Genomic DNA, 258,332 nt, shown 5'->3' on the forward strand with positions numbered 1-258,332 from the left:
TTATGTTTCAGAAAGAAAATAAATAAAACAGATGGAAGCAGGCATCAGAAATGAAGAGAGCAGCTAGAGATAGGGCTTGTGCTAGCGCCCAGGGACCCAGCCAGGACATGGGTGAGGATGGTGGAGGAGGGGGGCCCTCTGTGACAGGAAACTTAGAAATAGGAGCTGGCAAAGACTGGAAAGATCCTGCCAATCCTGAAACAGAACCGCAAAAACTGACAGGAGTGCCAGCAACAAGCAAAAACAGACAGCTCAGGGTGAGCGCCATGGCGAGACCCTGTGTGGGAAGCAGGTGAGGATCCTGAGTATTTGTGGAAGACCAGGACAGTCAGGCCTGAGCGTGCGCAGCCACCTAACCAAGTTCAAGAGCTTCTCGGTTTGGAGTTGATTATTGGGGAGAGAGAAAGATGCTGAATGTAGCATAGAAGCCTTTTTTTGTTTTTCCTCAGCATTAGGTAGATACAAAGGATCTGTGAAAAAGTTAGTGAAAATGACCATTGAAATATCTATGCAGGAACTTTAATTTTTTGCATCAAAACAAGTGTAGCTTTTAATCTCATTCTTTTTTTGAAATGTTTTCATTGTTTTTATTTTTTTCAACAAGGTATTTATCTGAAAAACAGAGCGATAAGGATAGAAAGAAACATTTTCCATCCATGTGTTCATTCCCCAAAAATGATTGCAATAGCAGGGGTTGGGTCAGGTTAAAGCCAGGAGACTAGAACTCCATCTGGATCTCCCACTTGGATAGCAGGGGTCCAAGTCCTTGGGTCACTTTCCACTGCTTGACCGCAGGCGCATGAACAAGGAACTCAACAGAACAGTCAGGATTGGAGCTGATGCTCCAAGATGGGATGCCACTATCACAGGTGGCAGCCCAACCTGCTGTGCTGCAACAATGCCCTGCCCTATGTTATTTTCACAAGTGTCTGCTGCGACTGTTCCAATGGCTTTGATCATGTTTCTGTCATATTTTTAAGATGGAAATTTGTGTCAAGATTGAACCGTGCATGGGGGGGGGTCTTGGATCTTTAAGAGTTGCATTTGTTTTTAATCAAAACAAAAATGAAAAAGTAAGAAAAGGACGCCATACTGGGCTACCTATGCAATGTGGTTGGAGTTGGTCTCCCTGTGCACATAATAGCAATTCCAAACTCACAGGTTCAAGTGTTGGTGAGTAGGGGTACCCACTGGGTGGCTGCCTGTTCCAGCGGGAGTACAGTCACCTCTGGTAGTGAGGAGGCTACCGAGTGCACTGGGAGGGTTTTCTGCTCTGCCTCACAGAAATGAACAGGCCTGGAAGGGGACGTTCTACAGCAGGTCGGCAAAGACGTTACAGTTATTCAGGGTGCATTCTCAAGTCTTCGCTTATTCTGTCTGTTCCTAATCATAGCAGTCGTTTCGTCGCTGGGTTTTAGACTTGGCCACTCAGAGTTAATGTGGCTGTGGGGGCAAAAGTGGGCAGGGAGGGGGGACATCCAGAGGAGGGGGGAGCAGTTTCTACAAACCCAGTGTCTCTGCACCCAGACCCTGGCAAGGGGCAGTGGTCAGAGAGAAACAGAGGGAGAGAGAGATATCAAGTGTAGTAATCACAATGAAAAATGGAACTGCGGTTACTTCAAACAAGAGCTAATTCATCACCAGAACGAGTGGATAAGTAGCTGAGTTTCAGGCGTTCAGTAAGTTCCCCGTTCTGCTCCAAAAATTATTCCACCCCTGTCTGCATGCTTCCATAAATCATCCCTTCTTCACATCAGCTCCGATTACCAATTACTCCTGCCTGTAACACGCTTTCCCTGCGCAACGCCATCTGAAGGGGCCCTGCCTTTTAATTTTGCAAATGCTTTTTCTCCTCCACTTTTCTTCTTTCTCCTCCAGCCTCTCCCTTCCCCCAGCCCTCTATTCTCTCATTCCTTCTCCCTTTCTCAGTCTCTGTCATCTCTTGCTTGCAACATTGTGCCAGTCAATTTCGCCTGACCCTGACCAGATGCCAGAGGTTGGGTAACTCTTTTGAGAAGAGGCTTATTTTGGCTCCTGGTGCTGGCAGAGTTCAAGGCTGAGGGATTGCTTTGGGTGATGGCCCGGAACTGGCAGACTCCTGCTGTGGTGCTGGGGCCTGAATAAGTTGTGCATGGATGTGTGTCTTCAGTTCCCTCCCAGGGCCCCACCTCTTAATGCCACACCATGGGGAGTAGATTCCAACACAGGAGCTCTTGGGGGGATGCTCAAACCACACCCAAACCACAGCAACAGTGCAGCCTCCAGCCCAGCCCTCGGCCAACCTGGCCATGGGCAGTAGTTCTTTGAGAAGGGAAGAGAGGAGCCACCTTGATCAGAAGTGGTACTAGGAATATCTGGAGAAGATATTAGAAAGGGGCCCAGTTCTATTCCCCTTGAAGTTGTTCCAACAACCATCCACCTCCAGTCTGCTCCTTGGTCCTCAGACCTGGGCTGCGTTTGAGTGTGAGGCATCCCAAAACTACTGGAAGAGGCAACCCACTCTCTTCAAGAAGGAAGGTATACTCTCCCGTGACTCCCAGCATGGCAATGGCCACTATTCTTACACCGTGCTATGTGCTGGCTGCTGGCAGGGAGAAGCAAGATGGTGAGCCCACGCAAGGCTCTGAAAACCCCATGATGAGAAGAAGCCAAGCCTTCCAGCCTAACTTCTGGCCCCGGCTCCAAAGTCAGTCAACCTGCAGCACCTGTTGTATCACTCATGCAACCGATCGTGCACATACCCCATACTGTCCTAAAATCAACATGAACTCGGTTCATTTCTCCATACCTTCGTTTAGTCCTAAGCAAAAACTCATCTACTCATGGGTTTGTCATAGTAACTCTGCTTTTCCCAATCCTTATGGACAACCCGCCTAGCAATCCAGACCGATGAATGGCTCTGGATCGCAGATGAGATTATTCTGAGCAGCCAGCATCTCCCATACCCCTTCCTCCTGCATACTCAGAAAAGCAGTGTGATGGCAGAGACAGGACCTGGACCCAGAACATCAGAGCCACTTGGATCTCTGTCAACCTCCCTGTGCCCTGGAAGAGTCTGGAGGTACCCAGGAATCCCGTTCCGGCCCCACTTCCCCGGATTCAGGACAAGTACTCCGGGCTGTCTCTGTCCACACTGCCAGTGCATCCTGAGCGTTCATTTACCTGTTGGTCTTAGGAAAAGCATCTCTTCCTCCATTTCCTAGTTGTTTATATTGGGACAACCCTGTCTGTTCTTCCACTTCATGGAGGTCAGAGAAGATTAGAACTACCACACGAAGTAGGGGATGGGCTTTGAAAGCTGTCTGGTGGGCCCGGCGCAATAGCCTAAAATGGCTAAATCCTCACCTTGCATGCAGCTGGAGTCCATATGGGCACTTGCTTAAGTCCTGACTGCTCCACTTCCCTTCCAGCTCCCTGCTTGTGGCCTGAGAAAGCAGTCAAGGACGGCCCAAATCCTTGACCAGGAAGAAACTACTGGCTCCTGGCTTCAGGTTGGCTCAGCTCCAGCAGTTATGGCCACTTGAGGAGTGAATAGCAGCTGGAAGATCTTTATCTTTCCTGCTCTCTGTAAATCTTTCCAATAAAAATAAATAAATAAATCTTAAAAAGAAACCTGCCGGGCTCTGTAGAGTTCAAGAGGGAAGTACGACCTGCTTCCTGTGGCACTCACCCAGGGACCGGGACCAGCCTCACGGCAGGCTTTTGAGTGCTGCTCTAGCAGCCCAACTCATCGTTTTGATGATTTGAAAAGTATAGATTCATATAGATCTGCAAATCTCAAAAGCATATTGCAAGCCACTTTCCTGGTGGCCATGGGCTGGCCCTTGGAATGAGATGGGTGAACTTCTGCCTTCTATCACGTGGGGACTGCACATTGCAGAGGCAGCTGCCATCAGTACACCAGCTTGGACTCCGACGGTGGACCCTCACCAGACAACACACTCCCCGATGCCGTGATCTCTGCAGCGCATTCTCCAGAAGTGAGAAGCAGGATTTCTACTTGCAAGTGACTCAGTCTCAGGTATTTTGTTTGTTTTGTTTTATTTCACAGCAGCACAAACTAAGATATCATCAAAATAAAATTGTGTGTTTGGGGGAGGGGAGTATGGATGTATAAAAAGTCACCCAGGGGCCCGGCGGCATGGCCTAGCGGCTAAAGTCCTCGCCTTGAACGCCCCGGGATCCCATATGGGCGCCAGTTCTAATCCCGGAAGCTCCACTTCCCATCCAGCTCCCTGCTTGTGGCCTGGGAAAGCAGTTGAGGACGGCCCAAAGCCTTGGGACCCTGCACCCGCGTGGGATACCCGGAGGAGGTTCCTGGTTCCCAGCTTCGGATCGGCAAGTACCGGCCCATTGCGGCTCACTTGGGGAGTGAATCATCGGACAGAGGATCTTCCTCTCTGTCTCTCCTCCTCTCTGTATATCTGACTTTGTAATCAAATAAATACATCTTTAAAAAAAAAAAGTCACCCAGAAAGCCAGGGTGGGGCTGGGGTAGTGCAAGCAAAATATATAGGGTGCAACATTGGAGGAAACACTTACTCCTTGGGGCTGACCCTGCCCTTGCCCAATCCTGGGTGGAAGTATTTCCTTAAAGGGAACACCCTGGTGTCTGGTTGGCCTCCTCTGAGTCCTAGCTCTGCAGAAGCCATAGAGTTTCTGGGTTAAGTCTTTAAAAGGCAAGGGGAACTCAAGATAAAATACCCAGAAAGTCTCCTCCACTCAGGCAGCCCCTGGGGGAGTTATTCGTGTCCTTTCAGAGCCTAAGACCTCGAGGCTTAGAGATGTTAAGGGACCTGCACAGTACAATGAAAGAAAGGAAAGAAGGAGAGTTTTTTTGTTTTGTTTTTGTTTTGTTTTTGCTAGTCTACCAAGTGTCATTTAAACTAGAATTGACTGCCCTCCACTGATGAGGCCGTGGTACCGAGAATCCCGTTATGTCTTCTGTGTACTTAATAATTTATCATCTTTAAATCACTCATTGCCAAAAAGGATTTCAGATCACCAGTATTCATTCAGATCTCTGCTTCCATCCATCAAACATGACCGAGTAGGTATCCAGTCGGGCAGAGCGAAGAAGCACAGATCTGGGATCTTGGAAGAGAACGAGGGAGAAGGAATTCATGAGTGGGATGAGTGAGTTGGAGGAAGCAAAGCCAGGGGTGTTTCCTGCACAACCGAGAGGAGTGAGACTCATGAATAAAACAGGTTGAGGCTGAGCAGCAGAACTGCAGAGAACACAGGCCTGGGCTTCCCGGGGAGAGCAGCTGGGCTCATCCAGGAGCGCATCCTTGTTGTCCAGCAACCAGCCCCAAGCATACAACACACCACTGTGATTCAAGAGGCACTGAGAGTCACAGACGCTTAGGCGATGACGGGGTGATAATGGCAGCAAACGTGTGTTAGGTACACACTCACCAATGTTAACCTAACTCACACAACTCTCCCCTTAAGACAGCCTACTTCCTAAGAGTAGGAACCTGTAACTCTGAGATGGCAAGCAACTTGGCCGCAATCCCAATCGTTACACAGGTTTTTCTGAAGTGACCTGTAATCCACCAGCTGCACCTGCTACTGAAGGGAAGTATTAAATAAGTGACACGAACATTCACGTTAATGGACTGCTTTGCCCCCATCCTTTCATTTCATAATAATCCATTTATCTGGGGCTGAATTTCTTAATGTCTCCTATTTTATCAAAGCCATCTCTTCAGATATGAGGTGAATTCCAAAGTGGATAAAAAAATGAAATTGAAAGCTAAGTTTATTTTGCTCCCAAAATTTATTTTAGATCTAAGCATAGTTTTTCATCATACATATTTTTCATGAGGTTTTTGAAGACTCCTCCACACATGGATCCCAACTTTGTTGTCTAACTCTAATAATTAATTTAGCTTTTAGTTCCCTTCTCCATGGACACTTTGGAGCATGCTTGCATGCATGGGGACACTCCACAAATCTCTAAGAGCCTCCAGTGAGGGAGGGCTGGTATAGCAAGGATGGATACATCACATCTGGTGCAAGGAACATTCTTCACAGTGAGTAAGACTAGGATGAAATTGATCCTCACAAGTGTGGTCTGGGATTCAGTGTTGAGGGGTTGTGAGTTAAACTGCCACTTAGGACACTCACATTCCGTATTGGGATACATGTTCCCAGGTCAGGAAATTAGAATGCTGATGTATGTGAGTAGGAAAGAGGTGATTGGAAAGGAAGCCAGAAAGGCAAAGAGACTTTAGTTGGGAGAGGGAAGCCAGACTTGGAAACCAGACTCATTCATTGGCATGGTCAAGTTCTGGGACTGGACCAAAAAAGCAGAGAGCTGAAAACACACAATAGGGCAGGGAAAAGGGCTGTTGGAGGCTCTCAGTGAGGATGGTTCTCTTGGGAGGCAAGCTGGGGTCCTCCTTCCTTGGACTGCATGCTCATGACCACAGCCAGAACCCAGAGCCACCTAACAGGATTGTAAATGACACTCCAGTCTGGTGGGAAGAAAGTGGCAGACACTGATCCAATGGACTTGGGAATCTAGACAAGGATGCATGCCCTTGCCAGCCTTCACAGGCATGCAGGTGCAATGCCGTCTCCTTGTTCAGTCAGTTTTAGGGTGAAGGCTTACCTTGGGCCTGGCTCATCCCTTCCCTCGCCACCTTCTTTCTCCTCTCCCAAAAAACTCAGGGTTTGGTTTCTAAAGCAATATAAGACCAAGGGTCGGGCCTCCTCTTCTTTGACACAACTGTTGTTTTTGTAGGGGGATTGACTCTTCTGGGCCCAAAGCTCTCCAAATGCCATCACACCCTGTCAACCCCACCATGACTGGAGTCAGCCAATGGCACCATGGAATTCTGGTTGAAAATGTCCCTGGACAGGGTCAATGTCAGAAGCTCTGATGTTCACTGGTTGCTCAACAGCGGGTCTTGCTCCTTGTCTAACTCCACCTTGTGCTATAGTTTCTGGTGTTACCTCCTCCACCAAAATCCCCCGCATCATTCAGCACTCTTTCCATGCTGTATGACAACCTGGCTAATCCATTAAAAACAGTCGGTAATGGTGTGAGCTCAGCCACTCCTCAAGTCCCAAAAGGCCCACCCCTCCAGTCCATCTCTGCCTTAGCTGAAGCATTCTAGGTCTCTAACTCCTTGAGGTTTTCATCTCATCCCTCTGGCCTTCCTTCAGGATGTCTCATCCACCTGATGGCCTCCTTCCTTGCCTTTCTTTCAATCCGCTCCTGCATGCTTACATCCTCTGCTCAAAGCTTACTCATCCTAGGCAGTTTCCCTGACTTATCCATGTCTTGTGGTTTCCCTCACGACCCTGGCCTAACTGGGTAATTGTAAGTGGATGCCAACTGCTGTGTGGGTCATCAGAATTTACTGGAGTTTCAGCAGATCATCTTGCAAGTGGCAGGTGTCAATCATGGCCTGGAGAGGATGGCAGTTCTGAGTCTCACGTGACTTTGGGGAATTGCTCTTCCCTAGAGGTGGGAGGTGGGGTGAAACAGGTGGGAAATCCTTGGGGAAGCACTTCAGAGCTAGGGTGCTCAGAAGGCTGAGCCCTTCCATAGGGGCTCCTTGGGCTCACGGCAGCAAAGCTGGGCAAAGAGTTAGAGTAGAGATGTTTTCTAAGTGCTTGGAGGTGGCAGGGAAGGACTGGGCATCCCTGACCCATAAAAGCTGTCACCTCCTTCTTTCCATTCCCATCCTTGATTTTGCACGTTCAGCCCCTCAGCATCTCCTGGATGATTTGTTCAGCAGCCTCAATGATACCACTTGCCTGCTAATATTATGAACGATGTGTGATATGAACAAAAACTGTGCACAGATGTCAAAGAAATATTTGCAGTAAACTTAATTCCACATTTCTAGAAACTTTTGAAGGGTCTTCATATTTCTTGAATGTTTTCCACCAGTCTGTCTCTATTCTGTTGGCTTCCTATGTATATACTGATTGATTGACTCCTTATGAAGTCCTTAAGGAGTATTTGCATTTTACTGGTGAGGAAACTGGGGCCTGGTGAGGTTAAATCATTTGTTCAGGATTTTATAGCTGAGGGGAGCAGAGATTCAAAATCAAGCTGTCTGCTTGTAGGACTTAGGCTTTTTCAAAATTTATTTATTTGAGAGACAGAGAAAGAGAGCAAAAAAAGAGAGCGCTCTCATCTACCAGTTCATTTCCTAAATATCAGAGGCTGAGTCAGGTCAAAGCTTAGAGCTAGGAACTCCATGCGAGTCTCCCAGCGACCTGACCCATCCATTACCTGCAGCCTCCCAGGGTCTGCATTAGCAGGAAGCTGTGAGTTAGGAGCTGGATCCGGGCAGTGGATGTAAGAAATGAGGCATTCTGACTTGGGGCTTGGGTGCTAGGCCAAGTGCCTGCCATAAAAGCATTGTTCTTAGCCACTTTGGTAAAGCTCCTCCCTCCAGCTTGCACATCCACCAGAGGCACCTTCCTGCAGCACATCCCTTGGAATGGGGAGCCACATGCACTGTGATACTCCTAGTGTCGATTCTCTATTTATTCCGAGCTAACAGAGACCTGTAGGGCGACAATGAAACCCCATGATAAACACCTTCCCAGGATCCTCTCTGGCTACAGTGACCATGTGATCCACTTCCAAGTAATGAGCTGCTGGGAAGACAGCTTCTGTCCAGGCAGACTCCCAGAGGCACTAAAAAATCAGTGGGCACAAGCCTTTCTCTCTTTACTCTTCCCTCATTCATTCTTCCCAGAATATTGTTGAGAAGTCTAGGGATGCAGCCACTTTACCATGATAGTCACATGCTAAGGCGCATAGAGCATGGATTTTGATGACTTCTTTGAGTAGTAGCACTAGGTCTGAACTACACTCCCTGGACTCTTCTTACAAGAGGAAATTAACTCTAATTTATTAAGCAACCGCATGTGGGTTTCTGTTACCTTCAGCCAAATGTCATCGCAAAAACAGGGATCGTGCATTCTCGATGCTTCGCCTTACTGGCCAGCCCTAACAGCTCGCCATTAGCGACCAGGGCGTCTTCAAACTTAGATGTGCATCAGACCTCCCCAGAGAGATGCCTCGAAGCACACCTGCTGGACTCCAGCTTAGGAGGATGGAGGTGAGCCTGGGGTGTAGGAGTCCTGCCTGAGCAACACTTTGCACTGCATGGTGAGGCACAGCTGCAACTTAGTGTTCCTCAACAATCCAACCCAAACTGTTCTCCCAGCCCTGTTTCCAGCCCTCCCAAGCACTCTGCTTCAGCCACAGCAGACTGGATTGATAAGGTCCCCCAACGCCCCACACACTGATGCCTCCACGCTTGTGCTCAGGCCAGCCCCTCACCTTGCAGTGGCCCTGGTTCCTGCTCGCCTACGACTAGGCCCTGCTCACTTGCAGCACGGCCTGTGATTCTTTGTCCAGCCCCTCCCAAGACCCAGTTGTCCTTTCTACAATGACTCTTTGCCCTTCGCCCTACTCCAGCCCAGCATGGCTCCCACACAGAGTATGGACTCGTAAGCAGCTCTATCCATAACCCAGCTGTCTCTCACCAGGATGGACGTGCTGTAGGGTGTGGCTGGGAAACGGCATCCAGGTCCACCAGCATCCTCTCTTCCACCTGACTCAACTCCATCAATAATCAGATTGCTCCAAAATTAGTGACCTCTAGGTTGATCAACAGGTTAAGCCACTGTCAGCAGTGCTGGATCCCATATGGGTTCTGGTTCAAGTCCCAGCTATCACTTTCTTTTCTTTCTAAGATATATATATATATATATATATATATATATATATATATATATATATATTTTTTTTTTTTTTTTTTTTTTTGGAAAAGCAGATTTACAGAGAGAAAGATCTTGTGCCCACTGGTTCACTCCCCAAATGGTCACAACAGTCAGAGCTGAGCCAATCTGAAGCCAGAATCCAGGAGTTCCTCCTGGATTTCCCACATGGGTGCAAGGTCCCAAGGTTTTGGGCCGTGCTCCACTGCTTTCCCAGACCTGAAGCAGGGAGCTAGATGGGAAATGGAGCAGCCAGGACTCGAACCAGCACTACCCACTTTCAGTCCAGCTTCCTGCTAATGTGACCGGGAGAACTGCAGAAGATGACTTAAATGACACACATGTGGAAGACCCAGTTGGAGTTCCGGGCTCCCAGCTTTGACCTGGCCCAGTCCTAGATGTTGTAGCTATTTGGTGAGTGAGGTAGTTGATAGGAGGTCTCTCTCTCTCTCCCTCTACTTCTCCTTCTCCCTTTGTAATGCTGCCTTTCAAATGAATAAAGTGATGAAAAGAATCAAAGAAATTATTGAATGACATGGGACAATTTCTCCAGAGCAAGCACACTCAACCTCTCCCAAGCTCTCCCTGAGTGCCAGGTCCTCGTCTCTGATATGCCACCATGGAGTCCACCACACGAGGTATCACAGCACGTCCCATTATCCTCCAACTGTAAATGAGGAAGCCGGCACACCGTTTGAATGACATCACGCAAGTAGGACGTGGTGGCAGCAGGGTTCGCCTGGGAATGCAGGGGGTTCACCGGCCGCCGGCCCAGCCTCCCAGGATCCAGGCTGCTCAGGTCAGGGACAAAGAAGTATTAGCGAGAAAGGCGCTTCATTGCTGAGTGGCCAGGAGCCTGGCAAAATTAATCAAGGGCCTTAAGTGGCTGAGAAATGAATTACCTATTAAAACCTGTCTTTAATAAGAAAAATAAAGTTAGGAAATGGGTGCAATTAGTAAGTCATAATAAAAAAACAGGTAAAGGGTCACTTAGAAAAATTAAATGCTGGAGAGATGCATAAATCAAGTGGTCTGGTGGCTGCAAACAGAAAGGTCTGGGCAGAATTAGCTAATGAACTTAAAGAACTCCCGACATCTGCTTGCAGAAACCAAGGGTGAATAGAGGTGGGAAAACAGGGAGAAAGCCGATTCTAGCCACTTCCCCCCGGGGAAACCCCAAAGCCAGTTTCTAGACAGGCCATAGAACGAATTTTATGATGAAAAGTTTACGATAAATTTTACGAGCAGGAAATCCAGTAAGCAGCTGGGGGGCAGCAGAGAACGGAGCCATAAACTCCCCTGGCAGGTTGACGCAGACGTCATGTCATGCCGGGAAACCGGAAAGCTTTCTTCTTCTGACTCATTTGTAATGTTAGTACAAAGGGGATACACTACAGATTTAGTGCTTTCTGACTTCAGAAAAGCCCTTGATTCAGTGTCTCTGGCAAAATGAATGGGGAAATGGCATGGCCAGGGACAGGGTCTCCACTGAAGGCCCGCGAAGGCAGGTGTGATGAACGGCAGCCAACTGGAAAGGCAGGGGCTGGCAGAGGTGGGCTCCCCAGGCGCTGATGGTGCTGACGAGCTCTGTGAAGCTGAGTTTCAAGGCTGGCCACTAAAGCTGCAGGGCTTATTTAACTAGGGAGGCTGGGAAACACAGATAGGCAAAGGACAAAATGTTTAAGACAGATTAGCATGTGCCACACAAGAGACTGTTGGGGAGCTTGCACAACCGAAATCTGAATTCAGGTAAGGGTCCAGCAAACTCCCCAGGAATCGGTCAGGTGGTCCAGCCTGGAAGGGTGTGCAAAACGCACCTGTTTGAACAACAAATGTCCATGAAGGAATTAGCACCAAGGGATCAAGGCCCCTGGCTGCATCAGTTCTTCATCTGTTTTGCGGGAGGGGGCTTTGTCCTCCCATATGGTAGTGCTGTGCTGGGCCTGGGCCTTTCTCCTTATTGCAAAATGCCTGTAGAAAACTAAATAATGACCCTGTGTAGGAGAGGCCTATACCCTGGCACCTGGAGATAGAATCCCATTTGAGGAAATGGCATTTTCAGTGCCATTAAGGATGAGCTCACCCTGGATTGCCGGGATGGGTCCTGAATCCAGGGACCAGTGTCCTAACAGAAAGGAGAGAAGACATTGGCACAGCAGAGAGGGCCGTGTGGAGACAAAGCAGAGATCAGAGCAGTGGGCCCTCAGAGAATGACCTGGGGCCACCAGAGCCACCAGGGCTGGAGGGAAAAAGAAGAAACCTCCTCTGGGTCCTCCCAAAGGCAAGTGGCCCGCTCACACCTGATATCACACATCTGATCCTCAGAAAGGGTCAGCGCATACATTCCTATGTGTTCATTTTATTTGAAAGCGAGGGAGAGAAAGCCAGAAGGAGGGCTCTCTCATTGGCTAGTTCGTTCCCCAAATGCCTGCAATTAACAGGACTGGGCCAGGTTGAAGCCAGGAGCCTTGAACTTCATTCTGGTCTCCCATGCACATGGAAAGGGCCCAAGGACTTGAATCAACACCTGCTGCCTCCCCAAGGTGTGTCTTAGCAGGAAGCTGGGTTGGAAATGGAGCCAGGACTCAAACTCAGCGAACTTGGAGATGGGATGTTGATGTCCAAAGTGACCATTGAACTGCTATGTCAAATGCCAACTTCTGGGGGAAAACTCTCAACGTTTCTCTTCTGCCTTTGTTTTCTCATCTGGGAAAAGGAGCTAATGTACCTACTTGGTGGATTATCTTATATCAATGAATACACATAAATACTTAGACCAGGGCCAGCAAACTGTATATTGGATCATCCATTGGACAAATAAGAAGTGAGTAGGTAGCCTTGTGCAGTAGCCTAGTGGCTAAAGTCTTTGCCTTGCATGCACCAGGATCCCATATGGGTGCCGGTTCTAACCCCGGCAGCCCTGCTTCCCATCCAGCTCCCTGCTTGTGGCCTGGGAAAGCAGTCAAGGACGGCCCAAAGCCTTGGGACCCTGCACTTGCGTGGAAGACCCAGAAGAAACTCCTGGGTTCGGATCGGCGCAGCTCTGGCTGTTGCGCTCACTTGGGGAGTGAATCATTGGACAGAAGATCTTCCTCTGTCTCTCCTCCTCTCTATATATCTGACTTTGCAATGAAAATAAAATAAATCTTTAAAAAAAAGAAAGAAAAAAAAAAGGACCAGAGGGCTTAACCAATTTACCTGAGGACACACATCTTTAAGGGAACATCAAAAAGTTCATCAAAAAATGAAATTAAAAGCTAAAGTTTATTTTCGTATATAAAAAAGTTTTTTTTGAAAGCCAGGCATCTGAGGAGGTCATGAAAAATGTATACTCTGAGAAAACTACATATGGATTTCACTTTTGAGGAGCATTAAAAGACACTTAGCTTCTAATTTCCCTTTCCCATGGACTTTTTAAGATACCTTCAAATTAGGTAGGAAAGTCAGATTTCAAACCCAAGGCAGTGCATCTGGTTCCAAAACACCTGCTCAGAGTTACTTTTTATCAGTAGCCCGGAAACACACAAACAGCTGGAACTCCAGGCCGGCCTTCCCCACTTCCCCAGTGCTGTGTTCCCAGGCCCGCGGGAAAGAGGAAGGCACAGGCATGGTGTCCCTGAGTCTTACTGATGGGAGATCCAAGTTTTTGCAAAGAAAGTTCCCAAGGACCGGCATTGGGTCTATGGGTGGGGGTAGGGGGTTGAGATGCTAGTTAGAAGCCCACCTCCCAGGCCCGGCACAATAGCCTAGTGGCTAACATCCTTGCATTGCATGCACTGGGATCCCATATCGGCACCAATTCTAATCCTGGCGGCCCCGCTTCCCATCCAGCTCCCTGCTTGTGGCCTAGCAAAGCAGTCGAGGATGACCCAAAGCCTTCAGACCCTGCACCTGTGTGGGAGACCTGGAAGAGGCTCTTGGCTTCTGGCTTCAGATTGGCACAGCTAAGGCCACTTGTGCATAACTGACTTTCCAATAAAAACAAATAAATCTTAAAAAGAAGAAGAAGCCTGCCTTCCACATTAGGGTACCTGGGTTCTATCCCTTGCTGCTGGCCCAGACTCCAGCTTCCTGCTAATGTCTGGGGTGCCCCAGAGATGGTGGGGATACTGTGTGAAGGGGAGAAGCAAGCACAGGAAGGCCAGTTCTCAGTTGGTGAAGGATTAGCTCTGCCTGACACCCACCTTCTCAGCAGCTAAGCCCCAGCCTTGCTGTGCTTCAGGGAGGACACTGCCATGGCCAGTTGGGGCTGGTCTCTTTCCCCAACATAACGCAGGGGCTCCTCCCTGGCCACCCCACCCCCAGCCCCCTGATCCGGATGCAGCATCACAATAGGCTGTTTTTAATCCCTGCTGGATTTCTTTTTTTTTTTTTTTTATCCCCCTTTGCTGGGCTTCCTGGGTTGTAATTTTTTCTCCCTGAGTCATCCATCACAGACACCACGTCGCTTGTGCAAATTAAAATGCACCTCAGAATAATAAAAAAAAGGGGGGGCTTTCTCCTGCCCCTCCACCCCTTGCCTTCCCAGCAGTGGCAACTCCACAACACAAAACATTTGTCTCTGGACCAAAGCAGGAGCTTTAACCCTGTGTGTGCCATGGCCAGGCCCAAGAGGTTGCTGCAGCAGTGCACAGCCAGTCAGCAGGGGATCGGAACCAAGTGTGGCCAGAGAACAGCAGGGAGATGCACCTGATTCTCTAGAGCCTGAGGGTGCTCCAGGTGTGGTGGGAGTGCCACCTGTCTTCATTTGAAAAAGCAGAGACTCCAGGCTGGTGCAATGACTCAACTGGCTAGTCTTCCACCTGAAAATGCCAGCATCCCATATGGGAACTCCACTGTCTTTTTTTTTTTTTTTTTTTAAGATTTATTTATTTTTATTGAAAGGCGGATACACGGAGAGGAGGAGAGACAGAGAGGAAAGATCTTCCGTCCGATGGTTCACTCCCCAAGTGATCGCAACGGCTGGAGCTGAGCCAATCCAAAGCCAGGAGCCAGGAGCTCTTGCGGGTTTCCCACGCAGGTGCAGGGTCCCAAGGCTTTGGGCTGTCCTCGACTGCTTTCCCAGACCACAAACAGGGACCTGGATGGGAAGCAGAGCTGCCAGGATTAGAACTGGCAACCATATGGGATCCCGGGTGTGCAAGGCGAGGCGAGGACTTTAACCACTGCGCTATTGTGCTGGGCCCGGGAACTCCACTTTCTATCCAGTTTCCTGCTTAAGGCCTGAGGAAGCAGGAGAGGTTGGCCCAAGGCCATGACACCCTGTACCCACATGGGAGAACCAGAGGAGGCCTGAGAGGCCAAGAGGAAGCTCCTGGCTCCTAGCTTCAGATTGGCTCAACTCCGGCCATTGCAGCTCTTAAGGGACGGAACCAGAGGACGGAAGATTTCTCTCTAAGCATCCCTTCCAGGAAGTCTGCCCAAGGCACCTGCCCAGGCCTTGGCACCTGTGTCTATCACAGTCAGAGTTAACCAGTATTCCCCTCAGTTTCCTGTGGTCCCTGCTTCCACTCCATGATGAACGCTCGGAGGCTAGAGTGGACCCATGATTTGTGCTGTGTTTGCAGTATCAGTATAGGGCCTGGCACTAACACAGAGGCTGGCAGTGAGCCTTGGTGTGATTGCTTCTTCGGAATTTTGGTCCCACACATTCACACACAAATGCAACCACACACAAGCCTATTGCTTTCTAATGATGAAAGGCATACAGTACAACTTCTGCTTTGGGGACAATAGAAAAAAACATCTTTTCTACTTCTTCCTTGGAGTGTAATTAGAAACTGGGCATTCATAGAATTCCCTCATAAAAGGCCCAATGCAATGGCTCAACTGGCTAATCTTCCCCTTGCAAGCACCGGGATCCCATATGAGCACCGGTTCAAGTTCCAGCTACTCCACTTCCATTCAGCTCCCTGCTTACTACCTGGGAAAGCAGTAGAGGATGGCTCAAAGATTTTGGACCCTGCACCCACATGGGAGATCTGGAAGAAGCTCCTGGCTCCTGGCTACTGGCTCTGGATCAGCTCTACTTCACTTGTTGCCTCCATTTGCAGATTGAACCAACACATGAAACATCTTTGTCTCTCCTTCTCTCTGTAAATCTGTCTTACCAATAACAAATACAGAAATTTTATTTGAATTACACCAGTAACTCAAATAAACACCAATTCAAGTTCTGGCTGCTCCCTTTCTAATCCAGCTCCCTCATAACGCATCGAGGAAAGCGGGGGTGGATGGCCTGAGCGCTTGGGCCCCCAACACCCATTTGGGAGACTGGGATGAAGTTGTAGGCTCATGGCTTTGGCCTGACCTGGCCACGGCCATTGTGGCCATTTAAACAGCAGATCAGTGGTTGCAGGATCTTTATCTGTCCTTCTCTCTGTAACTTTGTCCTTTATACAAATAAATAACTTTTTCATAAGTGTAATCCCAGAAAAATAAGGTAAAAATTAAACCCCGGGAAAATGGAGAAAAGAAACTAAAGAAGCAAAATTACACTAAGTGAAAACAGAAAAAAATTAAATCGACCAAAAACAAGTGGATTTTTCTGGAAGTGTCAATAGAACTGATAAACCTCTAGCAAAGCAGAGAAAGAAAATATGAGAGAAAATGAATTTCCAACCTGAGGAGTGACGTAGAAGGTACTCTTCAGATGGTGCTGCCTTTAACTGGGCAAAGGAATACTATGAACAATGTGCATTCATCAGTTTTGACAATTTGCATGAAATGAGTGTGTGTCACAATAAGCTACCACAACTCACCCAATATGAAAAGTTGAATAGCCCTGTAACTTTTTGTTAAAACAAGATTTATTTATTTAAAGGCAAAGTTATAGAGATAGACATATCATCCCTCTGTTGATGCACTCCCCTAAAAAAAGGCAGCAACAGCCTTTGCAGTGGCCTGCCCAGTGCCAGCGGAAGGGGCAAGTCAAGCAAAATGAAACAGCTTCCAGGAGCAAACACGTTGTTTTTCGGTGGGAGGAGAAAGAGAAAAAGAGTAGTGGAAGTCATCATTATTCTTAATCATTACATGGTGCATTAGAATAATATGATTATTCATTGGCATTCTAATTAGGCTTAATGAAGAGTAATAGTGAGAGGGAAGCCCTGGAATGTGCAGTTGTATGTAATCTGTGTACCCCGATCGCAGGCATCCCCCACTTCAGGAACCCAGGACTCAGAGGCCGGAATGAGATGCAGGCTGGGCCAGCTGGTGTCCCACCTTACCTCGTCACCTATGTATTTGCCAGGATGGGTTGTCCGGAGAACAGTTCACATGACCATTGGCAAGTGAGGGGCAGGGACCAGCACAGGGTGTATTGTGTGAACTCTGAACAAGTGGATGGACCCTTGCCACGGGCAGCACAGGTGTGGCAGTGTATGAGAGGCAACCCCTGCCCACGAGAGGTATATAGCTAGCTGTGCAGGGCTTCTCAGGATTCACAGGAGCTAGAATGCAGAAAGGTGCAAGAGGGGACAGATGTACCACATATCTGTGAAGCCCTGTGAAGTTTTAGGAGGTCCCAAATAACTGGTTGTATAGAAGGTACATGAGGAAACAGCCTTGATGGTGTAACCCTAGCATGGACGCCTATGTTCTTGAGGTCCATCTGCTTAGCAGCTATTGAATTAAACTCTCATGATGGCTTTCCTAGTTCCTCCCTTCCTGCCTGCCTTTTTTCTAGGTGAGAGGAGAGATTTCAGCAAGGGGTCAACTCGAGCAACGAGTAGAGTGAAGGAAGACCTGAGATTTGGCCCTTGGAGCCCTTAGGGGCTAGATGGGTGTATTGATTAGGACAATTCGTATTAGATCATTATTTTTTTAAGGGGGCTGCTGTAAAGAAGGCCTATCTCTTATGTATCCTACACATAGTGTGTTTCACTTGCTTATTCTTAAAGCAACTTTGTTTTTTTATATTTCCAATTCCCATGAACGAGAGCAAGATGAAACTTCCTCCGTGCAAATGGAAGCTGAACCCATCCAGCTGAGCAGGATCAAGGGAGGGACCAGTGGAGTCACAGAATTCATTGTTGCCCCAGGCAGGGGGATGCAAGAACAGCTGGCCCATATAGACTTCCTCTCCCAGGCTTGGGGTCCCAGCTCCTCTACCCCAGGCTGTTTCAGAAGGTGCCCCAAGCAAGATGAATTGTGCTGTTGATTCAGAGCCGAAGGGGGCTGTGCACCTGCACCTCTTCCCAGAGCTTGGCCTTGCCTGGTGCCCATGCATGGCAAGGCACTGGTTTCATTGCTCTGACAGCATGAGAGATGCTTGGTTTTGTTCCCAGCACTGTTATCATTTATCATTCTCTTGTGAGAGCTGGCACTTCGTTCCCTGTCTTCCTCGCTCTCACTTCCCCCACCCCTACCTTCCATCCAACCTTTCTCTTCTGCCTGGTTCCCTGATGCTGAGGGGAGCCCTCTCCTACTGACTCCAGAGCATACTGCCCCATCAACATCCAGAAACCCAAGGGACAGCCAATGGGATTCAACTTGGAATTGTCTACTGGGCAATTCCTCTGGGCAAACGGCTGTGCTGCAGGAGGCTCTGGCCTGTGAGGACCCACATTCCAGCAAGAAATGAGAAAGGCAGGTGGCATAATAGACACAGGCATGCCCAGAAGGGTAAGTGTACATGTCTGCAAACGCTGGGAAAGGCAGTGCACAGCCAGTGCTGTATGAAAGATGGAGGGAGACTGAAGGCAGGGACCCGAGTCACTGGGGAGCAGGACAATGGCTGAGAACAGAAAGGAGAAGACGTGGTCACAGCTGGAGGAGCAGCTGGAGTCAGTCTAAGGGAAAAAGAGGGGCTAATGTGATGGGGGGAGAGACAGAGAGAGGCAGGGGAGGGAGAGAGAGAGAGAAAAGAAGAGAGAGAAGAGAAGAGAAGAGAAGAGAAGAGAAGAGAAGAGAAGAGAAGAGAAGAGAAGAGAAGAGAAGAGAAGAGAAGAGACGAGACGAGACTGGTGAGGCAGGGCAGGACAAGAACCCAGCTGATCATTAACGGGAGTCAGCACTCATTCTATTTTAAGAGTAAAAGCGGCCTAGCGTGGTAGCCTAGTGGCTAAAATCCTTGCCTTGCATGTGCCAGGATCCCATATAGGTGCCAGTTCATATCCCTGCTGCTCCAATTCCCTTCCAGCTCCCTGCTTGTGGCCTGGGAAAGCAATAGAGGATGGCCCAAAGCCTTGGGATCCTATACCCGTGTAGGAGAACCCCTAAAGAGGCTCCTGGCTCGGCTCTGGTTGTTATGGCCACTTCAGGAGTGAACCAGCAGAAGGAAAAGCTTTCTTTTTGTTTTTCCTTTTCTCTGTATATCTGGCTTTCCAAGCAAAAATATTTTTTTAAAAGAAGAGAGAAAGTCAAAAATTAATGTGTGACCTTAGAGAAACATTTTGTGATAAAAAGAGGCAAAGCTGCTTCCATCTTTCGGGACTTGGTGGTGAAAGGGAGGCTAGGATGGGTCTGGGACTTTAAGGTCCCTGGAAGGTAGACTAACCACTGAATAAATACTGAGAATTCACTGGCTGTCTGGCATTGAGGTCCCTGTTGAGTTTCATCCCACTCCATGGTCTTTGCACATTCTGTCTCCTCTAGCTACTATATGTTGTCTCCATTTCTTGGTATGGTTGGGTAGCGGGCTGTAAGAGGACCTACCAGAATGTTCGGTGATGGGAAAGCTAGTGGACAGCAGATCCTGTCGCGTGGACTCTGGCTGGGCCAGGCCTGAAAGCACATGCCTCTGAGCTGATCTCCCTTCCTTTGGGCACAACCCATGGCTGCAAGAGGTGGTCAGGGCACAGCCTCCAGCCCATGCACTTTGGAGCATCACCACTGAATTCATTCAGTGATGGAGCAGCAACCTCCACCTCCCCCAGCGTGAGGCTCCCCCAGCAGGCAGTGATTGGTCCAGGGTGCCCCTTGGGGCTGGCTCCAGTTGACATGGTCCCATAGGCAAACGCTGAGTATGCATAGGAAGGGGGCTGCAGGGAAATGCTGTGAAGGAGAGAGGGGATTGGGTGCATAGAGTTGACCCAGGAGGGACTGAGGCACGACCCGAGGTTGTCTGCTGGATTTGGCCTTCTCCCCTTCACTGGTCATGGAAGCTGCCTTCCGAGTTGGTGTCCCATGGCTGCCCATGGTGTGGTGTCTGCAATCCTGGAACACAGCTCTGCAGCTGCTCCCTGCCAGCTCGGAGGCCAGCAGTGGGGGACCAGGGCTCTGCAAGTTCTTGTGGTGGGCAGGGGGGAGGAATCTGTTCCACGCCTCTCTCCCAGCCAGGGGGTGGGCAGCAGGTGCACCTTGGGTCTCTGCCCCCACTTACACGCCCTTCTCTGAGTCTCCTCTTCTTACCAGGCTGTCGGTCCAGGAGGAGTTCATCCTGATATACTCTGCTGGTCATCTTTTCAAAGGTCCTGCTTCCAAATCACATCACATTCTGAGGTTCTGGGTGAACGTGAACTTAGGAAGACATGCTTCTGCTCACTGTACCCCGCCCCTTGTGAAACTCATGCTGCCTTTTGTGCTTATTTTTATTTATTTATTTGAAAGGCATTTATTTATTTGAAAGAATTACAATGAAGAGGAGAGAAAGGGACAGAGTTGAGTAGACGTGGGCAGAGAAAACAGTATGGATTATCCAAGGAATAGCACTGTTAGATTTAGCAAATTAAAGTACAGGACACCCAGTTACACAGGAATCTCAAAAAAAAAAAAAAAAAAAAAAAAAAAAGACAATTTCAGACCATATTAGGACATACTGATACTAGACCATCATTATTCTTTGACAAAGTTCAACTTTAATCAGGTGTCCTGTATTTTATCCAAGCACCTCCCCCACCCCCAGATATGACTGGGTTATTTCAAAGCACCTTTGGGTGCTAGCAGCCTGCCCCTCCTCCTGCCAGCAGTTAAGTTCACCGTTTCCCATCATTGCAGGGGCCACCCTCTGGGGTGTCCCTGAGCACAGCAGTGATTTGAACAGAGTCTGCCCCATCCATCACCTACAGTGCCCGTCAACATCATCTTGCATCCAAGAGTTGCTAGCCTGGGGGGTAGGGTGGAGGTGTATGGGGTAACGTGTGCAGGTAGCTCAGCTCTCCCTGCTGCTGGACACAGGGGTAGATCTGCCCACCCATGCCCAGGCTGCCTCCCACACTGCCCCAGTGGATGGCAAGCTGTCATCCAGCCCTGTGCTGTTCCCTTGGCCTGCCATCACCTCCACACACGCCCGACTAGGGGACTGAGTGACTTACAGGGGCGCCTCTTCCCCAGGGTCTGCATTTGCATAGGGTGATGGATGCGGAGATGTCATCTAAACACATCCGCACTTTGCATTTTAAACAAAGCAATTTCCAAAGGCCTCCAAAGGAGCTTTGTCTCTTTCCAGGAACATTTTCTCTGGGTCATGTCTTCACTTAGCTTCTGCTGCAGCGGGTGCCTCTCCCCTGCCGGTCTCCCGTTCCCACTCCCCACAGGGGGTGGTTCAGGGAACACAAAGCGCAGAGGACAAAGACAGGGTGCAGGTCCCCGGCTAGGGCCAGGTGAGGATCTCCCCATGTCCTCTCTGTCCCTGACACCGGTGTTCCCTCCCCTGCCCTATCCTGCAGCAGACTGTGAGCAGAGTAGGAGGGTGACCTTATGAGGGACCAGACACCCAGGAGACCTCATCAGAGGACACAAAATACATGCTCCACACCCACTCTTGTCTCCACTTCTTTAGGCAAGCCAAGGCGTGTCTGCTAAGAGCCTTCGGCATTTTGTCTGGAAACCTCCCGTTTCTGAGATCATGTAGTCAAGATGTTTTCTCTTCATGAGTTTGAATCTCCCCAGGGATCTTTAGGAAATGTCACCATAATACTACAAGTTGTCCAAAAGTTCATGGAATTGACTGGCATGGCAGTGCACGGGGTTAAGTTGCTGTTTGCGACAGGGACATCTCGCATAGGAGTGTTTGTTCCACTCCAGGGTTCTGTTCCAGCTTCCTGCTAAAGTGACTGGAAAGGCAGCGGAAGGTGGCCCAACTGCCTGAGTTCCAGCCACCCACATGAGATACCCAGATGGAGTTTCTGGCTCCTGGCTCTGGTCTGCTGTGCACATGGGGAGGAAAGTGTCTGGAAGAACAGTGACTGCTGAAGCTAAGCCAGTAGGATACAAAGCTTGGGTTCTACCCCAGTGGCTGGTCCATGCATGATGGAAAGCTGGACCTGGCGCATCCAGGTGGGTCAGACAGGCCTGGCCCCGCCCACTTACAGCTCGGCAGGATTCCAGTTTCTCTACCCCGCAGCTGCAGTCTCAGTGGATCTGGCCTCTCTCACTTGCAGTTTCCTCCGCTCTCACTCCAGTCGATCCAATAATCTCCTCCATGTTTCTGAGCAAGCCTGGAGCTCATCAGCCACCCCTTCCCCTTTCTGCATCCCTCCCCACTCTTTCCTCTTCCACAGCCTTTCAAGTCTACCTCGCCTGGTTACAGCTGCCCCAGGAATAACGTTCTTGGTCATTTACCCCACCACCGCCACCATCATCACCACCGAAGGCCAGATTGGATCCCCTGCCACAGGCCCCAGTAAATTGGTGAAAACCTCCCACAGAAAAGACACTCATAACCACCAGGTTTATGCCTGTGCTCTCTGCTCAATGCTGAGCTGCCGTCACAGCCCAAATCCAGCCCCACACCAGGGGACAAAGACAATGGGTAACCAGGTAAAATCAGGACCCACCAACAGGGTGTGGGTGCCCTTGGCTTGGGAAGGATCTGCCTGTCTGGGTTAAGACTTGGGGCTCCTGAGCCTACAGGTGAGCTCCCCAGGGTCACAGCAAAATCTTGCAGCAGGTCAAAGGCGGCTCTCTCGGATTCTGAGCATTTTCTGCTCTCTGGGAAAGTAAGATCAATTTGCAACTGAGGCCAAAAAAGAAAAAAAAAATCTATAGGCTGGGTGTCAGGGTCGGGATGTGCTTGTCAGCCTAACTGGGAGCTGACAGCTGCTCTGCTCAGGAGGAGTTTGCTGCTGGATCCCAGGAACACCTGCTGGCCCCTTAAGTGATGCAGGGTAATGGGAAGAAGCAAGAGGCTTTGCTGATGCAGAAGGCTGGAGCCCGGAGAGGGAGGGGAGCGAGTAGAGGGGGCTGGGTCAGGGTGAGCACAAGCAGCCTGTAGGGCGATGTATGGGCAGGGTTATCAGGAGCAGATCCTGTGCGAGTAGGAGAGGTGGAGACACAGGGTCTGGTCAGGGTTTCACTGGGCATTGATAATTGAGCATCCCTTGGATGGGACTGACAGCACCAAGGTAGGACGTGAGTCTCTCTTGGCTGGTTTGCACTTTGCTGGGATGTTGCTTCTCTGAATGACCCTGTGAGACTCGCATGTGGCATGGGGCTGTTTCTGGGGGCATGTACGCACTGAGGGTCTTGCTGAGGAAGTCCCACCCACACACTGTACATCACTCTCAAGTCTCGCTGGGCTGGCCTCTGAGCCTCCCTCCAAGCCTGTCCCATTTGCCTGTGGGGTGAGGGGCAAGGGAGCTTCTGTTTGTCCTTCTTCTCCACGGAGCAAGTGGCAGAGACCCCTGTGAGGGCTGCCCAAGTGGTCTGGGTATTGGGACTGGCCCCCGAGTATCTGCAGCCGGGAGCCAAGTTCCTGGGAAAGGTAAGTGTGCAAAGATGGATTGAGACTCCTAGCCTTGCACCCAGCTAAGATGCAGGACTTCACTTCTACTGCAAAATTGTTCGAATGGGAGAGAGATCCACACCAACCATCTATCCACTGGTTCATTCCCCAAATGCCAACATGGCCGGAGCTGAGTCTGATTCAACCCAGCAGCCAGGTCACCCCACATGGATGAAAAGTACCCACCCACTTGAGCCCCAATCTCCTGCTTCCCAGGCTGTGTAGTTACTTAAGAAGCTGGAACTGAAGGGAAGCTAGGATTTGAACCCAGGTCCTCTGTATGGGATGTGGGTGTCCCAAACAGCATCCTAACTGCTGAGCCACTGCACTTTGGGTAGCTACCCGGTTGTTCCGCCTATCCTGGGCCAGGGAAAGGAGTGATAAAGGGAACCCACGGACAGAATAGGAAGGCAGGGATAACTCAGCATCTAGTAAGACTCCCGAGGGAAGGGAAGCACCTGTTCCTGGGAGGCACTTACATCTACCCAGGTGGATCCTACATCTTTAACCCTAGAGCTACAAGGTGCCATCTTGCTTCCTCCAAACCAAAACTCCCATCGCAAAGGAGCCACGGCCAGGCCACCGCCAGACTGGCACCAAGCAGTCTCTTCCGGGATTTCGTAGCCAACAAAGCATAAGGGTCCCTTCACTCTGTCCCATCTGAATAGATGGTAACTGTGCTGCCAGATGCTGAGAGCAAAAACGTGGGACTCCCTTGTGGTTCTTCTCTCTTCCATATCACCCAACCTACCAGCAAACCCTGGTGTCTTTGAAACAGATCCTGTGTAGGACAACTTCTTAACACCTGGCTCGCCATGATCCAGGTCTAAGCTACCATGACTTTTCCCTTGGCTTGTGTTCCTGCACCTGCCCTTGTCCCCCTTACAGCCACAAGTTCCTGCTGAGATATGTGGTCAAGTCACTCTTACAGTCAAAACCTGCCACTGGTCTCTTATCAATCCTCAGAGTGAAAGCCTTGTGGGCACTGATTCTCCTGCATCATTCTGCTTCAGTCACACTCCTTTCTCTGATGTGAACACACCAAGCAGATACCTACTTTTGGGCCTTTGCATTGACTGCTCTGCTTGAAGATTGGTTCCTCCAGATATCCACACTACCCCAAAGTTACTATTCAATAATAAGCCTCATTCTCATTGAGACGGCCCGGGCCACTCCTTTTAAAACTGTATCTATTCACAGGACTAGCTTTGTGGCATAGTGGCTGAAGTCACCACTGCGACACCAGCATCGTGTATGGGTGCTGCTTTTGAGTTCTGGCTGCTCCACTTCTGGTCCAACTCCCTGCTAATGCACAGTGGAGGATGGCTTGCATGTTTGAGTTTCTGCACCCACACAGGAGTCACAGAAGAAGCTCTTGACTTTTGTCTGATCCCACACTGACTACTGCAAACATTTGGGGAGTAAACCAGTAGATGGAAGAGCTCTCATCCCTCGATCTCTCCTTCTGTAACTCTACTTTTCAAATCTTTTATAAATCTTTACAATAATAATAAAACTGTATCAATTCCCCACCCCCATGTCTGATGTTCTATATCTTGGGGTCATTGGATGTCTCTTCCTCCCACCGGACTGCATGCTCCATGAGGATAGACTGTGAGTACCTCTCTTACTGCCACAGTCCCCAGGCCAAGAACAGGAGCTGCAATGGGCTACATCCTTGGCATATGCCTGTTGAATAAATGAATTCCCATTGGATCTTCCCCCTCTTGTTAAACCTTCACTATTTTGCCAACAAAAGAATGTGTGGCGAGATGAGTGGAGAAAGAGGCATGGGTAAAGGCTGTCTTGCAAAAGCATCCACAGGGTCCAGCATGGTAAATTAGTGGCTGAAGTCCTCACCCTGCACACGCTGGGATCCCATATGGGTGCTGGTTCTAATCCTAGCTGCTATACTTCCCTTCCAGCTCCTTGCATGTAAACTGGGAAAGCAGTCAAGGATGGCCCAAAGCCTTGGACCCCTGCACCCGTGTGGAAAACCCGGAAGAAGCTCCTGGCTTCTGGTCTCTGATTGGCTCAGCTCTGGCCATTGCAGTCACTTGGGGAGTAAACCAGCAGATGGAAGATGTTTCTCTCTGTCTCACCTTCTCTTCATAAATCTGACTTTCCAATTAAAAAAAAAAACTTAAAAAAAAAGCATCCACAAATCTCATCACAATTATATGGACATGTGGAACAGGTAGTTTAAAAAAACCCCTACCATACTGGCAGTCCAGCATCTCTAGGCTGACTGAATTATAATCATGTATGCCTGAGTCAGCTTCCTACTTTTTCCTAAGGTAGTAGCATACACACCAGCTCCTTGTGTGTCTGTGTGCGCACATGTGGGCACACACAAGTATTCATGCATCAGATGCAATGAAGGTGTATTACTTAAGAAGCATAATCTACAAAACAGAACTTTCCTTACCATAAATACTTTGTAAGGTTCATGCGTGGACTGTGCTAGGTGTTGGGCATAGAGTGCCACTGAGTCTTTTCCTTCCAGAGCTTAAGAAAACATTCCAACACTGAGCATGGGCCAGCCCTGAGCTGTCTACTCGTGTGGGTCCTAAGGACTCATCTCCTGGACATGCAACCCATCTCTTTCCTGCTGTGTAGCAGGTGGACTATTGAGTGGGAATGGGTCCACCCCAAGCTACCCAGTAAGAACAGGTGCAAAAGACACTGGGATTCAGAACAAAGGTCCAACATTTCCCTTAGTTGCCACTGGAAGAGGCCAGCTTGAGGCTGAAACCAACAGTCAGAAGAAGGCAGAACTGACTGAGAGGATCAGAAAAGTTGTACCATGAGCTTACCAACTTTGTGGGTCTCTCATCAAACCCTGCCTGATGTCTGTCCCACTTCTGAGCTTCATACACATCTGAGGTAATAACTTCTATATGCTGATGTAAGATATTGAAACAAAAGACCTTCCCTTCTGCTTATCGCTGGTCCTGAACACAGTTGGGCTGAACTGTCACTGTTCTGGGATGTGTCCCTGGATTCTTTAAACTCCCACAGCAGTGAGCTGTTCTTGGTTCATGCATCTCCACTCTCCCATCTCTCTGGCATTAACGATAATGACTCATAAGCAGTGGTGGGTCTCTTCAGACCCGCACTGTGCTTCTCAAATTACATTCCTGAGTTTGGCTGTTAAACATACTGTTTTGAAGTCTTACATTTTATTTACTCATTTCCCCAATACTGACAACCGCTGGGGTTGGGCCAGGCTGAAGCCAGGAGCCAGGCACTCCACTGGAGTGGCAGGGACCCACATACTGGAGCCATCACCTGCTGCCTCCCAGAGTGCACATCAGCAGGAAGCTGGATGGAAAGTGGATTGGCTGGGACTCGCACCAAGCACTCCAACATACGACACTTGTAACAAGTGTCCCAGGCAGAGGCTTAGCCTGATATGCCACAAAACCTACCCCTGCCCATGTTTATTAAATGCCTATGTGCAGGGCTGACATGCAGTATAGCAAGCAAAAGCTGCCACCAGCGATAGTGACATCCCCTGTGGGCATTGATTTGTTTCCTGGCTGCTCCACTTACAATCTAACATCCTGCTAATGGCCTGGGAACAGCAGATGATGGTCCAACTGGTATGGGCCCCTGCCACCTGTGCGAGAGACCCTGATGAAGCTGCCTGTTCCTGGCATTGGATTGCTCCAGCCCTGATCACTGTGGCCATCCTGAGGAGTGAGCCAGAGTATGGAAGGTCTTTTGTCCTTCTCTCAAATAAATATTTGAAATAAAATATAAAATAAAATGCCTCGGAGACTCCAAGCAAATCCCACATAAGGACAGCTCCCTAGTGGCCTCGTGGCCTCGTGCTGGTCAGCCTGAGGACTAGGGGTGGTGCTCACTGGGGAGCAGGGAGCCGGGGCAAATGCATGTGAAGAGATGTTCCAACAGGATTCCAGATACAAGGGACCACAGTGGAAGACTCCTAGGGCATGTGGTTGACACAGGATGGTTGAGGGAATATATGCAGAGATCTGTACAGGTTGGGGGAGGGTCTACAGTGAGGGATGGCTACTTTAAAAAAGATAAACATCTGAAGATGCCATTCCAACCACATCATCACTATTAGAAAATAAGTGTCTTTCCACATAGTGCTTTTCTTTGGTGCTGTTCCATGGGTGTGGGCTTGGGACCTTCTGTTCTCCTGTCATCCCCTCTGCCACATCTCATATCTGCACAGGCGGAAGGGGATCTTACGGGACAGGAGGGGGTCCCCACCTCAGAGTGGGTGCAGGCTCTGGTTGTGAGAGGCCCTCCCTTGTTTGTTAAACAGTGGCCTGGAAAGAAGTAGTTCTCCTGGATGCAAAAACTGGGAGATGCGAGCAAGCTGACACATTGACAACACCAGGCTGGGCCGCTAAGAAAGGACAGGGACCAAATAAAACCCAGCCAGGACCACCTGCGTCACAGTTGGATTTCATGTTTTATTTCTCGGCTTGAGTCCAGTGACCTGTATCATGAGAGTACAACAGAGAAGGGCTGCTTCCTCTTTGCAGACTTTCCATGAGAGGCAGAATCAGGGTATGAACTTGGGTTCCACTGTTGGCAGGAAGAAAGGTGCAGGTGCTCTTAACTTCTCCCTTCCCCGTCTCACAGTCTGTCCCCTCTCCTCCTGACAAAGGCCCACATCGGGCTTAGCCTCCAGCTGGCCACTGAGCCTCTCTTCTGAATGGCCAATGGGCCCAGCAGGTGCACGCCAGGGGCGTTCCCATTGCATGTCATTTCCCTTACAACGGACACATTGTTGCAATTCCTGCTGCCTCCTAGAAGGGGCTGTAAACTGGTGCACTTAACCACCAGAAGGGACGTGCAATGCTCTCCACATGCACATCACACACCCACACCGAACCCAGTGGTGCACTGTGACCCCTGGAGACGGCATGCAGTGACAGTATAGAGAACAGAGGTGCCTCTCTCTGCCCCAATCCCTTCAGCATGTAGCACAGCACCTACCCACCGTGCCATGCCCCTGTCCACCTGCAGGGTTCTCTCCCCAGGAGGTCAGCTTCCTAAAGATCACTCCAGACTTGGTGGTTAGCCTGCACTCCTTGGTGCTCAGTGGTCCAGCTCAGGAGCAGGAGACTGAATGGAGACCCTGGATGGGAACGGTGAACTCTAATGTCCCCGCAAGGAGAAGGCAGACAGAAGGCATGTGGCACTGCCCTGAAGAGCTCACAGAATCCTTGATATTTTCTATCTAGGGATCATATCAGAGAATGGCTTTGATCCCCACCCCACCCCCCCGGGCTTTGGCCTGTCTTCCCTCCAGCCCAGAACCTTGGCTAACTCGCCTCACCTGGGGAAGAGAGTCTAGCTTAGAAAGGCATGGGCTGGCTTGCCTCCTGGGTCAGATGGAGTTTGAGGTGGAGGTGCACTGATGGAAAAGAGGTATTTCTCCTTTGCAGCTAATGCCCCTCCTCCCTAAGACCCCTCCCACAGTGTTCGACCAACCAAGGACAGAGCCAGGTGTGCCAGACTGTGTATATTTCCCAGGAACTCTCAGTGTTGGAATGGGACAGTCCTGGCTGGGCGAGCCAGGAGGATGGGGGATCCTTCTATAGCCGCCAGGAGGACCATGCCAGGGAGCTGAGTCTGCACAGTGAGAAATACCCATCTCCTTGGTCCGCAGCTGGCAGGAGGCAAGCCCCCCAGTGGCATAGGTGCATCAGCCTTTTGGGGGGCAAGGAGGGTCACACCCCTGGAATCCAGGAAGGATAAGCGGGACTCCCACTGAGTTTCCTGTCTGCCAGGGCTACCTGCTGCTTGTCTCGACCACTAGGGCCTTCCTCTGCTTGTCCTGGCTATGTTCAGGTTTCAGAGCGTCCCACAGCCCCCCTGGCCTAGACCTGGCGGGGAAGAAAGAAGCAGAGAAAGATTGCAAGAGGAGGGCAGAAGGAAAAGGGAGAGATGCTGCTCTTCTCTAAGCCAGCCTGTTCCTGCAGGTGCAGGGTCAACTGCAGTCATCTGCAGTCATGGTCTGAATGAGTCCTGACATAGCTCAGGGAAGGGCAGGGGAGGTGCACTGGTGCAGAGGTGACAGGTGGCGGTGCACATGGAACAGGTGCCTAGAAAACACAGGCATTCCAGCTACTATTTTCCCACTGGATGCACGCAGGCTGAGGGCTGAGTGTGGGCAGGGGACAGACAGAAGGAACCATTCACAGCATGGCAGGTGTAGACCACCAACAGGCAGAGCCTCTGGGAGGTGATGCTGTCTCCTGGCAACCCCCCTTTGCCAAACCAAGGTCTCCAGGGGGCCTGCCCAGGTGCAGGAAGGGAGGAAACCCTCAGACTGTCTCCTGGGGGCTGGCAGTTAGGAGATGAAGCAATGCCTCCGGAAGTCTGCCAAGGGAGGCAGCCCTGCTCCAGGCCACAGTGTTGCCCATGGAGAAAGAAAACCGTACCCAGAAAAAGCCTGTGAGAGGTCAGCCCCGCGCCCCTGCCCTCCCCTTCTCATCCCCCACCCCCCTGTACCCGACCCCAGTCCTGGAGTCTGTGCACACAGCTGGGAGGTGGGAGGGGGGACCGTCTCCTCTGAGAACAGTTCAGAGATGTGTGACAGGGCCGAGGGTGGAGACTGGCGGCTGTGGCAGTCTCCGCGCTGGTGCGTTCATGGGGCTGGCGGAGGGCGGGCGTAGGTCCGTGAGCCAGGCCCTCAGATCTTGGCCTCCAGCATCTCCAGGAAGAGTTTGTGCATGGGCACCTTGCCCTGCATCTTGATGCTGTAGAAGTACTGCACGGCCTTGGTGGCTGTCTGCCGCAGCAGGGGCAGGGTCAGCAGCAGCTTGCCCGTCCTCCGCGGCTCCTCATGGCGGTGGCTCAGCTCGTAGTCCTGCAGTGCCTCATGCAGCAGGTCCTGCAGCTTCTGCACGGCCTCCAGGTCCTCAATGTACATGGAATCTGTGGGCACAGGGGTGGGCATCAGCGGCCTGGCTGGGGAGCATGTCCCCCCCCGGGGGGGAGAGGAGGGACCATTCTGAGATCTGGGAAGCTCAGAGACGTTAAGCTGCTGGGCTGAGGTCACGGAGGCTGGTGGCAAAGCCAGGAAGAGACACTCTCGTTTCGTGAGATATCACCAAGAGGTAGTAGTGGGGACCAGGTGAATAGAGCCTATGTAGGTCTGTGGAGGGGGAGGTCCCAGAGGTGTTCGGTGGACCTTGGAGCTGGACTGGCATCACCATCACCTTCATCACTGTTAGCAAGTCTACACTTCCGTTGGTGCCATGAGGCACCAGCTCCTGCAGTCTGCCATAACCACCGACCCAATAACAATCTGGCTGCAGAATACAGAACAGTCATGGACAAAGGGGACTGAGCTGTGTGAGGTGCCTTGTAGTGGGGCAAGAGGCATAGGGCCCAGTAAAGGAGCAAGTGGCTGGGAGTTTTCTAAAGCCTTAAGATGGTTTTGACCTTAAGCCAGGGGATGAGGGTTCAAAGGGAATCTACATACAACTCTCCCCACAACCCTCAGGGGCCACAACACTGAAGCGGAGAACCCTACGCTCACCAAAAAAGTGGGGATGGATGGACTGCAAGCTTGGGGCAGGGTGACCAGGAAGCACACACCAGGGTCCTGAATTCCTCAGAGGAGTGGGGCCATTCCTTGGCATGCTGGGTTGATTAGAAACCACACTGCACAAACTGGCCATCCCCGGGGGGCAAGGGAAGCCGGTGTCTTCCAGATCCTATCTCTCTCTTTTGGATAGGAAACAGTAGAATGAAGTAGGAGAAAATGTTAGAGCCTTAAATGCTGTGTAACTTGGGCCAAGTTTCTCAGCCTCTCTGAGTTTATTTCCTCACCTGTAAAACGAAGCAAACACTGAAAATACACCCTTCTAGGCCCTTGGTAAGCACCTAACATAGACTAGTGCTATTGGCACTGCTGTGGTGACTTATCAGTGTGGAGGCAAACCTGAATCCTCTCCTTGGTTTTCTGTGACCAGAACGAGGAGGTCTCCCGCTTTACCAGCTGGGAGATGATGCACTCTCAGCCACTAATGGAGCGCCCTCCCAAAATGCAGCTGGTCCCAAGACAACGAGACTCATGGCTCCTCCTTCCTGTCCCTCATTCTACCTTCCCCCTGGGAGGCCAAATTGGCAGCTGCCTTCGACCAAAAATGAAATAAAATAACATTGCAAGATTAATTTCTTTGCAATCCATCAGCAAGTCTGTATCGATGGCATTGATAAACTGTTAATTACAAAATCAATGGCTATGAATTCTTTGTGCTGTCAGGGAGCCTTGGAGATGGCTGGGACATGGGGTGACCGATGGACAGCAGGCTCCCAAGGGCCCAGGGGCGCAGGGGTGGGGATCAGCATTCTTCTGGCAATGCTACCCCACTCTTGCCTGGTGCTGCCCCCCTCCTCCCAGGCTCTAAGCTGATCCACCCTCTCCATGCAACCACAGCAGAAGCCTCCAGAACCACCTCAATGGTGTCCTGCCTTGACCCTGCTCCAGCCAATACCCCCTCACTCCCACTGCCTGGTCACTCTCCTATCCCATGCCTGGGGACAGGTCACTCCTCCTGCATCCTTTTTGACCCCAATACCACCCAATTCCTTTACAACCCCAGAGCTTCTGGTCTGACCCCAAACAGGCTTAATACTTCCCCCTCTCATTTCTGTGTGTTTCCCCTGACTTTAAAAGCCAGCTTCGACTCTACCTCCCCAGATGAAAATAACTGGCTTTTCCTAGGGCTGCTGTTGTGGTACATAGAGTTAAGCTGCTGCCTCAATGCCAGTATCCCATATTGGAGTGCCAGTTCTAGTCCCAGCTGTACTACCTCCAATCCCCCTGCTAATACTCCTGGGAAAACAGCAGGAACTGATCCAAGTCCTTGGGGCCCTGCACCCATGTAGAAGATCTGAAAGAAGCTCCTAGCTGTATATCTGAATTTCCAGTGAAAAGAAAAGAATTGTCAGGCAGAGAGACACAAAGAGAGACACAAAGAGACGGGGGGCTCTCCTATCCAGTTGTTCATTTCCCAGTGCCCATAAAAGCCAGGACTGAGCCAGCTCAAAGTCAGCAGCCAGGGATTCAATCCAAATCTCCCATGTGGGTGGCAGGAGCCCAGGTACTTCAGTCATCACCTGCTGCCTCCCAGGGTGGGCATTACAGGAATGCTGAACTCGGCTGCAGGATTCCGACGTGGTATGTGGGCATCCCAAGGTGCCTCGGCTGCTAAGCCAACACCTGCCTTCACAATGGCCTTCCACATGACACTGGGGAAGAAATCCGGGTTCCTGGAACCTAGGCCCACGTGACAAAGTATGTACTTGGGTGAAGCTTGATGTCAGCACAAGACCCTGGTGGGTTCATGTCACGAGACACTGTGGGTCTTCAGGCAGAGTACATATGAGGATACTTCAGGAAGCTCATGGAAAAGTGGAATACAGGGGCTGGAGCCACAGCATAGAAGGCTAAGCCTACGCCTGCAGCACAGGCATCCCATAAAGGTGCCAGTTTGAGTCCTTGCTGCTCCACCTTTGATCCAGCTCCCTGCTAATATGCCTAGGAAAGCATTAGAGGCTGGCCCAAATGCAGGATGGCTCCCTGCACCTGCATGGGAGACCTGGAAGAATTTCCTGGCTCCAGGCTTCAGATCAGCTCATCTCTGGTTGTTGTCTGGTTGTAGTCATTCCCAGCAGCTCCACTTCCCATCCAGCTCACTGCTTGTGGCCTGGGAAAGCAGTCGAGGACGGCCCAAAGTCTTGGGACCCTGCACCCACGTGGGAGACCTGGAAGAGCTCCTGGCTTCTGATCGGCACAGCTCCGGCCATTGAAGTCATTTGGGAAGTGAATCATCAGACAGAAGATCTTCCTCTCTGTTCCTCCTCTCTCTCACTCTCTCTCTCTCTCTCTCTCTCTCTCTCTCTCTATATATATATATATATATATATATATATGTATGTATGTATATCTGACTTTGCAATAAAAATAAATAATTCTTTAAGAAATATGACTATCAAAATTTTTTAAATGGGCTTATGGTGTGAATGTGTATGTACTGCTAATTATTTTGCATTCATCTGTCATTCACAGAAAGAATTTGTATTAAAAAATAAAAAAATAAACAAATTAAAAAATATTTTTAAACTTCCCTCTGTATTAGGACGGGTTCTGTAGAAACAGAGTCTGAGATGGGTCTGTATTCAGAAACCCGCACAGGCTTTGTGCTCTCAAGAAAGGAAGTAGGCAGGCAGACACATGGGCAGAGCAAGCAAGGCAGGGACAGGGACCCTCCAGGTCACTGTGACCCTGTGCAAGTCCATCGTTGGCTGCAGGTGCTGAGCACAAGAAGCAAGGCTTCTGCAGGGGGCAGCCATGAGCTGACCAGAACACTTATCACATGCCAGCATAATATAATATCTACAAAGAAATCCTTTTAGTAGTTTTGGAGAGGAGGGGTTGTTTACTGTCCTGACTTTGAAGAGTGGGATGGGAGGAGAGAGTTTCCATTCACTAATTCACTCTCTAACTGCTTATGACAGCTACAGTTGGGCCAGGCCAAATGTAGGAGTCAGGGTTTCCATCCTGGTCTCCAACGTGCATGGCAGGGGCCCAAGCACTTGGGGCCATCATCTGCTGCCTTCACAGACACATGAGCAGGTAGCTGCATGGGAAGCAGAGCAGCCAGGACTCAATCCCAGGTCCCAAGAGGTGACTTAGCCCACTGTGCCACAAGGCTCACCCCTCATGTCTCCATTTTACTGATAGGGCATGGAGTGAAGCAGCTTTCCCTAAACTTGACCTTTAACTGACCCCAGCCTTTTGTCCTTCAACCCACCAGTGTGTCAATTCCAAGGTCAAAGGCTTGGGGAACATTCAGTCTCTGCCAGTCTTCACCACCAATCCCCTTCCAAGGCCAGCTTACTCCCTGTTACAATCTTAGGGTAAACAAAAAGCTTCATGCTTTCATGTCATTCCTGCTTGCTGCAGCTGGCCCTGCTCACAGAGACCTGGAGATGCCCCAAACTGCCCCCATGCAGGCATACACCTGCCTCTCCCTACCTGAGTTGGCGAGGGCCAGGGCCTTGAGTGTCACAAACTCCTCCTTTACCACCTTGAGCTTCTTGTACCTGCGCACCAGCTGCAGGATGGCCTGGTAGAGCTCTATCAGCCCTGTCAGGCGAGAGTGCTCCTCATCCATGATGTAGTCCTCCGCGTACACCAGCTTGTCGTCATAGGGCAGAGAGCGGTACACAACGCCCAGGATAAGGATCTCCATCCAGGCACTCTGCAGCAGGCTCATCTGGTCCCCCAGCGAGAGCTCTGAGAAACCTGCAGACAAGGTGCAATGAGGATGGGGGAAGGAAGCGCCTGGTCAGAAGGCTGAACCAGGGGCTCCTGGAGGGGTGTGGCTGGGAGTGGCCATGCCCCTGGCATCTCTGGATCCTGCTGTGGCTGGGGTGGGCCTGTTGTCCACTGCCAGACCCCTGGTGCATTGAGTCAGACTTGCAATTTGTGAAGAAGGCTTAATAACAAGAGCTCAGTCGATATGGGCAGTTATTACTGATCCTGCTAGCCTATATTGCAAAAGGCTGGGGAGACTTCCTAATGAATGAAATGCACTTGTAATTGAAGAAGTTACTGGGTTCCTAACTGGATCAGGAGGTGACAAGAGAGGGGTACTTCTACTCTGGGTCCCTCTCTCTGTACCAGGGGAACCCCACCAGGAAAGGGGGTAGAAGGTCCCTGTGGTCACAGCCTGAGTGCTGAGAAGTCGAGGGTCTCAAGTCAGGGGACAATGTTCTCATAGGGCAGGAGTCAGGGCCCCTCTGCCCAGGCCACCAGGCTACAGTCACAATGATCCAGCAGGCCTGAGAACGGGAGTCTGGGACCATGGAGCTCCCCAAGCTTCACTTGGCCCACAGTGAAGCCCACTTCTGCCTGGTGCAGTGTGCTCAAAAGAGTGCCTGGGCTGGGCCACATGCAAGCCATGCCTTCACTCCAGACCTCGGCTTCCTCCTCTGGGCAGTGAGGCGAGGTCTAAATGAGACAATAAGTTGTTCTCAACAAGCAAGAGGGGAAAGTCTTCCCTCTGTGAACTGCGAGTAATCAAATGCAACTGCACTATGCGTGCGTTTAGCATCTTGAATCACCAGAGGAAATAAAACAGTTTGCTGATTTTCCAACACAACAGCCACCCAAGGCACTAACATCCCTAGGGTCCACCCAGCACCTCAATGGCCACAGATGCCAGGAATGGCCACCAGAAAGACACTGACTGGCACCACACACCATGAGCAGCTGGCCAGAAGGGGGTTTACTTCCTTTGCTGTCTTAGCACCACCCACCTGGGTTGAGCTTTTTGATATGATGTGCAATGAGGATGTAAGGGATGCACAGATATACATGAGGCTGAGGGCCCTGCTCCCAGCACATGGAGGGGCTCCCTGGCGGCGGTGGCTTTTACCATTGTTGGTGTCTCTACTGGCACATGATGGGCAGTACCCCTTCTCTTTGGACTTGCCCCGGGACCTTGGCTAGTCTTGGCATTGGGCTCCTGTGGATGGCACTCTCATCTGCCATCCTCAATCCCACCCCTAGTCCAATCAGCACAGGTGTATTCTTGACCCTGAAGACCCTGCCCATCATTGGGTAGGAGGACCTAACCCCATGCCCTTTCTGCAAATTTGGCCATCACAGTGCCAGGCAGGCCCTGACCTGTACACTGGGCCGTGGATCAGCCCGACTGCTGGAATCGGCAGGTGATCACCAACAGAGCAGGAACAATTATCCTGCCCTGCCCCAGGGTGAACTTTGATGGATGCGCCTTCTCAAGGGAGAGGCTGGGATGCAGAGAGGTTAGCTGTGTGTCTACTGTGGTCTATATACCAGGCCTGGGAGAGGGTATGTGGGGTCAGGAGAGTTAGGCAGTCATAAAAGACAGATAGAAGTGGACAGCCAATTTCCTTTATCAGGACTTGGTGTGGGAGAGAGGCCTTGGGCGACATTAATTAACAGATACCAATCAGCCAGCACAGGAGGGCATTGCGTGTGCGCACGTGTATGTGTCTACTGTATTGGACTGCTGAAAGCAGACAGTCTGGGAGGGCAGCTGGAGGAAGAGGGTAGGGGCAAAATTAATAGACTCCTAGATTGGAAGGCAGCAGAAAGGGGGGTAGGTAGTGGTACACTGCTGAAATGCTGGAGAAAGGACCCCGTGAGGGTAATTGCATTGGCAGGATCCTTGGAAAAATGTTACTAGCATGCACCTGCCCATAGTCATTCAGCATTTATTCATGTATTTATTTAGTTATTGTATTCTCAAGGTAGAGACAGAGATAGGCAGACACAGGTGTGCATGCGTACACACACACACACACACACACACAGAATTTTCAATCCAGGACTGGTTCACTCCAGGGCTGGAGAAGGCAGAAGCCAAAAGCCTAGAACTCTAGTGTTTGAGCGATTACCCTCTCTCTGTTCCCAGACTGCACGTTAGTAGGAAATTGGAATCAGAAGCAGAGCTAGGACTTGAACCAGGCACTCTGACATGCTACAGGGGCATCCCAAGTGACACTTTAACTGCTGTGCCAAATGCCTGCCCCTTCTGAGCATCCACTAAGTGCCAGGCCCATGCTAGACATTGGAGACAGAACGGTGCACTTAAATCAGACCAGTTTCCTGACTTCAGCAGCTTACAGTGAGGAGGCAAAGACACACCTAGGGTCGCTGGTCAGCACAAAGTTAGGGCTATAGCAAGTGCATACAACTCCGACAACAGTCCAGGGACGCTTTGTCCCAGGGTGCCACTGCCTATGGTGTGACAGTAGGGAAAGGTTTGCCCTTTGGTGGTGGCCAAAAGGGGCATGGTAGCTTGCTCCATCAGAGCCTGTTCCTGGATACCTATTCCCACACCTCTCTTCCAGGCTGGCTTGAATGTATGCTCAGCTCCTCAATTCTGTCCTCTTCTTTGAGTACCTTCATAAAGTCATGCACACAGCTTTCAAAATCCAAGTGTAAGGCTGGCATAATGGCAAAGTAGGTTAAGCCACAGTCTGCAAAGCCAGCATTCCGTACTGAATCATGGGTTTAAGTCCCAGCTGTGCCACTTAACATCTAGCTCCCTGCTAAAGGTGCCAGGGAAAGAAGTGGGAGATGGCCGTAGTGCTTAGAGCCCTGCCACCTATGTGGAAGACCTAGATGAAGTTCCAGGTGCCTGGATTTTGCCTGACCCGCCAGACCCAGCCCTAGTTCCAGTCACTGTGGCCCTTTGGGGAGTGAACCAGTAGATGGAGCACCTCTCTCTCTCTCTCTCTCTCTCTCTCTCTCTCTCTCTCTCTCGTGTGTGTGTGTGTGTGTGTGTGTGTGTGTGTGTGTGTGTCTACCTTTTAAATAAAATAAAATCTTTTTAAAAATTCAAAATGAATACTCCAAAGCATGGAGTTGTATATAGGAAGGTAGTTCAAAAAGTTTGTGGAAACAATTATGCATGGGTTCAAATTGTTTTGCCTGCAAAACAAACACACCCTTTCATTCTATATTTCTATGAATTTGTTGAAATGCTTCTGTGGAGACTACCGTCTTTACTAGATGGTCCTGGGGGGAGTGTAGGGCTGCCCTGTGACTGGCTGCCCCCAATTGGCTGGCCCCCTGACTGACTATGCTGACCCCCAGGCCTACCCTAAACTCTACTGCTCCAGGCAAATGGCTTTATCTGCACCTGCTGGTCTAATCATAGGCAGGCTCTTCCCAGAGTTCCCAACCCCCAGCAGTCTGGCACCACAAACTGCTGGAATTTTAAAGAGAGAGAGGGAGAGGAAACATAATTTGTGGCAAGTAGAGTTCATAATCTGTTAATTTATGATTGTTTCTGTCGACCTGGAAGGCCATTAGCACAAGTAATAAAGGGAGTTGTAATTATAGGATCTAGGGCCACTTCACACACAGCTGCTATCACTCGGCAGCTCATATTTCATCCAGCCAGCCACTGGATACCTGGAAGTAAGACCACCAAGGGATCCCTAAAGAGGAGACACCTTGGGGATACCAGGACATGCCAGCCTGGGCTGAGCAACGGTAGTAGTGATGCCCCCATGAAAGCCCTCCTGGGCAGGGGTGGACTCTGGCTGCCTGGGAAGGATGGGGAAGGGGCTAATGACCAGCAGAGATCACTGTCCATCAGGTGCTGCCCACCACTCCATACAGCCTTGAGAAGGAATCACATGCTAAAGGCCAGCCCTTGCCCTCTGGCCAACATAACACCCAGGAAATTCCACTGGAAATCAACCCTTCATCTGGCAAGCCCAGGCTGCAAGCAAAGACCAAAAGCCCCAAACTTTCCCCATAAAACTTGCTCTTTTTTTCCAAATGGGATCCTGGAGTAGGGGTGTGGGGAGGAATTCAGGCTGGGATAGCCTCTCTTTATCTGTGGCTTTGCTTTCCATTTTGCCTGTGGTCAAACTTCAGAAACATTAAGTTGAAAGTCCAGAAGTGAACCACTGATATGTTTTCCATCACTCGTCATTCACTCACTCCATCACTGTTCCCTCTTGGTGTTAGACCTTGTCTAGCCTATCCACACTGTCTGTGCTGGTTTCCAAGATCAGACCATGGTACCACAGAGTTTGTGTTCAAGTAGCCCTACTTCAACTTTATAATGACCTCAAAGTAGAAAAGCAGTGACACAAAGGGTGACCTAAGGCCACAACACATAGAAGGACAGATGGACTCCGCTGCCGTGTGTGGTGGTAGCACTGCACACCACGCAGAAAAAAAGACATAGAGATTCCATACTACTCCTGATTTCAAGTATCTTCTGGGTGTCTTAGACAAAGGGCATGGAAAAAGGTGACGCGAATTCTCTCTCAATCACATCTCCTAGCAGTAGGCCTTAAACAGTCAGTACTCACTGTGTGCTTGCAAAGGCAAGTATGACGTACTCTTGTGTACTCGACTGGAAGACACTGAGGCACGAGCCATGATCCCTTGAGTCTGATAACAGCCCAGGCTGCTCCTTGCAGCACTCCTCCTGGGGGCGATCCAAAACAGCCAGCCTCCTCTCCTCTCCTTCTGTCTGCCTTAGAATCAGGATGGATGAGGCCAACACAGGGGGCTTGGTGGCTCCAGTCTGCATTCTCCCTGTTCAATCCCTGCTTACTCTCCCTCTCTCTTGGCTGGTGCACAGGCCCACTTAACTTGAGATGGGATAAGGCTCATTCACTGATAAATATCAGGCTCTTGATGTGTCACTGCCCTTTAGATGCAGTTTGGGGCTGGTGTTTAGCCTGGTGGTCAAGGTGGTCAACATACTGGTTAAGACAGCCACGGCCCATCTGGGAGTCCCTGGGTTCTGCCTCCTGATTCTAGCTTCCTGCTAACGCACACCTTAGGAGGTACCAGTGATGGTTCAGTAACTGGGTCCTTGCCACACACATGTGAGACCCGGGGTGAGTTCCCAGTTATTGGCTTCAGTATGGCTCAGCCCTATCCATTGTGGGTATCTGGGGAATAAACCAGCAGATGCGAGTGCTGTCTTTAGTTCTCAGATGACTTTATATATTATATATGTGTGTGTGCATGTATACGGATAAATGTATTCATATATAATTATGTGTGTCTGTGCATATGCATGTGCATGTACATCTGTATATATAAAGGAGTGTGTGTGTGTAAGGCTCACATGCAGTGACAAGAGACATCACTAATTAGCTCCTACCTTACCCACTAGAAGCCCAGGCCCAAATAACTCAGCATGGAGACTTCCACAAAATAGGCAAATGGCATTTGAGACAGTCAAATGAGTCCCTACATTAACCTTATGTTTTTCATCCAAAGGACTTCTGTTTTGGATGAGGAGACATGACAGAGGCTTTCATACTGCGAGTGATGATGACAATCACAACCAAAGTTCTGCCACTCCTCAAGAGCCCACTGAGTGTGTGGCAATGCCAAGGGGTGGGGGTGGGGGGCCTTGTGATGATTCCCACTGCGTGGAGGCGGAAAATGAAGAGCAGGAAGTGAAGCAGTTGGCACGAGGCAGAAAGGAGAGAGCAGAGCTGGGACTGGAGACTAGGTTGTCCCTTAGAGAAACTCTGCCCCATCCTGCCCTCTTGGCTGGGCACAGATAGAAGAACTGGCAGGTTGGAAGGTACAGGGGAGATAGGGCTCCTATTCCATGGAGGTGTTTCCCAAGGTGCGCTGGTACAAGGAGGAAGCAGTGACCCTGGGGGAACACCAGGTGACTCTCCTGTCCTGTCACTGGGCAGCAGTACCTGCTCATTCTGGGCCAGGAGGGTAGGGTGGGGCAGAGGGGGCACAGGGGCCGCTGTCCCAAATTTGACCCTGGGTTAGTAGAGCAATCCAGGCTGAGGTGTAATAAGCAGGGGCTTGACCCCACCTGTGTGCTGAACCAGCACTGGGCAGATTGAAAAACTCCTGAGTGAGTAATCCCTGCGGCACTGAGCTCCTTATAGCCAGGATGTGCCAGCCCACCCCAAATTAGAACCCCCAGGAACCCCCATGCTTCATGCCAGCAAGGGGGCAGCCAGCAGCACATCTGCTGGCTCCCGGGCCCTGGCGGGCTCCCTGCACCTAAGAGCTCACACACTGGATTTTTGAGTTCATTTCCATCACCCATGGATCCACGCATCTGAAGGTCCAGGGTTCTTTTGCCATGTTAGTAGGCTCTTATGCTCATCTCTCCAGACTGAGACAAGACAGGATGCAGAGACAAGAAGTTATAAACTGTTTAATGTCACAGAGCTACATATGCAGTCCCTGGTGGGTCACTGCCAGGGGGTCATGGGGCAGCAACGAAAGGAAAGGCAGGCAAGCTCCTGGGCCACACCAGCACAAGAACAACTCCAGAAGGAAGATGCCTCATCCTCCTCACCTTGTGCACCAGCTTTTTAAGAACGTATGCCCCATTCCAGAGGACCCTCACAACATGCAGAGTGTCTACATCTCGGTCTCTGCCTTCTAGTTGCCTATCAAAGTTTTACAGAGCAGAAGCAGTGTGAAGATACACTTTTCTGTTTTTTTCTTCAAATTTTCATATTCTAATTTCGTGTGTGTCTGGTAATTGCCATTTTACTTGTAGCACTGTATCCACATGTATTTATTTGTAACATCATGTCTATTGGTAGTAATGGTGTACCTATTGATTATAGCACCGTATCTCTATTAACTGTAGCACTATCTACTAATTGCAATGCCGCATCTACTCATATCTATTCACCATAATGCTGTGTCTATTAATTACAGCACTGTTTCTGTGATGTCTCTATTAATTGTAACAGTATTAATTGGAACGCAGTATCTACATCTATTAATTGTAATGCTGTGTCTATTGGTTGCAATGCTGCGTCTATTAATTACAGCACAGTATCTTTTATGTCTCTATTAATTGTTAATACTGCATCTATTCATTGTAATGTCATATCTATTTGTATCTGTTAAGTGTTACATTAGGTGTGATGTTACACCTATTCATTATAGTGCTGTATCTTTTAGGTATCTTGTCATTGCAGCACTGCATTTATCCTTATGCAGGTAAATTGCAACTTGTTTTTCAATTGGCTTTAGGTTTAATATTTGCATTATTTCTAAACGATTTTAAAGATGAGGAAGGAGAACGGGATTTTTTCCCATGATGAGAGTGGAGTTGTGGATACATTAACAGAGTTGAGCAGAAGCTGCATGGAGAATAGTCTACAATGTACACATGATGGAAGAGATAAGTTTCACAGCTACGAACAGCAACAGCCAAAATTAGCTCCAACCATTTCTCGCCATCAGCCCAAGTGATGCTAAAAGTGGGGTTGGGGTCCATATGCAGTGAAGTCCACATGGCCTGAGACAGGTGGTTCAGACTTCCAGTCCAGAAATGCCCTTCAAGATCCTAGAATCCAGTGGGACAGACAGACCTCCCTTGGAGATCAAGCAGGAGATAACAGCGAGCCCACAATTCATGTTAGGACATCAGACTCCATACCGAAGGTTTGTTGCAAAGGGTCTAGTTTATCCTCACAGCACTAGCTCAGAGCTCCACTTCTACTCCCATTTCAGAGTGGTCAGCAGATAACCTGCCCAGACTAGCACCTGCAGATCAAGAATGTCACTGCTCCTTTCCCAGAAGAATTCCAATAACATCTACAAAAGCACTCCATTCTTTGTCCTTTAAGGGTTCAAGAAACTTATGCTTTGAGTAGTACGAACTGTAGTCTAGACATAGCCTCTTCCAGAATACAGGTTCTGAAGAGCCCCAGAAGTTCATTAACACACCTGCATCTTCTCAATAGCCACTCCCTTCCAATCCCTCAAGCGGAGGAAGATGGGCTGAAGGAAAACAAGCCCACCAAGATTTCCTGGCCCCTAGGGGCCAGTTCCACGCACCATGAGAACCACAGCATGGGGTGCAGGAATGTGGAGTCTGGCTGAGAAATGCTGGGTCCCCACAACCCCATCTCACAAGACTTACCTGGGATGTTCTTGGCCCAGCCAATGATGACCACAAGCTCCCGGTCAGCCAAGTCACAGAGCGTGGCCAGTGCCTTGATGTCCGCCTCAGGTATGCCAGCAGGAGGCATGGCCTGCAGGTTGTTCGGCTCAGCCACCATGAGGCACGAGACAATCTTGGTCGCTGCAAGAATCAAAGAGAGAAGTGTCAATGCCTGGGGAGAGAGGACAAGAGCCAGGATGGGGGCTAGGATGGGGCAGGTCCAATGTAGCTGCCATCCCCTGCCCACTCTTCCTTGACCACTCTGGCTACAATGGGTTGGACTGTAGAGAAACAAACTTTCCTCTCCCTCAAGGAAGTTGCCTCATGTATTCTACTGAGAGGAACCTGGCTGCTATGTGCCAAGAGGGCGCTGCTGGAGCCTGGGGCCTGTGGTTTCCTAAGACCTGGCACGGAACTGCATCTTGTGTTACTCTATATGGAATTCAGGTTTTCTGCATGAAGCCCAAAGGACCCAACAGCAGCGCCACACAGCTGTTGGGTGGGAAGGTGGCCATTTCCTCCAGGGAGGCCAGAGCAGCAGGGACTGCTGAGACTCACATGGCTTTTTAGCAGGTGGGGAGATCTGTAAGCTCAGGTACGGGCTGTTCTCAGAGTCCGACCGTCGTTTGTACTTCTGGCGGCCTCCACGAACCCGGTCCAGGCGCACACCTGTTGGGGAGCAATGAGAAGTCTCAGGAGTTGTTCAACACCATGGGGGGTTGGGAGGGTAGGAGCAGGAGGGTACTGGCTAAGGCCTTCTGGGCCATGGCCAAATGACCTTCCACAGCTACCTAATTGAACAGGTACCAGGACAATTCATCCTAAAAGACTCTGCTGATGCTCCCAGCCTGTGTCACCTGCCCCAGGTTTGATACTGCCACTCTGGATTTAGTATTCTCTTGAAACCTATCATCAGCACCCTTTAGCCCTTGAAAGGAAAACACAAAAATCCTCTGCCAAGCGCTGGGGAGAAGTCATCATTTAGGTTACGTATGCTCTGAGTCTAGCAAGGGTCGAGTAAGGTTGCCAAGGGAAGGGAAAAGGGTCCCTGCCATCAACAGGCCCATGTATCTCGTGGATGCTCATTACCAATGTCAATTTCTGGGGGCCTGGTGCTGTGATATAAAACAGCAAGCTACTGCCTGTAACATTGATAAAAAATACTGGTTCAAGTCCTGGCTGCTCCACTTCCAATTCAGCACCTGGAAAAGCAGTAGAAATTGATCCAAGTGCTTGGGCTGCTGCACCAATATGGGAAATCCAGAACTGGCTCCTAGTCTGAGTCTGGTCCAGTCCTGGCTATTGCAGTTATTTGGGAAGTGAAGCAATGGATGAAAGATCTCTCTCCATCTCTCCCTTTTTCTCTGTAATGCTACTTTTAAATTAAAAAAAAAAAAATCTTTAAAAAAACAACCAGTTTCTGGATCCCTCACTGAGATTCCAGGACAGTCTGCTCTTTTCCCAGGAAGTGCCCATGAGACGGGTATATAAGCAGCCCCAGTCACCCTGGGAAACCCAGTGCTGGGAGGAATCTTGGTAGCAACAGCTGTGACCACCCCCACACTCACCTTCATCTCCAGGAGTGACCGCTTCCTCAAAAGACCCCTACGGTCACTGCGTCCACACAGCCTTTTGGCGGTCTGCCCCACCCACTCCTGCCTTAAAGACAGCTCCCTACCACCATCTTCAGGTCCACAGTAGGAACCTTGGTGGGTTCCTCGCTCTGAGGCCCACACGCTCAGATTGGCCACCTGGCAACAGGGCACCCACAAGACCAGCTAGCCAGTGTAAACTAAGGTGGAACGCAGTATAGATGGGCCAGAGATGCAGGGAGGGGTGCTCCTAGGTGCAGGCAGACAAAATGTGCCAGGATCCCTGGACCTGCCTGGAAGCCTCTTCCACCCTCTCTCCAAGGCCAGCCCGGCCCTCCCTGGAATTCCCTCACCCGTGCTCACTCAAACAGTTCTCTTTTCCCAATCAGCTAATGGGCACTGAGCAAAGCATATCAGACCCCAAGCCCGGCATTCTCAGAAAGCAAGCTTGGCTGCCACCTTAGCCTCTGGGGTGACAGGCCAAGTTCAACCTCTGTTCTTCTCCCACAAGGTCAATAGCATCACCCAAGCAACAAACTTCAACAAACCCTGGCACTTCCAAGGTCCTGGGGAAGCAACGGGACCTGGAATCCCAGCCAGTCCAGGCCTTTCTCCAAATGGGGCAGGAGGCAGCCAGAGTCACTGTGACTTTAGGAAACAAGATTTAGGTCTTCTGCAGGCCAGTGGTGATTTCTTGGCTGTTTCCTTTTTGTTTATTTATTGTTTCAATTGTAAGTGTATTTAAAAGGTGAGGTGGTCACACACACACACACACACATAGGGCATGTTTGGGGTAGAGTGGGTTAAGAGGGCAAAGACGAGCCCTGTGCTTGCTAGAGCATACAAGAAACTAGTCTGGGAATACCTCAAAGTTTCTTTGGAGATCTCCCCAATCGAACTGCTGGACTCAGAACTCTAATCAAGAAAAGACAGAAGACAGAGCAGATCAATCATTCATCTCAGCTATATGTTGGCAGCGATATATGGGGCAAACGGAGACTTTATGATGGACCATATCAATCAGTGGACGACCTCATCGAGCGAAACTGGCAGCGATTCATAACTGGAGAACTATTAACACCACTCGAGCACATATCTCAGAGCATGCCCCACATCCGGGACTCGGGGTGGGCGGGAAACCGGGTGGGGCTTCCCCCTCAATATCCCCCTTTACCTCAGATACAAGATGGAAACAATGTGGACATAATAGTATTACCCACTTCCCTATCCCCCTGAACCTTTTTTTTTTCTTTTCTTTTTCTTTCTTTAACTGTAATTAACTATGTAAAGATTGTCAACAACACAATAAAATAGATTATAAAAAAAAAAAAGAGGGCAAAGACGAGAGCAAGGAAAATGTTTCCACCTCCTATTCTGTGTCCATGGGAAGAGAGAGACAGGACCCCTCCAGGCTGCCAGTCTTTTTTTTTCTTTTTTCTTTTTTTAATAATGATTTATTTATTTTTATTGCAAAGTCAGATATACAGAGAGGAGCAGAGACAGAGAGGAAGATCTCCCCAAGTGACCGCAACAGCCGGAGCTGAGCCAATCTGAATCCAAGAGCCAGGAGCTTCTTCCAGGTCTCCCACACACGTTCAGGGTCCCAAGGCTTTGGGCTGTCCTCAACTGCCTTCCCAGGCCACAAGCAGGGATGGGAAGTGGAGCTGCTGGGATTAGAACCAACACCCATATGAACTCTTGGCATATTCAAGGCGAGGACTTTAGCCACTAGGCCACCGCACCAGGTCCAGGTTGCCAGTCTTGACATGATCTTGATAGAGTTTTTATACCATTCCATGTTCCAGTGAGGGAAGGCATGTCGTGGGGGTCATTTGATTGATAGGTGGATTTACAAAGAGCAGCGGAATGTGGGCTCCAGCCTGCAACTCAAAGCTAACTACTTATGCTAACTACCTGTCTGTCCCATCATTTCACCTCCCCCATTTGAGATTTCTGACTCTTTATCTAGGGTTGCTTAAAAGGTACAGTTTGAACACATCTTCTGCCATTACTTCCTGCTGATTAGGGGTTTAGGGCTTGTCTATCCTGGGTTCTGAATTCTGCATCTTACCTAAATGATCCCTCTCACAAGCCAGAGAACTTTCATTTAGTGCCAATGGCTGAGTTCTCCTGCATCTTCATCTTAACTCTGAGACATCGTTGTCATCTCTGCACAGGAGTCAGCAACATGGGTGGTCTAATCATGTATCCATCCTGTGAGCTTAGGCCAGAACACACACACCCATGGGTTCTGGTGCCTGAGGCAGGAGATCCTAATGTGTCTCAGGCCAAAGTGAAATGAAAAGATGGGCTGCTGGATGACACCAAAAGCCAATGGTGGGCTTTCCCCACTACCATCCCAGAGCAAGTGCAATAGTCTGGTCCAGGGATGCCTGTGGCTGCACCTCTGCCCACATCAAAAACCCTCAGCAGTCCCCACCCCAGTCCAAGCACCCTGGCAAACAGTGGCAGTGGTCAGCTCATCCCACCCACTGGCAGATTTAACAGTAAAGAATAGGAAGCCATGCTGGCATGCTGATATAGTTATCAAAGAGTTGGTTTGAGCCAGATCCAGAGTGCCAACCAGAAAATTGGCTATTTTCTCCCAGCAGTGTAACAGTTGCTTAGGTACAAAGCAACTTAGGCACTGTTTCTTTGTCAGGATGCACAGTTACTTCCTTCAAGTCCCTGGGACAAGATAGGAGGTTTGTTAGAGCAAGCAGAGCAAGTGAAAGTAAAATGCTTTGTTTACTGGATGGGGAGGGACAGTTCCTTCAAATGCTCAATGCCATGGAGGAACTATGAGATGAGTGAGGAGTTGTTTCTTAAACAATAGGTACAACCACTATTGACATTGTATTAAGTGTAATGAGTAAGAGGCAATGATATATTTGAGAGGATCTGTGGGTTTTATGTATACACTGTGCTGGTTTATAGAAGTGACTAGAGCCACTATAGATTTTGCTAGCTGTGGCAATCTGCCTTTAACACCAAGATGGAATATCATTCCCCACTCAGAGATGAGCCCCTTCCCCATATGGGTGACCTTCCCTCTCAGACCCTGGTCAAACCAGCCCTCCTCTCTCTCTCTACCCAGGCAGCCACATCCAAGGCAGCTGTCACTCAGAGCAAGAAATGTTGAACAAGAAAAGGAAAAGCACAGGTCAGTAAGTTAATGCTCCACTTGCAATACCAGCATCCTGTATCAGAGCATAGGTTCAAGTGCTAACTGTTTCAGTTCCAAATCAGCATTCCTAATAATATGCCCAGAAAAGCAACAGATGATGGACCAAGTAGCTAAGCCTCTGCCATGCATCTGGGAATTCAGATGGAGTTTTAGGCTTCTGGGGTTAGCCTTGCCCAGCCCTAGCTGTTGTAGCCATTTGGGGAATGAAATCGGCAGATAGAAGGCCTCTCTACCTTCTCTTTCCATTTTGCCTATCTTTGTCACTCTTTATATCATTTGCTTTTCAAAAATACTTTTTAAAAAATCCTCTTTAAAAATAAAAGTGGGCTTCCCATCTGTATTACCTTCTCCAACTCCCAAAACATAAAACAGGTGCCTGGATTCCCATTGTACAAATTAAAAAAAACAGACTCTCACTCAGCAATTTGTCCCCTCCAACAGCCAGTGTGCAGGCAAGCTCTGAGCCATTCCAAGATGTGACCTCCAGGGCACAGCAAGTACAAGCTCTCCTCTGAACTGTCTCCTCCAGATCTTTATAGCCTACCAGTCAATGGCTCCAATCAATAAGTATATCAATTATCAGGGTTGATTTTTTTAAAAGTGGTCTATTGGGCTTAATTATGCACAAACAGATCCCTGGTGGGAAATGTGTGTACTCTCCTTGCTTCCTAAGTGCTCGTCTGAGTCCTCCCCTGTGCACAAGCCCTACAGCTGCCCCAGCTGATGGATTCCAATGATCAAGTCCCAGACGAGCTACAACCCTCACCGGTTAGGCAGCCTCCTACAGGTTGGCTCTCATGGCCTCCGTTTCAACACCAGTTACAGGAGAGACGGAAGAGGGGACATAAACTGCCCACCACATCTGGCTTGTGTAACACTGGAACGACATTCTGGTGGGGACAGCTGGGTGCATCAGGAAAGGTTTGGTAGGCCAGGTGAGCCCATCTCTCCTACCGCTGCTTTAGCACTCTCCCCACCCCCCAGTACTTCCCACATCACCTCCTGTGTATTTATCTTTATACCCAGCAGCTCCTCAAGACAGTGGGTTCTCACAGGGAAGAGCCCAGGTGTGTCCTCCTGGTCCCCCATCAGACACAGGCAGAATTTGCAGATGATCCTCCAGGGTGAGGGATCCCATGGTATGGATCTGTACTTCATACCCCAAGTCTGGGGTAGTGGATGGTAGGCCTCAACCCTTTCATCCACATTATTCCACAGGGTCACCCTTGAAGGTCTGGTTCAAATACTATCTCTCCTGTGGACCCTCTTGGCAGAATGTGTCCTCTGTGGGGTCTCTGTTGCTATAACAATTGCAATACAAACACACCTACCCCCACTGGTAGGGAAGGACTCCCTGGGAAGGACTCTACTTATGGTTCAATCCAGAGCCCAGCACCCAGCCTGTGACAGGTGTGATGTGCCAGCCACCACAGAGATCTTCACCTTTAGCACAGGCTCACAGCATTTGTTCCTTGCCATAGCTTCCTTTGTTCCTGCCAGTACCCAGAAATTCTCTCAAGGATGCCCACTGCCCAGGGAAATTCTCCTTGGGCTGAGCTAAAGTCTGTCTCCTGATCCCTCCACTCTATCCCAAGCAATGAGGCAAGCCAGTCCTTTCTGGACCTAAGTGCTCTTGGACACCTTCCTTCCATGGCTAAAGACGTTTTCACTATAAGCTGTGTGCTACCTTCCGGCCACTCCCCTCCCTGCCTCCTACCCATCTGTCCTCACTGAGATGGGTACAGTTAGGGCCCACACATCAGGGACAGTGGACAGAGCTTGAAACTCCCATGTTCTACCTAAAAAGGATGCCTTTTTCTTGCCCGAATATGGAAGGTAAAGTTTGGAGCGCAGCAATCACTTTGTAACCATGAGGCAGCTTTCTCAGTTCATCGAAGAACAGTAAGTTTGACTCTATGACTGAGAAGCCTCAGCAATCAATACCAGTAACTGCCTGTCTCTGGACTTCCTGTTAGATACAGAAATGCACTTCTATTGATGCTTAAGGCACTAGCCATAGGCTTCTCCAAAACTTGTAGCAGAAAGCAATCAGTACTGACTAATACAGCAGGCAATTATCTTTTAAATTAGGGAAATTGTCTTTAAAACCCCATTTGGGGAGGGAAGGAGGGGGACTTGAACTTGAGATGAGAATTACTTCATTGCTTGTGCTCTTATATTAGCAAACTATCTTAAAAGCAGACTGCTGGAAGCACACTAAGCATACTAACTACCTTGCAATTATTGTCTGGGATTGTGAGACTGCATTATTCTATTGATATTTCCTGAATGCAAAGAGGCTTTCATAATGCTCCTATGCGTATGCTCCTATGGAAATCTCCAAGCATTGGACTAAATGCGTATCCTTTGTTTTACCACAGCAGTCAACTGATGTTCAACACACTTTAAATCCCTTAACAGGTGCAAGTCAAAACTGTAGCACTTCCAAGTGTTTCCTGAATATAAGAGAGATTTGCCATCCCCGGAATATACGGCCCTGAGTAGATGAAGTCCCCAGGCTGAGCTCAAGATCTGTTAAAGAAGAGTCCTCCTGTTCTACCCTATTATATTGGAGAGACGAAAGCATGAGCAGAAAGAGGAAGTGCCAGGTTCATGATCAGATCTGGATGGAATCCCCGACTTGACTCTGCCACCTGAGTGGTCCTGAACAAGTGCCTTGTCTCTGTGTCTCAGTTCTCCTGTATCAAATGGAAATGATTACAGTGCCCAGGTCACAGTGGATACAGTAACTCATTCTCAGTGAGTTAACACAAGTGAGCATGTACTGTGGATAGCATACAGCAAGGGCTCAATACGTGTTAACTAACATGAAGGCAAGTTGCATTCCCTTCTCTGAAATATTTGAGATCAGATGTGCTCTGCCCCCCCATTTTTCCCAATTTCAGAGTATCTACACATAGATTATGTGATATTTTAGGACAGGACCCAAGTATACACACAAAGATCATCTGTTCTCGATACATCTTACACACAGCCTGAGGGCCGCTGTATATAGGAGTCCTGGTGTGTGTGCAGTGTCACCTGAAACCAGGGTCAGGTGTTCAGTTCCCACTGGTAGCATCCTATCAGCACCCACAAAGCTCCAGATTTTGAGGATTTTGGATTTATAGCCTGTTTGTATTAGAAACACTTATTCAGTGAAGAGGTTCCATATCCTGAGTGCCACAATGTCAACTAACTGCATGGATGGCAACATCTGGGCAGAGGTAGCAGAGTTTGGCAAAAGGTTACACGGGGAAATGGGTGGAATGCATCTAGGATCTCCCTGTTTTTTTGTTTGCTTGTTTTTAAAAGATCTATTTATTTTTATTGGAAAGGTGGATTTACAGAGAGAAGGAAAGACAGAAAGATTTTCCACTCACTGGTTCACTCCACAAATGGCTGCAATAGCCGGAGCTAAGCCGATCTGAAGCCAGGGGAGCTTCTTCCAGGTCTCCCACATGGGTACAGGGTCCCAGGTCCTTGGACCACCCTGTGCTGCTTAGCCAGGCCATTAGCAAGGAGCTGAATGGGAAGTGGAGCAGCTGGGATGTGAACTGACACCAATATGGGATGCCAGTGCTTGGAAGTAGATGATTAGCCAGTTGAGCCAACATGCCCAGTCCCAATCCTGTGTTATTTTTTACAACTGCATGTAACTATAATAACCTCAAATATAAAGTTTAATATAATTTTTTAAATTAAACTTTCTTTTAAATGTAAGTGGAAAAAGCAAAATACTGCAGCAGTGGAAAACAGTTTGGTAGTTCCTCAGAAAGCTACATAGAGTGTTCGGTGCACAGTGGGTACTTGGTAGTAACTGCTTGCCTCACATCTGCCCACTGAAGGTGGCTTGGGTGACTTCTGATGGCAGGAGACACACTTCTCTGCTGTTGTAACTACCAGGGGTTGCACGCATTCAACAAAATTCCTCCAGGGGACTGGAGCAACGGCCTAGCAGCTAAAGTCCTCGTCTTCAATGTGCCAGGATCCCATATGGATGCTGGTTCTAATCCCGGCAGCTCCACTTCCCATCCAGCTCCCTGCTTGTGGCCTGGGACTGCAGTCAAGGACAGCCCAAAGCCTTGGGACTCTGCACCTGTGTGGGAGACCTGGAGGAAGTTCCTGGCTCCTGGCTTCAGATTGGCACAGCACCAGCCGTTGTGGTCACTTGGGGAGTGAATCATCGGACGGAAGATCTTCCTCTCTGTCTCTCCTCCTCTCTGTATATCTGACTTTGCAATAAAAATAAATATATCGGGCCCGGCGGCGTGGCCTAGTGGCTAAGGTCCTCGCCTTGAACGCCCCGGGATCCCATATGGGCGCCGGTTCTAATCCCCGCAGCTCCACTTCCCATCCAGCTCCCTGCTTGTGGCCTGGGAAAGCAGTTGAGGATGGCCCAAGGCTTTGGAACCCTGCACCCGTGTGGGAGACCTGGAGGAGGTTCCTGGCTTCCCGGCATCGGATTGGCACAGCGCCGCCGTTGCAGCTCACTTGGGGAGTGAAGCATCAGATGGAGGATCTTCCTCTCTGTCTCTCCTCTCTGTATATCCGGCTTTCCAATAATAATAAAATCTTTAAAATAAATAAATAAATAAATAAATAAATCTTAAAAAAAAAGTCCTCCAGAAAGGTAAGGATGCAGAGAGGTAAGGATTGCACCCACGTGCCTATAGCACCTGAATAAACCAATAGGGCTGAGTGCCCACAACCAATCAGGCCAATGACACAGGCTCTGCCCTTGGCTGCCGCGGTACTTGTTTCCATCCCTGCACACAGCCCGCTTTCTGGGCATCCCCTAGGCACCAGGAGTCAAACCTTGCTTCTCAACTTGGGATATCAAACGAGCCTAAGGCCACCCTGTGACAAAGACTCCTGGGGAGCTGAGGAGTCCCCAGGCCTCTCAAGCCCAGGCCCCATCTGCTGGCCTCTCCCACGCACAGCTCCCACGTCCCAGATCAGCTGCCCACTTGCTGACTTGCTAAGGTCAGGCTTCTGACTTTTTCTTAATGGAAGTAAAATAATTCCTGCTCCCCCCTCTCCACCCTTCCTTCTCATTGTCCCTCCCTTGGCTGGATGCCTTCCCAGTCTTCTGGAAGTAAAAATAGCACTGTGTGCAAGGGCCGCAGCGGCTGGGGTCTAGTTTCAGCTTCTTTCTTTTATAACTCAAGCACTAAAATTAGTCAAACGAGGCCCTGAAGCACAAGGCCCTCCACCTGCCCCTGACCCTGTCCCACGTTACACCTGGCATGCTTCTCTCCCCACAGGGCACGAGGGTATAAGATCTCTGATCCAGCAACCTTCCTCCCTGAGCTATTGTTCAGGTACAAGGATCCCTGCTGACCTTGCCAGGTATCCATGGTCAAGACCTTTCTCCTCCCCTCCCATTCAGCACCCCACTGCCACCCAATGGAGCACCATGACTAACACAGCAGGTCCAACAACTTGCTCATAGTCACACAGCTAGGGCATGTCAGAAAGCAGGTGGTGAGGCCACATTGTGGTACAGTGTGTTAAGCCACTAGCATCCCACAAGAGAACATGTTCAAGTCCTGGCTGTTCTGCTTCTGATCCAGCTCCCTGCTAATGAGCTGGGAAAGCTTTGGAAGATGAACTGAGTGCTTGGGCCTCTGCCACCCACATGGACCCAGAGTTCCAGGGTGCTGGCTTTAGCCTGACCCAGCCCTGGCTATTGTAGCCACCTGTGGAGTAAACTAGCACATGGAAGAGTCTCTCCCTGTTTCGTCCTCTCTCTGTATAACTCTGCTTTTCAAATAAATCATTAAATCTATTTTTTTTAAAGGCATATCTTTGCCTTGATGTATAGAACTCCAATCTTGTCTCCCTGGTCCTAAAGTTGCAAATCTTAGTCCTGTCTGTATCAGAACGCCTTGCAGGGCCTTGATGCTGAGAACTCACTGCCTTGAGGTTTGGGGTCAGTACACCTGGGGGAAATGTCCAGCAACAGACATTCTTCAAAGTTTCCCAAGTAGTTCTGCTGCTGCTGTGCCAGGCCTGGGGACCTCAGCACTGAGCTGTCATGGCCACACTGCCCTTTCAATGTCTAGTGTTCTTCCCAGGGGACATGGAGATCGACTCTATCCAGCAAGTTCTAACAAACTATGGCTAACTCATCTCCAGATGTTGATGGCCCGCACTCCTAAGTTCCCAGAAGCTATAGATTGTGTAGTTTTACCAATGGGTTTGCCAGCTCCATCCACTTTCATTCCCATGTGGAATGGGCTTCCTCCAGTCCACCTGTTCTGGGTGAGAGGTGAGCTCACCTTGCTGCCTCAGACACAACAGCCAGTCGGGCTGCCTCCTACTTTGGTGACACACCTTACATCAGAATCCCCAAGAGCCAAGAGAGTCTCCTGGGTAAATGCATGCATCCAACCCCTAAGGTTCTGGGATCTTGCCAATTGCTCTGCAGGCCCTGAGTCCCCAAGACTCTATAAAACCACCCGCTCTCATGCTGCTATGTCCTTGGAACCTTCTTACCCAGGCACCATGTTCCCAAAGATATTCCACAAATCTGTGCTATCCCTGCATTCCCAACTGGCAGAAATGTCTAAACCATTTGTTTGCAGGAAGAGGCACTTCAACCCATCTGTCTTCTCTTGGCATGGGCTTTGTTATTGCCCAGTTTCCACGTTGGGGCTGGAACACGCTACTGAGAAGGAATTCCTGCATTACCAAAGAGATAAGATTCCATCCAGCTCTGTCACTCACTAGCTGTGTGGTTCAGGAAAAATTATTTAAGCTCAGTTGGACCACAGCAGACATGGCAGATACCTGACACCTATGATGGTCTTCTCTTTCCAAGTCTGTAGCAGACATTATGAATCAATCACAGCACTACTGTCTGCTGATTTCAAGCACTGCTTTGGCAGCCTTTCAATCGTGTGCTTCAGTCACAACCTGCCCCAGAACCGACAGTTCTAACTAAAGGCAGTCTGCCAGGCTGGCAATTTGCCAGAGGAAATACAGATGCAGACAAATAAAGAAGATGATTCTAGACTGGAAGATGTTCAACAAAGAAGCAAACCAGGGGCAGGGAAACAAGAGTGAGAAAGGAGTCCCTGTTGAGAAGGCTGACATGGAAGTCAAGGTTAGAAGATAAGGAGCCAGTCCTCAAGAGGTTCAGAGGAAATGGCCTGAATGTGCTAAGGTAGGAAAGTGCTTGTCACATGTACAGATCAAAAGCAAGCCACTGGGGCTGGAGCAGAGAAGTGGGGGCAGGGGCAGCATTGGAGAAGGGCCTCACTGAGGAGATAGGAAAGAGGGGAGACCATACAGGGTCTTGAGCACCCAAGGGGAAACTCCTGGCTCCTAGCTTCAGATTGATTCACATCTGGCCACTGTAGTCATTTGGGGACTGAACCAGTAGATGGGAGATCTCTCTCTGTGTCTCTTATCTGTAACTTTCAAATGAAAATAAATTAAATCTTAAAAAAATAAAGAGCAGCTTAGCCTTATTCTACCTAATATAATATACAGTATGTTTACTTTTTTTTAAAGGTTCATTTTTAATTTTTTTTTTGGAAAGTCAGATATACAGAGAGGAGGAGAGACAGAGAGGAAGATGCTTCACCTGTTGATTCACTCCCCAAGCAGCTGCAATGGCTGGAGTTGAGCCAATCCAAAACCAGAAGCCAGGAGCTTCTTCTGGGTCTCCCACGCAGGTGCAGGGTCCCAAGGCTTTGGACCGTCCTCAACTGCCCTCCCAGGCCACAAGCAGGGAGCTGGGTGGGAAGCAGGGCTGCCGGGATCAGAACGAGCACCCACCAGGGATTCCAGCTCATGCGAGGCGAGGACTTTTAGCCACTAGGCTACTGTGCTGGGCTCCGATGTTTACTTTTTAAAGGAGATTCTTGAAACCAGCACTGTGGTATGGCAAGCTAAGCTGCCACCTGCAACACCAGCATCCCATCAGAATCTCTTGTTCAAGTACTGGCTGTTCTACTTCCAATTCAGTTCTTTTCTAATGTGCCTGGGAAAGCTGCCGAGAATGACCCAAGTGCGTGGGCCATTGCACCCATGTGAAAGACCCAAATGAAGCTCCTGGCTTTGGGCCACGCCAGCTCCAGCCATTGCTACACTTGATTGTTCCTATCTTGTTGAGAAAATGTGAAGCCATCATCAGCTAGGGAATGCAGAAAGAGGCTATAGGATGCTCAAAACTGCCTTTGGATGGGCGAAGAAAATCAAGTGCAGGGAGAGATGGAGAAAGGGAAGAGGTTGACCAGCTGATACAGAGCTCAAGACTGAAGTATGTTTTCATTAGCTGCATATGGCATGGTGGCCACAGTTAACAGTAATCACCATGTATCTCAAAGTAACGAAAATAGGGTTTTCGTGTCCTCACTACCAAAATATGAAGCATTAACAAAGTGATGGATACACTAATCAGCTTGAATGGATTTTTCTACGATATATGCATAGATCAAAACATCACATCCTATATCATAAATATATACAATTATTACTTGCCATTTAAAAGAAAAATTTAAAAAGAAAATTGGTTGTATAACACTATGAAGGATTCTATCTCAAATCAACATTGAACATCAGCTTTGTGGCACAACGCTATGAACTTCCCCTGAACGCTGGGAGCAAGATGGAAACAACCACTTGTTATGATTCCCATTTGACAGAGGAGGGGAGAGATGTTAATGACACCCAGGGAGCCATAGGGACCAGATCTGTAGGAACACTGTCATCCAATGCTTGGAAACACTCAACAGCCATAAGGAGTCAATGTGGACAAGACCATCTCCCCACATCTTCATCCAATCAACACAACCCGAACCAGTGGTCCTTGTGCCCAGACTTCCAGGGCACATAGGGAAATCCCAGGAGCTGACAGATAAGAACACAGGCGCACACCTGCATGTGTGTAAAGACATATGGTACCTGGTACAGGGAGTGGACCTGGGGGATACAAACAGCCATTTGAGTTCTCAGTCTCTAATTCAACACTCTCCATTGCAGTGCTGTGGAGTCGGTTTGATTCAAAATACTCAATGCATCTTGGAAAAAGAAAAAGGGTTTTTAAAGACGAGTCATCTCTCATTCTCTTTCTTCATTCATGGGGCCAGAAAAGTGGGATTTCTGGCTTAGTCTGGAGGCGGAACACTATAAATACCCAGCCATTAAATCCCATGCAGTGGGAACCTGATCAGGATCTCGTTTTAATTTCCTGACATGAGCTGGCCACTAACCCAATTATCCGGAATCCCCAGGGGAGCCCTGCACCTCCCCAACAAGCAGAAAGAGACGGCAAGAGCACAGTGCACGGACATCGGCCCAGCTTTTACTGAAATCAAATCTCTTTCAGAAAACACTTGGGGAAAGGCGGGCTGGAGCTGAGCTGGGGGAGGAAACAGAGCAGCCGGGAGGTGAAGCCAGGTGAGGAGAAGGTGAAGTTTGCAGGGAGTGAGCTGTGTACAACAAGCAGCCGAAGCAGCACTGCACAGAGCCTAGGGGAAGGCAGTAGTGGGCTACCCAGGGCGTGCCTGGATCAGAGGCTAAGTCCGTCCACGCCCTCGCTGGGCTATACACCCCCTCTGCCACAGGAACCCCTTATCTGTGTTCTAGAACCCAGAGAAAGGACTGGCCCACGACAGTGCCATCCTCCCAGATTCCTCGGTTCCATCTTCACCCCTGGCCCTGGACCCCAGCTTCCTTCTTCCTGCTCATGCAGGCCCTGTGGCCCATGAGAGACTGAGTTCCCAGCTCCTGGCTTAGGCCTCAGTCCTGGCCATGTAGGAAGTGAACAAGCAGATGGACGTTCATTCCATCTGTCTCTCCCACTCTGCCTTTAGAATGAATTGCTTTTAGCAGGCAAGACAAGTCTGTGGACAGCAGCTTCATTAAACAGCTGGCTCTGGGCACTCCAGGGCTGTACAGGGGGAAGATACAGGGACGCAAACCAGGACTGGTCCCCAACCAGTTGACAACATATGAGCTTAGGCCCCTGAGGGGCAGCAGTCTTCGGGAACAGTGAGCCAGAGAAACCCACACGCCTGGCCTTCTTTGCACCAAAGCAAGAACTGAACAGATGAGGGAAACAAGACAGAGAGCGAGAGAGAGAGATGGAGGGAAAGGAGAAGAGAGCATTCATCATTCTCTCTCCTTCCCTGAATCTGGCTTCAGCCCTGGCCTATTGCCCAAGTCTTGGGGGGTTAGGTACCAAGAGAAGAGGAGCAGCTTGAGAGGATGGTGATGTTTGCTTTTTTTTTTCTTAACTTATTTATTTTTATTGCAAAGTCAGATATATTTAGAGATAGGAGGAAAGACAGAGAGGAAGATCTTCCATCCATTAATCCACTCCCCAAGCAGTCTGCAATGGCCGGAGCTCAGCTGATCCAAAGCCAGGAGCCAAGAGCTTCTTCTGGATTTCCCACACAGGTGCAGGGTCCCAAGGCTTTGGGCCATCCTTGACTGCTTTCCCAGGCTACAAGCAGAGAGCTGGATGGGAAGTGGGGCTGTCAGGATTAGAACCAGTACCCATATGGAATCCTGGCACATTCAAGGTGAGGACGTTAGCTGCTACACTATCACATCGGGCCCTGATGTTTGCCTTTCAAAGTCAAGTTGGAGTCAGTAAGAAGGAACACCCAAACAAAAGTAGGGGTCACCACAGCTGCTAGAGCCTCTGCCTGGCAGGCACCCAGGCTCCTGGCTAGGCATCTCTCCCTCTGCAGGAGGCTAGTCCCCGCGGAGCCACAGACCCCAGGAAGTGGCCAAGGCCCTGCTGGGAACAGACACTAAGGGGAAGCACTCGGTTTTGTGTGGTCTCTCCCCAGACTTGGGCTTAAGAGATGCCAGACAGGGGGTGGCAGGTGCGTTTTGGTGACTGCAGGCTCCTCTTCCTCCCTCAGGAGCAGGTCTGCTGGGAGAAGCAGGGGACATGAGCTGTCACTGTGGGTAGGGGTCATCAACAATAGGGCTGTTCATAGAGGCACTGATTGGCAAGGGGCTCACCTATACTTCCTTCCCACCAGGTCCCATGCCCATGTTTCCACCTCCCCCCACCCCCCAAAACACCACCACCCGGGGGACACACAGCACCTGGCTCACTTCTGACAGGTGCCCATCACTTGTGCACTTCGCCATGTCCATCCCTGTTGTTCCTCACTTCCTAAGGTGGTCCCCAGAAAGCACCTCTTCTCTCTCCCCAACACTGGCTGGCCCCTTGATGGCCTGTTCAGCACTGCAACATGCTCCAAGGATGGAGTGGTGGTGGCCTCTAGCCTCCCCATTCTGACAAGAACCAGTGCTACCTAAGGCTTGCTTTCAGGGGCCTTGCAGCCCCATTGCCTCCCCTGGGAACAGCATGATGCTCTGGTGAAGCACAAAAAGCCGGGTGTGGGAGTCAGGGACCTGCTTCAGCCTGCATCAGGCATGAGGTCCAACTGGACCAACATTTGCTCTTTCTGCAAGCCCAGTCAGCCCACTTTTCATTCTTACAGATGACCTGTTCAAACCCCCACACTGCATTCCCTGCTTCCTCCCTCCCACTTTTGGAGGGCTCCCCAAGCCTAGCAGCATAAAATTCTTGGTCTGTTAGACTTTTCTCGGGCTCCCTCTCATAACCAAACACACACAAGCAGAGACACAATGAAACACTTATACATGTGCACATAAACACACACATACATACTTGCACTTGCATGCACAGTGGCACGCACACACATACATATGTAACTACAGTCACACACATACACATATGTCTACCAATGCACAGGCACACAAAGATATACACCGCCTTCTCCAATGGCACTGAATAAGATTCATTCAGCCAAGAAGATCCACGGGTTAACAGGGAAGAGTCCCTACAGCAGCAGCAACGGTCGCCCTGTCACAGGACCGAGAGCTGTGCTGATGAAGAGAAAGGTGTAACCTGGGGCGCCTAGCCATGTCCCCACTTTCATGTGTAATCCATCCTTAAAAATGGTCACTGCCACACTGACACTGCTCCTTATCCTTGAGACCTTGTGTCTACACCTGGGACACACTTCAGAGAGGAGTGGGAGCCCGCAGGGAGGAGAAAGGCGAGCAGCCCTCTTGGGGCAAGAGGGCCATGTCTTGCACACCTACTGGCAAGCAGAGGATCAGTTTGCTTGTGAGGAGGGCACTGTTAACCCACTGTGGTCTTCTCTGCCACTTTCACCCCCAAGCCTCTGAGGGCACCCTGGAGGGCATGGGGGACAGTAAAACAACCTCTCAAACCTACTCCTTCCTGGGCGGAAGAGGTTGGCTCCAAAGAGGGTCTTTCCCCAGAGCACCAAGCAAAGGATCCAGAGCCCAGGGGAGTCAGGAGTCCACCCGGGACCTTTAACAGAGGTCACCTGCTCACCCTCCCATCTTGCCTGGAAGAGGGCAGCCATGCACGCTCTGCGGTGTGTCTTAGCAAAGAAACAGAACAGACATACAGGAAGTAGATGTACTGCCCTAGGAGGAGGGGCCAGTTTGTTTCCTAGGGGCCTGAAACTCCCCTAGGGAACAGAGTGGCACCAGGATCCTGGCCTTAGTGGGGCCCACAGGCCTCTCACCTTCCTTCAGCATGCCCACTTTGAGGCATTTCATGAAGCGACAGGCCTGGCAGGACTTGCGCCTCCGTTTCGTGATCTCACACTCGTTGGTGGCCGGGCAGCTGTACTCGATGTTTCCTGCAAACAGACACAAGACAGGGGGTTGGCAGGTGCAAGCCATCCAGGGCCCTGACACAGACAGGGACTCACTAGCTGGGCCCACAAATGACTCCCACCCCTACCGGCACCACCAGGCAGCGCTCTTCAAAGCAGGGGCTCTTACGTGTTTCAGAGTCTCCTGGATAGTTGTTCAAGTGCATAAGACTAGTGGGCGAGGGGGCAGGTAACTCCCTGGAAAGAATCTTCAAATGTCTTCCAGAGCTGGGCCACTGGCTCACCAAGCTGGCATCTGAGCCCTGTGCCGACCAAAATGTCCATGCAGATGACCTCTACCACCCAGCCTCCAGCCTTGGGGCATAGCCCAGGCTCAAGGAAACTCTGAGACCACAGGTGCCTGGGCCTGGATTATGACATCAGACACCCCTCAGCCCCCTGACCAGACCACCAATCAAGATTTGCCGATCTCCAGTTTTTTTTTTTTCCAGTAAGTCACAATTTCTCTATCAACCCAGCAGTGAAACACTTACCAAGCTAAGGTTAACAGGCAAGACCATGTATGCAAAGTGAATTTGAAGATATAAAGCCATTATATTGATTTTAAAAAATTAGGGGCCAGCACTAATTGGCTCAATTGGCTAATCTTCCCCCTGCAAGTACCAGCATTCCATATGGGCGCTGGTTTGTGTCCCGGCAGCTCCACTTCCCAGCCAGCTCCTGGCTTGTGGCCTAGGAAAGCAAAAGAAGATGGCCCGAAGTCTTGGGCCCCTGCACTCACCTGGTAGAAGCTCCTGGCTCTGGATCAGCTCAGCTCTGACCATTGCAGTGGTCTGGGGGTGAGCCAACAAATGGAAGATCTTTTTTTTTTTTTTAATTTTTAATTAAAAAAAAAAAAATTGCTACACATGTGAGAGACCAAGATGGAGTTTCTAGTTTCTGGCTTCAGCCTGCCTCAGCCCCAGAGGTTGCAACCATTTGAGAGTAAACCAATGGATAGATGGTCACTCCTCAATCTCTCTCTCCTTCCCTCCCTCTCTATGCATTTCAAATACAGAAATAAAATACTTAAAAGTGAGAGAGAGCTGTGCTGCTCACCCGTCTCCAGCAACAGTGAGAGGAGCTTCATCTCACAGACAGGAAAGTGTTGGGCCGGCTTGATGACTCAGTGGCTAAATCCTCGCCTTGCATGTGCCAGGATCCCATGTGGGTACCAGTTCATGTCCCAGCTGCTCCGCTTCCCATCCAGCTCCCTGCTTATGGCCTGGGAAAGCAGCAGAGGATGCCCAAAGCCTTGGGACCCTGCACCCACATGGGAGACGTGGAAGAAGCTGGCTATGGATCAGCTCAGCTCTGGCCACAGCAGCCACTTGGGAGTGAACCAGTGGATGGAAGCTCTTTCTGTCTCTCCTTCTCTCCATAAATCTGATCTGCCTTTCCAATAAAAATTAATTCTAAAAAAAAGAGAAAGAAAAAGGAAAAATGGCGTTGAATGAATAATCAACTGAATCCTTCCTCACACCAATTCCATAATATTTGGACCAACATGATTCCTATTTACTGATAAGAAAACTTTTTTCTTTTCTAAATTTTATTTTTGATGATGTTCACATATTTGATTAGGGTGGGAAGAGTCGAAGGTTAGGGGAAAGTGGGTGAGACCTTGGTTTCCATATTTTCTTTTTTTTTAAGATTTATTTTATTTTCATTGGAAAGTCAAATATACAGAGAGGAGAAGAGACAGAGAGGAAGATCTTCCATCCAATGGTTCCCCAAGTGGCTGCTAGGACTAGAGCTGAGCCAATCCAAAGCCAGGAGCCAGGAATTTCTTCTGGGTCTCCGACGCAGGTGCAGGGTCCCAAGGCTTTGGGCTGTCCTCAACTGCTTTCCCAGGCCACAAGCAGGGAGCTGAATGGGAAGTGGGGCTGCCAAGATTAGAACCAGCATCCATATGGGATCCTGGCGCGTGCAAAGCAAAACTTTAGCTGGTACACTACTGTGCTGGGCCCTCCATATATACATATTTTTTTTTCTTTTTCCTGTATCTGGGGGAAGAGGAAGATAAGGGGAGAGATTCACCCAGCCTCTCAACCACCTCAGAGAAGACTAATTTTAAGATTTAGTCATTTTTATTTGAAAGGAAGAGTTACAGAAAGAAGGACAGATAGAAAGGTCTCCCATCTACTGATTTCATTTCCCAAATGGCTACAACACCAGCAGCCCAGCTGATCCGAAGCCAGGAGTCGGGAGCCTCTTCTGGGTCTTCCATGTGTAGGTGCAGGGACCCAAAGGCATGAGCATCCTCCACTGCTTTCCCAGGTCATGAGCAGGAAGTTGGACTGAACATGGAGCAGTTGGCACAGGTGGCAGACTGAACTTCAGCCTACATTGCCTGGTATATACAAGAATCAAATGTGAGATCATCTAGGTGAGATTTATGGGGGGAATCCCCAACAAGACCCCTTGGACTGAGATCTCAGCCAACATGGAAAAATCATAGGATGTGTGTTTCAACATTGGAGTGCATATATCAGGACTAGGTCTCCTCAGTTGCTGATGCCTGTGCAGTGGACAGGACATCCAGAATCAAACAGAAGACATGATGACCAGATCCTCTAGGCCAGCAGGGGATATTGATGTCTTGTCAGAGTGTGGAAAGCAGACAGGTTGAACAATTTTCCTGGCCAAGGCAGGAGCATGTTCCCAAGTCTATGGATGCACTAAGGTGGACTCAGTCAACCAAAGGACCTTGGAAATATTTTTTCAACCCTGTAGCAATACAAGCAATAACTTCTCAGGACTGACGAAACCATTCCAGGAACAGTCTCAGAACACTCTTTCCGACATTGGGGTCTGTAAGGCATCAAAGGACCATCCCTCATCCCCGGGAGCTGATGTGGTTTGACAGTAAGAAGAGGCTTCCTCTTATTCCTCCCTGTGGACACAGGAGGGGAAAAAAATTTCTCCCATCCACTTTCTTCCATGTCTGATCCTCCCTACCTTAATCAGAGGCCAACATAGGTGTGCCATTACACTCAATTGTGTAAACAACATTAAAAATAAAATTAAGGGGGCCCGGCGGCGTGGCCTAGCGGCTAAAGTCCTCGCCTTGAAAGCCCCGGGATCCCATATGGGCGCCGGTTCTAATCCCAGAAGCTCCACTTCCCATCCAGCTCCCTGCTTGTGGCATGGGAAAGCAGTCGAGGACGGCCCAATGCATTGGGACACTGCACCCGCGTGGGAGACCCGGAAGAGGTTCCTGGTTCCCGGCTTCGGATCGGTGCGCACCGGCCGTTGCGGTTCGCTTGGGGAGTGAATCATCGGACAGAAGATCTTCCTCTCTGTCTCTCCTCTCTGTATATCTGACATTGTAATAAAATAAATAAATCTAAAAAAAATAATAAAATAAAATAAAAAATAAAATCAAGGGTCCGGCATGGTAAACGTACAGCTAAAATTCTCGCCTTGCATGCACCAGGATCCCATATGGATGCTGGTTCTAATTTCGCCAGCCCCGTTTCCCATCCAGCTCCCTGCTTGTGGCCTGGGAAAGCAGCCAAGGATGGCCCAAAGCCTTGGGACCCTGCACCCATGTGGGAGACCTGGAAGAAGTTCCTAGATCCTGGCTTCAGATTGGTGTAACACTGACCGTTGCAGTCACTTGGGGAGTGAATCATCAGACAGAAGATCTTCCTCTATATCTCTCCTCCTCTCTGTATATCTGACTTTGCGATTAAAAAAAAAGCATCTTTAAAAAGAATCCTTAAGATAAAGAATTCTAAATCTTTTTTAAAAATATCTATTTTATTTATTCGAAAGTCAAATGACACATCAGCACCACATCACAGACGCACAGAGAGGGACAGACAGAAATCTTCCAACTTCCAGTTAATGTCCCACAAGGTTGTAACTGTCAGAGATGGCCCAAGATGAAGCGAAGAGCCAGGCAGCTTCATCTGGGTTTCCCACGTGGGTGGCCCAAGCACTTGAGCCATGTTCTGCTGTTCTCCTAGGTGCATTTAACAAGGAGCTGGGTCAAACAGTAGAGCAGTGGGAACTCAAACCAACACCCACACAGCAGAGGCTTAATCAGCTACATACACAAAGAAGAAGGTGAGATTTTCCATCTGCTGGTTCACTCCCAAAATGGTCCCAATGGCTAGAACTGGGCCACGTTGAAGCCAGGAGGTGCCAGGAGCTTCATCCAGGTCTCCCACTTGGGTGCAGAGGCCCATGCACTTGAGCCATCTTCCACTGCTCTCCCAGGTGCATTAGCACACAGTTGGATGAGCAGCGCAGTAACTAGAACTCAAATGAGGTACAGGGGTCACAAGCAGCAGCTTAACCCACTGTACCCCAAGGCTGATCCCACCTCCTTCTCTTTTCTCTAACTCCAGTTAATTCTTTTTTTTTTTAAATGGATTTTTCTTTTTCTTTTTAAGATTTATTTATTTTTATTGGAAAGTCAGATATACAGAGAGGAGGAGAGACAGAGGAAGATCTTCTGCCTGATGATTCACTCCCCAAGTGACCACAATGGCTGGAGCTGAGCCAATTCAAAGCCAAGAGCCTCTTCCAGATCTCCCATGCGGGTGCAAGGTTCCCAAGGCTTTGGGCCATCCTTGGCTGCTTTCCCAAGACACAAGCTGGAAGGGAAGCAGGGCTGATGGGATTAGAGCCTGCATCTATATGAGATCCTGGCGCGTGCAAGGCGAGGACTTTAGCTGCTAGGCCACCACACCAGGCCCACTCCAGAGATTTCTTAGAGCACTTTCTCATGTGGTTTCTTGGGAAGTTAATTCCCATTATTCACATAAGCGAGCTTAAATTTAAAAGAGAAACAGAAAGAAGGCTGGCACACTGCAAACAACTCCTTCTCCTGGTCTAGAAGGCACTGTGGAAACTGGTCCCCACCTCAGCCCATCCTGTGCTGCCTGGGGAGGCCACTGTTGTATGCTGCCAACTTCCCCGCACCTGGTCAGAACTGGAGGTCAAGGGTGCAGGTGGATCTGGCGCTGGTCTCCTACCTCATGTGAGTGTGTTCTCTCCTCACCCAACCATGACCAGCACAAGAGTGCTAACAGCAAATTGTAAACAATGCTCTTGCCTGAGGACCTGAGAGTGTGTGTGTGTGTGTGTGTGTGTGTGTGTGTGTGAGAGAGAGAGAGAGAAAGAGAGAGGAGAGAGTATGTGAGAATTCTAATTTTATTTATTTATTTTTGGTCCTTCCAATTTGTATTATGGCTCCAGAGGCTGCCTGCCAGCAAAACCAGGCTGGCGGCATGGCCTTGTAATTTCTGTAAGTGCCTCCTTGATAAAGTGATGAGATTAATCCCTGAATTCCTGCGGTCTCTAGGGGAGTGTAGGAGGGCTCGGAAACAGTGCAGGGATCTGGGTAGCACATATGCGAATGCACACACATGCACACACACACACCCCCAGCTGGGCACAGCAGGTTTGAAGCTGGGCTCCTAAAAGACAGGGACACAGCCAACCGTTAGCACAAATCCAGGTTTCTAACCTAACCTGGGAGTGTGTCCAGTGTAGACCCTATGCAGACTCCACTTCAGGCAAGTTGCTTCATGTGCTTGAACCTTGGCAGGCTCATCTAGGTCATGAGCACAGTGCATATTTCTCATGAACAGTTTCCATTTGTATGGATTTGGTGACAGCATATAAAGGTTGGCGGGGAGGGGTGCTTTGGGACATCTGCATCCCATATCAGAGTTCCTGGATGGAAATCCCAACTCTGCTTCTGATCCCAGCTGCCTGCTAATGCACATCTTGAGAGGCAGCAAGTGATGCCTCAAGTACCTGGGACCCTGACACTCCCACGGGAGATTGCTCCTAGGCTCCTAGCTTCAGCCTGGCCCAGCCCCAGCTGCAGCAGGCCCTTGGAAAGTAAAGCAGAGAGGATCTCATCTTCCTGTGTGTGTCTCATTCTGCCTTTCAAATAAATGAAACACATTTCTTACCAAAAAAAACAAGATGCATGGACTAGTATAACAGGTGCAGGCTGGGCAAGGAGGTGTTCTACTTGAGAAAGTGTGGGACCCTCCAGGTGGAATGTCCTGCAGGTGGGCGGATACAAGGATATATATATATATTTATTTTTGTAATTATATATATAATTTATGTATATATATTATATATGCATATATATGTACACATATATGTGTATATATATTATATATACATATATATGTATATATGTATTTATATATATATAAACACACATATAAAAGTATCTGTAAAAGGTTTTAGTGAAGAACACGCTCCAGCAAGCAGCCAAGGTTGCCATGCCTGTTTTTACCTGCAGGCAGATTTGTCAGGGTGGATGCAACCACAAGGATAAGATCTTCCTGGGTGTCTGATGCAAACCCAGCCACGGGGGGAAATTCGAGGTTCGACCTTGGGCAGGCAGGCCTGGAGCTGAAGCTGACGTTGCAGTGTCTCCTGCTAGCATACAGGAGAAGGGTGGCACCCCACAGCCTCCTGTGTGGCCTCCAGGCAGAAGGTTAACCATCTCCCCCAGCTCTCTCTGACCCTGGACTGTCCTGAGCATAGGAAACCCTTGTGGCATACCCACCAGCTGTGTCTGAGCAGCTGCTGTACATCCAGTAGCCCCTCCTCGAGCCAGTGATGAAGGACTAGCTGGCTCACTGGACCTGCTGAGTCAGGACAGCCACAGTTCTAAGCGGCTGCTGTGGAAAGGCTAAGGCTGGCTGGCCCTAGGTTCCACTCCCAGAAGGCAGACACTGTCCCTTTAGTCTCTGGGTGGTCTGCTGACCTCCACACTCTGTCCTCCTCTCTTCCTCACCCACCAGCAATGATCTCATTCCTGTCTCAGGCTCTTGCTGTCGTACTCTTGGCAACGACCTGCAAAGCTGCCCAGCCTGTGCCTCCCGCCCTTGTATGCATATGCCTGTGGGATGTTCCTGACCACCTGCAGGATGTCCTTCATGCTTCCTCAGACAGAACCTACCCTCACCCAGGCCTGCATTTCTTGTTCTGTTTCCTGTGAGAGTGGCAGGTGGCCAGAAACGAAGGTGGCATCTTGGAGTCCCGCATTCTGAAAGACTCCATCCTGTATCCTTCATCCTACTTCCTTGCTATCCCCTCACTCCCTCCACCATTGCCCATCCCCTGGGATGCACAGCCTCCCAGGTCTGCGTGCCCCTTTCTGGTCCACCTGTACACTGCCTGGAGGGATGCCAAGGAGCTTCCAGTGCTGAGTCCCTGTCTGGACCTCTGGCTCATCATGCACACCGAGCACGCATGTCTGCATGGCTTCACAAAAGCCTGCTGAAGGACATGCAGGAGTGAGCTGTGCTCAGAAGATCGGGGAGTGCAGAAACCTTACAGCCAGACAGGGATATGGACAAGAAGGAAGCCGTTCATACTGTAGCTCCCCAGAAGCCTCAGGCATGGAAGATGACAGCAAAAAGCACTGAACAAAGGCAGCAGGGGCGAGAAGTGTGTGTGTGCAGGCGGCACTCGTGTCCTCACTATCAGTCCAAGTGGCCGCCAAGAATCCCTCCACACCTTGTACCAGGGGACACTGGCTGAATGTCTGCAGATCAGGAGCAAATGGTGTCCCAGACTCCAGGAGCCCAGCCCCAACTAAGCACAAGGGAAGCTGAGGGCCAGAAACAAGGGTCGGTGGATGTCGCAAATCAAGTCATGAGTCCTGCCCATCTCAAAGCCCAATCCCTGAATTCTGGCAAACACCTTACACCCTTATGACTACACCTTGGAATCTACAGGACTCTCAAGAGGGGGTGTAGCATCAGCGCAAAGAGTAGCCAGAGAAGTCTTGGGACAACCTTTCCACACCTGTCTGAGCTCCTGAAATCCCCCTCCACCCTCCCAGCCTCCTCTCTCACTCATACGCACATCCCCTTCCAAAAAGCTATTCATCCCTGTTTGCAAAAAAAGCCTACCTGACTAATACATTTCTGGAAAGACTAACCAAAACACATAGTAAGAAGAAAGTACAAGGGCAGAAGCCAGAAGCAAATCTCAAAAAGCAACACTATCCTATCATCGATTGTACTGAGGAGGAAGTAGTTCCCATTCATGAAACAAGAATAGCATGCCACCAAAAGTCACAAAGCAGAGCCTGGACAAGGCAGATGTTCGGCACAAGTGGTTAAGTCTCCAACTGGGACTTCCACATTCCATACTGGAGTGTCTGCTTCATGCTCCAACTACTCAGCTCAGATCCAGCTTCCTGTTAATCGTAAAGCCTGGGAGACAATGGTGATGGCTCAAATACTTGGGTCCCTGCCCCTCACATGAGCTCCTGGCTTGTAGCTGGCTCAGCCTCAGCTGTTGCAGATATTTGGTGAGTGAACAAGTAGATGCAAGGTCTGTGTCTTTCTGTCTCTGTATGTTTATCTGTCTTTCAAACAAACTGCAAGCACATAAATTTAAAATTTAAAAAAGATGAAAATGGAGATTATGACAATTAGGAATATGAAAACCATCAGAAAATTCTAAAGGAGAGCTAAAGGAGCCAGTGTTTTGTGGGCTGAAACAAAAATCAAGCAAGAGGCTGGCATTGTGGCAGAGTAGGTTAAGCCCCTACTTGTGAGACTGCCATCATCTACTGGAGTGATGGTTCAAGTCCCAGCTGCTCTATTTCCCATCCAGCACTCTGCTAATGCACTTGGGAAAGCAGTGAAGGATGGCCACATTACCATTACCCATGTAAGAGACCCAGATGGAGTCCCTGGCTGCTGGCGCCAACTTAGTCCAGCTCTAGCTGTTACAACTATTTAGGGAATGAACCAATGAATCAACCAATCAATCTCTCTCTCTCTCTCTCATCACTCAGCCTTTCAAATAGATAAACATTAAAAAAAAATCAGACAATAAACTAGAATAAGAATTAAAGTCCTGGAGACCTGGTGCAATGACTCATTGCCTAAATCCTTGCCTTGCATGTGCCAGGATCCCATATGGATGCTGGTTCATGTCCTGACTGCTCCAGTTCCCATCTAGCTTCCTGCTTGTGGCCTGGGAAAGCAGAGGAGGACAGCCCAAAGCCTTTGGACCCTCACCCACAAGGGAGACCCGGAAGAGGCTCATGGCTTCTAGCTTCGGAGTGGCTCAGCTATAGCTGTTGAGGCCACCTGGGGAGTGAATCCGCAGATAGAAGATCTTTCTTTCTGTCTTTCCTTCTCTCTGGAAATCTGCCTTTCCAATAAAAATCAATCCTTAAAAAAAATGTTTTGAGGCCTGGCTCTAGAAGTCCAATACCCAACCCTGAGGGGTTTTTGAAAGAAAAAGCTGTGGAGAAATATGTGCTAACTTCAGTTATTTCCAAGGGAAGAAGAAAAGGACAGTGGAGGGAAGATAGGAACCAGGTGAAAATTTCTAGGGTCTGAAGACCAAGAGTTACCAGAGCTAAGAGGCCTGCAGAGGGCCCAGAAGAATTGGTGGAGAAAGCTCTGGGCAACAGTACGGAGGATGTGGGGCAGTAGCTGCCAGGGGTAAGGAAAAAAGGAGACAGGGAGGCTCTGTGGTTGTGAGCAAAAGGGCAGCACCAGGAATCCTGCATGGTAGAACTGTTTTCTCTTGACCACGGCAGTCAAGGACAGCACAAAGCCTTGGGACCCCGCACCCTCATGGGGAACCTAGAGGGGACTCCTGGTTCCTGGCTTCGGATTGGCTCAGCTCTGGCCATTGTGACCATTTGGGAGTGAATCAGTGGATGGAAGATCTTTCTGTGTAAATCTGAGTTTCCAATAAAAATAAATGTATTTTTTTTTTAAATTTTAATCACAGGAGATAAGGGAAAAGATCAATAAAACTTCCAAGATAAAGACCAAGGCAAACACAGAAGATCAAGAGTAAGACTGGTGGGGAAAGTGAAATCGTATCCTATGGACACACACCACACCCTGTCCATGTGCCTGTGGCTCATTCGTCTAGTGAACCTGGATCACCTGACTTCCCTTATGTCTTCTGCTTATTGTCTGGGTTACTCACTGCAGTTTCCTTAGCACCTAGAACTCTGTTCAAAGGATGAGACCTCAATATGTATTTTTCACATGAATGAATTAAGATGCTTGTCAGCAGCACCAGGGCCCAAATGGCAAAAACACAGCCATGGTGCCCCAATTCTGGAGGGAAGAAATTTTCAACCAGAATTCTGCATGCAACTAGGAGATGAACCCAGTGTGAGGGCTGAAGGCTGGAATGAAGACTTACACACACCAGCTCTCCACAGTTCCCCTCCTGTGGCCTTGTGGCAGTCCCACGGGGCATGCGCTCTACACAAAATGGAAGTGAACCAAAAGACAGGGTAGATCCAGAAGTGAACCCAGGGAGAAGCGAACAGCACATCAAGAAGAAATTGGCTATGAACCAAAAATTGTGAGTTAACCACACTGAGCAATGGAAAGACTGGAAGAGTGTATGTGTGTGTATGTGCGCACACATGTGCATGCACACGTGTGTTGGCATGAGTTGTACAATTAGCATTAACTCCTCATGTTCTGGATCAGGAAGTGTAATCAAAATTGCTAAGTCGGTAAATATAACATCACAATATTAGTAACTGAGAAGTTCACTCCTAGACAGAGATGTTCTGAAGTGGTACACCAACTGTTTTTTTTTAAAGATTTATTTTTATTGGAAAGGCAAATATACAGAGAGGAGGAGAAACAGAGGAAGATCTTCCATCCGATGATTCACTCCCCAAGTGACCGCAATGGCCGGTGCTGAGCCAATCTGAAGCCAGCAGCCAGGAGCTCTTCCAGGTCTCCCATGTGGGTGCAGGGTCCCAAGGCTTTGGGCCATCCTTGACTGCTTTCCCAGGTCACAGGCAGGAAGCTGGATGCAAAGTGGAGCTGCCAGGATTAGAACCGGTGCCCTTACGGGATCCCAGTGCATTCAAGGCGAGGATTTTAACCACTGCGCTATCATGCTGGGCCCAGTAAACCAACTTGATTGGGATGGGGAGAGGTCAGGTAAGGCTAGAGGCAATTCTCTTCCATCCTAAAATTTCCATTTCTGTTATGCTCTTTAAATGATGGGTACACATGATTTGAGTAAGAGTTAAGCATTCAGATTGAACAAACTCTCCAGCTGTTCCCCCACTGGGCTGGAGAATGAAATCTAAGCTCTGAGGTCAGGCCTAGCACCCTTTTTGTTCTGCCTACCTGTGACAGATGCCTTGTCTTCTCAGGAAACCTGAACCATCTTTCAGTTGGGCTTGGATCTCCTGGGGTCCCCAGGCCCTCTCACACTCCCTCTACCTGAAACCCCCTTCTTGTGATCCTGTTGGCTTAGAGCATCCATTCTCAAGTGACCTTCTGGGTCCCAGGTAGGCTTCTGGCTCCATTCCTACAGTTACCAGCTTAGAGCCTCCTAATCAGGATTACTTGTATTGCTGTTCCTTCTGAGCTGGATGCTTAATTGAGGACAGAGATTACTACATCTTTCATCTTGGTTATGTAAGTACAGTTCCCAGTGCCCGATTAGTATCTGCTGAGTGCAACATTAAGGCAAGTGAGTTCAAAACCAGACTCCGATTCAGAGAATCGGGGAATTCGCCAACAGTGACTTCCCAATTGCTGAATGCAACTATCTTCTCCCAGTCCTTCTCTTCTGGGTCCCCAGCTAAAGCAGCACACATCTAGCACTACCTCCTTAAAAGAGACTAATCAGAGGGTCAGTACAGGTGGCATATATTCTGCCTGTAGTTCTGACATCCTATTTGGGCATCAGTTTAAGTCCCAGCTGCTCCACTTCTGATTCAGCTCCCTGCTAATGTACCTGCAAAAGCAGCAGAGCAGGGCTCAAGTCCTCGTGCTCCTGCACCCACATGGGAGACCCAGAAGCTCCTGGCTCCTGGCTTCAGATCAGCCCAACTCTAGCCGTTGCAGTCATTTAGTGAGTGAACCAGCAGATGGAAGCTCTTTCTTTCTCTGTAAATCTGCCTTTCAAATAAAAATGAATACATCTTAAGAGAGAAATCAGCAGATTTTATCTCCTTTCTCCCTGCAGACTCTTGTCACATCAGATGATCTCTAAGATGCTTGCAAAGGGAAGACACACCACCCAGAAAGACAGGAATAAGACACCTGTCCATAAAGCCAGGACTGCCAGCATTTTCATTTTTATTTTTATGACAACAACTCTTTGAACTTCAATTTGAAGGATTTGAACCCATTGCATCCTTATGCATACAGGAAGGAGAAAAGAGAAACAAATCAGTTGAGGTGATGGTAAAACTCAATTAGAGCCTCACTCTTGTGATCATTTTTTATTTGAGTCACCGTTTTCATGTTTAACCACAGAATCTGCCTGCCTGCCAGGAGGGGAGCCGGCAATGCCCTCAGAGTTTGGCTTCCAGGCCACTGGCGCCAATTGTGCAAGTTTTGATGTGTACTTGAGGGCAGTGACAATCCCAGAACAGCCACCACCTGGCCAACCACAACTGTGACAGAGTCCAACTTAGACATACCAGTGTGGTAAAGGGGGGAGGGGAGGGGACACAGCTTAGAACAGAAGAAATGTGGTCCTTCTCAGGGGAGTCTCCTTCCAGCTCCTTCTCCTCCCACAACCCTCTCTGCTCTCAGCTCTTCTCACACTAAAGCTGGTTTCACCATCACCCCAAGGGCAAGGCATGTTAAATCAGATTGTTGGATTCCAGAGGTCTGGTCCAAAATTTGCACTTTAATCAACTCTTTGTGTTAAGATCTCTGCCACTGGCCAAGAGGGGCATACTTGGAAAAGCAGGGCCTGAAGATTGCATTGAATTCCTTTCCCAATATCCCAGAGTCTGCAAGTCAGCATGTCCCAAAGTGTGTCCTATATCAGACTTCTCTCCCTACCCCTAACCCCCCACTCGCAAATTCTTCCTCCTGGATTACTTTTCCCCTACTGGCTTTACCACCTCCCTGTTAGCAGTCTAAGACCTTTTGACTCTCATTCATCACAATCATGACAGAATCCTCCACCCTAATCTCTCCTTTGGACCTGTCTGCCACTGAGTAGGTTGGACATTCCTCACCAGGGCCCTAACCAGGGCTCTCAAAGCAGGACTGTTGGATTCACCTCCTAACTGTTCTTTCAATCCCCATCTCTCTTGTTTCCAGCCATGGTTCCTATCATTGCCAGAATCATCTTGATCATATGGGAGAGTCTATTAATGTCCTACTGGGAAACCTTTAAGGGATTCCAATGGCCAGTTATAGGTCACACAACCATCACTGCTCATTCTGTGGTTACTGTCTGGCAGGCAGGAAGCAACACATGTTGCATGTATATCCTCCTGAGTTTTGGCATTCATACTCAGGGGACTCACTGATAGATCAGCCCCATTGTACGGACAAGTCATTCACCTAACAAGGACACAGTTCAAAAGCTGTGACTGCTGGGAACCTAAGGTCCCACAGCCTTCCTCTGGACTCTGTGTATGGCCAGAACCACAGACCCAACACATTGTCACTGGCATCCTGGCTCTGTCTCCAGAAACAGCAACTGGGATTTGTTCCTCCTGCAGGACCCCCATTAGCCTGCAAATAGCTAATCTGTTTGTTGGTTCGGCACATTCTTCCTATACAGATGATGGAAACTGAGGCCAGAGGACGGAGGTCCTTGTCCAAGGTCAGCCAGTTGGCTAGAGTCTCCAGGCTGGTACTAGTCCCTGGCTCCCAACTCTTCCCTCCTGGAGGTGGGGGGGGGGGGGATGGGGTGGTGGGGAGGAGCTTTATCTCCTCTGCCACTGTCTTTTGTCCCTGGGGATCACTCAGCCAGCCCCATTCTCTAGGATAAAAGACCTGGAGGTGGTCCAAGGCAGAATGACCCATCAATCTTTCCCTCCTGGGGGAGTTTCCTTACAAACCTGTGTCTGGGCCCCAGGTGAACAGAGGAAGAACTGTGCCAGGCCTGCCTCTCCTGCACTCACTCTTCTTTCTTCTCTTTCTCTCTTTCTTTCTTTCTCTCTTTCTCTCTCTCTCTCTCTCTCTCTCTCTCTCTCTCTCTCTCTCTCTCTCTCTCTCTCTATTTGTCTGAAGTCACAGAGTTGGGGGCTAAGAGAAGTGCATAGCCCTCAGGACCCCAAGGCCAGTGTCATTGAATCCCAGTAGCCTCCCTTGTGATGTCTGGTCTTAGACTTTATCCCCACTTCTCCCACATCATTGCCTTCCACTCTGCTTTCACATACTCATGCCGGCCCCACCGGTCTTCCTTCTGGTCCTGAAACAGGGTTGGTGATTCTTTGGATGGGGGACTCAGGAATTCATCTGTGGCCTCAGTTGACCTTGAAAGGGTCCTTGTCCTGTGCCCTTTCTTCATCCTCCTTGCTCCTAGTTGGAATCAGGCCCAACCCCTGTTCACTGCCTCTCTGGATTCCTAACTGTTTCTTGCTTCTTGCTGGCACCTGCCTCTCTTCCCAGTGCTACTTTCTGGATCATGTGTATTGTGTGCTTTCTCCCCAGCGAGTCAGCCGCTAGGGTAGGGCCAAGGCTACAGACTCAGCTCCCAGCACAATGGCTGTCACTCAGTAAATACTCACTGAAGAGCCCAACAACTATGCCAGGAGCTCCAAACCAAGGTGGGACTCCTGCCCAGCACGGTCCTTCAGTAAAGAGGAAATTACCCAGTAGTTTTGGTCTTTATAACGTCTTATATCAAAGGCACAATCTTGACCATTTCTTTAGATTGAAGAATAAACTGACATTTGAGGAGATACTTGGCCCTAAAAAGACCTCAATCAATGCCTGTCACTCATGTAAATTAATAACAGAGTAAAAATAAAAAATCAACATAAATGTTATTATTCCTGGGGTATTTAATTTTACAATTATAAATATCAGGTGTCAAAGGCAATATGGTACCTAACTGATCCATTGCAGATAGCATGGTTATAAACCAACACCAATATCAAGTATTGTCTGAATAGCCTAGAGCGTGTACTTGTGTCTTAGAAACACTGTTAGAAGCAACAACACATACTCACAAGAGCTCAAGAAACGGCAATGAAGATAGGAGGCTCTGGGATCCTGTGTTCTGGGACTCAAAAAGAGAAAGGGCTCCAGAGTCAGGGTTAAACCATGCCAGCCTTGTGGCACCACAGGTGAAGTTCCCCTTATCCACCAGCGAAGCCGGCATCCCCATCACAGTGTCCATGCCCAGACTGTTCTACTTCCCACTCAACTCCCTGCTGACACAGCTATGAGAGTACCCGAGTGAGTGGGTCCTTGCCGTCATGAGGGTGACCCAGATGGAGTTCCAAGCTCCTGGTTTCAGCCTGGCCAGGCTATTGTGGCTATTTCATAAGTAAACTCCCTTTTCACTCTGCCTTTCAAATAATTTTTTTAATCTAACAAGAAAATTCATATAAAAAATTTGATAAGCCTTAATGAATAAAATGTGAACAGAAAAAGGATTTAACACAATCTGATTTTAAATATGCAAAAGTAACTAAAATTAATAATTATACTAGTCTGCATGTGTTGTATATTTGTGTACTGTATATCATACAATATAGTTATAGCTATAGTCAATCATATAATAGATTGCTATAGCCATATGATAACTGCATCTAATTCCCTAAACTTCATGTTCATATTTTTTTGGTGTGTCCTCATGGGGAAAACAGGGGGGCTCACTTTACTGAGGGATCCCCTTGTATTCTGACCCATTGAAAGGCTCCTACTTGCCTTGAGCTGTAAAAGCAGGTGCAACTGGTACAAATCATGACCGCAGCGACCATGTCCTCAAGGAGCCGCCCCTGTGCTCAGGAAACCAGACAAGCAACTGCACAGTCCAACAGCCCCATCAGGGTTGGTGAGTTGGCAGGAGATCTAGAGGTGCCCCCAGGTGGGGAGCTACTGATGGCAAAGGAGGAAGGAGGTGCAGAGAAGGCTTGCTGGACAAAACCTAGCTACCTGGAGACCTCAGCCACCAACGTAGGGGCTTAGGTTAGAAGGGGGAGCTTGGAGCAGGGGGTACATGCCCTGGGTCATGTGGATATTTCTAACATCATTCACAGGCTGTACAAAATCACCAACACAAACATGAGCCAGCTAAACAGATACTGAATTTTTTTAGAGTCCCAACCGTGGCTGCCTTGGCAGGGCCAGACCACGTGGTCTAGAAAGTGAGAGTATGAGAACTGGGAGCCAGAGTGGTCAGGCTGACCTAGAGCAGGCCCAGGAAGCCGAGCATGTTGTGGAGCTTCCTTGTCACTCACAAGCCAGGGAGAGGAGGCACCAGGTCCAGTGTGTGTTCACAGCTAGCTCCCTGCAGTCTTCGCAAGGCAAACAAGCTAGCAGGAGAGCTGTTCAGTGGGGATGAGAAGGCTGTGTCTGAGGTGGGGAAGGACGCCAAGGGAGGACAAGGAGTTACAGGATAAGACCCAGGTATCTAGTGAATCGGAAACCCGAAGAGAGACGTCTGATGGGAGAGAATTTCAGCTGGGCATTGATGCATCTTGGGGCACACTCCGAAATGCTCAGCAGGTGTTCTGGGACAGGCTGAAGGTGAGAGCTATGGAATTAGAATAAGAGGTAAATGAAGCCAGGGGCTCAGGAAGGAAGACAATGGCCCACTGGTGGTTAAGAGTTGAGAGGGGGAAGAGAAGGGATGGTAGAAGCTGCTGCAAGGGGAGGGATTGTCTTTGGAGACCAACCTAGCAGAGGTATTGAAATGCTGATGAAGGAAGGGAAGAGAGAGTAGAAAGTGAAAAGATGCAGACAATAGAGGGGGTGGGGATAATTGGTGGGGAGGTCTTCGGGAAGGGTTAAATCAGGATTTACTGGGACAAGCTGGGGTCAGGTTCCCCTTTAGTGTGAGATCGGAAAGCTCCCCTTCACAGCTGCTCCAACCAAGGGGGGGGGGGGGGGCAAAGCTGAAGGAATGCCCACCTGCAGTGCAAAGGGACATAGCATCACCACTGAGAGTGACAGGGTGACAAGCTAAGGCTCAGCTTGGGAAAAGGTCCCAGGAGTGTGCAAAAGGCCACCTCCAGGGTTTTCCTTCCTGTGGGTCAGTAGAACAACCCAGATCTGGCCTGACTCTGCCAACTACAGACAGGCATGTCTGTCCGCTAGAGCCTTAGGGATAAGGGATGCCAGTGCCCAACACAGAGCCCAAAAAGGAGTGGGTCTGGGTGCCTAACCACCAAGCTCACTCCACCCACCAACCCACCACCATCATTGAAAACCTACAAAGGACACAGAAAAGAATCAAAGAGCAACCAGATAAACAGACCGTTCAGTTTCAACACTGTCCTAGGCTATGCCTTGCTTTCCCTGGGACCTGTGACTTGGTCAAGCCTTGTCTACCTCCAGGGCTGGCCAGTCCTCACCAGTAGGTGCTTGGCTTTCTTTAAATAAGTTCCGTCATGCTGAGACCTCAGCTCTATCTCACACTGTTGTGTGTGTGTATGTGTGTCCGCCTGTCTGTCTCTGCTTTGCCTGGAGCCTGTGGGAAGAGTCCCTTGTCTATGAGCTCATCGATGCATCGGGGAGTTGCACTGCAGCCCCCAGGACAAACAAGCTCCCATTCCTAGCTTAGACTGAGAATGAATACTCAGCATGCACTAACAGGGGTTGACCAGAAGTCTAGAGAGTGCAGGGCGGGCTGATTGCTTTGTTCAATATGGTTGTTTATGGAGAAGCAAATTTTGAGTCTTCCTCTGCAAAGATCCAGATAGTAAATGTTTTAGGTCAGGCCTTTGTTGCAAAAACTTAAACTTCTACATACGTAAATGAACAGGTTTGGAGGGGGCTATGGTTTATCCAATCACTCCCATTCCCCTACCCAGTCCCTCTGCAGCCCACCATTTGCCCTGCGCTAGCACCTAGCCCAGCCAGCCAAATAAAGGCTCAATAAACATTTGTTAGAATTGACTGGCCAAGAAAGCTTTTCTAAGTCAATTGTGACATCCTTGTTACTACAAATATTTTCCCCATGGCATTGAGGAAGTGATGGAAAGGGCAGGTAGGGTATGAGCCAGTGGATTTTTCAGAGCTTTCCGGGGGGCTTGCCATTTGGGGAGCAAGACATTCCATCCAAGTTACTGCACTAGTACATGTGGCCTGAACATTCTCTTAGCTTTGGTAGGTGCCTGTGAGACTGTGCCCTGTTCAGGAGCCTCCAGCTAACTGCGTGCAGAACCATGGGCACTCAGCCTCAGGTCCTAGCCCCTTGGGGCGCCTTCTCTCCTGCTGTGTTTCTGTCCTTTCTTCAAAGCAGTGGCACAGTAACTGCTCACTTGGTTCTTGGTTCCTCTCAGGCTGTCCAATGACAGGTAGTGGTCTGCTCTTTAGATTTGTCCTAATTTCTCCCAAGTGTCATCCATTTGTGCATTTAGGACTAACAATCAATAAAGCTAGAGTGCATGAAAGAACCAGAACAATCCTGTCGGTTCCTGTTTTGGATTTGAAGCTCTTTCTGGCTGTCAGCAGGAAACTCTTCTTGTGGAAAGGGTAAGAGGCCACAGCAGTTCCATTCTGATTGCCCGGATGCTGTTGTTTGTCTTTACGAAGAGATCAGGATTCTATTAGTGGTAGCAAACAATTAAGACTGCTTACTGATCTTTCATAGGACTCCTGGCAAGCTGAGAATGCTCTCAGGTACAGACACAGCATCCATATACAGTAGGATCCAATTTCCAGATACTTCAACCAGAACTCAAGAAAAGTGTGGGGCCCAGCACAACAGCGCAGTGGTTAAAGTCCTCTCCTTACATGCGCCGAGAACCCATATGGGTGCCAGTTCTAACCCTGGCAGCTCCACTTCCCATCCAGCTTCCTGCTTGTGGCCTGGGAAAGCAGTCGAGGATGACCCAAAGCTTTGGGACCCTGCACCTGTGTGTGGGAGACCCAGAAGAGCTCCTGGCTCCTGGCTTGGATTGGCTCAGCTCCAGCCATTGTGGTCACTTGGGGAGTAAATCATCAGACAGAAGATCTTCCTCTCTGTCTCTCCTCTCTGTATATCTGCCTTTCCAAGAACAACAACCAAAAAAAAAAAAAAAAAAAAAAAAAAAGAAAGAAAGAAAGAAAGAAAAGTGTGACTGTCTGCTACAAAAGCAATTGTGGATCTCAAAGATCAAAAGTCATGGCATGCTCACCAGAACTACCTCTCTGTTTGGGGAAAAAAAAAAGTGTCTATTTCAGAAATGTAGATTGTTTTAGACAGTATGTTTGTGAAACATCCAGCCATTCATGTAAAAACTGTCAGAATGAGGTCCCCAAACCTGAGATGACAGCACCCCTAATGCATTTCAACAAGAGGTGTAGGGCTCTCCTCCTTAGACATAGGCGAAATTCAGGAAGCATTCGTGGTCCCGCACAGGAGGCTAGCTAGCACAGACCCTGAGAGAGAAGCTGCTTAGCACACATTGGCTGAATACAGGTGGTAACAAGGCTCCTTCAGGGATAAACAAAGCAAGGGAGATATGGGGTTTTAGGGTCTACCCTTGCACTGCTTCAGGGTCCATCAGTTTTTAAGAGTTCATTTCAAATATTCTGTATAAACTAAAGTCTTGCAAATGTTGCCAGATCAAAACAGCAACTCAATAGTTTACATGTCTGCAGACTACACAAGCTTGTCCTGAAAGACAAAGCAAACCAGGCACCTGCTACTAAATAATGCCTTAAGAGCTATTGATAAAGGAAAAATCATCATTGTAAGCATCCATGAGGCACTTACCAGGTGCCAAGCTACAGCCCATCTTCTTTACACTGGCTCACTTAGCTGTCTTCACAGCTCTGTGGCAGGTAGGGGTGAGAGCTCAACCTCACAAGAAATGGAAGCCCAGGGCCAGGAGGCGTAGCCTAGCAGCTAAAAGTCCTCGCCTTGAATACGCCGGGGTCCCATATGGGTGCCGGTTCTAATCCCAGAAGCTCCACTTCCCATCCAGCTCCCTGCTTGTGGCCTGGGAAAGCAGTCGAGGACGGCCCAAAGTTTTGGGACCCTGCACCCGTGTGGGAGACCTGGAGGAGGTTCCTGGTTCCCAGCTTCGGATCGGCGCAGCACCGGCCGTTGCAGTCACTTGGGGAGTGAATCATCGAACGGAAGATCTTCCTCTCTGTCTCTCCTCTCTGTATATCTGACTGTAATAAACTAAATAAACCTTTAAAAAAAAAATACTATACTTGTCTTATTAAAAAAAAGAAAGAAAGAAATGGAAGCCCAGAAAGAAATAGAGCAGCATGCCCACGGTTCCGCTAGAACACAGTGTCAGGAGCTGACTAGTTCGGAGAAGCACCTCATTCTATCAGAGCACTTGTAGCTAGCAGCCTGCTCAGTCTTAATGCCCTCAATTGGCTTAATCAACAGATCACTATCTGAAGCCACTTAAATAAATATCTTTTCAATGAATAAACAGGGAAGCTCAGCCTGGCCTCCTGCAGAGGGAAGTGGGGGAGGGGGAGGGAAGAAGAAAAACCTGATGTGGGGCCTGACAGGTGTCCCTGGTTTTCTGGATCCGGCTGGTCTTCACCTGTCTGAACAAGGAGTTTTGTTCAACTGATCCTGGAGTCTAGAACCATGCCTGGTGCCTAAGGATGCTCACCAGACACTTGACCTACTAAATGAAACAAGGGCTCGGCCCACGGCCCACAGCAGTTACAGTCAATGTTGTCATGCGAGGAGCAGTTGGTCCAGGGTATGAACTTGGCCACCAGCCCTAAGAGGGGCACAGCAATCATGGCACCCCAATAATGCTGCAGGTGACTTCACAGTAGAACCCTCCCTTCCCTGGCAGTTCCTGCACACCTTTCTTAACACCCATAGGGGAGAGGCTGCTGCTCAGCCAAAGAAAAACCTGATTTAGCTGATATGCAAATATACTGACAAGGGGAGAGAGAGAGAGAGAGAGAGAAAGAGAGAGAGAGAGAGAAACCAACCCCGGGAGGATCCGAGCAGCGTGGCTTTCCATGGAGATGTGGACAGGCCCAGGTGTTTGGCATGGAAATATCAATCACATCTTATGGGTGCAACTGAGAAAGATCAAAAACAGAGTCCTGTCTGGAATCACAGAGCAAACAACATCACTGGTTGTTTTTGTTTTTGTTTTCCTCTCTGCAAAAACCTATATATCTTTTCAGGGGTCCAGGTTTGCAAGGAGCCCCATGCATTGTGTGGCTTCTCTTTAGGCTTGCAGGGTATGTGCCATTCCAATCAGCCCGGACCGCTCAGCATGAGTTCCTGTCTCCACCATCAAACATACACAGAGCTCTCCCAAGCCTGACTCTAAGGGCCACAGGACCTGGCCACTCACTGACCCCAGGAGGTCTCCTGAGGGACCCATACTCTGCGCCCCAGGGCCCCACCCTGCTCACCACGCACCTTGGATGGTCCTTTTAAAGAAGGCCTTGCAAGCCTCGCAGGAGGCCACACCATAGTGGAAGCCAGAGGCAATGTCCCCGCACACAAGGCACATGCGCTTGGGGATCGTGTTGAGCATGTATTCACACTTGATGGCCGAGTCCTCCATGATCCCAGGGGCGCCTGCGAACATGGATGGCGAGTCCAGACCGTTGGCGTGGGCACCCAGGGCCAAGCCAAAGCTACCGCTGGCGTCGGAAGAGCCGCTGGGGCTGTGGTGGCTGAGGGCATCCATGCCCGAGGAGGGGCTCGAAGGTTCTGTCTTGATGAAAGAACCGCAGCTGGAGCCCAGGTGCCGGTCCTCTGCGGACATTCTGTTCAGCAGCCTGCAGACATAGAGCGTGGGAAGTCAGCTGGGGGAGTGGCTTCCGGCAGGGAGGGGGCAGGGCGGGCCGCTGGGAGAGGTCTTGGGCTAAGGCCTTGGGAGATAGCTAGGTGGCCCAGGGTAGGGTAAGGGGGAGGGGATTGATCTCTAGAACCTTCTGGACTTTCCAAAAAACTGGATCACTAAGTTTCAGAAGGCTGATGCTGTGCTAGTTGCTGACTTGAGTGTGACACATGATGGTAACCATTCACCCAAAGGAGCTGGCCAAGTCACACACGAGGTGGGGGAGGGGTTACAATGGAACAGGGCCACACCCTGCCTCAGGCACTCTGCCCGATAACTCGTTACACATCACCTTCCATCCAGGATCCTGGACCTCTCCAAGCATGAAGTAACCCCAGGAGTGGGGCTCCCCTGTACCACTCACCCAACTGTAACACACAGGCACCAAATCACCTGGCCATGGCGAGAGCAGTGGCAAGGCTGCAGGGTTTTTGCCTTCTGGTGATAAAAGAGAACACACCCGCCCAGTCTCTCTTTCAGCCTAGGCCCTAAAGCAGACCAGCTCCACCCTTCCCTCTGCCCCTCCCGGCCCCTCCAAGAAGCTGGTCTGCATCAGAAAGCACAGGGTCGGCCCACCCTGTGCCCGCTCCTCAGTGCTTCCTGGCCTCAACAAGTATCTGGAACAGAGCACCATCTTGATTTTAGCCACCTTTCTCATAATTTAAAGTCTCTCCTCCTATGGGAATAAGTCAGTCAAGGTGTGACCCTTCCCTATCCCAGCTCCCCTGATGAAGGGAGGAGACTGCCCCTCCCCAGGTGTGGGTCAGGAAAGTGGCTGAGCTCTCTCTGAAGGCAGGTGTTATGGGAACCCAGCCCACCCATCAGCCAAGGATGGGATATGAGACAGGGAGCCTGGGTTGGGTTCCATCTGACCCCATCCTAGCCATGTGGTCTCCCTGTCAACGGCCACAGAGAGGGGCCAGTGCTTGTGTGGCAGGAAAGCAGGGAGGATCTTAGAGAAGGGCCAAGGGCAGCCAGGTCCCAAGTTATTAACAGGAAGATGTCTTGGGGGCCAAAGGGAGGGCTTCACCATTAGAGATAGCCCCCTCCTCTTTTCTGGGCAGCCCCTGCAGGAAAGGACTGGGAAGGGGAGTTACCTTATTGCACCCACAGAGCTCACCCCATATCAGATTCCTTAGCCACACACCCATGTTGTGGGAGGGGTTCTGCTGCTCCTGGTCCCACTATGATTCTCTCAGTGCACTTCCAGAAGGGCTCCCTTCTATTGACACTTGAACATGCATGGAAACAGGGAGTTCCCACCCAACAGATGCTTCCCATTGAAGGCTGGATGCTGCAGGCACAGATACAAAACCCATCCGAGGCTCCCGCATTTAGCAGGTTTAAAAACTTCTAGAATGGTAGGGATGGAGGCTCCTGGTTTCTTCTGCTGCCAACACAGCATTCTTGAACCTCTGAGTCACCTGATTGGGCAGCCCCAAATCCCCCTTGCACCTGCCGATGTTGAGGGTCTGGTTAGGGCTTTGCATCTCTGGCCAGTGCCTGCCATCTCCTTAGGCACTGACACTAGCCTCAACCTCCAGACACCACTGCTGTGTCTCCAGGAAATACCCTCAGCCTAACAAGACATGATCCAGGACAGAACGGGAATGAGGAGGCAGGTGCACTTTTGGGTTGCACAGTCACCCTTCAACAGTAGGCAGAGGAGAGCAGGGCACCTGTTCCTGGACTTTTCATCCTCTCCTTTCCTAATGGTTGCTCTAAGCTCTGTTCTTCACAGGAACACCCCAGGTCCACTGCAGAAAACCCTGCTAGGCAAGACATCTTCCAGATCCTAACGCTAACCCATGGCCTTCCCCAGGCTTCTTAGATTTTCAGAGATGTCAGCAGATACATCTAACATAAACAGTCATTAGCACAACCACTATTTAGCCAGCACCTGCTCCGTGCCACCTGCTACAGATCTTTCGGTGAAGGTACAAGAAGCATTTGCCTAGAGGGCTGCAGGTGGGCCACTCCAGCCTCCGGCCACTCCCAGGAGAGGAAAGGTCAGAGTTTGCCCAGTTTGAAGGACACCCAGTCTAGGAGAGCCCATGAAGAGGTCCCCAAGCCTTGCTTCTCCCTCCTATTCTGCTCCTTCTTCTGTTATTTTTTAAAGATACATTATTTTTTTATTAGAAAATCAAATCAAATTTACAGACAGGAGAGACAAAGATCCTCATCCACTGGTTCACTCCCCAAGTGGCCACAATGGCCGAAGCTGAGTCGATCTGAAGCCAAGAGCCTGGAGCTTCTTCCAGGTCTCTCAAGCAGATGCAGGGTCCCAAGACTTCAGGCCAACCTCTACTACTTTCCCAGACCACAGGCAGGGAGCTGGATAGGAAGTGGAGCAGCTGGGACACAAACTGATGTCCATATGAGATTCCAGCAGCTTTAAAACAAAGACTTGGCCACTGAGCCATTTTGTCGGGCCCGATTCACTCCTTCTTGATACAGAGCTGCTATGGTGCCTGGATCCTACCCACAGGCTGAGGATGAAACACACTTGATCCTGACCTCAGACAGGAACTGGCCACAGAGTGTCTGAGTCCCAACAGAGGGGCCTGCTGATGTCTGTGTTCTAGCTTCTCTATTTCCCTGGGATCTCCCCAGGATGCCTTTGGCAAGGATAAAGTTGACAGACATTTGGGGCACTTACTAAATGCCAAGTGATGGCCAGAGGATGCAGACATGACACAGTCCAGAAACTCAAAATCTTATAGAAATGACAGAAGAAATGCAGGTGCAGAGTGCTCTTAAGGCTATGAGAGCACCAAGCTGACACCCCTGTCATGTCCTCCTGCTTTTTTTTCACCCACTCATTCATTCACCTTTAGAAGGCCACAGCTTCTTTTCTATACACAAAGTTCCTTCCAGAATCTTCTGCTTGCTGTTTTCATTCTCGAGAGCCAGCTGGGTGCCCCTTGGTCCCAGTGACCACTCATTTAGTCCCAACTATGTGGCCAGATGTCTTCTTCTGTACCATCTTACTTTAGCCCCACAGTCTAAGCACAGGACACCATGATTCCCAAGTAACAGCAAAGGCAGGAACTGAGTGATAGGAGAAGGTGGGATCCAAACCAGCCAACATCTGTCTGCACACCCCAGTTCCCTGCTTAGCAACACCCTGTTCCCCAACACCATCAGACAAAGATGTTAAAATGCCCTGACAGCCTGCAAAGCAAGCAGACTGAACCTCCAAAGCCCTGGTGTTTCTTGACCCATGATGCATCAGAACAGAGAGGGGTAGGGGGAGCATCAGAGTCCTTCCAGGCCAGCTGATTCTGGATGCAGCAGGTACAGGAAAGAAAGTTGCTCCAGAGGCCAGGTCCCCTGGGAAGTCTGCCTACTTCCTCCACCTGCCCTTGCCCCATAGGACATGGCTCATTCATTCATTCAAACAAAAACATCAAGGAAGGCCAGAGGGAAGCCAGTCCAAGGAGAAGATGTAGCTGGAAGAGTTGGAGGAGAACAAAAAGAGAAGTGTCCTGAGCAGAACCAGCCAGCAGAGGGGCAGGCAGAGGATCAAAGGCAGGCTGCAAGCTCATGTGCACCAAGGAAAAGGGTCGTGTGCACTGCATTTATTGGCTGGACACCTTCGTCAGATGGCATGGTGGGGGTGGAAGCCACATTGCCATGGCCAGTGGAAGCAGCGAAGGCAGACAGTTCCTTCAGAGTTTAGCCGTGAAGGGTGCAGGAGCGGATAGGTGGGTAGGTGAGGGTGTATACTTGGTACACTGACTGAGGGCAGTGGGCGTGGACCAGGAATGTCTTTGTTGCTGTAGTCAATAAGCCTGGGTGCCTTTGATGAGGCGGGTGGGGTGTTGCTGATACAGGGAATTCAAGGTATTTAAGGATTCCAGTGTCCACTCTTGCTAACTGGAGGATCCTGCTCCCACCTACTAATTGATATCATCACCCCTCACTCCTCCTCTCTCTCTGCAAAGTAGATAATGATGGAGTGCAGGTTGAATATCCCTTATCTGAGATGGTTGGGACCAGAAGCATTTAGGGTTTTGTTTTGTTGGGTTTTTTTAGGGGATTTTTGGCGTATCTATATTTACATAATGCAGATCTGTAGGATAGGAGCCAGGTGTAAACATAAAGTCAATTTATTTCATACACATTCAATTTAGGATCATTGCACTTTGCGATCCTATTGGAGAGGGGAGGATTCAAACTTGATTCGCTTCAAAATGTCTGTAAGATAGGGATGCAGCTTAGGTCTAGGGTTAGGGTAGCCTTGGCCTCCAGGCTGCGGAGGGAGTCTCAGCACTCCCGGCTAACAGAAGAAACTGGGCCCCTCCAAAGGTGACTTTACACATTTACGTTTAAAATGATGGAGTTCATGAAACAAAATTTCAAGGTGTGGAATTTTCCACTCCTGGTGGCTCGATCTGGAGGCTTCCAGGTTACGGATGCTCAGGCTGTGTGTGATCTGCACTCAGGACAAAGAGCAGATCTAGATGGAGATGCTGAAAGCACAACAGATGCAGTCAGTTCTTCTCAGACCGCCTAACAGTCGGCAGATGGGCCTGAGGATCCAGCAGCTTCCAGGACCTGAATCTATCACCCTCCACTCACCATGGGGGCCCAGCTCTAATTCTCATGGGCATCAAGCTTGGGTATCTTCTGGGCTAAGTGATACCTTGAGAGGATCTGGTGGGAATCAGAAAGGGCACCTGCCTGATAGGAGGAGAAGTTAGCTTAGGCAGTAGGAGGGTTGGTAGAAAATTTGTGGTAGAGGGTGGGAGGAACAATGAATGAGACCTCCGTGGTCCTTCCCCACTCAGGCTCTCTGGGGATTTCAGAAGCTGGAAGCAAAGGCTAAGGATCAGGGAGCAGGAGGATGACCATGGTGCTTGCAGTGGCTGCTGTGGGAGGCAGACAGAGCAGAAATCAAGGGCACCAGGGATTTCCTAGCCCTCGAACCCACTGTGCAGGAACAACAATGCCAGGGAAGCCAATGTGGGCAGGGCAGGTCCTAGATTTTGTTTTGCCCTCTGGCTCTGGATTGTTCTCTACCCATTCCTCCATGCTTCCCTTGAGAGTGTCCCCCACTTGAGAACTGGATGTGTGAGGCAGAAAGTAGACAAGGAGTCTAGGAGCCATCAGTCACGAGGTAGAAGGTGGTGACGTCAGAGCGGCACTGGGAGAAAGCAGGGGCGAGTGTGGAGGTTGAGGCATGGTGGGAGGAAGAAGCAAGAAAGCAGCAAGGATGAAAGAAAGGTCAGGGCATATAAATCTGGCAGGTAGGGTTCCACGGGTGGCCATGGGGTAGACAGCCTTGTGATGGAGGTGGGCGTGGCTGATACCCCTGCCAGGGAGGATGGAGTCAGGGCAAGTCTGCCAGCTGCAGCATGCTGGGACTCAGTTCCCAAGCAGACCAATGACTATTGACACTGTTAGGAGGTGGGATGGAGGAACAGCAGTCATGGTGGAGGTCCCCAGGGCAGTCTTTCCCTCGTGATGCTTCCCGCACCAAGCTTGGCGAGTGCTGCCCTCAGTTTCACCTCTGTTCATCCAATCACACACAGCCTCCCTCTTGGCCTGCCTAGCTCTGGCCCTCTTGCGCTGCCCAGCTCTGGTCTTTTCAGCACGTGGTGTGGGGGCCCTGGGCTCCTGAGCATCCTGGCCCAGGAGGCTCTCCCTGCCTCAACTGAACAAGGAAGTGGGTTGAAGATCCCCTTAACATGGAGACCAGTGAACTCAAGAATGTTCTGAATGAAACCCTTAGTGGTGAATTATTCTACCTCGAACTGCTAGGGGAAGAGAAATCATTTTTTTTCCTGCCAGAATCCCAGGATCTATGGCTCTCAGAGTGCCCTGCTGGTGATCAGGCAGTAGAAAAGAACCTTCTGGAAGGACAGAGGAATGAACTAGACTGACCATGTCCCTGGACAGGGTAGCATGGACCTACCACACTTGAGACACAGCCTATAGCTGCTGCAGTTCCCCACTCTGAAGAACCCCATGTGCATGCAGGAAGCCTGCCAGTGGGCAGGCCTGCAGGTAAACCCAGCAAGCCCATACCCCAACCAAGTCCCCATGTCAAAGACTGGGGAGAACTCTGCAAAGAACTTGCCTTGTGCCATGGGGGAATAGGGTTAATTGTAAATCTACTGTATAGGAGAAAAATGGCTTCTGAGCACCTGAAAGTCTTGAAACTATGTCAGCTGCGAGTTTGCTAAGCGGGGGCCACAGGAACAGTAGTGAAAGCAGACCTTGAAGCCTCCTTACCCCAATCGGCTATGCTTCAGCCCCTCAGGCACCTGGAAGGAAGGCAGCAAAAGGGGCTGTACCAAAGCGGTTGGCATTGTGGTACACAAACTTAAGCCACTGGCATTCCATATCACAACCCCAATTTGAGTCTTGGCTGCTCTACTTCCCATCCAGCTCCCAGATAATGTGCCTGGGAAAGCAGCAGAAGGTGGCCCAGTCCTTGAGCTCCTGCATCCATGTGGCAGACCCAGTTGGAGCGCTTAGTCTTAGCCTGGCGCAGCTATGGCTGTTGCAGACATTTGGAGAATGAGCCAGGGAATAGAATATCAAGTCTTTCTCTGTCTCTCTGTCACACTCCCTTTCAAATTGACAAAAACAAATCTCTCTTAAAAACAGTATTAAAGAGGTCTGGCACAATGTCTCAGGCACTAAATTCTTGCCTTGCAAACACCAGCATCCCATATGGGCACCAGTTTGTGTCCCGACTGCTCTACTTCCCATCAACTTCCTGCTTGTGACCTGGGAAAGCAGCAGAAGATGGCCCAAGACCTTGGGACCCTGTACCTGCATGGGAGATCCAGAAGAAGCTCCTGGTTCCTGGCTTTGGATCGGCTCAGCTCTGGCCATTAGAGACATTTGGGGAGTGAACCAGTAGATGGAAGATCTTTCTCCTCTCTGTAAATTTGCCTTTCCAATAAAAAGAAATAAACCTTAAAAAAAAATAGTATTAAAGAATGCAAAATGTTTTTAACCTGAAGGGAGAATGGGACAACCACAAGATGTGACTTGTTGTTGAGGTCCCTGCTTTCCTGTTGGGAACCTCAGTACTTGGGAGGGAGAGAGGCAGAAGCAGGCAGATGAGAAGCCAAGTTGTGAACTGAGGCTTCCCATGAATCCATTCATTATCTACATTTACATACTTCTTTTTGCTTAAAACCAGCTAACTCATTAATTGAAATCTACCCCCCAGTCCCAAGTATTCTGAACTGTTGATGCATTCTTAAACACTGATTGATTTATTTGACATGAAGGGATAGACAGAGCAACCCCATCCAAACTGCCAAATGGCTGCAACAGTAGGGGCTGGGCTGGATCAGGTCAGGCCAAAGCCAGAACCCAGAAACTCAGTCTGGGTCTCTCACATAGGAGATAGTGACCCTGCTTCCCAGGGTACACATTAGCAAGAAGCTGGGATCAGGAGAGGAGCCAGGACCAGAAGCCAGATACTTGAACATGGAACCCCAGGTCAGATACCCAGCCTGCCTATTTCAATGGACAACATTTTGATCATTCTTGTGTGATTCCAATCTTGTATCTACCTATCTTTCAACACAAGAGAATGTTTTTCTGAACACACACTGGCAATAACTGAACTCACTGAATCATAAATTCCCAGAGATTTCTTTTCCTTCCTTGGTGACTTTCAGCATGAAGTAACCAAAGCCATGAGAAATCAGGGACTTACTTGAAGTACTAACTAAAGAGCAGATCTGGCGGTGGAGGAAGGGTTGGGGAGAGCTGTTTGGGGTTGGTGAGAGACACGAGGAGTTGGGGGCCCATCCAGCAGTTGAGCTGATGTGGAAAGTATGCATTTGCCATTTTGCCATCTTCCATGGACACGGTCCTGCTATGGCGCCGGTATGTGCCTGTTTGATTTTATCTGCCTCACCCCCACCTCATGCCATGGAAATACTTCCCCAGTACTCCCTTTCTCTTTCTGCCCTTGGGGGCAAGCTCTTGGGCACTCAGGACCTCAAAGCGACCTGACAGCAGAGTGGCCTCAGTGAGGGCCCACCTCCCTCCGCCTGTGCTGCAGCTCAGGCGAGAATCTGTAATTAAACATCTTGTCGTCGGGAAGATTAGTCAAAACCAGGCTGATTCCAGACAACTGATGGAAATCTCGTTCCACACAAATTAAGGCATGGAAAATAATGATGGGTAATTAGTGCCTTTCATTCAGGCCTTTTTATCCATGATTTTCCAGGCCGCATCCATCACCATGAGAAGAGATAGGCTCTGTCACATTAGGAGAGGCAAATGCAGGTAGAATGCTTGCACCCCTGCTTCTGTGACAGCAGGTGGAGGGGCTTCCCCTGGCCACCACTCTGGGGATAGCCTGCAGGTCTCAGCACAGTGGCCAAGGTCAGTGCTCCGGGCCACTGTGGATGGACTCAGCTGACTCTTTGAACCTCAGCCTTCACCTGTATCCTCTCTATCAGGTGGCCCCATGCAGGGCCCACAGGTACTTAGTGGTTCTTACTTTAGCCACTGGCCCAGCTCAGGGCTCTGGTTACCACACACGGGTCTGCTTAGGGGAGGGACAGCAAGATATTTAGAATATGCTCCAGACACTTCCCTGTGTTTATGCTTTCAGTAACTCCCGGAGCCCTGTCTTCATCCTTCTTGAACCTGTTTTTATTTTCACCTGTCTCAAGCTGTGAGACGATCTCCACATCCCACCTTTGTCCCTGGACAAGACTCAGCAGTTTGCTGCTGGCACTATCAGGGTATTGAAGCTGCTGGGTAGGCTGTAGGTCCCAGTGGCTAGAGCTACATGGCCTGGGTTCCAATTCTAGTTCTGCCCCTTATGAATTAGGTTATTTCAGCTGTAGGCAACTCACTTTCCTCATCTCCAAAGAGGAAGCAATGGGGTCCCTCATTTCCCAGGGTGGTCCTGTGAGTGAGCCCAGAAAACATTCCAGTTCAGTACCAGGCTTTCAGAAGCACTCAGCAATGGCTCACAGGTGTTTTGAGCATTTTTGTTTGGTAATGAGGAGATGGCTTCAATTTCTACTCTCTCAAATGGGCAGTCCAGGAACCAGTAAAGCTGTCTTCCTCCTCTTTCCTCCCATCATGCATGCATCCATGCATCTACCTGCCCATCGTCTCAGTCACGTACTTGCACACCTGCAGTGTCCACTGATGATGCCCCCTTTCCAGCAAATTGGCCTCTTCCTTCTTCAGGCTCCACTAGATCTGACTGCTCTCCAACCCCAATGTCCTCTCCTCTTCCTTCAGGCCTCTGCCCCCAGCCGCCCTCACGCACCCCATCCCAAACACACACACAGGGCTCCCGTGGGAATTGCCACTTTCTTGCACACATCCATCTTCCTGGCCCCCTGATAGACCTAGAGGTGGATACTTGACCCACAGGAGGCCAAGGTGTCACTCCCATGAGAAGCTTGGCGCTGAGGGCTCCCTCTCCAGGGACAGGAGCGGCAAGATGGAGAGTCTGAGAACACAGCAAGGTCACACTTCCCACCAGTGTGCAGTGAGAGGGAAGATTGGAGTTGGCAGCAGAGGAGAGCAGGGTCAGAGGCAGAGTCCGTGGAGCCTCCATTACAGTTGGCACTTGCTCCCAGCCCCAGCAGCAACCTCTTTGAGGAAGCGAGTGTGGCCCAATTCCCTCATCCTAAGGCTCACACCAAGCAGCTTCTGATGCTTCTCCCTCACATGCATTCACTCACTTGCTCAGCTGCTCTCCGGGTATCTACTGAACGCTGGACGCTATCCTAGCTCTGGCTGTACACTGGGGCCACGAAGCTGCACCATGTTGTCACACTGTGTCATCTGTGGTAATGACAGTGCATATGACATCGATGGCATGTTGGAGCTGGATTTAATTAGTAGTTACAAAAATAATAAAATGTGTCTTACTGTTGTGAAACAGTCATCAGAACATGATAAGTAAGTGGAGCTGAGACTGCTCTGAATTCACCAAAAGCCATTTGGTTTTCTTGCCAGAAAGACCACATTTTCCAGTCACCTTTGCCATTGGCTGTGGCCATGTAACTGAGTCATGGCCAATGGAATGTGGACAGAATATAAGACCCCTATATACCCTTTCTTTCTCTCTCTCTCTCTCTTTCCCCCCTCTGCCTCACCTGCCCACCTTACAAGAAAGAGCACTGGAGGATCAAACAAGCTGGAGGGGTGCTTCACGGAGGAGGTGGCACTGAAGCCCAGGGAGGGGGCAGAGTGGGCAAAGCTCTGTGCAGGGTGGATGCAGGGAGAGGGAGAAGAAGGCAGAGAGGGAACAGTGTAAAACCTCATGAGGTACCCAGATCAGCCAGGACCCCCCACGCCTGTCCCAGCCCAGTGGCTGTTATGTGAAGACCCTAGTGAAAAGGAGGTCACCAGCTCAGGAGGCAGCACCTATAGTCATCTTTAGGTCACTCAGCTTGCTTTGGGAAAAAATAGTGACCTTTGCACTGGTATGGTGGTACAGTGTGTTAAGTTGCTGCTTGTGATGTCAGCATCCCAGAGGAATGCTGGTTTGAGCCCTTACTGTTTTGTTTCTGATCCCACTATTGCATCTGGGAAAGCAAGAAAGGAAGGCCCACGTACTTGGGTCCCCGCATCCATGTGGGAAACCTAGCTAGATTTCTAGGTTCCTGGCTTTGGCCTGGTTTATGCCTAGATAGTGCGACTATTCAGAGAATGAACCAGCAGAAGATTCTGGCTTGCTCTCTCTGCCCATTCTCCCTACGGCCGCCATATCCAGCCAAACCTGTTTCCTGGCTGATGTTGGTTTTGTCTGTTTATTTGTTTTGTTTTGTTTTGAACTAATCTGAAAGAGAGACATAAAACACACACACACACACACACACACACACTTGTTCATTTCCCAAATGTCCACAATAGCCAAGAGCCAAGAATTCCATGCATGTCTCTTACATGGGTGGTAGGGACCCAAGACGTTGAGCTATCACCTGCTGCCTCCTAGCGTGTGCACAAGCAGGCAGCTGAATGGGCAGACAGGCAGCACATGAACCTGAGTCTGTAACAGGTGAGTGCCTGTCCTCCTGGACCATTTCCTTTCTTCCTGTTTTTAAATATGTTTTTTATTTGAAAGGCATATTTTACAGAGAAAAGGACAGAAAGATCTTCCATCTACTGGTTCACTCCCCAAATGGTTACCACAAGGGCCAGAACTGAGTTGATCCAAAGCTGGGAATCAGGAGCTTCTTCCAGGATTCTCACATAGATGCAGCGTCCCAAGGATTTGAGCCATCCTCCATTGCTTTCTCAGGCATATTAGCAGGGAGCTTAATTATAAATGGAGCAGCTGGGTCATAAACCAGTGCCTATATGGGATTCTGGTGCCACAGGGCAGACGATTAGCCTACTGTGTTTTGGTGCTGGCTCTTGTCCTTGACTACACAATCATGCCCAACTTTAGGGTCCTAGCTCTGCATCAGGACGGTGGGGCCCCTAGTGCCAAGCACACAGTTGGTGCTCAATTAACATGTGTTAAATAAACAAATGAATAGGGAGAAATGAGGATTGGGTGGGACAGGAGGATCCCTCTGGCCAACCCAGTATCACACAATACTCATGCCTACACTGCTTTAGGACATAACAGTCCAGGACTCAGTCACAGGACAGGAATGGGAGGCCAGGAAAGGAGACAGCTAACACCCTGTTGCAGAACCTCAGAGACCCAAGACCAATGGTCCCCGTGAAAGTAACTCTGGGATCCACCTAGCAATTAATTCTGACAGAATTCTGGGCCCGGCACAGTAGCATAGCGGTTAAAGTCCTCACCTTGAATGCACCAGCATCCCATATGGGCGCCGGTTCTAATCCCAGCAACTCCACTTCCCATCCAGCTCCCTGCTTGTGGCCTGGGAAAGCAGTCGAGGATGGCCCAAAGCTTTAGGACCCTGTACCTGTGTGGGAGATGCAGAAGAGGCTCTGGGCTTCTGGCTTCAGATTGGCGCAGCTCCAGCCATTGCAGCCACTTGGGGAGTGAACCATTGAATGGAAGATCTTCCTCTCTGTCTCTCCTCCTCTCTGTATATATCCGCCTTTCCAATTAAAAAAAAAAATTCTGACAGAATTCCAATAATGTTGCCCTAAAGACTTGATGAAGAATGTATGGATTTCTCCTACTTACAACAAACAAACAAAAGTACTAGTATGTTTGACAACAAACTCAGGTTAGAGTCGAATGCTGAGAGCCACTCAAAAAACTCAGAGAAAATGGAAGCAGAAGATACCTGCTGGGGAGCAGAGGGGGCGGGTGATTGGAGGAAAGAGTCTGGGGCAGCTTTCAGAAGAGGAATGGGAGTCCCCAGGGTTAAGGGCAAGGTAGGCACAGGCTCCAAAGGCCCCTTTTAGAAAGGACCTTCACATTTCCAACTTCCAGGTGCCTTGGCTAAATTCCACACAGATTGTGGCTATGTAACTAAGTGCACCCCTTGTTGGGTCTTTCGCCCACATAGTACACTTACCTGACATGTACATATGTGCAAAGTGTATATCTCTGTCACACACACTCACACACACACCTTCCCTCTAGCTTAAGACCTGTCAGCTCATGCACCTAAAACCATGGACTTTCAGTGCCCCCAAGGGGGGTAGAATTGCAATCTGGTAGTTTACATTTCATGTAGGAAAATGTAAGAAACCTGAGGATGCAGGGTGTTATGGCATAGCTGGTAAAGCCGCTGTCTGTGGTGTCAGCATCCCATACAGACACCACTTCATCTCTTGGCTGCTCCACTTTCGATCCAGCACCTTGGGGAAAGCAGTAGAAGATGGCCCGAATGAACCAGTGATTAGAAGGCCTCTCTCTTTCTCTCTCTGACTTTTAATAAACAAATCCTTTAAAAATACATAATAAACTGAAGCCCAGTGGTATTCTAGTGGCTAAACTCCTTACCCTGCATGTGCCAGGATCCCATATGGGCACCAGTTTGCATCCTGGCTGCTCCACTTCCATTCCAGCTCCCTGTTTGTGGCCTGGGAAAAACAGGAGAGAATGGTCCAAAGCCTTGGGGTCCCACACCTGTTTGAGAGATCTGAAAGAAGCTGGCTCCTGGCTCCTGGCTTCAGATTGGCTCAGTTCTGGCCATTGTGGCCACTTGGGGAGTGAACCAGAGGATGGAAGATCTCTTTCTGTCTCTCCTTCTCTCTGCAAATCTGACTTTCCAATAAAAATAAATAATAAATCTTTTAAAAAATATATAATAAATATAATGTGTCTTCCATGTTCTTATGATGCCTGCTAGAAAGAGCTGGCCGCTGACACAGCTCCAGCCCAGTATTGAAGCCGTGTGTCCCTGAGAAAGTCACACGCTCTGTCTGGTTTCCATCACACCACACACTTCCTTTACTTTTTTTTTTTTTAGATAGATTTATTTATTAGAAAGGCAGAGTTACAGAGAGAAGGAGAGAAAGAGAGATCTTCCATCTACTGGTTCATTCCCCAGATGGCCACATGGCCAGGGTTCCAGCGCTCATACGGGATACTACTGCCCACACAAACTTCCTTTCCTAGGAGACAGGGGCATCCCTAGCCACCTGCTAGAGGGGTGTGAAGATGTACAGAGCAGAAGGTAAGCAGGCTGGCAGTCACGCAGGAAGCAAGATGGCTGAGCCTGAGACCACATGGCAACAGGGCACCAGTCTCCAGCTGTCGGCTCGCTCGCTAGTTTCACAGGTAACTCCAGGGTTAAATATGAAATCACATGTGGCAAAAACATCCACCGGACAGGCTGCAACCCTGGCTGTGCCCCAGACCTGAAAGCAACAGAACATACGCAGGCTAAGAATCCAACCCTCTCAATGCAGGTTGCCTGCTGACCCACGTGTCCACCACACCAAACTCCAGTCCTCATGCCCAGCCAAATCACCCTGTTCACGCTAGCACCAGAGACAGTGACTCCCTGCCTGCATCCACCCCAGTCTCCTCCTGTTCCCCGGCTCAGGCCAGCCTAGACCCACAAGAGCACCAGCCCTCGGCCTCCTGGTTCTGCCAAGGTCTGTCCTCCACGGCCTTCTGCAGGTTCTTGAGTTTCTCTGAGCACTGTCATCTCTGAGACAGGGCTCACCCTGGGACAGCAGCTTCAGTACTTCCCAGAGTCAGCTTCATGCATCTTTGTAACGCCCTCTCTGCCGTCCCCTCTCTATCATTTCACAGACCTGGCTCCTGGGAGAGGAAACCCATATCTTCTGGGTAATGAGTCCCAGCAGGCACCAAGCCACAAACAGAACAGAAAAGGAACACTTTCACAGGATCTCAACATCATGATCCCAAATGAAGTAAGGAAGCTGAAAATCACAACAGCATGATACCTGACCAGCACTCTCCAAGCTGCCAAGGGCACAGACACGAAACAAAGCCTGAGAGTTGTTGCAAACTGTAGCAAACTAAAGGGACAACTAAATGCAACATGGAACCCTGGAATGGATCCCAGAAGAAAAACAAAAAGCAGCAGCAGGTGATCCATCAAAACCCAAATGCAGAAGGCATCTGGGTCATAGGCAGGTACCTGAGGGCAGTTCCTAAATTAGGAAGATCTACAAAAAGCAAGTGGAAGAGAGGTGACAGGTGCACAGGGATGTCACACTTTGTCCTAGGAAGCCAAAAACGCCCCAACAAAAAGTGAAAAAAAAAAAAACTGGGAAAATGCAGGCAGATGTTTGGTACAGTGATTAAGAGCCGGCTTGAGACACAGGCATCCCACATGAGAGTGCCTGGATTCCAGTTCCAGTTCCTGCTCCACTTCCTGCTGATGCACGCCCTGGGAGGCAGCAGCTGATGACTCCGATACTTGGGTCCCTGCCACCTATGTGCAAGACCCAGATGGGAGTCCCAGGTTCCTGGCTTTGAGCAAGGCCTAGCCATGCCTTCCGGGCACTTGGCAAATGTACCAGTAGATAAAATATCTCTGGCTGTCTCTTGCCTCTGGGTATCTCTTTGTCTCTCTACCTTTTAAATAAATAAAACATAAATTAATGTTAACGAATGATTTGCCAATAGGGCCACCGCTTGGCTGTAGCAAGTTAAGCTGCCACTTGCGACTCTGTCATCCCCTATCAGAGCGCTAGTTCTGAGTCCCGGCTGCTCCACTTCTAACCCAGCTCCCTGTTAATACACCTGAAAGGGCAGCAGAAGATGGGGCTAGTACTTGGACCCCTGAAGCCCACAGGGGAGACCTGAATGGAGTTCCTGGCTCCTGACTTCAGCCTACCCCAGCCCTAGCTGTTGTGATCACTTTGCAGAGTGAACCAGATCTCTCTTTCTGTCCCTCCCTCTCTGTTACTCTTCCTCTCAAGTAAATAAAGCTCTTAAGAAAATGATTTGCTGAATTGAGCACTTTAGCAATTGGAAATTATGTAAAAGGCCCACCCAACTCTACTCCTGGCAGGGGCAGCCAGAAGCCCCTTTGTGGCTTGGAGCTGATCTGCCTTTGAGGTATCTAGCTCCTCCCTCCAAAACTAGAGCTGGAGTTCCAGCAGCACCTTCTGCCTTGGCTCCATGGGTCACATCACACCCCTGCTGTTCTAGAGCCCAGCTTGCTGTCACACTGCACCACACCGCACTTCCCTAAGCACTGATCAGAAGTGACTCTCCCGGCACTTTTGCTTTCAAATATGCCTGGGCATGCACACTCAGGCACAACCTCAGGGTGTTGGTAAACAGTGCAGTATCTGCAGGGTTGAACTGCAGTGTTGAATGAGAAGTACAAGACAATGGAGGCAAAACAAAAACAACCAACCAGAGCCACTGAGGACCTTGTCACCCTTCCAACTTTACTTCCACCTCCTCCTCATGTTCCAGCCACACTGGCCTCCCAGGCTCTTCCCCACATCCACCAATGGCATTACAGGGGGGACAGGCCCCAGTCGTCCAGATACCGATACAACTCACTCCCCCACTTCAGTCTGTCTCTACACCAGATGTCACCCCCTCACCCTGATGCCCTGACCATTCTTTCCACGTTACAGACTACTCTTCCTGGCTCCCTGCTTTATCTTCCTCAACCATTGTTGACCTGTGTGCTATCTGCCCACTCAGAGCAAGGCGGAGACTTGGGTTTACTGTTTTATCTTTGCCAAGACCCAGTAGGGGCACTCAATCAGTGCATGAGTCATTGAATGCAAGGCAGAGGAAAGAATGCTCTAAGTGAATGCAGAAACCAGCCCTCACCCTAAGGACGGAATGCCAAGCGAGTATGCAGAGATCATGCGCCAGAATAGAAATGGAAGCAACACTTGAGCTCATGATATTCAGCCTCTCTCAAATTGATCCGTACTGTAAGATGTGTGAATCTACACAAAGAGGAAAACCTCTGATATCCTTTGATATCAGACTTGCTTCAAAATCATTCTCCTGGAGCTGGCATTGTGATGTGGCAGGTTAATTTGCCACCTGTAATGTCAACATCTTTCGTGGGTACTGGTTGTGTCCTAGCTGCTCCTTTTTCTTTTGAAGATTTATTTATTTTTATTGCAAAATCAGATCTACAAAGAGGAAGAGAGACAGAGAAGATCTTCTGCCCATTGATTCACTCCCCAAGTGACCACAATGGCTGGAGCTGAGCCAATCTGAATCCAGGAGCCAGGAGCTTTTTCTGGGTCTCTCATGTGGGTGCAGGGTCCCAAGGCTTTGGGCTGTCTTTGACTGCTTTCCTAGGCCACAAGCAGGGATATGGATGGGAAGTGGGGCCACTGGGATTAGAACCGATGCCCATATAAGATCCTGGGGCATGCAAGGACTTTGGCTGCTAGGCTACTGCACTAGGCCCTGCTCCATTTTTGATTCAGCTCCCTGCTAATGTACCTGGGGAAGGCAGCGGAAGATGACCCAAGTGTTTGGACCCCTGCCACCCCCACAGAAGACCTAGAAGAAGCTCCTAGCTTCTGGTTTTGATCTGGCCCAGCTCTGGCTACTGTGGACAGGGAGTGATGAAAGAGCCCTCCTTCTCCCTCTGGAATTTTGACTTCTAACCAAATAAATACATCTTAAAAGACAAAAAAGGGCCCAGCCGCAGTAGCCTAGTGGCTAAAGTCCTCACCTTGCATGCGCTGGGATCCCATATGGACGCCGGTTCTAATCCTGGTGGCTCTGCTTCCCATTTAGCTCCCTGCCTGTGGCCTGGGAAAGTAGTCGAGGATGGTCCAAAGCCTTGAGACCCTGAACCCACATGGGAGACCCAGAAGAGGCTCCTGGCTTCGGAATGGGGCAGCTCTGGTTGTTGTGGCCACCTGGGGAGTGAATCAATGGCCGGAAAACCTTCCTCTCTTCTTTCTTCCTCTCTGTATATTTGACTTTCCAACAACAACAACAGCAACAAAATCTTAAAAAATAAATAAATAAAATATTTGTTTAAAGTCTGCCTCCATCACTCACAGGCTGTGTGACTATGTGTAACTTATTTATCTTCTGCGCTTCAGTTGTTCATCTATAAACTTGACAGTGACTTCCCTTACTCAGAGAGTTGCTATGAATGAAAGATACATGTTGATGGCCCCCACTTAACCCCCCCCCCCAGTGTTCTATTCAGGGTTTTGAGGCTTAGGAGGGGTTTCTTGGGAGAACACTCAAATGTCACCCCCTCTACAAGTTTCCAGAATTAAGGGCTCTGCTCTGAGACCCTGCTGAGTTAAAAAAAAAACCAAAGCACAGTGACTTACACATGCCAGCCTTTGCAAACTGCTTGGTTCCTAGAGGGGAGGCATCCTGCCTGGTGCACCCCAGAGGTGCCCAGGGGCTGTGATACGGAATGGATGACTAAGTCATACACCAAGGTGGGCACTTAGGATTCTCAGAGATTTTGAGGACAGAAAGGGGTCAGAACCTCATGTAACTCAACTCCCTTTTATAGATGAGGGTCTGGATGAGCTGAGCAGCTGGCTGCTTCATGTTACCAGGCCACTGAAGGTCAGGCACTTGGCTCCCAACCCATCAAGTTGCAGCACTGCAGCCTGGGGGTCCTGGCCAGAGCTGAGGTCTGTGCCCTGACGTCCAGCCCCAGGTCCTGCGGGGCTGGAGGTCCAGGCTGGGAGAGGAGAGGGTTACAGGGTCCTTGCTCCCAATCAGTGGTCGTGATGATCGATCGACTCAGTTAAATCTAGAACGCTTCCAAACAGGAATACACAAAACAACAGCAGAAGGTAATGACTAATAATCAAGGAAAATTGGATTATTTCTCTGCTGACAGGGTGGGCTGGCTGGGGCAGTGAGAAAGTTCACTGAAGCACGTGAGAGACGAGAGCTCAGCAAGTGCGAGAGCTGGGGGGAAGGGGAGCTAGGCAGGTCTCCGTAGGGGCAGGGTTGGGCTTCAGTGTCATGCTGCAGGACTCACTCCTGGCAGGCACTGCTCTAAGCTGGATACACACATTGGTGCTAAGATGCTTCTTTGCAGATGGGGAACCTCAGGGGCTCGCGTTTGATTAAGGACCACATGGCTAGTAAAGGCAGGACCAATACACAGCAGGGGTGTGACATCAGGGCAGGTGGTCTGCCTCATGCCTGGAGCTGGAAGGTGCTAACCTCACAGAATAAGTGGTTACTATTTGCTTAGCAATTTTAACTTCATTTGCCACACTGGCTTGTCTATTTAACCTCATTTGCCTCATTTGTTTACTAAGACAAATCCAGCAAGAATTGTGCCTCTAAGCACAGCGGCTCTCCGTAACATATTAATTAAGTGACCTATGGCAATAAGATCATTGTCAGAAATGCCAGGATAGGCTCCCAGGTGCAGACACATTCCTGGGCCCTAGGACTCAGAGCAGGAGCTGTCCAGCCTCTTCGGGCAAGGGGGCAAGTCAGGCAAGGCCTCCTGGAGGAGAAGTCTGGGGATGTCTCAAGGCCGAGGGGACTGGGTAGGGATGGCACCTAGGCAGCAGGACCAGCATGTGCAAACCACAGAGGTCAGAAGCAGCGGTATGCATCCAGCTGCATAAGTCTGAGACAGAAGTGTGTGGTAGGAGGCAAGTCCTAGAGGGAGGCAGGTGGAGGCCTGGCAAGAGACTGGGATGGAGAGGTGACGGGTCTGCAGGATGAGGGGCCTACATGTGGGATGTTCAGCTGCGACCCACACCACTGCCGAACAGCAGGTGGGGTTACCACTTACTACCCTCCACAAAGAAACCCAGCTGGGATCATGGAACTCAGTCCTCTGCCTCACCCCTTCCTCCCCTCCCACACACTCTCTCCTCTCAATGCAAATGCGTGAGCAAAGCTGGCTATTTAAAGGCCCTGCTGCTAATCCTCCCGTAAACGGAAAATCTTTAAGCAAAGCTAATAATCAGTTCCATAATCCAACTGCTGTGTAATTCCGGATTTTACTGTTACTGCATGGACACTGCTGGATTCTACAAAACTGTGTGTGTGTGTGTTTGTGTGTGTGTGTGTGTGTGTTGGGGGAGGGGAGAGGTGGGGCTTCCTAGGGGCAGGCTGTGGGCCCTACGGCAGGTGGAAGGCCCTGGAAGGAGAAAGGTGAAGGAGGTACCTAGGCCCACAGCCCGGCCAAGGAGCCAGAGCTGCGAGGTTTCCAGGGGAAGAGGGACAGGGTAAGAAACAGCGAAGGATGTGGGGTACCTGGTGGCCGAAAGAGGTCCACAGCCCTTGTGGACCCCCACAGGACTGAAACCACATCAGCCAGCCCACAGGACTGAAACCACATCAGCCAGGCTTTTCCCAGAACTACAAATAGAAGGAGTAAGACTGAGGGCCCGGCACAGTGGCCTAGTGGCTAAAGTCCTCACTTTGAATGTGCCAGGATCCCATATGGGCACTGGTTCTAATCCCAGCGGCCCCACTTCCCATCCAGCTCCCTGCTTGTGGCCTGGGAAAGCAGTTGAGGACAGCCCAAAGCCCTGGGACTCTGCACCTGCGTGGGAGACCTGCAGGAAGCTCCTGGCTTCGGACTGGGACAGCTCTGGTTGTAGTGGCCACCTGGGGAGTGAGTCAACGGACGGAAGATCTTCCTCTCTGTCTCTCTTCCTCTCTGTATATCTGACTTTGCAATAAAAATAAAGTAAATGATTAAAAAAAAAAGTAAGACTGGGAGGCAGTTTCACTCCCTCGTATGGAAACCAGAGGACAGAGACCTGGAAACCAGTGCCACTGTTCCCCCATCCAGCTCCCCTCCCCCACCCCTGTAAAACCAGTGCCACTGTTCCCCCATCCAGCTCCCCTCCCCCACCCCTGTAAAACCTGTTTCCCCATCCAGCTCCCTTCCCCCACCCTGCAAAGTCTGCGTGTCCCTGAGCCCTGGGCTCAGTCTCTCCTTTCAGGGTGGGGCCCAAGGCCTATTTATCTCAGTCCCACTGGCACCTGACACAGTGCCAAGTAAACAGTACATACTCAATAAATGTGCTAAATAGGAATTCAAATTGGCTCACTTTCGGGCAGCCTTGGGGCATGGCAGTTAGACACCACTTGGGTTGCCTGCAGCCCAAGTTGGAGTATCTGGGTTTCAGTCTCAGCTTCTTGCTAATAAGCACCCCAGGAGGCAGCAGATGCTGGCTCCAGTACTTGAGTCCAGCAGAGCAAACCAGCAGAGGCAAGTTCTTTCCTGCAACAGCCAGAGGAGGGACAGTCTGAAGCTGGGAGCCAGGAGCTTCTTCTGGGTGGGAGTTTCCATGTGGGTGAAGGGTCCTAAGGATCTGGGCTATTGTCCACTGCCCTCTCAGGCCATAAACAGGGAACTGGATCAGGAAACAGAGCAGCCAGGACATGAATCAGCACCCATTTGGGATCCAGCGCCAGCAGGTGGAGGATTAACATACTATGCTACCACACCAACACCATAGCCACATATTTTTAATGACTGGCTCACTTTACAGAGCCAGTTATTAGATTCACAGTGGGGATAAAGTAAAACCCAAGATCTTGATTGACAGTTGGTGAAGGGAGGAGAATGAAAATGAGAAATCACTTTTATTTTATTTTTTTAATTAAATTTATTCATTAATTACATTGTGTTGTGAGAAATCACTTTTATTGACCAACTTTGTACACCCAATGTGACGCTACTTCTATTTAAAACAACACTGCTTTATTATGCAAACCAAACCTGTTTAAAAAGTCATTAGGTATTTAACAGTAGCATAACAACAGAAGAACACATCTACCCTTATCTGCTTGTCTAGGAACAGAGTGGATGAACCAAGGAGTCAAGATTAGTGGGGAAAGTAGTGAGGGCCCATGCTGTCCCAAGGTTCCTCCGCCATTCTCTGCCACCTGTCTACCACACACACCTGCCTCCTTAGGGTGGTGGGCAGAAGCAGGCGAGGACTCGACTCATTCACGCTCACTCTGACCAAGCAGGTAGCCAGGGAAGGAGGTGAGAACAAAGATGTTTCCATCCCATTCACAGGATGCTTGGGTGTGACTGGGCTACATGGTAGCACGCGGACAGGCTGCTGGAGAAGTGAGAACCTGGGGCAGCTCCTCTCTTCCAAGGCAGGGCACACAGAGGGCCCACAACTTTGCTTCTTAATCAACTATGTAAAATCATCAAAAACACAAATAATGAATAATTTTTAAAAAGACTCGTTGCTTTCGAAAGGCAGGGAGATAGAAGAGAGACAACAAGAATTTCAATCTGCTGCTTTACTCCCCCAAATGCTCACAAAAGCCAAGCTGGCTGAGGCCACAGCCAGGAGCCAGGAATTCCATCTAACTCTCCCATGTGGGTGGCAAGGACCTAACTGCTGGACCCATCACCTGCTGCCTTCCAGGGTATGCTTGAGCAGGAACCCAGCAGGGAAAGAACAGCTGGGAGTCAAACCTGGGCTCCAATAAGGGATGCAATGGCCCAACTTCAGCACCAAATGCCCCCAATTCCCACCAACCCCAGGCCCCCAAACTAGACCACCCCCAATTTGTATCCCGGTCCTGACACCAACTCTCCATCTCTAACGTGGGGACCCGCCACCTAGCTTCCCCTGAGCAATCTTTGGATGGATTAAACAAGTTGTGCAGGAAGGCACGTGAAGATCTGATAAGTCACAGATAGCTCAGGGAGAGAGGTACCCCCAGGGAGCCTGTCCAGGGCACCAACAACCAGAGAATGAGTAAAAAAGCAGTCATTTCCCACACTCCCCACGTGACTTTCGCAAACGATTATATATGTGAACACAGTACTCTGAAAATAGGTAAAAAAAATGAAAAAAAAAAAAAGCAGATGCCCCAGGGCTCAACAAACACCAAATTGCCTTAGGAGGAGGTTTCATTCATTCCTCTGGATGGGACACAGCCACCAGCAAGGCACATCCAGGCTCCTCCTACTCGCAGTTTACACCCAGGACCAGGCCAGAAGCTCCTGCTTCTTCAGTTGCTCAGCCTTCCCCATTCCCCAAACCAGCCCCTCAGCTTGTTGGGCTAATGTATTCGCAAACCAAATTAGGGGGCTCCCCCCAGCTCCTGGGGAGGCCCCCCGCCCAGTTGCAGGATGCAGCGAATTAGACACCATCTCAGGCTGAAATCGGATTAAGCATCCTGCCCCGCCCGCACACAGAAGCCCACTCTCGAATCAATTTCACAAAGGGCCCTCTGCGGATACACGCTAATGGTATTGAGCCGAGATCTTTAAACGGAGCAGCCTGCGGAGATAAAGCGCACATGCTGCAGGAAGGAGGAAGCCTGTCACCTGGGTGTCCTTTCCCTCTAAGAGGGGTGACACACAGTGACACAGATGTCATCCCAACTGCAGGGACCCATAACCACTCCCCACTGGAGGCCCAGGAGGCCATCCGGTTACTGGCATGTTTTCTCCTTGAATCCTTAGGGCCCTGGACTTAACCTGTGGAGGAAGCTGGGAGGAAGCAGTGGCAGGTGGGGGTGGGGGTGGGGTGGAGAGCATCACCATATTACAGAAATGGAGGCTCAGACTGGTCAGGTGCCAAGCTCTAAGTGGGTTTATGCCTGCTGCATAGCCTTGGCCTTGACTGAACTTCCTCGGACCTGAGTCTACACAGCTGTACCTTGGAGCCAGGCAACAGGACTCTTCTCAAAGGAGACAGAGATGAACTACAAGGCTAATGGGAACTAGGTACCCAGTAGAGGTTATCTCTAACTTCTCTATACAGCCACTTTCACCAAACTGCTTCTCACTGCCCACAAATGTCCACACGCATTCCTCTTTGCCACAATACCTTTTTCCCTTCTTTTCCCTGGGGAGTTTCTTTTTCTCTCTCTCCTCTCAATTCCTCCAGTACCTGGCTCATTCAGGGGTTCACCAAGGTCCCACACGTGCTAGCTCTGTACACCTGGGGTCACACTGCTCTACATAGCATCTGTGCTGTGGAGCACTGTTTATCAGTTACATTCAGTTTAAATCAGTTAAATTGATGTTTGTGTCTGCTATAGAGGATGATCTGTACATTTTGGGAGAATGTACCTAAGAATAAATCACTGGGTGAGGACAGATGGCTGGAGGTGATCTCAAACTCAGCTATGTGCATCTGGGACACCTAGGGGCAGTGCGAAGGCCTTAGGGGTGCCTGAGTCCTCCTCACTAGCTGGCCAGGTTGTTATGGACCCGACTCCTCTCCATTCAAGGGCTGGGCTGCCAGGACCCTGCAGTCCAAAGTCAACAGCTGTCTGGCCGCTGGCTGAACCAGAGAGTCCATGGCTGTCCTCGCACAAGCCCATCAGGGTGAAGGGACTGGTGTGGGGAGTGAGCAAACTAGTGGGGGCCTCTGTACGTGTGGGGTTCTCTAGCTCCTGCTGCTCAGCCTCCAGGGCCAGCACGTTGCTGCCGCGTCCCTCCATCTCACAAAGCAGCACAGCCTCCCTAAATGTCCAGCTCTGAGGACTCCGGGCATGTGTGAACTGGCCACACAGTCCTGCTGGCCCTCCAAGATCCTGCCATGGTGATCAACAAGTCCTGTTCCTCAATGACATCACAGATGTCTGAAGAAATGGGAAACCCAGAACTGCAGGGTCAGGCAGAACCCACCAGAGTGCAGAGACAGGGCAGTCAGTGTGATGGCTCAGCTCCATGAAGGCTCCAACCTCCAGCTTTGGAGCCAAGGGCTCCAGGGTCTCAGTGTATTCCGCTGCCAGCCAGTCCCAGGCTTGGCATTTGTGGGCTGACCCACACAATGCATCCAGCTAGTTTCCCAATGTGAGCATCAGCGTCAACCAAAGGGTTTATCACATTCAGACCCCTGGGCTCTACCCACTGAATCAGAGTCTCTGGGTATGAGGTTTTCCATCTATGGTCTCCGTCATGGAAGTGTGGGAACCACTGTTCTGGGAGCCACTTGGAGAGAAGCTGGAAACCCGTGGCCAACAGACAAGTGCTCTGACTCTGGGGCTGCTGGTATCCTTATCTGTCACTGGAAGGGGCACCTGACTCTGCCCAGAACCATGAGGCAAGCATTCATCAAACCAATCTCTGTCCTTTGAGGAGCTGTTATGTGCTAGGCATAGCTGGTGCTGAAACTGGCTTCAGGTCACAGCAAGCCAATAGACCAATCCCTAGCCAAACCACTCCCTACCGGAGGCCTCAGCACACTACATCCCATGTTAGAGAAGGAGAGCTGCCCTTTAACTTAGGCTGTGGTTGGGCAGAATCTTAAATGAAGACAGCAGGATATCTGGAGATTTTGGGGGAAACAGAATAAAATGCAAACACCAAGTAGGAGTCTGTCCACTCATTCATTCACCACATTGGACACCTGGGGTGCTAGAATCAGTTCAAGCACGAGATGCACAATGACGAAATGCGATGGAGGTGTGATTTAACATCAAGCTAACTATTTAAAAGTACCTCTGATTCAGGGACACATTAGGTGTGGTATATGTGGACCCACAGAAACATGCAGACACTCAGCTTACAGGCACGTGTGACAGGAGCCAGGTCCGTGGGGAGCCGTAGCTGCTGAAGACAGACCCAGTCCCATATGTGTCTTGTTCTGTAGAAGGTCCTAGGAGAAAGAGGACGCAGACAGGCAGATAATCAAGTGCTCCCAGACCAGTCCGGACCACAACCATGAGTGGACTGGAAGGTGCTGCACTCAATGAGCATGTTCTCACTGGCTCATTCCACTTGCACCTGTCTGGCACTCCCAGGAATGGGCTCTGAGGTGAGTTCTGTGAAATGCAGAGCTGGGCAGGCTCTGTTTGACCGTAGCTAGGCAGATGAGGGCCCGTGGAGCCAGAGCCAACGTCCTTCTGCTGTCCTCTGAATTCAAGCACAGCTACCCACACAGAGTCCTCCCCTACCCACCAGGTCTCCTCCCACTCTCTAACATCTGATTTTCCCTTCTACTGTCACACGGCCTCCTGTCTGTGCAGGGCTGTCAGATGAACTGCTCCATCTCAAAGCCTCTGCATCCTTTGCTAAGAAATGTTTCCCAGCCGTGCAGGAGGAAGTAGGGCGTGCTTCACTCCCCCCCTTTGTAAGAAGGCCATTGCTTTGTCTATAACATGAGGCACTGGTTCCTAACTCGAAAGGCAGGCCAGAAAATGCAGTGTGATTGTGCATACAAAGCATTACACGCATAGCCTGGTGCTGTGGCCTACCAAGGTAAGATACTGCCTAAGACTCCAGCATCCAATGTGGGTGTCCACTCAAATCCTGGCTGTTCTACTTCTTTTTTTATTTTTGAAGATTTATTTTATTTTTACTGCAAAGTCAGATATACAGAGAGGAGGAAGAGAGACAGAGAGGAAAATCTGTCCATTGATTTACTCCCGCAATGGACAGAGCTGCACTGATCTGAAGCCAGGAACCTCTTCCAGATCTCCCACATGTATGCAGGGTCCCAAGGCTTTGGGCTGTCCTCAGCTGCTTTCCCAGGCCACAAGCAGGGAGTTGGATGGGAAGCAGGGCTGCCAGGATTAGAACCAGTGCCCATATGGGATCCCGGTGTGTTTAAGGCAAGGACTTTATCCGCTAGGCTACCATGCCAGGCCCAGCTGCTCTACTTCTAATCCAACTCCTTGCTGGTATTCCTGGAAAGTAGCAGGTGGTGGTCCAAATGCTTGGGCCCCTGTCACCCACAGGGGAGACCCAGATGGGGTTCCTGGCTTTTGGCTTCAGCCTGGCCCAGACCTGGTTGTTGTGGCCATTTGAGAAGTGAGCCAGCAGATGGAAGATACATCTCTGTCTGTCTCTGCCTCTCCCACTCTGTAACTCTGCTTTTCAAATAAGTAAATATTAAACACACTAAACACAGTCGGTCCTGAGTAGGCACCTGACAGATACAACTGAATGACAAACTCCCGGGACATTCTCTCCTGAGTCCTTCTGCTTTGGGATGTACTCTGACCAGGACGCTACACAGAAACTTCAACACTCACAACAGTCCCAACATAGACACAGGTCACCTTCCAGCAGCCAGCACAATAGAGCAAAAAGCAAGGAGAAGAGATATCCCAGAGACCAAAATCAAATATTTGTGGGGGTGAGGCTTATAGCAGAATCAGCTCTGAGGACCAGCCCTGTCCAACTACTGTGTCCCTCTGGGGCAGCATTTCCTACAAATGGTCCCTCCCACCCAGCACCTCTGGGATTAACATGGGTATCATATCCCTTTACTGAGATCCTGTCCCCCTTAAAAAAAAAAAGTTCTAGTGGCAAATAAAAAAGGGAAAGACTTAGGTGCACAAATCAGCTATTCTACTGCAGGACTTCTCAGCGCCTTTAACATATGGACGTGGCCTGGGAAGGCCTGGGACAGGGCTCTGCTGCACACAGCCCCACACCCCCATGGTTCTGGGCTATGGGCTGTGCAGATCCTTGACTCAACACCATTCTGAGTGTTTGGGGAAAGGATCTACATTGACAAACTAAGCCAGCTTGCCTCCCTGATGTGAGTGGGCCATGTTCCCATTGGGGAAGACCTTTCTAGACAGAAAAACCTTCCCCAAGAGAGAATCCTCCCTGCTCAACAGCCTTCAAGACACAGACACAGGAAGCCTTCCTCCGGCCCAGCCCTGGCCATTACAGGTGTTCGTGGAGAGTGAAGCAACAAAGAGACAACATTCTCTCTCTTTCTTGCTTCTCCCAACCCCTCATCATTCTACCTTTTACATAAACCAAAAAAATACACCTTTAATAATAAGAGCACCAAAGGAAGGAAGCCCCACCCCCACATACACCTTCCTTCCCTATAAGCAAAGCTACTTATACACTGCAAACAACTGTGATTCTGATCTCAGGGTAAGAAATGTCTTCAGGTGAGGTGCCTTCCTCTGGAAGGTTCTTGAGGTTGCTGTGGCTACCTTCGCTTACTTTGGTCTAACCTGCCACAGGCTGCAGCCTAGCACTGAGGTTGTATGGGGCCTGTTCTGGCTTGCTTCCCAAAGCATGCCCTGGTTTTGCCATTTTCTTATTCACAACTTCCAAACCTCTCTCTGTGCCTGACCAGTATGTCTAGAACTTTTCCCAGTAGGCAAATGCTAGCGGGTGGCAGTGGAAGAAAAGAGGGCATAAGGGACCCTGCTTGGAGGGCTCCCCACCCGCACCCCTCAGCAGGCTGACTCTCCAGAGCAAATGATGTGCCAGGAGCAGGAGGGGCTGTGTGTGCCCTTCCTTGCTTCTGCCCCCAGCCAGACTCTTGCCAGCCCTGGCTCATTTGGCCCTCCCTGCCAAAGCAGCATGGGTTCTGCTGGGTAATTTGCAGGTTTGGCTGGAAAGATGGGAAAGTTATAGGCATCTTGCTGGGCCATTACTAATTCTGCAAGGAGCAGGGATGGAGCTTGACCCGCGACTGCCACAATTACCTAAGTTCCCCTGGGTACCTCCACAAGCTCCCAGCAAGTGTGCTGCACGAAGCAGGGGCAGATGGCCCAGAGCAGCAGGGTGTGACTGCCGAGTCAGCAGACCGATTGTGACCAGCCGACATTTATACACCTAGGCCGGACTGCTGCCTTCCGCATGGTCATCTTGCCTCCCTTCCCAGGCCTCAGGGATACTGTCTTTGGTCAAAGCATTTATGGAGCTTCCTTGGGATCTGCCTTCAGAGCCCAAGGACCCGAGGGACAGTCACCTCTGTCCCCTCCCCCCTATCCCAAATCACTTTGCAGGGTTCTATCACCTAGGGAACTCCCTGCATTTTGCCTCTGAATGACCTTGGCTGCCTCATACGCTACATTCCACTCAAAGGGAGAGGATTCGTCACCAGCGAACACTTTTAAAATGGAAGATGGAGACTTGGCAGTGCACAGAGGAGGGATGAGCAACAGAGGTGTTGCCAGAACATTCGTCTTAGCCAGTCAAGTCTCGCCTGTGACCCATGCCATCACTTGGACTCAGTGAGCTGGGATGCTGGCAGCTGCAGCATGCAGAAGGCTCAAGGCAGTCCTGGGTCACTTCTGCAGGCCCCTCCCAGAGAACCCAAAAACACAGGGAGGCTCCAGACTTCCCACAGGCAGCTGCTGCAGGTGTCTTTCTCACTTTGACCTTGGAGGAAGAGGCCTGCCAAAGGATGTCACCAGACATAGCAATCTTTGATGCGTCCCAACCTGGGGAATTGGGGTCAGAAGACACACAGTAAAGCCAGATGGTATTTTCTGGGGTCATGGTCCACCAAGGAGAGCAGCCCAGGGCCCTTTTCATGTCCTTTCCCGCGCCAGTCGGTGCCAGGGCAGCTGATTGTAGGAGAACAAGAAGCCGTGGAGACACAAGATTAATAGCTTCTAGGCAGGTGCGCCGCCACCCACTAGGCGCGTCCCCAGCCTCCAGCGGCTCCCTGGGCCTAACTCTGCCAGGCATAAAGCACGGGAAGAATACACTGACGGATCCAACCCTTGCCAGCCAGGCAGAGTCCACGGTCAGCCCCGAGGGAGCCAGGCTTGCCAGCTAAGCTCCCGGCCAGCTCTGTCACCACTGTAAGCACAGGCCCAGGCTGGGTGTGTCCGGGGACAATAAGTGGGGGGTTGGGAGAAACCCTGTTTCTGTGTGTCTGCTTGTCCCAAGTGCTGGCTCCTATGTTGTCTAAGGATCCCTGAGATTCTGGTCATTTCTGATTACAGGATTTGTCAGTTTTCTTGCTTGTTTGCATATCCTGGTGCCTTCCCTTATCAATTAAAATTGTTACAGCGTATGTACTCACATAGTCAGAAGGATACAATGAAAAGCCATAATCAGTCCTGTCCCCATACCAAGATTCCCTACAGGTAATTCAATGAACAGCTATTTTATGTCTCCTGTCAGAAGATTTTCCAACATTCAGCTATGAAGCTTAAGACATCAAGATGATTTTATTATGTATACCATTCAGTCACCTACTTATCGGCCTATTTGTTCATTTATATGCAACTCTACGCCGGCTCCACAAGGGCCTACGTGGGTCTCTCATTCCTGGATGTCTGGCATGTGTGTGTTGTGAGTCAAGAGAGCCTCCTTCTGCAGCCTGCTGGCCCAGCAAGCACTGGCCATGTGCCCAGGGACACTACCAGACCCTGACCTGACTCCAGACCAGTGATGGCCAGTTAGGCCCTGACCTTGCACTTGGGATGGAGAAACCAGATGCTGCCTAGAAGCACCTGAAGAACTGGCAGCAAGTGAAGCCCTCCTACCTCTGTGCCAGCCATGGGGAGAGGCACCAGGAAGGCCAAGTGGGGGCAGAGTACCTGGCCTTGTCACTCACACTTAGCACACCTCCCCATATTGTCCACACACCCACTCGGAGGGTGCTGGCAGGCCTAGACTGACAGCTCCTCACTGTGTCTCAGCCTAGGCCATCAGGAGAGAGAAAGCAGGAGGCCTGGGTCCGCCTGGCAGACAGGTGCAGAAGAGCTAGGGGAAGGAGACAGCCTCTACCAGGAACCACCAGCACAACTTGGCTCCTACTGACTTGCACCTATTATGACACTTGCCACTTTTTCCCTCTTTATTATTTTTATTATATTGTATTGTTTTCCTTTTCTGCTTTGCCACCTTTTCATCTTAAATCAGAATTGTCTGTGTCAGTCTGCCCGGGCCCTTCTCTGCGCCTTCGCCTGGTTTTTGTATACCCTCACCTTGTTTGGCCTGGGATAGCACAGCATTGCACTGTGCACCGTCCCGCCCCAAGACCCGTCACAGAGTCCTTGTAACTGTGAGATTGGCTGGACCCTTCTGGAAGCTGGGGATAGACAATATGTGTGAATACAGGAAGATGGAGAGTGTAAGACAAAGCACTGGAGCCTGGACTGGAAACTGTAGCTGTGACCCCTAGTAGCTCAGGGCCTCAGTCTTCCCATCTGTAAATTGGGGGCCCTGGAGCCAAGTTCTCTCCAGCACCTGTGTTCTGCTTTCTCCCTCTGAGAAGCAAGAAGTCCACACTGGCAATGTGAGAGAGAGGAAGAGGAGAGAGCCCGGGGGATTCTGTGTGAATCTTCAGAACAGAAGACCCAGCACATAGTGGCATGCACAGGACCTGGGTCCCTACAGGATGCACATGCCCAGGGCCTGGCTCGTACCCAGGCTTTTGGGTGACATGAGCAGGTGTTGCTGCTGTGCCTGGTGGCAGGAGAAAAGGAAAACATGAAAAACAGGTCTAGGATATCAGAGGCAGAAACACAGAGTAAGAAAGGAATGAGGGAGAGATAGAGAGGGAAGGTGGGAGGGAGAGACAATACGATGGGGAAAACGAAAACTCAGCATCAGAGCAAAACTGGGAGGGGTCAAGGTGTAAATGCTGGCCTCATCCGCATGGCCAGAGCTGGGATTACTAAGTACGCCTGAACTCCCCGGGTAGGCCACAGGCAGGGAGTCTGGGGCCTGAGTCCTCCTGAGCACCCAGGGTCTCCCATCCTCCTGGAAAGGCTTGGAGTCCCAGGATTGCAGGTGTGTGTCAGGTGCACAGGCACACAGGCACCTGCTGCCGGCCCAGCTTCTGCTGGAAAACACTGCAGACTTACCCAGGCCCTGCACCTGGGACCTGGTCCAGGGCACCTTTTAGGCTGCTGGTGTTGCTGTCTATTGGGACTGCTCTGACCCCAGGCCACTTTTTTTTTTGCTATGAAGGTACCGTCATGCACGACTGACTGACAGGGATACCTTCCGACCGATGCCTCACAAGGTCATCTCATTGTGTGAACATCACATAGGGTACAGGACACAAGCAAATATGACTACATTGTCACAAAAGCAGCCACAGTATCATCTTGTGTGGGACCACCACCGCACACGCAGTCCCACATCACTATGTCATTACGTGACATATATCTATAGTCCAGAAGATATCTCAGTGGCATAAAACATATAGCTGTTTTAGACCAATACATATACCACACCCAACCCCAAGATCTACTGCCAGATCATGTGCCACTCACCACGCACAAAAGCGCCTGGCATAGAAAAGAGAGCCGGGTGACTGAGAGGCATGGGTAGGATTCTTATGCACAAAGCTAATGGCCAGAGTCATTCTGGGGGCACCTCTCTGGGTAGTTAGTTAAGGGATGCCCGTCCCCATCAGGACTAACCAGGTGCCCAATTCTCATCCCATGACAAGTCACCTAGACCTCCTCCAGCAGCAGCTGCTCTGCTGGCTGGCCACAGAGCCCACCTGGTGAGTTCAGAGTAACAGGAAGACAAACCACAAATTCACAGCCACATGGGGCATGGCCCCTCCTGCCTGGTCAGAGGCCCCCTGAGATGCTGACCACAGGCTCCTGTTCCAGCCTGGACAAGTCAACCACCTGCTCCTGTCTGTGAAGCCAATGGCTTTCTAGGGCTGCTGACCTGGAGAGCACAGCCAGCCAGAGCTTCCCTCTACCTCTCCCTTCTTGGCACAGAAAAGCCTTTGTCTGCACAGCAGGACGGAGGGGGCACCAACATAGGCATGACTAGGGGCACAGGCCTGAGCCCTGCACAGCTGTTCTCAGCTATTACAGCCTTCTCTCTGAGCTGTGCACCTGCTTCCTGAGCCCAGAGCAGGCTGAGCAGCTCAGCTTGAGATCATGTTCATGTGCTGGGGAGACGCTGGGGAAGGCAATTCCAAAGAGGTGGGAACCGTGTGAGAGCTGGTGGGTTTTCCTGGCTCCTGGGGGTTCCAGGCTATCTTGGGCACACTGGTGTGGATGTGCATCCTGGTTCTGCAAATGACTTCATGATGTAGCTTCACATACCAGACACTCAAGTCATCTCCATAAAGTGGCCAGGGCCTGGAAGAAACCTAGTTTCCTTTAACACCTAGCATCCCTCAGGTTTGCTAGCTCCAGCTCTGCCTAGATGCACCCTCAGGGCCCCTGGAGCCCAGGAAGCATGTGCCACTCTCCTGCAATGTGCTCCACCTACCAGGGCTGCTGGCTCTTTACCACCCACACCCACATGCTTCCCAGCATGTCTGAGAGCCAGGACCCTAGACCCACGTGATGTCACTGACAGCCGAGCTTGGAGGACAGGACAAGAGTCATCCACCCTGGACACATGAGGCATGAATACCCCACAAGGACATCAAGCAAAGCAGAAGATCAGGAAGCGATGGGTTTCAAGTATTGATGTTTGTTTTTACTCCTTACATGTCTGCAATAGCAGAAAAGAATCAGGTCACAGCCAGGAACCAAGAACGCACCCAGGTCTCCCACATGAATGGCAGAGGCCCTGTATCTGAGCCACCACCTGCTGCCTCCTGGGGTACACATCAGCAGGAGTCAGGAGCAGAGCCAGAACTCAAACCGAAGCACCATGTTCACTACTGTGCCCGACACTCCCCATGATTTAATCTCTCTTCTAAGATGTTTTTATTTGAAAGGTAAAGTTATCAAGAGAAAAGGAAACACACACACACACACACACACACACACACACACACACACAGAGTAAAATATGCTAGTTTACTCCCCAAGTGGCCACAAGGGCCACAGCTGTGGTGGTCTGAAGCTGGGAGCCAGGAGTTCCCTCCAGATCTTCCACACGTGTGACCAACTTCAAGCACTTGTGTGATCCTTTGCTGCTTTCCCAGACACATTAGCAGGGACTTGAACCAACACCCATATGGGTCGCCTGCACTGCAGGCAGAGGATCAGTATGCATCACCACTGTACCAGCCCCCAGTTAATCGCTGTCAGTGGCTGTGTTTCTCAGCTCACAACACAGCTGAACATGCAACAGTTTGTCTGAGCTGCTTGCAGGTTCCAATCACCGTGACCCTATACTGCCTCGAACAAAGCATGACGCCTGCCTGGCCATCAAGAGCCACCCCCACGATAGCCAATCCCACATCTCAAGAGGAGTGACAGACGCTGGTGGCCCAGATCTTTTCCAGGCCTTTCTTCTGCTCACTTATGCCTCTTATGCCTTCACCCATTTCCCAGTCCCTGGAGTTAGGTCAGCCAGCATGTGCTAAGCACCTACGCTGTGCTAGTCCAGGTTCTAGGGACAGAGAGATGAACTTGGACTCCAGGATTTCATGATCTAGAGAGAGGAAAGAAGCATACACTGAACAGATGGCAGTTCGGTCAAGAGCACCAGTCCGAGGACAGCAGTGAGGTTTGAGAGATTAAGTGCCCAGGGAGAGGTAAGGGATGGCTTCCAACAGAGGAGCTATGAGGGCAGGGTTTCAAAGGGTGCATAGAAGTTTACCAGGCAGGGGCCCAGTGTGGTAGCCTAGCAGCTAAATTCTCACCTTGCAACCACCAGGATCCCATATGGGCGCCGGTTCAGATCCCAGCTGCTCCACTTCCCGTCCAGTTCTGTGCTTGTGGTCTGGGAAAACACTAGAGGATGGCCCAAAGCATTGGAACCCTGCACCCATGAGGGAGAGAAGCCTCCTTGCTCCTGGCTTTGGATCTGCTCAGCTTCAACTGTTGCAGCCACTTGGGGAGTAAACCAGTGGCTGGAAGATCTTTCTGTCTCTCCTCTCTGTAAATCTGCCTTTCAATTAAAAATGAATAAATATGTAAAAAGAAAAAGAAGTTCACTAGGCAGAGCAGAATGGGAGACACAGCACAGGAAAGGACAGATTTGAGGTGTATGTTTAGATAAACATCTTCCAGGTTTAGGCGAGCACTGGATGCAAGCGAGGCGAGAGTCCCTGCATTACGCCTGGGAGAATCAAGGAAGACGAAGAACGAGATCTGGAGTGGGAGGCTACATTTAATTTCGTACCTGCAAGAATTCCAAGGTGGACGCCAAAGCCGGGATCCAGCCTTGGCGGGGTCAGAGAACAGGTGGCAGAACGGAAAGCCTGAGGGCAGGAAACGGAGCCAAGAAACAATGAGCTTCAGAACGGTCTACACGAATGCAGTCAAGCCCCAAGGGGCTCAGACAGGCAAGGGACCCCCGGACGCTGGCTATGGCCCCCTGCAGGACGATACCAGGGAGACCCAAAGTCCCTTGCAACAGCCTTTCCCGGGCCTGTGACAAGCACAGGCTGGGGGTAGAGGTTTGATGTCCATGGCATTTTTTGGACCAAAGAGTAGAGCTCAGTGGTCCGCTTCCATCTCTACCTTCAACTCTAGCCACACAGCAAAGGAGAGGGTTCCAAAGGCGATAGTGAGAAAACAGAGATTCTAGACATGGCGAAGGATACAGCACTAAGGAGCCAGGTGCACAGCCAGACGGCCCCTGGGCAAACCCTAGCTTTGCTAACCATGTGACCTTGGGAAAAATACCTAACGTGCAGTGTCCTGGCTCCTTTATCCATGGGATGGAGGTGCTAATGGTGTAACTACTGGGGGTCGCTCTGAGGGCTGGAGGAGTTAATACATGGAATATTCTCAGGACCAAGTCTGGCACATAGTACTTGCTCAATAAGCACCGTGTGCTATAACCATGACTACTACAAGCGTCCTCCTCAGTCTTACGGTTTCTTTTTAGCTTCCCTTCCTCCCCCAAAAGACTTTTGTCCCATCAGATCCTACATTCATTTCCAGAGAATTAAATGACTTGAAGAAGAGACTTTGAACCTTAGCACCAGGCACTGGGGATGGTGCAAGGTACCATGTGGCCTCGCACTCAGCAACCAGAGGCATTCCTTCCACGGAATGAGTTGAGCTGACTGCGGGTCCAGCAAGCCGTGGAGGTAGTGAGCGTGTGGCTGTGTGTTGGCGGAGAGGAAGCACAGCACCCCAGCAGGCAGTTGCAGTGGAAAGAGCAGGCAGTGAGGCTCAGAGCTAGTGGCTGGAACCCACAGCTGTCATCTGCAGACCTGAGCTCTGCTCTGCCCTCCCAAATCTTCACCCTCTGGGTTCCCCTCTACCCCTTCCTCTGGGGGAGGGGAGGACTCTGCAACAGGAGTGTGGCCCAGGAGTGCAGTGCCAGGGAGGGCCTGTAGGGGGCTCTAGAGCTCTTCCATTCTCCATATGCTGGGCAAGGAGGGTAACACATTTAACAGTGTTGTTTTTTTTTTCCCCAGACTCTACAGAATTGCACATAAAATTCAAAATTTTAAATAAAAAAATGTTAAAAGAACAATGATATTTGCAGGGGGTTATGTGACTATAAGGCTCCAAGAGGTGCGTGGGGACAAGCCGGGGTTCCCTGGTATCCTATTGCCAAGCCCCTGTTCACACCTACGCTCCCGATAAGCTGTTTCAGGTGAGGGTTCCTGGTCCTGGCTGCTCCATCACCTAGCACTGATTTTGGCGTGAGAGGGAGAAGGGGTGGAGGGTTTCCCTACAACTTCCAGTGATCAGCCTCCTGTCCTTATGTCAGCAGGTCATTGTTTCGGCTCCCACGGTGGGAAAGGGGTAGCTTCCTCTAGCCCAACACTCAGGGTCTCCTCATCCAACCCTCCTACCTGCTTGTGGGGAAATTTTACTTAGAGACGAGGATTTCCCAGACATGCCCTTCCCTAGGGCATAATTCTACAGCCTTGATGTTGCGCTTAGGGGGACCTCATTTATTCAATCACTGCGACTCTGTCATTTGTACCTGCTCACCTCCCAGGATGCAGCCAGCTAACAAGTTACTATTGGCAAAAAATGCTAAAGGGGCTCCCTAAAACCCAACTTAGAAAAACTTAACACAACATCAGTCTTCTGGTTTCGTCTTAACCAGACCCATTCAAGAAAAACATTCAAGAAAAACAGCCGTAGGTAGTTGGCAGATGTAGCAAATACTGTGTGGGATTTATTTAGTCACACTAAAAAAAACACAACCATTCATCGTGTTCGTAAAATTCACACCTAATGGGTATTTCATTATCTCATCCAGCAGCTCATACAGATTCAGAGCTCAAAGGATTCAAACAGAGGATAAACAAACACAAACACACACACACACACACACACACACACACATACACACACACCCCAGGCCAAAGGATAGTGCCTTCTCTAATCCCCTTGGGCCACACATGGAAAGGCACTCAAAAAAGCACCCCAATTTCAGTAGGAAAGTCAACTTGCAAACCTGAGTGCAGAGCATTCAGTGAGCACCTACTACGCACCCAACACTTGCGGGATCACCAGGCAGACTTCCTCATAACCCTGATCCTAGTGACAACTGAAAAGAGAAAAGCTCTTTTCCAGGAAGAAAAAAAAAATTTAGAAATCTAATTTCTGAATTCACAAAAGCTTGAGATGGGTCCATTCCTTCCCCCTGGGAAGCAGCAGAGGGGGTGGGGAGGCAGGAGGAGCAGGGAGGAGTTGCCTTGCATTGCCAGCTCTGTGGCTTACCAGGAGGGCTACCACTGACGCGGGACAGCCTCAGTGAATTGCCCCTGGCATTGGCATGGGACAGAACCTTGGCAGAGACAAGCAGGTGGGTAAACTGGCCTTAGAACTGGGGCAACTGCGTTCCACCTCGGCATAATAAATGGCTCATCTGCTGGGAATGAAAGCCTGGTTGAGCCAGCCCGGACACTCGGTGACAATGACATACAAATTCCAAATGTTCTCTGTAAGAAAAAAAAAAAGAGAAAGAAAGAAAGAAACCACCCTTTTTCCTAATCCTTCTTAAACTCCACAAGACTGATTGGTTTTTATTATTCATGAATTAATTTTTTACTCAGGGTCCCACAAGGGAATTGAAGCTATAAATTTCTCACCGATGGAGGGAAACAGCAGATCTCTGACCTAGGCAGCCCAGCCAAACTCTCTTGTTCCGGTGTGAAACGTTTTGTCAAATCAGTTAATAGTCAATGGGTAATTTAAAGCTTTGTGTGTGAGTGTGTTGCAGGGGTGCTCTTGTCAATTTTGGAGAGGAAAATCGAATAAAAATATGAGTAAGAATATTAAGGTGTTGGAGAGGACGTGTAGAGCCAGCCAGAGAATGTGGGGACATTAGAAGAAGTGGACCCGCTGCCTCCTATTTCTAAGATGGGGAGTGGGAGGGGGACAGGAGTGTAAGAATAACAAAGACATGGCTGGCTTTAAAAGTAATGCGGGTGGGGAGCGTCCGCGGATGACAGGGTTCCAGCTCGTGTGCCAGTGAGGTCCCAGGTCCACCGGGGTCAGATCCTCACCCCGGGGGGCGGGGTGGATGGTGGTGGACACACCCCTCTGATCCCCAAGCAAAGACTCCGGAGAGAGCTTCGCAGCTGCGCGCGGCAGAAGGAAAGGGGAAGAGGTGACTTCTCGGAGCTCCGCACGCTGCTTTCCCCGCGCCAAGTCGCAACCCTTGTCCTCTGCGCGCCTTTGCAGGCGGAGGGAGCGCAGATGGACTTTGGGGCGGTCTCTCGCTGCTTTGCATAGGGTACGGGGAGGATCCCCAAGGTTTCCTCCAGCCCTCACTGTTGCTCTTCAGCAATCCGGTGGGGCTTGCTCCTGGAGAATTCAGACTGGCAAGCCTGAAATCTTTTTTTTTTTTTTTTTTTTGTCGCTGTGAGTGTTAGCACCAGGGTGCTTGTGTCTAGGAGTCAGCCAAGGCCACCACACCTTGAAGGGAAAAGCGGTGGGTGAGAAGGGCCGTGCAGCTATAGCAAAGGGACCGGTGCTGGCGGGCTGTCGCCTGGCGGTTACCGTAATTACCAGAACCTTCACCGCGGGGCTGCTACTTGTGTGAAAAATGAGGAGCATGTGCGCAGCGCTGTTTAGGGCGACCACAGGGATGCACCCCAGTCACAAATGACAAGGAATGGAAGTGATGCAAAGTCCGTGGTCCCTTTAGGAGACAAGGCAGAAACAAAAGCACGGCCCACTGGCGGTGAGTGAGGGCAGGGATCAGGCAGCGGGGTTAAACAGAGTTTGGTGTGTCTTGCTAATCTAACCCACCCAAGCCTCCCAGCCAGCCTGGAGCAGGCGGGCAGCAGCAGGTCCTCATTCTCCTTGCTGTCCCCCCCACCAAAACATGGCAGCGGGCAAACGACAGTGGGTACAATATTGACAGTGGGATAGGGACAGGGTGGCCAGCAACAGGCACTCTGCTTTCAGACTTGACAGGGCTAACTGTGTCCAGCACCTTGGGAGAGCAGAAACAACCCACACATGAATATGCATGTATGCGCGTGCACACAGGCTCAGACCTCACTACACAGACACAGACAGACCTTCCCCTACATGTGTACACACAGCTGCCATCACACATACACCTGCATACACACTCAGACCCCCACAGCACATATACACACCCACACAGATGCACATTCACACCCGTTGTACACACACATGGACACACACTCAGATGACTACTACTACACATAGCCACAGAGACATACTCAGATCTTCACCCCACATACGCACCTGTACACACTCAACCTGGCTCTCCCTCCATCCCCTGCACACACCTGGACAAACACTCAGACCCCCCCACCGCACATACACACACCCACATACAGACACACCGACAGACCTGTATCACACACATGAACAGAGAGACCCTCCCCGTTGTACATACACACATATACACACTTGGACATATTACTCAGACATACCCCCTTACACACACACTACACATACATACCTGCACTCATACTAACACCCAATATACACACCCACACATCCACACAGACGCACTCAGAACCCACACCATGCTCCTTCCTCCAAACCTGAAACCAAGGAGGAAAAACGAGACAAGGACAAGCTGTAGCAAGTTGGAAAGAAAGCAGATGAAAACCAGGCAAAGACAAAGAGAAAGCTCGGCTGTGGGGCGTCAGAGAGCCCCCCGGAACCCTGCCTTACCCGCCTCGTCCGCAGCGTCCCTTGCTGCTCTGAGTTCCCGTCCTGTGTCCTTCATAAGGACAGGACCCGGGATGCCCCAAGACCCCTTTCCAAGACTCCTTGGCAAATCACACACCCAGTGAAAATAACAGAACCACAACGCCAAGTCAACACAATAAAAAATTTAACATGAATTAATGAAGAGAATCAAACAAACAAATAAAAAATGCACCCTAATAATAAAGTCAAGCAATGGAAAAGAGAAGAAGCAAGTTAAAATCACCTTTGGCATCTGGGGTTTTGGAAACTCATGGTTCCGGGGATGGAAATCTCTCCTCCAGCTGGGCACGATGCCGGGGGCTCGTGGCTCGGATTCAATGGTGTTTTAGTAAACACCCGTGGTTGGGCAGGAGGCCGGCTGAAGCAACAACGGCAGGAGAGGACCCTGATCTAGTTGTAAATGAAAATTGATCACATTTGAAACCAGAAGATAAAAACGCAACCCCGGCAGAGTTGTTTAACTGCCTTTTGACCTCTGAGTGAAATGACATTGAGAAATAAAATAACATCTTCCAGAAAATCATTCATAGCCAAGGACCCATCCCAGCAACACTGATGACAAGATTCAACAGAATATTTTAAAATCCTAAGGAACAAAGGAAGGAAATTAAGAAAGGAAAAAGAGAAAAAGAAAGGAAAGAAGGCAGACAACTAAGAAGGAACTTCTTTAAGACCAAAATGTGCATAGGTTAAAAAAAGGCACAGAAAAATGAAAAAAACTGGTATCTCTACCCGCCAGGAAAACTTGTGCTTGAGGTTTACGCAATTCTAACTGAAGCTCAGACAATTGTTAATGTAAGACATTCAGCTGATCATTTTTTCTCCACCATGTCAGATTCCATAGTGAAAGTTCCATAGGCAGATTAACCAGTGTGGTTTCTCTGGGTCTAAGTAAACATCTGACCCTGTAAGTTACACAGCCTGTCCATGGGCTATTTCCAGGGAAAGAAGAGAAGTCAGGAACCCAGGTGGAAAAGGCCCAATGTCCCTTCGAGTGGGCTCATCTGTTGTCCCACAGAAGGACAAACGCCCTTCTCTGCCTGGCTCGGGTCTGAACAGCCTAGCCAGGCCATACAGCTGAAGAGACTGAAGTCCCGAGTTGAAGTGATATCCACGTTCTTTCTCACCGTACACGGCCAGACCCCAAGACATGGTACCCCTTCTAGAATGTTCCACAGTCTGACCTCAGCCCAGACAAGGAGCACAATTCCTGCCTCCCTATCTTTTTTTTTTTTAACATTTTATTATTCTTGCTATCATTTTATGATATAGCCCCATATTCCCTTATCTCCTCCCCAATTCCCTCCCCCACAGCTAGTTCCTCTATACATATAGTTCTTCATATTCAGTCATATGTTCATCATTGCATCTGCCTCCCTATCTTAAAGGGAACACCCCCACCCACACAAGCACACACTGGCACATGCATAGCCTCCACTGTGGAAACTCCCTAGAGACGGCCCCTCCTCTTGATGTTCCAGGGTTCAGAAACAGCTGTATGACATGGGCTCTAACAGCATCATGTAACAGCTTGGCGCTCCTTTAAGCCATCACCTACAAAATAAAGGTCCCGTTAGCTCTGATGTTAATCCTGGTCAGTCCAAGGAAGCCTGCTGGGCAGGCAGACAGAAGCTCACTCTTAGGATGGGGGAGACCACATAACTCCTGCTTCACTTCGTGTCTGTTGTTTTACAGGCTTTTTCCTATAGGAGTCCTTGGTGGAGGTGGGGGAGGGGTTCTGATCCTGGGAACAAATGAAGCCCATGCTCTCCTACCACTAGCCTTCCCACACGTCTTTGAGTAGGACCAGCTGAAGCTGCCCAGCCCTGCAGAACGCCCATCCAGGAGCCCAGGAGCCAGAAAGCAGGCCCGTCCCACGCCTTGGGAGTGAACAGCAGCCGCTGTCCGTTGTACCCAGAAGTAACAATGAGTCCACGTTGGAGTCCTGCTTTCTCCCACTGGCCACAGAATCACAGAACTGCCTGGTGTGCTTCCTGTCATGTCCTCCCAGTGTGTTCTGGTAGGTGGTGTACAATACGCTTCATGCCACACCTGCCACCCAGGGTCACATTGTCTTAAGAGGCAAAAGTCACCAGCCCAGTGCCCTGAGGAAGAAAGAACCTTCCAACTACCAGCCTCTCCCCTTCACTACCCTGACTTCTCTAAGAAGCTAGGAGCTGGGTCACAGGATGCACTGGCCATTATGAGCAGAAAGCCAGTGGCTGCATCAGGGGCAGGAGGCAGGCTGGCCAGGCGAGGGTTAATGTGTTGGGTCAGCAACATAGGGGTCAGTGTGATATGCAGAGAAGTTGAGCATCCCAGTCCCCCCTGACTGCTCTGCTAATTACATTTGCAATTATAAACGTCACAGCTTCTCCACATGGGGATGGGATGAGGCCACGCCAGCCAAAGGGGACGACCAGGGTGTAATCCCGCCCCAGGATATTCCAACCATGCCGGGGCTGCCTCCCAGAGCCTGTGATTCTCTCCTCCAGGGAATGGCCACATGAGAGAGGTCCAGGCTGCTGGGACTGAGCCAGGGGAAAGTCTCCAGAGACCATCTTCATTCACTTCTCCAGTGCATACTTGCTAGAAAGATCCTTCCTTTATCCGCAGAAGCCAGCGACTCAAGGACAAATGGACAGGGTCAACCGGAAGCCTGCAGGTTTCTTCTCAACTCGGGCTCTGCAGGGCCTCCCCGGGGCACTCGACAGACCCTGCCCAAGCATCTGACATCAGCTACTATGGAGGGCCCCAAGGGTAATCACCCAAGACAATCTGGGGTCCTCCACCATAGTGCTGAGTCAAGAGCCAGCAGACTCCCTGACAGATTGGTGCTCTGGGGCACCATGGGAGTGCTGGCTAAGCCTGGGCAGAGCTCCTGGCCGATTATAATCAGCACCTGTAAAGTCTGCCTTGGGAGAGCATGGATGAATGGACGGACATCAATGATGGCCGGGAGTGCGGAAAGACACTAAGACGGAAGTACTCAAAATGCAGCTGGCTTTCCTTCAACGATGTGGAAGCTGGTCCAAAGGCAACTTTTCCAAAAGTTCATGGACAATGAAATGTACAAATAATTTTAGTATAGATTCCTCAGATCCACCTATAGTGTCTTCCTCCTGTGCATTTGCCATGAGACTCAGTATCCATCTCCCATACTCTATTTCTTTACATTTGCAACCACAAAGAATTTACATTTCAAGGAAGCGGTCAAGAAGGGTCCTACAGAGTTGGCTCCAAAGCATTCCATCTGTCTGGGATTTTCTGTCTCCCCTCTCTTTCCCTCTGAGTCCTAACTATCACCCAGCCCCACCAAAACCCACGCTCACCATGTCTCATTCCTTCTCTTAGCCTGCAAGAGTCACGCAGATGTTGGCTGAAAAGACACAAGGCATGCTGCAGTGAGCCACACAAATGGTTGTAACTTTCACCATGAGTTCTGATGATCTCTACAGACCACTAGGCAGCATGGCTGCTGGCCAGGAGGACAACGTTGATGTGGATGCGCAACATTGAGTGACCAGGGTCTCTAGAGAGAGTGCCTGGGGGGGTCCTCTGAGAAAGCAGGGTATGACAGAGACCTGCCTGCCAGTGCATTCCCCGAAAGTCCCCTCTGTCCCTCCTCTCTCAGCCTAAATGGAATATTTATTGATTACTCCAAATCAATAGAACGAAAGGTTCCCGTTTAGTGGGGCAGGTCATTTCTTTTTCTGTTTCCCACTCCACTCTCCTTTGGTAAAAGAAACAGTTTCCCCCTGCCCCATCCCCACATTTCCTAATTAGTGGTGAGCTAAAGGATTGTTTCTAAAATGAAAGGAGTTGGGAAAAGACTAAGTTCCAAGAGGAAATTTCCAGGGCTGTCTGGATCTCACTGAGCCGGAAAGGGCCTTAGCAGGGACTGGGCCCCTGCAAAGCACACCAGTGTTTTCTCCCTGTCTAGTATCTGTCCCCTTCTCTCCCAGGACCTGTCCCCTTCCTGGCAGCCCACACCTCGAGACAGGTGACAGACACACCAGGGCTTCTCTCCCAGAGCCCCTCGCTTGAAAAACCAACACTGATGTCCTCACTCTGATTTATTTTTAAATGTACCATTAAAAATTAATTTTCCCCTTTGTTTTTCTTCGGGTCACCGATTCTGAATTACCACGTGGCATTTTTCCTACGTGTGAACCCACATATTTTAGCTCCAGGACAGTCTGTTCTTTGTTTCTTTAACAACCACAAAGTGATCATCAGATGGTGGTAAGACAACCCTCTCCACCCCCATCCTCACCCCACCCCACCCTACCCACCTGTGTTCTCTGAGTCTCTAGCCAGTCTTGCCGCAGCCAACATTTGTACATGGGTGAACACCCCCACTCCCACTCCGACTGATTATATATGTACATAAAATATTGATTACAAGGGTAATGGAGTCACCTACAGGCTTGGCCATGGGAAGACAAAAATGAACAAGAAATGGAGGAAGGTGTGGGTGCCTCTGTGCATGTGGTCAGCTCTCACCTGGGAAGTGAGAATGACCCTAAAGTATAGAAAAGTGTTCTCCAAGGGTTAGCAGGTGCAATGGGGAATGCGGGGGTGGGGGCTGGGGAGTTCTTTCTCTTTGAACTCTGGTCCCTTTACCCTTGGGCCTTCTCGAATCCAGGAAGGTCAACTAATCCACATAGGTAGAAACTGTGTATGCAGAGCACACGGGCTCATCTGCATGGCTGTCCTCCAAGGAGCTTTGGCACCACCATTACCAGGTTCATCTTGCTGTCCTTCCAACAAACCCCAGAACCAGGTCCTCTGCTGGGTTCCTTTGCTACAGATGGCTCTACAGCAATCTGCCACACAGTCATGGAATAAGTCAGATGCTGCCTCCCTAGACACCAGTGTCCTCCACAAGCTTGCCATTGGCCTGTGTGTGTGTGTGTGTGTGTGTGTGTGTGTGTGCGCGCACACACACGCTGCTACGAATACAAACCCTGGCTGCAAGGCACATACCTGTATATGAGACCATCTCCCTGGCACCCCAGGCTGCCAACCAGCAGGTGTGGGGCAATAAGAAATGACATCCCTCAGGGATAGCAGGTAGATTTCTGGCTTTTCCCCATGCCCCATAAAATGGGAAATCAATTCTTTGCAAAGAAGCCAGGAAAGCTCGGGGAATGCAATAGCTCTGGTCTGCTTTAATTCATAACTGACTTCCACGTCAACCCCCATCTCAGACACTCAGGACCTTGGTTTCCTTGTCCCTTTTGCCATCTCCCTAATTTACCCACTTTACCCATTTCTCTCCCAAAACTCAAGTGAGGGCTGCTGTCAGTTCCAGGAATTCCCCAGCTACCAACTGCTGTCTCCTTGCTTTCCTGGTCAACATCCTCCAAGACTGTATTTTCCCTATACAAATTTATCATCGATGACTTGAGTCCCAAAACTGACACACAGATATTTCAAGCTCAACAACAGAAAGTTGTCCCTGCTGAAAGGAAGCCTAAATAATTTAAACCACCAATATGTGCCATCCTGGGTAATTTCATGTGAAGAATGCCCCACATGCAGTCAACATAGCCAGTCTCACCCCTTCCCCTGCCTGTCTCCCTCGGGAGGCCTTTGGTGTCCCCCAACTCACCCTCCTCCCACCCCCATCAGCCACAAGCCACTTGGCCAGCCCAGGAGAATTGGAATCCTTTGTAAATGAGGATTCCCTCTGCCAGCCTTTTTGCGGACTTTCCATCCAAATCCTGGCAGCATCTAAAGGACCCTCTCTCCTAGGAAATACTCAAACTAGATGCTACAGGTCAATGTGGAGGCAAGGACAGTCGGATGGCCCACACCAGCTCAGCAGGCAGGTCGCCCCTCTGCTGTGTGGTGCCTCAGGAGGTGTGCGTTAGGGATGGCACAGGTCCCCAGAGCCCACGTCTGCTTTTGGAAATGTGTCGCTCTTTAGCAGAGAGGATGGGGAGTGAGTGGTATAAAAACATGAAAGAGTGGTTGAACGAGAGAAATGCTGACTTTCGTAGTTTAGTTTGCATTCGGCAAAAAAAAAAAAAAAAAGAAAAGAAAAGAAAAAAGAAAACAGCGAGGTTGAGGTTAACTGGGAAAGCTGGCCATGAGAACCTAGAGTTTTCGTTTCATGCCTTTTTTTTTTTTTAAGACTTTCTCGGGGATCATTCTGCAAGCACAAACGCGGGAGGACACCAAGACACTCATCCGAAACCGCGGGAGCTGTGGCAGCGCATGCGGGGCTGCCCGCCACCCGCAGGGCTGAGCGTAGTTCCAGGGCTGGGCAGCTACGGACACCCTAGCACCCAGGCACGTCCGTCCGACACCCACGGGTTTGGGTAAAACAAAACCCCAAGGGCACGGACGTCCGCCAGGCGATTCCCTTTGCGCACCTCCCCGAACTTACTTTGCCATCGCAAGCCGCACAGCCCGCTTGTGGCTCACTCCAGGGAGCTCGCAACTAGTACCCTATCCCGGGACTGCAACATAGCTTGCTCAGTAACACTCTCCCCTGCTCCACACACCCTGGGGTCACCCCTCTGGGACCACCCGCAGGTTCCAAACCACGTTTGAGGTCCTGTCAGTGGCTGGTAGGGTGCTTTTTGCTCCCCGCGTCACCCCCACTCCCCCACTCCCGAGATGGCAATGAGAAAACCCGCAGCGCCGTGAGGAGACTTTCTGGGACTAGACGGGGCAACCTTGCTGCGCCTTTCTGCACCTGTGCTGGCTTCTACTTCCCCAGCTCCATTCCCCAGAATCTCAAATGTTTTCCGTGCCAGTGGGAGAGGGCACAGAGCAGCGGAAAGAGTAAATCAGAAAGCCTTACTCTAGCCTCCAACTGAGGGTTGGCTGAAGGGGGGTCCTCTGAGGAAAAGTTGGTGTCGGGTTTCAGCCGAAGAAAGAAACCCAGTAAGTGTGCGGCTCTCCCCCACCCGCACCACGGTCCCCGCAAGTGTCTCCTGAGGTCCCTGGCACTTCAGGAACGTGGAAGAGGAACTGCGACAGGCAGGACACAGACAGACGCATAGCCCGAGGAGGAGCGGGGGCACCTACTGGTTGTGGTAGCTGAGGGGGTCCGGGACGCACAGCTCCGACACGTCCATCAGTCCCACTCTCGCATTCCCAGTCTGTGGAGAAAGGCGGCGAGGAAATCACGCGGAAGAGCGAGTGAAGGGCACGGGCGGGCGAGGTGCGAGTCTGGCAGGGGCCCAGGGAGAGGGAGCCAGTGGCTGGGCAGAGCGCCTGGCAGAGTCCCCGGCCCCGCGCTCTCACCATCCACGCGCGCGCACCGAGTGAGCGAGTGAGCAGGCAGAGGGGATGCGAAGCCAGACGAGGCTGGGGCGCCCGAGACTTGGAGCCCACTAACCCTACTGTAGCTTTAAGGCTGGGAGACTGATGTATGGTTTGGCTCCTATTGGCTATCTCTCAGGGGCTGGACTTAAAGTGACAGGATCGAGCTGGGCAGGGGGAGGCGGGGAGGAACAAGCCTGAGTGACTTCAATGGAATAAGAGGCTCCTGGGAGCCAGGAGTATGGACTGGCCTTTATGATCACAGTGCCTGCCCAGTCCTCCTATCCTTGTTGATAAAAGGTGAGTCCAAGAGACACAAGGAAATGTCCAAAGTGGAGCTAAGGGTGGTGGTGATGGGGAGATTTGCAACTCCCGCACACCTCCCAACTCTGCCCCCACCCTGCCCCACATCTTCTTAAACTGGCAGGCCTGGCAAACTCACCTTTCATCCCACCTTTCGGAGTGAACCTGTTTTCCACAGTAATAAGTGAGACCGATTTCTCTACCCATGCAACCAAGGAGAGCAGGGCCCTGGCCTCAGAAATTCACAGATGCGAAGCCTGTGTAAGGTGCAAAGAGGCTAGGCCTGCAGGTGAGGCCCAAGGAGAGAGAGCAGAAGGCACAGAGGTGGGTGACTTTCCAGCTGCTGTCACCCAGGCCAGTGCCTTCTGAAGGGCTTGCCCATGGCCAGGCACACTGCCTGCCTCTGCAATATGCTCTCCGGAGGGGCATCTGTGGGCCAGTCTGGCAGAGGAACCAAGGACACCAATGGGGGGGGGGACACATCAATTCCTGTCTAGTTAGGAGCAGGACAATTGTGGCCCATTCGCACCCAACTTCTCTGTCACATCCACCCCATTCTCCAGCACAAGACACCTGCAGCCCGGTCTGTGCTCTCTCTGTGAACCTGAACATGATCAGCCAGTGGCAGCTCGGCTGCAGCCAGCTGTAAGTCAGTTCCTCCTCTGGGTCTTTTCATCTTGTGTGACAACGTGCCAGCCATAGGGATAATGATCAATTTGACAATTCAAATGAGTGCAGCAAGGGAGGGGGGCAGGTACGGAATTATTTAAAAGGGAGAGGAAAACAAAACAAAACAAAACAAAACACCTTCTGGAAAGACCACCACCTTGCTCTCCCACATTCTACCAAGACAATGAGCAGTAGGCATCCTGTCTACACTGGGTGTAACTACAGGCAGTGCCCATGCATTTTGGGGAGAAACGCAGGCCAGGGGGAGCCTGGGGGAACTGGGCAGCCGGTCTGTGGATGATTTCTGACTTGGATGGATGTGCACTCATGCAAGCTGGGGAGCGGAGCTGAGATTTGTCACATGTGCTGGAGTCGAGGGGACGCGGTGTGTGGGAGTCTCCGAGATGGATGAAAAGCCATCTCTCAGCAGACCCCCCTGCACATCCCCCCACTTTTTTTGGTAGTTTGTTCCTAATCATACAGGTACTCAGTTCCAGTTCCACTGAAGACACAAAATAGCACAGAGAGGCTCTTCTTGAACCCGATTTCTATACAACGCTCACCTCCTGCCAGCACTTCTCCCACTTTCTGCCTGCCTGAGATCAAAGCGCACAGCAGCAGCTTTCTACAAGGCCCACCCAATGCCTCCCAGGGTGCAATTCCGAAGGAGTCCCCAGTCCTGCCTGCAAGGCAAGTCCCCACTGGCAAGGCTCTGGAGGAACCCTCTGCATCCCTGCCATACCCGCCTCCCTTGGGCCCCAGGCTTTGCTCCCCTGCTTCCGCCCATCACTAGGAGGTCCACCATCCAGAACTGCACCAGAACTTCCTAGTCTTCACTTTGCTACCGTTAGCTGATCACAGTATGCAATGACACAGGCCTAAGGAGTACTTTCTCTTCCACCCTTACCCACTGGATTGTAAGCTGCAGAAAGGTGGGGCTTTAGGGGTTCATCTGTAAATGCCAGCACCTGCCAGTGCCTAGTACAAGACAGTCGCTTGGTAAAGATTTTGCTGAATGAATCGTTGAAGCATGCCAGTTTTGTTTGTTTTTGTTTGTTTTGGGTTTTTTGTCTGTTTGGACAGGGCCAGGGGTTGGGGGAATGTCACAGTCTACAGAGGCACAGACAGTTATCCAGGAAGGGGTAGGCCCTGTCGGGTCTTAAGGGGTCAGCTGGCTGGTTGTTTTGTGTATCGTTTTTAACACAAGGTAGAAATAAAGACCTCTTCATTACAGAAAAAGAAAACAAATTCATGGCCTGGAGCCACAGGCTCAGAGCCCCTGGGAGCAAACCAGGGTTTGTGTTGGTCAAAGAACAAGGCTAAGGCTTGCACACAATTATTCTCTACCTCCAAGGCTCAAGGTTTCCAGGAATTCAGGACTTGTCCTCTGGGCATGGACAGTCCTCCAGGGCAGGAAAGCAGATCTCTAGTCCCAGGTCTCCCCACACTGCAGCCTGTACCTCTCCAGCCTCCTCACACACAGACCCTGGGATCAGCCTTCACTGTCTGCTACAGGAAAGATGAGGGCCAGCTGGTAAGGACACCCTGGTGACATGATGCAACTCAGCAGGCCGAGGCTTCTCCTGTGACTGACTAGGCAAATCTGGTTAGGTCACAGTCCTTGCATGGGACCAGCTTTCTCCTACCCCGTCCTTGGCCAGCTCATGGAGGCCAGGCTTCCTTCTCCAAACCAAAGGTCAGCATCCATGTTTCTGGCGAAAGGGAAGACACTATGCAATGGTGCCCAGGACCTAGATCTCTGGCCCTGACTCTTCCACGTGACCTTGCCAAAGCTGTTGCTTCTACAGAAAACACAGGTAGCATGACAGTGGGCAAAGCTCTTGGGTTCCCCCAAGTTTGGACTGTATTCAGTCAATTAAGAGTGCATGCATTTTCCACTTACCAAGAGCAGGTGTTATGCCTAATCTGTCTCTAGTAAAAGCTCAGTGTCACCCACTCCCTGCCTTGTGACACCTCACTGGCATCTCTGGACCAGGTAAGCCCCAGGAAAACGGGAGAGGGACACGACACATGGTAATGAAAGAGTGGGTGAAGTGACAGCTGTTCACTTGGTTTCTCTGACAAATTCACTTAAGTAGAAATTGACCACTTTCTCTGAACCTTACAGCTAAGAGGCCCCCAACTTAACAGTGGTTTGACTTAAGATGTGGGGGCTTCACAATGGCACAAAAGTGAAGCGCCTTCAGGAGAAACCGAGTTTGGAATTCTCAGTTTGGATCTTTTCCCAGGCCATCCCTGTACAACCCGGTAGTCTCTCCTACTGCAGGCCAGTGACAGCACCTGCTGTGCCTGATCAGCTGCATGATCACAAGGAGAAATCAGTGACCCACAGTGCCGTGTTGCTATACCAAGTTGTTCAACAGATATGGCAGACAAGGTGCAATTTCACCTTAAAACCATTTTCAGTTTAAGCCAGAACCATCAACAGCATTGACAAACAAGAAACCCCATCATCAGTTTCCCCAAGAGGTGAAGTGGCCTGCTCAAAGTCACACAATGAAGAGCTGGCCAGGTACCATCTTGGTCTCTAGGTCTCTGCGTATTCAACCCTTTCACCAGGATCAGGCAAGTCTTCAATTTTCCCATTCCTACCTCCCTCAAGTTCAAGTTTTTTCCTAAGGAAGATGGGGCCTAACAAGACAAGTCCCAGGGGCACCTCCCTGTATACACCCTACATCCAGTGGAGAGAGCAAACACAGGCCTCGTATGGGTGGAAAGGAGGAGGCTCTGGCAGGCACATACCAATTGCAGGGCCTGCCTGATTGCTGTGAGCAGCGCGCCAGGCTGCAGATCCTTAGGAAGCCCAGCCACACATCCCGTCGCTCTGCTTTCAGAGTCTGTATTTCCCTAGACACCCAAAGCACTAGAATGTCCCAGATCTAGCAACACACAGGTTTACATTAAGCACTTTCTGCAGAGGGAGTCCTTCCGGTGTCTACACCTGGATCTTGCCTGGTGTCCCCGTGAGGCATACAGTTGGTTCAGGTATGGCACTGTTTGCCAAGAGGAGTGGTGAAAATTTCTACCCTTCCGGGAGCCTGTTCTTGGTTCCTGCATCTTTTCTCCCCTCATGCCATCTCCCTTGACATCAGTCATTTTTGGACAATAAGGCTCTCAAATTCCCAAATTCCCTCCTGTTGGTGTGCTGTCCTAGGACCACTCTGGGCATCTTTCAAACCAGACGACCTTCACAGGAACTGGTGGGCCCATCTTGGTCCTTGGGAGAGCAGAGATCTGAGGCCCTGATCTCTAAAGAGAAGACCCAGCAGGCATGTTCGGAGTCTGCCATAGGCTGCCTGGGTCCCATGGATGAGGGTTACAACTGGTCACGTCTCCCTGTCCATCACCCACACCCACATCCCCTAAAGCCAAGATGATGCTACTCACTTCTTACCACCAGCCCAGGAAGGGGCAGGATGCCTCGGTGGGACTGTCAGAATCACAAGCCCCGCTCGTGTCTATTCCAACCAAGGGTGAGGGCTGGGGTCAGCGAGTCCAGGAAGCATACTCATTGGCAGTACAGAAGACTAAGGCGGACCTGGCCCAGTGAGCCAAACCTGCACATGGCAGGGGACAGCACTTCCTGAACTTCAGGCCAGGGGTCACAGTCCCTGACCACACACTCTTACGGACCTACTGTCACCTCAGATGCTCAGGATTGGGGGTGTGGAGTTATATCCCTGAGTGGTGGTCAGCAGCCAGCCAGTCCATTGGCTGGCACCCATCCCACGGACCATAATTAACTGATAACACTAATACAATGTGAGTTTGTGCTCCCATAATAGTCTCCTGCTGACAGATAAATACTGCGGAAATATGATGGCTTTTCTTGAAGCTGTAATGGGCCATTATTGTGGCAAGCAGGGTCTAGTCCTGTGAGCAGAGCCACCACGACACAAAGATGAAGCCTTAAGGGGACATCTTGAGTGGATAGATTCTGGGGTTCCCTTGCACCTGCACCACTGTCCATGTCTTTACCTCAAATCCCTGCCAGCAGCCATGGAATAATGTTCAGATATAGAAAAACTCTGGTGATTTACTTTTTCTGAGTCTCAAGATCCTGCTGTCACCAACATGGTGGAACTCTATTTGGAAGCTCTCAGTTTACCATGAAAGATGGTGACCACAGTGAGCAGGTGGGTTGGAGGATCAGCAGAGAACAGATCTGTCTTTCCATAGAAATCAAGACCCCTTTTCTTTTGTTCTTCCTAACCATCAAGACAACAGGAAGACATTGTGACTGTAATAGCTTTGTTCCCTGCCAAATTTCTGGGGGAAAGAAAAGAGGAGTGGGAGGAGAATAAAGAAAAGGAGGAGGAGGGAGAGGAAGCAAGTGAGAAGACTATACCTTAATAGTACCTAGTGACTAAGAGGCATTGAACAGCCAGCTATTGACTGAATGAATGATCCGTCCAATTAAATATTTTCCATTACAGTGGCCGGTGGGTTTTTTTTCCTTACAACAAAGAAAGTTGACCTTTTTTTTGGTCTGTGTCACATATTAATTTATCATCTAATATCCGGTCACTTGGGCATCCATTTAAACATAAAACACAGTTGGTTTCAAATAGTGATAGAAGCAATTTGTTCCAAGCATCTCATTGTTGGTAGATAACATCTTTTTAAGCGTAAGCTTAGGGGGTTTTAATATTTTATAGGACAAAATATAAACCAATGGCCAGTGAAAGTTCCACAACTTTGAAGGATAAGGGGCAGAAAGCACAGGATTCTGCAGAATCTCTGTGGTATTCTGATGATAATTTTTCCTCCTGAAGATTTATTTATTTGCAAAGCAGAGTGACGGGGATACACACACACACAAAGGAATTTTCCTTCAGTTGATCCACTCCCCAAAGGGGTCACGGCACCTGAGGCTGGGCCAGGCAGAAGCCAGAAGCCTGGAACTCCATTCAGGTTTCCCACATGGGTGGCAGAGGCCTAAGAAACTTGAACCATCTTCTGCTGCCTCGTGGGCACATTAACAGGAAGCTGGGTTGAAACTGGAGCAGCCAGGACCCAAACTAGCACTCTGGTGTGGGATGGTGGTGGTGAAGCAAGCAGCTTCTGATGGTAGCTGCAAGAGAAATTCTATGATCAACAAGGACCCAGAAAAGGAGACCACTTTGCATCACAGACGATGCCTGCATCTGCACTTCCATCCCCAAGGATAACTCTTTGGAGAAATGTAGAGAAATCACGGAACACAACAAACTTGTAGAAAACTAATTCTAACGCACTGAGCGTGGGGATAAAGTGTTATTTTAATGTGGAAACAAAGAAACGGGTTAGCTGAGCCAGGCTCCCCAGACATAAAACTCAAAACTGGGGACATTCAAGCATGCTTTTATTTCCTAAGGGTTCAAATGAGATAGAACTTCTTAATTATTTTTCAGAAAGAGAAGCATTTGATTTTTGCTCTAATAAAATGTTTTCCAGAGATGAAGAACACATCAAGTGTTCACAGGTTTCAGCAGAAATCAAAGGTAGATGTGCTGTGTGCATCTCAGGGGTGGGGAGTCTTTTTTTTTTTCCCTGCCAACGGCCATTTGGATATTTACAACATCATTCACAGGCAATGCAAAATGATCAACTTAAAAATTAGCCTGCAATGTAGCAGGTACAATGATTCAATGGCTAAATCCTCAACATGCAAGCATCAGGATCCAATATGGGTGCAGATTTGTGTCCTGGCTACTCCATTTCCCATTCACCACCCTGCTTATGGCCTGGGAATGTAGTGGACAGCCCAAATCCTATACCCATGTGGGAGACCTGGAGGAAGCTCTTAGCTCCTGGCTTCAGCTCCAGCCGTTGTGGCCATTTGGGGAGTAAACAAGCAGACTGAGGGTCTTTCTGTCTCTCTTTCTCACTATAAATTTGATTTGCCTTTCCAATCAAAATAAGTAAATATTAGGGGAAAAATTAGTCCATGATATACTGTCTCATTGGATTTCAAGTGCTGCCTGTAGTTGCATTGGTGGGGTCAGACCAAATGACTGCAGGCCTTATATGGTCCACAGGCCATATTCTCCCAGCCCTTGAATTGCTCCTACTTGGAAGCAGCACCAGTGAACCAGTGCTTCGCAGCTGTGCACTGTAATGGAAGCAAGCAGTGTGCTGCCTGGTGTTGTCATGAATGGGTCAGCAGCAATAGCAGAGCAAGGTCTGAGCTCCCTAGCAGGGCCACCTACAACATCTTTCTTCATAAACAACTGGGGTAATGAAGTTGCCATGGAACTCCTACTTTACAAGGCTTTGGCTTTTCCAAGAAAGACAAGACAGGAAGGGACACTGCAGAAGGACCAATGAAAGATGAGAAGAAAAGGGGGGAGGGCAGACAGTCACCAATAAGATTTAATATGGATAAACACTGCTAATACACCTGTCAGCACTGACCCTTGGCAGAGACACAGACTGGGGGATGGCTGGGTGGAGAGCAGTGATGCAGAGAGACACCTGGGGTCAGAGAAGATAGCACATTAGACCTGGGCATCCCGCTCCACAGCGTGATAAACACTGCTCTGGGGCCGTTCCACCAGGCCCAGCAGAGCAGGCAATAGCAATCAGTTCTCTTGACTCGCCCTCCACAGGCACGCATGGAGTTGGCTTGAAAGCAAATGGCAAGGGGGATGTAAAAAGAACTTAAAGATAGGAAAGGGTGTCAAAGGCCTCTGCAGGGTATCTAAGTCACATGAGGAGAGTGAAAGCACGGGACAAGATGCAATGGGGGAGCCTCCTTCAGGGTGGATATCTGAGTCCGGAAGCTGCGCCTCCCCCCAACACACACAAACACGAACATTAGGCCTTAATCAGGCCCAAGCAGGCTGGGTCTCACCTGCACCTGTAGTACATGAGATCTGGCCACCAAGAGGCCAAGAGACACAACCACGAAGTGCCAGAAAATGCTCTCAGAATTCCTACCCTCTCTCTTCCATATGCCTCTTTGTGGCGTGATTTTTTTTTTTTTTTTTTTACTTACTCAAAAAAACAGAGAGAAAGAGAGAGGAAGGGAGAGTGGAAGTGGGAAGTAAGGAGAGAGAGAGAATGAGAATCCACCACTAGCTGGTTTATTGCCTAAATGCCTGCAACAGCAGCCAGGGTTAGGTCAGGTTGAGCCAGGAGCCTGGAACTCCATTCTGAACTCCCACATGGGTTGAAGGCTCTTGACCCTTCACCTGTTGTTACCCAGACAAAGGCTGCATCAGGGACACTGCCTTGCACCATCCACCTGCACAGACACTCTTGGTTTAGTGGCCAAGATGGGCAAGTCAGTGGTGTCCCTGAAAGCCAACTGATGCTTGCCTGACCCAATAGCCCTTCTCTGCTCTCTGCATCTTTCTTTCCCTCCACACCTAGGAGGCCAAGCAAACACTCTTCACCTGTCTCTGTAGTGTGCTTAGGTACGTCCACAGCAGACCATCTTGCCCACATCCATCCAGCAGTAATTCCAAGTTACTACCAGCTTCAAGCCACAGGAGCACCATGTGACAAGTGGCCTCAAGACTGGGTGTTTCATCTTTTTGCTCTGCCTACACCTTCAGCTTGCTTTGCCATGGCTGAAGGAACATTCCTGTGACTCTAAACATCATGACCTGGTTGTGTCCAAATCCAGGAAGAGAGAATGCAAATGTGGTTTTGTGTTGAGTGAAATGTCTCTATTTTTCCAGTCTGTTTTTTGTTGTTTAGTGGTATGTTTTGATTTGCATTTAATCCAAGAGGAACTCTTTCCCAGGAGCTCTCCACCCCACTCTAGGACTGAAAGAGTTAAAGAAAAAGAGGAGAGAGAGCGAGCAAGCAAGAGAGACAGAGACAGAGAGAGAAAGAGAGAGAGAGATCAATCTTTCTTTCATCTGCTTATTTGCTCTTCAAACTACCACAATAGCTAGTGCTGGGTCAGGCCAAATCCAGGAGCCGTGAGCTTCAACCTCGGCTCCCACATGAATGAAATACTTGGGCCATCCTCCACTGCTTTTCCCAGACCTTGAACAGGGAGTTGAATCAAAAGTGGAGCAGCGGGATATGAACTGGTGCCCATATGGGATGCAGGCAGTGCAGGCAGCAGCTTCACCAGCTATATCACAAGGCTGGCCCCTTGTTTTTACTTCTTATTGGCAGAATCCAACCATGTGCTCACTCCCCAGCCAATCAGTCACCGTCAGAGAGGCAACGGGCCACCATGATTGGTTTAAACTTATTTAGTCCCTGAAGATAAGGAAGAGCTTCACTTTTCCTGAACACTGTGGTAGTTAACACTTCAGGTAGGTGTGTCAATTAAATCACTACCTGGGTGGCCCACATGCCTGAAGGGAGGGCATGATTGGAGTCCTAGCCAGGACTTCCAACCCAGCTGCCTGCTGATGCACACCCAGGAGACAGCAGGTGATGGCTTTAATACTTGTGTGTCTGCCTCCCACACTGGAGATCCAGGTGGAGCTCCTGGCTCCTGGTTTTGGCCTAACCCAACCCTGGGTTGTTGCAGGCTTTCGGTGGGGGTGAATTGGTGGCTGGAAGAGCTTTCTCCATCTGTCTCTTTGTCTCATTCTCTCATTCTCTGTCTCCCCCCCCCCCCCCCACCGCCCCCAGCTAGTATGTCTGCATTTCAAATAAGATGAAATTATTTTAAAAAAAGAAGAAAGAAGAAATCCACTTTGTTAAAGAGAAAGCAGGAATGGCTCTTGGATTACCAACCAACAGCCACAACTGTTGCTAGGCCACAGGTGAGGCAGGGAGACAAGACTGGCAGGAAGAGGGCATCATTTATACAGAACAGCAGTAAAATCAGCCAGTGATCAGGCTGCTCTTAATGCCCACCTTGCTACTACTAAAATACTTCTCCCCAAGAAAATCTCTCATTGGCCTATGTTCTAAAAAAATCATTGCAGTTTCCCTTGAGTTCTAATAAAACAGGCAAGCTTCAGATGATCAGGTTTTTACTTACCAGTTCTTTTTTTTTTTTTTTTTAAAGATTTTATTATTATTGGAAAGCCGGATATATAGAGAGGACGAGAGACAGAGAGGAAGATCTTCCATCCGATGTTTCACTCCCCAAGTGAGCCGCAACAGGCCAATGCGCGCCAATCCGATTCCGGGAACCAGGAACCTCCTCCGGGTCTCCCACACGGGTGCAGGGTCCCAAAGCTTTGGGCCGTCCTTGACTGCTTTCCCAGGCCACAAGCAGGGAGCTGGATGGGAAGTGGAGCTGCCAGGACTAGAACTGGCGCCCATATAGGATCCTGGTGCATTCAAGGCGAGGACTTTAGCTGCTATGCCACGCCGCCGGGCCCAACTTACCAGTTCTTTAATGCAAGTTGCATGCCACACACACACACACACACACACACACACACACACACACACACTATGCACAAGCTACATCTGTGTTTCAGGAGAAACTTCATGAGCACTCCAAATTCCTTCAGCTCACTTTACGCACATGCTGTGTCTCAGCTCCACGGAGCTACAGATCTTTGTGTTCAAACAGTAGCTTCAAAGCAAACAAGGACAGCAGAGGGATTCTAAAGACAAATGAGATCAAGTTAGTTACTTCCATCTTGTTATTCCATGGGATCACTTGTCATTTTCATTAGCATTTAAACCAGAAAACAGTGAAACAGAGCAGGAACTTGGAGTTACGGTATTTGTTAAGTGCAAATATAAGTTCACACATGTCAAATCTACCAACTTCGAATACCCTTAAAGTGAAATGCATTTCTTTTGTTGTTCATGGGTTATTTAAAAAAACTAAATAAATTAAACCCAACATACATTCTTTATCATTAAATTTGTATTTTTTAAATTTGTATTTATTCATTTTGAAAGTACAGAGAGCGAGAAGAAAAAACAGACAGATTTTGCATCTGCCAAAGCCAGGAGTCAGGAATTCCATCCAGGTCTTCCTTAGGAGTGGCAAGGGCCCACACAGGGTCATACAGGATGCTGGGGTTGCAGGCATGGTGTTGCCCACTGTCTCACAATGTCAGTCCCAGTGTGGTTACTATTAAGGATTATTCTTTGGGTCAGTAAGGCATAGCAAGCTAAGCTTTCACCTGTTGCACCAGCATCTCATATGGGCACCAGAGTTCAAGTCTTGGCTCCTCTACTTCACATGCAGCTACCTGTTAATGTGGCTGGGAAAACAGTGGAAGATGGCCCACATACTTGGGTTCCTGCACAATGGAGACCTGCAAGAAGCTCCTGGTTTTGGACCAGCCTAGATTTGACTGCTATGGCATTTTGGGGAGTTAAGTAGCAGATGGAAGATCTAGTTCCTTCTCTCTCCATCTTTTAAATAAATTTTAAAATAATGATATTGTTATAGAGAGAACATGAAATGGATCTTTTTAAACAACTAGGTGTGAAATACTGCAGACCCACCACAGCCACACCCCCTCACCTCCCATCCTTCAGCCTGCCTATTCTTTGTCCCTTCTCACTCCTTCACCACCCCCAGCTGGATGGATAGTCCTCAGAAAGAGAAAGAGGCAACTAACCTCACTTCTCTAGAATAATCTAAAATAACCCATTCCCAAACAGAGCCACAAGCATCACTCCTGAGACCTCAAAGTCTTCAGGGCTGTCCTAATACCACATGCCCATCAATGCCATCTTTCTGTCTTTTTCTAATTGAATAACTTTTGCCTTCTACCAAACATCAACCATGGAGACAGAAAATTATAGCACACTGATTTTCAGCCCCTTGTGTACTGTGTACTTTGAGTTCACCAGTTGAAATTTCAGTCTCCAGAACAGGGGCCTTGAGGCCGAGAGGGGCCTTGAGGAGGCCAGCATGGCTGGACACCTGCTCTATGCTGGGCACTTGGCATTGTTCCACCATGTTGTCCATCAAGCCGACCTCACGCTGGAGGCAGGTATCCACACTTTCCTTTGATCAACTGAAGAGCAGACAGAATCTATGAGGATGATTGACTCAAGGCCAGAAGACAACCTAGGATTCGAACCCAAGTCTAGTCACCCCCAAAACTGTCCTCTGTAAGCTTGGTACTATGCCCTCTTAAACAGGGAACAGCCTACCACTAGGGAAGAGGTTTCTGCCGGCTAGCTTAGGAACCTAATCATGAGGCTCACTGGGGAAATACGTGTCAAGGTAACAACCAACCAATGTCTAAGAGAGCTTGCAAATGGAATTCACCTCCCAGCCTTTAGGGAGACTACATGGGCCAAAGCCACTTCTACTGTGAGAAATAGCAAGGTACATTCATTCTTTACAGAAAAGTCATTTCAAATCAGAATGAGTGACGCTCTCAGCACTGAAGGCGGAGAATGCGAGAAGGAATGTAATGTAGGGGAAGAAATCAACTGAGTGTTTGGAATGATGCCAGAGGGTGGATTTTAACTTTCTCTGGCTTAAAGAACGTCAAGGGCAGCCGGAAGAACCAGGAGGAGGAGGTGATGACAAGGAAGACCATGCATTGCCAAGCAAAATTTCCCCATTAGAGCCAATTTGCTCGGCTGGAGCAGGTTCAAATGGGTAATTGTACAGCCAGGTGGATGCCCTCAAAGGCTGTCCACAAAAACACCCAAGAAATCAGGAGATGCTCTCGGGAGGCAGAATAAAGTCCCTGATAAAGTCAAGATGGCTTTTCTTGTATCAGGTTATTAGGCCACACCAAGACCATACCTGTGGTTCATATTTCTTTTTTTTAAGATTTATTTATATTTATTGGAAAAAGACTTAAAGAAAGAAGGAGAGACAGAAAGCAAGAGAAAGATCTTCCATCTGCTGATTCACTCCCCAAATAGCCACAATGGCTGAGGCCGAGCTGATTTGAAGACAGGAGTTAGAAGCTTTTTCCAGGTCTCCCATGCAAGTGCAGGGTCCCAAGGCTTTAGGCCATCTTCTACTGCTTTCCCAGGCCACAAGCAGGGAGCTGGGAATGAAGTGGAACAGCCAGGATACAAACCGGTACCCATATGGGATCCCAGGCTTGCAAGGAGAGGACTTAACCACTGAGCCATTGTACCAGGCCCTATTTCCTGTTTTTTTCCAACACTGACTCATGCACATTTCCTCTGAGTGCCCAGATCCTCGTTTACCTCACTGTGCAACCAAGTAGCCTCCCTCCTCATGCTCATTCTCGAAGGCTCCGGCAGCTAGATGGGTCTTGATGAGATTTGGTTGGCTCCTCAACAACTTTTCAGTGACCACTTGGCTGGTCCACAGTAGAGACCCAACAGACAGAGATGGGATTGCAAAAGCATCCCTTGAGCACTGGTTTCAGACTTTTAAAAAGAGCCCAAAGTGGCCATCCTTTAGATGGCATTATACCTAGAAATATGACATATAAAGCAGAAAAATGTAGTTCTTCTCATTTTGTAACTGCATAGAAAAGAGCATCCTGCTCCCGCTCAGTCCATCACCCCCACCCCGACGAAGCCCACAAGCTCTCTATTAAAGTCCCAGCTGCTCCACTTCCAATCCAGCTCCCTGTCAATGCACAGGCAAAGCAGAAGATGGGCCAAGAACTTTGGCCCGGTTACTCAAGTGGGAGACACAGATGGGATTCCAGGCTCATCTGGGGAGTGAATCAGCAAACAGAACATTTTCTCTGTGTCTCTCTCACTCTGCCTTCCAACTAAGTAAATCAATCTATTTTAAAAAAGAAATCAAAACAACGGCCCAGCTATCATCCCATCAGCAAACCAGCAAATCAGACTCATGCTCAGAAGGGCTTTCCTCTGGAGAACCTAAGATTGTGGTGAAAAGCCAGCAACTGGGCCCAGCAGCGTGGCCTAGCGGCTAAAGTCCTCACCTTGAAAGCCCCGGGATTCCATATGGGCGCCGGTTCTAATCCCGGCAGCTCCACTTCCCATCCAGCTCCCTGCTTGTGGCCTGGGAAAGCAGTCGAGGACAGCCCAAAGTTTTGGGACACTACACCCGCTTGGGAGACCTGGTTCCCGGCATCGGGTTGGCGCGCACCAGCCCATTGCGGCCTCTTCCGGCGCGTTCAAGGCGAGGACTTTAGCCGCTAGGCCACACCGCCGGGCCCTCCACCCACCTTCTTACGAGTTCCCCGACTCCATAACCCAAGGTCTGGTCCCAAAAGGGGAGCCCTGGGATCCCCTGCAAAGTCCTGGGCTAAGACCATCACAGGGGAGGCTATGGATCTGTTGTGAGTCCTCTTTGTGGCTCAGACATAGGGTTTTGTGCCCATTTAACACTCGTCTGGTATGGAAACCCTTCCCCTGGTGTATAAAAAAGCAGCCCATCCTGTAGCCGCTGGGACTGATTCCTTCCTTAAAACTCCTCCCATCTCCTGCCCAGACAGCTCTCCAGAGCATCCCTCAGAGAATGGATTAAGTCCCATTTCCTAATCTTAGGGTGAGAGCCCTTGCTGTATGAAACACAACCCAACACCAGCTATGTCTACTGCCAAAGACCTTGTGGAGGTGATGTGCAACTGCTGCTATTTCTCCTCCTACAGCTGAGGTCCCCTCGCCTCACTGCTGTGGCACAAGGAAGCCAACCACCTTGATGGAGCAAGTCAAAGACAACCAGGCACCAACAGATCTGCGTCTGAATGCGACAGACAAAGCAGTCTACAAGGTGGCAGCCTTGTGGGGGCACCCCAACAGATACAGACACAGACACTCAAGAGGAAGGGAGCCAGACAGCGCCACCTCTGCACACAGGTGCAATGCTTAGCGCCCAGGAGGGAGTTCTCAGGACTGCCCCTGCATGTTACAGGTGTGCATGCCTGCCCAGTGCTCTGGCTTGCCCGCTTCAGGGCTGCCAGCCACCCACAGGTAGTCACCAGGTCCTGGGTCCTGCTTTCCCTCGCTGCTGTGGTTTGAATGTTTGAGCAGCTCAGTCCCCCAGGCAACAGGTTGAGAGGTGGCAGCTTTAAGCAGTGACCCCGGGGGAGTGGCGCTCCCTTCCTTCCTTTTCTCTCAGTCCCCTCTGGTCTCACACACATGGGGGCTCACATGTTCTTCGTCCTATCTGCTTCTCTGGGATGATGAAACAAAAAGCCCCCCTGCCAGAGACAGGCCCTTTAACCCTCCAGCCTCCAGAAGGGTAAGAACTCCATCTCCTTTAACATTGACGACCCTGTCCCTGATGCTCCCTTAACTGAGGCCCAGAGAGGACTAATGCGTTCTCTTCTGCCAGTCCCACAGCTGAGCAGGCCAGGCTCTGCCCCCACAGACCCAAGGAGCTTGCACTTCACAGGCAGGCACCAGAGGGCAACAGTAAAAAGCAAGTTGCCCAAAGGGCACATGCTCTTGGATTGGGGGTAGGAATGTGCTGCGCACATGAGTATGACAGTGCCACAAGGGCACCAGTTGCCAACAGGAAGGGAGCTCTCCAACTGCCACCCACCCTGAGGGAAGGGAGAGATGCCCCTGGCATGGGCATTCCTGCAAGAGGCCCACTTTAGCAATATGCTCAGGCAACTGAAAGAATCATTTCTTACTTTCCCCTTCTTCTTCTTCTTCTTTTTCTATGATCTTCCTTTAAAAAAAAAGTTAGAGGACCAAGGAAGGGAGAGTCCCATGTGCTCCTGGATCCAGCCATGCCTGAAGATAGACTATCGCAGGTGCAACAAATGTGAGCCATTTCGCTCACTCTCAAGCATCCTGACAATAAAGACCCTTGTCTTGGAGCACTTTCTGCACACTGCTTCCTCTGCCTCCCCTCTTGGACCTGGAGCCTGCTTCCCACACCAGCCTATGGCATAAACCCTGGCCTGACCGCTTGTACAGCCCTGGGTTCTCTGCACTTCCCCCTGAGTGGTTCTAAAAGGAGGTGATACATACCCATCTGAGGCAAGAGCAAGCCTCTGGGCCCAGGCTTCTGCCTGGCTCCTTTTTGTGTGAGTGGTGCTGCCTTGGGTGAGCTGCTCCCTGCCTGGCCATAGGCATTGGGACAGCACTGGCCCCAGGAGGACAGTTCTAAGGATGAGATGGGAGCAGGATGCACAAAGCCCTCCGTGCCACACCTGGTACAGGCTCAGTAACTGTTGTTCATTGGTTTTGACCCCTACAAAATGCAACACAAACTGAAGAGTGCCCTAAGTCACACAGGTCTCCACCCAAAGTGAGGCTGCCTCTGTGTCCTATCCTGATGTGGTAACCCTGGTGCAGTCATGGGCTGGGGTTGGCGGCCAGTGTCGCTGGGGCCAACATCACTTAACCCGGCACAGATCCCAGTGCCGGTGACCTCCAAGGAAAGCTCCAGTGAACTCCATTCCACAGCAGGAGGAACCGGCCTTCCTGTTGCCCAGCAATGACCCCCGCCCCGCCACCACACTGGCACACCAGACAGCTGCTGTGAGGGCAGGGGTTCTCCAAGTGGGTACCATAGGCCAGCAGCCTCAGCATCACTTGGGAAGTGGCCAGAAATGCAGGCTCTTGACTTCACCTTAGACCTGCCAGGAAGGTTTTCCAATTATTAAATATTTTAAGTTTGGGGGCCTGGCATTGTAGCAAAGCACGTTAAGCTACCACTTGAAGGGCTAGCAGCACTGCCGAGCACCAGTTTGAGTTTCAGCTCTGTTTCCCACTCAGCTTTCTGTGAATGCGCCTGGGGAGGCAACAGAAGGTGGCTCAGGTATGTGAGACCCAGACGAAGCTCCTGGCTCCAGGCTTTTAACTGGCTCAGCCCTGGCTGTTGCAGCCATTTGGAGTAGCAAACCAGCAATGAGCACAATCTCTTCCTCTCTCTCCCTCTGCCACTTTCTCTCCATCTCGCACTCTCTCTGTCTCTCCCTACTTGTTTGAAAGGCAGAGCTACAAAGACAGATCTTCCATCAGCTGGTTCATTCCCCAAATGGCTGCTTCAGCCATACTGGGCCAGTCCAAAGCCAGGCACCAGCAGCTTCTTCCAGGTCTCCCCCGTGGGTGCAGGGGCCCACTACCTGAGCCATCCTCTGGTGCTAATGCATCCCCAGGCACATTAGCAGAAGTGGAGTAGCTGGAACTCAAACCAATATCCATACAGAATGCTGGCATCACAGGCAGTGGTTTTACTCATTACTCGTTTGGCCAAAGCCAAAGCTTTAAATAATAGAAAAAAAAAAACAGTCATTTTTGGAGGGGGTAGGGGACAGCTAGCCTAACAGCTAAGACCCTGGTTAAGATGTACACAGCCTGTATTGGAATGCTGGCATCACTAATTCCAGCTCCCTGCTAACGGACACCCTGGGAGCAGCAGGGAGTCACCCTGAAGCACTGGGAGATCTCGGCAGAACTGCTGGATCCTGGCTTCGTGGCCATTGTGGTCACGTGGGCAGTGAACCAGCGATGGAAGATTTTCTTCTCTCTCTCTCTCTCTCCTCTCTCTCTCTCACTCGCACACACACACACACACACACACACACACACACACACACCTCATCCTTCCTCTGTAACTCTTTCAAATCAAAAGTAAATCTTTATTTTTAGAACAGTTTGGGGGAATTGGTGACTGCACAGGCTACATGTGTCTTACTGAACACAATCTGATCTTCCTCTTTTAAAAAGTTTTTTTTTCCTTTTACTTTTCAGCATTTGCAAGCTAAGCAACGAAACAGTCACTCATCTAAGCACGCAGCTAGCTCAACTTTCACAAAATGAAGGCACCCAGGTGCCCACTAGCCAGTGCACCACAGCTTTGTGTGCTTGTAGCTCCCCGCCACTACCATGTTTCTTTTGGTTTCTAAAATCATTTGTTAAAGATTTATTTTTTGTATTTACAAGGCAGAGTTACAGAGAGACAGGGAGGGAGAAACAGAGAAGGGGAGAAAGAGAGTGAGAGACCTTTCGCCTGCTGGTTCACTACCCAAATTGCTATAAGAACCAAGGCTGGGCTAGCAGGAAGCCAGAAGCCAGCAGTTTCTTCCAGGTCTCCCACATGGGTACATTCGAGCCATCTGCCGCTGCTTTCCCAGGGGCATTCACAGGGCGCTGGATTGTAAGCAGAGCAGCCAGGATCTAAACCGGTGCACTGATATGGGATGCTAGCGCTTCAGGTGGTGATTTAACCCACTGCACCACAACGCTGCCCCTGCCGCACCCGCACTGCCTTCTTTCAATTGCAGGGATATCCCACACAAGGAAAATTATTTTAAAGCTAGAAACTATGATTCTAACCATCTAACATCAAAATTATTTCAGTCTTGCTCCTCCCTCTGCACATGGGCTGTATGTGGTGTGCATGCGAGTCTGCTGTCACATGCACCTGACCTTGTCATGCGCATGTCCCCTGCAGCTATAGACTCCCACACACCGGGTCTAAAATGACTCCCCTTTGTGCCAACGCATCAAAATGCCAACAGTAAGCTGCTTTTGCTCTGCAACAGATTTCCTTGTGCCTTGCGCGTCCTTCTGCTTTACTGGAATTTAATTCCCTGGGAACTCACACTCACGGAGTCAAAAGCCCCCTTTGTCATTTGCACCGGTTTTAGAAATGCAGATCCCCATTTGCAGGACAACTTGCATGTCTTTCTTGTCCCCCAGAATCTCAGAACTCTGGATCTAGTCTTCTCTCTCCCAGGTTACCGTGAACCCAGAAAAGAACGGCAACAACGGGCAGGAATGGTGGGCATTGACCCTGACCCTGAGCCCTGCACTCGGGGCTGTAGTTGTGGGCAGGGACCCCAAGAAGTCCCAGGGGTGTAGGTGCAAAGGAAGTGGCTCACAAGACCCCCACTTTGTGCATATCGAAGGTCCAGCTCTCCTTCCTTGGAGACAGAAAATACAGCGTGAGAGGAAGCATCAGACTGAGCAGAGGACAGGACCTGCGCCCGGCCCTCCGCAGCTGCCCGCAGCCTGCCCAGACCCATGCTGCTGAGCTGGATGCGAGTGAGCGTCCCTTCATGGCCTGCTGCATTCCATTTCCCAAGGACTGTCCTCTTCCCCCTGCGAAAGGCGGGTAGTGTCCAGTGGGTAGGCTGAGCCTGGAATGAGCACAGAGCTGGGGGAGGGGCAGGATCTAAGCACAGCACTTCTATAGGGCCATGTGGCCACGGGTCAGAAGGCAGGCTGAGGGGCTGTGATGAACAGGCCGCCCTGTTGGGATGGAGATGCCTAAGACTACCAGCCTCAGAGCTGCATGCTGTGGTATAATCTGAGCACACGCACTAGCCTCTTGGTACCTCAGTTACCTGCTCTAGAAAATGACAGGGCAGAGCGCAGCTGCCTCCAGGGGTTGCTGCGAAGATTACATGAGCTCACCTGAGTACACCCTTGCGGAGCACACTCCATCACTGTGCACATTGGCTACAGGAGCCGGATCTGTGCTGGAAAACACAGCTCCGCAGAGAGGGCATTAGGAAGGCTGCAGGTGCTCTCTGTGCTGTAGCAGTGCTCCATGGGAAATTCTGGCCCTTCCCTGTGCCTTCCAGCTGTGCCTGCATCTGCCCAGTCTTGGGGAAGGTGGCAGGTCTGGGATGGCCACTCCTGACACCTCTACCTCAGTGTTTCCATCTGCATAATGGGTCATCTGCTCCCCGCCTCTCCCACCATGGTGGGAACAGACGGCTGCTCTCCTCCCCATACTGGGAGACACAGAATAACCCCAGCTCTTGGCATCCTGCAACCTAGCACCAGAGGTTACCCAGCTGAAAGGCAGGTGGGAGACAAGGGGACAGAGGTGGAGACCCTGGGGGCCCCTGGGAGAGGGCTCAGAGATCAGTCTGCCAAAACAGAGTGGTTGGGGCTGGTATCGTGGCACAATGGGTTAAGCCGCTACCTGCAACACCAGCATCCCATGTGGCCTCCTATTCTAATTCCAGCTGCCCCACTTCCAATTCAACTCCCTACTAATGCACCTGGGAAAGCAGTGAATGATGGCCCAAGACCTTGGGCTCCTGCTACCCATGTAGGAGAACTTCATGGGGTTACAAGCTCCTAACTTTGGTCTGGCATGGACCCAGCCATTGTGGCCCTTTGAGGGGTGAATCAGCACGTACATCTGTTTCTCCCTCTTCTCTCTAAATTCGCCCTCCAAATAAGTAAATCTCAAATCAAGAAGGTCAGGGTATGTATGGGTACAGCAGAGCAGGACCAAGGATGCAGAAGTTGGTGGGGAGCAGCAGGATGTGGGTGCCGGTGGCTTGCAGCCCCAATCGGGGACAAGAATCCCCACTCCATGTGATGCTGGGCAAGTCGGGAAACTGTGCCTCGGTTTCCTCACAGGTCCTATCCTCCTGATAAAGTGAGTTACAGCAGAGGGGCCTTCAAAAGTTTGTGGAAAACAGAGTTAAAAGACAAGTTCAGTTTTGGTGCAAATGATTTTTAAAAATTCATGATATGAAGGGGCCTCAAAAGATTCATGTGGTGATAAGACGATGCAATTTCAAAAAAGGTTTGCAACTAAACAAATGCCATCATTTCATTCAATTTTCCACCAGCATCCACAAGAACTCTCTTAGGTCCAGTACTGTGGCTCAACAGGCTAATCTTCTACCCTCAAGCCTGGTATCCCAAATGGGTGGCTGGTTTGTGTCCCTGCTGCCCCACTTCCCACCCAGCTCCCTGCTTGTGGCCTGGGAAAGCAGTCGAGGATAGCCCAAAGCCTTGGAATCCTACTCCTGCCTCCTGGCTTTGGGTCAGCTCAGCTCTGGCCGTTGTGGTCATTTGGGGAGTGAACCAGTGTCTCTCCTTTCTATGAGCATGCCATCCAATAAAAATAAATATTTTTTTAAAAAGTGTTCTCCTACCTGTCAGGCCCTCACAGCACCACTGAACAAGAGATGTTGAGGAGATCACAGGGTTACATCTCTAGGTGTGTACCCAGGCCCAGGGGGTTCCCATGATGCAGAGGAGGGGCTGGCAGAGCACCCCTCAGCTATAATCTCCTCAGAGATCTCACCAGGGAGCACGACCTTGAACCTGCCTCCGGATAAAAAAAAAAAATCAGAGGAGCTGCCCGCTGCTCTCTCCCTCTCCAGGGCACGGATCTCTCCCGGTCTCTCCAGGACAGGGGCACCGGTCCCAGGGAAGCCGCACAGCGAGACAGCTTTTCCCACATACACCATGCAGAAAGACCGCCCCAAGGTCAGGGGCACCCAGGCCCGCAAAGCTTTGGAATCTCAGGCAGTGCGAAAGGCGCTGCTGAACGCGGGCTGTGCGCCACCAGAGGGCGCTCTGCATCTCAGAGTGCGGAGAAGAGGGCTGCGGGCCGCGAGCTCAGGATTAGAGGGCTAGGGCTTCACCACGCTGTAGCTCCTAGCACTCGGTCAGAGGACGCAGAGAAGTTACAAGAGCCATAAACTCAACTCTCCTGGTGTTCCCTTCACCTGTGCGCTCTTAACCAGCACCTTATCATCATCTTTACGGAGGAATGCATTCTCCTTCCAGTTGAGGACTTCGAGCCTTCCTCGCTAGCAGCCCACTGGTTAAGGCAGCTCAACCACCGCTCACAGAAGAGCTGAGTAGCTATGTTCTCACTGTGCAGTCACGCCTTGCTCTGCCCACGTGCAGACAATGCACTGGCCTCCCACGGATTCAGACGTAGCTCATGCTGATTGCCCACTTTTGGCATGCAGTAACTGGCTGATGCGTTCTGGTGCCTCTGACAGCCCTCTTACGGGGGAGACCACCGGTCATCTATCCTTCCAGTTTACAGATGAAGACACCAAGTCAGAGAAGTCAGTGATCTGCTTCCCTCGGGCTCGGATGCTCTCCCCATCACACACCCTGGTTTAGTCTCTTAAAGCTAGTTCTGGAGCATCCTCTGCAGGCCAGGAACTCCTGCGTGCTGGGACTCAATAGTTAGAAACTCTGGCTTCCGGGAAGCTTTCATTTTTTGTGTGTGTCAGCTCCAGGGAGTGCCCACGATGTTAACCCAGTCCTTGTTTCCAACGGGTGTGTGAGAGGTCGTGAGTGTGAACAGATAGGGAGACAAGATCATTTTGGTAACCGGTAGCATGCCCAGCCTGGTATTCCTGGATTTCACCCTGAAGGTAGGGGGTTGATGGCTGCTGTGGGTTTCACTGCGTTGTCCAGAAACGTGTGTCAAGGCATAACTAACCCCAAGGACCCAAGAATGTGACCTTCCCTGGCAATGCAGCCACTGCCAATGCCATCACTCCAAGTGAGGTCAGAGTGGGCAGGTTGTGGCTGAAATAAGAAGAGCTAGAAGTGGTGCCCCTGCCAGCCCAGGCCCCCAGCGCAGGTGAGGAGGCCCCTCCCCCCGGGGTTCTGAAGGAGCCCAAAGTGGCCAGCCCCCTGACCTCACACAGCCGGCCTCCAGAAGCATGGATAGCACAACTCTGCTATTTCAAACCACCTGGAGCATGCGTCCTATTACAGCTGCCTAGCAAATGACTTCACTGGAATGGTCTTTCTCTCATTCATGGGCTCAGCCAATCCACAATCCTTTCCTCTATGCCATAGACTCGGGATCAGGGTCAAGGTAACACATAGGTCCCAAACTCACTAGCCGTGATAGCCTCAGCCCCTAGACAGTGGTCTCAGCCTCACTGTCTTCCACCTGACAGAGCCAATCCCGGGTCCCCAGGCAGAATGACAAAGGTGCGTTCCATTGGCAGAGGCCCAGTCAAACCGCAAGCAGGTGTGCCCAGATCCCTGCTCCTCCCATGCCAGCCGCACTCAGCTCTGCCAAAGCCTGTGTCACTGATGGAGTGCCTGTGGGTTCCTGCAGAGGGACAGGGCACAGGGAGAGGCAGCGGCAGCTCATCCCTCCTGCTGTGTCCAGGTGGCCACGGCAATGGCAGGCAGAGGAGCCAGCCATGGCCTGTCTCTGTCACTCAACAGCCACCCCCACGGAGTGATGTTACTGTACCTGACTCACCTGAGGGTGCCCAGTTCAGGCAGATGGGATGCTGTTGAACTTGGCTTAGGATACCCCAGTGTGCCAAAAGATGGCTCTGAAAACAGGGGAATGACCCAGTCCCTCCTGGTGGAGGTGCAGGTGTCTATGGACCTGTGACTGGGGCTATCCTGGGAGCTTGGGGCTACTGCGAGAGTCACATGGAGTTTCCTTTGCATCTTTTTTTTTTTTTTTAAACTTGGTTTATTTTATTTTAATTACAAAGTCAGATATACTGAGAGGAGGAGAGATAGAGAGGAAGTGGAGCTGCCGGGATTAGAACCAGCAGCCATATGGGATCAAGGCGAGGACCTTAGCCACTAGGCCACGCTGCCGAGCCCTCCCTTGCATCTTATCTATGTCCCTGCAGCTCCCAAGAACTCTTCTGGGCATTTAGACTCCCATAACCAGTAACCTGCAAGGGCATGGCTGTTCTGAATGGTCCTGTGTCAAGTACAGCATCTTTCTCCATCCAAGGCAGGTGGCCAACCCTACTCTCACAGTGCCCACTGGCTTGAGGAAGGCCTTACTTTGGGGAGGAAGAGGGGTTCCCTTGAGACTCTCCGGCCCAGCATCCAGAGGAAGGAAAGAAGCAGCCTCTCAGGTGGGGCCGCAGGGAACTGCACTGTCCTTTGGTCCCTTGCATGGGATATTTCTGAAGTGGCAGCAGGGTGTGGCACAAGCTCAGAGATCTCTGACCTCTGACGGGTGCACCAAGAGGCCATTTGGGCTGTACGTGACTGGGCACTGGGGAGATGCGGTGGGATGCAGTGTGCAGCACCGTGCAGCTCCCATCAACTTCCGAGTCTCCTCAGATACACCCCACCACGGAGGCATGGCTCCTGCTTTCCCAGCTCTGGGGCCACATTTCCACAGCTGAAAGGCTCCTTGCTTTGCCGGATCCCTCTCTCCTCCTTTTCTTCCCTCTCTGTATCCCAAACTTTTAACACACACCTCCAGTACTGTTCTGGGTGCTAGGAACCCAGCAATAAGAAAACACAAATATCCTGCCTTCTGGAGTTTGAATTCACATTGAATCGATGCATCTGTCTTGTCTTTTCTTTTCTTTTCTTTTCCTTTCCTTTCCTTTCCTTTCCTTTCCTTTCCTTTCCTTTCCTTTCCTTTCCTTTCCTTTCCTTTTCTTTTCTTTTCTTTTCTTTTCTTTTCTTTTCTTTTTTTGACTCAGTTCTTTCTCCCACTTCCCTGCTCCCACTCAGGGACTGGTAGTTCAAATCAGTCCAATGGGAATGTGTAGATCTTATTCATTCATTCTACAGCTGTTGTTTAAGTACCTTCTGTGTTGACACAGCGAGTTAAAATGCCACCTGTGGCAACAACATGGTGTAACAGAGCAGTGGTTCAAGTCCCGGCTGCTCCACTTCCAATCCAGATTCTTGCTAAAGTACCTGGAAAGTAGAAGATGACCCAAGTGCCTGGGCCCTTGCACCCAGTGGGGAGACCCGAATAGAGTTTTAGGCTCCTGGCTGCAGCCTAACTAGCCCTGGCAATTGCAGCCATTTAGGCAGTGAACCAGCAGATGGAAGAGCTCTCTCTCTCTCGCTCTGTCTCTGTTACTCTGCCTTTCCAATAAATAAATCAATCCTTCTCAAAGGTGCCTATTGTGTGGTGGGTGTCATGCTAGCCTTCCTGGATTACAGGCCAACTAAGAGAACAGGCAAGAGGAAGCTGCAGGTTACAGTGCCTTTGGGGAGCCACTGAGGCCTCAACCTCCCTTGTCTTGCCTCTCCCATGGGTCCCAACCACATCTTTCACGACTGGTGGTCCCATCTGCACCCTTGGGAGCCAGCACACCTGCTGGATTCCATTCTGGAGGGCAATCATCTCCCACCACGGCAGTCGGCAGCTCTGGACTCCAGCTGCCCTCACGCCAGCCCTCGCTGCATTAATTAACTCTGCCCGGATGCGCTGACTCACTCATTGGCTGTGACCCGCCTGGTCGCAGAGGACACCTCCTCAGACACAATTACATTTGAGGATGAAGCATTTCCTCTGGGCGCAGAGCAAGCCCGTGGAGGCTTTCCTGGGGGGAGTAAGGGAGGGGGGCTGTCTGGGGATGACTCACAGAACAGGCCTCGAGGTTAGCACAGTCCCATGGGGCAGGTGTATCACACTCCAGCGTGTGTGCCCTACTGAGCTTGCTCCTCCGTGCAAGTGTTCTGCAGGGGCGGAAGGAGGCGTGACTGCTCTGCCAGGCCAAGGGGCCTCTCAGGTGTGCCTAAGCACAGCATGTATGAAACCTTGGCAAAAGTGAGCATGCAATGCTCAGGGTCACTACAGGGCCACCCCAACCCTGCTGGCTGATCATCCAGATTCACTTAGCAGCCTCTGTGTACTTGTCAGGCCATGGAACAAGCAAAACATGACCTTTCCTGCTAGATTTGGGGAGAAGACTTAAAGGCTCAGCCTCCACCACACCCCTGTGAGTCAGGGCTGCCCCATCCCATTTTATGGCCAAGAAATCAAGTGGCTTCTTTTCTTAGGTCATTTAGTCTTTCTGTTAGCTTTAAGAACAGAAGTGGCCAAGGGTGATTCTGAGGTCTAGCAAGGTGACTGGGAAGGGAGAAAGGCCCCGAAAGACTTGAGGACTCAAGCTTGTTCCTGATGTGCTTTTTAAAGACACAAGGAACAAACCAGTCCACGGTGGCTTTGATGGGGAGAGCAAGAAAGTTGGAGAAAGTCCTGTTGTCCTCTTGGTGCAGCCACCTGTGAGCCTGCAGGGTGCAGCAGGGTTAAGCCTCAAGTGTTCAGTGTGGGAGCTGGCCCCAGACCTGGGGAAAGGGAAGCCATGACTCTTGCCCCGGAACCCAGAACCTCTTCAGATGGCTGCAGAGGAATCTGTATTGTAACCGTCATTTCCCCAGGTCTGTGTCTCCTTGACAAGGATATGGAACATGAGAGATACAACAGGAAATGTGGTAGGCATGCACTTTAAAATATACTCAATATGCCTTTATTATATATCCATAGTGGGCACACCCACTCACCCATCCACCCATTATCTACCCATCAACCATCTATCCATCCATCCACCCACTCACCCACCAATCCACCCATCCATCCCACCCATCTACCCATCCATCCATCCACCCATCAAGCACTTCTTGACCTTACCATAGGTAAGGAAACAATGCTTAGACATACTTGCAGGTATCTCAGACTCAAAGGAACATTCTGTGAAAAAGATGTTCTATCTAAAAAGGCAAAATTCTAGTAAACCCTTATCCAGCCCTGAGCAATGAGATTAGATTCTAAGCTCTAAGAAGCGGATTCAAACCCATCCCCGCAGCCCCTCTCCAGACAAGTGAGAGGTCAGGAATGGCTACTGCTTCTTGGTGATACGACTGGCTGACAGCTCAGTGCAGCGAGGAGCTAGTGACATCAGTGAAGATACCTTGGACCCCAGGGCTGGGCAGAGGTGAACTTGAGTTCTGGCTCCATCATTTCTTAGTCAGACAGCTGTGAGCATTAGTCACGTAACACCTATGAGCATTGGTTCCTTTCCAGTCAGAAGCAACATGAGGCCGACCCGGCAGAGTTAGTGGCCACACGAAGCACGCTATCCCAGCATCATGATGTGCTCTATGCAGACGAAGGCTCTAACGTCCATCACAGTAGCTCAACAGTACTGGGCCCTGCTTCACAGGAGTTCCCACTGAACTTTCCCTCCCTCTCCCTCTCTTCTTCTCACACATGTATATTCATGAACAACTACTGTTATTATCCCATTTCACAGATGTGGGAACTAAGACTCAAGAAACAGCCAGGGTTGCACAGGCAGAAAGCGGCCTCACTGGGTTGTAAATGCCAGAGCCCAGGTGTCGTGCCCATCCAGCCACCACCCACACAGCTTAGTACAGACTGACAGCAGACAGATCTCCACCCTGGAATTCTCCTTCAGCCCACACAAAGGAACCCTCAGTTTGATGACAAAAGATCAGGTCTGGGATTGGGGCCATTGCCCAAGTGACTGGTCCTCTGGCTTGTCCCCAAGAGGCCAGGGCAGGGGAAGCAGGCAGGGGAGGAACTCTTACTTTCTGTCACAGCCTCCTCGGTGGCGTCTAGGACCCAACACAGACCCAACCCCGTGGGCAACGCTTGCACAACTGCATGCCTGCAAGCATGCGTGTTGGGGGCCCTGTTCCTCCCATCCTCTGGCTAACAGTAAATAAGAGAGTGGGCTTGATGCATGAGCTCTGACAGGAAATCTATAGTGTGTGCTGTCTGTAACCCGTGCGCGGCAGCGTGGCACAATGAAAGAACAACAGTCCAATTACGGGACTCCCGGTGATCGTGAGCAGCTGTTGCCTGGCTGGGGGCTACTGGCGCTGATGCCCCATGGCCTGGCCACACAGATAACAAGTCCCAGAAGCAGATGCTTGGTAGAGGTACCCAGGCAGATCCTGCCCATCTGGGAAGTGGGCATTCCCAGCTCTGCCATGCCCAGGCCCATTCACTCTGCATCTAACCCCCCAAGTACCCTGTGGCACAGCCTCAGAGGAGTCCCTGCTGCAGACAAAAGCAACCTTCCACTCTGCCTGCTGCTGGAGGTGGGTATGGAGAAGTTGGTTAGGGGGTGCCAGCATCACCCTCAGGTATTACAGACATGAGGAAGCAGTTCTCTCACATCCACAGGGCAGGATTGCAGCCCTGATCGTGCATGGGTTGAATAATGGTCCTAAGCTGGTATCCACTTTCTGGAGGACTGGACTGTTTGAATACATGGTCAAGTTAAGATGATGTTCTGTTGAATGACACTGGGCCCCAATGTCTAAGACCAGAAAAAGTTGTCACCTGCAGGAGAAACCACAGGAAGACCAAGCAGGGCCTGATGCCTCTACAAGACAGCACAGATGCACTAGGGTTCTCCGAAATACCACCCCCAGGAGCAAGGAGAGAGGCTAAAACAAAGCCTTCTCAAAGAACCCTCCCGCCCTTGACACTGAACTTCCAGCCTCCAGAACTTGGAGGGAATTCCTGCTTACTGCCTGCTTATTTCCTTGCTTATATGTTGGGAAGCTAACACATGCAGTGCCTGGCACACAGGCCATATCCACCGACCAGACATGAGCAGAGGCCCTGCAAGGTCTGAAGTCACGTGCTTCCCTCATTCTACCCTAGCCACTCTCCCATGCCTCATCTACACAGCAGCCAGAGCTGGAGTTGGAAAACACAATTCTGGCAACAACAGTGCAGGGCTGGCATTGCTGTGCAGCGAGTTAAGGTACCACCTGGGACAATGGCATCCAACAGGGGCACCAGCTCCGGCCCAGGCTGGTCCATATGATATAGTTCCTTGCTAATGTGCTGGGGAAAGCAGCAGAAGATGATCCCATGCTTAGGTCTCTGCCACTCAAGCAAGGGGGAGATTCAGATGGAATTCCAGGCCCCTGACCTGAGAGGCTTGAGGCCACTTGGGGAGTGAACTAGCCAATGGAAGGTCTCTCTCTATTTAACTGTCATAGATAACTTGAGGTAATAAATAAATCTTACTAATGAAGAAGAAAAAGAGGAGGAGATAAGGAAGAAGAAAAAAAGGAGAAGGAGGAAGAGGATAAAGGAGGAGAAGGAGAAAAGCCACAAACTAAGAGAGCAAACTCATTAGCGCATGGGCTACCACGATAGCTAGAGCCACATCTATCTGTACAGGCCTCTCTCTCTCTCCCCACTTCAAATAAATCAAGAAATATTTAACAAAGATAAAAACACCAGTGGCCATTTTGAGCACGTAATAGTTGCCAGATACCCACATGTCCTTGACAGGAATTGAGCTAATTTCGCGCTGTCCAGAACTCTCTGAAGCAAGTACTATTACTAACTCCATCTTGCCAAGTGCACAGCAGTGAGAAAACCCACCCAGAGACACACAGTTAGCAAGCAGTGCAAGCCACAAACCACTCAAATGCAGGCAGTCCCATTCTAGAATTCATGTCATCTCCCTTTACCTTTGAGTCTTCCATGTCTCATTTCCTTGCACGAGCTGGTGTCAGGCAAAACGAAGGAGGACTGCATGATCCCCAAGGCTAAGTCACAACAAGTCATGTGGCTTAGAGCATTCACTGGTGGAATCCAGACACCACACTGTGAGAAAGCCCCAACAGAAACCTGTTCAGAGAGGAAGTTAGGGCCCCGGGCAATAGCCACTGCCACCTGCTATAGCGAGCACCAGCTTGGGCTCCTGCTGGGCTACCCCAGCTGAAAGCTCCAAGGAGCAATGGTAATTATGAAGCTCTGGCTACACTTTAGGTGTGTGGGACAACTGAATGATGAATGTGCTGTCTTAAGAACTAAGTTTTGGGGGCACTGGTTATGATGGCTAGACTCTAACCTGGACAGTCTGAGTTTAGAGGCACTGGTCTCAACCACTGAGACATTCCTCAGTTCCCCCAGTGCCTTGATTTAGAATCGTGATTTCAGGTCAGCATGCGGCATAGCCTCTTCCTGCAGCACAAGCATCCTACACGGACATCGGCTTTAGTCCCAGCTGCTCCACTTCCCATCCAGTTCCCTGCTTATGGCTTGGGAAAACAGCAGAGGATGGGCCCAAGTTCTTGGCTCCCTGTACCCACATACACAATGCAGAAAAAGCTGCAGGCTCTCAGCTCTGGATCAGCTCCACTCTGGCCATTGTGGCCATTTGGGAAGTAACCAGCGAATGGAATATCTGTCTGTCTCTTCTCCTCTCTAACTCTGCTTTTCATATAAAAATAAATACATCTTTTAAAAAATAAGTAAAACCATGACTTCACATCACACTTCGTAGAAACTACCAAGTCCTAACCAGCCTTCCCAGCTTCTTCTCAGGCCCTCTGCCCTCTCACTTGGTTCAACTCACGTCTTCTCCCCACCACACTCCAAAGACCCCAGGGCCTTTGCACTCACTGTCCATCTTGGCATGACTGCATCTTCCCATCCAGGCTTGAGGCCCAATGTCCTAAATGATCTGCCTTGAATACCCATCTTAAAGACCCTTTCCCCCCCATCTCCCATTCTCCCATCACGCTGCTGACTTCCCTCCTAAAGGCCCTGTGCACTTTGCGATGATTTCATTCTTGGCCCACTGGCTGTCAAGTTCACCACTGTGATCCCAGGACCTGACACATGTCTGGCATGGAGCCAGTGTCCAACAAATATTCTCTCAAAGGGTGAATCAATAAGTGATCAAGGCGGTTGGTATTGATCAGGTTCCTATCAGGAATCAAGCCAAGAAATGGGCTGATTGATACCTCACAGCTGTGTGCCATAAACATTACTATTCCAATTTATAGGTGAGGAAGTCAAGCCCAAGAGACAGAATTTAAGCCAGAATGTTTTGGCTCCATGGCCTTAACCATGTGACCTGCCCTGCACATTTCTTTTTACAGCTTCTGTTTCCTCCCTCAGCTATGGATGGAGGGCCCTGTGACATGTGGTCAGGAGAAGCGACCCAGGATCTGCGTTGTTTCCCACAGTGTGTCCCTGGGTGGCCTGGCTTGGGCTCTGTGGGATTTCCCCACAGGCTTGCTCCGGATTCTAATTTCCCTGCTGATCCTGGCCTTGACCCATGCTGCTTGTCCTCCCTGGTAGGATGTGGTCTGACCAGAGAGGTAGAGGGGAGAAGGCAGCTCGCACAGGGGACTTTGGCACACTGTACCTGCTCCTCCTAGGAACTCTCATTGCATCCTTTAGGATTCACTTGTGGCATTGTGTGTGGCTCCTTATCCTCCTCTGTGCAGACAACCTGAGCCAAGATGCCTGCTCTTCCCCATCACCACCACCCACCTGCCTGGCATTCTGAAACCCCAACCAGGGGTCACAACCTGGCCAAGCCAGTGGCTTCCCTGGACACCCATGGACACAGGTGAACTCCTTGCACATCCCCAGGGGCCCTTGCCATTCTCCAGCACAGAAACTCTGCTATCTACTCAGAGGGACCCTGGCTTTCCCTGAGTTTCCCATAAGAATCTCATGCAGGAAGATTCTCAGACAATCCTGGGCCTACAACATCCAGTCTGGGTACCTTCCTCCTGCCCAGGGGCACAAGGTTTGACTCCTGGCTCTGAGAACCAGTGGACTGAAGGCAGGTGTCTGTGCAGCAGGTAGCTCGACAAGAACTAGCATTGTGTTTTGCCTTTCTGCTCTGCCCACCCTCCTCTCTGGACCTGGCCTGACATCTTGGAGGTCAAGAGCCACAGAAATATGGCTCCTCTCCTCCTCCCAGCCCCAGGCTTGGGAACAGGACTCTGAGGGCCATAGGCCTTGATGGATAGGTAGCCACAGGAGGTGGATCGCAGGAACTGCTGCTGCCAGGGGCCAAGACAAAGTAGAGCATAGTGAAGTAGCTCCCGAAGTGTCCCAGCATGGTGCTGGGAAGAGGTCAGGGTCAAGACAACATGAGCCCCCAGCCCAAGAAGCAGCTGACAAAGACGGGTGACTGGGGAGGACATCTAGACAGACAGGGCAGCCAGCACCCAACGAGAACTATGCAGGCTCCTCCTCCTCTGAGCATCCCCGTCTCAGGGCTCAGGATGGGGGAGCCAGGAAGCAGGGAGAGAAAACGTCATGTCCAGGGGACTGATGGATCAGACTGGGTCCCGTGGTCACCCTGTCCTGATGAACCTGCTGGGTAGCCAAATGGGTATAGCCCAGAGATGTCATATGCTCCCCCACTCTAACCACGAATTGGGCACAGGGACACCCCTTCTGCTGATAAACAAACCAAAGCCCAGAGAGAATCAACAATTGAACCCTCCTCAGTTCACAATGGAGAGAGCAGGTGTCTTGGCTCAGGCCCTCTGTAGAAGCAGCTATCACTGCCATGGCCTCCCAAGCCAGGACACCACACCCAAGGCAAAGCTGGCAGTCTGCTGCCCTGAGCCCTGTCTGCCACCCCCGACTCATCAACCCTGAGGATTTGTTAGGGCAGGCAGGTGTTACAGTCTCAGCCTTTGACTGACTCAATTGCTCCCCACTCTACTCCCTTGACAGGCATGGACAAATTTTTGCCCCACTCATCCTTCTAAGTCAAGGCCATAGCACTCCTACCAGTAAGTGGGACCAGCTCCACTGGGCAGTGAAAGCAACCAGGACCAGAGAGGTTAAGTCATCAGCCAGCTAACAAGGGGCCACCAGTCTAAGCCATAGTTTTTTTGGCTCTTTTATGTCACACCACTAAAACCAAAGCACAACAATGCAGTACAATGCAGAGGTGAGAAAGCAGTGTGCCAGGAGCATGGGGTCCCTACTCTGTCCATGGACAGAGCCTCACGCTGGCAGGGACTCCAAGGGATTATCTGTTGCCACAGGCACTGCCCCGGGTGTCCCAGTCGGAGCATTTCCAAATGGGGGAGGAAAGACCAGCTCCCACGTGAGTGGTCACTCTCTGGGCCCCACTGTCCTTTTCCTGCCTCCTAGGCTCCCCACACAGCCCCCACCTCCACAATTGTTATCTGGCAGGACACAGTAATTAGAGATGTAGCATGCTTGATAAACATTGCCGCTCGCACCTTGAGATGGGTCTGCCCCCTCGGACGTGTCTAATTAAAGTCCTGATTGATAAGATGAAGAAATCCCGGCCGATGGCCGCATGCCGGCCTCTCCCTGCTCCGTGCACTCAGCCTCTTCATTACGGCTGACCAGGGAGCGAGATATAAAGGACCCCAGGAAAGGCTTCTGCAAACCGATCAATATGTCCTTTTGTGCGACGTGACGGGGCACGCAGCCCAGGCTTTTGAATCATTCTGGGGGTCACGGAGGCAGCTGTGTGGCTCAGAGAGCCCCCTTGCCTGAGGCAGGTGGGGGGGGAGCTTCCCTTCTGCTCAGCATGGTCCGGCCAAGACACAGAGCTGCTGCCCCCCTTCCGCGCCACCATCCATCCTTCTTGGTGCATGGTAGGATTTAGGGGTTTCTTGCACAGCACGCATTGTCTGCCCAGTGGACCTTGTGGCCACTGGCCACTCTGAAGCAGCCTTAAGGCAGGTGGGGTGTGGGTGTATATGTTTGAGGTGGAGCTGCGAAGTTGCAGCCAACCCCTGCTCCCACCCCCGGAAGTACAGATGGAAACAGAGGTGATGTTAATGACCATGGCCTAGGTGCCCGGCCATCATCCTGAGCCCGTTCTTCGCAAAGGTGTTGGTTATCTCATTTCACCCTTGCAAGCATGTCCTTCCTGTAAGGCAAGTGTGAACCTCATTTTAGAGATGGGGAAACTGAGGCTTAGGGATGTGAGGGCCCAGAACTATAGCGTGGAGGACCAGGAGATTGGATGTAATGCTCACCCAGGCCACCACTGAGTGGAGGAGACAACTGGACCCAACAGACAGCACTGTCCTTGCATACACATGTTATTATTATTTATAATTTGAAAGGCAGAGAAACAGAAAGAGCCAAACAGAGGAACAAAATACAAAAGACAGATAGATATCTTCCACCCACTTGTTCAATCCCCAAATATCCCTAACAGCCAGGGCTGGGCTGGGCTGGGCCAAAGCCAGGAGCCCAGAACTCAGTCTGGTTCTCCCTAGTTGTGGCAAGGGACTCCAGGACCTGGCCCATTATCTGCTATTTCCAGAGTGCCCCAGGAAGCTGGAGACCTAAGCCCTCAGAGGGGATGCTGGCACCTGTAATGAAAGAAATCCTTTTTTAAAAAAATTGTTTATTTTTATTGGAAAAGCAGATATACAGAGTGAAGGAGAGAGAGAGAGGAAGATCTTATGTCCGATGATTCACTCTCTAAGTAACTGCAATGACTGGACCTGAGCCAATCCAAAGCCAGGCGCCAGGAGCCTCTTCCGGGTCTCCCATGCAGGTATAGCATCCCAAGGCTTTGGGCCATCCTCAATTGTTTTCCCAGGCCAAAGCAGGGAGCTGAATGGGAAGTGGGGCTGCCGGGATTAGAACTGGTGCCCAAATGGGATCCCAGCATGTGCAAGATGAGGATTTTAAGTACTAGGCAACCGCGCCGGGCCCTAGAAAGGAATTTTTAAGGTTCTAGGAAAGAGCATAATAAATTCATAAAGGGAAGGAAGGTAAGGCACAAAGGAATCAAATATTCATTCTGTTATTAAGATATGAAATACATACAACATACTACTACCTGATAAAAGCAAAAACACTGTTCCGCAAAAAAAAAATTAAAACTCCAAAATGGGCCACATCCTCTCTGTCTGCTCACCAACACGCCACCCTGACCACCCCGGGGCCAGGCTATGGAGCCCACAGGTGCCCACACCAAGCCATCTCTGATGAACAAATACAGCTTAGGTCTGCTGGGAGCTCCCCATGGTTCTCCTGGCAGCCAGGGCTGGCAGCATGGTGTTCCGTCCAGCTCTGCCTGCCCCCAGTGGCCACGGTGTCAGGGTGCTGTATCTGTGCCCACCAGGCTGGAGCCAGGAGCAGGGCTTGATGGAATGACACAGTGCTGTAGTGGCTAATAAATAGAGGTAATTTGATTAGCTTTCTCTAACTGCTGATAAGATCCTGACAAACCGATTTTAATGCGTTTCTGGAGCAAGATGAAATTGTTTCATTTGGAGAGGAGGGCCCCTCGGGAGTCGCCTTGCAGCTCCTTCAGTGAGAGGTAAAAATATGCCAATCATTAATGAGGGGAGAATTACGGAGCCTTTAATGCAATCAGAAAGAGGAGCCCCGAGGCAGCTCGGGAATAAAACCTGCCCTTAAATCAGAGAGAGGAGGCTGCGGGGTGGCAGGGGAAGATGACAGTGGCTGGCACTGGCTGCAGGCCCCCCACATACAATGGCTTCTGTGGCAAGGGTCCTCACACCACTACAGGGGTTCTCCTCTCAAGACACAGCAGGAGGAGGGCAGGGACAGGGTCCAATGAGGCGGTGTTCCTTGACAGTATCCCCTGGGCACAGTCCCTCTCGTAACAGTGACTGGACTTGAGAAGTTTCTAGAAAAGTCATTGACTGGCGAAAACCACCTTCCAAGGATGACTATGGATTGACAAGTTTTGCTGGAGCAAAGAGAAAGGAGCAGTGCCACACTAGGGTTCCAGTGACAGTGCTTCGGGCACACAAGCCATCAGGCACCCCCCCACACATACACCCCTCCACTGCCCATTCTCCAGAAAGTTCTATGCGTCCTGTCCATAATATTCTAGAAGGTCGGGAAGGTTCCATCCCGTTCTGGAACTTGCTGGGTCAGGAGGTAGGGGTCAGAGTAGCAACAGCCATCAACACAAGTGCTCCCACCTTCTGTAACATCTCTTGCACCCTGAGCTGCCCAGGGCAGCCTGGTGGGCAACCTCTGCCTCCCTGTCTCACTGAAAGGGGCAACCCCAGCTGGGGTGGGGCCACTGCGATGGACTCTTTCTGTCAAGGGGGCGTTCGTCCTCATTTGTTCTCCCCTCTGAACTCCTCCTCATCCTCCCTCTCCAGTGGCTGGCTCTCCTGAGCACATGGGGCCATTCCTATCTCTGGCCCTTTGCATCAGCTGTAGGTGCCCTCCACTTGAAATACATTTCTCTGGCATTCTGCAGCATCCTCCCCTTAACTCCTTCATGGGTCTGCAAGTGGCCCGAGGGTCTCCCTGGCTGTTCTACCCTCTCTTGGGCAATCACCTATGTGATGTACCATATGCATTTACTCTAGGGTCTGCCTCCCTCAAATTTCCTCCCCCAAACACAACCACACATTAGATATACAAAGGTAGGGGCTTTGTCTTGTCTAGTCTGTCGCCCCCATGCCCAGAATGACCAGTACCATGGGAGTTGAGCTCCCAGGGCAGCTGTGCCCTGTCCCTGAGCAGAGTGGGCAGCAGGTGGTAGAAGGCAAGGGTGCAAAAAGTAGTTGCAGAGGGCTTGGCGGCGTGGCCTAGTGGCTAAGGTCCTCGCCTTGATCCCATATGGCCGCTGGTTCTAATCCCGGCAGCTCCACTTCCTCTCTGTCTCTCCTCCTGTCAGTGTATCTGACTTTGTAATAAAAAATAAATCTAAAAAAAAAAAAAAAAGTAGTTGCAGAATGAGGAAGAGTGTGGCAGGGATCAAGCAGCCTGAGAGCTCAAGAGTAAGGATGCATGGGGTTTTGAGGGTCCCAGGGGGTCAAGCATGAGTCAAGATTGTGGGCCTTAGTACTCCCTCAATCTGGGCCCAACCACCTGCCCAGTGTCTGCTAAACCATACCAAACAGTGCCCAGCTGGGTGGTGGACACATGGGGGAAAGAGTTACTGAGCCAAGGTTTGGTCTGGAGCTCTTGGGGCACCTCCTTCCTGTGCCTGGGCCTCAGTTCTCTTTGCTGAACTATAAGAAGGGTACAGGGGAGTACTCCCCCCAACACACACACACACACTGTGGTTCTGTGGACACAGAGAGGTTGATGCAGCAGCTCCCTGCCAATCAGCCTGCACCAGGTTTCTGCAGTAAGGAGGAAGGAGGATGTTTCTGGTTTGCTTTCTACCCAGAGAAGAGGCAGCCACAAGATGCCACGGTGGGCTTAGAGCACATCTATGCAGGGGCCAGACTGCACAGGTTTATATTCCAGCTCGCTGAGCAACCTGGAATAAGTCACTTGACATCTCTGTGCCTCAATCTCTCCTCCTTGGCAAAATGAGTTGACTCACAATGCCTACCCTGTGGAGTGATGATGATGATTACATAGGATGTAAGAAGCTCTGTCGGCCAAGAGCTTCACCCCAACACTGAATGAGCACTTGATAAATACATGCAGGTGGCTGTTAATGTTGTGGTGTCTGAGATGAGGGCTAGTGTCACCAGGACAGGGATCTTTCCAACAGAGAGTGGGTAGAGGGTGCAAGCTGGCAAATAGCTCCACAAACACAGAGCAAGGACAGAGGAGAATCAGCCCACAGTGAGCCCACCAACCAGCAAGTTTGCATTGAGCACCTGCTACATACAAGGCATAGGGGAAGATGTGAAAAGATGCACAGGGCCCTGAGGGTTTGTTGAGTCTCCTCTGCCTCACTGGCAGTCTGTGAAGCTGGGGAGCATCTCTGACCCACAGCCTGGCACACAGTAGGTCCCTCAGGAATCTCGGTTCACAGGGGAACGTCTGGTGCATCCCACATTGGAGAGCCTGTTTGGAGTTCCAGTTCCCCTGCTTGCAATCCAGCTTCCTGGTAATGTGAATCCTAGGAGGCGGCAGGTGATGGCTCGAGTACTTGGGTCCCTGCCACCGATGTGAGAGACCCAAACTGAGTTTCTGGCTCCTGGCTTCAGCCTGGCCCAGCCCTGGCTCTTTCTGGCATTTGAGAAGTGAATCAGTGGGTCAAAGATTTCTTTATAACATGAACATAATAATTATTTGTTTACAATTATTGGTTCAATACATAGCATGTGCATCATAGCACACTGGCCTGTGTGGGCTTCTTTTGTGACCCATTTTCTGAAAAGTAAAATGTTTTCTGGACATGTTTTTAGGTTTCTCCTCTAGAGTGAACCAGCCAGGCACTGAAGGGGGCTCAGATTGTAGAATAGCCCAAGGACAACAAGAGCATCCAGGGAGCTGAACGGGCCACAGGTGATGTGGACAGAAAGGGGACAGAGCAGCTGAGTAGTGCAGATTCAGGCTGGGCCCTACAGTATGTCAACAGAACATTCTAGACCTACACAGTGCAAAGCCAGGTATCTCATAGGATGGGCTAGGTTCCAGGGGCAGGTGGGAGGCAAACCTACCAGGAGACCATCAGAAAGAACCAAGCACGAAGTATGAGTAACGAAAGACCAGCCTGGAAGTCAGCTTCAGGTCTATGTCTGGGGGCTCAGAGATGGGGGACTGAGTGCAGGCCCAGGACGCACTGCTGGAATCTTAAGCAACCTTGGCATCCAAGGCTCCCATCCCTCCCTGGCTCCAGAACCCCAAGGTATTCCTGGTTCCCGCAGCCCAGGAGAGCGAACCTCCCCACCCAGCAAGGCCAGAAGCCCCGCCTACAGCTGCACCTGCTCTGAAGTTGGGACCAGGATGGAGTCTGGCTTGTGAGACACCCCTCCCTGAGGCAGACCCTCCAGGGGAGGCCGGGTGGGCAGCAGGGGCTGCCTTACTGGCAAAGGACTCGCTTTGTCATTCTGTTTTGTTATGATTAAAAATGCATGTCGCAGGCGGGGCCCTGGAGTGGAACCCAGCTGAAAATTGGATCATTAATATTCCTTTTCCTGCTGGGGCTTGTGTTTCTTAGGCCACTGCGGGCGCTAGGCATGCAACAGTTTGGGAGTCAGGTGGTGGGGGGGGGGCAAGATGCACACTGGACCCCTCCCCCTGATCACTCAGGATACATGCCCTCTCTGGGGGAGAGGGGAGCAAGGGTCAGGTAGAGTGACAGCTTCTAGACTATTCTCTCCAGGTTCTCAGGCTGCGTTCAGGGAGCTGAAAAGGAAGTCAAGCTCTTCAAAGAGGGGCATGAAGAGCCCTTGGCCACCTCTGTGCCCCCTGGTGGCCCCAGTCCAGTTCCTCAGGCCCCCGTTTTTTGCCTCTGGTCTCTTGACACCTGCCTGCATATTCGCTCTCTTGCTACTCCTACTAGCAACTTGCATTGCCAAAGCACCTCCTGCCTGCCAGACACTGCATCAGCCACCATGCTGCTGAGCACCCTCGGTTCTCACAGCTCCAAGGAGAAGCTTCTCTGACTACTTCCTTTTACAGACAGAAAGAGCAAGGCACACACAGGGTCAGCAGCTGGGCCCACGTCACACAGCTAGCACATGGCTCCAGAAATGGCGCCGGACCTCCAGACTGGCACTGACAGCAGTGGCCACACTTGGCCCAAATCTAGAAGTAGGTATAAGATGCTACTTTCCCAAGGTGTTACGACAAAGAACGTACAATGTCTCAGCAGTAAATTTTTTTTTATACTGAATACATGTTGACACACTAATCTTCTGCTATATTAGGTTAGATCAGAAACATTTCAAAAATTAATTTCACTTATTTCTTTTGTTAAAGGTTTACTTATTTGAAAGGCAGAATATGAGAGACAGAGGAGCAAATGTATATATGTGTATGTGTACGAGAGGGAACATTTCCCTCAGTTGGTCCACTCCCCAAATGGCCACAACAGCCAGAACCAGGTGAGGCCGAAGCCAGGAGCCTGGAACTCCAGCTGTGGACAGGAGTCCATTCACAAGGCCATCTTCTGCTGCCAAGATGAATTACCAGGCAGCTGGACTGGAAGTGGAACAGCCAGGACTCGAACTAGCCATTCCAATACGGGATACCAATGTCCTAAGCAGGGGCTTAATACATGGCACAGCGTGCTGGCTCCTCACCTGCTTTTCACTTTTTCAAGCAACATAGCTGTTTTTTATTTTATTTTATTTTATTTTATTTTAAAGATTTGTGTATTATTTTTATTGGAAAGACAGATATACAGAAGAGAGAGAGAAGGAGATATGAGAGAAAGATCTTTCATGCGGTGATTCACTCCCCAAGTAGCCGCAATAGCTGGAGCTGAGCCAATTCAAAGCCAGGAGATTCTTCCAGGTCTCCCTTGTGGGTGTAGGGTCCCAAGACTTTGGGCCATCCTCGACTGCTTTCGCAGGCCACAAGCATGGAGCTGGATGGGAAGAAGAGCAGCCAGGATTAGAACTGGCACCCATATGGGATTCTGACAAGGATTTAGCCACTAGGCTACCATGCTGGGCCTTCAGTGTAGCTATTTTAAAACCTTGGAAGTTTCGCATGGCTCACATCTCACTTTTGGATAGCTCAGTTCTAGCTGAGGTGGGTCCTAACCTGAGTCTCTGCACCTCTCCAGGGGAAAGCTTTGGGATCCCCTCCTCAGAGTACTCTGTCCCCAGCAGCAGGCAAAACCCACCCCCTCTCATTTGTCTAGTGTCGGATCCTCCTGTGAGGCATCTCCTACATGCTTTGTGCATATTTACTGGCTGGCTATTGCAGAACGAGCTGTAAATGAGAGTGGGGGCAGGGAAGAGAGGCCTTTTTTGTTTTTCCTGACTCTTAAAGTAGGATGAGAGTCAGATGTCTTCCACTAGTGACTACTGAGCTGGCTATGTACTTGCCCTCCCAAACTGCTCCCAGGGCCAAAGTCCAGGGTTTGGGACACGCAGACAGCAAAGTCGGGGATGTGGCACAGCAAAGGGACCGGGAATCAGCTACAGAACCTCCCTACTGGCTGTCAGGGGACAAGGATGGGATTTGGCCCCAAGGCTGCTGCCACTAGCAGGTGCAGAATTTCCCAGTCAGCCCTGTGAGCCAGAAGCCAGGCTCCATGACACCATACTTTCCAGCAGTGTCCCTCAGTGGAAAAACGCGAGGGACCCAAGTTCAACCTCCCCCACTGCTCTTTACAGGTGAGGAAAATCCAAGAGGGGATGGAGAGCGGGTGCCCCTCCCAGCCACCCCTGCTATGACACCCAACCACAGCACTGAGCACAGCACGGAGGGGCCCATGAGAGGGATGGAGGGAGGAGGCCAGAGACAGCACCCGACCACAGGTGTTCTGAGGACAAACACCCCTGAGTGGTCTCCCACACAGCAAGGATTGGGGGAGAGCTGCCCATCCAAGAAGAGCTACGACAAGGCAGATATGGCTGTTCCAGGCCCATTCCTAGTAGCCTCTGGTAAGTACCACATGACCAGGCTTTGGGGTTACAGTAGAGCAGAGGAGGGAGGAGCCAGGGGAAGAGTCCTTTTCGCTTTGGGGTCTGCCACGCCCCTGCTTTGGTCTGGTCTGTTTCCCTCCAGGTCCAGTCATGGTAAGGACTGGCTGCCACCTGCCACTGCTGTCTCCAGGGCAGGGGTTACTATCTTGATAGGGAAGCCAGGCTCACCCTCCCTTCTCAGATATCCCCCAGTCCTCAGCATATTCCCCTCCTACGGCCCACAAGTCCAGGTTCCTTTGCACAAACTGCCTTCCTCCCTCCAGCCTCTGCTGTAAGAGATATCCCCTCTCCTCCTCTACTCCTGGGACTCAACTGAGCCCCAACCCTGCACATAACCCCATGCTGCTATTTCCACCCTAATTCCTGACCCCTGCTCATCATGGTAGAACCAGCTCAGGACAGGGATACCAGAACACAGCAAGGGGGCAAACAGAGCCAGCAGCCCATGTGCCCCCTTTTGAGGGGCACTTGCAGTTCTGTGATTCATTCCCACTTTGGAGCTGTTACCCCTGTGGTTCTGCCAGCAGCCATAGCAGGAAGCTCCTAAGTCCTCTCACTGGCCCTCCTGCTCCCCGGCCACTGTGCCTGGGCAAGAGGACTGCCAAGGTCAAGGAGTGTCTGAGTCCTTGGGAAGTCGTGGGCTAGGTTCCTCTACTGGCTCTGCTCCTAAGCCACAGGAGGCCCTGGAGGCTGAGGTCACTCCCCATGTACCTTCCAGGGCCTCCCCTTATCATGGGAAGTCTGCACTTCTCGCCAGGCACTGTTTGCTGCAGAGGGTTGGCCAGGCTGGCCCCGTGAGGGAGTGGGTGTGGAATGAGTAGATGCTTCCTTCAGTTGCTCCTGCATCTCCCATCCAGGTGCCCCAGACCCTCACCCAGCCCACCCTGAGTCCCTTCCCCCTTCGCCTCCCCTCCCCCACCCCTCCCCAAGGACAAGCAAAGTTATTACAATAATGAATTAGCCAGCCTGCTCCTCGCTGCCGCCAGTGGCGAAGACAATTATCCCCCACCCTGCACCTCCCTAGCCGCAGCTCGGCTCCCTCATAAAGACAGGCTTTTGGGGCCGCTTTGTGCTTTGATTGGAAATGAAGAGATTGCTAATTAGGGAACACCTGCTGGGACCCGGGCTGGCAGGAACAGTGGCAGGACAGACTGGAGCGGCCACTGGAGGTGGGGCTGTGAGTGTGGTCAGGTTTTGTGTGCCCAAGCTAGGGGGAGGGAGAAAAGAGAGCCAGCGCCCTGTGGCCCTGTCCCCTCAGCGACTTATCCCAGCTTCCAGCCACTCCACCTAGAGGTCACAAACCAAACCCAGACGTTTTATGAAATGCTTCACCTCTTAAGGGATGCTCATCGTTGGCTATAACTCTGCCTGTGTTTGCATAGGCCAGTGCCTGGTGTGCATAGGCCAGTGCACAGCTGTTTCCAGCTGGGGCACTCGGAGCCTCCCAGCTCCCTGCAGAGGGATGAGGGAGAGGGGAAACCAGTACACAGAGGTGACCAGACTGCCTCGTGGCAGCCACAGGGACACGAGGTCAGAAAAGTAAACCTAAAATGGCATGATCAATCTTGGATGGGAATCGCCCACTTCTCTTTCACTTTTCCCTGAGTCCTGAAAAACAAGTTCACGAGTGGCCTCTTGGCGGAGATGGAAATCCAGTTAGATGCTGGAGTTGGAGGCATGGTGGCTGTGCAGGATAACTTCTATCTAAATGGTGTAAAAATCAGCTAATGAGCTCTTGTCTTATTACAGGCACCATAACCCATGCTGAGGGTTTAGCCCCCTCCCAGCCTGACTTCCAGCTCTTGCTCCCTCTCTAAACTGGGCCCACTGATGTACTGACAACTCCAGCATGCTGAGGATTAAACACACACGCATGTACACACATCCGGGCATTCTCTTGGATATTTCCTAGCTTGAGATCTCTGTCCTGGACTGGGGCAGACAGACATGAAAACACGTAACTGTGCCACAGGGGTGATCACAGAAGGGACTGCAGAGGACACATGTGGGCCAGGCACATGAGAGATGACTTTTGACAAGAGAGGGTATCAAGGCAGGCCTCCCTGGGAAAGCGAGCATGCAGCAGAGTGCCAGAGGAGTCTGTGTGACCCAGGGCCCAGGGATGGGACCTGGCTTGGACCTACCTCAGGGCACTCCTGCACAGCTGGGCAGGACACTCAAGGGCAGTGGAAGAGCAGGAGGGAAGTGGACACGGAGCCAAGGGATAGCAATGGCATTGCCATGCTAATAGACATGCAGAGGCACTTGGTAGGCCTAGAACATGGGGTTCTAGAGACTGATTCAGGGGGCTCAAGTGGCCGCCCATGTGGCACACCTCATTCTAGGCTCATCCTGACTGCCTTCTTTCTCTTCTCTGTCTTCCTAGAGGTGAGCTATCTAAGATGCATGAGTGCACTGCTCACATACTCCACCCTCAGCATGCAGCATCGGCTGAACACAGGCGGCCATTGGTGTATACACGCGTCTCAACAGCTATGCAGCCCTCACAGAGAGCTGACCACAGACCTCAGTCTTTCTATCTTCACAATGGGGAAATTTTCCTTACTTGTCTGCAGCTCTAAGATTCCATAATTCCACAAAGCACCATACACACAAAGTACAAGAAAGTGGCTGACATAGGCATCAGGTAAGGTCCAATTCCAAGTCCCAGGTTGCCACTCCAAAGCTTATATGGTCTTGGGCTCTTCACCTAACTCCTCTGGGCCTCATCTTTCTCATCTGTAACACGGGGTAAATTCCAGCTCCTGCTTCCTTGGGTTGTTGAGCATGAAAATAAATGACAGGATCAAGTACAGTGCCTGGTTCTTAAAATACATGCTCAAGACTGGGACTGCCTTCATCCCCTTCTCCTCCATTATCATCATCACCATCATCATCTCACAAGCTTTCCCCTTGCATCATCATCCCTTCAATATCACTCAGCAAATGTCTCTGATTTCTGAGGCATCTGTTAGCTGGCTGTGTGACTCCTATGAGCATGGAGACCTTGTGAAGTGTTTCCGACCTGTTGAAGGGCAATGAAAGAGCTGGCAAAGCCCCAAGAGGGAGGGGCCTGCAGTCCTACCTGGGAGGGATCAGGCCACGAGGCAGTGACAGAGGAAGGAGCTGCCAGGCATCCTGGGTGAGAATGTGAGCTGCCAGTGGTGAAGGACAGTGGGGCTGGCAGCCAGGAGGGCCCCTGGGAGACACAGAAACAGTCTGAAGGGGCTGAAGGCACAGCTGCAAGGTCTGCTGACCTCAGCCCCAGCTCACTCATACTAGGCAGCAGCCAGAAGCAGGAACTGGGGTCCTGCAGGCTGGGCTGGTGTTGGCCCAGGCCTGGCACCTCTAGCAGGTGGTGGTCTGTGCCCCTCTGGAGCCCTCCTGAAACCCAGACAGACCATGCCTGGCACTGAACCAGGCAGCTGGCAGGAATGTGCTTACATTCCCACTGTGTACATGGCACAGCCAGAGAAGAGAACCCTGTGGCTTTCCGAAGTGCAGCTGGGCTGCAGGTGTTGGGCCTGGGAAGGGTTCAGACGCCTAGAGCCTGCATCAGAGAACCTCAGGTCCTTTCCTAGCTCCAGCTCCTGACTGCAACCACCTACTAATGCAGTCCCTGGGAGGCAGCAGGTGAGACTGAAGCAAGTGGGCTCCTATCACGCATGTGCTGGATCCAGATACAGTTCCCAGCTCCAGCTTCCGCTCTAGCCATTACGGAAATCTGGGGAGTGAACCAATGGACAGAAACTGACTTTCTCCCTCTCTAGTAAATTTTTTAAATATTTTAGAAAAAGTTGTGATGGGGTCCTGAGAGTGGAGGAGCAGGTCTCATATGGCAAGACTGCATAGTGGGGAAACCAGCACAGGGAGCCCTGAATTCTATCAAAGGCACTGGATGGAAGCCTACCTCTTTCAAAAAGAAAGAGGCTGGTTCCTACTCATAGTCCAGTTCCCCATAAGTGGAAAGCAGCAGGTGGGGAGAGACAGCGGCCTCTCTTCCTCTGCCTGTGCTGGACCTAACCCAGCAGAGAACAGTGGGTCCCATGCTCCTCACAATCCCTGTTGGGGGTGGGGCAGCATTGTGGCACAGCTTGTTAAGGCAGTGCTGACATTCCAAATTAGAAATCCAGTTTATGTCCCAGTCACTCCACCCCCAATCCAGCTCCATGCCAACACACTTGGGAAGGCAATGGACTACTTGGACTCCTGGCTTCAACCTGGTCCAGTCCCAAGAGCTGCAGCCATTTGGGGTGTGAATCAGTGGATGGAAGATTGAAGATCTTTATCTTCTATTTCTCCCTCTTACTCTGCCACTTTGCCTTTCAAATAATGGATTTTTTTTTTTTAAGATCCCTTTGGTCTGGTGCTGTGGTAAAGTGGGTAAAACCACTCCATGTGATGTGATTATTTTATATGACTGCCAGTTTGTATCCTGACTGCTCCACTTCCAAACCAGCTCCCTGCTAATGGCCTGGGAAAAAGCAGTAAAAGATGGCCCAAGTGCTTGGGCCCCTGCCACCCATGTGGGAGTCCAGAATGGACTTCTTGGATCTTGGTTTTGACCTAGCCTAACCCTGGCCTTAGTGGCCATCTGTAGAGTGAAGCAGAGAATGAAAGATTTCTCTTTCAAATAAATGCATAAATCTTTTATTCATTTTTTAATCATTCCTGTCTTAGTAGCCTGGGATCTACAACACCCATTGTCCTGGTATTTTTCATTATAAAGGGCTCTCTACACACGGCTCAACCTGGACAGCTCTGGAAGCTCACAGTCAAAATTGAAAGGGCCATACAGAGGAAGAGGTGGGGAGGCGGCCATTCCAAATGCCATCTCTATCTACCCCCTGTAGTGGACTTTGTCCTCGCCTGCTAACAGTTGCAGCTTTCTCCCAAGAGTTGCCCTGGGCCAGTAAAGGGAGCCCACTATGTCCAGAGGGCCAACGCCTGATAGATGTGGAGATAGCCGATCTTGCCTCCCAGTGAAACAGCGCTGCCACATGGCTGACACTCCTGAGCTCCCAGAGGACCTGGTGGGGGCTAGAGCTGAGTCTGCATGTTGGCTTAGCTTCCTCCCAGGCTTCTCTTTAAAAAGAATTCTCTTTTTTTTTATTTGGAAAAGAGAGAATCTTTCATCAATTCCCCAAATGTACAACAGCTAGGACTGAGCCAGGCTGAAGCCATGAGCTCAGGATTCCACTGGGGCCTCCCACTAGGGTAGCAAGGGCCCAAGTCCTTGAGCCATCACCTGCTTCCGTGCAGGCTGTGAACTGGCAGGAAGCTGGGAGTGGGAATAGAGCACTCCCAGGTACTCCAATATGAAACATGGGTGCCCTGGGTACTGAGGTAACTGCTAGTCCACATGCCCACCTGGACCTCACTTTCCTCTCTCCCTGGCAGATTCGTCCAGAAAACATTCTGCAATCCACAGTCCTCATCTCAGGCTCTGCTTCTGGGGCAGAGGAACTAAAGACACTGCCAACCCCAGAAGCCAGGGTGACTGTGGAACCCAAGGACAAGAGATCTGCTAAAACCCACTTGGCAGGTTCACGGGCAGGTCTCCACTGAACAAAGAGGCAACAAGCAAGCAGCAGATACATGCAGTCTGGGAGATCTTCCAGCTCCAGAACCTGCCATGGCCCCAGGATTCCCAGAGCCACTCCAACCTGGAGAACCGGAGCCTGGATCAAGGCCACCACTCAGGAAGCCAACAACCTGAAGTTCACCCTAAACTCCTGCCACTCTGCAGCAGGGGACCTGGGGCCCTACCAAGAGCCCACGGTCACATCCAATATGCTGCCTCCTCTTTGGGTATTAGTAATCTCCCTGCAAAAAGGGACCAAGGACTGGAGTCGTAAGAACACCTGAGGAGAGAGGAAAGAAAGGATCCAGACACAGGCAAGTTGTGTAAGCAGTCACGCATCAAGGTCATCTGGGCGACACTCATCAGAGATGTGATGAGCATCCCGAAGCCAAGGTGGGCAGTCAGGAGAACATAAAGGTCACGGGAGAGTGGACATGGAGCGTGGCTTCCCAAGGTTGTGGCATTAGCACTAGCAAGGAAACCCTCCTCTAAAACCTCACTCCCTCAGTATGAGAACAAGGCAGTGGATTAAGACTACTGGGAGGACACACACACTTTCCCCCTGTTGTTGGAGAGAGGTGAGGAGAAAGACATTGAAGACTTGAAGACACCATATTCCAGTCTCCAGAAAGATGAAATGTGAAAAGACTACCTGGGGCGGGGGAGCACAAAGCACAGATGTAAAGGCGAGAAAGGCACTGCTGGCTGATGGAGGAAGTGTCTGCAGTCAGGAGCAGCAGGGGAGACAGGGCAGGAAGATGCAGCTGGTGCCAAGCAAAAGATGGAGACGCACTGCACTCAGGACACCCCGCCCCTTTCTCCCAGGGGACAGGTCCACGTGCTGCCACTGTACTCACCAACACCATGGCAGAAATAGCAGAAAGCTCATTTAGGAAAAAGCAAGGCACCCAGCAGGTGCAAAGGAGAGCAAAGGGTGATGAACAGAGGGCAGATCTAGAAGAGCTTCTGTTGTGATCTGGACAGGGATGCAGGACTTGGGAATGAGAGCTGGAATGGCAGGATCTCTCTTCCATGGGACTCTATCCAGCAGGACATTCAACGCTTCTCAAAGCAAAGTAGAAAAGTAAAAACCTTGCAAAATCTGGGCTAAATTCCCAGTATTTGTAAAGGAGAGGACAGGTGTTGGGCATCGTGGTTACAGCACCACTCAGGACGGCAGCTTCCCATATCAGAGTGCCTGGGTTTGAGTCCCAGTGCCACTTGCCACTCAGATTCCAGCTTCCTGCTAATTCCTGACTCCAGCTTCTTGCTAATGCATGCCCCATGTGGTCTCTCAAATCCTTAAGCTCCTACTCCCCTCAGGGCAGACCCAAATTTAGTTCCTAGATCCTGACTTCAACCTGGCCAGACTTGGCTGTCACCAGCATTTGGGCAGTGAACCAATAGATGGCAAATTTCTGTCTCTGTCACTTTCCCTTTCCAATAAAACCAAAACAAAGTAGGTATGAGTCATGCAAAAGGGTGCTCCTGTGGTTTTCCATGAGTGTCTGGTGCACTCAACCTTGTACATTGTATGGCAGGTGACACTGAATGATGTTATTAGGTGACATTAAATAAGATCCTTAAACTTAGCCTCTCAGTTTTCTCTTGTAAAATGGGAACGATCACAACACCTATAGATTTCAGTCATAACCAGGGTAGACAAAGCATAGGTGTTTCCAGCATGTCACAGGCCTTCAAAAAATGATTCTTTTTCCAAAGCACTCTCAGAAGAGCCATTGCATAGACAGCAGCCATGAGCAAGCCAAGACCCCAGCAGGCAGCAAACAGGGTGAGCAAGTAACAGCCTGCCTAGAGGACAGGTCAGGATCAGCTGCCAGAGAATGGTACAGTTAACAAGGCAAGAGACAACCATCAGGGGGTGGAAAGGGACTCCTTCCCAATACAGAGCCAGGGAAAAAGACCCAGAGAGTTTTTCAAGCTTTCAATTTGCAACGTGGCTCATCCCCAATGTGAAAAACTGCTGGTTAAAGAAAAGATAGAGTTTTCGAGGCCTGAGAACAAAGCGTGTCCCCGGGCTCAGTATGGAAATGACAAAGACCCAGGACCACCTGAATGCGCAAGTCCAATGGCAAGAACAGTTCTTCTGGGAAATTTTGGAGGAGAACTAGGGAAAGCCAGAGATCAAGGGTCCCACGTATAAAGGAATCCCTTTATAAGTTTTATAAAACAGCAAAGGCAGGCGTGAACGGGGGCACGCTGAGACCTGTGGAAGCAGAGTTAAGGACTTGGGGGAGAATGGCTTAGAAATAAGTTAGATGCCATAAGAAAGAATTGTCACACAGAGATGAATGCTCAAATCAAGGCCATTTAGTAAAAAAACCAAGAAAAAAAATCTTGATAAGAAAGCTCATAGGGACCCAGAAAATGGAAAAGGGATACTTTGTGCTCTGAGGACTCCTTATTTAGCAAGTCTGCAAATGTAATATTTTTCAATTAATGGAGTATGGCAGGGGGTGGGGCCAGACAGACAGGAGAATGGTCATACTGCAGAGCAGCAGGAGTGATGGAAATCATTTCATTCCTATCGGTGTTTACAGTGGGTTTGTTTGAGGCAGCTCGATCTATACACTATGAGATTTTTCCAGGGCACCAAGTGAAAGCATAAGCTGCTATCCTTAATCCAGGGGTAGGGCCTAGAAGAAAATGAACCAAAATCACAAAGCACAACCAACAATGCCTGCAGTCTTCCCGGACAGAGCACAAGTCTACAATGGCGGGAGGGGGCCGATGGGCACAGAAGTACCCGTTCTTTCTCTTTCGCTTTAAAAATTTTATGCAGATGTTTGAGAGAGCTCCCACCCACTGGTTCACTCCCCCAAAGCCCACCTTCAATGGTGGGATCTCTCAGTGGGTGGCAGGAACCCAACGACGTGGATCATCACCACTGCCTGCCAATGTACACATGAGCAGGTAGCTGGAGGCAGAATCGAACCTAAGTACTCCAACGTGAGATGCAGGGATTTTCAGTGCTAGGCTAAATGTCTGTTCTGTCGTCTCTTGCACCAGTACATCTCTGTATGATGAGTGCCTGTCATAACCAGGTACAGTGCTGGGAGCAGGCACTGTACCTTCCCAAGAAGTGCTTAATTCTCCGGGGGGGAAGCTAAGTGGCTGTAATACAATGAGCATTGCTAAGTGAAGCAGGGGAGAAGTTTGAGACTAGACACAGAAAAGTCCTTGGAGAACATCTGGTCTACCCATTCCTCTTCCAAACAGGCGGGGGAGGGGTGGGGGGGGGGGGGAGAGGCAGTGGCCAGACAAAGTCAATGGGTAGTGGCTTCTGGAAGCCAATAGAAATGCTTGCTCAATGTGCTGACATGAAAATCAGTTTTCTTTCCGTCAACAGTTTGGTATCCTTCACAACAGTGTCCAGTGGCATCAGCAGAGTGTCATATTTCAAGGTAATATTTCTGATATTTTTAGCAAAGAGATTCCACAGGTTTAATTATAATGCATTCACTTTCTCTCTGTCACCATCCACCACCTTCCGTGATCAGGCAAATGCATCCCAAAAATAAATGTGGAAAGCAAGCAAGCGAGAGGCCTAATGAAGCCAAAGCAAGCACGTGAACTTGGCAGACAGGAAACGAGAAAGTCGCTTAAACAGGCACCTTTGGCCCTGCAGCAGGCATTTCTCATTCCCTCAGATGTCCTATGACTAAGGCCTAAGTCATGCATGGCCTCTTTTATGTGTTTTAGAACCTTTAAAAAGCCGGTCGCAAGGGCTCAATGGCTAAATCCTCATCTTGCTAGTACCAGACACTGCTGGTTCACAACCTGGATACTCCACTTTCTATCCAGCTCCTTGCTTGTGGCCTGGGAAAGCAGCAGAAGATGGTCTAAAGCCTTGGGACCTTGTACCCATGTGGGAGACCTAGAAGAAGCTTCAAGCTCCTGGATTTGGATCAGCTCAGCTCTGGCCACTGCAGCCATTTGGGAAATGAACCAGCAGATGGAACATATTTCTCTCTCTCTCTCTTTAAAGCTGATCTGCCTTTCTAATAAAAATAAAAATAAAAAGAACCTTATACAAATGGCAGCCTTCCATCTCTAAAAATGTCCTAAATGCCCTTCACTTATTGATACTACCCACTGTCCAAGAAATCTACCCAGAGTATGACTGGATGGACAGCTGGCTTTGAAGCACCTGCCACCAAGGATAGAGACCTGGGTAAGTAAAGACTCACCCGAGAAAGACCCCACCACCTGGCATCAGCAACCCAGGGGGCGAAAGTCTGACTCATAAGGACACATATCCACTGCCTGCTCTTTTTCCCAAGCCAAATGTGGTGTTCCATCCCCACTGGTTTCCAAAGCAACAACAGCAGATGGGCATCAAAGGCAGAATTAACTCAAGAGTCATTACATGCCGGTGTCCTCAATTGAGTGTGCCGGAGTAAATAGTAATTACACGTTCCTTCTAGATTACTCTCAGCCTGAGACAGGCAAAGAGAGAGTCATGGATGGCTGCCCGCAATACTCTGAACATACACACGTGCACACAGACACCCAGGCTGATCATGAGTCCCCTGCAGGAGAATACTGTCTGTTCCACACATCCCTTGAAACACACAAGTCAAGACCCCTGAGAGCATCAGAAATCGTCCTTACTAATTCACATTCTCTTTTCCTTGCTAAGCACTCACTCAAGATGCACCATCAAGGAGGTAGAAAGTGAACAATCCCCCTTGGTTCTGCCACACAGAGATGAGGGATTAGCTTCCACCCTCCACTCCAAGCCATACTGCAGTGATTCAGAGCATGCAGATACACAGAACAACCCATGGTAACCACTGCCAACCCTATGACCGGAACCATCACCACTGCCTCCCAGGGTCGGCCTTGGCAGGAAGCTGGAATCAAGAGCTGGGGCCTGGGACTGAACTTAGGTGCTGTGATATGTGCCGTGGCGCAGCACGGGGACTCTGTAAGGAATGTTTATTCTCTGAGTTTTATTTTAGCTTCAGGCCAATTTTGTGAGATACCGAGAGCAGGTACTGGTCCCCTTGGCAGATGAAGAAATCAAGCCACAGTGAAATTAAAGACTTTGAGGTCACTCCATTTGGTAATGTCTCGCCCAAATCCCAACTGCACTCTCTTCCCAGTCTGCCAAAGACTTCTATTTTTTAAAAGCATTTTAAAAGATGTATGTATGTATCTATTTAAAGGGTAAAGTAATAGAATGTAATTCCATCTGCTGGTTCACTCCCCAAATGGACCTAACAGCCAGTTCAACACCAGGAGACAGGAACTCTGCCTGGTTCCCCAACGTGGGTGTCAGGAATCCAAGTATTTGGGCCATTTTCCACTGATTTTCCAAGGCACATCAGCAGAGAGCTGCGTAGGAAGCAAAGCACCTAGAATTCAAGCTTGTGTTCACACCTGGAATCCACTGCACCACAATGCCAGTGCCAAACCAAAGGCCTCCTAGCAAACTGGAGGCTCAGGTGCCCCCATTGTGTGGCTCAGCTGCAAGGCTTCCCGGGTTGAACACAGGGAAATGGCAGAGAAGGCAGAATTTTGAACAAGTAGGAGGGCACTTCAAAAAGATCATGGAAAATGAAATTAAAAGTTAATGTGAATGAAAACAGGTTTGAAATCCAACATAGCTTTTCTCCTTTTTTTAATGTTTATTCTTTTCATTTATTTGGAAGGCAGAGAGAGAAAAGCAGAGAGATCTTCCATTGACTGACTCATTTCCCAGATACCAACAGCATCCAGGGATGGGTCAAGTAGAAGCCAGGAGCCGGGAATTCAATCCAGGTCTCCCACGGCAGCAGCAGGGACCTAACTTTGAGCCATCACTTCTGCCTCCCAGGACAGGTATTAATAGGAAGCTGCAATCAGGGGTGGAGCCAAAATTCCAACCCTAGCACTCTAATATGGAAAGCGGGCATCACAAGGTGGGAGGCTCTTAACCTCTAGGACAAAGGCTCACCCACATTTACAACTTATCCAAGTTATAAATTTTCAAGTGTTTCCATGAACTTAGTGAAGACTGTCCTGGTTTTCCGTTCACTTTCCAGATGTGCTTGGAGAATGGAAAGTAAGAACAGAGAGCAAACCAAAAGCAGCTGATGGTGAAGTCATGAAGCCCCAGCAGAAGCCCATCAAGGCTACCTTCATGGATAGCAGGACACCGCTGGCCAACCTAGCTTATCACTTCTGTCAGGAGTGTGGTCTGCTGGGTCCACTACAACCAAAAGTCCTATAGAGGTGCACTTGCACAGTCAGAAGTTTCCTCCGTCCCTTGTCTTTTGCTCAAGGGTATTCAGGGCCTGAGAGCACAAGCACACTAATTACCGCTGTTCTTGGGGCAGGACTGGGCTGGATACCCCCAGTAACTGTGTCCTGCTATGACAGCAGCCTGGCCTGCTGACCGCCCTCCCCCTCCACCCAAGTCCACAGACGGGAATAGCTCTCATCACTGGTGACTGTATTTTCGAACTTTTCATTTCAAAGTAAGTAGACATTTGCAGGGAGTTGCACAAAGATACAGGGTTGCCTCGATGCACCCTACATGCCAGTACTCCTCTCCAGCTGACTTGAGCTGGCACAATCATGCCACCCCTCACCCAGTGACTTGGACCTAGCATCATACCATAGTATCAGCTCTGTACAGGGAGACTGAGGAGCAAACAAGGCTTGGTATTTATTTCTCCTATCTTATCCTACCATAAACTGTCACACACACACACACACACACACACACACAGTCTAATCAGCAATAATTTCACTCCTGAATATTGCTAGAAAGATCACTAAGCCCAGCTAATCAATGGTCTCAGCCAGCCGCCAGGCCCCCAGAGAGATCCAGACTTCTCACCGCCATCATTTAACCCCCACCAGCTTGAGTCTGTAGGCCCCCTGTCTTGCAGAGATGCTGCTAGGGGAAGGAGCCAGTACCTAAAATGATGTTCATAACTTGACACCTTTCAAAAGCCTTGTCTGCGCTAATGGAAGCAGACACTGTGGAAAACTTCAGAAGGAAGGTCTCCCTCTTATGTGCACCCGCCGGGAACAGAGTGGTTCAAGCAGGAGGAGGAGCAGAGGCCGTGCCATGTGCGAACAGCCAGAGGAGGCAGGGATGGCTCAGTGAGGGGAAAGCATGACAATGAGGAAAAGACTCACAGGAGAGACCCCAGTTTAGCAATTAAATTTGACATCGGCTTAGACAAAGGTTCTTCACTGAGCGGGATAAAATTGCTGGCCACATCTGTGCTCACGGATAAGTAGGAGCCAAGCCCATTCTCCTTCTCTCTTTCTTTGCTAGACAGAGGAATGGGGAGTCAAAAGGGGTGGCAGGCAGGGGAGAAGGTCTGGGTCCAGGATCACAATCAATGGGTTACAAGCTAAGGCAGAAGGCACAGCAGGTGGACATTCATAGCTGTGCATCACTGCTGCTGGCATGGAGGGCCAACAAGGGCCCTGAGACAGGATGCCATGCCATGAAGTCTGCATGCATCTATTGAGCACATATTATATGCCAGGCCCTCTACCAGGCGCTGGAAGATCCAGGTGGAGAGTATGGCAGTAACGAGGCAGGCAGTGTAGATCTAAGTGCTCAGTAGCCACATTCATCAATGTTGAGGAGGGTGGAGGTGAGCAGGAAGAGGGAGGCAGAGCATGGGATGCTTTGGAAGTTGGGGTGGTACCGTGATTAACATTCCAGATGCTGTGGCCTCCATCAGGAAACAAGGGGCTCACTAGCTGGGAGGGACCAGGAAGAGGACCCACTGCACACTACAGAGGCACCCAAGAGTGTGTGGATGCCAGTACTGGGACACTCCCCAGGAGGACACCTATGGCAGAACTCCACTGGGCTCCTGGCTTAGCCCATCCAAGGACCATACAAAGGGCAAGCAGTCTCTACTCAGCCCTGCTGGTCTCACAGAGGTACTGACCCAGCCCCACTCTGCACAGAGCCCAAACTCTCCTTGACAAATATAGGATGGAAAGGAGTACAGAGACTAGAGGATAAAACTGCTCAACAGAATGCAAGCCAGGGCCAAGAGCTGCCCAAACCCCAGTCCCACCTCTGCCCTCTCACAGGGATCTAAAAGACCTAGAGCATTTTCAAGTCAGCGGGTCTTCCCATTCATCCATACTCTCTGGTTTCCTATGATGGCTGCTGAAGCGGGCAGTCTCACTGATATGGGGCTCTGCCCAGCCAACAATCAAGGAAAACAGCCCCGAGATAGAAGACCTTGGGGTCCTGAGCCAGGTGGGAGCTCCACACCCAGCAAAGAAAAGTAGCATCTCTATGGGTCCCAGGCTGAGCCCTGTGTGTACACGTCATCTTCCCAACATCCCTCCCAGGTAGGTCTTATTGTTCCTCCCATTTAGCAGGTGGGAAAAGTGGGGCCTCGAGAGGTTCAGCAGTTCAAATCTCATGGAAGCCAGGACTTAAGACAGATCCTGGCTGCCTACAGGAGCATATATGCCAGCCAAAGGCCAGGATGCACCAATACAGAGCTAGCTAGCACAGGGCATTGAGGCAGACTGTTGTTGTAGAACTGCTGCTCTAACAAGAGGGACCACAGAAGCAGATACCCTCTCCTGGGGAATGATGCCAGTAACAGAGGAGATCCAGTTGGAGGCCAGGAGGGCCCATCGGTTGGAGGAGAAGGACTTGGCATGAAAGGGCAAATGCAAGACTAAAGTTAAAAGCCCAGGACCTCTGCGGCCTCCACTGGCTTCCTGATGCTGGTCTAAGCCCCAGACTGCTTGCTTAGTGAGTGGGAGGGATTTTCAGACTATCAGGGAGATCTCACTCCAGGAGCACAGCCTGATGCCACCACTGCCACCTGGCTTTTACTTCCCCTCTCCTCCACCGAACCTGGACCCAAGAAAATGAGGGGAAGGAGAGGCCAGAGAGCTCACCTGGATTTAAACTCCTGACCTCAGCATGGCTTTGACATTCCCCAACCTTGGCCAACTCACTCCTCATGGGTTCTGGCTGGAGCTCTGGGAGTTCTCCACCTGCCTTCACCTGGGCACAAGCAACTAAACAGGCTTGGCAGTGCCCATGAGGAGAGGGCTAAGCAGGAGAACCCTGGGGCCAGCACAGAGGCAGGACCTGAGCAAGGAGTGTTGGTCCCCAGCAGCAGGTATATTGAGCTATATTCCTGTCTGTGTGTGTGTATTCACCTCTAGCCAGCAGGAGGGGAAGGAATCCTTACAGAGAGCTACAGGCACACAGCCCCTCTACACCTTCCGAACACATCAGCCAACTTCAGTAACGACCCCAGCCCCCGTCCGCCCCGAGCTTCCAGCCCTGGTGGCCAACCCTCCACAACCCCTTCGCCAGCTTGGCCCAGCTTTGTACACAGAAGTTGTATGGGCAGCCTAAAGATGCTGATGGTTTTAACTGGTTTAATTTTTTTCCCAGCAGCCCTGAGGGGTTTTAACTCTTTCCTCCAGCATAAACCCAGCTTTTGGAGCTGAATGTTTAAACTCTCACTGGGAGACTCATAAATATTCGAAGTCACTCGCTCCCTCTCTGTTTGATTAGGAAATGAGCCTTTAACTCAATGTAATCCCCAAGCCATTAACAAAAAAGCCCTCAACAGCTCCACTATTAGAATTTCACTCTTAACCCACCGAGGATTGAATTAGATTAACATAACTACCCACAATCTCAGTTTATTTTCTGTGCCAGATAGAAATGTGTTTTCAGGAAAGGCGAGAGGGGGGAGGGAGTGGAGGACCAGAGAGAAGGGGAGGCTAATGAAATGTAAAAACAGAGATAAGCAGAAGATGCAGAGATAGACTGTAAGAGGCAAGTGATGGGGAGAATCGTGGCGCGCGTTGCCCAGCTTCAAAGCTCCGCCAGCTGCCACTGGTTATTTATGGGGTATTCGGAGAGATCTCAGTGATGCAAAATTGAATTAGGGGAGCACTTTCCGGGTGTTTGTGGTTCCTTCCTCCCCAAGATTGATGGGCTCGCACCTGAGCCTGCTGTATTCCAAAACACCTGCTTGTTGGCCTCCACTGTCCCCAGTTTGGGAGGAGGTCAGGACTGGCTTCCCATGTGCTCCTGAGAGGGGAGCCCCATAAAACAGTACACAACAGCTGCTTGTTCACGTCCAGGGAAACAGACCACGACGACAAGGTTACAAAATGCTTATGTTTTGTAGGCTTGAAATCAGACAGCTCTATGACCAATTGCAGTTAAGACATCAGTTTGGAGGGAAAAAGATGAGTTGTGATGGGAACTCAGACCACATGAAATTAATTGTTATTGGGGCCACCTTATGCAAATGCACTGAAGTTTTCCTCGACTGCACCTGCCTGTTCAGGGGAAGGAAAAAGCCACATTCTGAACCTGAAGAAGCAAGCCAGGTCCTCTGTCACACCACGAAACAATCTGCCTTCCCCCTGCTAGCATCCACAGGTACCAAAGGAAGGTGCAGCTCCCAGCCAAACGTCTCCACAAACAGGCTTCACTCTAGACAGAGGCGCTTGAGAACATAACATCTGGGCAGGAATGCGGGGTGCTCTCCCCCCTGCATTCAGTCATGCGTGTGGCCCAGACAGGCTCCGGATGCACATTGGGGAAGGGAGGGAGAGCTGGGCTCCCGTACTCACAGGTTAATGAAAGTCACACTTTCTCTACACAGTTACTGAGATCTCAAAGTTCTACCAGTTCAGCTTTGCAAACAGCAGACAGCTCTGATTCCTGAATGCAATGTCTCAATCTCTCAATTCAAGTGAACTTTAATTAATGATAACCCACCAAATCCCATTTCAGCATTATTGTGAGAAAACCTTAGCTGGATGTGTTCATCCAAAGAGTTCTTGGGATATAAAAAATAATAATGATGCCATTTGTACAATACACCGAACTCCTGGTTGGGTCCCTTCCCCCAACACACGCCAGATTTCTTAAGACTTTATTTGCCATACTCAGTCTTAAATAGTGACAGCTACCCCCTTTATTCAAACTCCTTATTCTCAATTTCTCTACTTCAATGTATGACGTTCACCTTCTAATTCCTCACCCCCTCCTGACTCTCATTCGCTTCTCCAAAATAAGGAACGACTGCTCGAGATGTTAACTACCCTAAATAAAATGCAGGTAAAGAAAAAGAGCCAAGCAAAGCAAAGTTCAAAAGGTCAACATTCAAATGAGTTTTAGTTGCTTCTTTAGGTGTGTTTATCCTTATTATTTAACCTCTATTACCTGGAAGATGCAATTGTTTTGTTCCTAATCAAAAGAATCCAGACTTGCTTCCTTTGTTTAGAGTTTTTAAACAGAAAGAGGGTTTCTCTGTTAAGATACTTTTTCCCACAAACATCAGGAAATCCTTAGCCATAGTGTATGGGAAGCATTATATGAACAAATAGGAACCCAGGCTAGCGAGGAAGAGACTCACAGAGAAATCCTACACATCATAGACACTTGGCATCACCCAAGATTGTTTCAGTTTTTTCAGGACATAGAGTAACCTTTCCTTTGCAAAGACTACAAAACACATATCCCCACGTGAAGGAACTAAAGTCCCAACACATCCATGTGAAGCTCCTGAGAGGTGAGCCCCTTGCTTCCTGGACAGTGGCTGGGCAGGATCAGGGCCAGAATCACCCATGTGCCCCACAGAGCCTGCATACCCTGAGTCGTCCAGAACAAGCATGGATTTGCCCAAATCCTGCTTTCAAGTTTCTCACTCCTTGAAGGATGTAGACGCCCTCAACAGCTCTCCACACCTGGCTTGGACCTCCCTGAGAGTCCCTCCCCGGTTCCCACCCAAGTCCTCCATGCCCCGAGGCAGACAGCCAACCCCAAAGCCTGCAAGGCAGCACAGAACCTCCGCTCTCTGCCCGACTTTTTCAAAACAACCGGCTCCAAGGCGAGGGGCAAAGCTCTTCTCCTTGGCCATGCTGCAGACCAACCCGGCAGCGGGGCTGCCCAGACGCTCCCTGACCCCAGCGGTTCCCAGGCTGAGCCCGAGGCCACCCGCGTTGTCCATCATTACCTGTCTTGTGTGAACCCGGCGGTCTCCCCGCTCAGTAACCTTGCCCAGCTCTCCAAACACTGCAGCCAGAGCCGCCAGCAAATAAAAAGTTTTCACGCTGGGAGACACAACCGCCCTGCCGAGCTGCGGGGAAAACTTTCCCTCGCCCTTTTGATTTACTTACTTTTTCTCAGCAGAAACAAACACACATAAAAGGGAACCTGCTGGTTCCGGATGAGTTCGTGTCACCATCCCACCCAGCCACCACCACCCCCAGACCCTCTGACCTTCCCGCGACCCACGGAGAAAGGCAACATTTTCCCCTCAGCCACACGGGGATGCTTTCAGCCAGGAAAACCAGGATGAAAGAGCAGGCGTGGGAAGATATTTTTACCCATTGAGAGAGAGAGAGAGAGAGAGAGAGAGAGAGAGAGAGAGAGAGAGAGAGAGAGAGAGAGAGAGAAGGACAGGAAGGCACAAGGCAGAGGCAGGAACAGGGGACCCAGAGAAGTTGGCTACTTACATGCCTGGCGGGTGTAGAGGACGCCCGAGTGGTGTGGGCTGCCCCTCAGGTGTTTCTAGTTGCTGATGACTCGTTGTTGGGCTCCTCCTGCACCAGCTGACAGTCCCCTGTCTGTGTCTCTTTGTGGCTAAGGACACAGTACTCCCAGCCTATAAATAGAGCCCCACTCCGTGATTGATATAACAGGCAGCTGACAAAAAAAAAATCTCACAACCATAACCAGGTCTTAAACAAAACAGCCTAACGGTCCAGACTCCCACACTGCCGAACCCAGGTGGACTCCATTGCCACTGATGGGCAATGGGAAGGGGGCCGGGGAGGGGGTGGAGAATAAAGGGGAAGTGGAACTAGGGGGGGTAAGGAGATGGGGGTGGGCAGGTGAAAGACAATGAGGTTTCTAGTGGAGCAGCCGTCACACTCGGGGCCACGGTAGAGCTGGTGAGTCATGGTCTTGGTGACAGGGAGAGAGGGGAGAAGCCAGGGCAGGGGGTCCTGACCCTGCAAAGCAGGGGGCCCCTGGCGTCCCATCCCAGGGCCCAGTCAGGGTTGGAGTTGAAGGCCTGACATGAGAGCCTTCATCAACTCAAGTGCTTTCCATGAAAGTTTCCATGGCGCCTGCCAAATCGGGAGGCAGGCAGCAGAGCTCTGCTGGCGTGGGGGCAGGCAGGCTCCTGGGGGCGGTAGGGGTGGGGTGGGCGGTGCAGGGTGGTCAGCAGGAGCAGTTAGGGGAGCCAGGTGGAGCCAGGGCAGGGGACTCTGTGCCAGGAGATGACACTCCCTCCCAAACACCTGCCCTGAGGTGAAAGGCCCTGGAGGAGTTGGGGTCTCAGAAAGGCTCCCCAGGAGACTTAGCTGTCTGAGCCTCCTACCTTTGGGAGTTACTGGGGTGGGTGTCTCTCTGCAAAGTTGGATGGCAGCTTCCCTGGAACAAGCTGAGCCATGGAATACAGATGCCAGAAGATGGGCAAGTGGCAGAGAAGTGATACAGTGCAGGTTGTTCAACCACACCCCAGGTGAGCCCTGATCACTCCTGGGCTCTTGCCTGCCAAAGATCGCTGGCTTTGACCACACAGCACCACCTGCCTTGGTTTTCTGTCTGGCTCACTTTTCACGCAGCCTGCAGCAGAATTTCAGCTGAGCTTCCCCTTTAAGGGGGTCCCAGGACCAGCCCCTTGCTGGTGTGGTAAGGGGCAGGTACTTCACAATCCCTAAGATTTCCCAGCCACCAGTGACTTAAAAAAATGATGCTTAAATCTCTTCTTAAGATGAGGTTCAACCCTGGTCCCTCCAGCTCAACAGACACTACAAAGAACGGGTGGGACCCACACTGTTGAAGTCAAATACCTGTTTAATATGCAGGGCCTCCAATATTCCTGACGCGTGCCACTGGAGTAGGTGCCACATGAGGGTAATGAACATGTGTGTGCCATGCTCACTGTGCTACCAGGATGCCTGAAACAAGACAGGGCCCTCCTGAGTGTGCAATGATGGAGTAGGTGACTGAGCAAGCGATGCCTGGGGTGCCACCATTCAGGTCACTGAGTGCTCCCATTTTAAATGACGAGAGGACCCCCAGGAGGGTTTAGAGTGGGGTTCACTTCAGATAGATCCCCTAAGACTGGCCCAACCAGGCCCATGGTTCCATCTGAGACCACATGGGATGGGAGTTTCCCCGGGGGTTCAGCTGCTGGAAGGTGGAACACCACAGAAACAGGGTTCTCTCCTGCGGCTTCCCCTGAACACTATGGCAGCCCACCTATAGCGCATAGACACAACACAGTCCCTTCTCCTACAAGACGCCTCCTTGGAAAGTGCCTGGGGGATCTTGGTCCTGGTGTTGTGCCCCCGGAGAGTCCATGTCTGCTCTCCTGGTCGCAACCCATCGTGGCATCCATCCCTGCTAAGCTGTCCCAGGTGGGGCCAGCAGCCAGCGGCAGCCACCTTTGATCACTTAGGCCTCACATCTGTGCTTCCAAGAGACTTACTCGTCCAGTTCTAATCCTGAAACCATTCCAGCTTCCAGAGACAGACCCCTGGAGCATACAGTCCTCCAGACACACCCCCTGAACCTGCCTGGCAGGGCAATTAAAGCAGGCTCTCGAACCAGACATCCTGCACTGGATTTTGCCTGTTCCACCTGTTGTTGAAAAACTGGTGGAATCCCCTAATTTCTCAGCACCTGAGCTTCCTCCTGAGCAGGTTGACATTCTAAGCATCCATTGTCTCCTAAGTTTGTCATGAGGACAAAATGAATCAACACAACAGCTGCTCAGACAAGGGGCTGGCACACCCCCAGCATCTTCTACAAACACCCAGATGCCAACATCAGTGTCACACACTCCTTATTCTACCCATCCTCACCACAGCACTGGGAGATGGCTTCAGTCTCCCTCCCCGCTCCCCAGACTCCAGGAGCTAGAGATAACAGCAGCAGGGCTAACAGCTGATGGAAGGCACTCTGTATTGCAGAGGTCAAGGTCAAGGTCAGAAGGACACAGCTACAGGAAGTATTAGACCATACCCAGGGAAGGCTCAGAGGGACTTGACCACTCCCTTGACTGCCATGCCTGAAACCCAAACAGCCAAGTACATGATATCCTCACCTCCCTCCACACTCCCTTCCCTGACCCACTCTGCCCAAGATGTCTGGGTCACCTTGAGGATTCCACCTGGAGCCTGCCCCCAGCAGCTGATCAGAACATGGCTTTTCTTAAAGACACTACTGCAATCTCCATTGTTTAACCATGTGTGCACCATGAGATATGAATCTCCTACCCTTCAGAGGTGCTTCCAACTCCCTTGGGACTTGCCAAGTTTTGTGTGTGTGTGTGTATACACATGCACACAGTATAGACACCATCTTTTACTATTGCAAAATTCAGATGCCATAAAATGAACCATTTCAATGCATCCAACGGACTGGTTATTTAACACCTCCCCAAAGTTGTAAAACCACCACCACCGACTAGTTCCAGAATAATTCCTTCACCCTAACAGACACTTCATATCTGTTAAGCTGTCATCTCCTATTCTTCCACAGATCAGCCTGCCACAGCCACTGTAACAAAATACCCAAGACTCAATGAATGGCTTCCCAAAGGGAAATTTCTTTTCAATGTGTGGATTCTGGGGATGCTGGCCCTGACAAGCATGAGTCTGCCTTCTCACTCAATGAGGTTGCCTTTTCTGGACATTTCCCATAAGCTAATCACATCCTCTGCAGCTTCCTGCTAAAGCCTGGCATGTGCGTTCTGTGTGCTCTGTAGAAATGTGGAGGCCCACCCCACTGAAGCATTGTCTGTGGGCTCCCCAGACGTCTGCCTTTCTGCCTCGCCCATAGTTCTTGGACTTGGAGATCAACCTCAGGGCCCTGGACTTCAGGGACTCCTGATGAATGCTGGCTGTGAACCTGCTCCCTCACACAGGTTTCCCTTTTACCCCTTACCCTGTGCCTGCAGGAGAGATTATCACTGCCCTGTGTTAACTTGCTCGGTGCCATGGAGCAAGAACTCCACTCTGCTTACTCTGGCAACATCAGTCCCAATACATCAAGGTGACTTTACACTGTTTACAGGGGCTGCTGAAGAGAGCCGTGCTCTCCTCCTCCCTGCCCCGCCATGTTATCAATTCATTTACCTTTCAGAGTTCCCAAACACAGACTGGCAACCGGGAGGGAGGAGCAGGCAGGGACCCACAGCCCTGGAAGGGCCTGCATTCACTTTATCTGGAAAGAAAAATCTGTATGCTTGGGGATAAACCTGGACACAACACAGCCCGCACGGCAGGCCATTAATCATTGCCTGCCAGGGCATGGCCATTGTGGGCCTGCTGGCTTTGAACACAAGGGCAAGGTTGAAGTGGGGACACTGCTGGGCTTCTCCCTTCGGGAGGGCATTCTACAGTCATGGCAGGTGGGAGCAACAGAGCTCAATGCCAGTCACCTGCTGTATGGGAGGAGGCAGAAAGAGTTCCCACTGCAGCAGGTGCTCACTCACAGGTAGAGAAAGAAGTCTCCAAACCAGGAAACCCATTTTCCAGGGAACTCACCAGGCCTAGAAGTTCAGCAAAGTCCTATAATCCTCCTGAGGGGGGGCAGGAAGGGTTACATTCTTCTTGGAGCAAGGAGAGGGGCATCAGGTCAGGGACACAAGGAATAAAGGGAGACCTAAAATATGGCCAAGTCTACAATCAAGGCCCCCCAGGCCCAGACTCTCCCAATTGCTCCCATTTCCTTACTCAACAGATTCTCCCTGCTGTCCCACCAGTCTGCCTGGCATCCTAACAACATCGAGCATGCTAGGGGCCTCCTCTACCTCTACTGTCTTGTCTCTCTATTGCCACATTTCTATTCATTTTACACAGTCCAGCTCTGGTATGACATCCCACCCACCCACCCACCACCTGCCATCTGGGGACCTGACCGCAGATTTCCCCTCACCCATGGCCAACAACAGCATTACCCAAGCTATCTACCACATCTCATGTTGTCTTAAGTGTGAGCTATCTTTTTACGGATACTTGTCTCATGCTACAGAAAAGCCACAGTAATGGAAATGACTGCTATCATGCATTGGAGATCTATTGAAGGCTAAGGTCTGTTGAAAGCACTGGGTCCGTACTGCTTTATTTAACCCTTCCACATACCCTGATGAGGGGCAGAGATGACTTTTTCTATTTCATTATCTAGAAAACTGGTAGTCAGGGAATGACTTGCCCAAGGTTGAAGAATGGGGAGGTGGTAAGAGTCAGGATTTGAGTCACGTCAACTTTACTTGAAAAAATGATGCTCCAAGCCACTCTTTAGCCAACTCTGCTATAGAACCTATACAATCATCAGACACGGAGTGACACTTCCTCATGGTATATCATTGGACTAAAGCAACAAGATTTTCACAAAGAACATAACCAGAAGGGAGCAAGGGACAAAGAGCAATAGGCTTGCCTTGGCTGGGTGGAACCCATATATAGCTGCCAAAGCTCAGGGCATCTCTGTCACAGATTTGTTAGAGTTCTGGCTGAGTTAGAGCAGGACCCGCTGACTTCTGGGAGAGTCCCAGTCTTGGGATGGAATCTATAAAGAGTGGTTAGATCTCTGGTATTCTAGATGTGATTCAAAGTAGACAAGAAGAGGTGAGAGGTCAGGACACAATGTTGGATACAAATGGAGTGAGCAGGGGGTCCTGGCCTTATTCTGAGTATTCCAGGAAAGTTTTTCCGCATTAACTACAACACTAGCTATGGACCAAGCCATAGTTCTGAAACATAGCATTCACTGAACTAATGTTCTTGTTTTATAATCTCCAATGGCTCTCCATTTTCCACAGGTTAACATGCAATCTCTTGTCTGACTCCGTATTTACTAATTCAGCTCTAACCTGTATTTATGGCCACGTCATTTGCTGAGTCTTTCCACACAGAACATGTTCCTTTACGACACCGCGTTCTGTCACGCCTCTGTCTGGAACATATCACCAGGCTTCAAAGCTCAGCTCCAATGTCACCTTCTCTCTCTGGAAGCCTTCCCTGATTTCAGCCACTTCCTCCTTTACAGTCCTACAGGATCTTGTACCATACTCTACTAGGCCTCTTATCACATAGTATTGTAAATATTTATTCCAATGTTGTCCACCATTCCTGGGATGTAGCTCCTGGAAAATGGAGACTTTTTATTGTTCTTCCTACAATCTTCCATCCCACTGTCGACCAGTGCCTATCTCAGTTCCTGATTTATAAATGTTAGATGAAAAAAAGGATGAAGCCTAACCAATTAAGAAATTTAGAGTAAAACAATGAAGAGTGGGGTTCAATAGAGGATCAATACAGGATATGTGAGAATGATCCTCGGGGTTGTGGACTGAGAAGGCTATGCCCTACGCAACACTAGGAAGCACTGGTCATCAGCTGATCCATATGAGCTTCTACACAACCTGAACATGCCTATGTAAATAATCAAGTCAGCAAGACATAGATCCCGGGCTGACACTGTGACACAGCAGGCAAAGCTGCTGCCTATATTGTATCCCATAGGGGTGCCAGTGTATATGTACTGGCCACTCTACTTCGGATCCAGCTCCCTGTTGATGACCTGGGAAAGACAGCAGAAGATAGCCCAGGAGCTTGGGCTCCTGCCTCCCACGTGGGAAACCTAAAAGAAGCTCCTGGTTCCTGGTCTTGACCTGGCCCAAACTCAGCTGTTGTAGCCATCTGGGAAGTGAACCACCAGATGGGCAATCTCTCTCTCTCTGTGTGTTTGTAATTCTGACTTCCAAGTAATTAAACAAATACTACAAAGAAAGAGAAAGGCATATACCTTAGTCAAGGAAACAAAGAACTAGTTACCAATCACTATTTGAACTGGAAGAAACATTTGGAAAATGAAACACGGGGGCCCGGTGGCATGGCCTAGCGGCTAAAGTCCTCGCCTTGAACGCGCTGGGATCCCATATGGGTGCCAGTTCTAATCCCGGCAGCTCCACTTCCCATCCAGCTCCCTGCTTATGGCCTGGGAAAACAGTTGAGGATAGCCCAATGCTTTGGGATTCTGCACCTGCGTGGGAGACCTGGAGGAAGTTTCTGGCTCCTGGCTTTGGATCGGCACAGCACCGGCCGTTGCAGTCACTTGGGGAGTGAATCATCGGACGGAAGATCTTCCTCTCTGTTTCTCCTCCTCTCTGTATATCTGACTTTGTAATAAAAATAAATAAATCTTTAAAAAAAAAAAAGAAAATGAAACACAGGCAGAAATTACACAACAAGCTTAAGCAAGGCTAGCAGCCATCCTCAGTTGCCTACACTACATACAGTGCAACAAAATTTCTTTTTTTTCTGGTTAGCAGGGTCATCATATACTACGCACCTTGAGTCTGGCACCTTAGACCACTCAGCCATCCCAACACCCAGGTCATCATGTACTGCAAAGGCTAAAAATGTCAGCTGTGTTCCCAGCTTCCCTTACTACATCAGAGATTGCCAGAGTCAGGCAATGAGACTTAACGAGGACTCTTCTGGGCAAGAGAGCAGGGTTTGAGGGCACCAGTTTCCTCCCTGATAAAAAGAGGGACATGAGAAAAGAGCCACAGGAGTTCTTGTGAAAAAAGACTTGGGAAGCAGACCCAACATACAAAGGCTAGAAGAGCACAGGAACAGAGTGCTTGGGTCCTGGATGTGGTAGTGACTGGTGAACCAGAAGAGCAACCAGGAACCACACGCTTTTTGTTATAGGAGGTGATGCATGTTTTCATGCCTTAGATCACTATTAGATACCTTTTTGTCACTTACATCCCAAAGCACTCTTTGGAGGCAGTGCTAACTATGGCCATGCAAGCTGGAAGCCAGATTAATTCATGTAAACTGGATATAAAGCAGTAGAAAAACCCTGGGAACTCAAGGTTAAGAATCCCTAGACTATCAGTAATGGTAAAAAGAATGCCAATAGTATGAGTTCCATTACACACTTTTAGTTACTACATTTCTTCTGATTCAGTTGTTATAAGTTGCCATCATTATCCCTTAGCCTAAGCTCTTATCTCCATCTCCCCAGCTCTTGGCCCTCTAAAAATTAGTCATTGGGCCAAAAAAAAAAAAAAAGGGAAAAAGAGAGAGAGACCTTCCTGTTTCTATATCACAGTAGCCTCTGTGCAGACAGGATGGAGTAAGGAGACAGACCAGCAACAGCAATTAAGGCCAGGTAGGCCATAGCCTGTCTCTGAACAAATTTTCCCTTAGCTCCTGGAACATGTTAGATTCCAGGCACTGTCTGAAGCACTTAGCTTGGGTTCACTCATCTGGGCCTCATGGCACCCCTGTGAAGTACAGATACCATCCCCCCCCACCGCCGCCATTCACTTGTAGGTAGGGAAACCAAGGCACAGGCCAGTCCTGTGGCATTCACACCTTGACCGAGGCAGAGCAGAGCTGGGATATGAACCGTGTCAGTCTGGTTCCAGCTCTACACCTCCCCCAACAACCTGCTCATCGAACATGGCAAGTTCTTCCTGGAAAGAAAGCGAAGCAGGCTCCTGCTCCGTAATCCGGGTCCCTCTGGGAAGGACCCTAGGGCTCTGGAATGACCCTCTGGCTGCCAAGGTCTGCTCTTGCTTATGAACTTGGCCCTCCTGCTGCTAACTGACCTGAAGAAGCAAACCTTTCTCTTCTTTTAGCTTTTATTTATTTACTGGGAAAGCAGAGAGACTAACAGAAGAGAGAGAGGAAAAAACACACTTCCATGTACTGACTGACTCCCCAAATGCCCACAATGGCCACGGCTGGGTGGACGCCAGAGGCAGTAGCTGGGAATTCGGGCCAGGTCTTTTCATGTGGGTGGCAGGAACTGAGGTGTTGAGCCTTCACCCCTGCCACCCAGGATGAGCATTAGCAGGAGTCAGGAGCCAGAGCTAGGACCCAAACCCAGGCACTGAGATAGGACATGGGTGCCTTGCATGGGACAACCACACGCCTGTTCCAAAAACATGAGCCTTCCAGCATCAACACATGGGGTTGGGGGTCACCATGGCCATCATGAATACAACACTAGGTTCCCTCCATAAACAATCCGGAAAGCCACAAGCTTTTCCCATGGATCCTTAGTGTTGGTCTTCAGTAGACTTGGAGGTAGTTAAGTGACTGTACAACCAGCCAGCCAAATCTCAGAAAAGTCCCGGACACAAGCAAAGCCTCTAACTCAAACCAATGTGGGGAGGGAAAAGGCAGAAGGAATGAAGAGGCTTTCCTTTTAAAAGGAACACATTTTTCACATTTCTGGTACTTAGAGTAAATCACACTAAACATTAATAGCCGCCAAATGAAGTCCATGCTGAGTTTGTGCGAATGAATAAATAAAACTAATTTTAATTAGCATATTCGTTGTGTACAAATATCTTCTATGAATAGCCTTTGCAAAGCCTGTTTGAAGGTTAAACCTTCATTCAAGCATCCAACAGGCGTCACAGCGAATCATCATGAAAATCTACTGTGTGCCACTGTGTGCTCTGTGAGGAGAAAAAGGTGAATGAGACAAAACTCTGGATGGAGCTGCATTGTAAGACACACACACACACACACACACACACACACACACATCACTATAATACAACATGCCAGGCTTTATAGGAAATATATAGACAGGATATTGGATGATCACAATTATGGAAAAACTGACTCTAAAAGGAAGCAAAGGAAGGTTTTACTGGGAAGGTGATCTTTGCACTGGGTGTTGAAGAATGAATAAGAGCCTTCCAGGAAGAGAGAAAAAGAAATTCAAGGGCAGCTACAAGGTCACTCAGGAGCCCAGTGATGGCGGTCACTCACAAGCCAGAGCTCATGTGTCACGAACTGTGCACTGTTGGGTAGAAATACTCAATTGCAGGACTTCACGCAGAAAATATTTTAAATAGAGAGAAACACTTTTTAAAACTATATTATTTGAAAGGCAGGAAGAGAGAGACAAAGAGAGAAAGAGACAAGTGGAGATCTGTCAAACTGGTTCACTTTCCAAATGCTTACAACAGCCAGGGCTGTACTGATCTCAGGAGGACTAAACACATCTGGATCTCCCACGTGAGTGGCAGGGACCCAAGGACTTGAACCATCACAAGCTGCCTCCCAGGGTCTGCATTAGCAGGAAGCTGCAGCTGGAAGGGGAGCCAGGAAACAAACCCAGGTACTTTAATAAAGGATGTAGGCATTTCAAGTGGGTTATTTAACCTTTGCGTCAAAGGCTCACACCCAGTAATATTTTCAGTACAAAACAGTGCCAAAAAGAGGCTGGTATTGTGGTACAGTGAGTTAAGCTCTTGCTTGCAACATCAGCATCCCTTGTGGGCACTGGTCTGAGTTCTGGCTGCTCTTCTTCCATTCCAGCTAATTCTTCTTGGGAAAGCAGTAGAAGACGGTCCAAATGCTTGGGCCCCTGAACCCACATGAGAGACCTGGAAGAAGCTCCTGGCTTTTGGCTGTAGCCTGGCCTAGCCCTGGCTACTGTAGCCACTTGGGAAGTGAACAAACAAGTGGAAAACCTCTCTCTCCCTTTCCCAATGAAATAAATAAACAGTAATTTTTAAAAAAAGATTTATTTTATTTTTTTTCTTAGGCAGATTTACAGAGAGAGGGAAACAGAAAGATCTTCCGTCCACTGTTTCACACCCCCCCCCCAACTGGCCGCAACAGTAGGAGCTGATCCAAAGACATAAGGTTTACATTTGTTCTTTGGGTGGTAAGTAAATAATATTATCATTTTTGCACTTTTATTTATTTATATTTTAAAGACTTGTTTATTTTTATCAGAAAGGAAGATTTACAGAGAGAAGGAGACAGAGAGAAAGATCCTTCATCTGCTGGCTCACTCCCTCATGGTCAGAGCTGAGCCAAACTGAAGTCAGGAGCCAGGAGCTTCCTCTGGCTCTCCCACATGAGTGCAGGGTCCCAACACTTCGGGGTATCTTCAACTGCTATCCTATGCCACAAGCAGGGAAAGAGTAAGTGGAACAGCCAGGACACAAATTGGGATCCTGGTGGATACAAGGCAAGGATTTAGCCACTAGACCACTGTGGTGGGTCCTAAATAAATCTCTTTAAAAATAAAAGTGCAGGGCCCAGTGCAATGGCTCACTGGGAGCCAGTTTGTGTCCCAGCTGCTCTGCTGCCCTTCTTGGCAGACCCACCTCCTCAAAACACTACCCACTGATGAGATCACCTTGTTGATTTGTCGCCTAGTATGAGATCAGATCCACAGAGAGATCCTGAAATGTCACTCGCGTGAGCTCTTCCTAGCCCCAGAAAGGGGGCTATTGAGGGAATGTCTGGCTCGTAGGGCCAGAAGCAAGAGTGCCAAAGCCTTTGTCAATCAACAAGGAGCAGAAATGGTTGGGTTTATGGCAGGTCTGGTATGTGCCTGGAATCGCACGTTGTAACCAAGGAGACTGAGCAAGGTGAAAATGTTACAGGCAAATAGAAGAAACCGATATTCAGGAAAGGTGATGAGTTACACATTAAACCATGGAATGGGAGAGGGCAGGACCTCCCCCATGCCCACACCACACCCACACACCTGCCTTTGTGCTCAGCAGGCAGACGAAAACCGTTCAGTTCTCTCTTGTACTGCTGGGGTGTGAGAACTCAGTGGAAAGTGATTAGAGGAGCTAACCCTGGCCCATCCTCCTGACTACTTCCCTGCCCCTGATACCAGTCAGTGAGCAAATGTTTACTGAGCACCTACTACAAGCTAGGCATCAAGCTAAGGACCAGGAATATAGAGATGAACAGACCACCATCGCTGATCTTAAGGAGGCAAGCTCTACAAAGACAAACTCCACTGCAACACAGCACACACGAAGGTAGAGGTTGGAGCAGGTGCCAGGGGGACCAGGGCACTGAAGCAGACATGTCAGAAAGGATTTAGGAGGGGTGGGGTGAGGCTGAGCTGGGAACCGAAAGTGAAAAGAGACTGGCAGGTACTTCTGTGGGCAAGAGTTATCTTCCAGCTAGATAAGCAAATGGCATAAGGCCCTAGGATGACCAGAGAAGGAAAAAAAACAGCAGGGACAGGAAGTGGCAAGTGCTGGTCCCTGCTCCTAAGGACTCTGCTGGCAGGCTCCCTCTTGTCATCCCGAGTTCAGCTTCATGGTCACCTCAGTGGACATGTCCTCTCTGACACTCTACCTGTGAAGGACCTTAAAACTTCCCACCATGGGATGTGATGGTATGTGTGTGCCCTTTATGGGAAGCATGTCCCAGGGGCTCCCAGGAGCTCCCAGGCATTCACTCAAGACTGCGCAGGGCAGGTGAGGGTTGTTAATTAGCTGGAGGCCCATGGTAAGGGAGTCTATTTGTGTCTAGATCAATGAACAACACTTGGTGGAGCAGCACAGTGGATATCAGAAATGGATTTTATATTACCCATATGAGTGGCCTAGGAACTGTCATTCCGATGTTACAAAGTAAAATTATGAAAGTCTGCGAAAGAGGATGCTGGGGATGCTGCACCCCACCTGCCTCTGGGTTCACCTGGCTTGGATGTGGATGGTGTCCAGCAGCCTGGCCAGTCCTGCTTTAAGCACTGTGTCTCCTCTCATCTCAGCCTATTTGCTCTGCCACCATTGGAGCTTGTTCTGCCCAGATGAGTACAACCAGTGGAGCTCATGTCCCCAGGGCTGATGCTCAACCAGTGGGGATGGGTCATTGGGTAAGCACCTGTCTCCAGGTCCTTAGGGAAAAAAGACACGGAGATTTGCCCTATGTAGTGTCTCCGAGGGTCCCCCAGAAGGGCTAAAGCCCAGTTGCCAGGGCTGTGACCCTCTCCTTAGCATGTCCTTGCTGTCTTTATTCTCTTCTTTGCTTTCCAGCACCTGAAGTCTTCCTCCACAGTCTATTCATGGAGGAACAAGCGTGGTATCTGGGCTGGCTGAGCTGTCTTGTAAACATTCTCTCTGCAGAGTGGTAAAACTCCAGTGGGACTTCATGCTTTACTCAGTGAGGGTGAAAGCTCTAAACTTAATCCTTACATGATTCTATAACCAGTCAGCTGTGAATTCTGCAAAGTTCTGGTTGCTTGTGGGCTCCAGGGCTAGCAAGAATTTTATCTCTTCAATCTTGGTAATGCCTGAGCAAGCCCTTCAAGAAAGGGCCACTTGAAACACATGACAGAGATCTGAGACTTCTTTACCCTAAAGAAGAGGTTGTAGGAATAGTTTTACACTTGTCTAGTGGTGGAAGGTTGGTTCTTGGATGTCTCTATGAGCACATGAATTGGTCTGCAACTTGCCTCTCTTACAGCATGGGTATGAGAGATCAAAGGGGAACATCTAACTTTCAGTCTCTTCAATTTTCTTAATGAGATTTCTGGCCTGGGACCCTGGTGGATGACGCTAGCCTCCACCATAGCTGAAACAGGCGTGCTTCTCCCTGGAATGAGAGGATGAGCTGGCCTGACCTTCAGGGTTGAGTTAACACACAGCTTTGGAGCTTCCCTCAAGCTCCCCAAGGTTGCTGAGCAGCAACTGGAAGGGCAGGAGGCAGGAGAGCAAGTACCCACTGCCTCTGTTTCTGATAGTACCACCTTCTCCAGGCCCTGGTGGCTTTGTGCTAGAGGAACCAAGTGTTTTGCTGTGAAATATAAGAAAAACGTCAAGTAGGGTGAATAGATCTGACCTTAGCCTCTTTTTGCATGTGTGTGCTCATGCAAAAGGTAGTCTCCCACCACCACTACTGTTGAAATATTTTTGTACTAAGGCAATACCTATGGGATCCCAATACCCCCTGGAGTCATTCTCTTCTCTCTCTTTCTTCTTCATCACTGATTTTTCCCGTCCATGTGCCACTCCAACCATCATGGCTAATGGATAATTATTTCTCCAGTCTGGAAAGTTCCAGGGACTGGCTCTTTGGCATACTGGGTTAAGTGGCCACCTGCAATGTCAGCATCCCATATGCACATCAGTTTGTGTCTTGGCTACTCCACTTCCAATCCAGCTCCCTGTTAATGTAGTCAGTTGTCCATCCTAATCTAACTGAGCCCCTCTCCAGAACACCAGACCCACTTGATCTCTGTCTCGCAGATATCATGCCCTCCTCACTTTCCTGCTAGATTTTAGACTGCTCCTTTATGGTGCCCTTTGCTGTTTTTTCCTTCATGCTTTGGACCTCTAGATGTTAGAACAATACTAATTCTCACCTATTCTCCACCAGGAGATTTCCTTAAGTGCCACCTGTATGGGGGATAGCATGATGACTCATTTGGTCAATCCTCTGCCTCCAAGCACCAGCATCCAGCAGTTCATGTCCCGGCTGCTCCACTTCCCAACTCCTACTTATGGCCTGGGAAAGCAATAGAGGATGACCCAAAGCCTTGGGACCCTGCACCCACATGGGAGATCTGCAAGAAGCTCCTGGCTTCAGATTGGCTAAACTCTGGCCATTAAGACATCTGGGGAGTAAACCAGTGGATGGAAGATCTTTCTGTCAACTTCTCTCTGTAAATCTGACTTTCCAATACAAATAAAAAAATCTTTAAAAAATACTACCTGTATCCTGCAGCTCATACATTTCCATTTCTAATCCAGCTGTTCCCTGGAATTGTATTTTTATACTTAATTATGTGATTCCATTTGAATGTCTAATAGACATTTCAAATTATGCTCAAAATTGACCTTCTGCTCTACCCCGTTCCCCCTTCCAAGGTTGGTAAATATTTTCCCATGTTCCAATTACTTAAGCCAAACCCCTTGGAGCATCTCTGCCTCCCTCTGCTCTTGTGCCATTTCACACCCTCCTGGTTCAGTCTTAGCATGTTCTTATCTACATCCTGTTCCAAGACCTTTACTGCCTGCTAACAAGTCTCTGTGCTTCAGCCATTTCCCCTCTTCTCTCTACTCACCACCGAGTGACCAGAGGGGACCTGCTAGATTAGCAGTCAGCGTATCACTCCTATACTGAAAACCCTCCACTGGCTCCTCTTCTCACTCTGGGTAAAGCTAAAGGGCTGACAGTGATCCCAAGGTCCTCCTCATATGGGCACTTTTCCTCTCTGACCTCCCCTTCATCCTCTCTCTCATCACTAATTGGCTCCAGTCACACTGGCCTCCTTGCTACTTCTTCCATAGGCTGGATATTTCCTGGCATTATGACTTTTGCATCTACTGTTCCACCTTCTGGAATGCTTTTCCGGTGACTTGCTCACTCACCTCCCATAATCCTTTACAGACAGGTTACCTACCCAGTGAGACTTTATCACTCTCTTCCCGGTTTGCCATTTCATTGTTTCGATTTTATTTTCCCTCATCCCTTTCATTATTTAACACACTATATATTTTGCTTATTTTGCCAACTATGTATCTCTCCCATTAAAATATAAATGTCACATGTACAGCAAATTTTCTTTTTGTTGTTGTTGTTACTTATTGCTATATTGTCAGCACCTGAAACATAGCAGAAATGGAATAAAATTTGCTCAGAAGGTATGTGGATTCTTATACTGGGCCAGAGCCAAAATGACAATGTTTGAAACTGCAAGGAAGAACTTTGTCCAGGTGCCTGCACTGTGGCCTAGTAAGCTAAGCTTCCGTCTACAGTGCCAGTATCCCATCTGGACACCAGTACATGCCCCAGCTTCTCCACGTCCATCCAGTTTCCTGATGATGTGCCTGGGAAAACAGTGAAAGATGGTCAAAGTCCTTGGGCCCCTGCATCCACACGGAGACCCTGAAGAAGCTTCTGACTCCTGGCTTCTGTAAGGCCCAGTCCCGCCCATTGTGGCCATTTGATGAGTGAGCCAGAAGTCTTTAGATCTTTCTCTCTTTCTGTTTCTCTGTCTCTGTCTTTCCCTTTCTTTGTAACTCTGCTTTTCAAATAAGTAAAAACACATCTCTAGGAAAAAAAGGAACAACCTTGTCCATATTCCATTTCTTATTGTGATGGAATTGATTATATCAGACTGTTCTCGCCAGGGAAGAAAAGTTGGGTAAAATGCAAATGTATTGAAGGAATCTGGAGATCTTGTAAAACAGCTGAAAATAGAAGAGGGGGTTCTGGCAGCATCTCAAGCAAACTCCCTGCTGGAAACTTCAGAGGCCTACATCCTAGGAGTATGGAACAGCAGGACTACACCAAGCCTTCAACAAATTTTAATCCATCTTTGAGTTATCTTAGTCCTTGACTGGAGCAAAGTGAGCTATTAAACTGTCTTTCTGGGAACAAAGTAAACCAGAGGGAGACAGCACGGTCTCATGCATATATAATGGCTCTAGTGCCAATCTGGTATGCAATAAAATCTTTTGGCACATGAAAGAACAAGGCAAAGCCAACAGAAACAGGGTTACTATTAGAACAGATAGTCACATTATTACACATGAACTTTAAAATGAATGTGACAAAGAATTATTAGAAAAATAATTGATAAGGTGAAAATTTCATTTCAGAAATGGAATTTATTAATTCTAATAAGGGAAAATGCAACCACAAGTTAAGAACTCAATACACGAATTTAACAGCATAACAGACAAGAATGAAGGGAGGATTATTTTACTGGAAAATATTCCAGTAGAAAAAAAAATCATACTGAAACATAAAGAGAAATACCGATATCAAAATACAAAACACACAGAAAGAAGCAAGAGAAATGGTGACAAGCCCTCAAATAAGTATGTTAATAGTTTCAGAATCTTAGACATAATTATCAGAAGCAATATTCAAAGAAATAGAATAGAATTTTCAAAACTGACAATTGGTATCAAGTCGCATACTCAAGAAGTGCCATAAACTCCAAATAGGATAAACATGAAAAAAAAAAAAACACTGAAGCAATTTCCAGTAAAACTTCTGAAAATTAGCAACACTATCTTAAAAGCAGTAATAGTAAAAAGAGACAACACCCTCCAGAGGCGACAAGTCTGATAGCCGACTTCTTAATGAAATGATGGGAGCTGGAAGACAAGGAACAGAATCATGAAAGTGCTTAGGGAAAATAAAACCAATCTAAAAACTCAGTAAAAGTGCCCTTCTGACATATATATTTTTTTAAATGGAAGCAATGTAAAAACATTTTCAGATACAGTAAGTATTTCATTGTGACCAGACCACCTGAGAAAAAAAATACTATAGACAGTTCTTAGGTCAAAGAAGCCCAATCCCATAAACAGTGAAAACTTGGAATGAATTATGAGAAACGGAAAGGTGACACACATGGATAGGTGTAAAAAGTGTTGGATACAAACAACAGAAGTAATGGAACAGACAAGCAGACAAAAAGTTCAATAAGGCTACAGAAACTCTGCCAACACGATTAACAAACTAGAATTAATTGACATATAATGTACACATCACCAAACCACAGAAAATACGCATTTTAAAAAGTGAAGATGAAATGTCTACCAAGATTGACTTATAAAAGCAATTCTCAACAAATTTTAAAAGATTAATTTGAAATATGTTCCCTGATCATAGCTAGAAATCAATAACACAAGAGTAACTAGACAATCCTCATCTGTTTAGAAATTAACAGTAACCAATAAGTAAGAGCTATTGCTGTGAAACCTAGAAAACATTGCTAATTGAATGATAATAAAAACATCATATATCAAAAATAATTAGGTGAATTTAAAACTATGTTTAGAGGGAAATTTATGTCCCTGACTGTCCGTATCATAAAATAAGACAAGCTGACAGCAAACGACCTAAAACTGCAGCCCAAGAATTTAAAAATGAGCAGTGAATTCAGTTCAAAGAAAGCAAAAGGAAGGAAGGAAATAATAGATACAGAGTAGAAATCACACAGAAAACAAATGTATATAAGAGAAAAATAACAAAGCCAACAATTGGTTTTTGGAACAGATTAGTAAGACTGATAAATGCTTAGCAATACTCATAAAAATGAAAGAATAAAAGACCAATACCATGAAAGAAGAGGAAAATCTTTACACGTCCTATAGATTTCAAAAAGTGAAGGAATATTGTAACTGTGAGCAGGTGTAACGAACACATACACAAACAGGACAAATCCCTTCAAATAACCCTGAAAACAGATAGAAGAAAAATCAGAGTATCTGAATGATTTTCTTGATAAATTTAAGGATTTAAATCTGCAGTTGGTAAGTCCAGTTAGCTTGATTAATGAATGTTTCTATCACTGAAGGAAAAAAAAAATGATGACAGTCTCACCCAGATTTCCAGAGACTAGAAACAGATGGGTCACTTCCCATCCTGCTATTTACAGACTGCATAATCTGTCCAACCTAATCAAAGACGATAAGGAAATAACAAGGCAGGAAAAACATGGGCCTGTGTCCCCTCACACACACACATTTGTGAGAAACCTTAAATTAAATATTGACAGATCAGGCTCAGGTATACAAACAGGAAAACACATGACAATGACTTAGGACTATTACAGGAAACCAAGGGTATTTTAGCATTCAAAAATCACTGTGATTATTATGTTTACATAATGAAAGAGAGAAAACATATGGTCATTTTAACAGAGGAAAAAAAAGTGCTAAAATCCGTAACCTATAATTTTAAGAAGAAATATCTTAGCAAACAAAAAAGGAAATGAGAATCTTTTTACTTTAAATATGGGTATTCATGGAAAGTTATAATAAACTTCATCACAGTAATTGCAAATCATTGAAGGCCTTTCCCTTCCTATCAGGAATGACATTGGATGTCATTTTATTTTGTTGAACACTGTATTGGGATAACAGCCAGAGCAGGAAGGCAAAGAAAAGACTCTCTAAAAGTGTATGAATAGGAAGTGGAAAAATGAAAATTGTCACTACTTTCAGGCAATAGGATTGTCTGTAGCACATTTTTTTAAAGATACTGTGATTATTAAGTGAACTTGGCAAGGTCCTTGGATATAAGCTCTCAAAACACACACAAAAAAGGTTGTACTTTCATAGTCTAGAACCAAACAATTAAAAAATTAACTTTAAAAACTATTCTAACATTTAAAAATCATATATCTAAACATAAATAAAACAAAGGTATACAAAAACTTTTATGTAGAATATTACAAAAGGTTAATGAAAAAAATGAAATTCCAGTAAATGGAGAAGACACAATGTTTGTGGATTGTAAGACTTAATATTATAGAGAGCTCACTCTACATAAATTTTTCTGTATATTCAATATAATCCCAGTCCGATTTCCAGTGGTTCTTAAAGATATTCACAGGTTGACTATAAAATTTACACGGAAATGTTAAATAATCTTAAAGAATATAAGTGGAACAGGAGGACTTAAGAGCAGCGGTTAGGCATTTATAAAGCTCCTCTAATTCAAACAGTAGGGCAGCCAGACTAATGGAACAGAACGGAGAGACAGCCACATGGAAGGCTGTGCTCACGGATTCACAGCAAGACTATCCTTCCAGGTGAAGGGAAACAACTGCTTTATAAAACATAGGACTGGATCAGTTGACTATCTCCTCGCAGAAGCTACTTCCAAGCTGAATGTAAGAGGCTAATCATAGTCCTTTTTTTGTTTTGTTCTGTTTTGTTTTAAAATTTATTTATTTTTATTGGAAAGGCAGATATACAGAGAGGAGGAGGAGAAACAGAGAGGCAGGTCTTCTGTTGGATGGTTCATTCCTCAAGCCACCACAATGGCCAGAGCTGAGCCAATCCAAAGCCAGGAGCCTGGAGCTTCTTCCAGGTCTCCCACATGAGTGCAGGGTCCCAAGGCTCTGGGCCATCCTCGACCACTTTCCCAGGCCACAGGCAAAGAGCTGGATGGGAAGCAGGGCCGCCGGGATTAGAACTGGTGCCCATATGGGATTCCCAGCGCATTCAAGGTGAGGACTTTAACCGCTACACAACCGCGCTGGGCCCTAATCATAGTTCTTACAAGAAAACAGAAGAAAGCATCCCAATAACCTTGAGGCATGCAAGAAAGCATTAGCATAAAGGAAAATATTGATAAATCTGTATTAAAATGAGAAGTTTCTATTCCTCAGAAGACATCACTAAGAGGAAAGGTGCACAGAGTAGAAGACCACATATGCAATAGTCATTAGACAGTCTTACACCCAAAATATGTAAAGAATGTGGACATATTTGTCTGGAATTAAAAAAAAGCAACCAAGTTATAAAATGTGCAAAGTATTTACATTAATAATTCACAAAAATATTCAAATGGTCAATAAATATAAAAATTACCAATGATCACTAGGAAAATACAAATTAGCCACCATGATGCACTTACTGTTCCACACCCTTCCAGAAGGATAGAATTAAAATTTACCAAGATGCCTATAACGAGATTTGTACATTTTCTATATGTAGGTTTAAAAAAATTAACTTCAAAACAGCTACCTGTTATTTTGATGGATTTTATTATTTAGACCAACTTTGTTAAAGTCTAATTTATATCTAACTAAAAGCATCAGAGATCAGCAAGCCATCTAAGTCTAGGTGTCACACAGATGTGTTCCTCAAAGTCTGGAAGTTGGCTGACTTCGAAGGCCTGCCACATTTCAAATATGAGCTATTCCTATCACTTTCCTAAAGCTCTTCCCTGCCTCTTCACAAAGCAACCACTGGTCTACTGTGTGATGTTCTACGTGATTTAGCCTTTCCTGGGATTTCATATAGAGTCATGGCATATTTATTTTATTGTGACTGACCCAAGTCACAATGTCTTTGAGATTTTATCCATGTTGGTAAATATGTCTATACTTCTGTCCTTATTTTCACTGAGTGGTTTTGAAGCAGCCAAGACCAGAACCTGCACCCATATGGGATGCTGGCACTTCAGGCACAGGATTAGCCTGAACACCACTGAGCTAGGCCCATTTTTTTTTCCATACAACTTTCTTCATAAAATATTTATAAAACCTACCATCTGAACCTCTAAAGTATATACTCCAGTGATGTTAAATACATTTATAAAATCATGCAATTACTACTATCTATCTTTATAACTCTTCTTATCTTGTGAAATGCAAACTATACACCCATTTGATGATAACTCTCTATTTTCCTCTCCCCCAAGTCTCTGGCAACCAATCACCATTTTATTTTTGGCTGTATGATTTGAACTATTCTAAGTACTTCATATAAGTGGTATTATGTAGCATTTCTCTCTCTGTGATCAGTTTATTTCACTTAGCATAATGTGCTGGACATTCAACCATGTAGTAGCATGTGTTAGAACTGCCTTGCTCTTCGAGGCAGAGTAATACTCCATTGTGTGCATAAATAGACCTTGTGCTATCCATTAATCCATCAATGGACAAGCGCATTGCTGTTACGAACATAGTGTACACATATCTCTTTGAGACCCTGATTTCAGGTCTTTGGGGTCATTTGAATACTTTATGTGGAGCAATCTCTAGTTTTAAGTCCTTTGCTCATTTTTTAAAGTCAGATTCATTTTTTCTTGTCAAGTTTTAGAAGTTCTGTATATTATCCCCTCATCAGTCATGTGATGGACAACTATGTTAAATCTCTAATTGTTTCATAAGCTAAGAGTTTGCTAATAATCTGAGAGTTCTTATTGTCCGTGATACTGATAACAAGAGATTAAAAATAGGTATAATTTATGTAACCCAGGTTTGTAAGGAATTCTGCATATTATCACTTTACTTAGTGGTCCCAGGAACCCCATGTGCTGAGTGCTATTATGTCCATTCTTAAAACGTACAGTTTCTGCGAGGAAAATGACTTGTCTGGGATCACATAGCATCAGCAAGTGGCACAGCTGGGATCTGAAGTGAGTGCTTCCTTTTCTTCAAAACACTACGGCCATTTCACAGGCTGCTCTTCTCCCTACCTCCTCATGCCCTCACCTCAACTTCCTCCTGCCTCCTGTGTGCCAGCAGCCGGGCTGGGGATGTAGGCACAGTATCTCCTCTGGTTCCTCCATCGTCTTTGTGCTCTGCTTCCATGCACACACATGCCTCCTCCACGGAGGTCCCTGTGCTTGGATCAGGCTCGGCTGTGGAGACAGGTGCAGGCTGAGGGGCTCCTGGGCATGCTGCCCCCCCACCTTGTCCCTAGCCAGCCCTAGGCCTCTGCAGCCCTCAGGGCCTCTCACTTAGCTCACCTGGTTATAGAAGTGGGTGCAGGGCCCAGCGGCGTGGCCTAGCAGCTAAAGTCCTCACCTTGAACGCACCGGGATCCCATGTGGGCGCTGGTTCTAATCCCGGCAGCTCCACTTCCCATCCAGCTCCCTGCTTGTGGCCTGCGAAAGCAGTTGAGGACAGCCCAAAGCTTTGGGACCTTGCACCTGCGTGGGAGACCTGGAAGAGGTTCCTGGTTCCCGGCTTCAGATCGGCGCAGCACCGGCTGTTGTGGTCACTTGGGGAGTGAATCACCGGACGGAAGATCTTCCTCTCTGTCTCTCCTCCTCTCTGTATATCTGACTTTGTAATAAAAATAAATAAATCTTAGAAGTGGGTGCAAGGCCACCAGGGTGGATGACTGGACCCCATTCTCGAACTCTCCAGAAATAAGCCACCGTGCACCGAGCAGCCGAGAAGCATCGCAGAGTCCCACGTCTAACCGTGGGAAAGCAGCCCTGCTATTTTTAGGTAACCCATTTGCTTTGCTACCCAACCCTCTGCGGATAGATTTCTTGCACTCACACAGGACCTGCTAGGAATTTTTCCGGGACACTCTTTCATTCCCAGCCAGTCTGGTGGGTCTCCCCAGCCCATCCCTTGGTACCCCCAGGCCTTGAATCTGGCTTTCAGAGCAGTCTGTGGTCAGAGCAGCAGGGCCTGAATTCTGACCCCCGCCTGCAGCTGGGATGCTGCCCTCTGAAGGAAGTCTTCGCTCAGACATGCTCAGGGTGAGACAGCAAATTGGGAAAACTGCTACTCTCTCACTGCACTTAGATGCCCCTGTCCCTTCAGTGAGGTGTCTGGTGCCAGCCACAAGAAACAGACCAAGATTTGGGGGCCAACTGCATACCCATGTGCCCAAGAGAGTGATTCAGGTATTAATTCCTCACTCAACAAACTTTCCTGGGACACTTTTCACTGTGCATGTGCGGGGGACACACAGGGCCATCAGAAAATAGTCCTTCGCCTCAAAAAACTCACAGCCTGGTGCACCATATGAAAACAAAACAAAACAAAAAAAACAAATGACAGCACTTTGGGGAAAGGAGAAAAGCAGACATCACTGGAAGACTGGACAGAGAGCAAGGGAGCACCCTGGGGTCAACTCAGCTTATAGAGAAAAGGTGGAGGGCACAGGATGGGTAGCACAGGAGACGGGCTGACCATGGGCTACATGTGCAGCTATGAATTTGTCTGCCTGGTCTTCACAGAAGGCCAACACAAGGAAACCAGCAAACGCTACCCAGCCTCAGGGGTGCTGTCAGGGAAATGGGTTGCACAGCTGTCCTCTGTGGAGTCTCCACAAATAAGACGAATGCTTGTCTGCTTGACCTGTTTCAAGGTCAGTTTGACCAAAAGCAGAGAAGTAGATCGTGACCCCTCAGGGTCACCATCAGACTCAGGGAAAAGGCAGGTGTCTCTTCTGCTCCAGCACGTGACATGCTGAACACCTTGAGAAGCTAAGGGCAGAATTTGGATACCTGAGCCAAGAAACAGGAAAGCAGAGGCTCTGTATTATTGAACATGCCTGGGCCACAGCTAAAGGCAGACAGTACTGGCGTCAGGAAGCCCTTGGGTTCTCAGCCTGATGTCTTCTTGCCTGCTGTGTGATCACAGACTAGTTATTAAACCTCTCTGGACCCTGGTTTCCTCTCCTGTAAACAAAGTTTCAAGTGCCTTCCCTTTGGTTGTGAGGAATAAATGAGGCAAATGTATATGGCTAATCTTCTCACCGCCTGTCTCATACTTACGAGTCAATAAATGCAGACACTGCTTAGAAAGACAGATAGTGAACACTCAATAAACTATTAGCCTCATCCAAGTTTCAGGGCTCCCCAGTGACTGCCCACACTGCATGCAAGTTGAGATCATTTGTAGAAAACAATGAAGCATGAGCATAAGCACAGATCGTGGCCACGGGCTACCCACGGCTGACACGCTACTTCTCCCCTGGAGCCTTCCCAGTGGTCCTGCCTGATCCCCGTCAACAGCACTCTAAAACAAGCTGAGCAAACCTGGTAAATTCCTCTTATCTCCATCCCCGCTCTCCTCCCCTCCTCCCTCTCTTATTTTGGCCCAGGAACATGTCCCCAGCATGTCAACAGCAGTGGGAAGTAACCTAATTAGTAGTTACTTGATGGACTGCCCACCCTCACGTCCCACTGGCAATCCAGCAGCCTTTTGCTGCAGACAGGAAAATATTTCCTTGCTAATTAATCTGAGCACAGGGATTTGAGTTTGGACCAAAGCAGGGAAATCCATCTCCAGGAGCCTTGCTCAACTGCATCTGTTTCTCCCGCAATCACTGCCTTCCCTCAGAACCCCCACCTCGGGCCCACCCCTCTCCGATCTCATCTCCTACCTTTAGGAAGCTTGGCTGCCCTGATGACTTTGTACATGCTTCCACATTCCCACTCATGCAGAGGCAGCCCTCTCAGGACTCCCCGCAGGTTCACTTCCCTCCATCACCTGGTGGGGCCATGTTCAAACTCCCTAGCTTGTGCCTGGTAAGGCACCAATGGCCTTGTCTGTACTGCTCCCAGGCCTCTTCCCAAGAGCACACACCTCACCAAGGTGCCCCCACACCCACACTCCCAAACAAATACAGGTATCGCTCTTTCGCTTTTAAATAAAGTTCAGCTTCTGTCCCTAGGCCCTGCCCTGACCCTCTGTAGATTCATCTATTTGCAGCCAAAAAGGTGCCTACAAATGAAGCAACTGCACGTGTTATTCCACACGACTTTCCTTCCTCCGTGCCTCGTTCCACGACACACCCTGGATTCAGGCAGTCCGAGCAACAACTTGGTTGGTGCCAAGAGACCATGAGGAGGAAGACGGCTGTCCACAATAAGATGGTGAGCTCACTCCTCTAGGATGAACATGAGGTCAATAAGAATAAAATCATCTTTGCCACCTTATTAGAAATCATGAAGATTTTAGGGAGAGAGAGATTACTTACAACGTACCAATGAGCTATCATTTCCGTTTGCCCAGTGTTCCCTTTTTCTGGCAACTTCTCCCCAGTTTGATTTTGAAGAGCTGACCCACACCAATGACATTCAGCCTTGGTGATGGTGATCTTATCAATCACATGACTCAAGCTAGCCAATCACACGCTTTCCTCTTGTGTAGTAAGTCTTGAACTGAATGTCTCCAAAGCTGAAGATCAGAAGCACACTCAGATCTATGGCTGCACTGGCTCCTCAGCCTTCCTGGAAGCTCCCTACCTCTCCAGCTTGGCTTAAGTGATCTCAGTCACTTTCTGGGACTTGCAACACACCATCGGTGGAGCCGCTGATGCAGTTCCCTGGGAGACTATCTGTCCACTTACCAGCCTCTCCTCTCCATCTCTTTAAGAACTAGGTTTGTGGGAATTCTGATTATAGGATGGGGCAATTTTACAATGAAACTGCTTGATGAGGCTAAAGGGTAAGGTTCTATCTTGTCATGTTCCCAAGTCTCTTCCTTCTCAGCTACTCTACCTTCTCGGAGTCACCATTCCTGTCCCCAGGCAATGATCACAACCCCAGCCAAGCACTCTACAACAGGAGACCAGCTTGAACCAGGCAGTCAGTGATGCTCGAGTCCTGCCTCCACCCTCACCCCTCCCACACACACATACAGCAGTTCTAAAGATGTAAAAAGAACTAAAGGCAGACACAGGTTCTTCTAGACAAAGCTATTCTGCAGCAGCTAAACCAAGGTAACCCACTGGGAAGTCAGTCACTCACCCTCTGACCCACTGAAGCAGACATTTAGGCAGCTCCCCAAAAGACAGTAATCTGGAAGATAATGCAGTCTAAACACAACCTGCAAATGCTAATATTTCCAAGTATCAAGGCATCTTGCCCTTCAGCCAAGACCTTCTTTCTGTTATGGGTGTGTAGCATGCATCTTCTTTCAATCTTCTTTCAGCCATTTAAGACTGTTGACCTGTGGCTGCCCTTAGCTCTTTGAGCCTTCCCAAGGGACAACTCACAATGTGGCAGCTTACCCTCTCAGAACAAGCAGCTGACAAAGACACAGGAAGGGACAGAGAGAGAGCTAGAGACAAATGTCACAGTTATTTGTGACCTAAATTCTGAAGGGGTATCCCATTGCTTTGGTTGTATTCTGTTCATTAATAGCAAGTCCCCATGACATGTTCAGTGGGAGGGGATCACATGGGAGCCTGTAGGACATCTTAGAGGCTGCCCATCACATTGCCCAGTGCCCTATTCATCAGGCAGGACAATAGTTGATAACAGCATTTAGCATTCAACAATGTTGTATGGGTCACAGGAATGCAGGCAAAAAGCTCAGAATGAGCTGGGGAAGAGTGTGGGTTCAACCCATGTTGGCAATGAGAGGTCCAAAAACAGGAGAAATTCCAGAGGCTGGTTCTGAAATCCAAATGTACACCCCTTGAGATGAGCCCCCCATTTTGCTGCTGCCACATACATTTCTTACCTCTGAGCAGGGCAGGGCAGCAGGTGGCTAGGTCATCAGGATGTACTGCCAAGAGTAGGGAAAGATGTCTGGTAAGTCAGGGCTGCCCGGAGCCCAGGCTTTGGCCTGCTTAGAGACTTGAGGCTTAAGTGTATCTCATCTGCAGTCCCTACATCCTATATACCAGAGCTGTGCAAGGTGCCCTACACACAGTCTCTGCTTTAATCCACAGTTCTCAAAATGTGTCTACACCAACAAATATGACTGTACATTAAGGGTTTACAGATTGAGATTAGCAGCTCAGAGAAGTCAGGGCACTTGCTTGTGGGTCACACAGCTCTGAAGTGATGAGACAGGGAGTCAAATTGAAAGCCTGTACAGATCAGAGGTTATACTGGTATCTATCCACTGGGCTAATAGACATAGGCTGGGCTGAGAACAAAGTGCACCCACTGGCACGTGGACTTTCACTATCTGGCCTCCCTGGGGTGACAAGCAGGTGCTCTGGTCCCCTAAAGTCTGCCCATGCTGCTGTTCTGCCTCCCCTTCCAACTCTCATGACCCAAATGTAGACCTTGATACTGTTCAGGTTCTGAACCACCTGTCTCCTTCTCACTTCACCAGCCTCTTAACCACCCCATCTTCCACGAGCTAAATGTGTCTCCAAAAAGTTACCTGCTGGGACCCCAGTCCTCAGTGTGATGGCATTTGGGGTTGGTTTCTTGGTGTCGGCAGGTGGTTAAGTCCTGAGGGTGAGCCCTCATGATAGGATCAGTGCCCTTGACCATGTAAGCCCTGACTTACCAGGGACAGGCATTTGGCACAGGGATTAAGATGTCGCTTGAAAGTGCCAGTCTTACCACATGGGTTCTGCATGCTCTGCTTCTAATTCAGCTCCCTGCTGATGTTCCTGGGAAAGCTACAAAGTATAATGCAAATACTTGGGCCCCAGCCACCCCAGTGAGAGATTCAGATAAAACTCTGGGATCCTTCAACTTAGCCCAGCCCAACCCACCTGACAAGTGAACCAGTGGATGGAAGACCTCTCTATCTCTCCCTCTCTGACTTCCAAATAAATAAATCTTAGGCGGAGGGGGAGAAGATACGACTTTGACTCCCACATCTCATGCCAGAGCACCTGAGTCAAACCCTAGCTCTGTTTCTGACTCCAACATCTTGCCGATGCACACTCTGAGAGACAGCAGACGATGTTCCAGGCAGCTAGGTCTTGGCTCTCTGTGTGGGAGACCTGGATTGAACTATGGGCTCCTGGCTTCCACATGACCCACTCACAGCTGTCCTCATCATGTGGGGAGTGAACCACCAGATGTTAGACCTCTCTCTGACCTGTCCAACAAAATGAAATTTAAAAACAACAAGAAGACACAGGCGAGTTTCATTGTTAGGGTGGAGGCAGATTGAAACTTTGGCGGAATGGCGGGCTGCCGGAGTGCCCTCGCTCCATGAAACTCGGCTGCGGAAACGCGCCAAACCCCGTGGGTGCGTTCGCAGTTTCCCCCCAGACCGGTGGGGGGGCAACAGAGCCCTCAGGTTCACAGCCACGGGGGCCGCCTCAGAGCTGGACGAAAGTCCGCGCTCCGCCCTGCTCCCGGAAGCGGGCATCTCCGTGAGTTTCACTGGCCAAACCCACAGCAGGGAGACTGAGGGCCAGCCCTCTGTTCTGGGCAGCCAGTGCACCAAGTGGTGCCAGGCTCTGCCTGCTGGCCACCCGGCCAGGAGCTCAGAGATTTTTTATGATATGGAAAGCTATTTGGGGACACTCATTAATAGACCCAGCTTTGGTATAGGGGAGACAGGATTCCTCGCAGTGTCCAGGAACAGAGGCTTGAATCTCTAGGACAACACATCCACTGCCCTCGTTGGATGGTGAATAGAACGCAGGTCAAGCCGAGTCGGGCCATTGCACCTGCTACTCTGCTTGAATCTAGGATGCGAAGCCACAATGTCTAAGGCTGGAGCTAGGACAAATGAGGGACTGCAGCAAGCTGAGTCAGAGCAAACGCTGGCAGGCATATGATCTAAGGCTAGTAACAGGCCCAGGGTGGGAGCCAGGGGGATACCCCGACTGGGTTGAGGCTCCCTCCAAGGGGAACGTGTGCAGGAATGGGGGCTGTGTCCTAATGCAGAATTAGTGGTAGTCTCCCAAGGCACTAGTGTGGGCTTGGAATGGATGCACCGGACTGTGCCGGACCCCAACACCTTCTAGTGTCCTGGATAACCAAGGTAAACATGAGACTGGCTAGGCTAGGTCTCGACCCCCCACTGAGCCACTTGTGAACTGTACGTGGGTATAGATGTGCCACAGCTGGGCTGAAACATCCTATAACAAGAACGTGAATGGGGTGAAAGCCAGCCAGGTTAAGCCACTGTTCCTGCTTGGACAGGAGGTGAACTGAGAAGAGCTGGCTCAAAAACCCCCTGGTATGCTCATAACTTGGCGAGGGGAGAGGCTCAGAGGGAGGTGCCTGGGCAACTCCTCGGGCAAGATACAGACCCTCCAGGTCAGCGCAAGAAGCACATTAGGAAACAGCCCAGAATAGGCCAAGGAAAATTTCCCACGGGCATACATTTGGCACGGGACGGGGGCAGACCAGGCTGAATCAGTGCATGTAGTCCACTGGCATATCCAAACACCAGAACAGAGTGTGGGTTGGGCCGGGTTTGGTCGCGACAAAACCAGCGTACAATGTGGAATGTCAGGGCGAGGTTACCGGTATGAGGAGTGTAAGGACTTAGCCGTTACACCAGCTGGCAGAAGCTGGCGCTGGGGACTAGTTCTGTCGAGTCAAATTGCGGAACCACCCGAAAAGTGCATAAACCGGGACAGTGAACGAACCAGGAGGGAAATAATGGGTTCCCCCCTCCAGGGTCACTGATCCCTCGGGAGGACATGATAACTTTGAAGGGGGTTGGGGTGGCTAGACAGGGCGGACCTCGACAACATCTGTGGGGGCTGGATGGCTGAGCTGGTTAGTCAGAACTAAGCTTTAAAACCCAGGGACAAATATAAGAGGTAAATGGGATGTGGGACAGACTGGACTAGCTTGCTATACACATAGGCAAACCAGGATAGGGGGCGGGCTTGGTGGGGGGATATTGTGGGTTGCCCCAACTAGGCCGCAACCCCCACTGGCTGACGCAAGTGCCGAGTACGTGATAGGCAGAACCAACATAGTCTGCAACACCCACTGGATCCAGAGCAATTCTAGTCCGAAAGCAAACCAGCCCAGGAATTGCACCTACAAGCTGATTGTGGAGATGACCAGCTGGATTCAGAACTCTAGCCAAGAGAGGACGGAGGACAGAACGGGTCAATCAACCATCTCAGATATATGTTGGCAGTGAAAACCGGGCGAATGAAGACTATATGATGGACAGTGTCAACCAGTGAACTCTACAACGACCTCATCGAAATGGGAGTGGCGAGACTGGCAGTGATGCATAACTAGAAATATTAAAACCACCAGGGGTTGATCGCAGCTAAATAGTCTCCCCAAGAAACTGTACATTCCATCTGGACAATATGCAGCTGGACTATGTGCTTAGCATCTGTTTACAAGAGAAGAATCTTGACTGAATTTGAACTGTAATGCTGCAACAGGGTGGGGGGGGGTCCACCGTGGGAGAGGGGCATGGGGAGGGGCGGGGGGAACCCCAGAGCCTATGAAAATGTCACATAATGCTAAAAAATTAATAATAATAATAAGAAGAAGAAGAAGAAGACACAGGCATGAGCATGCACACTCCTTTCCTTCCTTCCTACCTTTCATGTGAGGATGTAAAAAGCTGGTGGCTATCTGCAAGACACAAGGCAGGCCCTGGCCAGAAGCCACTCATGCAGACGTCACAGTCTCCCACTTCAAGCCTGGAGAACTGTGCCACACATGGATGTAATACGTGTCTTTGTCAACTTCCCCAAATAGCAGTCTATGGTACTCCTGATGCCAGCACCAGCCTACTAAGACAGTGTCCTGAGAGCACATTTTTTGTTGTTGTTCAACAGGTCCAACTCCTAATTTTTTTTACTAGCTTTATTGAACTGTAATCATACGTGAGAGGATCCTTCAAAAATTTTTTTGAAAAATGGAATTAAAATGATGAATTTGTTTTGTTACAACCAAAACAAAATCCATGCACAGATTTTAATAGCATGTGTTTACTGCAGTTTATGAGTGAAAATTTTCGCACCAACATTTTTTTAGACTAAAATAAAATTGTAATTCCATTTTCCATTGATTTTTAAGTACTCTCATACAATAAGACTCACCCACTAAAGGGTGTAATTAAATCATTTTTGGTATATTACATTAATTTTTTAAGTTGCAGCAGTTTCCCTTTCTAGCCATTTTTAAGGAATGTAGTCTAATAGCATTAAGTACAGCCATAGTACTGCAAGACTGTCACCACTACCTATTTGCAAAAATGTTTTCATGTCCCCAGACAGAAACTATACTCATTAAGTAACTGCCCATTGGCCTCTTCCCAGCCCCTGGTAGCCTCTAGTTTATGCTGCATTTTCTTTTTTAAGATTTTTAAATTTATTTTAAAAGGTAGAATGACAAAAGAGACAGAGAGAATCTTTCATCCACTGATTGACTCCCCAAACAGCCACAGCAGCTGAGCCTGGGTTAGGCCTAAACCAGGAGCCTGGAACTCTATCTGGGTCTCCCTCAGAAATGGTAATGTCTCAAAACTAGGATGTGGGAAACAGGGCGAGAAGCTGTGTAGCCGAGCCTCCAGTTGAGACAGCACTTACCACACTGCCATTTCTCTCCTCCCAGTGCCCAGCTTTCTCACAGTTGTCACCCTTTGACTGAATGTGCCTCCAAAGCCACCTCCCCCGTCCCCCCGCTAGCCTGTTAAACCTCTTCCTTCAGGGTCGGCTCATGCCCCGGAAACTCTCACACTGGCTTTGCTGACCCCTAACAGAGGGGAAACCCTCTCTGCCCCCAGACACTATGCCTAAATTCCCCATCATAATCTTCCGCCTGCCCCAAGGAGATGGACACCTCCCTGATCAGCAGCCTTGCTCCGTGGACAAAGTTGTTTTCTCTGCCCCATCACCAGGAAGGAAGGAGGCCAAAGGCCTGGACGAGGGACAAGAGAATGATGGAGATCGAGGTGTAGATGCAAGAGGAGAGCACGCACTCCCAGGGGGGCTATAAATTCCCTTCTAATTCCAAATAATTCCGATTACACGGATGAGTAGTTTTCAATCAGGAAGATAATCTTCGAGATGGATGGCAGGATAATTGTTCGTAGCGCCGACGTAAATATTGTGTCGTTTCTATTAATCTCTGCGAATCGGCTGTCAGAGGTGTCACTCATTCATCACAACAAATTAAAAATAAAATTTTAAGAGGGAAAGTCACGCCTGGGGGTGGAGTGGAAGAGGCTTGGGGTTGCTTTGGGAGCCATGAACGAGAAGAGGTGTCGCCAGCAAGCTGTTGCCAGAAATAAATTTGGTTTACCGATTTCATCCATTTATTTACAAAAGCCAATGGTTAACGAGGGCTGTAGATCTCTATTAACTGTGCCCAGGCGTGTGGGCAGGTGCGGGGATGAGCACCCGGGTGGAACATAAGATGGAGTTGAGGGCGTGGGCTGCCACCCTGCTGACATTGCCCTGAGCTAGAGCAGTTTCAGACCCTTCTGGACAGAAGCCTAGGCACCCCCAGGCAGAACCACTGGATTCTGCACATCCCAGGCTCTGCCAGTCAATGAAGGCTGCTGGCACTGAGACACACCTCTGCCCTCACACCCATGACAAGTCTCTGCCATTAAAAGAAGTGTAGCTGGGCTCACAGCGGTGTTCCTGAAGCTGCTTGCTGATTTTCCGTCAGGCTGTGGCCTTCTATAGGATTGTCAGAGTAATGCTCTTTAAAGGGATCCCTGGGTGGAGAGAATCAGAGTTCAGCCTTTGTCACACTCTCTTTTCCTTTCTGTGACATGTGAGGTGACCCCAGGCGAAAATACTCTTTCCCAAGCTCCTCCCCTCCCACTCTGTGCTCCTGCAGGCCACCCAGGGGCACAGGTGCAAAAGACAGGCTTTTGCACTGTATGGGGCGCATGCCAAAGCAGCACAGCAGGGGCACATTGCACTCCTCCTTACCCTCAAGGGGTTTATTCCCAGATCTGCAGTGGATTCACCGAACTGAGGGTTAGTGCTGGGCCCTGCATGTACCTTTCACTTAACGGAAGTACTTCACTGCTTTTCTGTGGCTTCTCTGAATCACTGGCATCACCACACTTGTGCTTTGGAGTATCATTAAGGACAACACGTATTACGTGAACACACACTGAGATGCTGCCACAGTCAGTCATGACCGCGATGGCTACAGAGTGACTAACAGGCAAGTAGCACATACACTATGGGTACATGCATAGAGGCAAGAGGACACAGTAAGAAGATGGCGGGGGGGGGGGTGGTCATCACACTACTCAGAAAGGTAAACAATGGAAAACATAGAATTATTTATTTCTGGAAATTTCTACTTACTATTTCCAACCCATTGTTCACTGTCAGTAACTGAGATTCCAAAAAGTGAAATGGAGGAGAAGCGAGTAGGTAACTAGGTATTTATTGATTACTGCTTTGGGCAGAGTTAGAGGGAGAGATCTATCCACTGTTCACTTCCCAAGTGGCCCTAATGACTAGGCTGAACCAGGCTGAAGCCAGAGCTTCTTCTGAATCCTCCACATGGGTGCAGAGGCCCAAGCAGTTGGGTTGTCCTCCATCGTTTTCCCAAGTGCATTAGCAGGGAGTTCGACTGGAAGCGGAACACTCCAACATGGGATAGCAGCATCACAGGAGATGTCTTAACCTTCTATGCTACAACACTGTCCCCAAAAACCTCCTTATAATAGATATGCTCATGGATTCTGCACCCTCTCCCCTCCTGTGTTAGAGGCAATGCTGCAGGTTTGCCATCCTGTGTTCTCTTCTTGGGCACTTGGGAGACTCCATTTCCCAGACTGCCTTGTGGTGCCATGGGGACCACATCCCTGTATTTCTGTGAATGGGGATATGTCATGTGCACTTTGCTTACTCGCTCTCCTATCCTCTCTTATCCTCCAGAATGAAAGGGGGAAAAGACCTCAGAAATTGTTGAGGAGCCAGGTGGAACCAGCCTGGACCCCTAAGCCCCTTTGAGAGAAAACAACCTGCCCTTTCTTGGGCTGCAAGCTGAACTCAAGCTGATGCTTCACTGCATTTAGCCCTGGACACTGCAGGGTGCAATTCTCAGCGCCTCGTGGCTTATGCCCTGCAAGCCACTATGACTGTCCACGATAGAGTATTTTAGCCAAGGGCATATTCCCAAAAGATAGTCCTGTCACAAAGGCCAGAAGTCACAAAATCCAAGTCCACTGTTCTTGCCTGGCTCCGATGCCCCACAGTGGGGGATGGTGAGGGGAACTATCACCCTAAGTGCTCTACCCAGGCAACCCTGGGAATTACTTTGTAAAATCAAAGTTTGTCTGAGTTGGTCAGTTATATCTGGAGTTCTACTCCTCAGCAAGGATTTATAATGTGGATCCTGTACTGTGTTTCCATTCAGGGTTGAGCATGAGCCAGAGAGGTAGGCTTTATGTTCTCTTAGAAAAATGAAGTTGTTAACCAGTTCTCTGCTAGAATAGAAGGCCAGCTTCGGGGCCTCCAGGAAACAGCAGACTTAGGGGACCTGTTAGAAGGGTCAGGGTGTTCCTCAAATAGTTCTGGAATTCCAAGGTACATGAGGAAGGCAAATGCCCTGCCCAGATGTCCACAGTGCACACATGTGACCCATCAGATGTCACTCCCTCTTCCTCCAGTAAAGTTACCTTGGAGGGACTTCTCCTCCTTCCTATACAGCACATGTGACCCATGTGTAAGCTAGGAAGGCCCACTGGGAGCCTTCTTGGGAGTAGCAAGTTTGCGCAATATTCCAGAGAGTCCCTCACAGGTGATGTCTTGGTGAAAGAGAGGGCCTGTCCATTTCGAAGGAAGCTCAAGAGTCCACTTTTGGTCCCAGTGCAGTAGCTTAGTGGCTAAAGTCCTAGCATTGCACACACCAGGATCCCATATGGATTCCAGTTTGCATCCTGGCGACCCAGATTCCCATCCAGCTCCTTGTTTGTGGTCTAGGAAAGCAATAGAGGATGGCCCAAAGCCTTGGGACCCTGCACCTGCGTGGGAGACCCAGAGGAGGGTCCTGGCTCCTGACTCCTGGCTCAGATCATCTCAGCTCTGACTGTTGCAGTCACTTGGGGAGTGAATCATCAGATCATTGGATGGAAGATCATCCTCTCTGTCTCTCCTCCTATCTGTATATCTGACTTTCCAATAAAAATAAATAAATCTTTTTAAAAAGATAAAGTTTACTTTTTATTTTTAACCCTTTCTGGCCCACTGCTAATAATTGGCAGCAATATGACTCTGAATTGGTCAACCAGACTCTCTCTGGGAGATGCAGGGATGCAGAAGGTCGGAGGTCCTTACCCAACTCAGGAGTGCCTCCAGAGTCCAGACCCACCAGTGCCTCCTTAAGAGGCTTTGGCTGAAGTTCCTGCTGCTCAAACCCCCAAACCCCCCACACTCACCCTCCCAGCTTTCCTGCCTCCTATCACATTTTTAAGCCCTCACTATCTCCACTCTCTTTCAGCCATAAGACAATCCAAGCCAAATTCTGTTGCTTACTGTCAAGAATCCTGTCTGATGCAGTCTGCATTTTATCAGCTCCCATTTATGGAGTATTTTCTGGATGTAAGCTATTGTGTATCTGGTGGTACAACCACAACCATCTTTATATGAGTTACAAAAAGACATTCCCTCTGGTGTGAACAATTGAAAAAGACTCCCCCTTTGGCAGACCCATTTCCAGGGGTGTTCTAGGCCACCTGCTGACACAGCTCCATGTGGAGACAGAGCTCCGCAGCAGAGCTTGCCCGCGTGCTGGGAACTTGTGGACAGGAACAACCTGCACAGTCCTACTGGCAACCCTCATGTCATTCCCAGAACTAGCCTTCAAGACTGACAGCTTCACCCATTTACAGAAAACCAAGGTTCAACTCACACCAGTGGTTAAGTGACAGAGCCAGGAGACAGACTAATTCACCTGACTCCAGAGTTTGCCAGCTTCATTGCTCCTTCCTATAGCAACAGGATGTGGCACGCAGAGTATACAAGAAAACGAAGCCAAGGAAGGCCAGTCCTTCCATCAACAGTACCCTGCTGAGCTGCTGATATGATTAGCACCAGCTACCAACGCCCAGGACACCCTGAAGTTGCCATGTAAGACAGGAAATTTATGCACAGATGAGGCTGTCTCCCTGCCACCTCTCTCTCTACTATAAGCTAGAGAAAAGTGCACAAAAATACAACTTCCCCATGACCTCGCTCTTTCACTCTGAGGTAGATACCCAAAGGAAATGGAAAACAACTATTCAAAGTAGTCCCCAATCTGAGTCCAGAAATGGTCCAAATGTCACCATTAGACAAAGAAATCCTGCCATAACTGTGCAAAGGAACTCTATTCAGCAATAAAAAGGAAGAAACAACTGATACACACAACTCGAGTGCATCTTCTTAACATTAGATGACTTATTCCAAGAATAAATGGTGTATGGGTCCATTGACATGAAATCTACAGAACAAAACTAATCTATGGTGATGGAAGTCAGAACACTGACTTTAGGGGTGGGTGGACTGAGAGAGCGGAAAAAAAAAACTTTAGAGCAAGGGAAATGTTCTTCATCTTGCTTCAAGCAGTGCCTTCATAGGTGCACAATCGCTGTAATTCATCATGAATGCAAGACCCACAAGGTTTGCTATACGGGGTCTGTTCCTTTTAAATACTCCAAAACCCCTAGGGGATACCTCAATCCATGGATGCCAAACCCTATCTCTACTCTGTGGAACCAGCCAATATCAGATCAAAACTACACAACCCTGCTCACCCCTGTCTGAATGCCTCGGCACTGTCTCTCAGTTTCTGTCTGCACAGACGCCCATCCATTCTGACGGGTACCCTCCCCCATCAAGCCCTGCTGCCTTGCTTGCCCCTCTGTCTCTCGTCTGAACCTTCTCCTGCATGAAGATGAGACCTCTCTTTCTAATCATTCATTCACTCAGGCAGCACATGCCCACAACACAGCACATGCCCTCTTTCTTGCAGAAACCCAGTAAGTCATCTCTGAGATCTTTAATGGAGATTAAATTAAATTAAAGTCATCGGTTTTTGTGTTTTATGGACTTGACATTTTCAGTATTTACTTGAAAGTAGTTCAAGGCCTGAAAAATCCAGTGCTTTGAAATGGTTTGGGTTTTCAGGGTTAATTTCCATATTAATCTAAGCTACAAACATGATTGGGAACTAAATCTACTATATTTTTTTTTCTGAAATCAAAGGCACATTGGGGAGTATCACTGGATATCGATTTCATGCCAAAGGAATCTTTAATTGATATGAAGCAATGTAAAATGACTCCACTTTGGCTTGCTGCATTTTCACAGATGTCAGCTTTGGAAGTTTCATGCCACCCGATTAATCAGCAACTTCCCTTTCTTAAAATCACTCTGGGTGACTCACTGCTGCCGAGAAGCTTCTTCTAAATTGTCTTCAAGGAAAGCCAACTCAGATGTGACCTCTGACCTACCTGCCTTATGACCTCTCATCTGGAGGACACTCTACCTTGGAGTCGCTCATGGGGAGCACCCCCAAACAACAAGCAAGCTTTCCTCTGCTCACCAGGGCAGGTCTCCCTGTGTTGGGTAGTTCCTGTGCAGTCAGGCTTCTCCTCCTTCTAGCAGCAATGCCTACAACTTGATCTTTGAGTATAGACAGTGGGTAGGGCTCTGCCCTGTGAACATTTAGTAGACTATTTCAACTCTGTGTGGTCAATTTCTTTTCATCCCCACCCTATAAAGAAATGGAAGCCCAAACAGGTTCATAAATTTGCCCAAGGTCACAAGCAAAGAAATAACCCAAGCCAAGCAGACCACCCCTTGGCTGCTTCACTCTACTATAGTAAGCTAAGCAATGTGAAGCTAATATTCTGGTGTTTGGAAATCTTGAAAATTATCCGCAAAGAAGAGGAATGAATAGGAGGACCTTAAGGAGCTGGGCAGATCTGCCCTCATACACACAGAAACTCAGCTTGGAGAGGAGGAATGGGAAACAGCAATTAAGTCCTCCAGTCAAACCACACAGGCCCCAGGCAAAGTCATGAGCAGCCGACTGCACCTGCTACATCTAGCAATGTCTGCACTTCCTTCCCAGTTTCTTCCATGCTTTCCCCTCTGCTGACTCACCCCGGAACCCCAGTGAGCACTCCAATGAGCATGCTCTCTGTTCCCCTCCCTGAGTCTTCCCTGTCCCTCCTCTTCAGCATCTGATGCTCTCTGCATCTTGCAGCATGACCTATGTACAAACCAACCAAAATCAGCCTCTGCCCTCTGCAATCAGCTAAGTGCCTATTAAGTCCTACAGATGTGCCAGATGTTGAGCCATAAGAAGCTAACTCCCTTCCCTGAAGAAGCTGAAGCAGAAGGCAGAGCAGAAGGAAGGAAGCGGGGTTTGGAATCAGATCATGGCTTCACCGTAGATCTTGGTTTACCAGCTACTCAACTTGACTTACCTTCCCCCAGCCTCTGCTTCTTGATTACAAACATGAGAATAATAAAACCTACCTCTTGAGGCTAGAGTGCAATCAACACATGATGAATGGGAAAGTAGCTGGAGTGGATATTTCTTGTCCTTGTTCTGTATCCTGCTCCATTTTTACAGCAATGCCTTGGCTTTCCCCTGGAGCACCACAGTCCCCACCCCTGTCTCTCTGCTTTAATTGAGCTGACCCTAGCTTTTGTCTGTGGTGGGAGGGTGCCTAGGCAAGGTCATGCCAATCAGAACCAGTGTTTGCTTGAGTGGCAGGCACATGACCAAGTCTGGGCCAATGAGAGTGGGCCTCAGGACTTTACCAATGAGACAAATCTCTCCATTGCTTGGAGTCACTGGGTTGGTAGAAAGTAAGCTGAGGGCTGTGGCTGCCATCTTGCCACAGAAGAAAAAAGGGGTGAAAGAGGGAGGGAGAGAGCAAAGTTGTAGAACACTTGGGGTACCTGAATCTAGCTGTAAAAAACAGTGTGACCAACCCCCAACTTTTCACATGCTATAGATGATAAATTAATTCTCTTCGGCTTTATCTGTAGTGAGTTGGCTGACTTACAGGTTGAAAGATACATACACATCCACACACCATTCATGTATGAAATCCTAACCCTCAGATATGATGATATTTGCAGATAAGTGCCTTCAAACGGGGCACTACACTAAGATGAAGCCATTAGAGTGGCTGGTGTCCCCTGTAAAAGAGGAGATTTGACACACAAAGACAGCAGGGGGTGGAGAAAACAAAGGAAAGCTAACTTTAGGACACAGTGACAAGGAGGCCATGTGTAAGCCAAGAAGGCCTCAGAGAAACCAAACCTGGACTTGAGGCCTCCAGTATATAAATCCCTGTTGCTTCAGCCACTCGGTCTGCGGTGTTTGATTATAGCATCCCTAACATCCTCACACAGCAACCCCAAAGCAGTGTGACTAACGCAGCTTTCCCTGCTGGAACCTACAGGGAGAACTATGAACGGCAACTTTTGGATCCCAAGGGTGAAATCACTGCAAGTTTCAAAGAGGGGAAAGGATCGAGAGCTCCAATAGCCCTAAAGGATTTGGTAGGAGTCAGGGTGGGGACTGAAACCTGGGTAGGGCTTAAAGAATCAACAGGATCAAATATGGCAGAGGATGAAGGTCTCTATGGAGGAGCAGCTCTGGGGTGGGCCTTTGATGCAGCTAAGAAGATGCTAACTGGGATAGCTCCATTCCAAATAAAGTCAGTGGGTTCAAGTTAGAAGCTGTTTCCAATTCCAGCTCCCTGCTCATGTGCACTCTGGGAAGCAACAGGTGATGACTCGAGTGACTGGATCCCTGCTCTCCATTGGGAGACTCGGATAGCATTCCTGGCTCCTGGCTTCAGCCCGGCCCAACCCTCGCTCTCTGAGGCATTTGGAGACTGAACTAGCAGATGGGAGACCTCTCTCCACCTTTCAGAGAAAAAGAAAAAAGGAACAATTTAGGTGGGAATAAACATGGCACATATGGGAAACAGGATAAAGAAATGAACTGACCTAACCATGTAATAATTGGGAGAGAAAAGGAAAACTAGACACACATACAGAAGGGCTAAATTATGGAAAGTCTTCAAGTCCAAACTGAGGAGTTTGAATTACACACGGTAAAGGACTCTGTTGTTCTCAGAGAAGGTCATGGCATCTTGAGGGTGTATCAGAGAGTTTAGCTGCCTGTGCAGATGAGGAGAGATCAAAGTCCAGGAAGTCATCTTGGGCATATGGATACCCCACCCCAAAATCCAGAGAGCTATGCTGAGGACAAGAACTTGATTCCAGGCAAGGAAGAAGTTTCACTGGGTCATAAAGGCAGAGTTAGAGAAAGAGAGAGACTTTCTATCTGCTGGTTCACTGTCCAGATGACTGCAGCGGCTAGGGATGGCTTAAGCCAGGAGCCAGGAACATTTTCTTGGTCTCCAACATGAGTGCAGGGGTCGAAGCACTTGGGTCCTCTTCTATTGCTTTCCCAAGTGCATTAGCAAAGGACGGGAATGAACACAGAGCAGCTAGGGCTTGAACCAGAATCTCCATAAGATCCTAGCATTGTAGGTAGTAATTTAATATGCTGTACCACAACCCCAGCCCCAAAGGAGAACTCTGAGGTTAGATTTAGTGGAAGATTTAGTTTAGCAATATTCCCTGCACCTGCCACTAAGCCTGGCTTCACCTCCACCAGGCACACCATTGTCACTGTCAAGGGTACCCAGTACCTTACACCACCACGAGGGACTCACCACAAATGCCTCTCTCATAGCTTTCCAGCCCCACTAACTTGTGATCCTTCAGAAAATGCCTAAGGGGCACTGAGCTTTACTGCCCCAAGAAAATACTGTGGATCCAAAGTACCTGCAGTGCCCAGCCCCCATACCAGGAAAGGAATGAAGTCAGCCCGTCTCCCACAGCTTTCCACGATGGCAAATCCACCAACGCCAGCAGGAAGGGTCATTTCAACCAACAAATGTTTACTGTACATCTGTGTGCCAAACACTGCAGCAGACACTGAAGATGTAAAGATGGATCGGGTTTAGATCCAGGTGGAACGCCCAAAACAATTAAGCAAATCCAGTCCTGGCACAGGACAGGGACAGACCAAAGGACCAGGGAAAAAAGCAAACACCAAAAACCCATGCACACATCTAAATGGGATGGCCTAATTTCAGCAGAAGTGATTCCGCAAAGCAACAGAGAAAGGATGGTGTTTAAATAAAACAATGCAGGGCCAAATCTGTACCCAAAAGGAAAGATAAAATAAAGGCAGATAATTCCCCACCTGCACCATACACAAAAATGGATTCCCACATGGACAGGATACAGATGAAGAAAAGCAAAGTGTAAAGCTTCTAGAGGATAATATGGTAAATAGTACTACCCATAAGGGGCGACACTGCTGAATTTAACTTCGCTAAAATGTAAATCTTTGGGGCCAGTGTTGTAGTACAATGTGTTAAGCCACCACTCTCAATGCTGGTATATTGGAGAGCCTGCTTGAATCCCAGCTACTCTGCTTCCGATCCAGATCCCTACCAGTGTGTGCCTAGGAAAGCAGTGGACAACCCCTACCCCCAACTCCTGTACCACATACCATGTGGGAAACCAGGATGGATCTCCTGGCTCCTGGCTTTGACCTATGCCAGCCCTGGTTGTTGTAACCATTCAGGGTATAAACCAACAGATGAAAAAAACATTTCTCCCCTTCCCAGTCTTCTCTACCCCCCACCCCAGCCACCTATTCCATTACAGATCTTCTTTTCAAACAAATATTTTTAAAAATTTTAAAAACTCATGGGGACAAGCATTTGGTCTAGCAGTTAAAAAAAATTCATGTCTCACACTGGAATGTCTGGATTTGATTAATGGACCGGGCTCCTGCCTCCAGCTTCCTGGTAATGTGGCTACAGGTAATGGCTCAAGTAGCTGAGTCTCGGCCATCCATAGAGGAGACCAAGATTGAGTTCCTGGCTCCTGGCTCTGACATAGCCCAGTCTCAGATGTGGGCATTTGAGGAGCCAGACAGAAGACAGGAGCTTTGCTATATCTCTGCCTGTCAAATAAACAAACAGATGTAAAAAAAAAAAAAAAATTTTTTTGTTTGGCTCAGCACTGTAGGCTAGTAGCTAAAGTCCCTGCCTTACATGTGCCACAATCCCATGGGTGCCAGTTCTAATCCTGACAGCCCCACTTCCCATCCAGCTCCCTGCTTGCGACCTGGGAAAGCAGTCGAGGACGGCCCAGAGCCTTGGGACCCTGCACTCAGGTGGGAGACCCAGAAGAAGCTTCTAGCTCCTGGCTTTGGATCATCTCAGTTCTGGCCATTGTAGCCACTTGGGAGGTAAACCAGTGAACAGAAGATCTTTCTCTCTGTCTCTCCTCTCTGTAAATCTGACTTGCCAATAAAACATAAATAAATCTTAAAAATTTTTTGTTATTAAGAACTTTGGCCTACTAAAAAAAAAAAATCAAGAGAGTGAAAGGCAAGCAACAAAAATTGCTTACAGAGTATGTAGCCAGCACAGGATTTGTAGTCAGAACATGTTAACCACAAAAATCAATTTTAAAACAATGAAAACATATAAGAGAAAACTGGACAAGAGACTTCAAAAACAAGATTTCAAACAAAAGATAGACACAGGGAAATGCTGACCTCACTGCTAATCTTTTAGACTCAAACTAAAGTCACAATGAGCTACTAGAATCTACTTTAAAAACCTGACAATTCCCAGGGTTCCATGAGTTGTGAAGCAAAGGGCGCTCCACCACACTGATGATGGGAGGGTGAACTTACAAAACTAAAGTTAAACCAAGAAATACACTTTGATAGAAAAGGTCCACTTTCAGACCCATACCCAAGAGAAGAATCTTGGTGGACAGCATTGCTTGGAGCACTACTCTGCGTAATCTCCCAAAAGCTCAGAGCCACCCAAATATCCATCAGCAACATACTAAGTAAACTGTGGACTGTTCTTATCAAGGGAATACTACATCAAAATGAAAATAGGCAAGTGACAGCTATGTGACACAACATGGCTCCACCTCACAAAGTTGCAGGAATGAGGTGAGATGTACAAGAGAATCCATACATTATCTCATAAAGCCCTAGTTCAGCAAGACACAATCAGCTGTAGGGCTAAAGTTAAGCAGAGTTGCTACAATGGGGGAAGAAACTGGATCGAGATTACAAGAGTAGGGCAATTTTCTGTGGTGCTGACAGTGTTTGTTGTATAACAATTCGTGACATTTAAGCTCTGTTTTGTACAGTTTTCTGTATATGCATTATGCTTCAGTGCATACACTTTTAAAAAGTTATAAGCATTTATGACACATGCCAATAACAAGTTCGCCATCAAGCAAGGGAGACAGGCCCCACCGCTCCAGTGAAAGCAACGCCAAAATGAGTCAGGCTGCCTGGCTTCCTGTCCTAGCTTGGTCACAACCTAGTCATGGCAAGTGGGAAACTCTCCTGGCCTTCTTTTGTGTGAGATGAGAATGATAGCCATGTCAGGCTCACGAGATTACTGTAAGAATTAAACGAGCAAATAACCAGAAGTAATAAAGCTAGCATATACCCTGTATAGTTCTTGGTACACAGGGTCTCCCTCCTGCTTTTCTTTCTTTTTTTTTTTTAAAGATTTATTTATTTTATTACAAAGTCAGATATACAGAGAGGAGGAGAGACAGAGACAGAGATCTTCCATCTGATGATTCACTCCCCAAGTGAGCGCAACGGCCAGTGCTGTGCTGATCTGGAGCCAGGAGCCAGGAACTTCTTCCAGGTCTCCCACGCGGGTGCAGAGTCCCAAGGTTTTGGGCTGTCCTCGACTGCTTTCCCAGGCCACAAGAAGGGAGGTGGATGGTAAGTGGAGCTGCCGGGATTAGAACCGGCACCCATATGGGATCCCAGCGTGTTCAAGGCGAGGACTTTAGCCGCTAGGCCACACCGCTGAGCCCTCCCTCCTGCTTTTCACTTGGCTCTGCTCACTCACCATCTCATTTACTCCTATACATATGGCAGTATATATGGCATATATGTTAGGCTTTTTGACTTCTGATGCAGTTATGTTCCCATAAGCCCACCTTCAATGGGAAATGCATTACATCTAAACTGCCAAACAACATATCTTAGCCTAGCACACTTTAACATGTGCCCAGAACACTAACATTAGCCTGCAAATGAGCAAAATAATCTAATACAAAGCACACCTTATAAGTAATATGCTAAATATCTTAGAAATTTTATAAAATACTGTACTAAAAGTGAATAATGGAATGGCTATGTGACTAACATGTTGGTTAGCTATTACTATCCTCCTCACCACTACCACTGATACTGATTTCACCTCTACTTCTACTAGCATCACACCCTCAACAACCACAAAGGAGCTTGAGGAGGAACACATAACCCATACAAGTGACAGTAGTGTCCTGCACCTGTCTGTTCTACCCTTCACCGCTCTGCAGCCAGCTAGCGCAGCTGGGAAGATGGAAGAGGAGTTACTGTGCCCACACTTCCCCCAGAGTCCTGGAGAATAGCCAAAGAAATGAGTTTCCAGAGAAATCAGGCAAAGGAAACACTGGAGCGTCTATTAACACTCCAGTCATCGTATCATGCCAGTACCTTGTACACTGTAGTATCCAATAAATGTTGTAACTGAATGTAAAATACAGAGATGAGAATAAGAAAGTGAGTGAGTAGATCAAACTGAAAAGCAGGTGGGAGACCCATGTGCATCAAGAAGTGTAAATAGCAAGAGTGGTCCCAGTTATCCTTTAGCCTTCTCCCTTTCTCTCATCATGGACCGAACCATGGTTCTTCCCTGGTCTTCATCCTGCTCAGATCTGCTCTCCTAGCCTAGAGGTCACGTTGCGACCGGCGAAGCCACCTACTGCTCAGACGGCAACGTGAGGGAGTCGCTATTTATCTTTGTTACTGCTGCAAGTGTCCGAGAAAAAAACAGCTTCAGAGATCACGTCTGTTGGGATAACCTATTGATTTGTGTCACGTTTCTCCCAATCCCCATTTTATTGTTGTTCAAGATGGGGTCAGGATGGGTCAAAAATAACTCTTGCCAATGGAACCCACAGACTGGGAAATTCTAACAGGAATTCTAACTTGTCTGCAAAGTGTGGACTGGAGAAGCAAAGACTGAAAGAGATGGCTGAAAGAGAAGTCCCAAAATGGAGACTGTTACAGTGGGAGAGTGGGAATGAGGTCTGTAATATACAAAGGGATAGAGAAAAGAAGAAACCAACAAGGAAGGTAAATGGATTGCAACTTAGCATCAATATCCAGTACAGGCTTTTAGCAGATTTACAAAAATTAGTTATTTTATCCTGTCCAAACCAGTTTGCAGAACACAGTCTGTTAACCAACAATTTTGTGAACAACGAAAAGGTAGGTACCTCATATTTGTAAATACGAACTCGTTTGCCAAATTTTCATCTACTGCAGGGGATGGCAAACTATGGCCAAATCCAGTCTGTGGCTGCTTTTGTAAATAAATTTGTATGGGCATGCGGTATTGCCCATTCACTCAAGCAGTAGATTATGATTATTTTGCTACTAAGGTAGAGTTAAGTAGCATGATACAGACCGTATGACCTGTAACCCTTAAATACATATTACCTGGCCTATTGATGATCTATAGGCTCCGACTCAATTTTCACATTTCTATTTTACATAGGCTTCAGTTCCTAGGAGCTAACTGACTTGTATAGAATCAGACTCAAGGATGGTGCTGGGATTTAAATACAAGTTTGCTTATTGCAAAAATAAAATTTCTCAGAGATGTGGGCTACTTTCCAAAGAAGAACATACCATAAGTATTCCCAGGAACATTATCTGCATAAGCCATACAAGTCAATTTTAGGTCAAGAACTGTTCGAACTCTACTGTTTCCTGAATAGTTTTTCAGGTTAAGGAAGATATCACCCCTGTGGACAAGCATTTGGCACTGAGTTTGGGATATGTCTTGGGGAGGTCCCATCCCACATCAGAGTACCTGGAAGCTCTGCTTGCAACCCTGCTCATGTGAACCCCAGGGGACAATCAACAGTGGCTCAGGTACTGGGATCCCTGGAAACCCATGCGGGAGACCCAGATTGAACTCTGGGTTCCTGGTGTTAGGTTGGTCCAGCGCTGGTTGTTGAAACAATCTGCAGGATAAACTAGCAGAACACAGCTCTCTTCTCTTTCCCTCTCTGTTTTTCTATTTCTGCCTTTCAAATAAAAGATATGAAAGTAGTCAATTAAAAAAAAAAACTACTTAATCCTTGGTTTAAAAATGTTTTGATTTAAGGCCCGGCATGATGGCTCATTGGTTAATACTCTCCCTTCAAGCACCGGGATTCTATACGGGCACTTGTTCGTGTCCCAGCAGCTCACTTCCCCTCCAACTCCCAGCTTGTTTCCTGGGGAAGCAGTGGAGTATGATCCAGGGCCTTGGGACCTTGCACCTGCTTGGGAGACCCGGAAAAAGCTCCTGGCTTCAAATCTAGCCATTGCAGCCATTTGAGGCGTGAACCTGAGGATGGAAAATCTTCCGTCTCTCCTTCTCTCTACATCTATCTTTCCAATAAAAATAAAATCTATATTTTTAAAAAGTTTTGATTTCACCGAGATTACATGATGATGTCACTTGTCCTACAGCTGACTTGTGCTCCCTTTCATCTTGATAATTCCTATTTCCTTCTCAGTCTTAACCAACACTGATCAAATAAATAAGAGACAGACTCTCTCTCTTTCTCTTTTTAGATTTATTTAGTTTTATTGGAAAGTCAGACTGACAGAGAACAAGAGAGACAGAGAGGAAAGATCTTCTGTCTGCTGATTTACTCCCTAAGGGTTCGCAATGGCCAGAACTGAGCCAATCCAAAGTCAGGAGCCAGGAGCTTCTTGCAGGTCTCCCACATGGATGCAGGGTCCTAAGGCTCTGGCCCATCTTTGCTTTCCCAGGTCACAAGCAAGTGACCTGGGATCCAGCAAGTGCAAGGCAAGGACTTTAGCCACCAGGCTGCCCACGCTGGGCCCTATGGACTTTCTCTTACAGGAGGCTAAGTATAAGCATAATAAAGGAATGCCAAGTGCTATAACCTGAATGTGTTCCCCAAATACCATGTATTGGAAAATTAACCCCTAAATTTGTATGTTGATTATATTTGGGCACTGAGACTTGTGGGAGGTAAGTAGCACTAGGTGACATCATGAGAGTACGGCTTCTAATGCTTCTGATGGCATTAAAGCTTCATAAGATGAGAAAATGAAATGCATCTTTCATAGCCAATCTGACTCTGTATTTGCTCCCCCTCAAGATAACCATTGCTAATGCAAGAACTCAGACCCCAGGAGCCCTGTCATGCTGCTGCGAGTATTCATGCTTGGGGCAGCGGCTCTGGCCCCAGAGGCAGCTCAGGAGTTAACCAGGAGTATTTATTTACAGGTTAAAGAGGCAAGCTCCAGCATGGCTGCTGTGTGGAGGCAATGCCGTGCGTGAGCTAACAAGACGCTCTCTCTAGCGGCATTCTGGGCGATTACTCCCGAGCACCCAGCCATACCAAAATCAATAAACAATTTCAGCGCAGCCCAGGGAACTTTGCCACACTTAATAAAAGTCTCCAGCTGCAGTTATGGCTTCATTTCACCTTAACGTCTTCTTTAACTGTCCCTTCTTTTCAAGATCAATTAGAGGTACATGCAAAGAGAATACAGAAACATGCACATGCAGGGACACACACGTAGACACACACACCATAAACAAACAAGGTCAAAAGTAAGTTATGTGTGCTCATGGGCTCTCCCTTCCCCGTTCATTATTTCCACTTGAATATGACCAATAGTGAGTAGGTCTGGGGATAAGATGGGGTAGTGGGATTGGGTCTAAAGTGGGAAAGGAGAGGGAGGAGGTGGAGGTTCCATATTTCCTAAGTATATTGAACTAATTTCAATATGAAAGGCACCCATACTCTGCATATAGCTTCCCAAGGAGTTCTCTGAAAATTACTCATGTTATTTTGTCTTTTTTCCCTTTCTCCAGAATATCCATTTACAAATGGAAAGGGGCTAGCATAGTAGTACAGCTGGTTAAGACACTGCCAGTGATGCCAGCATCGCATATGAGCACTAATTTGAGTCCCAGCTGCTCCACTTTTGGTTCAGCTCCCTGCTAATGCACTTGGAAAAGCAGCAGCAGATGGCCCAAGTGTGTGGGGGGTCTTCCCACCCACGCAGAGGCCTGGCCAGAGTTCCTGGTTCCTGGCTTCAGCCTGGACCAGCCCTGACTACTATAGTCATTTGGGGAGTGAATGAGCAGATGGAAGATTTGTCTCACTCTCTTTGTCTTTCAAATGCATAAATAAGTCCTTATTAAATATATAAATAATTGGATGGATGGGAAGAAGAGAAAGGATACATGAAATACATTACTGTTATTGTTAGTGACTTCAGTTAATGAGTTGAATGATATTGCCTGGAATAGGCAGGCTGCAGGGAGAAGAAGTGACAACAGTTCAGTTTGCAAGCTAAAACAATGTGTGCTTTCTTGTTTTATATCTGTTAGCAGCCCACCAAAATACTGGTTCTGGAGCTGGGGAATGTTGTTTGTTCACTCACCAATCCATCTTCCAGGCCTGACTGGATATGTGATGACACTAAATGAAAATCTGTGTAAATGCTTCCAAATGGTCCCAGTGTATGTTACATTTTGTGCACTGGAGAGCACTGGATACGGGCAGCTCTGGGTATACCAGTCCTTCCCTCCCACTTGAAAGCACCACTGGACTCTGTGAGATGAGCTGCTCACCCTTTCAGGAAGTCAATAATTTTAACTCATCCTCTATCTTGGATGTGTTACCACTGATGTGCAGGTAGAACAACTAGAAAGCTCCAGCTATAAGAAGCATAAAGGTAAGGGCTTTTCATGCACAAACAGACTTTACAACAACAGAGGGAATCACTTGAACAATGGGACTAGAGATGATATTGGAGCATTTGGGGTAAAACAAACAAGGCATGGTGAGATCCATGTCCCATCTTTCCTTTTTTTTTCTAGCCATAAGAGGCTCTAGAACAGAGTGAGGCTCCATGAACCAGCATGAGAGGCCCTTCCAGATAGAAAAGACCTTGGGCATGCCCAGATGTTCATGGGGGACATGACAACCAGCTCTTTGAGGATTGAAGAAGGCATCTAGTACCATGAAGGACAGAGCAAATTGGACAACTCTCCCGGACAAGTATCTGGACAAATCAAGACTCTCAGGTAGACTGTGTCAACCAATGAGCCTTGGAAGGATTTCTTCAAGCTTAGAGCAATGAAATCTCAGAACTATCAAAACCACTTGAGCAGTATCTTCAGAGCATGCGCCACATCAGGGACTCTGGGATGACATCGGGTGCCCTTCCTCCAATCCTGGGTACTTGATGAAGTTGGGTTGCTGGAAGCAGCCCTCTCACCTCTCTCCACTTTCCCCAGATACCAGAAGGAAAAAAAAAAAAAAGGAGATTGGAGACAGTTGTTTCATCCACTTTCTCCCATTCCTCGACCCTCCCCACCATATGCATGCATCCCTCTCAACTATGTAAGTATAAAAAAAATGACTTTATTATTTTGAAAAGAAAAGAGAAGGCCTTGGGGATGAGACAACAGTGGCTGTGTGACTGTTGACTCACTGTTTCCTGTTGCAAAAACACCCTTGCCATCGATCACATGAAATGATGAGTGTGGAGCAAGGAGCAGGTCTGTGGGTCCAGACACCTGTGGGCTACAAGGTATGGCCATGGATCAGCTCTGACCCTCAGAGCTGCTGTCTTTTCCCAGCTGCTGACCTCAGCCTGTGGCAGTTAACACCTCTACTCACCCCTTCACCTTCTTTCTCCAATTTCAAACATTTTCATTCCCTCTTGGCCTCCCCTGCAGATGCTCACACCCTGCCAAGTGGGACCCCAAGGCAACTAACAGGCAGAGACATCACAGCAACACTCACATCCCATCCACTGCCAGTTTATAAAGTGGCTCTGTTTACATATCCCATTGTTATGGATGTTCAGTCTAGATATGCCTGAGTGTATTCCCAAGGTTCATAGGTCGGCATTCAACCCAATGGTAAGGGATTTAACCCAACTGTGGCATTCTGAGGTGGGGGTCTTTGGGAGGTGATTACCATTATCTAAGGTCATTGCTGTGGAGTCCCCATGATTAAATCATGGTGCCTTTTTGTTTCTTTAAACATCTTATTTATTTATTTGAAAGATAGAGCTACAGAGTCGGAAAAGAAGAGTGAGAGAAATCATCCAACTGCTGGTTCACTCCCCCAGTCACAATACTGAGGGTCGGGCTGGGCCAAAGTCAAGAGCCAGGAGCTTCTTCTGGGTCTCCCATTTGGACTTGTGTCATCTTCTGCTGATTTCCCAGGCCATAAGCAGAGAGCTGGATCAGAAGTGCAGCAGATGGGACTCAAACCAGTGTCTACATGGAATGCCAGTGCTGTAAATGGTCGTTTAACTTGTTGTGCCACAGTGTCAACCCCTCTGGTGGGTTTTTAAGGAGAGAGACCAGAAAAGTCACACATATATTACTCTCTTTTCTGGGTAGGTGGGGCCTTGTTCTGCCTCAATACTCTGCCAGCAAGAAGGTTGTCCCAGGTGCCACCCCTAGACCCTGCACCTCCAACACCAAAGCCAAAATAAACCCCTTTGCCTTTATAATTCACCCAGTCTTGGGTTATTAGCAACATAACCAAACTACCACAACAGAGCAGCAGCAATAAGTGTTAATCTGACAACTTCTAATGCTACTGCACTAGGTTGGAAGGCACGGCTAAAAATTATAGTTGGGTACAATGTTCTTTAGCAGTTTAGAAGATAAATCCCTACCAACCACAGAAATAAAACAGACTTTCTAAATTTGATTTTTTGTTCCCAAGACCAAACTAAATATGTCAGCAAGTCAATCAGAGAGCTGCCCATGCACTATACATTTCCTCGAATTCTAGGGGCTTCTATTGCCTGCCAGGTGTGACAGGTTCATGACACCTAGTTAACATGTTAGGCGGGAAATCCTAAACCTACTGATAGCTAACACAGAACAAGCCACAGGTTCACCTAGCTTTCTAAACCACAGTCAATAAGCACATTTGAAAAAAAAATTCCACAAAATGAAGATGGATGTGCAGGTTCCGGTGAAAAACCACAACTACAAAGATGTGTGTTCCTGGACATCCCTCATACCTCTACCCTAGGTAATATTTCCATGGTGAGCACAGAGGAAGGGGTTCATGTCTAATTCTGTCTTTTGATAGTCTGCAGGAGCTCAGGATGTGAAACTATCTTTATAAGCAAACTTCACAAGCAGAGAAACACTGGTTGAAAAAAAAATCAACTGGGACTCTGGTTAGAGTAATGCATAGCTATTGAGGACAGAGGAAGACAAAGTGAAGATTAATGAAATATATGAAGTGGCCAAAAATCAGAGGCAATTGGACCTCTGGGTGGCTGGAGATTTTTTTCTATTTAGAAAAAATACATGAGACTTGCAGGACAACAAGCTCTCAAGTGGGGATTCAAATAGTATAATCCACCAAAATTCACAAATGACAGGGTCTGTGTTTTGTATGTCATCTGATCTCTCCATGGTTCTGTGTATCTTGCAGCGCTTTGAAATATATATTTGGAACTGGCATACCTAGAAACTGACTTCAGCTATAAATCAATTCCCGGCTTCCTGATTAATTTAAAAAATTATCTGAAAATTAAGTGAATAAGCCATAAGAAACGATAGAAAATCTTTACATAACAAACGAACTGACACAAAAGAATCAGACACTGTGTTGACTTGGACCCTCCCAACCCAGGCTCTCAGAAACACTCCCCCTCACTCCTCCTAACATCCACCGTAATCACCTCCCACCTTAGTCCCCACTCAACTCCCTGAGCTGCAAACACTTTAGGTTAGGGTCTTATTCAGACTTCAGGGACACAGCCCTCTAACCATCTCACAGGACCCAAATCCTACAGGCAGGTGTAAACACCTGCACAGCAGGCAGTTGGACCCCTCCTCCTATTTCACTCTCCGTGGTATAGAACCTGATTCTCATGGTCAAGCTGTGCAGGGTTCTCTGTTTGGCTAAGAACTAGCTGGAGTCCTTTCTTGATTCTTCAGAGCAAAAGATGAGCAAGCACAGAGATAACTTCCCACATGTGACTAAGAGGTTCAGGCTGGTTACCTCCAGAGAAGCTTGTGCAGCCTGCCTGGAATTGCACATCCATGAGCTGCCACAGTCCCAGCAGTCACTGGGGACTTCCATTCCAGAGTCTGCCAAATCACTGGGCACCTGCATACCCTTACACAGCCACTCCTACAGGCACTTACACAGCGAGATTCCCCACAGCTTTCAAAGACAATGCTTGATTATCAAGGCATCATTGGTCATCGGGGCAGTCTTGAGCCAGTTGTCATCATTCCCCAGTTTGGCTTCAAAGCTCCAGTGAGGCTTGTTATGAATCCTGTGGTGATGTCAATACACTCCTGCAGATTCATCTGTAGTTTTAAGTTCTCCCGCTTGACATCAAGACTTTTGTTTTTGCCATTCAAATGGTATCCAGCCATACCCTTCATGATGAAAGATTCTTGGAAGACCACACACACACACACACACACACACTTTCCTCAATCAGAAACCCTAGACTGCAATCACTGAGGATTTTTTTTTCTCCATTAGAAATTGAAAGCATGTGGTAAGCATTCAGCCTAGTGGTATTAAGACACTCAAATTCTGCAACGACGGGCCTGGTTTTATACCCAGCTCAAGCTGCTGACTCCAGCTTCATGCTGCTGTACACCCAGGGAGGCAGCAGGTATCACTCAAGTCACTGGGCCTCTGCCACCCTCGTGAGATCTCTGGACTGAATTCCCAGCACCCAGCTTTGGCCTCAGCCCAGCACTGGCTATCACAGGCATCAAGGGAGGGGACTGAAGAAGGCATGGAGCTCTCCCTTTATCTCCCTGTATAAAATAAGCAAAAAAAAAAAAAATTTACAAAGTCATTGGAAACAGGTAGGTAGGTGGTTAGCCACTCACAGATTCTGTACTTCCAGGAGCACATAAGGTTCCTAGATTATTAACAGCTTATGAGCACAAGTTTAGCATCTGGAGGAATATCTTTCTTTGTGGCATGAAATTTTCACATGAATTTAGCCAAGATGAAAGTAAATTATGGTATACCTTTCAGAGATCTCTTACGAGGACACCGAAGTGTTTTCTTTGATAGGAAGTTGTTCCCGGCTTTGTGAGTTCACAGAGGAGCTGTGTTGATATCACTTTACAACCCAAGCTCTTTCGAAAGGTTGAATGAGGAAAAGCATGCAGGCAAGGGAGTGTGTTGAAAACAAAAATGATTCTACAAATATCAATAGCACACCTAAGAGCCTTGGTCTGGCAGTTTTAATGGACATTTCTTACACTGCAAATCTTGCTCTCTATTCCACGCACCCTAGCATGACCTGCTCTTGCCCCATCCCATGAGCTGGAAGGGTAGCCCCTTTCTTCATTCGTACCACTTCCTTTACAAAGGCATGCTTCCATTTTGCCAGCCACCACAAGAGACTCATGACGTGGAGCAACTTTCAGAATTCAAACCAAAGGCAATGAAGAAACACCTGCAGATGAACCCGCTACAGCACCAAGTCTCAGTGGGAATGGAGGGGAGAAGGGTCCCCAAACCTCTGTCCCCAGCCAACCTCACATCTTTCCAGACCTATTTGATTGCTATCTTGCTAGGTTTGTTGCTATATTTAATTCTCTTATACATAAGAGAATTTACATATAAATGTGTATACACACACACTCATATATACACATGTATCCATATAACCTGCAACAGATAGGAGCACAAAAGCACTACAGGGCTTTGGATGAGGAGGGTAATGTGTGATTAAAATACGTAAAAAATTTTTTTCAAGAAAAAAGGAGCTTTAAGAATAGACCCGGAGGTGGGGGTTGTGGGTGCAGGGATTTTTAAAGGTGGAGATGGGGGGTGGAGAATAACGTGAGAGCCTGAGGGGTGTTCCGGACCTAGCGAAGCATTCAGGTGGGATCTGTTGAGGGAAGCTGTGAGAAACACTTCAGCAGCCTCGGGGTCCCCTCTCCAAGCAGTGAGCACTGAATTTTGAGAAGGTTACACGACTAGCCTTAGACAGGAGTCACCTTCTTGGAAGAAGTCATGTAGCAGCGCATGCCCAGCAGTCCCAAAGCTTGGCGCCTGTCAGGGATGTGGGCATGAGTGGCTTACCAGGGCGGTTTGCTCCTTCGGTCTCTCAGATGTTTCCTTCGGTCGCAGTCCTGGGAGGATACCATCAGCTCTGGAGGGGCATCGAAGCAAATAGCTCCTCGCGGGCCTCAGCCGGTACCCCGGGGTCCTCTGCCGCCTCTTCCGGGCCTCCGCCGGCAGCCCGGGGTCCTCTGCCGCCTCGCGGGCCTCAGCCGGTACCCCGGAGTTCCCCGCCTCCTCACGGGCCTCAGCCGGCAGCCCAGGTCCCCCGCCTCTTCAGGGGCCTCAGTCAGTACCCCGGGGTCCTCTGCCTCCTCACGAGCCTCAGCCAGCAGCCCGGGTCCCCCACTGGCCTCAGGCCGGGTTTCTCCAGAGTTGCTTCAGCTTCCCCACAAAATGGCGGCTCATCGTGCCCCATCCCAGAAAGTACGGCCAGAGTTTTTGTTTGTTTTTTAAGGTATTGTTAGGGAGGGAGAAGGAAAGTCACAGAGAAGTCTTCCAGACGCTGCTTCCCTCCTGAGGTTACTGAAACAAGGAGCTTCTTCCGGGTCTCCCGCGTGGGCACAGGAGCCCTTCTGCTGCCAAACGCATCATCAGGAAGATGAATTGGAAGTAGAGCAGCCTAGACGACTTTACCCATTATGCTACTGCCTGGGCCCTGAGGGAAGAGGCTTTTTTTTTTTTTAAAGATTTATTCATTTTTATTACAGCCAGATATACAGAGAGAAGGAGAGACAGAGAGGAAGATCTTCCATCCGATGATTCACTCCCCAAGTGAGCCGCAACGGGCCGGTACGCGCCGATCCGAAGCCGGGAACCTGGAACCTCCTCCGGGTCTCCCACGCGGGTGCAGTGTCCCAATGCATTGGGCCGTCCTCAACTGCTCTCCCAGGCCACAAGCAGGGAGCTGGATGGGAAGTGGAGCCGCCGGGATTAGAACCGGCGACCATATGGGATCCCGGGGCTTTCAAGGCGAGGACTTTAGCCGCTAGGCCACGCCGCCGGGCCCAAGGGGAGAGGCTTTTATGACCTCGCATCAGAAAAGGCCAAGTTTCAGGTGAGCTACAATTTCTGCCATATTCTATTCATTCTAAGATTTGCCAAGCAGAGCTTGCGTTCAGGAGATGAGAAATGAAGCTATTCCTCCTAGGTGGCAGCGAATGTGTGGCAGTGCTTGAAAACCACATTAGGTGTTCCCAGCTTATCTGGCACCAGGAGTAGAACCCCAGACAACAGTTCCACCTCAGGTGCCAGAGCATTCTTGGAGTGCAAGGTGCTATGCAGCTATGAAATCTTCCTACTTGTTCCTTGTTTTCGTAAAGTCCTCTGTGGTTGCTGACTGTAGCCTGATTGCCAAACGGGTACTTGCCAGCAAGAAAACTTAGTGTTTCAGGTGATGGTTCTGGGAAATAATGCTACACTCAGAAAGTGAGATCCTGGGCCAGCCTGCATTGACTCGTATTTTCTACATGTGGATTATGTTCATGTTTCTGATTTGGGGGCTATTCTCGAGCATCTGAGAGGCACCACCAGCTGGTGGTGGTACAATATTGTGCTCAAGCAAAAACTGGGAAAAGCTCATAGTCGTAGTGGAGTCTGTGTGTGTGCTCACAAAGTCTAAATGTTTGCTTCCCTAGGTCTTTGACCTGAGCAGCTCTAACCCTTGCCAGCTAGTTTTAGGCTGAAGGTAAAATCAAAATGCAAAAGGTAATTTGTCTGCTCAGAATGAAAACATAGTAAACCAAGTGAGCCACGACTGATTGTCCAAGCTACAATGGTTTAAGGGAGAGGTTGGGGTATTTCTTTATTTTAAATATATATAAATATTAAAATATTAATAAATACATATTAAATATATATTTTTGAATATATTTTTTGTGCATTTTATTTGAAAAGCAAAGTTACAAAGAGAGGACACACAGAGAGATAACTTTCATCTGCTGGTTCACCCCTCAAATGGCCACAATAGCTAGAGCTGAGCCAATCCGAAGCCAGGAACCAGGAGCTTCCTCTGGGTCTCCCACCTGGGTGCAGGGGCCCAAGGACTTGAGCCATATTGCACTGCTTTCCCAGGCCATAAGCAGAGAGCTGGACCAGAAGCAGAGCAGAACAACCTGGACTCAAGCTGGCACCCATATGGGATATTAGCTCCCTAGAGGCTTAAGCACTGGGCCTGGGTTGGGGCACATGGGGGAAGGCAGGAGTTTCTTTAGAACAGTGGCTCTCAAAACTTGATTTCCAGGCCGACAGCAACAGCAGGTTGAGAAGCTTATAAGGAATGCACATTCCCAGGCCTCCATCAGAAGCTCTGGGGTAGGGCCCAGTCTGTATTTTCACAAATTTTTAGGAGTTTCTGCTACACAATCAAGTTTGGGGGCTACTGCTTTAGAAAAAAAATCACAACTCACTCTATGTAAATTTTCTTATTTTGGAATTTTTCTTTTATTTAAAATGTTTCTCCCATACATTGGTTTACTCTGCAAATGCCCAAATGGGGTCAAAGTCAGGAAACTCACTCAATTGAGGTATTCCATTGGATGATTGGGATGCAACTACTCAATCCATCCCCTTCTACCTGGAATCAGGAGTGAATTTGAACCCAGACCCTCCACATCCGAATGTGGCCATTCTAAGCTGGCATCTTAACTGCTAGGCCCAATGTCCATCTCAGACCGCATGGAATTGAATAGCAATTCCCTAAATGGGCTAGCTGTTCTGATTTGAGTTCCTGCACAAACACACAGTCACAGCAACCACAGAGAGATTGGAACACAGGGCCCACACAGTGCGGGCCCAGGGAGCCCAAGAAGGTGGAACAGAAAGGAGGAGGAAGAGGGAGGAGAAAAGGAAGGGGAACAATGGGGTCTTTTCAAAGTTGATTTCATGAGAAATCTTTCTAAAGACATCTTTCAGTTCTTTCTAAAGACAATCATAGAATCCCAACAGCCCTAATAAGAAAGTTTGAAAATAGAAATGATTTTATGCCTCATAAAATTCATCATTATTGAGGGTGTTGCTCATATCTTTCAAAGAACAAAAATGCAACTGCCCACCAGAGATGTACCTGTAACGTCAGACCTTTCTCCCATACAGCTGCTGTGGGGTAGCTCACAGACACTGGGGAGGGGCAATCAGTCATGATATTGCCTTCTTCCAGACAACTCAGATGCAGATTAACACGCATACGTCACACATCATCTGCACCAAGAGTCCATGTGGCTTTTCTCACCTCTCGGGCCTTTATTTCCGTGACCTGTAAGGTCTAACTTGATGCACCATTTGCAGGTTTTTGTCAGACATTTCAAATCTTCTCAGGAATGACACTGGAAATAGATTTTTAGGACCCAGGCATTGTGGCATAGTGGGTGAAATCACCACCTGCTGCTGTGCCAGCATCCCAAAAGGGTGCTAGTTCGAGTCCCGGCTACTCTAATTCCAATCTATCTCCCTGCTTGTAGCCTGGGAAAGCAGTGCTTGGGCTCCTGTACCCAAGAAGAATCTCCTGGTTCCTGGCTTTGGGTCAGTCCAGCTCCAGCCATTGAAGTCATTTGGAAAGCAAACCAGCAGATAGAAGATCCTCTCTTGTAACTCTTCTTTTCAAATGAATAAATAAATCTTAAAAAATAAATACTTTTAGAAATTTATATTATGTATTTGAAAGGTAGGGTAAGAGAGAGGGAGGCAAAGACAGAGATCTTCCATTCACTGGTTCACTCCCCAAATGGCTGAAACAGCCAGAGTAGGCCAGACTGCAACCAGGAACCTGCAATGTCATTCATGTCTCACAGGTGACTGGGCAGGGGCCCAAGTACTTGTCCATCTTGTGTTGCTTCCACAGGAACCTGGTGCTCCTTCTGTTATGGGATGCTAGTGTTGCAGCTGAAGGCTTAATCCACTGTGCCATGACAATAGTCCCTATGGTAAATGCATTTAAAACAGGTGAGCATCTATGTCAGCCATTAGATTCTGGAGAGATTTCATCATGCTTGGAATGGCAAGATTGGCAGCAATTCAGAACTGTTGAACTAGCAAAACCACTGAACAGTGCCCTCAGAGCATGCCCCACGTCGGAAACCCTGGGATGGATGCAAGGCTGGGTGGGGCTTCTCCCTTTATCTCCCCCCTTACCCCAGATACAGAAAGAAAAAGAGAGAGAGAGAATGTGGAAACAGTGGTCTTACCACTTTCCAGTGGCCCTTGACGCTTTGTGCCCTAATCAACTATGTAAAGATTATCAAAATAATAATTTTTTAAAAAAAGCAGTTGAGCAGAGAAAAGGGTTCTTTCCCCCAAGCAAACAGAAAGCCTCGGGGGAGAGGCAACTAAGGACCAGTGCTCTGGCCCTGCTGCGGGCACAGCTGTTAGGACAGCGTCTTGGTCCTGGGGGAGAATAGGTAGGGAGCCCAAAGGGACAGCAGGGAGAGAAGAATGGCTTTTTTAGTGGGGGAAAAAAAACCTCACACTCCTTTGCACACTTTGTTCCCTGGACCCTCGACTTAAGACGAGAGAAAGAACTGTGATCTAGTTCCTGAGTCTTGTGGGATGAACCAGTTTCTGTCCTGGGTTTTAAATCTAGATTAATGTCCACAGGGCAGACCCGCTGCTGGTGCCCAGATCCATGCATCTGCCCCTTTAGGCATCGGGTACCAAGCTCAGATCCAGCCCAGCTTGGCTTTGCTCTGCGCAGAGCCCCCTAGGGACCCAGACCAGGGGCCTGGGCACTGGAAAGGCATGGGTAATTTGGAGCAGCTGATGGGGGCTGAGGGCAAACACTGAGAAGTCACTGGTTTTAACCTGCTCTGTGTCTAGTCTGGATCAAGATGAAGGCCTTCTTTCAGTGGCTACCTTGGAGGGGATTTTTTCCATTCCCAGGCCATCTGGTAGGAAAAGAAATTGGGAGGTGGCCACAGGGCAGGGTTGCGGAGAGCAATGCACTCCACCAGGAGGAGATTTCTGTCACCAGCTCCGTCAGGACACACTGCCAACCTTGACCAGCCACTTCTGAGCCCAGTGACATCTGTAATGTCACTCCTCCACCTTCCCCTTCGCCCCCCAGAGCATGACGGATGAGGGGTTTCGTGGAACGTGTCCCCGAGCTGTGACGGGAATCCGTCTCGCTCCACTGCCGAAAAAATATATATCCCTGAACAGCTGCGAGGAAGTCTGTCATTATTCATCGGCAGTCTTCCTGCTGTCCCCACTTCCTCTTTATGCAGTAACAAATAGGCACAGAGTATATGGCATATTCTGACAATGATGGCTTTGAAACAGCCAGACTGAAACCTGGCAGGTGGCAGAGAGAACACTGGAGAGACAGGAAAAGGAGTGTGTGGAGCCCTGAGTCCAGGGGGTTGGAAGGGCGAGGACAACTCCCAGGGTGGCCTGCCTGCACAGTGACCACACAGGGTCAGCTCAAGGCAGATCCCTCTGTTCAAAAGCTCTCACTGGGGAATCATTTACAACCATGCAGAAATCAGATTGGGGAAGCTGTGTGGGGAAGGGATGGTGAATTAAACCAAAGGCAGGAAGATTCACAGGACACAGGGAGTGCAGAGACCCCAGAGGCCACCAGCTCAGAGCTGCCACATTCGAGAAGAAGCTCCCAGGTGGAGCGAGGCAGACACACGGGCCTTGGCAGGGCTCCCCTCTCCAGGAACTTGTTTGGCCATGGATGTTGGTGGCTGAGGAGCCATGGCTGGGGAAGGGAGAAAGAATGAAGCAGGTGTCAGAGCTTCCCATCGCCTTTGCTATGGTCTGTGATCAAAAGAGAGATACACGGGAGGTGAGGGGGTTGCACGAAGCTGGGAACATGGAGAGGCAGGGTCCTGGGGACAACTGAAGTCTGTCTGCCACACCCACTGTTTGAGGCACCAGAACAGAGGAGACCAATCAGTCATGGCTTAGGGGGAGGCAGCCGGGGAGAGGGAGAGCACCGGAGAGGGGTAAAAGATGATTTATGAAAGGGCACAGCTAAATTAAAATGCTTTTCAGTGTATCTCAGTGGCCCTCTATATCTGGTCCTCATTTAGATCCTGATTTTCTTGAGTTTAAAACCAAGCAACCAACCACTGGAGTTGGTATTGTGGTAAGTTAAGCTGCTGTAAGTTAAAATATCACCTATGGGAGCCAAGGTGATAACTCAACCGCTAATCCTCAGTCTTTCAGTGCCAGCACCCATATGGGCACCAGATCATATCCGATCCAGTTCCCAGCTAATGGCCTGGGAAAGCAGTGGAAGATAGCCCACATCGTTGGGCCCCTGCATCCATGTGGGAGACCTGAAAGACTCCTGACTCATGGCTTTGAATTGGATCAGCTCAGCTCTGGCCTTTGCGGTCATTTGGGGAGTGAAGCAGTAGCTGGAAGATCTTTCTCCCTGTTTGTCCTTATCTTTGTAAAAATCTGCACTTGTAAAAAAAATAACTAAATCTTGTTTTTTAAAAAGTATCACCTATGTCGCTGGCATCCACATGAGAGCTGGTCGGACTCCTGGCTGCCCCACTTCCAAATCAGATCCCTGCTAATGCATCTAGCAAAGCAGTAGAAGATGGCCCAAGTGTTTGCCCCTGTCACCAATGTAGGAGACTCAGATGGGGTTCCAGGCTTCTTCTTCAGCCTCCTGGAGACCTAACCAAGCTGTAGCTGTTGTGGCCAGTTGGGGAGTAAACCATCAGATGGAAGATCTCTCTCCCCCTCACTCTGTCTCCTTGTAACTACCTTTCAAATAAATAAATACTTTAAAAAAAAAAATCACTGACTTCATGAAATAATTGGAAATTTGGATATCAACCAGATATGAGGGGGGTTTATTTTCCATTAATTTTTTAAACATCCCTCCTGCCCCATTTATGATGATATTAAGAAATTATTATCAAAATTTTTACTAAGATTTATATATTTATTTGAAAGGGAAGTTACATAGAAGGAGAAGCAGAGGTACACAGACGCAACACAGAATCTTCCTCTGCTGGTTCACTCCCCAAATGGCTGAAACAGCTGTGGCTGGGCCAGGCTAAAGCCAGGAGCTAAGAGCTTCATTTAGGTCTCTTACGTGGGTGAGGGGACCAAACACTCGGTCCACCCTCTAAAGCTGTCTGAAGCACATTGGCAGGGAGCTGGATCAGAAGTGGAGCAGCCAGAACTCCAACAAGCACTACATGAGATGCCAACATTGCAGGCAGGCAATAGCTCAACTCAGTGTAGCACAGTGCCTACCCCCTGTTGTCAAATGTTGAATTATTGTAATTGTATTTGTGGACTCTTCCTAATGAATCCTTACCTTTTGGAAGTTCACACTAACATTCTAAATTGAGAAGTCCAGGAGCTTTTCTTCAGAAAGCCATGGGAACGGGAAAACAGGCTGGAAAGGCAAGGCGAATCCCCAGGGGCTGTGCCATGGGCACACAGCAGTTCATTAAGCTGTGTTAACTCTGGAGGTGTTCAGGATTGTCTGTAGGCTGCTGCAGTGCCTTATCAAACTCATCCTCCATGTGAAGCCCCAGCATTCCATATGGGCGCCGGTTGAAACACCAGCTACTTCCAATCCAGTTCCTTGCTCATGGCCTAGGAAAGCAGCACAGGATGACTCGAGTCATAGGGCCCTGGCATCCATGTGGGAGACCAGGAAGAAACTACTGGCTGCTGGATTTGGATTGATTCAGCTCTGGCCATTGCAAGCATTTGTGGGGTGAACCATCAAATGGAAGACCTTTCTTTTGGGCCCTGTGCAGTAGTCAGTGGCTAAATCCTTGCCTTGCACACCCAGGATCCCATATGGACTCCAGTTTGTATCCCAGCTGCTCCACTTGCAATCCAGCTCCCTGCCTGATGCCTGGGAAAGCAGTCGAGAATAGTCCAAAGCCTTAGGACCTTGTACTCATGTGGGAGAACTGGAAGAAGCTCCTAGCTCCTGGCTTCAGATTGGCTCAGCTCCATTGCAGCCACTTGGGGCATGAACCAGTAGATGGAAGATAGATCTTTCTTTCTGTATCTCTTTCTGTCTGATATGCCTTTCCAATAAAAATAGAATAAAATAAACATAAATCTTTTTTTAAAAAGTTTTTAAAAAGATCTTTTTGTCTGTCTCCCTGTAACTTTTTTGAGTATAATAAATAAATCTTAAAATATATGAACAAGAATATGTCTTCATTAGTAATCAGAAATGCAAATGAAAACCATCTGAAATCACCTTGTACCTATCAAACTGCCAAAAAGCTGTTTTGGTGACAATCCCCATCATGTGTTGGGGGGTGAGAGGAGCTAGCTGCTCTGAGGCACTGCTGAGTAACAGTGAGAAAGACTGAAAAGAAATTGGTATTCCCAGAAAGCATTTTGGCAACCCACCCCCTTTTTTTTTTTTTAAGATTTACTTATTTCTTATTGGAAAGTCAGATTTACAGAGAGAAAGAAGAGAGACAAAGATCTCCCATCTGCTGGTTCACTCCCCAAGTTGCCACAATGGCCAGAACTGAGCCAATCCAAAGCCAGGATCTTCTTCCTGGTCTCCCACGCAGGTACAAGGTCCCAAGTCTTTGGGCCATCCTCTACTCCTTTTCCAGGCCACAAGCAGGGGGCTTGATGGGAAGTGGAACAGCCAGGATACGAAGTAGCACCCATATGGGATCCCGGCACAATACAAGGTGAGGACTTTAGCCGCTAGGGTACAGTGCTGGGCCTGCGTTTTGGCAATCTTTAAAATATCCGTATCTTCGGTATCATAATTCTACTTCTGGGACTTACCCTACAAAATAACCCTCCAGTTGGACAGTGGTTATGCACAAAGATATTCATTGCAGCGGTGCCAAGAGTTCCCCTTGCCCAACAAGCAGTCCAACCTTTGCCCTCAGCCACAGGAAAGTGGCCCTTAGGTCTTTGGGATGTCCTACTGACAGAGTGTCTCTGGGGCCTTGGTCACTGGACCATCTGGCTGTATGATCCCAGATGGGGATTTGGGGGTACACATTATCCACACCACCTGTGGCACAACTGAAGCCTGAAAATCAGCCACGTGGGCAGTCAGCCATGGAGGCCCAATCAAGTCCTGGGCCCCGAGGCTTGAGAGAGTGCCCCCCAACTAGCACTGTTCCATGTGCATTGTCACAGTGCCACATGCCTACGCTGGAAAAGGAACACTGCCCACTACTCCAGGGGCAGAGGACACTGGAAGTTATATGTCTGGAACTTCCTGAACTTGGCCCCATGCATCTCTCCCTGAGTGGATTTTAAACTTCAGCTGCAAGAAACTACAACTGTGAGTTCTCCAGGAGCTTCTCAACCTCGGAGTGGTTTCCAGATAGCCCCTTGCACATGCAGTTGGGGGATACAAGGGAGGGTGGCCTTGTGGACTGTTCCCTAACTTCACAGTTGGTGTCAAAAGTGGGATATGAGGGGTGTCAGGAGTTTGGCGCAGTGGTTAGGAAACCCTGGTTGTGACACCCGAATCCTCTATCAGAGTGTCTGGGTTTGAATCCTGGCTCTGCTTCTAATTCCAGCTTCCTGCTGATGTGCACCATGGGAGGCAACAGTGACAACTCAAGTACTTGGATCTTTGCCACCCAAATAGGAGACCCTCACTGTTGCAGGTATTTGAGAGTAAAGCAATGAATGAAGATTTTTCTGTTTTAGTTTCTCTTTCTCTCTCTCAGATCAAATCAAATGAAAATAAATAATTTTTTAAATGTTTAAAAGTGGGCCTGGCACAGTAGCCTAGTGGCTAAAGTCCTCACCTTGCATGCGCCAGAATCCCATATGGGAGTCGGTTTGTATCCTGGCTTCACCACTTCCCATCCAGCTCCCTGCTTGTGGCATGGGACAGCAGTTGAGGACGGCCCAAGTCTTTGGGACTCTACACCTATGTGGAAGACTCAGAGAAGCTCCTGGCTTCAGATTGGATAGACTCAGCTCTGGGCTTGTGGCCACTTGGGGGAGTGAACCAGTGGACATAAGATCTCTCCATCTCTCTTCCGGTAAATCTTTCCAATAAAAAAAATAAATAAATCTTAAAAAATAATAATAATTTTTAAAAAAATTTTTTAAGGTATAGTTGTCCTGCGCACTGTTGTCCCTCTAATCTTGTATGGTGATGTTTAGGAGAGATTAAATACAAGCCTAGGACCAACGGGTGTGTTCAGTAAGTGCAGCTCGGTGTGCTTCGTGTTCTCAGTACTGTGAGATTGTTTTTCCCCCTCAGGTTTTCAAATGGTCTGGAGTGTGTTAATATGTGCAACTTACTTTGATAGTTATAGCACGTATCATACATACTAATATAACAGAAAACTTTGTAACATGTCAAACACCAAACTTTTGATGTCCAATGTAACTACTATTTACATTTAGATTTTAAAGACTTATTTAGTTCAAAGGCAGGGAGAGAGAGGAGAGCTCTAGCTTCCATTCGCTGGTTTAGTCAGATGCTGGCAATATCCAGGGCTGAGCCAGCCTGAAGCCAGGAGCCTGGACCTCCAGCTGCATCTCCCATGTGAGTGACAGGAGCTCAAGTACTTGGACCAGCATCCTTTGCTTTCCAGGCATTTAGCACGGAGCTCGATGTGGGTGTCCCAAGCAGGGCCTCAACCCATTGTGCTACAACATGTGCTGGTATGGTTGAAAAATGTGAACTAACGTCCACATGAGCTATACCAAAGTGCCAGTGAGTTAGCTGTTTAAGGGTAGCAGTACTGTGTGGTTTTATTTTTGTATTTTCTGCTTCTCCAAATTTTTCAAATAATGCACAAATTGTACTTTGAAATCAGAAGTGTGTGTGTCTAATTCTAGGCCTGTCTGGTGTGACTGGACAGCACCAGCAAGGTGGCTCATGACTGAAGAAGCTCCAATCTGTCCATTCACATGATTGGCTTATGGCGCGAACATCCAATCACATTGTTAGGGGTGGACTGGTCCTTGGTTCTCACCACAGGTTTGGTTAGAAAAGTCCGAGTTGGGCCCACCTGTTTGTTCCCTTCCTCTCTCCTTGCACTCCTCCTTCCCTCTCTCCAGTGGGTCACCTTCCGGGACACAGAGCGGTCCCAGGGCCTCCTTCCTTTCATGCGCAGAGCAGTCTTAAATTGACTCAGAACACTTTCCTGAGTCCGCCGCTGTTCTCTTAGGATCACCTGGCAGAGTGGATGGCAAATAAAAACATGAATAAAGAAGATGGCTTTCGACTAAACAGAAAAACTGAAGCCAGTCATGAGCTAAGACTTACCTGTGGAGCCCAGGACCGCCTCAAAAAGGCTTCTGCTTTTTGAACGTGGAGAGTTGAGCAAGAAGATGACCCAGGCTGGCTGAGGAGGAACAGGAGTGATATCTGCCAACCGCAACACAGGACCCCTACACTCCTAATTCACTTCCATCATTCCTGTCCAATAAAACCTCATGCCATGAAATGGGTAACAGAAATGTTGATAAGCAGGAATTAAAATTCCAAGGGAAGAGATTACAACAGGTGCACTTGGTCTCTGGCTGCTAATGAATTAAAGTCTCTTACCTCGATGAAGGATTTTTTTTTTCCGGGCTGCCGATAACCCTTGCAAATGGGATTGCTAAACTGTTGTCAGAAATCTTACCAGCAACCAGGGGGACAGAAGGTTGTAGAAAACAAGTGGTGGTGCTTTTATACCAAAGTGCTGTTCGAATATATTACGTTTTGTGAAATGTTTTCACAGAAATTCCTGTTTGTTCAGGACTGAAAACAGAACCAACCCAGCAATTGCAACCATCAGCTGATCGGGATGATGGACTGTGCCGGGCCCTGTGCTTGCTAGAACATACAAGAATCTGGTCTGGGAATACCTCAAAGTTTCTTTGGAGATCTCCCCAATCGAACTGCTGGACTTAGAACTCTAGCCAAGAAAAGACAGAAGACAGAACAGGTCAATCATTCATCTCAGCTGTATGTTGTTGGCAGCGAAATATGGGGTGAACGGAGACTTTATGATGGACCATATCAATCAGTGGACGCCCTCATCGAGCAAAACTGGCAGCAATTCATAACTGGAGAACTATTAAAACCACTTGAGCAAATATCTCAGAGCATGCCCCACATCCGGGACTTGGGGTGGGCGGGAAACCGGGTGGGGCTTCTCCCTCAATATCCCCCTTTACCTGAGATACATGATGGAAACAATATGGACATAATAGTATTACCCACTTCCCTATAACCCCTGAACCTTTTTTTTTTAGCCACAATTAACTATGTAAAGATTGTCAACAACAATACAATACAATACAATACAATACAATAAAATAAAAAAAGAAATTCCTGTTTGTTCTTTCCAGCAAATGAACACTCGCACAACTGGGTTAAATGAAAGAATAAACATGAACTTCCATAACGAGGCCCCCCGACAGGCTTTTACTTGTGGTCCGAGGGATGGTTTCACCTATCCAAGATCCCACTGTGATCCCTTCTGCAGATACAGGAACCCACAACTGGCACCAGCAGGCAATGATCTCCGATTCTGAACCACCTCCCGGGTCTTGGAAAGCAGATTGGTGCACACTGAGACTGCCTGGGTTCAGTCCCAGAACACACCTGTGATACCCGAAGGACACGATTTCTCTCTCTGCATTTCCCTCCTTTGTGTCCCGCCCACATACAGGAGAAAGGGGAAGAAGAGGGAACTTGGAGGCATTTGTCCCACCCATCTCCCTGCACACCTGGACCCACCCCACCCTAATCAGTGGTCCTCATAAGCGTACATCCTTGTCAATTATGCAAACAACATCAAAAATAATAAAATAAAATAATTTACAAAGAAAGTGTGGGGGGGGCCTGAAAGTCAGGGTTGTTTCTAGAAAGGAGGTCACCGGGGGGCCCTGTGTTTCCAGAGCCCATGTTGACAGGCAGGGGGCCTCCATGCAGAGAAATGCCCCTCGTCCCACAAGCCAGTGAAGGTGGGTTTGAGAGAGAGTGGAGGGGACATGCTTCCAGCAGGTAGGCACTCCGACATGTCCTGCTCTCATGCCGCCACAGCGAGAGCAGTAACTTCTCTTCAAAAAATTCATTTTATTTGAAAGGCAGGGAGTCAGAATAAGAAAGAAAGGAGATGGAAGGAAGGCAGGCAGGCAAGGGGGAGGGAATGAAGGAAGATGAAGAGGGAGGAAGACTCTTCTGCTGTCACATTATTATCCAAGTGCCCAGAACAGCAAAGTCTATACCAGGCTGAACACGGGGGCTTGAAACTTCACACAGGTCTCCCAACTGAGTGGCAAGGATCCAGCCACATGAGCCATCACCTGCCGCTTCCCAGGGTGCACAGCAACAGAAGGCAGCAGGGGTTGGCCCAAGTAACTGGATGGAGTTCTAGCTCCTGGCTTTGGCCTGGCCCAGCTGTTGAGGTCACTTGGGGATTGAATCAGAAGAGGAAAGAGTGCCCCCCCCCTTCTCTCTCTCTCTTTCCTTTTCTCTCCCTCTTACTTTGTCTTTCAAGTAATAAATATAATAAATTTTTAAATGAGGCATTGTGGGCCCAGTGCGGTAGCCTAGCGACGTCTTTCACCTTGCATGTGCCAGGATCCCATATGGGTGCCGGTTCTAATCCCAGCAGCCCCACTTCCCATCCAGCTCCCTGCTTGTGGTCTGGGAAAGCAGCCAAGGATGGCTCAAAGGCTTGGATCCTGTACCCGCATGGGAGGTCTGGAGGAAGCTCCTGGCTCCTGGCTTTGGATCGGTGCAGCTCCAGCCGATGCAGCCGCTTGGGGAGTGAATCATTGGGCAGAAGATCTTTCTGTCTCTCCTCCTCTCTGTGTATCTGACTTTCCAATAAAAATAAACAAATCTTCAAGAAAAATGAGGTGCTGTGTCACAGCAGGCTGACTCCCTGCAGTGCCAGTATCCCATGTGGGCACTAGTTGCAATCCCAGCTGCTCCACTGCTGATCCAGCTCCCTACAAATGAGCCTGGGAAAGTAGCAGATGGTAACCCAAGTGCCCGAGGCCCTGCTGCCAGTGTGGGAGGCCCAGATCGAATTCTAGGCTCCTGGCTTCCACCTGACCCAGAGCAGCCTGTCGGGCCAGCTTGGGAATGAATGGATGGATGGGTGAAAGCTAATTGTTTCTCCCTCTCTCTCTGTTGCTCTGCCTCTCAAGTAAATGTATCTTTGTAAAACGTCAAAGGGTAAACCCCCTGACATCCTTCTGAGCCAGAGGTGTTGATGAGTGAGAGAAAACAAGAGGTAAAGTCAGAGACCTAACAAGAGTATGAATGGGAGGTGCTAGTGTTAGGGTACCACTGCTTAAGCCACCACCTGCAGCACTAGCATCTCATGGGAGCACTGGTTTCAGTCCCAGCTCCTCCACTTCTGATCCAGTGGAAGATGTCCCCAAGTCCTTGGGCTCCTGCCGCTCACATCAGAGATCCAGGTGGAATTCCAGGCTCCTGGCTTCAGCCTGGGCCAGCCCTGGCCTCTCTCTGTCTACAATTCTGACCTATCAGTAAGTGAATATTTGACAAAAAAGATACAAGTGGGAGACAGTCAGGAGTTTGGAAGAGAAAAGGGCAGCTTATAGGGAGAGAGTGCTACCAGTGACAGTCAAGAACTTCCAAAAATGGGTTTTGGGAAAATGTAACTGCACGTTGAGCTTCCTGACGAGAGCAGAGCAGCAGCAGGAGGCAGGAGGGGGCCTTGGGCAACCATTGGCTAAAACCACTGACTTTACCAGAAGAGTTGCTGCAGATCCTCATATCAGATGAAGGAGGGGGCTAGAGCTTGCAGTGGGGGTCCCTGTCCCTTGTTTCTTTGCACAATTCTGTCGTCAGTAAATGCACAGCCCTGTGCCAACTGCAAGCCAAGGATACCAGCACGTAGTGCAACTCAGAAACCACATTTCGTTGAGACCACTGTCTGGCTGCCATGTTGGACAGTGAGTCAAGTGCCCGACACAAGAACTTGGAGAAATGGAAGCATTGCTGCCCGTGGCGCCTGTGGTGTGCCTGCAGTCACCTGGCTGGTTACTGTGGCCTCTGGATGGAAAGCGTGTCTGAGTCAGGGCCTCTGTCAGGAGACAGATGGAAGCGGCCACATGACCCCTGGTCCCACATCCATTCCACCAAATGGAGAGACATGACAAGCCTTTTATTTTCAGGACAGAGCGTCATCGATTATGCCCCATTAATGCTTCCCTGTCAATGGCAGGCGGGGAGTAGGGGGAAATGGAAGGATGTGAGATCCGGGCCCCCTGGAGGGAAAATCAATGGAATATGGTTTGATATTTCATCCCAAGATAACCTTTTGCTCAGAACTCCAACCCACAGGCCACTGCCTCGCTCTCCACAAGCTCGCCACACACTGTCACATGGTCCGACACTTACCAAAGACCAGGGACTGGGGCGGTGGAGAGATGTAGCAAGGAAGGGGTACTGACAGCAGTGACACTCAGCTTTCAGAGTTCTTTGTAAGAAATTTGTTGCAACTGAGCAGTCTGCGGGCCACATGAAGACTTGCTTAGCGGCCTCAGATCAGAAGAGAGAGAAAGCCTCCTAAGGCAGCTGGAAGAAACCCTTTCTGGCTTTTTACAGATGCACCCAGCAGCCAGCTAATCTCAAAGGATGACCTTGGAAAACTGACAGCCTAGAAACCACATGCCCCCTGGCACAATGCTGACAGTTACAAGTTCAGAGCAAGAGGCAAAGCCTTGTCATGTGGAGAGGTGAGCAGGAAGCCATCTCCTTGTATACGCGCACACACATCAAACACCAAAAGTGTTCATGGTCTCCCCTTTCCCAAAGAAAACCCAACGTACACAACAAAATTCTCAAGAAAACTTGGTCTGTGACAGCCTGGGGACTTTCTGTTTCAGGGTCAAGAGCAAACACTATTATCTTTTTTTTTAAATTAAATTTATTCATTAATTACATTGTGTTGCAATTTCATAGGAACTGGGATTCTCCCCCCACTTCCTCACACCAATCTGAAGACAGGAGCCAGGAACTTCTTCCGAGTCTCCCACGCGGGTACAGGGTCCCTAGGCTTTGGGCCATCCTTGACTGCTTTTCCAGGCCACAAGCAGGAAGCATGATGGGAAGCGGGGTCATGGGATTAGAACCAGCGCCCATATGGAATCCTGGCGCATGCAAAGCGAGCACTTTAGCTGGTAGGGTACTGCGCCAGGCCCCTGTACTGCGAGTTTCATTTTTTTAGGACCCATACTTGAAAGAATCCACCATTATCATGCTGGAGAATGATACCTTCCCTTGAAACCAAGATTCAATGAGCGAATGCTGTAAACACACAGGCCACACACACACTGTTTTCAGTCAGTCATGGAAAAGGACTATTCTTCAGCTACCAAAAAGTGGGCTTTCCATTTTTAAAAGGCTATTTCCATCAGTCTAAACCCAACTTTGCCAGTATTTTCTCCCCCTCCCATCTTGATATTTCAAATTCTCATGAGCCTGCAAGGAACACACACACACACACACACACACACACACACAAAGACGTTGTCAGTTTCTGGAAAGAAGCATACACCAAACATCTCCTAGGAAACAGGATGTGAGATTACCATAGAATTTTAGAGTCTAGTGCTGCAAAGACTTACGGCTCTCAGATCTCAGAACCCATCACGATGCCCTGAGGTAACAACACAGCTGGGGTAGACCCTCAGTTGGTGCCCCTGTGTGATGGGGTGCAGAGTGCCCCATCGCTGCTGGCGTGCCAGGACATCCCTTTGAGAAGCCCTGTACCAAGCCCCAGCTTTGGCCCTCCTCCACCACTCGGCCTATCTACCTTGCCAAGATTGCTTTTTGCTGTGAAACTCCTCTAGATCTGTCCCATTCTTCAACAGTGTACTTGGATGTTACTTTGTGCCCCAGGTCTGGTGATTGTGTCAAATGCTTATTACATCAATCTGCAGGGGCAGGGAAATTCCTTTTTTTGGTTCTGTTTTGCTGGGCTTGTTAGCAAGCTTATAATCCACTTCTCCATTTCCTGTCCATGTTGCTACTTCCAGGTCATCAACAAGTTCATCTCTGCACTCACAGCAGAAGAGACGGCATCTCTGTGCTGGTGTGTTTCGTGCTTGCTGGGGACACTCACCATTTCCCTCCCCCACCTGCTGCCAGTTTCCAGATGGGGTAGGGACCCTTCCTAAACGTTGCGACTAGAGTGAGACACAGGGCAATACTGACAAGTACAACCGACAGCTTAAGCATCTGCAGAGTAGCCAGCTCACAAGACAGCTTCTACCAGCCTTCTCCTCCCACCACTGCATGGACCATGATGAGGCTGTAAGCCACACCAGCCATGCTGCCAGTCGGCCCTCTGCTCTCACCCACCTCAGTAAGGCTCACAAGACAGGCAGGACACACAACACAGCTTCCAGCAGAGACAGTTACAAAGCCTTCTTCCTGGGGGTGGGGGAGGGAGGCGGGAGGGGAAGGTGACATGTGTCATGTGGCTCAGAACCACAACCATGAAATCAAAACAAAGACCTGAAATGAATCGTGCATCACCAGACTTCTGCTGCAGCCCACGTGGAGAACAGGGACTTGGGAAAGGACCGCGCCAGCCTCTCCAGTGTCTGGCTGACTTCTGTGACAGCCTTGTCCCTTTATTCTGTGGCATCAGAACATCTCAGCTGGGGTCCGGATAGAGGTAGAGTAGTACCTTCAAGTCGGAGATGCAAAGCTGCAGCCAATGACTGGATTTGGGATTTGCCCTGGCACTGAGCTTTACCAACTAACTTGTTATGAATGGCCTTCATGCAAGTAGGTAAGGTCCTGACTTCTGTCCCTCCCGGAAAACATGCAAGAGTAATTGGATTCAGCAAGGCAGTGTGCGGCCGGCTGGCACAAAGCAGAACCCTGAGATACACACGTGGGATGGGCTGGCCCTCAGCCACAGTCACTGTGTTTGAGCAGGTCAAACGCACGAGCTCAGGGAATGCTCTGAAGATGCACCTCAGCTTTCCCAACACCAACCACACAAAGAACTGATTTTGAAACAATCTCTTATTTTTTTCGACAGGTAACAGATTACCCTTCACAGGTGAGCTTAGATACTGTGTCACATAAAAAAGAAATTTATATTTTAAAATTCAATATACACTTGATTCTAAGAGTATCCGCTCCAACTGGTTAGTACAGAAAACAGGCAGAATC

At 49.3% G+C, this 258,332-nt stretch overlaps 1 protein-coding gene across 4 annotated transcripts; it reads right to left on the reverse strand.

Annotated features, from left to right (window-relative positions):
* Nucleotides 1–29,659: 29,659 nt before the first annotated feature.
* Nucleotides 29,660–240,364, reverse strand: ESRRB (estrogen related receptor beta). 4 transcript variants are annotated; one of them, XM_058655382.1, is made up of 9 exons: nt 240,254–240,364; nt 188,166–188,273; nt 186,822–186,970; nt 81,657–82,021; nt 60,246–60,362; nt 43,465–43,575; nt 42,886–43,047; nt 34,467–34,736; nt 29,660–30,352 (listed from the first exon to the last, which is right to left on the reverse strand). In XM_058655382.1, the coding sequence occupies exons 2-9, from the start codon at nt 188,238–188,240 to the stop codon at nt 30,108–30,110; spliced, it is 1,494 nt and encodes a 497-aa protein (XP_058511365.1). In that variant the 5' UTR covers nt 188,241–188,273; nt 240,254–240,364; the 3' UTR covers nt 29,660–30,107. The 4 variants fall into 4 exon arrangements, with proteins under 4 accessions (XP_058511365.1, XP_058511366.1, XP_004584439.1 ...); XM_058655383.1 differs by having other exon boundaries at nt 186,822–187,011; XM_004584382.4 differs by lacking the exons at nt 186,822–186,970; nt 188,166–188,273; nt 240,254–240,364 and adding an exon at nt 186,586–186,652.
* Nucleotides 240,365–258,332: the final 17,968 nt, after the last annotated feature.

Source organism: Ochotona princeps, chromosome 26 (assembly GCF_030435755.1).
Source record: "Ochotona princeps isolate mOchPri1 chromosome 26, mOchPri1.hap1, whole genome shotgun sequence".
Taxonomy (NCBI): domain Eukaryota; kingdom Metazoa; phylum Chordata; class Mammalia; order Lagomorpha; family Ochotonidae; genus Ochotona; species Ochotona princeps.

What these genes read in the sequence shown, in the direction of transcription:
- ESRRB (XM_058655382.1), bottom strand. Translation starts at nt 188,240, where the DNA reads ATGTTCATTACCCTCATGTGGCACCTACTCCAGTGGCACGCGTCAGGA. An exon ending in CTGGGCCAAGAACATCCCAG is followed by an intron (nt 34,737 to 42,885) that starts GTAAGTCTTGTG and finishes CCTTGTCTGCAG; the next exon opens with GTTTCTCAGAGCTCTCGCTG. An exon ending in CCTGGCCCTCGCCAACTCAG is followed by an intron (nt 30,353 to 34,466) that starts GTAGGGAGAGGC and finishes CTGTGCCCACAG; the next exon opens with ATTCCATGTACATTGAGGAC.